Below are 215,265 nucleotides of genomic sequence, written 5' to 3'. Positions count from 1 at the left end.
AAAATATTAATAAAATATATTCTAAAATATTTCATAATCGCCTTTCATCTTATTCAATCATGGTAGTGATAAGAAAAATACATGTCTGAACTATGTCTTAAGTCGTAATGCCTAAATTACCAAGTATACCTGATTTACTTAGACTAGATTAGTTGTAATGCCCTTCGATGATTTTTGATATAATTTTACACTAGCGTTCCTAATGACTGTTTGACTTAACTTGAACACTGTGTTAGTCGATGTCAATTGTGTGTTTGGATTCTCGCTGAGTGACTGTCTTTAGATAAAATGTAATGTAGTACTTAAATACAGATACACTATAAACTAATATGCATTTATCTATGAAAGGTTCAATAATTGAGATTGAGATCGGGATGGTCTTGTAGGTTAATTCCATTTCATGCATTTAATAGTTCACTAACTTGTACCTGTACTAATACTTAATATTCGTAAGCACGTCCATATTTACAGCACATACTCGATATTTTATAATTCTACATACACACTATAATGTTTTATTGATTATATCGGTGCTATAATTTATTGCAGTGTGTTATAGTGTAACTGAAACTACTGTACCGCGCTTTAGGAAACCGCCGCAAGGTGGGAGCCGCTCACACCCGTCTACTGGCGCTAAAAACTTTTTCTTTATTATATTTTCACATAAATAATTAACAAATAAATATGTGCATACGAAACTATACCACAGTTTATTATGAAAACAGACTATCTCTTCTAAACATGGTTATTGGTGTAATTTAAAAAGGTGAATGTATAACCCATGTCGGCAATTTCTTTTTAATGTGACTGGCCAATACCTTCTGGTCGTACAGTAAAGTTACTTATTCTCTTTTATGTCGGTGCTGTTAGCCCGAAGGCTTTTACAGCTTCATAGGAAAAGAGTTTACGGAGCGTAAGATTCTAACTATAATTAATTTTAAAAGGTAGTAATACGAAATTTTTAAATATTTTTATTATTGTTTTATCATTACGTTTCTAAATTTCATTAACTATACATAAAATATTTTAAAAGTTTTACGCCTATCAACTTAAAAAGGCAAAGGCATAGTTACATTATAAATAATACCATATATTTATAGAGATTTCTTACAGTGACATTTTATCTGTTAAGTGTGTTGTTCAGAGTAAGGCGCGGTACAGAGGTTTCGGTAGCATTAGGGGCGACCAATAAGATCCGTTTATTTGCCAATAATACAATCGCCAATGTACTCGCTTGTATTGTTTGTTAGCATTGTATATCTTTACTATATTAACATACATTCGCGTAAGGTGCCACTGTTGCTCATTTTACATTAGATATGCTTTTACTCGTAACTATGTCCAAAGTCGACAATACCGCACTCTGTATTCCTATCTATACCGTAGCTCGATCTAATACAAATATCTCGTCCTTAGCTTTTTTCCGACGAATCAATATATTTTCTATTTCTATTTAGTTATAAAAAGAATGAAAATGACACGTGGAGTAATGTAAATCTGTTTGGAATTTTGTTTTTAAATAAAGAATAATACTTCTTTTATTATTAATTTTACTTCGTTTCTGGTTAATATATACAATAATCCTAAGAAATTAGGCACATCTGTACGCTTTGGGGCCATTCATAAAATACGTCATCTGAATTTCATTTTTCAAAATCTCTTGTTTGATTATATCACATAAACTAGATTTCCTCTTTAAAAATAGTTGATAATCATAATAAAATTAAAGTAAAAAACCGAAATAAAAGTCATATAAATAATTTATTTATTATTCAGATGGTCAAGGGTTTTTCAAATATTCTGAGATATATAAAATTGGCATTGTGGTTCCGCAACGATGATCAAGTTTTCTTAGTGTCAGGGCAGAGGGAGGTGTCACATTAAGCGATGTTTTAGAGAACGTATTTTACATACAACCTTTTTCTTTTGTCCATTCCATCAGTGTAATGTTTCGAGTCACCTTGTATCAATGAAAGTTAAATAATAAATGATAATGCAGACGGAACACAAAGCAAGTCCGCGCGCTGTCACGATCGGCGCGCGAGTGTCATAGTCGGGTTGCGCATACAATACAATTAGTATTCGATATTCAAATGACTCGTCAGTTTTTCCTATAATTATAATTTCTGCCAATCCATTGCTATTACCATTGGGCCAACATATATGATCTTTCCAAAAAGCGCCTAAAAATATCTTTTATAGACTGCTGCCCAGGACACAGGACACAATATTTAATGGAATTAGGCGTTACCTTACGAGAGTCCATCTTAAGTAAGAAAAGGACCAATATTTAGCAGAGAGCAAACACAGAGTCTCTCTCAGACTCTGTGTTTGGCACTAATCGGTGTAACATAACTCCTGAAGATGCCCCGTGGAGGGGTGAAACACGTGTTGAATGATTTAACGGTGGCAGTTGTGTAATTTGCATTGTTTGCTGCATACGCATTTATCAGCGGGCTGGCGGTCGGTGCACTTTGTTGCACGACTACCACTGCATGTGCGGAAGTGGCTAAACATTGATCCTTTTCTTACAGGACACAGTTACAAGACAGGAACTTCATGGCCCCTTTGACAAAGTAATTTATTGTTTTAATAAGAAATTTTACTGTAAACTTTGATGCCCTCTCGTCATGCTCCTCGTGGACTTTGCTAATGAATGTAGTTAATTATTAATTCAAAATGCAGAAATGTATTCTAACATAATATGACAAAAACATTCTTGGCAGCAACATTTTAATCTTAATGAAAATAAAGATATTTTAAAATCCCCTTCACCTCGCTTTTAACCCACCTCCGATTTAGAGAATAGCTTCAGCGAACTCTATGAGGCGGCCCCGCCCTCGTTGGATACCCATAGGTATAGTAAAAAACAACAATTAATTAATATATCATTTATTCCTTTGTACTTATAAACAGAAGTATTTATATAAAAGGCGTTTGGAATGCAAGGAGACGGACATACTCGTTACAACCATTAACATATCGGACTGGAGATTCAACCGAAAGTGTTCACTGGAGCAGAGCACCCCGTAGAAGGCTTCGCGGCGTGTTCTACAACCTTCCACGTAAAACAGACTACCAATTACAGTGCACGCAACAAGATTTTTATGTTTAAACTAAGAAAATCTTATAATACTCGTTATTGCAACATTTTACAAACAAAATGTATCACAGATAGACAATACGTGAGCACGGTGCCGTTCGTTGAGGTTGTGTACTCCTACAAACTAACAAAAACGTCTTCCAATGCGTGGAATACAAACTCCATACTCGAGACCAATCAAAATGAAATTGCCGAGCATTTGACGACAATCGAAAATAAAAATATTAAACAAAATGGCACCCTGTGTCACGAAATAATATTCAGCCTTAAAAATAGAAAATTATATTCTAAACTAAAGTAAATGTACCTATTACCGCGGTGTACTAAATCGGCATTATTTATCTGTGAGAGCTATTCGTTAAAATATTACAACTAAGGACTTTCTGAGTGTTGTGTCAAAAATATATATATATGATAACTTTGCCTAAATGTATAATAAAATGACAAGATTGTTGTGACACTTGTAATTAAAATGATTATAGGACACTAATGTAAAAACAATCCTATTACAGTGTAATATATTTTGAAGGTATATTAGAGTTTGGAAATGAATTTCATTGTTTCAGTTGATGTAAATGCTGCTAGCCCCGGGGGTTTTTGCAGCTTGAATTGAAATTAAGTTCTCGGGAAAGAAGATTCTGCGAACTTAACAAAATATACTGGGGCTCAGTCGTATGCCAGTTGAAAGATGACGACCGCACGGGGTCAGCAGACTACACGTGTGAGTGTAGTTGTTGTAATTGTGCGAGTTGAGTTGGCTGGAAGCTAGTACTCGGCGATAGAAGTTAGGATACAAATCCTATCTAGGATGGCCATCGCTGTGCGCAGAGACCAGGGTGGGCGGTCGTACCCGGAAGCGGATCGGATTGTGAGAAGTGTAGTGTTTGTTCTATTGTATTGTACGCGTGTTTGTGCGATGTGTCATGGGTGGATTGTTTCATTTTGAGGCGAAGTCTGTGCTTGCAGTATTCTAAGTGACCGAGGAAGACATGATGTGGTGAGTGTCGTGGAAGTCCTGAATGGGTGGAATGAATATCTCTGATGTTAAGGATATTTGTAAAGGTTATCACAAAAAGATTAATTTGACTTTTTGTGGGTAGTTTTAAATTGAAGGTTGCCATTATAGTGGGCGCTCAATCTATATAGTTTCTATCGTATTGGTCTCCTCTGGTATTCGTCTCATCAGGTACACGAGTAAATAAAAATAATAAAAGTGTAAAATAAATATTTGTATGAAACGCTTTCGCATTCCAATCCACAAGTGTCTGTTGGTTTAAACATAAAATATTATTGCAAATAATGTTGTCATGGAATTGGATTACCAAAATATTTATTACATCGATAATTAATGCCGATACCGCGGTATTACGTGCCTATATATTATATGAGTGTTAATAAATTAATTCTGTTATTATATTCCAAATTTAAAGTCAAACGACCACAGATAAACTTAGGTTATTAATGGATAAAGATTATATAATATTCGAGCATTTAAAAATTATAATGGCACAATAAAATAATTTATATATCAAGTTATGTTTACTAAAAACTGTTAAGACGGAATTATATGCGATAATATAACCAATAGTTGGACATTTATTTGCAAAATGAATAATTTTAAATTTAGCTATCAGCGAAAAGATCCTAAATATAAATAGCATTGATTAATCTAAGATTATCTAATAAAAAACTTGTTGTAAAAATTGTAAACGTCTTAAACAACAGTAGAGTTAACATGTGTATAGCAGTACAAATGGTGTTATTATCTATTTCTATATTTGTACGATCGTCTCAGTGTCAAGCCCGCGTGAACCCGGCCGACCCATACCATGACAAATCAAAATAAATACTGTCTATATTAAAACATATCGTCTGCTCCCGCAAATGAGTAACAAATCATTAAACCTTTTTAAATTTAGAACGCCGCCATAGAATTTCTTTAGTTGTTTTATGATGTTATATGGATAAATCAAAACATCTGGTATCTCTTTTAACCACATTGGCGTCGTTAAACACTTCGGTACGGCGCTTGTCGCCATAAAACCATCCACAGCCGTGCATCGACTATAGTCGACGGCCGAGCGACGACTTTAGTCGTCAACCAAGAAATAATAACCTATCTCTGCAATTACAGTTTATAATAATAACATAACATAAACGTAATGTGTATGTCTCAGCTTGTAATGTAAAACACTCTCATCACAAGTTTATGACAGCAAGATACGCTCAGTGTCGCGGCAGGTAAAAGCCGGTTGTGGGTATTCACCCGTGGCCGTTGACTATAGTCGACGCATGTACCGAAGTGGTTAAGCCAACCAGTAGCGGTCGGATTGAGAAGTTGCAGAATAAACAAAATTATTTATATTAACGTAAATATCTAGTGAGAAATAACCAAATGCCTAAGTGCAAAAAATCTAAACATTTAGGATACCGTAATAAAAAATTACGCTGTTATTTGCGGACTCATCGATATGAAATAAATGTAAATTATTATATAATTTTGATATATAATCAACTTTTTTATTTCGTATATAGAAACTTGCTTTGTGCGGTAAAAATGAAATAGAAAACTGCTCTAAATTGCTTCAAAATCGCTTTCCTTACTTGATATTATATTTAAAACTTCGGGCTTATAAAATTGTTACTAGGTAGCTTAAAGGTAGGTGATAAGTTTTTGCAATTTTAGGTTTAGATGAAATGCTTCAAAGGGGTACAATTATACTCCTGTGTTATCACCCTGTACATGTCGTAGCAAGATGTACATTCTTTTATATTTTTTTAAGTTCAATTATGTCTACCAAACCTGTATATGGTATACTTATATTTATTTAATTTTATTCTGGCTAAATGACTAAGCCGACCTCAATATACGTCAGAAACCGCTGTACGTCAAACAAGCACATTCTTGACAAGCGGTACAGCAGTTTCGGTCAAGTAGAAAATTTTAATGAAAAAATTTTTTACGAGTTGTTTATCGTCTCACTCACACAAGCAAGCGTTTCACATCCAGTTGCCATAGAAAAGTCCTTTCCACAGTAAATTAGCGTTTAAAGTTCAGGTAAATATGCATGTTATTTTCAATTCACTTATACCGCACAAAAACAAGTTTGAACATACATAGTTACTTTGTACCAAACAAACATACGAGATTGATTATTATTATATATTCAGATGAATACTTCTGCGAAATAATTGACGAAGCCGAGAACTACGCAGTCTTTCACAAAGGCACTGCCAGACGCTGTGTATAGATGCACATATAAATATATACCACATGAGATGTTACACACAGAATATGTTAAATTTTATTTATACAGGTGGATTCGTTACAGGTATAAAAGATTTTATCTTTTTTTAGGTAACTAAATTCAGCTTCTTTACTACCATAGTTAGTAAATAAATGTCCGCAGAAGGCTTTCTTGATTGACTTAAACTTATTCGAACTGTATTAAAATGAAACGTAAGGTTGAAAAAATTATATATGAAAAAAGTAACCTTAATAACTTCTTGTTTTTGGATTCCATTTTCGAAATACCGCAATTTTTTTATTTCACATATTTCGATCACCGGTGAGGACATTATTCTATGTGTAACAACATCACTGAGTACGTTTGGATTTATATATACATATATATAGTTAAATGAAACATAATATACTTACCTGCCTCTATACTAATATTTAACAACTGTTCTGAAGTATTTAGATAAATATATACGGTACAAAATAAAAGCAATTTTGAATCGGATTCATGAATACCAGTATTATAGTGCTACCGAAACCGCTGTACCACGCCTTGGGAAACCGCGTCGTGGTAGGGACTGCGGAAATAAGGCGGCAGGCCGATTCCTCCCCTCCCCCAACAAGCCTATAGCGCGGTATAGCGGTTCCGGTAGCATTAGCAGAAGCAATATAAAGCTTATCAGTAAGGTATAGGGTTACATGTTCTACATTCTAATTTTGGCACTGTCGAATACTATAATATTACAGGAATCTGTTTTTAATTATGGAAGGGAGGTAATGGGGGAGTGAAAAGAGCTGAGTTTAAGTGAATTTGGATGAGTGACATAGGTCACTATACTTGATTTGCCGAAAAAGGTAATACAGTGCTTATTACAATCACAATTTTGCAAGAGGGACAGATAATAGTTGTGGGCGTGTAATGTAAAAAAAATTTAAGATGCGTTTACATGCGACAACTTTTTTTTTAAAGTTCGCACACATTTTACGTAACAATTTGTTTTTTAAAGTCTTTTGGTCACCGTCTTCTCATCATCATAATGTCAGCTGATAGACGCCCACTGCATGGCATAGGCCTCCATAAATATTTCGCCACCAGGGCTGATGATGTGCTGCCCGCATTCAGCGACTCCTGGCAACCTTGGCTATGTCTTCGGTTGGCTTAGAGGGAGGTCTGGTCTACCCATCGTCATCTCGGTTGACCAAAAACACCGTTACAATCTCTTTCTTGATTTTTCAATAGAAAATCAGAATTTATCACATTAAACAGAAATCGATGTAAGAACAAACCAAAATGCAGGTTAAAAACAAATTGTTCCAATCTTAGGAAAACTATAACACACGCAAGAGAACGACTCGTTATCGTAAAATCAAAATATGCAGATTAACTTTTTGCAACCATGTAAAGTCATCCTTAACTTTTTATACTTATAAAACGTTAAGTTGCGTTTTATAGTTCCGTATTAACTTAGTTCGGCGAATACAGTATAATACACCTATTTCTCGTATCTCTTTGTTTTATTTTTATATATAATTTGTACTATTTGAAATCACTCAAGGAAACTGTTATAAAATGGATAGGAAAATATTTTTGTATGTCGCCAACTACTATGTGTGTATTTTATAATTTAACTATAAAATATAAAAATATGCACTGGATATAGAAAGGCTATAGTAAAAATATGTAATTCAACAACGATACTTGGATCTATGAATCTCAGAACAGGATTCTAATGCAGAAGTAAGCAAGCATTCATGAACCGATGCAAGTTAGTAGAATACAAATGACACACCACCCAATGCGCTGTCCACCCCAAATTGAATAAAGCGCGTAAGTACGTAACAATTTAACAATGGCAAGAATTATATGAAACAGATCGAAACCACTTCACCGGAGATAAATCTCATTTATCTCAATACAGATGGCTGACTATAAAAATAGTCAAAGAGCCAACCACGAAAACGCATCTATTCCTCCGATTTATTATACTGCAAAATCAGAAGAATTAGATGCCCCTTAAATACAGTTTAATAATTTTTATTTTATTGCAAATTAGAAAAAAATATATAAAGTAAACTACAGCAGGGTGATTGGTTATACATGTGAAAGTTTTTACATTCATCCTGTATGTAATGGTGGCGCTGAAAATTTTATTTTTGCTATTTAAATGCGATAGGCCTGGTACAAATTCTACACAGACAAATAGTAAAGAATAATTAATTTTAATACATTGTTATCCTAATTTTGGAAATGCTTTTTATTACCATATTATAATTAAGTAATTTATTATTTTTGAAATCATTGTTTTTTTTGGATATCGTGTATCATACATTAATTGACAGCAAATGCTACTTATTCAACAATAACCAATCATCCTGTATATTATATATATAAATAAAAAAATTAGGTACATATTTTTTTTCAGCTACCAATTTTTACTTTTCCATTTATTAGTAGCATTGACCAAAGTTGTTATTTGTTACTACACTGTAAATTTTAATTATATGTTGATGACGAAAAAAATATATAAAATATATATTGATGTATATATATAAATTGTTAACATTATGGACAAGATTGTATTCTCCCCCCTTTTTTGTCAACATAGGAGGATAAGTGAACCTAAATCAATATGTGGATTTTCGATCTGTTTCTATATATATATTTAGTTTCGACTTCTAGTATTAGCTTTTCAACATCCAACATATAAAACACTGGTTTAACTTATTCCTTATAACTTCATATAACTTGTCATAACATCATTTATTCAGTTATTGGTCCATCGAGCATTGTTAGGCGTTTCCGATTTTTTATTCGGCTTGATCTAAGATTTATAATCTGTATTTTGTAACTCTTAAACATTTACATTTTCAAATTTATTATCATATTTTATCTTTTATTTCACAACCGAATATAGAAAAATATTATTTTAATACATCATTTTATGATTATTATGTCCACAGCTGAACATAGGGTTCCCATTAAATTTCCAATATGACTGGTTGGAAGGCTGCATCCAGCGTTTAAACGCCATAATATCCTTTTAATACATTGTATATCAATATTTTGTCTACAATTTGTACTTTCTCTTTGCTTGATTGTTATGATTGGCGATGAACATTTCCTATCCAAGACCTAGTAATACTCGATGGACCAATGTTTCCATCTAAATAACCCGCTCCACAGGCGAGCTACTGTTCAAAGAACTCTTCGACTTATCTTTCACGACCTGCCCCAACTCATTCTTACTGTTTATCTTCAAATTCGCCAAACTTACGTAATTGCTCCTCGATATACCTAGCTCGCGTCGTTTCGGCGCATCCTTCTCTTTCTCTTCCTTCTCTATCTTCTCTGGTAAGAGAGCTACGTTATTAGCGCTGTGTAGCGGCGTGAGATTCTGTTGTATATTGCTAATAGGCGTCTTTATTCTATTTCTACCTATTTCCACGAATTTCTCCTCAGTCTTTGACGGCCTGCTTCTACGGTCTCTACAACTGTATCGACAGTCTGCGAAGTCTGGTTTGTCAGTGGTCAAATGGCGTCGGAATATGGGCGTCATCGGTTTGCCCATGCTGGCTAATTTCAAATCACTCTTGATGACGTCACTAGAGGTATTCCTCCTATCATCCTCTGTAGGCCTGACACGGTAGGAGGACCGCACGAGGCCGGGCGACGAAGGTCTCTGCACGAAGAAGTTGCTTCTCGATTTTTCTTCTTTGTGATCACTTGTGTTATTTTTATTTCTTACAACTTCTCCACTGTTAGGTTTGAACAACCTGCTCAGTTTTGGTGATAAAAGTTTTTTTGCAAAGAAATTCGGTTTCTCTGTCGGTTTTACATCTAATGTCTTTGGAATGTTCTTGGCGGCTTCTGTATCTGGTGCATCAGAGTTTTTGTTACTTCTGCTTTCTTCGTTACTTCTGGCATCTGTGACGTCATAGCTGGATTTCTTCGCCAAGATGCTCTCGCCTTTCTTCACGATACCGGCTAGAATATTTTTGGTTTGATCTATATCGATGTCAATCTTCTTGAACGCTGTGATGTTCCTGTACCAGTCGCTGATGTCTGTGAGATCGTCGTCCGAGGAATCGCTGTCGTTAAGGTCATCCACAGCTTCGCAGTTATCAGGGATGCTGTAGTGTCTGCAGAACGGCAAGGGAGTGTCGGCGTCGTGTTTGAATTTGGATTCTAAACCCTCAACCGACTGGTTTCTAAGGAACGACGGCAGGTTGCTGTCCACGTCGTCCGTTTCATCTACTCTACGGGTCTTGGAATGTTCTGGTAGAAGGTTGTTGAGCTGACAGTCTGGACTTGTTCTCTTTAACGGTTGAGGCGGGTCCAGCCACTCGTTGATATCGTCCACCTTTAAAACATTTATATTTTAATTAAAACATTAAATGGCAATAACTTATTTACTATGAAATCCAGTTTTATGTCTACATTGAATTATTGTTGTCTAGTGTGATTAAAAAAAATTTTTTTTTGCTATATATTTTTTTCGATTCCGATGTCTTCTTCCTAAACAATACTTGGCCAGTACTGTGTTGGTGTATTCCTATCCTGGTAGAGTCTCTTAATTCTTCCATTTGTTTACCTTGGTGATGTTTATGCTGCGTCCGGTGGAGCGCAGGATGTAGCCCGGCGCGAGGGCGTGATGGGACCGCGAGCGTGCCGCCAGGTGACTTGCCGACACGCACTTGCCCAGCGCGCGGCCCACGCCACTCGCCGACACGCACTTGCTCAGGGCACGACCGCCAACACCAAACCCACCGCACGCGACCGCAGCGTTCGACGACGACTATCGACATAATTCATACATTAATTATTTGGTATACACTCATCATCAGGTTGACAAATAGACGCCCACTTTAAGGTATATGCTATCATAAGATCGTCAAGATGACCGGTCCTGCGCTGCCCGCATCTAGGGAATTCCAGCGACCTTGTCGTCGTTCAACTAGAGGGGGCTCCTGGTCATGGTCGCCACTCGAAATTCACAGACAACGAACCATTTTTAAAGTGACTTTAAGTAGTTGACTGACTAAAACCTGATTAAAAAGGAGATTCATGTCAGAAAACGACGATCGCGCTCATACCACTTGGAGATCAGACAAGAAAGAGACTGCTAGGTCTGGAGTCACTTGTCATTGGCTGGGAAACCTCGAAGAGTTACACAAAGAACCATGTCTAGTAGAAAAAAAAACTTTATAAAGCCTTGTGTCCCTCTCACTGGAAGTAGTTAAAATGGTACTTCTTTTTACAATATTATTATTATATTTTATTTTATTTAAAATGTAATCTATTACTGTGTTAAGGGGAATGAAAAAAAAAACCACTTTAGTTTTGACCTTTGCAGATCAGAACACAGAATCTGATTCTAGTTTCTACCAAATTGGACTCTTCTGGCATTTTTTTCATCACAAGCAAGGTGATCATTATAAACGATCAACAAGTAAATGAAAATACGCGTAAAATAATATAGCCAGTATATCTTAATTTAAAACCTAAAAATAGTACGAAAGTATGCAACCTTAATAACGCCTTCCGTGAATTCCACACTGGGTGTGCCACTGGGAGAACGTTGCAGACGCTGGCAGGAGTCGTAGCTTTGGCAACTGTGGCAGCTGTCGCGATTGGCGCAGAATATTCCGGAGTCGCTTTGCGGACAGCACTCGGGCGTGGCGTGGCCTCTTCCGGACAGGTCCACGTCCTGCTGGGTGCCCCGTGCGTATTGCTCGATGTCCGCCAGCAGGGTCGGCGGCAAGGGTCCCGGGCTTGACAAATGGAGCACCAGACTCTCCAACCAAATCTCCATCACCTCGAACGGCGGTCTTGAGGACGGAATTATTTTATTATGTAATTATAATACAATGGAATATTACAGAACTGTGTGATATGAAATCTAAGAGCAAACCAAGATAAACGCTTCAACTCACCTACATTTTTTTTTTCATATTTTCACTAACTCTCTAGAAAAGTTCTTACAGAGAAAAAGAAATAGATAAAATGCCAGACAAATAGTATACAAAACAACAATTTTATTTCACACAAACAACAGTGCAAATGTTAAAAGATTTAATCATTTTTTTATCATTTGCACTGTGGTTAAAATTTAATATTTTTATTGTACACACTACAAAATATATGCATACTTGCATAATAGTAAAGAAATAAGTACAATGGGCGGTCTTATAACACGAGGCAATTTCTTACAGACAACCACATTATCGAAACATTAGAAGTGTAAAGAATGTGTAGTTATCGTGTACAAAACATATTATACTTATATAGGTATATAGCATATTTACACATTTTATAAATACAATAATATATAAAAAAATCTAAGTGATTTGGACAAAACCTGTTTAAGAAACTGTAAAGAAATAAAGAAAGAAAAAAAAATGGACCAAATGATAAATAATCATTGGTCTAATAAACATTTCTTAACCATTTTCTTAAAAATAGTATTGTGTGCTATCGGAGTAGTCGATTTCAGCACATATGGGGGCAAACAACGAAATAATATAGAATGGGTTGCAGCGCAATAGGCCCCACTAAAACAAAGGAAATCAGACCTCCAACTATTACGTTCGTCCAAAGTAGCTCAAATGAAATAAATACATTTAAAAAACTTTTAAGTTAAACGGTTTTTTGAACGTCAAAAATAACCTTCAGCTATTGGCTAGAATTTCCGCAAATTCGAGTGGGAACAATAAAGCAGCCTGATTAAAAAAAAGATTAAATCGGCGCCAATTACAAAAAAATGTGATATGTAATGAAATGGTTAGGGAATAAATACAGTAATACATTAGTACTAAGTTTTATCGTGTACGAAATAGAAAATTTATTTTTATTAATAGTTATTTTTTATTATTAAGACATTAAATAATTCTAGAAGATTATCATTATGAAATATGTTTCGTTTATATACTATTATTATAATGAAACAGTTAATAAACCTTTGACAGTATACCGACAGCTAGGGCAACCAAAGTTGTAAATTAAATTGTTTTGATTTATCATTTATTATTCTATGGTTCTTGCTATGTGCACATATAATGGCTGACAGACAAGAAATGGACAAAAAGGACGACACTATGGAAAATTCCTTGGAGGAAAACGTCAAAGCAAGCACCAGAGATGGGCAGACGATATTAGCAAAGCAGGTCTGTGCTGGAGACAAACAGCACAAGACAGAGGAATCTGGACTTCTTGGTAGGAGGCCTTTGCCCGCGGAGGGTTCTTGTCGATTAAAAAAACAAGCTTGTTAAAAAAAAATTACTAACTCTGTAACTTTTATTTCCACTAGAAATTAAAGGCTTTATTATTAAGTAAGAAAAGGAACAATATTTAGCCACTTCCGCACATGCAGTAGAAGTCGTGCAACAAAGTGCACCGCCCGCCAGCCCGCTGATAAATGCGTATGCGACAAACAATGTGAATCACACAACTGCCACCGTTAAATCACTCAACACGTAGTCCACCCCTCCATGGGGCATCTTCAGGAGTTATGTTACACCGATTAGTGCCAAACACAGAGTTCAACTTTATTATTATTATTCTATGGTTCACAGCTGAACCTAACTTTATACCGATGTCTTCTACAATAAGCAGATATATATTCTCTTCATATACTTATTTCCTACCGCTTCTAAGAATTTTCTAGAAGTAAAGCGTTCTATACCTTTTCAGTATAAGCAAGGACGAAGAACCTTTCTATCATGGTAAGTCTACATTTTACTGATGAATATAGACCTTCTCTGATGTCAACAGCTCCTGGTCGTTCACCTATCTGATAGAATTGGCTCTTTGAAAACAATTCCGCAAAGAGAAACTTCTAGAAGGATGGAGCCTTGCGTCTTTTTATGTTTGAGTAAGTGTAGATTTGATACCTGGTGTCTGGGTCCAGATTGCAGGCCAGGAAGGCGATTTTGAAGAATGGCTCGGGGCAGGCAGAAGGCTTGCAGAACTTTTCTACGAACAGCGCCTCGTTGAGGCCAAAGTCGCTGCGACGCGGCAGGAAGTCGGGATCCGCAGATACACGCCCAATTATCTACATAAAAAAATATATTAACTTAACGCCGTCTTTTACAACACTTTTAACAATCTCAAATTCCACCAAACTTAACATATTTTTTTTTCTTCTTGTCTTTCTTTGTCTAGCTTCATCATCATGACTTTTAAGACTTCACTGCCGGACATGGGCTTTCTCCAGAGATTAGAAAACTGCCTGCACGTAGCATCTTCCAACAACATTAACAAGATTCTCTGGACGTCCTATTCTGCTCTTGCCGATTCGTGGATTCAATTCCAGAACGTTAAACCCCAGCAGTTATCTATTCTAACTTCAATTTAAGAAAAAAATGTTAATATCTATGATAATTGCATATCTATATCTAGTCACTGAGATTCGAGTGACATTAATCAAAATTGTCTATAACTAGAGTTGAATATTATTAATACAGCATGTTCAACAATACTGTATTTTTATAATCTGCACACTCTAATTTTATTGCTTTAGCTGTGTTTGTTCAGCTGATTGCAACCGATTAAGATCATAAAATAAAATAAATTGTGTGAAAATCGCAAATTATTATTTGATTACAAGCAGGAACGCCGTTCCTCACAAGAGGGCTTATGGTCACCTAGTAAGAAATGGAGAGAGCTATGATAAGAGTCTTGCTGTGAGATTTAATCAAAAATTCCACACAAGAACCAAGGTCTGGAGGAATTGCTTTTTAGAAGTGGCAGTGGGCGTGGTACATCTCTTATGCAACCGATGACCGAAAGGTTCTTTCTCTACCATAAGTGGGTAGACCTCCCCCTAGGTGGACCCACGATATAGTCAAGGTCAGGAGAAGTCGTGGATGTAGGCAGCGCAGGACCAATTATCGTTGCGATTATTAAGGGAGAACTATACCTTGCAGTGAGGGTCCACCAGCAGGTGTGAACAGGTGAAGAAGGTACGTCAATCTCACCTCACACAGTATGATGCCGAAGGAGAAGACGTCCACTTTCTCGTCGTACACGTTGCCGTTCATCATCTCCGGAGCCATCCAATACGGGTTGCCCACCACCTGGGCGTGGACAAACAACTTTATTTTAATTCAATATATACTTTCAGTTTTGATCTTCGGTTACCCTTTTAAAATTTTCACATGTTTAATCATCCTGTATAGCGCTGCTAATATAATATATGAGTCTGGTGGTTTCATTATGTTTGAATAATGGTGGATGGATTGTAACTGACGGTATATCGTTTTCTGCGAAGAGATGCATGCGCGTGCGGCGATCGGGGCAGAGAGCTGCTGGCCGTGCGCTGAACGATGCGAGCTAGCCCGAAGTCCGCCACGATCACCGTCTGGTCCTGCAAATTTTTATCTCTTCAATAGTATCAAAACGGCGTTGGCCAAAAGTTGCACGGTGATAAATCAGGCGAATACGGTGGTTGGAAAGATATCGGTCGGGTTTGTAACAAAAAAGTAGCAAAGAATCAATACAGTAAGACATCGACCAATCAAGACTTAACGATTAATGAAGATTGTAGTTACCTCACGAACGAGGCAGTTGTGCGAGTTGAGGTCCCGGTGGATGACGTTCATGCGGTGTAGGTAGCCGAGCCCGGCTGCCACGTCGCGCGCTAACCGCGCCCGCCGTGCCCAGCTTAGTGAGCGCGATGTATCCTGCGCAACAACATATTTTACACACACATATATATATATATATATATATATATATATATATATATATGCTTTGGAGGTAAATGCTTACCTATACTCCTTACACAAAATCCAATGGTATTAGAATAGGTTTAGGTTATAGTAAGAAAAACCAATTTTAAAATTTTGATTACTACATATTAAAATTAATTTTTGTTTACCATCTGTACCTACAAACTTTTACTGCCAGAAGTTAATAGACCTGTTGCATTACAATAAAAAACTATTGTAACATTTTTCAGAGTGATCACTTTATACAGGATGATTAGAAATAAGTGTAAATGCTTCACAGCTTTTCACTATAACCAATCACCCTGTATGCATGTGGAAACAAAAAAAATGTGGTTTAATTGGTTCAATTGTAATGTCAGCAGCGAGCAAGTTTACAGACCTGCAACAGCTGGTGCAAGGTGCCACCGGCCACGTACTCGGTAACGAGATGCAACCGCTTATCCTTGTACAGGACACCAACGAAGCGCAGCACATTTGGATGCTGCAGGGATCTCAGCACCGCCACCTGTATATACATGAAACATATATTTAATATACGTTATTCATTTATTTCCTACCACAAAAACCAGGGACGACTGTTAAACTCGTAGAAAGACGCTTGATATAGGCTGCTTCTAACTTGTTATTGGAAATCTATAGGGGAGTGAGGTGTGGGGGGGGGGGTTGTCCATGTCAAGTGATGTCTTTCGGCTAAAACGATGATGCTAATAATTCATTTATTAATATAATTATTATCAACATCGGGATCATTAAATGTGATCACGAGAAGAAAGCTAAAAGAGCCCAGTATGATAAAAACTAAGAACATTTTGACCTCATCTCCAGGCAGCCTTCAACTAAAAGCCACCAGGATTTCAGTAGAGCTCTGATCCCTGAAGGTGTTTTTGGGTTTACTAACATATGGACTATTAACTTGTCGGCACACGTCTTACGCTGTGCTTACATGTCCGCGGTCTCTTTTCCAGAGCCTTAAGGCCCGAGCTGCTATCTGTCCTGCGCGCTATGGTGATTGTCTATTCCCACTTCAACTTCCCAACCTGCTGGGCTTTTTCTGTCACATTCATTCGTCTTCGGATCTCTAAACAGGCCGCCTCTATCATCTATATCTCTATTAGAAACTTATGGGCGTGGCCTATGTCCAGCAGTGGACATCATATGGCTCTAATGATAATGACGATGAAAATTTTTCGTAAAAATCTAATATATAAAATTCTCGTGTCACGGTGTCCGAACTTGGAACTCCTCCGAAATGGCTTGACCGATTTTTACCAAATTTTACATGCGTATTCAGTATATCTGAGAATCGGCTACTATTTATTTTCTATACCCCTAAGAAATAAGGGTGGTCCACCCCTAAATTTTATTTTTAATTTTTTAGACAATTTTTTTGGTTTTTATTTTATTATGATACAGCATACAAAAATACATACAAACCTAAATTTTCACCCTTCTACGATCAACCCTTATCTTACATTTGTTAATTAAAAACTTTAATTTTTTTGCAAAACAACGTTTGCGGGATCAGCTAGTTTCATATAAATACAAGATTGACACGGGCAGTGTAAAAGCTGTAATTATGGCTTTCTTTGAGGAAGCCCTATATCTTATATTGGGCATCTGCCGGTTGAAATAATGATGGCGATGATGAAATACAAGACCTCTTTTAAAAAGTTCCGCTGAGCATCCTCATCCACTCTGTAGAGCTGCTTCAGCACCATCACCTCGTTGGTGTCGCGATGGGTCACTTTGTACACCTGCCCGAAGAAACCGGACCCCAGGAGCTCGCCCTGGAACATAATTTGTAAATAAAAGGTTCCCTATGTCATGTACTGGACATTCTTCTGCTGTAATAACAATGAAGCTGGTTTAAAACAATAAAGTATTTTTTTATTACAAAATATTGTATCTCTGTAAACTTTTATGGTTAAACCATATCAGATACTAACAAACGCCCTGACATTTTCTGATAAAAATTACAAGTGTCTTACTTGGAGAAGATCAGAGGCTCTGAACACCTTCTGGCCCTGGGCAGGCTCTGCTCTGAAGGAACGTGCGCGGCTCAAGTCCCGCAGGACTCCACTGGCTTCTGCAGCATCCACCCTGAAGTCAGGACATTTTATTCATACAATTTATGACAAAACCTTCATATTAATTTATATATATATATATATATGGATTTTATCTGTAGTGCTCATATGTTATGTTAATAAAAATATAGCCACTGATATAGCTGAATCATAGTGCTACCGAAACCGCTGTACCGTGCCTTAGAAAAACGCGGCTAAGTGGGGGCCGAAGTGAGTATAATATGTGCGCCACCACCGCGAGCGTTGATGGTGGACTGACTAGACAGAGCAGCTGCTCTACTCTTTCCGCGTCTCGCTTCGCACGTATTTCAGTCGCGGTACAGAGGTTTCGGTAGGATTAGTAGAAGACATACTCATGTTTTATGATGATTCTATTATACGGAAGCTGTATCACTTAAAATTAAGTGACCTTCTTTCTCGCCTCGACCTAATAAAAAATATCAAAACACATAGGATTATAAAAACCACACTCACGCGTCAAGTAATTTAGACATACTACTACTTCTTTCCTTATCTCCTATAAGCGGAGAAGTCGGCGTCTGCCGTCTCTTGATCACTCTCTTCCCGCCGTCTTCTCCTTTCCTCTTAAACAGTCTATCTTTCTTAACTCCTTCGTCAATATCTCTCTTCTCTGTTCTTTGGTCATCACTGGAATGTCTGGTAGGAATGTGTTTTCTCAAGTCTTCTTTATAGATCTTCCTCTCGATCGGGGATTTCCCTTCGATCTTCGGTTTGTCTACTTCTGGCTGTTTGTCGGGCTGGGGGTTCGTTGATGTGCGTCGTTTCATGGTCAAAGCGCCTGGGTTGTGCTCTAATGTGAGCTGAAAGGAAATTTATATTTCTATGTTATATAAATTCATTATCATTTAAGCTAGAGGATGTCCACTGGTAGGCAAAGTCCTCCTCTATAGAATTCCAATAGGATCTGTGGGAAGTGGCCAGGATCCAGGGTATTCCCTCTTGAAGACACTGGTTGCAGTGGATGTCCTTTACTGCGCATGCCAGTTCGTGGTCTCTATTCCGCAACCATAAGGCTTTAGCCAATTTTTTTTGCGTAGAAATAGAATATGATGCTTTTTGATTTAATGCTTAATGGCAATATGACAAATTCGTATTTGACAATGAGCTGCACAGTTTTCAATTATTTTATTGTACTAATAGTACATGTCATGTAAGCAAACCTATTTAATTACTATGAATGTTTTTCTTTATACAATAATTGTTGAATTTTTAGAATATTCAGCGGTACAGACTATCGCAGGTCGCGGGTATAATCTTATATAATTAACACTTTGTGCATTAATTTTATAAGATTGCCACTGCTCTGAAACTAGTTTCCAGAGGATGGGCAGCAGCGTCCTCTGCATACCATAATACCACACTGCGATCGCCAAGTCACCTTCCAAGCGTGACGACAATGATATATCTCCCCCCCCCAGATTATACCTTGCAGTGGGCGTCTAAGGGCTTAAAAAAGACTATTAGTGAGTTACTAATAATAAACCTTGTTACTTCTTTATGTATATATATACATACATATGTATATACATATATACCATACACGGTCTTTTTATGCAAGATTTTGAAATAATGCGGTTCATCAATAAGAATAAATATTGTTACACGAACATTGGTTTATTTTTCAACATAATTTTGACAGTGTCTTACAAAAATTCACCTTTCCAACTCCGGGCAGGTATTTTTACAGCCTTTTCGAAGAAACGTATCTATCGTGTAAAAAAGAGTTGGGTATATATATACCCAACTCCTTTATATTTATATATACACACACACATATATATATATATGTATGTATATATATATATATATATATATATATATATATATATATATATATATATATATATATATAGCTCACCTGCACTACTGCATCGGGGTCCAAATCACCAATCGGCCGTCCTCGGACAGGCGACCCATTGATCTCGAGCACCTTGTCACCAATATGCAACGTCAGCATCCCGCAACTCGAGTCGATTCTTTTAACAATATCACTTTGTATTGCAACACATACACTTTCTCCCATATCCAAATAAAAGTTGAACAGTAATAACTTATAATGATATACATTGAACAATTAAAGTAACCGACAGCACAGCGGATTAGTAAGTTTCACTTAACCCTTAAATGCATAATGATGAAAAACTGCAAAATACCATCTAGACGTAAAACGAGTACCACACTTAAAAGTAAATGAAGAGTTGTATATTTGCAACATAAGGTTTTTAATAAACAGATATAAATTATTATTTATGTGCGTATAAATGTATATATATGTATATATATATATCTTCCATTTTCCTTGCATTATAGTGTACTTATCTGCAAGATAATAAAAATAAAGTATCAATAAAAGTCATGCATTTAAGGGTTAAACTGGTCCGTGGTCACATAACATGCAGAACAGATGACTGCAAGGGTTTTGAAATCCACCACGGGCCAGCAAGCGCAGGGCAGAATCGTCACTTATAAACTGAATACATAACCTTAAAATCATCACAAGACACTGCATATGGGTTGTTTTCAACTAGCACTATTATAAATCTATAGGTACACCTATAGCTAGCAGTAGATGTTCAATAGCTAAAATAATAATTTAATATAGCAAGCGCAAAAGCTATATAGCTACTAGCAAATACTACAAGCTAAATTTATCATATATACATGACATAGATAAATGTCTCAAAAATGTAATATGAATTAAACCAACATGCATTATTGTATGCCAGTCATCGCCTGAATACGTGAGCGGTGGAACAAGACGCACATGAGACATTTTAGAAAAGACGACTTGATGTTTGTCTGCCTTCATATTACTTCACATACCTCAGGAGGTAAATAGTATTTGAGTGCATATTATAATAAATACTTATAAAATGTATATATCCAAATATAAATTAGAAAGATGCACACACACATCTTGATATACATGTAAAATGCATGTATATGACAAACCAATGTCTGAGTCTATACTTGGTAAAAAATATTAAAAAAAATCGAATTACTTATTTATTTTTATTTTATAAAAAATTTATACATTAAATGTAGGATGTTTTGGTCATTGATCATTTTATGAAAGGAAACATTTTTGCAATATTTAATACATAAATAATTAACTACTAAATTTTGCCTTATTAAAGTGCTAAATAACAAAATTCAAAAGAGAAGGCGGCACAGCTTGTGCCGGCTGGTACACTTTACACATACTTCTCAACGTGTTTTCTAGCTCTAACGCACGTTTTTGTATCTGTACATCTCTCTCTCTCTGTATTCATGTGTGACTCTCTCTCTCTATCTGTGAGTATGTGTGGGTCTCTCCTTTTCTCTTTGTGTATTTGTGAATACCTAACTGTACAATGCACAATATGATTTGTTCAATTGAAAGAGTCACATAGGCTCAAGTTTTATGATGCAAACATTCTCTTAAATAAACCATTTTTAATTTTAAACGTCTGTCGACTCATCTTATTTGAAAAAGATAAGAAGTTATTTCAAATTCTTGCTACAGTAAACTTGAAATGTGATCTTTATTAAAAATAAAAATTTATAATTAGTGTGTTAACAGTTTATACAATACATACATGCATATATGAATTATACATCTTGTTTTGAATAAATAATTAATATTAAATAAAGCATTACAAATTGATAAGCTCAAAGTTAAAAAATCGTGCAATTATAATACAAACCAATATAAGCTAATCTACATTCCAAAACAGGCAACGTCGACCCTACAGATGACACCTAAAACCACCAAGAAATAGAGCAATCTACTCTACAACTAATTCAACAGGAAGAGTAGTACTATGTAGAAGTTTCTAGATTCTTCTAGAAGTTAGTACCTATGGCAGGTGAGCTGAATGCAGACCGACACGGCAGCCCGGAGCAAAGCGCGCGCCAACGCAGACAGCTTGCTGGCACAGCGGCCGCTATGCATTTGTTAATTTGGCTGTTATTCACTAGTTGAATTATTAAATGATTTTTATTAATTTATTGTATTATTCTCATATTAATACATTAGACCGTCGATTTAGTTCTCCTTAGTGTATATGATGTATGTGGTGTATATAAGTTTGGTTTGGTTGGTTGACTGTATCATACATGACGCAGACCTAAGAACAAACAAAAATTACTCAGGAATTTTTTTATATAATATAACATCATTTACCAAGATGTGCCATCTTTTGTAAAGTTATTTATATTTATAGTGTATCAACCCTCACCGCACTAACTTTCTACGATATCTTTTTTTTAAATCTTCCATACAAACTTTTCTTAACTTTATAGAGTTTCTAAAGAAAAGTCGAATATTATATACAAACTTTGTTTTCATTTCTAATATTTAATTTGAGTATTTCATACGTCCTTAGAAAATCAGTAATGTTTTTTGACTCTACATACACGTATTAAAAAGTAACATTTAATATTTAAATGTATTTATTTTTCTCGTAAAGACTCTCTCTCTCTCTCTTTTGAAGTCTACCTCTTTGTAATGAGTTTGTGAAAACAGAGTGGTCCCACTAAAAAGAATAAACCAGTAGTTCATCGAGGACATTCGCACGATGATAGATTATACCCTCGTTGAGAGTATAGAGTAATGAACGTTCTTGTCATGCGAAGCACGAACTACTCGGTGGTCGGGACATAAGTGCAGACACTTTCTTGATCTAAATATAAACAAAATTAAAAAAAAATCCTGTTTTAAGCTGGCACTGTAACGTGTCTGTCCCACATAAAACAGGGGGCCATTTAAATCCCCCTCCTGACCGAGCTCACTTGTACTAAGTTGTGCCTTCATGTGTTTACAGCTTAAATTACAAAAAGGACTGTAAAAAATACAAACCTAAAATTGACTCATTTCAAGTATCATGTAAATCATACAAAAATAATGTACGACCGTGTATGAAATGAACATTAATGTAAATAATTATTAGTAGACAGTGGCAAAGCCGATGAGCGTTACAGATGTGATTATATTCAGTGACGTGAAACCCAATGAAATAAATTACGACTAAATTAATTTATTAATAAAAATGTAGAAATATTAACCACCTTCTTGCTGTTTATGTCTTGTAGTCATGTGATGGACATAATATGAATGTTATATTAAAACTGGAATGTCAGATTTTCTCGGTTATATGACGTTACACTATTCTTGACAAATTATATATTTTAATAATTCTCATTGTTTTCATTATCTTTTTATTTAATTTAACCTTTTTTATTAAACGTAATTTATGTTTATGTGTGTTTAAAATTATAGTTATAATAATGTAAGTCTGCCAACGGAGTTCTGTTGCTTTGCACACGAGGCAAGGCCTGTACCACGTTTCTTGTACTGGATGCAAGTCAATTCGGAAGCCAAGTCATTTGGGTGTTTGTCTAGCCGATTTTTATAATTAGTGGATGACTGCTGGATCTCCTCCTGTACTGTTTTGATCTCCAGAGCTTCGTGGATTTCAGAGTTCATGGTACAGGTACGCAGTATGCCATTTTGTAGCCTTTGTATAATGGTTATGTTGGAGTTACATGCGCTTCCCCAGAGTTGGATCCCGTACATCCACAAAGGTTTGAGTATCATTTTATAGATAAGGAGCTTGTTGTAGACAATTAAGTATGAATAACATTTTAGACTGCAATGCAGCATTAGACAGTATTAAATATTTAACCGGCTAAGATATTTCAGTTATTCAAAGATTTCTTACAAAGTTTTCAATTTGCAAATAGAATCTATTTATCATTTATTTTGTGATGGTAATTTCAGAGTAGTAGCAAAGATTGTATTTTTTTTCTATATATTGTTAAATTTGTTACATATATTGGACTTTATTAATAAATTTGAAACAAATTGGATGAAGCCTTTACTGATATCGGGATCAATTTCAAAGGATATAATTGATTTACTATAATAATACAGAAAATAATGTAAATATACCAACATTATTAAAAACATTTGAAACATGAAAAAAAAATTAAGTGATGATGACATAAAGAAGGCTTTATTGTACTACAAAAATTGAAGCCTCGTGCGAATACTGTTTAACCGAAATTGGTTTATTAATTGATCTGGGTCGTCTAGATATTTAAATGGTAAGTATGGTAGAAATGGTAGAAACTTCTCTGGCTCTATGTTAAAAAATATACAAGTTTGTGCACATAACTTTTAAAATTTGCTTTTGCGTGTGTGTAATTAAAACGCGCGTGTGCGTGTGTGTGATCGTGTCTATGTGCTGTCAACTTACTGCGTCAATGTCAGCGAAGCCCCCGGTCCAGACGCGAGGCGGAGTGCCCGACCTGGTAGCCGAAGAACCCGGATAGCGTGAGCCCCTCGAGCTGCTCGCATTGCACTGCCACAACATGCGCCGCTGTAACACACGGAGAGATTAATTTATACAGGATGTTTCTTTACAGGCGTAAATACTTTAAAAAAGGGTAAAATTAAAAAGCTTGTCTCTGTTCTTGTCTTGATATGACAATTGTAGAAATAACTGACAAGTCCTCTGAGTGTCGATTACTAATAGAATGGACAAATAAACAAAAGCGCCATTTGACCTTTTCCTTAGCGCAGTACGTTCCAACGAAGTGACGCTACTGAACCACGCATGTGCGCCGCGAAGTGTGCACATTGCATGGCGGTAAGCTGAGGTGCGAATTTTCTCATTTCTGTTACATATATAAAAATTTCACTGGTATATTCATTTATAATAGATGTTAGGATATTTGTTAGTAATTTATTTGGCTGTGATAAATTTTAAAACAGAGATCTACATATACGCCCACATTACAAGGTCGATGCTGGCTAACTCCGGCGCTGGTACATACGGGTGGTCAAGTGGACGCCGGGTAATCTCGGCGCTGGTAACAAAGGGTTAAGAATAATTGACGATTTAAAAGTGAATTGAATTTGATGAATGTAGCTCACCAGTACAACTTGGAGCGTTCCAGAAGAGCGTAGGGCTCCCCGTCCTCAACGTGAGCCCCGCACGCGGTACACGCGAAGCACTCCGGATGAAAGCGGTGCTCGCCCGCCGCCATCACCGGTCCAGTTATCACCTGCATTACAAACATCATCATATCAATCGATAGACGCCCACTGCAAGGCTGTCTTCTACAAAGAACCTTGACTATATCTACTATAATTTTTAACGTTACCTTTAATGTAATCAGGCATTACCTTGCGGAAGTCCATCCTAAGTAAGAAAAGGATCAATATTTAGCCACTTTCGCACATGCAGTGGTTTACTTTTAATGAAACATTTACTTTTATTTTAAATATCTTGCTGTCTCTCGTCCACTCTGTTTTACACAAATTTAAGTAATTTTATTGTCTGTGTTAGAAATGTGTGAAGCTATTTATTCATGATTAAAATATATTATTTTAAAAAGAATATCTATGAGCATATAACATATTTCACTACTAGCTGTCTCTTGTCCGCTCTTTCGCTACAAGTTTAAATAATTCTAATATCTGTAATAAAAACATTACAACTTATTTTTAAATTAACATCAAATGATACAGACTGATTTTTAAAAAAAAAAAACGAATTTGTATGTACTTACAACTATTTTTTCCCTGCCCACTTCCTTTTTACTTTAATGCATTACCCATCGATACTGTAATAAACAAGTTACCAGAGGAGCTTTCAGGGCAGCAGCTTTCTCTGCTCACCATAATACAACACTGCGACATCCAGCCTGCCAAGCATGGTGACTACGGTAATTCTCCCCGTAGGTGTCTTTGGGGGAGGCCTAGGTCTTGCAGTGGGCGTCTAAAGGCTCAAACGAAGAATTCAGTCTCTTAAGAAAACTCTAGTATAGCATATATATTCTGTTATATAAAACTGTATTTATAAAATCTAGCTTCTGACCTGTGCACATTGCTGACAATTGTCTCCGTAGCGTTTCCAGTAGTCATTCTGGCAGAACAATAGGCCCGCCTTCTCGAAGTACCAGGTCGACAGCGCCGCATCACACACCGAGCACCTACATACAACTTCTAATGAATATAATAATAAAACAACTAAACATGCTTCATTTTCAAAGATAAATACATTAAATTACGCATAGAAATATACAGGATGATTGGATATACGCTGTATAAGCGTGATTTGCTCGCGATTTGCAATTTTCAGAAGAAAAAATACTGTAAAAGCCGTAATCAATACTGTCCTAAAACAGATAATGTTAATGTAACAACTTGCGTGTGCTAATACTTAAGTGCGACTAAACAGGACCCAAAAAAGTTAAATATAAAAAATAACACCGACAGCAACATAAACCACAAAAGAATGCAACCGCAGTCCCAAGTCATAAAACACATGTTTCGTCAAACCCTAAGAAATTGGTAAAACATGTATGAGAGCCAGCAATCTTTTGTTAAAATGTAAACAGCAATAAAAAGCTGTAAAGATAACGTTCATTACAAATTTTCACCACCTATATCAGGTGTGTTCGTTTTGGCCAATAACAGATGTGCTTACAAACTTGTCGACGGTAGTGTATATGTAAAAACTTTAAACTGGTGAATGTGTAGCACAAGCTGTCATTTAATGAACCAGAAAAAAAGTTTGTACAGTACCCGACGATAAATATTGCACATCGACCTTTGAAAAGAGACTATCGACTAATTTCGGCTCCGTAGAGCATTATCTCTGTCCCACACTACCTATGTGACGTTTTGTCAGTCGTACGACTGATAGATACTGCACCGGAGGCATTGTAAAGTAGGTTTAGCTTACCTAAAACAATCCTTGTGCCAGTCTTGACCCAATGCGGATATATAGTCATCTTCACCAATTACATTAAGGCACCCTGCACAGCTGAGGGATTCTGGAATAAAGAAAATAAACTTCTGAATAGGAATATTACATAAAAATGTTTACATTATCTTTTTATTTATATTTATATGTGTATATGTAACAAAACACAATACCAGTGTACCTTTTTTATCAACAACTTATTATTGTAATAAGATGGTGAATGGTGAGTAACTCCTTGCACAAAGTCTGCAGGGACAATCTCATTTATATCAGCAGATGGACACACATTTCAAAGCATAAGCCGCTTCCAAAGATCATCACAACGACTTGTTTCGTGTCTACCTGCACGTGATCACTCGAGAACCTTTTGGCACCAACAACTATTTCTTGCACAACTGATCTGCCCCCACCTACTGCCACTTCAAATGAGCAATTCTTTGAGCTGCGTTAATAACTTTGGTTCTTATGCAGGTATTTTTATTTCTGTCGTATAAGATCCACTGTGAACCACCACATCTTAAATCCATGTCATCACTGATAACCCTTTGGTCAAAGGCTGTTGTTCAGACATTGCAACATTTTTGCAGTATTCACTACGCTAGCCTGGTTGTGAATTTACTATGCCATATCATAGTAATCCTTTCAGCTTATTAACGCTTACTACAAGTCATAGCCATCATTGGGGGGCGGTTTAGTGATCAATGTCAAAGTCATCTAAATTGTCTTAATACCAAATATTATACTCCACTGACCAAAAACCTGGAAATCCGGTTGGGTTACAAAAATTTTTAAAAGTAGACCGCCATCTTTACATGAACCTTAATATTAGTTTACTACTGGTTCCAACCTTAACCTATCAGAGAACCCCACTAGAAACTCTGTAAGTGGTATTCTTTTTGAAGCTGTGCAAAAGAAGATTTAACTACAGGTGGCGCTTACAATACCTTCAAGAAAATACACCGCTGAAGTAATTCCACTGAATTTTAATTACCATGCATTTTTGTCACTTTATAATCTTTAACATTATAATAAGTGTTGGAAACAAGTTTCAATTTTACAATATTTTTGAATGTATTTATTAACAAATCAATTATTTTGCTTGGGTGCTAGTTATAAAAGGACCCTTGAAAGATATTCCAACTTTATGAGGTCTAATGGTGGGCACTGCCAGCTTATTCTTATTTCTAGTGTTAATATCATGTGTGTTAGTGTTTTTCATTAATTTGATGTTTTTATGCACATACATAATGTCTTAAAATATGTTGTAAAATATGTGATGGTTTAGGCATTACTCTGCTAATTCTTCTAGCATAAAAAAGATATGTTTAATAATTAAATTGGTTCAGAGAAAACTTCCACTCACTATTAATAGGATCTCTTTTAAAGATAAATAATAGTGACCAAAAACTCTAATTTATAATTATATGAAGTGTCATGTAATATAATATAATGAAGTTTCCAATATTATGTATTACATTTATATGATTCATTTAGGTATAAAATCTTTTAAGGGGTGAATGTATATGTTATTTGCTGTCCATTAATTGTATACCCTATCCAAAAATCAGCAGGTTCAGAAATAATAAATAATATAATGATGACATAAAATGAAAAAGTGTTTCCAAAATTTGTATTTGTTTTGATTGTATTGCCATAATAATTAATTTTAATCTCTAGAATTATTAAAATTAATAATTAATTACTGTCTGCTTATGAAGTGTACTGCTAAGAGTTATTGGCTAGCCATGTTTCAGTACAAAAAAAATGTAATGTAACATATTTCAGAGTCATCACTTTATACAGAGTGATTGAAAATAGGTTTAGTTTTAAAGCCACAATATAATGTTTTGTTTATCCACAAAAAATGTTCAAATGTTCTTTATTTAAAAAAACTAGTCATAGACATAGTGTGACATGAAATAAAAACAAGATGATTACACCTAGTTTTCATCTTCAAAAAGTAAATAAATCGCTGGAGAAATTGAAAACCAATATTTAAAATATAATATTCAAAAAGTACAATGTCATATCCTTGAATACTATATTGATGGTAATGTGGTATTAAATGTTGATGCTCACACAGTAAGCTAATTATTGTCATGGACTCTGAGTACACTAAATTTGAAGAGAGCAACTGTTGAGTTTCTCGCTGACTCTTAGTAGCTCTTAGTATCCTAGTGGCTCTTTCTTGGCTAGCTGTAGAACTGCTTTCGGAGCCAGAGGTAACTTCCTCTAGGGCTGGCAATGCTTACATTTTTTATATATTGACAAGTCAAAAGTGCTTATAACAACCTATTTTAATAAAATTTATGTTGATTTTTGTTAAAAGATTTTTACTGATAAATGAGCTGTACATCAATGCCTTTAAGCTTTTGCACTTATAACTCAATCATCCTGTATATACATACATATATGTTTTGGGTACATGAAAAATTGCACAAATGTAGAAATAGATATCTATAGAACCTGATTTTATTAGAGCATTTAGTAAAAACTGTTTTTATGTATATATAATATGTATTTTATGTATTCATTTATTTTTCAGTTAGTATAATACATGAGTGATTACTAGGTAATCACTAGACTCGCAGGCCAATATCACAGTGATTTGTATATGTAAAACGAAATCATTTTGAATTTTATCTATATTAAGATGTATAAATGTTGTACAAAGTTGATTGAGTATTGAATATACTATGAAAGATATATGAGAGATTTTTGAAAAATACTTCTTTCTTTCAGCTGACCTTCATATATAATTTCTAAATTCAAGTTAACTTTAAATTAAACTTATAGATAAAAGTTGATAAAAATATATCTCAGCTCAATTTTGTAAATAAAATATTTCCATGACAATGTAGTTGTTGTATGAACCTAGTTTGCTGCCATGCAAAAAGTGCAAGTTATTCTTGAGTTTGCTGACTAAGTATTATACTCACATCTGAATAATGCGATCTATAAAGTGTTGCTATGCTAAGCGCAAATCCGTAAGTGAACTTCCAATTAATGCATTGTTTACATTGTTCACATATTTTACGACTTACACTCACCTGTATGTACAGAAGTAAATCGAATTATTAAACCTTTTTTAATAGAAAACTAGTATATAGATATGAATATGTAGTATTATAATAATTATTAAAGAAAGCAATAAAAACGCGGAAGTCCATTGGATGATATCCAAATTATTGTCGATTATAAATCGTTACTGTCTTGTATTATAAAATTCGCATTATGTATGTGAAGTACTTTACTATAGCGTTCTGTATTCTATAATTACAACGTAATAAACAAGTTCAGTCTAAACAAAAGATAAATCACAATATAAAACTAGTATCGCCCACTCAAAATAATAACTGACAATTGTAACGAGAAAAAATGTTTTTATTACGACACAAGCGTAATCGATCCAAAGAAGAGATTATACTTACCGTTCATATTCGATCCATCCATTTCATTTCAAAAAGCTCGTTATTTATTACAAATATAAATAAAAATCATATCAGACCCCAGTCCATGATTGTCACGAATGACGTAAATTGACGTAAACTGTGAAGAACACAAAATGAGTAATGGCAACAGATAACGAATGAAACTAATGTGATAATAATTATTCTGAATCGAAAATAAGTTTGAAATTATGTGCTTTGATACTCGATTACTGTATTTGCATATCTATAGCCACATTAACAACGCCTTAGAAGCCATAGATGTTATATCATTTTAAAAACTTGATTCTAATAAATAGTGGGCTGTACCGATTACTGCGCGCTACAAAACTAGCTGTATATATATTTAAATGGTGCTTTTCCAGCCTTTCTGGCTACGCTTTGTTTAAAGGAAAGCATTGTAAGCACAGCTACTGGCTATATAGATTACAACGCGCTACAAAACTTCGAGCTTTCGTATTTATATATACCGTTATATATATACCTTTCTCACTGAGAAACATCTTTCATCGCACTCACACAAACGTCACATGTGATTGGTGATAAAGTAAGGATTGTGATTGGTTGTATGAATAAAGTTAGTTCTAAGGTTCATTAACTTAATTTTAAGGTTAGCTATAAATGGAGGTCTCTGCAAATAATGTTTATATAGTTCACTGACTGTTACATTAACTCATGTCAGATGTAGCAGTAAAAGTCTTAGGGCTAACAGTATTAACTACATCAAAAACAATACAAATAAAATTCAGTCAATTCTTTGCACACGATTTTTACTTTTAACTCCAAGAGACAGTTTCCTAAAGGAAAAATATATATGTTTAGCATAATTAAGGTTTATTTAAAATAAAACTAAAGTTATATGTCCAAATCCACATTAATATTTATAATGTTAATAAGGTATAATTTAATAGGATTTACGAATAAACATACAATTATATAAAATTTATATATTCACTTTGTGTTCATGTTCATGTTGATGTTCATGTACCTTCTTATTCTTGATAAGTTTGACCTTAACCTTAACCTGAACTTCTAGCTTCTTCAGCAATTGAGAGAGCTCGGGATCTTCTTCTGATTCAGACTCGGATTCTTCGTCAGGTTCCTCGGTCTCCGGAGCTTCTGTTGTTGAAGATACCGTTGTGCTAGGAGTATTTGTTGTGGTATACCACGAGGTGGTGGTGTAAATGGTTGTAGGATCAGGAGTTACAGTGGTAGTGGTAACATTAGGGGCAGCAGTTGTAGTGATATTCGGTGGAGAGGTAGGGGATGTAGTTACAGTGGGTGTGGGAGCAAGCGTTGTTGTGATATTTGGAGCTGTGGTAGTTGTTACAGTTACAGTTGTATTGGAAGCAGTAGTGGTAGTGATATTTGGTGGTGTGGTAGTGGTTACATTTGGAGCAGTGGTGGTGGTTATAGTTACAGTTGTATTGGGAGCAGTAGTAGTAGTAATATTTGGTGGTGTGGTAGTGGTTACATTTGGAGCTGTGGTAGTGGTTATAGTTACAGTTGTATTGGGAGCAGTAGTGGTAGTGATATTTGGTGGTGTGGTAGTGGTTACATTTGGAGCAGTGGTGGTGGATATAGTTACAGTTGTATTGGGAGCAGTAGTGGTAGTGATGTTTGGTGGTGAGGTAGTGGTTACATTTGGAGCTGTGGTAGTGGTTATAGTTACAGTTGTATTGGGAGCAGTAGTAGTAGTGATATTTGGTGGAGTGGTAGTGGTTACATTTGGAGCAGTGGTAGTGGTAATGTTAGGAGAAAGAGTTGAAGTGGTAATTGTTGGGGATGGTAGAGGTGTAGTAGTGGATGTGGTGGTTGTAGTTGTGGTGGTAGAGATATCCTCTTCTTCTAGATTATCAAAGTCAATTCCGGTCACTGATAAGAACCAACTATGGAAAGGTCCGACACGTGCGAAACCTACAAAATATAATTTTTAAATTAAAAAAGATAATTATCTTACGATTAAAAACTCATATGGAGTTAAAAAAAATTAGATAAATAAATCGTGTTCATATATAGTTTGAATACCGTTAGTGGGAAGTAGGGTATATCTTGTATACGCTAGATACCTTTTCCTTTTCCGGAGGAAAACAGGGTAAAGTGAATGTCACTATTCAACAACGAAATACACCGCTCCCTGACCCATCCCTCTAGACTCCCTCTAGACCCATCTCGAAGACAGGCTTGACATCCCTTGACACCTTTGGTACTCTACTGAAGTCCGATTTACTGATGCTTGCGTACGGCGCTTTTTGTTATCATTTATAAGAGCCACGATTTATTTCAATCTAGTTCTCAAAACCTAAAGGCTAAAAGTTGGAGCAACTTTAATATTGGACTAAGAAAACATGCCATCTCATGGCGAAAGCTGATGAACTCAGACATGTTATTGCGCAAAATTTTGTATTACCTAAAATCTGTTTAATAATTTTTGCAATTAACAATTACATTGTAATAATATAATAATTATAACAATGATAGTCTAGGTTATCTTTGTGTTAGTATTAGTGTAAGAAGCACATACGCACCTCCAGGCAGACCAGAATGGCAACCAAAATTACCACCAGCGACAAACGAACTGATTCCTATTAACCTGGGTACGGATTTTTCATCCACGTAAACCAATGGACCTCCGCTGTCACCCTGTGGAAATTAACATATTCTTATACCAAATATACACAGTACGTAAATTATGTACAGACAATAACACTATACAAATTCAAAAATGCACAAGTGCACAGGTAAAATTGTGTTTATACAAATGCTGTGCTGGTATGACATCTTCATTGTAATTTTTGTAAACGTATATCGCAATGTATGAAGTTTCCAAACTTTGGTACAAGATGGCATTAGCGACGCTGTAATTTTGGACAACGCCAATAGATGGCGCTAGCAGTCGATTGCTGCACGCTGCATGTAAATTGGTTCTCTTTGCATTTAACAAATATATAAATGTACAATGACCTTATATATGTTTGTTAAGAATTAGTAATTAAAACCATTGTTTCCACGCGATTAATTCACGGGTTGAAAATAAGCAATGTACATGATTTGCATATTTTTATATAAATAAATAATATTATATATAAATAATATTTACCGCATGTATTAGGTAGATAAATAAAAATATGTATTTTTTAATTGTTATAAATAATGTATTGGGCCTAAATGATTTTTTTAAAGCGCTGAGTGCGTCTCGTTGACAGACACCGCATTTGGAATTACATCGAGAGTGCAGCAGAACAACAGCGTTTCGTTTCAGTTAAGATAGAGAACCTCTCTTTAATTTGACTAATAAACTCTCTTCTTCTTGTTCTCTTTCTCTTTAATTTAAGAGTATTAATAAAGCTTATAAATTATAGACTAAATATTAATCTGGATAAAGACACTTACTTGACAGATCGATTGCGATGTGACGTTAAAGAAAGAGGCGCAGATTGTGGTCGCTGTGACAATAGGGCCAAAAATATCGCCACAAACCGAGTTCGAAACGCCGCGAAGATACACCCAGTTCAGCATCTCGGTTGTCGAGCCTAAAAAACAACATATAGTAGGAGAATTGAAATATAAGATGATAGGTTATATATGTTATAGCTCTGAACATTACATACAGCCTTAAAGCATTAACACCTATTTCTAATCAGCCTGTATAAAGATATTACTGTAAAATAAGCTACATTAATTCATTTTCCTGTTGAATTGCGACAGGATAATATATCCTTGAAATACAAAATGTACAAGAACAAAGAGTTAATAATTTATGTTAAGAAGTAGTGATACAGATTGTTCTAGAGAAAGTACATATAAGTAAGTAAGTAAATCAATAACTGCCTCTATTTCTACTGCTCTGAGGAAAACAGAGGATAGGATAGTATAGGAGCTACATTACCTCGTCGTCAGCGGCGCATCGAAAAGGGGAATTCCACAGAAATATAATTCTTTACATACATCGTGCGAAAGAGAGCGTTCTACAAACCTTCTCGCATTGCGATTGGATGTCGATTTTTATTGGTTGAACACTGTTTTTATAGATTTAAATAGGTATAAATATGGTCTTGGCTTGAATGAATATACGCACTTTTACTTCGGACTTTGTGTTGTTATTACTTCAGAAACTCTAGGTCCTAGAAAGAATCCCATGATATAATGGAAAGATCTTATCGTAGATTTCGTCAAGATATTTTGAGACGGAGAGGACTTTAAGAAATGAAAAAACGGCTGAGAGAAAAATATTTAAATAAATATGGATATATGTAGTTTGTAAACATACAGCATTCACTTAAAAAGTACACATACTACGTGAGCAATTCGTTTTTATTAATTCTTTATAATTTCAGCTCTTGTCAAATGTAAGATTATATATAAACTATGTTGAATTTTATTTTCATAAATATTAAATTAATAGGAGAAATAAATTTTTCTATCGATATGTATTGTTGGTTTTCAGGAAACGATGAAACATTTTCCTATACCAACCTTCAATGCATAAAATAGAGTCTATGAGTTTTGAGTAGTAACTCACGACATTGAGACGTGGTATCTCAATTCGAGCCTCGTTGGCGAGCACACAGTCGAGCAACGAGACACGGATAGAGCTATGTACGGGATTTCTCTAGTAGATCGAAATAGCAATATGGAGATAGCAGAAGAACGAAAGTAGTCGACATAGTTCAGAGAATTGGCACTTCAGTGGGCAGGCCACAAAGCACGCAAAACGGTGCACGAGGTCACGGACATGTAAGCACAGCGTAGAATGGTCTGCCTACATAGTGAAAAGACGATATTGTAAATGTCGTCGAAAGATGCTGGAACCAAGCCGCTTCCAACCGGTCCATCTAATAACTGTAGACTAGTGTATCTAGTATTTAATGGAATCAGGCGTTATTTTGCGGAAGTTCATCTAGGTAAAAAAAGGACCAATATATAGCCACTTCCGCACATGCAGTCGTAGTCGTGCAGTAAAGTGTACCGCCCGCCAGCCCGCTGATAAATGCACATGCGGCAAACAATGCGAATTACACAACTACCACCGTTAAATCACTCAACACGTGTTTCACCCCTCCACGGGGTATCTTCAGGAGTTTTGTTACACCGATTAGTGCCAAACACAGAGTATTCTGTGTCCCAACAAAATAGGGGGTGGAACGAGAGGTCCCTAATGGCCCCAGAAGCCATAAAAAACCGGTACATCTATGACACGTAATCCAGGAGAATGATTTGTGAAAAAAAATAGATGACGAATGAAAGAAATTATGAAAAAAGTAAGAAGAGAAAGAGAAATAAAAATAAGTATTTCAAAACAATTATTTTATAGAATAAAAATACCTTATCTCTCACAAAATAGGAATGGACGAGAGATTACTAATAACGGTGACCATAAAAAACCGGTCGATCTGTGGAGGGGGATAATCATGATCATATTTATTAATGTTACATGCTCCTTACCACCAGTCCAAGTCCTGCCGTGACCGCTGGCGTACAGTATTTCGCTGGCGTAGCTCCTGAAAGCGTCAGCGGCGGACTGCATTCTGATTGCTCGCAGATTCTCTGAAATTCAGGTACAGGTGAAATAGAATAGAAGGACATTAACTCAATTACAACCGGTTGCGAGAGGAAGCTCTGTTTATGTCTGGTGTGATATATAAGCGTAGTAATTATAAATGTAAGGCCGGTTTAAAACGAATTAAACCAATCGGTTTAAAACGAAAAAAACCGTTTAAAACCGAAAAAACCCATTTTTTTCGATTTTAAACGATTAGTGTTGACGACTTTGTTTTTCTTAAAATATAAACACATTATCTATTCCAAGCGTAGACATTACCTAGCTAAGTTGAAAACTATTACCTAGTTAACTATATTGGTTATTTTGAAAAGATTTATCAATCAGTTACATTCGGTTTAAAACCAAACTCACACACTTGCACTTGCAAACACGCGGTAAAAAAAATGTACAAATTTGGATTCAATATAAAGGTACTCGTACCAAATATGCCAAACGTCACTAAATAACTAAAATGTAATGAGCTGTTATAAAATTAGATTATTAGGTACCCGACTATTTCTTGAAAGTAATAAAAAAAACTGGCTAATCTTACACAGTCCACTCGATAACATGATGATCATACAATTTCTTTATGATTTAGGTACATATTTTAATCTATTGTATGTAATATTGTTTCTTTATAATTATAGTACTTTATATGTAATATACTTACCTACATAGGTATAAACTGCATAGGTAACTAACACAAGACCAAGTATTGTCGATAATGATGTGTAAAAACACAGTTCTTATATTTTAGTAGGCGAGTTTTAAACCGTTTAAAAAGATTTATTTGGGGTTTTAAACCGCCACTTTTGGTTTTAATCCGGCTTTTTTACATCTATAGTAGTAATATTAACAGCTTACGCGTGTAGACTACAGGGCGACTCAGACGCACGATGGCTACGTCGTTGGGCTGCACTACACCAGGCTGCAGATCATTGTACGAAGGGTGGTTGTACCACTCGGTTGTCTCGAAAATGTATTCGGGAATGGTCAAGTTCGTAACACCAGCTCGTACTACTACAGTCGTCGATCTGCAAAATAAAAGAAATATTAAAGTTATGTAAGGAGTTTTTACTACTGAAATAAAGTTAGCATGTTACAAAGACTGTTTCAATCAACTTACTTATGGATAAAATAATAAAAGAGATTATTTTCTGCCCTATTAGCAAGTGTGCCCTATTAGCAGGTTATTTTACTAAATAAGCCACATTAATTCATTTTTTCTATTGAATTGCGACATGCTAATAAATCCTTGCAACACAAAATGTACAGGAACAAAGAGCTAATTATTAATTTTAAGAAATAGTGATAGAAATTATTCTACAGAAAATACACGGTAAAAGACCATGAGGGCGTTCATGTATTCGATAGTCTGATCAATTGAAATTCTGCCTCTATTTCTACCGCCTTGAGGAAAACAGAGGATAGGATAGTATAGGAGCGACATTATGTCATCGTCAGCGGCGCATCGAAAAGGGGAATTCCCCAGAAATATAAATCTTTACATATATTGTGCGAAAGAGAGCGCTCTACAATACTTCTCGGCTTGTGATTGGCTGACGATTTTTATTATTTGATCATTGTTTTCAAAGTTTTAAATCAATATAAATATGTACTAAGCTTGATGAATACACACACTTCTATTTCAGACTTTGTTTTGTTATTAACTCCAAAACCTACTGGCCCTTGGAATAATCCAATAGAGTTAAGTAAGCCAACATTTAGACATAACATTTGCATACAAATATTCTACACCTTTTTGTATTGTAAGACAGACTATACATATTAATTTATTTATTCGTCATTTGTACGTGTACGTCATAAGAATAATGGTAGAAGAACCCAATTTGATACAAACTAGAATCAAATTGAACTCTCCCATTAGGAATTCTTCAACTGAAAGCTACAAGGGCTACAAATGCGCCGTAATCTGAAAAGAGCTACAAACTAAGAGGAATATTTTTGTAGTCACACAGTTGGTAAAATTCAGAAATATTTAATAATCCATTTTAAAAACGGGCGCTTTTTTTAGTGGTTGCTATTACAATTTTCTTGATACAGTAGAGCAATTAATATTATATTCTGTTAGCAATTTAAAAAAAAAGTTTTTTTTTATAAACATCTAAAATTCATTACAAGATAATTTAGAGACATTGCAGGTGTAAGTATTTATTGTAATAGTGTAAAACGCCCATCGAGGGCCTTGCAGTGAGCGTCCATCGGCTAAAAAGAAGAAGTTAACTAAAGAATATCAATAGAGATTTAACTATTTTAATTAACAGACCCCGCGGTGCAGTGGGCTGCTGTGATGACCCAGTCGCGGTGAACGATGCTGCCTCCACAGGCGTTCACCAGCCCCATCAAGGAAACCAAGCGGAGGGACGCGTGATGAGGATGCTCTCCGGGTTTTGCCTCCCAACCCGACACGATTCGCCCACCGACACCTAAGCAATGTTAACATGAGTTTTCAATGCTTACTTTTTAATTAAAGGATCTCCAGTGAAATATACACGAGATATATACAACCTTCTTCGTTTCACACGGTTGGTACGTGCTTTGGAGAAACGTTCAAAAAATTCGTGTAAAAATATATACCAGTATGTGACGTAGTTTGAAGACATGTTAACCAACTATAAAAAAATATGATAAAAACCACGCAAAAAAAGCAATAATGATAACCATATTGCCTGGTATTTATAAAACTAAATCATTTCATTTTTATTACGAAAAAAATTTAAGTTAGTTTCCAGTGCAAATTGAACTTATAAGTACAAAACGTAAAAATATTATTTGAAATTAGGGATTAAAAAAAAAACAATTTTGCAACTATTCATCGCTACTTGATAACAAGCGTTCACGTTTATTGCAGACTGTACCAAAAATACGTCATGCATGTTAAGCACAATCGTTGGGTTCGAAAATTTTCGTTCTTTATTAACGGCCTCAGTTGTTTTTTTTTTAGTTTAGTCTATTACCAGCGACTGTTATTTAAGTTTTTCAAGTTATCCAGCTACAGAAAACGTAGGATTTAATTAAAATTTATAAACGAACTCCGTGTATAATTAAAAAAAAAAAAACACATTTTTAATAATACGTGCTACGCTATAATCTATATTAGAATTATAGTTATAACTAGCTGACCCGGCCACGCGTTGCTGTGAAAATTTAAAAAGTGGAAATAATTGAATTATACGGTATTTTGTTCACTACAAAATAAATTTAATTAATTTTATAGCGTCAACAACACGTGGTAATTATGCTGTTAAAATGTAGCTTATATGACACGTTCGTAGATTTACCATAGCAGCGCCATCTATTGATTACTTACTCAACCCAGTCGAAAGGTATCGACATCTGTTAGAATCATTTGGAGTTAACAGATAATTGTGACTGTCAAATAATAACAGACAATAATTAGCAATAAATTAAAATTGCGACTATAATTTGAGATTTAAACTATCCTATCTCTCAAGTTAGATCGAACTGCACATGGTGTGCGAATTTTATTATAATCGGTTAAGTGGTTTAGAAGTCCATTGAGTATAAACATTGTGACACGAGATTTATATATATTAAGATTAAAACTACATTTTTAATATCTAATTTACATTAATATTTTACTTTGTACTTTTCAATTCCAATAATATTATATATTTAATATTATCATCATCATTATATCAGGCCGTTTACTGCTAGACAAAGATATCCACAAAAGTTCCCACACAGGTCCTGTCAGCATCCAGGTTAGACCTTGATTACGTCATCGGTCCACCTAGAAGGGAGGGGGTAAAGGGTCCACTTTAGATAAGCAGTTCTTCAAGCTACGTCAGTTACTTTGGCTCTTTTGTAGAACTCTTTAATTTGCTCTTTGAGTGACCTTGAGCATTGTCACAATAACAATAATAAATTATAAATGCCTAAATATCTATTACTATCAGTAATAATAAGTACAGCAATGACGCGATGTTATCATAGAATATTTAATCTACGCCAAATATTAAGATAACAATTTTTACCGGAATTTTCTAAAACAGATTATATCGTTTTTGTATAATACCAATCTGTATATAACATAAGAAATAAAACAATATATATAACTTACCTTCTTTGATTCCATTTTGAATGTAAATCGGCTTCACATATTCTGCAGAAGTCTGTAATTAAAAAAATAAACAACTACTAATGAACAACTTCTATTTAAATATTGGTGAAATTCTTGTTGAAATCTTTATCATTGTGATTAGTTTCAATTATTGAAATACTGCGAGGTCGAATCAGAGACAAGGAGGTCCGTAGAAGATCAAGGTCACCGATGTAGACCGAAGAATTACTCGTCTGCAGTTGGTACAGAAAGGTTCTCGTGTGATAATATCCGCTCCTCCGTATCAACGTCAGGACGCACGCCTCACATCGAGCTCCGGCGATCTCGATGCACATGTCATGCAGTACACATGACACGGCGGCCGCGTCCGCCTAACCCGCGCTCAAGCGAGGGCGGTCCGGAGAGGCCCTTGTTTCTCCCGACCGCCGAGTAGTTCTCGCTTCGTGCTACATACTCAACACCCCACTCATTACACTATACACCTACACGGTTATAGTTCTCCGCGTGTAGACGTCTTCGTCGTAACTGAGGTACGATCCCCAGCGTAAAATTTTTAGTCCGTGGACCGTTTCCACGGGCTTAATTTCGATGAAGCTGTACAAAGCCTAGTCCGGCTGGCGGCACAACATCAATTACATCAAATAGGTTCTCGTGTGTCGACCAAGAGCCGGTGGACGAGGCGTGGTTAGGGCTCCTACTGGAAGTATCGACGATCATTTTTGTTAACACGTTCACTGCGGGCCCAATTTTGAAGAACTTTCAGCTGGTGCGGCTGAGGTCGAATCAGCCTCAAGCTGAACTTCCTAGTAGTGCGGTTGAGGCCTTTTCTGCCTCATGTTCATCAATATTTTTTTTACAATATTGAGTCAATGCTTCGCAGACATAAAGAAAGCTATATTTGTCTTTGTCATACCTCATACGGTTGAGTGTAAACAGCCGCCGCACTAGAGAGAAAACACGAGTTTTACGCGCCGCACCAGTGCAAAGTCTACCATGAGGCTGAATCGACCTCAAGCCGCAGTGAACGTGTTAATGTAGAAAACATTTTGTACTCGTCAAGCGTCATGTTCCCAAAGTATAGTCAAATTCGCGGGAAGCCGCTTTATACGGGCAGCGTAAGTCGGATCATACTGTCAATCTTTGCTGGGGGAATGCCAATACCTTGCAGTGAGCGTTTTTCAATTGATATGACGATCATGATTGATGTTAAAGAGTTTTGTGTCTTATTAAAGACGTTTGTAACACTTTATCAATTTATTTAACACACGAACAAATTTTTATTAGCGCTTGAGTGCGAGCAAAAAGGACGTGTATTCGTCGTGGAACTCTGGGGCGCACTGAGCTCCGCGACCGAGTGAAAGCGGGCAATAGAACAAAGGCGCAAAAGAAACAAAAGTAACAAAAGGTCTGCGCCCGCGTCACCGGTGCGTGCATGTGCCCGCTGCACTAATTCGGCACACTAAGTTCGCCCGTCGGCTACGCTCGCCCACAAAATCTTACACCTATTATTCATTCAGACATCACATCAGTATATATACGACTCCCACAATGTGATACAATCCAATGATAATTTTCCATTATTGAAATTCTAAAATTTTGTGATAATTTTAATCAACGAAATTTTGGTTTTTCGATATTTTTTTTCGCGCAGATTTGTATAAACATGTGAAGTACTTGGTAAATATAAGTATTCCGATTTAAAGAAGGTAAGACTTTAGTGTAATTATTAGGATGACGGGGCGTATTGTCACATGAGTGCTGAACAACAACATCTCTCTTTGTGACAAGCGCTTGCGCAGTGTGCGTTCCGTGTTCATAATTAATCTTTTATATTCTATACGATTTGTATCTTGTCACGTTCCGTACTAGTCACTAAATATATTGATAGATTTTTGGTTGAATAACTTAACAAATAGAAATTAAAATCTTTATTTAACACTTGGAAGAAATTATATTTGTACTAATGGTATTTCAGGAATGATAGAAGAGTTCAAAAGAAACTACTATCAAATTAACCTCCTGTATAAGGACAAAAATGAAACATCATCTCGTCTAATATTCATCAATGTCTCAAGACGATGCTCTGGGACAAATGCTGGAGGTGATGATTTTGAGAAGTGAAAGGTGGTATTTAACTACAAACCTCATTAACAAGACTGCAGCTTTACAAGCCAAAGTAATAAACAATTGATATTAATGAAAAAAATGCATGAGACCCTTATAAAAAACTTTAACCCTTAACCAGACAGTTTTTTTTTAATATTACATTAATATTCATACAACTTGACTTTTAAGACCCAAAGATGCCAACAGAAAAAACTGAAAAAGCGTTCGAAAATTAAGAAATTACCTAAACATTCACATGCAAATGATTACTTTGCGTTCAAAATTGATGCCACAATTTTTTTTAAATTCTAATATATCTCTACAGATACATTATCAAGAAAATGGGTTAAGGTACTTTTTGGCTCAAAATTACATGTAAACATTTCCCACGTATCAATGTGAAAATGTTTTATCGTAACAAAATTTTAGAAGATTTCTCCACGAGATTTAATCAGAGGCGAGAAGATCCTTTGTCGAAAGAAAGTAACAAATGCTATCTGATCAGGAAGTTGGAGTCACCAGGCCACACAGCCCTCATAAGCATAAGATGACCGAAAAGACCGCAAACGCTGTGTGGGAAGTTTGTCTGAAGACACAGACAGCTAATGTAAATCTATGGGAGATGCATATGTCCAGTAGCGGATGTCTTATGGCTGAAGTAATGATGAAGATGAAGAAATAAATCAATTTAAATCGTGGCTTTGTCTTGGCTATAGAAGAGTTTAATTATTATATATTTCAGTTACTTTCAAATTACTATTTTTAAAGACACCACTATTTCAGAGACAAGGCGTCTCTTGCTGCACATAACTCTTAGCTATAGATCTAAGAGGATTGGTTGAATGCTGTCTGCATCCAAAGTTTTCCCACTTTAATATGGCAGTCTCTATTTCTCGTTGGTGAACGTTCTACACACTCAATGACACGATACGAAATTTGTTATAAATACAAAAGATTTACATTGTATACATGTTATAAATTTCGTTATAATAATGCAGTTATATACATCGATTAAAAATACTATAGAAAATCTCACCCATGCAAATAATATCACGATATTCAAATACGCCGTTTCCCACCACATCTTCGCAACCATTAATTGTTAAAATACGTATTCGAACGATATTATTGTATCTAAGAATACGATCAATTATCAGCATAATTAATAAACGAAATCACGGTATTTATAACGATAATAGCGTCGATAGTGGATTAAGAAGATCTTTATCGTTGACGCGGCGAATCGGTTTTGAATTACGGGGAATTATAACAAATGGATGTTATTCCTTTTATTACGTTCCTTCTGTTTAAAGATACGCTTAGAAAGACGGTTTTATAGCCTTATTGAACTCATAATTATCATCATTATACTCATGGCGAACATGGCTTATGCCTTAGGTTTGGACGCGTCGATATATCGAGCGTCTACCAAAGTCTTTTACTTATAGGTAAACGGAAGCCTTTGTCTCCATTTCAAATCCTTAAGGCTCCATCTGCCATCTGTTTTACGCGCTATGATGCTACTGTTTTTTTTTTTGGTTTGGGGAGGAAATCTTCCGGACGTTCAAGATGCCCCGCCTCTGGGGAAGGATAGGGGTATGTGGGATTCCTACCGACTAACCCCCCTCCCCTCCCCGGTGATCGCCCTCTGCGCTAAACGGCGTGTATACGCTACCCTCGAAACCCTGGTGGTGCTATCACGATGGTTCGAGACCACGTCGAACCATCGTCCGCCTAAGAGTCGCCGAAGCTAGTGGCAGTTTAGGGCCCCTACCCTAAACTCCCGCGACTCCGAAGGCCCCCTTTATGGTAGGGGAGCACCATATGATGCTATTGCTACTTCAACTTGACAGTGTCGAGGATAGATGATTTTCAAAAATAATAGATAAATTTAAAGACGCATTCACACTTCAAATTTATTAAGAGAAAAAATTATATAAAACAAAACCAAAAAACTTATCTTTCTGGTTTTCTTACAATTATAATAAATAGATAAGTAGATAAAGATCATTTGCGATAATAACACTAAGTAACAATGATATGCAAATTACAATATAACAATAATTGTCTTAATAGAATAATATTAACAAACGACATCTATATTCAATTATAATCATTATTTCAATATAATTGTACTTTAGCGTCGCACAACTCATAAAGCTCCTGTAATATGTACATCGTATTTTCTGCCAAAAATGCTTTAACATTTTTAACACGTTCACTGCGGCTTGAGGCCGATTCAGCCTCATGATAGACTTTGCACTGGTGCGGCGCGTAAAACTCGTGTTTTCTCTCTAGTGCGGCGGCTGTTTACACTCAACCGTATGAGGTATGACAAAGACAAATATAACTTTCTTTATGTCTGCGAAGCATTGACTCAATATTGTGAAAAAAATGATTGAAACATGAGGCAGAAAAGGCTTCAACCGCACTACTAGGAAGTTCAGCTTGAAGCTGATTCGACCTCAGCCGCACCAGCTGAAAGTTCTTCAAAATTGGGCCCACAGTGAACGTGTTAAAATACCCTATAGTTCCATATTTTTTATTCTAAGCGGTAGTTTATTATATATTTTTAAACTAATGCACGGGAAACTTCGTTTATAATTATGATAATTGGATCAAGGTTGTATCAGCTTTCCACAATGTATTTGAGGTCTGGAAGATTGTTCTGGTGGTTGATACTTGTGTTTGATACATTCTTACTGATATTTAATAAATATTTACGTAAATCACTGTAAAAATGTTAGCATTAGCTGCAACAGCATATTCGAATCTATTGTCGACGAGTTCCCCCATATTTCAAGCCCGTATCGCAATATTCAAAGTATGAATAATACATGATTTTATAGGGGCAACAATACGTCACCGTCAGTAGCACATCGAAAAGGAGAATACCACAGAAATATAATTCTTTATTATTACATCGGTATTATCGCAGCATTAAAATTCCCCTTTTCGGTATACCGTTGGCGATGACGTAATGTTGCTCCTACAACTTTAATAGTATCGGTGTCAACTAGTTTCTTCATGAATTTCAGGCTGTAACACACACTAGACAATTTCTGTTCTAATGTACTCGATATGACAGTGCCATCTCAAATGGTTATTCAAATTAACACCCAAAGGCTCAACCTTCCGTTAAGCAACTGTTAAGTCAGGAAAGCTCGAAAATGGCCAATTAACAAAAGGGCCCCCTACATCCTCTTGTTCAGGGCAAACTTGTACATTGCACGGCTAGGTCCATGGTTACAAACCCACCATGAATCATCACAATAGAAAAGAATAATTTATTATACTATCTACATATACAAAACTCAACAAGAAGAGAAAACTAAAAGGATGGGTCGTGAAGAATTACCGCTATTTATGTCAAGAAATTACAAAAAAAAAATTATGTTTACAGGAAGTATAAGAGAATACGTCCACACCGTGCAAACGCAACATGTAGACTGACATTTTGTTCAACTGTGTCTATATAATCTACATTTTTATTACAATCTTCTAACGATAATTTTTTTTTGCTGTCCGTACAATTTATTTACATTATCGATAAATCGCAAGATGGCGGTGTTCCTTTGCGTATAATACGTTCAGTTAAAAATCTGTCTTGTCATTGCAAGCGTTGTTTGATTATTTTATTTGTTATTTTTATTACGGAAAATCGAATATTTTGAATAATCGAAATATAAAATTAACGTTAATTTTCTCATATTTACTGTAATTTCTCTGTTGGATAAAAATTCTAATAATCAGATATATTGATTAATTTCTATTGAATGACTGTCGCCTATCTATGACTCGAAGGTGCTAAAAACAATTACCGGTAATTCATTTCTTAGTAAGTTATCTGATTATTCGGATAATAACATTATAATAAGATTGAATAATGTACGCTTTACTTTTGCTATAAGCATACAGCGAAACATCGTCACCCAGTGCTGTACATAGGCATCTGATTAACTAACAATTCTCCCAATAATCCTATAACATTAATCGATCAAACCCTATTCGATGAATTTGTTATATATAGCAGCCAGACCCGTAGCTCCCGAGGAAGCTGAACTGAGAAAAAAAGCTTCGCTATCTTAAAAGAACTTTTAGTCTAACTGTCCTCAACGGGTAGTAATCCAGCATTCAGAGGACTCCAGGTCGACTCCGAATGCCGATTAGACATTGAGGTAAGCGAGGACTCTATGGTCTCACTTATTAATGACGAAGAAACAAAACCAATGTGCCTAAAATGTGCAGAACGATTGCAAAAAACGTGATAAAAAGAAACAAGAGTTGGGCAAAAAAAAATTACGATTGTACATAAGAGTGTAAAAATAGGCTAAAAATAGTGTAAAAATAAGTAAAAAAAAATAATACGTATTAAAATGTATACCTAGAATAGATCAAAATGGGATATAGAATATAAACAAAGAAATTGTAATAGTTAAAGTATGAGGAGAATAAAGAATGGTTTCAAATAAAAGAAAATATGACTATGAAAGGAACGATAGAAAAGCGCGAAACTAAAAATACTACACGAAAAAATTATTAAATAAAAACAAAGTTCGTGTCTCACTATAGATAGGGGTATGAGGGGTCCCCATAGCGGAGGCCATAAAAAAACGGGTAGTAATACAACTTGGGTCATAAAAAAATCAATCAAGCCTTTGTTCCATTCCGGGGAAGTCTTCTGTACACATGATACCCTGTTCTCTAGAAGGAAGAAAATTCTATCTTGAGGGACTAATAAATTTATGAAACCCATCGTTTCTTCTTACTCTACAAAAACAGGTACCAAGAAGACGCTAGACCTCCTCAAAAATCCTTGATTTACAGCAAGACGAGACATTTTCTACACACTACTTCTACATAGGCATTCTAAATGCTCCTTTTAATTCTATTATTAAAATCGGGTCCAAAAGGTAAAGGCACAAGCTAAATAAATGAGAAGAATACTTATTATGAGTAGTCACTCGCAGAACTTTGAATGACGTTCAGAAAAGTTAACCACATCAAAAGTTACACTACACGAATGCAAAACTTAGCAATACACAAGCTAAGGTTTTATATTTTTATTTTATTTAGAATAATTAGCAATAGCAAAGGTAAACTATATTAATAACAACAGTAAAAAATCTTTATAATAACACTGTCAACAACATTATCTTAAAAAAAAACAGCGGCTACAAAGAAATTTTGTAAGCGTATAAAATCAGACGTATGGATTTTAATCCGATGATAACATATGATGAACAACTTATTTAAATTTATTTACAAAACAACAAGTTCTATACCAAAGAGGTGATCATTATATATTTTCATAATACGACGCAAAGAAGTATGATCTACGGCATTGGTTTTATAATGTTTAAGAGCGATATGGGTACGCATCTCAAATGCATTTCGAACTACTTGAAATACGTAGATAAATCTATTTAGTCAGTTGATTCATCAAGGTAGTTTCTATCAATTTTTAACGATTTAGCAGCATTTAATATTAAACGCCTGTTACTTAAGTTAGGTTAAGAAAATTTACTCAATAGATTATGATACCAACACCAGGTGCTTTGGCTGTTATAACTGACAGATCGAAGGAACTTTGAATGAACTGAGTTCGAAGGACACCAATACCTCGCTTTGAGTCGTTCCGTTTTGTGTTTTTTTAGAAGTTGCGTCGTTGCTTAATTAGTACTAATTTTCACTGAGCGTCGTTAAATTTTCGAGGTTGCGTTGTTTTGGGTATGTCTTTAATTTTTTTTTAAATTTTCTTTTTTTCTAAAAGACGGCAACACTCTTGTTTCTAATTGCGCCATGCCATCAACACTCGAAGATCTTTCTAACCAAAAATCAACGCAATTTTTATACAGTTTTATTTTCAATTTGTTTTGCTAATTTTAGAGTTCAGTTTCAATTACGTAGTGTGTTGTGCTTTTTTAAAAAGAGAATTATAAATTTATATAAATTTTACGTGCTGTTTCTGGTTACAAAAAGGTACATATTATTCCAATTTATTTATTGGCAGAGTTATATTATTTTTTTTCTTAAATGTTTACTTTGCTCAATTTTCTTTTTAAAAAGTAGTATTTACGTGACAATGGAACCTATTTTCGATTTTTACATGGTTTGCTAAAGAAAATCTTAATTCACTTTGCGGCGTTTCAATTTGCGTCGTGTTTTTTTTTTTGGACCGTAACCACGACACAAAGTGAGGTATTGGTGTATATGGATTATACTTTTGGTAAATAGGGCTTCATCCTTGCGTAGTCTATTCCAAATGGGGTTTGATAAGTTGTTTTAAAAAAGATATATGTAGAGAGCTTTTTCAAAAATATACAGGTCCGCATTACAAGGTCATAAAACAACCGAAAAGGGTACAGCAGGATTTTTTAAAATGTAAAATAACATACTTATAGAACATTATATAATCTTCTATGAAGTTATTTACACTGTAGCAACCCACACCGCAATAAGGTTCTTTGACATTTTTTGAAGTTATACTTCTTTAGGCGCATTATTAAAAAACGATTAAAATGTATTTTCAAAATGGGCGCGCATTTCTTTAACACAAAGGTAACACGTCACGTGTTTTAATTTCATACAAGTTTGAATTATATGTATGGTAATAAATTGTATTGAGTGGTGATTTAAATTGAATTTTTTTAATTAATATTATTTACTAGGTTTAAATGTTAGGGAAAAAAAATTGTGCTTTTATACTTTTTCAAGTACTCCAATCCAATATCTATCCGTATGTAATTTTTATTGGTATAAATTGAAATATTAAATATTTACAAAATGAAGAAATAAATTTAATAAAATGTTTTATAAAAATTAGTGATAAAAATTTAAATTGAACATCAATTTAAAATGTTAATTTTTTATATTTATATTGAATAAATAATAATCATTTATAAAAATAAATGAACAAATTTAAATATTAAACAGAAAACTGTAGATAAAAATGAATATTAAATAAATAAAATAATAAATATTTGAAAAATGTACAAACTTAAACTCAATTTTTAAATTTATTATTAAATTTATCTATTGACTTTTTATATTTTAAAATAATTAATAATAAATATATCAAATTGTGAAAAAAGTAAGTTATATATATATAGTTAGCAATAGTTTTGAATAAGCTATTTCTTCCGATTCAGTCATTACCGGAAGATGTTATGACAGTGGATACAATTTAAAAAAAAACATTCAAATAACTAGAGGATTTATGTAAACTGAATGAAAGAAACTTGATATTTATTTATTAAGTTTTTCAAATTAAAACTGAACTTTATTGACTGTGTTGACTATCCTTTTCCAGTCTAATATTATTTTATTGTAATTAATTATTTGCAAACAATTAAAAACAATTTCCTAATGATGCCAAAGATAATGAAAAGAGAAATATATATGAGTATATGCAGCCATTTTTTTTATTTGCACTGAACATTATCTGAAATTCTGTTGTAAAAGCGTATACATTGTCCATAGAAAGATTTACTTACTCTATGAAATCGAGTCGTAGGTGCATAAAATTTGTTTTTACTTCTGATATTTATAACGTATATTTCACACGTCCTTGGGAAAATAGGTAATGTTTTTATGGATATACATTTATATTCATGTATTGAGAAGCAAGAGTTAATAATTAAAATTCTTAATTTTTTTTTCTCGTAAAGACTCACTCTATGTCGTTTCGTCGATGTCGACGCAGAGAGTGTATCTGTAAGAACTTCGTCGAAGTGAATTTTCTGAATAAGAGTGAAGTAAAAAAACCATTTCGTTGCACTAGTTCACCGAAGACGTTCATATGACGGTAGGCTATGCCTGTATGGGTGTATTGTATTGTGATTATGCAAAGCTAGGACTACTCGGTCGGGGTTAGGTGTGGTTTACCTCTTGACCGCCCTTGCTTGTACTAAAGTGTGTCCCCGTGTTGTAAAAAATAAGAATGTTTAAGTGACAAATGCCAAGTGTCATGGGAATCATACAAAAATAATGTATGACCATGTATGAAATTAATTTTAATGTAAATAATTATTAGCGGACAGTGGCAAAAGCCAATGTGTTTTATGAATGATTATATCAAGTGACGTGAAATCCAATGAAGAAAATTACGACTAAATTAATTTATTATTACGTAATAAGAATTTTGATGGATGTGGCTTACTAATGCAACTTGGAAGATTCTAGAAAGGTACGCACTCCACTCGCTGCCAACATCGGCCTAGTTATCAACTGTTTAAAAAACATCAACATTATCATCATATCATCCGATAGACGCCAACTGCAGGGCTTAGGTCTCTCACAAAGTTCGCCATGTTCACCGGTCCCGCGCTGACCGCATCTAGTGACTTCCCACGACCTTGACTGAATAAAGCAGTGCAATAAAATTCCCCGCAAAAACACTTTATTTGGCACAAAAGTACACATTTTCACACAGTGGCGTACCTAGGGGGGGGCGGTGGGTGCGGTCCGCACCGGGCGGCACTTACCTAGGGGCGGCATTTTTTATATTTACTTATAGTTGTAAAAAGCAACTTATTCATTTTATATTTTTTCTTTCTTGAATAATATATTATTATGATTATTAGAAGAAGAAAATTGTAAAACGAGATCAGATGCTGGAATATTACTCAATTCTATGTTCTTTTTCTTTTCTATGTTACCTTCATTTATGGGAACCCGTCCTTTTGGAAATTAAGGACGCTCAAAAATACCTGCAAGTAAAAGGGTTAATAAATGTCCACCAATGCCATATAAAACTAAATTCTTTGCAAACACATTTCATGGAACAAAGAGATACGCTAGTACAAAACGCTATTATAGCAGCCAAAATAATTTGTGAAGAGTTAGAGATGTCGACTAAGCGTCGAGTTAGAAGGAGAAAAAATATGAGTGGGGAAAATTCGACGTTGGGACGTGGAGCTATCCTTAGAAGAAGAAGTACGAAGAAAAATGTTTTCGTCTATGGACAGAATTATCAAGGAATAAAAGAACGCTTCGGTCAGTTGCATGGCCTTGTAAGAAAATATTCGTGTATAATACCGTGTAACCTACTAAATGAAGAATTTGAATGTCAAATAAATGACTTGATTGACATTGATAAAGAACAGTTCCGTATTAAAAAAAAAGGATCCAGGTTTTTATGGCTGTACCTACACTAAAAAAAGAGGCAAAACATTAGAAAAACGGGGAGAAGGGCCCTCTTGATCTGCTAAAATTTATTCAGCAGTATAGGTTGGAAAATTCTGTTCCCAACATTGTAATTTTGTTAAGAATTTTTTTACCAATTTTAATCAGTGTCGCTAGTTGCGAAAGAAGCTTCTCAAAATTGAAGTTGATAAAAAATTATCTTCGTTCTACAATGAGTCAATTGAGACTACAAAATCTTGCAATATTGTCAATAGAACAAGAAATTACAAATAATATAAATTTTGAGAGCATTATACACAATTTTTTTAGTATGAAAGCTAGAAGAGTAGATATTATTTAAATATATTTACGAGTGCATACAAATATGTCTAAAAAAATTACTCTGTGTATTAATTAATATTGATTAAATAACTTAATAATTTATTTATGTGTAATTAACACAATTTATTTATTTATTAATTTATAAAAACCACAATTTGATTGACTTATAAGAGAAAGGGCGGCAAACTGGAGATCGCCCCGGGCGGCAAAAGTTCTAGGTACGCCACTGTTTTCACAAAAGGCAAATAAATATGTAGTTGACACTGTGGTAAACTCTATTCTACTATAATTTGAGGTTACATATAGCACTACTTTGGTGATTTGTTACCGTACGAAATTCCAGGCACAGAGTGCCGCAACGCCATCTTTCAAAAAACAGCGAGAACTTATTCAAGGTCCTAATAGTATAATTCTTTACAAAACATTTTATAAATAACAAGCTGTCCCCTGAACACTTTGTTTTACACAAATTTAAGCAATTTTGTTATCTGTAGTATAAAAATGTGAAGTTATTTATTCGCGATTAAATTATATTATTTTAAAAAGAATATCTATGATCATATAATATATTTCACTATTTTCACTCCTTTGCACGTACCTTTCAGACAAGTTTAAATAATTCCAATATCTACGATAGAAACATTGGAATCTATTTTTATTCGATATCAAATAACTTTTCCAGGCATATATTTTTTTAAAAAATATTTTACTACATCTGTTCCCCCATATTGTAAAATTAATGAACCTTCCCCTTCGAGCCTCCTGTGGATGCGGTTTCACGATCCATTCTTAGCTAACCTGCACTCGGCAAATGGAATATTCCTGTCTAAATTTGAAGTCTCTGATCATTATAGTTCCAGAGATATCGTGATGAGTCAGTAAATAGGTGGAAGAGGCTATTTAATTAATTTTAAGGTTTTAGTTAGACATTTCGTCGTTTTAGTCAATATAACCCCACTGCAAGGCGTATCGCCTGAAAATATCTACAGGGAATATAATTTAATCATCACACTTGGCAAGCGGGTTGGCGATCAAAATGTTGTATAATGGTACGCAGAAGACACTGATGCCCATCTTCTATACTTGATTGTAAGTAGTGGCAACCTGTATATTTTATACACAAATTGTATATTAATATACAACGTATGAATTATATGACATTGTATCCGGTCCTCTACTACCTTTGTACATTAGCTTCCGTGCCTTTGTTTTACATTCACGTTGATTATTCCTGATTTTTTTTCCTGCTCACGTTTTTGCATGTTACTGTTTCAGTAAAAAACTAAGTCTGATAATCTATCTTAATGACGCTATAACAATGTCGTTTTTAATATTTTTCGTGCGACCACTTCCTCATTTCTATTCCTCTATGTCATTCTCAAGTTGTACGCCAGTATTTGCTGCCGTATTCGCCACATCGATGAATCTTGCGATCGCATCTTGAGTCTCGTCCGTGTAATATACGCACGAGTTCGTGTGACGTATTGTTATCATGATGGACACTGTTATACAGGCCGAACGAAGATGTCTGTTGCTAGACGGACAACGTTGACCCCCTGAGCCTCGTGGATTAGGAGCGCCCTTGAACCTGTCAAAGATATGTATTTATAGGGGGATTGAAAATAGGTATATAATTTTAGAAGATTTTTGCTGAGAAAGGAGCTATGCATCCACCTTTTTAAACCGTTTACACTTTAAACCAATTCACTCTGTGAAATGTCACACCAGAAAATAATACTTAGGTACTCACTTATTGTACTTGCCTGTTTGTGTTGGATAAGCCTTAGACGCCATAGATCTAAAATAAATAGTGGTCAAATATACAATAGCGTCATTAAGGTTTGTTTGAAATAAAACTAAAAATATATATCCAAATTTACATAAATATTTATTATAGATAATAAAAGTTATAAATTATAAGGTTTAACGAATAAACATACAATAATAATAAAATTATATTTCCACTTGTGTTCATGTTTTTGTTGATGTTCTATATCTTATTATTTTTGGTAAGTTTGTCTTTAACCTTAACTAAATCTTCCAGTTTCTTGAGCAATATAGACAGGTCGGGATCTTTTTTTTTTTTTTTTTTTTTATTTTTTTTTATTCGTACCCCTATCTAGTTTGGGACAGGGTCTTTTGTATCAATATAATTTTTCACATTTCTTATTATTTTCTTTCTCTTCTTTCTTTCCTTATAATGTCATTTCTTTCATTCTATTTTCTATCTTTCATTCCACAATTCATCTTTCTTTCTCATTCGCCCTATTCAGCTTTCATTCTTCCCTCTTTTCTTATTAATAATTACATTTTTATCTTTTTATTTACATTTGGATTTCTTATTTTATAATTATTTTTTTTTTTTTTATTTATCACAGTCTTATTTCTTAATTTTTTCCCATTTTATTGTCGCTTTGTTACTTACTTATGTTTGTCTTTTATTTATTTCTATTGTTCTTTTAACTATTTCTTTGCAGAGGGTTATGAAATCTTGCTGGTATTCTCCGCCTATCAGGGAGGCTATTGACTCCTCCCTGATTTGAACCCCAGACCGGCACTCGAAGCCGAACCGGAGTCCCCCGAATGCGGGATCTTCTTCTGATTCAGACTCAGAATTATCTACGTCATGTTCCTCGGTCTCCGAAGATTCTGTCGTTGAAAACACCGTTGTATTAGGGACATTTTTGGTTGTGTACGACGATGTTGTAGTGGTATTAGGAGCAGCAGTGGAAGTAATATTTGGAGCAAAGGTAGAGGTATTTGGAGCTGTGGTAGTGGTTATAGCTAATGTGGTATTGGGAGCAGCGGTGTCAGTAACATTCGGAGATGTGGGAGTCGGTTCAGGTGTGGTTGTATTATAAGGAGCTGTGGTAATGGTTATAGCTATTGTGGTATTGGGAGCAGCGGTGTCAGTAACATTGGGAGATGTGGGAGTCGGTTCAGGTATGGTTGTATTATAAGGAGCTGTGGTAGTGGTTATAGCTATTGTGGTATTGGGAGCAGCGGTGTCAGTAACATTGGGAGATGTGGGAGTCGGTTCAGGTGTGGTTGTATTATAAGGAGCTGTGGTAGTGGTTATAGCTATAGTGGTATTGGGAGCAGCGGTGTCAGTAACATTGGGAGATGTGGGAATCGGTGCAGGTGTGGTTATATTATAAGAAGCTGTGGTAGTGGTTATAGCTATTGTGGTATTGGGAGCAGCGGTGTCAGTAACATTGGGAGATGTGGGAGTCGGCTCAGGTGTGGTTGTATTATAAGGAGCTGTGGTAGTGGTTATAGCTATTGTGGTATTGGGAGCAGCGGTGTCAGTAACATTGGGAGATGTGGGAATCGGTGCAGGTGTGGTTGTATTATAAGGAGCTGTGGTAGTGGTTATAGCTATAGTGGTATTGGGAGTAGCGGTGTCAGTAACATTGGGAGATGTGGGAGTCGGTTCAGGTGTGGTTGTATTATAAGGAGCTGTGGTAGTAGTGATAATAGGAGAAAGAGTTGAAGTGGTAGTTGATGGGAATGGTAGAGGTGTAATAGTGGAAGTGGTGGTTGGGATACCCTCTTCTTGTAGATTATCAAAGTCAATTCCGGTCACCGATAAAAACCAATTATGGAAAGGTCCAACACGTGCGAAACCTAGAAAATGTATTATTTTAATAAATTATCTTATGATTAACAAGTCTTATGTTTTTAATAAATATTTAGGTAAAGAAATCGTGTTTAGATAAAGTTTGAATAGCATTGTAGCTAGTGTAAGCTAGGGTTAGGAAAGTGTGGGAAATCTTGTGTACACAAGATATCTTATTTTCTTGAGAGAAGACAGGATAATTTGTGTTTCCCATCCACCTAAATCCTTGTGGATGGTCGTCTTTAGTACTTTCAAGAGCCTAGGCTCTTACAAAATACTTCGATCCCTGATGCTGTTTGTTATTCTGGCTTGTCATCCCTTGATATCCTCAATACTATACTAAAGTCTGATTTACTGATGCTTGCGTACGGCGCTTTTTATTGCCATTTATGACAGACACGATTTATTTCAACCTAGTTCTCAAAACCTTAAGGCTACAATGTTGAGCAACTTTAACTATTGGACTAAGAAAACATTACATCATTTGGCTAAAGGGGATAAACTCAAATATAATATTGCTCAATTATGTTTTTTTAAGTCGAAAAATTCTCAGATATATATTTATTGACAGTCATGTTAACCCCTTTGTTCGTATTAGTACTGATGTTAAAAAAATATACGCACCTCGAGGAAGACCAGAATGGCAACTAAAATTGCCACCAGCGACAAACGAACTGATACCTATTAATCGGGGTACGGATTTTTCATCCACGTAAATCAATGGACCTCCACTGTCACCCTGTGGAAATTAAAATATTCTGATACCAAACATATACAGCACGTAGATTTTAAACAAAATTTTTCTCGGGCAAATACGAAAATTTACAACTACGCAGTTAAAATTACGTTTATGGCATTGCTGATATGTGTTTATCGCAATTTTATTGAGGTATAATATCGCAGTGCATAATGTTTCCAAAACTTGTTACAAGATGGCATTAGCGACGCTATAATTTCGGGCAACACCAATAGATGGCGCTGGTAGTCGAATGCGACATGCTGCATTTAAATAGATTCTTTTAGCAATTGACAAAAATATAAATGTACAACAACTCTACATATATATGTTAAGAATTGATAATTAAAACCGTTATAGCATCGCCATTAACTAACAGGTAAAGAATGAGTAGAAGCAATGTGCATGATTTGCATGTTTGTAGTAAATGACTAGTTAGAAATAATATATATCGCGTGTTTTATGTAGATATATTAAAATATATGAATACTGGCATAAGGAGCCTGAAATAAAATACATTATAGTTATGAATTGTATGTTGGGCCTAGACGAAAAATTCTCTTAAGCATAGAGTGTAAAATCGTCTCGTTGTCAGCTCGTTTCGCATTTCCAAATTGCAACAGAACATCACGTTGCCAAAATTTAGCACAACGAGCCAATAATTTACCACGTGGCTGTGGGAACCTTTCATGATATTATTTCCGCAGATTTATAAATAGCTTTCGCAAGTACAACGAAGGAGTTCCATCCAAAAAGTCAAGTACAGAAGACCTTGCTAATGTAGTCGGAAAAAGTTGATTGCACATCGCTTCCTTCTGGTCTTATGGGAAACTGAAATGACGGTGATAAAGTATTCTGTCAGGTTCGGTTTACTTAGCAAAATTGGGTTTCATTTGAGATAGAAGTAGAAAACCTTTCGTCCGTCTTTACTCCTAAAGTTGACTACTAAATTACAATAACTACAAAGTAATATATAAAAGCAGTTAACACTAACCTGACAGATCAACTGCGAGGTGACGTTATATAAAGAAGCGCAGATTGTGGTCTCTGTGACAATGGGACCAAATATATCGCCACAAACAGAATTCGAAACGCCGAGAAGATACACCCAGTTCAGCATCTCAGTTATCGAACCTGTAAAACAACATAGTATAATAATAATAATAATAATAAAGCTTTATTTAGATCCGTACAAATGGCTTAAAATTAGTAATTATAAATAATAGTTCTAATAATTTTGTACTAAGTTTGTATTGACCCTCTCAAGGTAAAAGCCTCCTTCAAAGCTTTCCATATTTCTCTATCTTTGGCAACTTGGAGCCACTCATGACCTGCTGTAGCCACGATCTCGTCAGCCCATCTGGCATTATTTCTGCCTCTAGCTCTGGCACCTCGTGGTCCAATCCATTTTACCTTTTATGTCCACCTGTTATCAACGAACCGTGTCATAAAACCCTCCAAAATAACATAGTACGAGAAATTAAATACAATGTGATCGGTTTAAGATGTAAAGGCAATTAAAATAGCTATAAAGATGTGAATGACACTTTGCTCATTTGATACTTTGCTATCATTGCTTTATGCCATTGTTTATACAGGTCTATGGAGGAGTTCAATGTTCAGCACTGGACATTTTGCAGCTAAAATTATGTCAATCTTTAGCACATTCAATAATGTCATTTAAGCTACTTACCCCCAGTCCAAGTCCTGCCGCGACCGCTGGCGTATAATATTTCGTTGGCGTAGTTCCTAATAGCGTCAGCGGCGGACTGCATTCTGATTGCTCGCAGATTCTCTGAAATTCAGATATGAATGAAATAAAATACTAAGTCAATTAATATCGGTTTCGAGCGGAAGCTCTGTTTATGTCTGGTGTGATATATAAGCGATGTAATATTAATATAGCTTACGCGTGTAGACTACAGGGCGACTCAAACGCACGATGGCCACATCGTTGGGCTGCACTACACCAGGCTGCAGGTCATTGTACGAAGGGTGGTTGTACCAATCCATCGTCTCGCAGATGTACTCGTGAGTGGTCAAGTTTGTAACACCAGCTCGCACTATGACAGTCTTCGATCTGCAAAGTAAAATTACTGATAAGATATTACAGAGACAGTTTACACTTAACTAAAGAATTTTAATATGGATTTAATTATATTATTTACAAACCCAGCTGTGCAGTGGGCTGCTGTGATGAGCCAGTTGTGGTGCACGATGCTGCCGCCACAGGCTTTCAGCCGCCCCAGCAAGGAAACCAGGCGGAGGGACGCGTAATAAGGATGTTCTCCAGGCTTTATCCCCCAACCCGAAGCGCCGATACCTAAGGAATACCATCATAACGACATAAATTCAATGTTTAATGCCTAATTATAGAACATCGAAGCATACACGAGATATGTACTACCTACATCTTTTTATACGGTTGGTACTTGTTACAGAAAAGCGTTCAAAAATTCGTGTAAAAATAAACTTTATATATTTCCTAAAAAACCATAAAAAAAGAAATAATAACGATATTCATATTGTAAGGTATTTATAAAACAAAATCATTTATCAAAAAATTTAATTAGTGTCCAGTGAAAATTATTGCCTGGTACAAATCATTCAAAAATCTAATTTGAAATTAGGAATAAAAAAAAAACAATTTTGCAACTATTCATGGCTACTTGATGATAACAAGCGTTCACTTTTATTGCGGACAGTACCTGCCCAAAATTACGTCATGTACGTTTAGCGTTGGGTTTGAGGAATTTCGTTTTTTTATTAACGGCAAGACTTTTAATTAAAATACATATATCTATATATATATATATATATATATATATATATAGATATATATATATATATATATATATATAAATGTGTGTGTGTGTGTGTGTGTGGGACATTGAAACAAGAGATGTCAATAAAATTTTAATTAAAAAAGAATACTAGCCTGCCAATCTACAGAATACAATAACGTTAAACTAATACGATAGTAAATTATCTATTTCTAGATAAAGTCTATATTTCACACGTACATATATCGGCAGGTGTAAGAAAATAAATATTTACAAATATTAATTAAACATTTTGCCACGTTGTCCCTTTTTCTAAGATACTACGCACTTAGAAGTGATTATACTAATATATAATATGATAATTCATAAAATCGGTGCTGTTCTTTTCACATTTCATCACAATCATAATCATTTCAGCCGTAGGGCATCCACACACGGATATAGACCACCCCCACTGATTTCTCAAGACCGGTTGTAAGCGAGCATCCAGCGTTTTCCGTCGACCGTTAAAAGGTTATTTGGTCACTTAGTGGTTAATTATCTTACTAATGTGTGACTCTTCACTCCAAAAGAGAATGGAAAACAATAAAAGATAATATGATATGAAAAAAGGAGAACAATATTAAGAAGGATGTAACAAACCTAATAGATTCAGGCGTTACTTTGCGGAAGTCTATCCTAAGTAAGAAAAGGACTAATGTATAGCTACTTCCGCTGTGTAGCAGTAGTCGTGCAATAAAGTTCACCGTCCGCCATCCCGTTGATAAATGCGCATGCGGCAAATAATGCGAATTACACAACTACCACCGTTAAATCACTCAACACGTGTTTCACCCCTCCACGGGGCATCCTCAGGAGCAATGTTACACCGATTAGTGCTAAACACCGAGTCCCGCTTGCATTGTTGGTTAAACCAAAAGTTTTGAGCTGCCGCCCGGTGTAATTCAGTTAATTTGATGTACAAACGCGCCTGTTCAGCTACGCATGCTGATCTTAAATATCTAATGGACTCAGGCGTTACTTTGCCACTGTGACTCGTTGTTTGACACTAATCGGTGTAACATTACTCCTGAGAATCGGTGTAACATTACCCCCGGAGGGGTGAAACACACGTGTTTAGTAATTTCAGCGGGCTGGCGTGCGGTGCACTTTACTGCACGACTACTGCTACATAGCGGAAGTATCTATATATTAGTCCTTTTCCTACATAGGATGTAAAAAAACTAATATTGACCCAGAGTCGGAAGCCGCTGAACTATTTTGCAGATTGGCGTCTTGCCTCCATAAAGGTTTTTAAATATTGTAATGGGGAATATTTATGATGATCTCAATGGTTGACATATCCGAACATGGATAAAACTCTAGCCTATAATTAAAGATAAAAAAAACTACGTCGTTGGTTCATCCGGAGGAGGCCACGCCGGGCTCGGTTGCATGATAGCACTGCTACTTCAGAAGAAAAATTCTTCAAGCTGTTTCGGTTACTTTGGTTCTCTTCTACTCATTTATAATTATATCTCGTAGTGAAGCTATATAACCCTCTCTATTCCTCTTTAAGTAACCCTGAGTATTCTTATAAAAAATAATTGATTATAAATGTCCTAATATCTATTAATATCAGTAATAAGAAGTACAGCAATGACGCGATGTAATCATAGAATATGTAATCTACGCCTATAACTTACCATTCTCAATGCTGTTGTCAATGTATACTGGCTTCACATATTCTGCAGAAGCCTAAAAAAAATGAAAAAAAAAATACTTTTGAATAACATATATTTAACAATTGTAAAAATAGAAATTCTTTTTAATAATTAGGAATATAGTAAACGTTTTCTATCATTGGATTTTCATCGTTGCGATTAATTTCAATTATTGAAATATTTCAAGATACAACTAGAAATTGAGGTGATCCGCAAAAGAATCAAGGTCACCGTTGTAGACACATCGTTCGTGCAACCTGCGGCCTTTGGCATCGATAGGTTCTCGAGCGTCTACCAAGAGCCGGTGGGCAAGGATTAATTTTGCTTGTTTAGAGAACATTTTCTACTCGTCAAACTCCATGTTCCGAATAATAGAAAAGGTCGCGAAAACGTGGGCAGTGCGAGACGGGTAATCCTGTCAAACTTTGATAATGATGATTGAATCAATTGGTCTTGCTTTTTGTGGTAGGCTCACATGCTCAGACGGTCACCGTCAGGCTGTTTGCAGAAAATCAGGAAATAGGTACACATACTACAAGCTAGTTGTAAAAACGCTAGCCGAGGTTATTAAAAGGGTCCGCTATGGATTACTGATCCCTTATTAATCAGGACTCTGAGAAAGCGCTGGCGAACTGGGGCTACTACGTTACACAAATAAGTAGTCACAAATAAATCGGTGGGTGATGAACAGTGCCCAGAAACCACCGGCGGGCTGGGTTATAGCCCTCTCCAATTCGGAGGACCTCGTCCCACAGGTAACACATTAGTAGAGTAATTATTCTCTACTTATCTTAGCATAATAAACATAAGCTCTGAGCCAAGATTAGTCACATAGAGATGCAAAACAATTATTGACCTCGCTCTGGCAACAGAGAGAATCGTAAGCCACATAGTGGACCGGCACGTGTCAAACGAGGCTTCTTGCTCAGACCACAGTTGGCTTCGATTCGACATTGACACATCCTTTCAATATTCTCATCCTAAGAGGAATACGCGAAAAACAAACAAAAACCTGTTTATGCGAAAATTACCGCAAATCAGCACAAATAGAATAACATATTCATCAAAGTACCCGGTGCACTATTTTGAACGATAGTCATAACAAGTCATGTCTAGTCAATCCTCCGGCAGCACCCGATATAAAGGGACAACCATAGTTGGGGCCAGAATTGGGAAGACTTCGTCAAAAAGTAAGACGTCTCTTTAACACAACAATGGACGCATATGAGGACAGTGACTAAGATAGGTTAGCTAGATAGAAGTTTAAAAAACCAAGCAGGTACTTCCCCCACTCATTACACTATACACCTATACGGTTGTAGTTTTCCGCGTATAGACGTCTTCGCCGTAACTGAGGTACGATCCCCAGCGTAAAAATTTTTAGTCCGTGGACCTCTGTTTCCACGGGCTCAATTTCGATGAAGCTGTATAAAGCCTAAATCCGGCTAGCAGCATAACATCATTCACAACAAATAAATAGAAAGCAGGTACTGGGGTTTCACTGTCAGAAAAGAAATTATGTAGCAATGTAGAAACTCTTGACCCAGCAAACAGGGTGCGAAAGATACTGGCACAGTAACCAACAACTTAGATAGGATCGCTTCGCCGCCCTGATGGTAAATACACTTCCTCGGCATCAGAAACTTTGCGTTTTATACTAGAAACGTACTTTCCTTGAAGCTGAAGAAGACAATAATGGAAGACACCAATCTTGGCTTAGGAGAAAAAGTCTGATGGGCTTTAAGCAGTTTTCTCCCACTTAAGGCAGCAAAGCTGGATGGTGTTTTTCCTGTACTGCTGCAGTGGGGTAAGAAACGAATAGTGAAAGATGTCCACTGCGCGTTTATAAAAGGTAGAGGTAAGAATTATAAGAGCATACTTTACCTTCCGTTATATCCCACACAAGTGGAGAGAGGTGGATGTCTTATTCACTCCGAAACCAGGTAAGAGTGACACACAGATCCTAGATCACACAAGCCTATCAGCATCACGACGTTCTTGTTAAAGACGATGGAGAGGGTTTGGAAGAGGTATGCGGAAGACAATGCTCTGATACGAATACCACTGCATCGCAACCAGCAGACGTACAGCGCAGGTAAAACGACTGAATCGGCATTTCATAAGGTTGTAACTCAGATTGAAAATGGCCATCAGAGGCAAAGGTATGTTCTTAGTTATCGTCGATAATGAAGAGAATTTTGACACAAACCATCATATGCGCACAGATGCCGCACTGGAAAAGCACAAGGTGCATCCGACGGTCACTGGCTGGATTACGAACATGCTGAATAAGCGCAAAGTTCGCTTTATTGGTGAATCTCAAGCTTAGGAGGATGTGTAAGGTTGCCGTCAAGGGGGTCCTTTCGCCAACCTTTTAGAATATGGTCGTTAATGATCTCATGTAAAACTTGACGGTAGACGGCGTGCAGATGATTTAGCAGTGTGCGGTCTCAACCATTCTGCGCTTAAATTCGTACAACAATGGTGTATAGTATATGACCTATCAGTAAACCAAACAAAGGCTGAACTAGTAATGTTCACAAAAAACGATTATTATGGTTGTATACCCTACCAAAGTTGTTCCAGACAACGCTTCAGTTCTCACTGGAGGTTAAGTACTTGGGCCTTAACCTTAGACAACAAGGTGGACTGGAGTTCACACTTATCAAAAAGCACCGAGAAGGCTTGTATAATTTTTTACCATAAAGCGATGATAGGCTTCATGGTTGCACATAAGGAGACGAGACTGCTGCTCTCGCGCTCCTTCGATGTACAGGGTAGCGTTCTACAGGGCCATCAATCTCGAATTACTAAGGTGCATCCCCGAGATAGCCGGCGACATCAAGGGTCTGCTGGAACTTCTTGAGGAGTTGGATTAGCTTAAAGGCTAACCTAAAGGAAAAATGAACGCAGTGCTGCTTGGTTGTGGAAATCAGCCCTTGAGACAAGACAAGACATGTATACGTATTAAAATTGATATTAAAAAAACAACATAAAATCTCACCCATGCAAATAATATCACAATATTTAAATACGCCGTTTTCCACCACATCTTCCTTACCATTAATTGTTACAACGCGTACTCGGACGATATATATGTGAGAATATGATCAGGTGTCAGCGAAATTAATAAGCGAAATCAGGTTATTTATAACTATAACAGCGGTGATAGTAGATTAAAAATATCTTTATCATTGTCGCAACGGATCAGTGTTGAGTCACGAAGAGTTAATAATTGTAAATAATTAATTCTATTACATTTCTGCTCTTTAAAAATAGATTATTAAAAATTAATACTTATACTTTGGGCCGTGTGAAATTTGGAGCTAAACATGGCCTCTGTCTGATTTGAATGCATCGATGCATCGAGCGTCTTCCGACGATCTTGGCTTGATCATATTACCAACCTACGCTATACTAGATGAATCAGTCTTTGGCCAATATTTTACATCTAATTTATAATGCAATAATTTTCTTTTATGAAAATAAAAAATATTGGAAATAAAATAAGACATTTTAAAACTAAAATATCATAAAATAGGATTATATCAATGCAAAGTCTGATAAAGTTAAGTCTTTTTTAGCAGGAATGAATTGCATTTATTATTCCATGATCGCCTGATAGAGATAATGAAGCATAAAACCACAAAATTCTAATAGGAAGTTCTAAAAGTAGTCTCTCGTGATCTCACATCTGATCACCGACCAGTCATTACGAATCTGGGCCGGTCCAGCGGTGAGCACCCTCTGACCAAAACCGACGTATATTGGCGTCGCCTCGAGGTAGAACTCAAGAACACGGCCTCCTCGCTCCTAGACGAGATCCCGATTTAATTGATACGCCCGTCAAGCCGTGTCGGATGACCAACTTTCACAGCTCATCTCTAGTCAGCATTCAAAGAAGCCACACGGATGATCTCTGAATCGGAACCCCAGCTCGGGGCTCTTCCCGGTCGCCTTTCGAAAGCTGATACAGGAAAAGAATGCCGCCATGTGTCTCATGTGCTACACGACAGATATCTCTCGAAGGCAAATAGATAGAGATCGCGCCGCCTATAAAAGCCTGTCAAAACGCGCGTCTCAAAAAGGAAGATGATAGCCGGGATGCACTGCTTCGAAACCTCAACCCTCTGAAGACGCAAACTTGCGATTGTCTTGAGGGCTGAAAGCAGATTATGCAACCGTCTCTCCTTCATTTTTACCTAATAATACCGAATCCTTCAACAATTCAGAGAAGGCCGGGGGTCTTGCGGACAGTCTACAAAACCAGTATATACCATATACACACTACACAGACCCTATACACTTACATCTAGTCCATTTAGAAGTAAGTAGGAGTAAGAAATCGCTGAGATCATCGACGATCTCAAACTACAGTTAACAGATGCTTAAAATTCAGCCTGGGCAGTTAATAACTCTGCTTGCAGGTATATTCAATACTTTACTCGCCAGCTGCTCTTTCTCAGAGAAATGGGAAAAAAGAAAATAGTCATCGACATCCCAAAACAGGCCAAACCCAGTGAACTGCCTTCCTGCTACCGACCAGTCAGTTTCCTTTGCACACTGGAAAAAGTGTATGAGTGGTTCAACTTTTTCTGACTGAAGAAATTTATGTACGGCCTCGATGACCCCGGAGGAACAGTTCGGATTCAAGCCGAATCACTTATGTATACATCAAGTGTACAGACTGACAGAGCACACCTTGCCAGATGTCACAAAAAAGAAGAATCCCGTCAACACCGCCGTTCTCTTCTTCGAAGTGTACAAGACGTTTGGCAAAATCTGGCGCGAGAGCTTAATATTCCAGCTCTTCGAATTCTAAATACACGACAGGCTCGTCCTCACAATAGGAGCCTGCTCAGCCGCACCTTTCGATATCGAGAGGAGGGCGCCCGCTCTTCCTCGCGATTGCTTCTAGCAGGGCTACCGCAAGGGTCCTGCCTATCATCACTACTATTCTCGCTGTATTCTAACGACATTCCCAAAGACTCCGCAAGTCGGCCTAGCCATGTTCGAGGACTACATGGCCCTATTCAACTCAGAGAAGCACCATGGCCGCATCTCGTTTCCCCTCCGAACCTTAGCTAATCGCCTAGGCGAATGTTTCCGGATATAGAGAATCAACATCACAAAGGCTTCATAGGAAAAAAAGAAGCTCCCACGGAGTTCAAAACTCGAGAAACAGTGCAGGGGATCCCCTCTCCGAGTAACTGCATAGGTTCTATTTCAGGTAGAGTTCATCGTGCATCTGTGGTCTGGGAGTGGACCAGACTGTGGTGCACTTGATCACCAGCGGTCCCATATTTGGACCGGTAAGAGCAGAATACCAGTCTTGATTAGCAGAAAATAGTGAAGGCTTATAAATAAAAAATAAATAAAAGAAAATAGCTTCTATGGTGAGAAAAAAAGAGTGTCGTCAGAACTTTTTAGAGTAAAAAGGTAATAGGAAAAACAATAAAAATGATGAAAAAAGAAATAAAAAAGCACAAGAATTGTGAAAATAATAACAAGAGTGATAAAATAGCTGTTATGTTAGAAATGTGAATGAAGTGTGATATAGAACAGTAAGAAAATAAACAATAATTATAAACGTAAAAATTGTAAAGCTCTCTAAAGAAGTGAAGCTAAGTATGGAAACAATGCATGAAATAGAATGAAATATATTATGAAAGTAATTAGAGGAAAGAACGAATAACATTGAGAAGAACGAATGACGAGTAAAAAAATTATTGAAAATTATTTGAAATTTTTTTAGGTGAATAAAAACGAGAGGCTTCAAAAACGTGGCTATAAAAAAACAGCCGAGGAAAAGGAAGCTCGGAAACATCACCCTCTTCGGCTGACCAACTGCATCAGAAAACAACCCAACAATAAAAAAGCATAGGCCACACCACACACTACTTAAACCACACGCTTCGATCCCAAAAGGAATCAAACGACGCCTCTCAAAAAAATAGGAAGGTCACTCAAACTGGTCATCAATATATTGACTCTACACTCCCAAGCAAGAAGTCAACTGAAAAGAATATTCTAATAAGACCTCAAGAAAACAAATCGGCGAGTGACGTACCAAAAGCTACGCTGAACACAGACGCGCCAGGAGGCGCATTTATTTTTAAATAGTTTAAGGATTAAGGACGAAAATTGTAAGCTCTAAGTTAGCTGGAACTATAAAACCCTTGGTCACCAGTAAGTTCAACATTCCTGAATAAAGACAATAAAATCAAATAATAAAAAAAAGTATAACTTTTCGTCCATTTTGTTACAATCGTTTATGGGCTTATCTATTCCTTTTGCTGTCTATACAAATAATTTGCATTCAATTAAAAATCTAACTTGACATTTTACTTGCTTAAATAAAGCAACTGAAAATTGAAAATCGACGGAAAAAATTCAGTAGATTGGCTTTTTCAATAATCAACGTGAATGATGAATGTAAAATTCCCCATATCTACATTAATTTCCTGTTAAATTAAAATTAGAATAATCTGATAAATTCATTAATACCTATCGAATGACTGCCGCGTATCTATGACTCGAAGGCGCTAAAAACAATTCCCGGTAATTCATTTCTTAGTAAGTTATCTGATTATTCGGGTAATAATATTATAATAAGATTGAATAATGTTTACGTTGTACTTCAACCATAAGCACATACAGCGAAACATTGCCCAGTGCTGGACATAGGCATCCATGGATTTTCAATTGGACAAAATGGAAGCGGTCTACGTTCAGCGTGTTCCGACGACCTCAACAAGGAGTTTTGTCTGCTTTCTGGGTGGACGCTACGCTGGTATCTAAAGTCCCCAGCGACCATCTGGTCTGGAGAATGTATTCCTAGGTAAGTAAGGTATTCTAAAGCATGTATTGATCTAAGGGTCCAAGGAGCAGTCCATTTATTTGAAATAAAACAAGGTTACTCTCGGTAAGTGGTAGGGGACCGGGACCTGGAGTTGTCGGTCAGCTACCTGAGACTTCCACACCCGTCTGGTCAGTTCGGTGTGGAATTCTCCTGCCTGGAGATGGATGAGGAGGCTGCCCAACTTGCCGCTGCGGCAGCCGATCTGGTTATTTATACCGACGGCAGCCGCATTTAGGACAAGGTGGGTGCAGCGTTCTGCGTTATGCGAGACGCCGCACAGCTTTACAGTAAGAAGCTCAAGTTGGGCAGCTTCACCGTATACCAGGCAGAGCTGCTGGCTTTAGAGGAAGCAACAGGGTACGCGGCCAGCGGGTCGGCGCCGTCATGCGCGATACTGAGTGACTCGCGGTCCGCCCTCTAGAAAGTCGCAAGATCGGATTCCCTCCATCCCTTAGCGGTAAGAGTAAAAGAGAATTGTATGAAAGCAAGAGTGAATTGCAAGAGCGTTAGTTTCTATTGGGTGAAAGTGCACGCGGGGATGGAGAAGGGTCCGCCAATTGGCCAAGGACGCGGTCCTGAAAAGTAAAAGACGACCAGAATATGAGGAATGCCCTATCTCATTCGTCAAGCGACAGCCTAGGCTGGGAACGCTTGACGAATGGAATAACAGGTACATGAATGGAACGACAGCATCGACAACGCGGAAGTTCTTTGCGGACGCCGTCGCGGCCTATCGCGCGCTCCCTAGCATGGAGGTGGACGCGGTCTTGGTCCAGCTCTTCACGGGTCATGGGGGGTTCTTTAAGGACCTTCATAGGTTTTAGCTCAGGGAGGACCCTTTGTGCTTCTATAAACCGGACGTGGGTCAGACCGCGATCCACCTGGTAGCAGAATGTCCCGCATTTGGAGGGCTCCGGTACGAGACCGAATGCCGGATAAGCACAAGAACAGAGGAGGTCACAATCGCCTCCATTTTGGCCGAAAAAGAAAAAAGGGAGGCCATCTTCGTTTACTGCAGGTTTGTGGTGAATAAAGTAACAAAAAGAAATAAAACGTAAACATGTAAACACAGGTTTAGCATAATGTAGAAAAAATGATAGTAGAAATAAATTAAAATGTAACTTTAATAAATTGTGATATAAAGCTGCGATAAAAATAACTTTAGGAAACATAATAAATAAAAATCAGTAAAACATTGTAAATAATAGACTGCAAAACCGCAGTTATTGAGGAGAGATGAGAGAAACTGAATAGAAGGGAAAGAAAGATTGAATTGTGGAATGAAAGGAAGTAGACAAAAAGACAATGTGAAGCATGGAAGATGAAAAAGAAAATAAAAAATAATGTGAGTTTTTTTTTAGAGGAAATGAAAACCCTGTTCCCAAATAAATAGGGGTGGAACTAGAGGTCCCCAATAGCGGGGGCCATAAAAACACACAAAAAAAACATGTATTTCTCAATGTAATACCTCCAAGTAACTTTCAACACAACAAAATAAACGAACCTTCACCTACCGGTGGTATAAATATTTAAATAAAACACTAAATTATTACATTGTTTTATTAAAATAAATAAATGAAAAGAATCACATCACAAAAGATTACATTATAGCTAGAGAGTTGAGAAAAAAAGACAATAGTGTCACCCTTCACTTCCAAATGTTTGATGTTCTTTGAGTGTTGAAAACTAGCCAGTAGACGCGGCCCCTTTAGGTAGATCGTTGACATATTTAAAATCGCGTGAAGTCACTGGATACGTGCAGCGCAAGACTGTTCATTACAGGTCTTTGCCTTGCAGTAGGCGTCTATCGGCTGAAAAGCAGAAGAAGAACTTACCTCTGGCTTCTGTAATAGTGTGTACATAAGTTCATTTCTTTTTCTTCTTGCTTCTTTCTGAGGCAAGTGCGATCGAACCAATACTGATCGAAGTCAGTTAGATGTTTTTATTTATTATTGTATTATATTTATAATATGTATTAAACCTTTTTTATTATAAGTATATATGTTATATACGTTTTTTTTTATAGAGGTTTGAAAATACTTTTACGTATCATAGGGCCTGATGTTGGTGCCCCGTATGTCGGACTCGATCTAGACATCAATACCGACTAAAAACAATCCTCTCTCTTCGGTATCCCTGGTCCCCACGGCATGGCCGTTAGGCATTACTTCGCGGGGGGGATTTAGCTGCAGCTTTCTCTGACAAAGTGGCTGTTCAGGCCAACTTCCTCCGCTCCTGCTCTATATGTTATATACGTATGTATGTGTTTAAGTATGTATGTCTATGTATGTTTATGTATATTTATGTTCATTTGTTTGTGAATATGTATTTTTTTGTACACGTGAACTACCCTTTATAAGTACTATTATCTTTTCCTTACTATGGTTGTCTGTAAGAGATTGCCTTGTGTGATAAGACCGCCCATTGTACTTTTCTGTATATATTGTATCTGTATATTATGTATCTTATAGTGTACAATAAAGAATATTAAATAAATAAATAAGTTCAGACGCCAGGGCGTCATAGGGCGAATTCATAAAAATAAAGATTATTATTATTATATTGGTCAATTCTCCTGTGCGTCGAATCTCTAAAATTCGATTTGTTATGGAGAACAATTCGTGTAGCTGTCGTCAAGGCCTGTGATGTATCATGTAGTACCAGCACACTAAATGTCCCCAAAAAACAATTGATCAATATACACACTTCTACTTTGGAATTCGTGTTGTCATTACATCCCAAGACCTATCGGCCCTAGGAAGAATCCCACAATTTTATATAACTACACGTTATAAATTGCTTAATCCATGCAATAACATTTAGAAACTAACTGTATTCATCATTATAGTGTTACATAAATCATTATAAAGAAAATATGATCATCATTTTAGACAAAGAGCGTCCACAGCTGAACATAATCGTCTCATACATTTCTAATAGGACCGTTTAAAAGCGACCTTTATTCAGCAACTTCCAATCACCATAACTATGTTAGCTGTCAACCTTACGGAAGAACGTCTTGCACTGGAATCCAGTCCCCAACAGCCATCAGTTCTGCATGCTGTTTGTCTACTATTCAACTAGCCAATCCCCTGGACTATATCAGTTACTTCGTTTGGCTAGGGATCTGCTTTTTTGTGATTGGTCACTGAGAAATTCCAAGCATAACTTTCTTCATGGCTCGTTCAGCAACCATAAGGCTCAGAGTGAGACAAAACATTCGAAATACGAATATTAAATAAGTTTTTTTTTTCTTATGAGACAACGACAAAAGAGTACAAAGTATGTAGAGGCATTAAAAAATAAAAACACCAAGTTATAAATTTGTAACGTTTATTTCTGAGAATACCTTAAAATTATACGTAAAACATATACAAACCGTTGACTTTTGCGCCATTGGGCCAATAACATTTATATTAAATTACATTTGTACACGAAAATTATTGTTACAAAAGGAAGACGCTGTTATTATTAAAAAAATACCATATTTGACATAAATCACAGATGAAAAAATTAATTCCATTTTTAAAATAACAACCCAATAACGCAAATCTGTCCACACTGAAGCCTCAACAATTTTTAAATCCAACCACGAACAATATCTGACTTGTTTTTTTTTTCAAACGAGATTCAAACAGATCTCATTTCGCGAAGTTTTAGCTTTTTAATATTGGCGGCCTATCTAACAGATTAATTTAAAAAAAAATCTTTTTCTTCGCTTATAACACTCGTATATTTTTAATCTATTACCAGCGACAGAGTATAAAAACCAATAAAAAATTTTAACCATATACTTTCTTAACACGTTGTTACTTTTTATGATTGTACAAAGTATTTTTCGGACTTCAAGTTGCACCATAAAAGTTGTTTTATAAGAAAATTCTGCTCGAATATCGATGAAATTTAGTCACGCATTTTAATATAATAGTGCCACCGACTTAAACCCACGAGAAAGACGATCAGAGAGAGAATTAATTTTGTAATTTTGATTATTAACAGAGAGTCAAATAAATAAATGAAAATTCATTGTTATTATATTTTAGCATTAAATATATTTGAATTTGTCGCAATCTGAAAATTAAAGTCCGAAAAATACCATATGATGACGTATTCAACACAAGAGCACCATGTGCCAAATATAAATTGTCCATTAGTACAGATAAAACAAAATAAAATCCACAATTTACATTAAATCACATACATCATAACAATTTATATATTTAATATCGAAAGCTATAAAATAACTCTATTTATGGAAGCAATAAATAACGGTATTTAAAACTAATCACTGTCCGAATATAAGAATTGAATTTATAACAGTAGAATTAAAAATAATATTGTCACATTATTAAAAGACCATTTTGATAGATTAGTTTTAAATTTTTAATTGAATAATTTTAAAATAAACGGTCATTCCTCTATATAATGAAATAAAGTTAAGAATAAATAACCAATTAAAATGATAGTTGATAAAGTAATCAAAAAACAAAATTGGACTGAATTTTTTGTTATAGAGTAGCCCTATATGATTTCAATTTCTATCATGTTAAGCTCTTTTGGCATTTTAATGATATACATAACTTATCCAAATGATCCAATACAGGCAAAAAAAATTAAACATTAAAAAAACTGTATCATGACATATAATTTTTTAAATCAATTCAAATTGTTAAAGTTTTTTTTAGTCTTGTCAATATTTCTAGATTGTTCTATTAATTATTTTATGAGACATAATAAATATTAAATATGCTATATAAACACCATCGGTTCACTCATAAGTGACAAATCAACTGTCCTCGAATAAACTAACGAATCTGAAATGACCACTGTACAGTGTCTGACCGTTGAAAGTTGTTTCATATATAACATTACAAATATATTTGAATGAATGGTCTCATAATTTAAATTTCATATCTGAAGTGTCAATCCACTGGAATTTCAGTGTCATGGCGCTGCCTGGTCCCAACTGGATGAAAAAGGCCCAGGCCTGGCATAGGTTAGAGACTTCTACCCAAACAGGATTCATACTTTACCCAAATAGGATTAAGTAAATAAGGACCAAAATAAGTAAAGGTAATTAGATTTAATTCTAAATTAATTGTGTTCAAATATGTAAAATATGGCAAATTTGTTTGGTATGAAATAAAGAAGCTATATTATTATTATTTGTGTCAATCCATGTGTATTATAAACCCAGATACATGAACAATTTATTTGGTTTTTGAATTTAAAACAAAGACTTTTTAGTTTGTAAAACTGTTGTTATATATCCTATATATGCTTTGTCTTGTTGAGTAACATTTATAAGCTTCTATGTTGTATTTATCATATCTGTATGTTCAAACTATCTAAATTTTGCTAGAGAAAACTTGTAAAGACCCCTTTGTGTTTCCTCAATGAATAAAATTAAAAAATAAATAAAAAAATGTTTTCCTCTTTTAATTATGTTTCAGAAGTATTAATTATAATTCGTATCATTGGTTTATAATTGTTGTCAAATGAATGCTTATAATAAGAAAATAATTGCAAAAAAAAACAACTTCATTCAATCATCCTGTACAAACCCTGCGACAAATATTGCACATCGACCTTTGGAAAGAGACAATCGGCTAATTTCGGCTTCATAAAGCACTATCTCTGTCCCACACTACCTATGTGACGTTTTGACAGCCGTTGTATTACATGTAACAGAGATAATGTGCAATATTTATCGCCGGGTTAGGCATATTGTATAGTGGTCTTTTTCAGATATGATACTCAAGGACAGTCAATATATCAAAAAACACAGCAAATGCACATTAAAATATTGGTTTTTAGTTATAAAATGGTTAACATTTAATTATTAAGACGAGTTCCTAAATTATTAAAAAAAAAAGTATGCAATTGGCATTTGGTTAACTGACCATTGTTTACCATTTCCGGTCATAAATTAAAAAACAAATTTTTTATTATAGATAAAAATGTAAAATGCTTTATATAAAAAAAATGTTTTATGTCAGTATTAAAATGTATAATATTTATTAAAACTTACGCTTTTGTCTTTTAAAAAGTATAAATGCAAATTAAATCTCTTTTTTTTATTTGAATAATACATTTAATGTTGAATTTGACTGTAAACATTTATTTAAGATTCAATTTTTTAAATTAATAAAGAACATTCCAAAATAGCACGCTTATAGCATGTTAAAATTAACACAGCTATAGCTAAGTTATATAACGCCGCAATTATTAATCATGTTAGAAAAACCTCTTCTTAGTTAGCATAGATAATGAAGTTAAATTAAAAAAAAAAACAAAACTATCCAACAAAGGTTCTATAAATGTTAATTATATCACTAACATCAAATTACATTTATATGAATTAAAATTTTCACTATAACCCTTTTCCTACGTGTCAAGACAAGCACCATCAAGACTTTACAAATCTAACAATCTATATAACACTTTATAAACAACGTGCTAAAGTCGATATTCCAATGCAAATTGAAATATTAAAATGTACTGATGGAATTGACTAATGCTGTTTTGGTTTTTAGCATCATCACCGGGATTTGTCATTCTGGATAGAAGCGTTTCTGGATTTTCATCCGCCACTCCAGTAGCTAGGCAATAGTAATCGGGACAAAGCCTAGTCTCTACATGAAACGTCTGCCTAAGCGACCAAAACGCTTTGTAGTCTCCCAATTATAGGTAACGGTCAGTGCCATGGTTTCCTAGGAAGCCTTCGACCGTCGCAACCTTAACAGAGGTTTTAGGCTTAGCTCTCTCAACGTCTGGTTTAGCCTAGATATCTTTATAGTAACAGATCGAATACTTCCTCTGAAGCCTCGGCTAGAGGCGCCAACCAAGGACTTGCTTAAACAAGCGTTTCGTGTACTGACTAAGCTCAAAGGCTGTTAAGGAAGAACCTCAGCTTGACCTATGTCCAAAGGTAACTTAAACTTAACTACTTGGTGTTACTGTCGGAGAAATTTATTTATAATAGTGCCATTTCTTGTTACATACCTATAATGCTACCAGAACCGCTATACTGTGCCTTAGGTATAAGCACGGCGAGAGGAGGGGAGTATCAACCGTTCTTTTTTTCCTCGGCCCCCACCACTCCGCTCTTCTCCTAAGGCGCGGTATAGCGGTTTTGGTAGCACTATTAATTTTTAAATATTTCATATATCGAAAGCTATTCGCTTAAAATTTATTCACCACTGCCTAATAATTAAAAATAAACATACCCATATTAAAAAAGTATAAATTTATTTATAACGCTAAGATATAATTTGTACGTGAATCGAAATTTTGAATAATGCAATTAACATGCGCCTAAATGTGCGCGACGTTCCACGTTAAACAAAACGTAATAAAATTTTGAAAACAAAAATTATTAATGCCAAACATTTTGATGAATTTCAAATCTATCACAGGCAATACATTCTACTTTGGTATGACTAAATATTTTTTTTATTGAAAACATGGTTCACATATAATAGAATATTTAAATACATAAATAATAAATGCACGTCTTGAAATGCTTATACAAATAACTGTTTAAAAAAACATTCGGGAATTATTGATAAATAAAAAAATGTTGCTGTAAAATAAAATAAATAAAATTAAAATATGAGATAAACTCAATATTATAACAATATTCGAAAACTATTCAAACGTTTGTGTATACTCTAAGCATGGAACTATTAATGGCCACTAAAATTTACCCTTACATAATATAAGCATACCGCATTGCATTGACTGGCAAAAAGTAGCTGTATCCAATACAATTAAAATCACTAAAAAATTTTATTATATCAAAAACAAGTAATCCATTGTATGTTTAACCTACAGGAAGTAAATACGGTTGGTTACAGGTGTAAAAGGTTAGAAAGGGGTGAAAATAAGTGGTTTGCAATCAATTTATGTGTGGCAAACTCTTTTTATTAATATCTTCTCGTCCAAAATACTATAATGTCTGAGGATGAACGTCTGACCAAAATAGATTCAATGGTCACTTATGACCTCTTAAACTTGGGCAATATAAAGGCTCACGGTCACCCAGAGAGTAATAGAGAGGGCTATGCTCGAAGTTCAGCTGCAAGATCGAATCAGAAATTAGGAGATTCTTAAAAGAACCAAACTCACTGATGTAGATCAAAGAATTGCTCATCCCAAGTGGCAGTGTGCCACTTTGCTGGTGACAGCTGCGTTGAGGCATAAACATACTATAATGGTGATTTTGAATCGGTAGACGATAGGCCCACCAGGTGGACACAAGATATAAAACCAAGGGTAGAGTCGTGGCTTTTTGAGTGTGTAAATTTGGGCACTGGTTGTACTGACTCATCACGATATCTCTGGAACCATAAGGATCAGAAACTTGGAATTTGGTAAGAATGTAACTTTCGCTAAGGAGAGATCAGCTAAGAACGGAATTTCTGGAATTTCACACATGAGTTTGTAGAGGGGTTTCAAACTTTAGCTCTTGTATGTGTAACCTAGGCAGGAATATATTGTTTGGCATGTCATTACCAACAATCAATTTTATGAAATTAAACATACAAAAGACAGTGCGGGCCACTAAATAAACGAACGACGCTAAGGAACACTCTGTTTAATAATATATGTTTAAAGTAATTAACTTCCAGAGTAAGACTTTAGTCTAATAAATCGTTTTACATTACGACTTAATATTATATGAACGTACATATAATCCTTGTCTGAAATATACAGAGTACATGACATTTGAGAGTATGTTTATGTAAAGTTTATGCGTTGTCTTGGTATGTAAAGCGCTTTTATGTCGAAAATATCTGAGGATGCAAAAAGAATGAGACAGATACTCAAACATTTGCATGCACAGATAAGACTATTATATTTTAATTATGGTTTATTTATTTGTGTAAAAATAACTCCAAGCAAATATGCACTCGGTAGTATCTATAGTAATAAATATTGATATAAAAGTAACAGTTATATTTTAAAAAGTTACCAAATAAAGCTAATTTCTGCCAGTTATGCTAAGAAATCTGCCACAGGCACGAGGAAATGTTTTAGTTCATATTTTACAAAAAATTATTTTGTATATTTAATAGTCACATAAAATGTAGATAATATAAATCAAACATCTATATAATTATCTCAGCCATGTATGGGAGATTTCAATGTATTCTTTTTTAAAACATAACGTGTATTTTTATTAATATAAATAGATTTGATAATTTCCCAAAACTCAAGCACAGCTAAAACAGACTTTAATACGAAAGTTTAAAGATCATTTTGGCTTGTGCACAACACTGTATGAAACAATACGAAATATTTACCGATAAAATTTCCTTTTGTACACTAACATTTCTTCACGCCAGCGGCAATATAACATTATCTAGACAACCAGATCGAATTTTGAGCGCTCGAGATAAATTGGGATTGTAGCTGGCAACATTTGCTGCTGTCAAATAAGTGTAACTGTCAAATCGGTACAAACGTCAAAATATTTTTGATGTGTCACATCTTTTCTTCTCGGTTACGGGCTATTTCTTGTGACAGTGATTTCGTGAAAAGAGACGGAAATATTTTAAAGAAAACCGGTAAAGGTCGAGCTATTTGAATTGACCAATAGGCGCACGCAATGGCGAAAAGATATCCGTGTATTTAAATATCATATAGTAAGATACACGTAGAAGATTTTATAGAGGTCCATTGAATTAGAAAGGTGATCCGCCGAATAATCAAGGTCACAGAAATAGCTCGAAGAATAGCTAATCCGAAGTGGCAATGGGCGGCACATTGTGACTTTGGGGCTGAAAGATACTTGAGAGGCGATTTCAAGCCGGTAGACGAGGATTCACCTTGACCAGGTGGATCGAAGGTCAAGTCACTGGATGAACAAGACCAGTCATGCCTTGCAGTGGGTGACATGTTAGAAATTACACATCATAAGCAAATATAGGCTCGTTTGAATCTTTTTTATAAAAGGCTTTAGTGTGTTATCCTCAAGGACTAAACCTCAGCGCTCAATATACGTGCCGGTGCGTAGGTGTCCTAAACTAGGCGTAGGTCTTACGTATGCTTATTCCTGCGCTTACGCCTGCATCAGCTGCGCTTCTCGTTGTCTCCGGCAGAGAGAGGGGCCACGCTTTGTTTCGGGCTCGATTTAGCCTTGCCTATGAACACCTTCACCGCTCCCGCTGACATCAGGTAGAACCAGTACAGCTGCGGCAGTAGCAGGATACAGATGGATATCTTGCACCCCGTTGGCAGAGACTTTATGGCCTTGAGAAATAAACAAGTTGATTGGTTATAAATGTAAATATAGCTATTGATGGTATACTATAACCATACTTTACATACATACCGCCGAAAATAAATAGTTTCAGAGATAATAAATAATCGTTTTCAAATTTGTATTATCGTATTACATATTAGAATTAATTATTATTTTTTATAATATATTTTCGATTGATAACTTTATATAGGGTGATTGAAAAAAGTTGTAAACAGTTTAAAGCTTTTTCCTTACAAATGATCTATACAATTTTTTAAACCTTTTACACGTGTAACTAATCAAAATTTTTTATTATTACACTCTTATAAAAAATAAATAAATACCAGCTTTTAATGCCTTTTATCTGGCTTCATAAATTAGCAAAGCTATGATATGTATGTTTTTAAAATAAAGACCCATGTGATAATCTCTAATATATCATTCATTTCATTATAAAAGTGTATTAAACAAAACCTTGTAAAACAATAATATATAGTGTAAAAAATTTTAAAGTTATAATATTGCTTTAAGTTATGATAAGTTGTTGTTATGTTCCCACAATACTCATACTCTATTCCTCTGGTGGACTGGTACCCCTCCCTTTCCATCATTTTCTGGCCGCGATCAGCTATTTCTATAGCAATATAGAAGAGTAGCCCAAAATTCAAAAGTCGAATATTTAGACAAATCAGTTGAGGAATATTACAAAATCACCAATTTATCTAAGAATGCGAATAATGTCAGAGAGATAAAAATGGCCAGAGACTGTAATACAACTGACATGTTAATAGTATACGAAAAAAAAAGATAAAGAATTAACCTCGAAGTAAGGCAGGCCGATGACGCGGCTGTACATGAGGCAGACGTAGGGCAGGCTCAAGACACGGCAGACGAAGAAGGTGGCGAGCATCGCCAGACCGTTGAGCAGGTAGGCGCGCGAGGACTTGAGCCCCATGCGCGACAGGATGCCGCGCAGCGACACGAACGGCGTCGACAGCTCCATCAGGTACACGAATCCGAACACGCAGTCACCCAGCCCGCCGCGCAGGTACTGAACATTGTTATAAAAGCACAGATTCATTAAAAGTTAATTATCACTGTTGGAACCAAAAGGTTCTCACCTTATAAAAAGGGCTCAAGGGTTACCTAGAGAGCAATGCAATGAACTATACTTGGAGCTTCACTACGAGGTCGATATAGAAATATAGAGATCCGGAGAAAAAGCAAGATCTCTGACCCAGGTTAACGGGAACTCGCCAGATACAACAGCGCAAGACTGGTCACCGGGGAATCCGCATTTTAATTCCAATAGGTAAATAGCATTTATCAATCGTCCACATAAATTCATCGTGTATCGGTATAAAATCACGCTCACCTATTTTCTCAAAATTTGGAGCCAAATTTCAACATAGAGGATGATTATAAGCGTAAAACCTTAATATATGATACACCTATGCAAAAATCAATAGTTTCATAAATATATGACATAATATTTCATAGTGATCAATTTATACAGGATGATTGAAAAAAGGTTGCTGACAAATGAGCCATAAATTCACCCCTTTAAGGCTTTTACACCAATCTCCCTGTATATAAATATAATAGCTGCGCGACGGTGTACTTACAACGATGACTAGGAATCCAAATCCACCAATGAACAGGTGGTGGAACAGTATGACGGGCTCGTGTCGGCAGTACGCGAAGAACGAGATGACCTTCGCACCCTCCCCGAGGCAGTCACCACAAGCGGCGCACCGCGGGCCGCGCCTCGACTTTTTGCTGCCCATACAGCCCACCTCCTGAACTCCACCCGACGCTAGATTCTCCGACACTTCCAAACTTTCCGGGATTTTTTCACTCGGTGTCGATATGCTCTTCGAAAATCCAATTTGTCTGACATATACCTGAAAAGGTAATAAATAAAACTATGTTTCAGCTGAAGTTCTTTTTTTGAATCGAGGATTATTTTAACATTATAAACAGAAAGCTACCACCGGAGCGGATCGGCCCATTTTCGATCTTTACATAGTTTGCTAAAGAAAATTTTAATTCACTTTGCGACGTTTCAATTTGCGTCGTGTTTTTTGGGAACGTAACCACGACACAAAGTGTGGTGTTGGTGTACTAATGTACATATAAAAATATTTTACATTAATATAGATTTTCTTTACTAGTAATTGTATGATAAATATTTAAATTTCCAAAGCTAGATAAACTAGCGAAAAAACTTTTTTAAACACCCGATGATAATATCTAATAGATTCCGGCGTTAGTTACCTCACGGAAGTCCATCCTAACTAAGAAAGGAGCTAATATATAGCTAATTCCACTATGCAGCAGTAGTCGTGCAATGAAGCGCACCACCCACCAGCCCAGCAGTAACATCTCATGAGGATGGCCCGTGGAAACGCATTTATCAGCGGGCTGACGGACGGTGCACTTCATTGCACGACTACTGCTGCATAGCGGAAGTATACTATATATTAGTCTCTTTCATAGCTTGATGACAAAATTTAAATCTGGTCTTTCATTTTACAGACCCCTAACGGAATTCTACGAAGCTGTAAAAGTATAAAGGTGAACAGCATATAACGTCATCTAAATCCAACCAGTGCTACTGGAAATCTGTGGGAGACCAGGGTCCAGCAGTGGACTTCTTACGGCTGAAATAATAATAAAAAATGTGGGATGACTATTTTGATGACTGATGGAGTATGGCAATCCTTATTTTTAGGTTACAATAAAAATAAAATAAAACGGTTTAAAAAAAAACTCTGTAATTGTTCCTATTTAGAAAGTTCAAAATGTCCATTTAACTAACCACGCCCCGTTTAGACCCCTGGATAATTACAATTGCACAACATTCTCAACGCTAACCGACTGTGGTATAAAAATATATATTTTGAAAAATAAAACAAAGAAAAATAGAGCTCATTATGAACAAACAAGGCTATTAATTTTAAAAATATGTCACGTTTGTGTAATAAACATTTCTAACTAGTAAAATAAGCATTAACATTGTAATAAAAGTTTAAATAGTTTTTTAACAATGTGTCACCCATCTTCCATGGTGGTCTTTAAGCTGGTTTCTGATCTTGTCTTCTATCTTGACGTTAACGTTTTCAAAGTTTAATATGTAAATCATATAGAGTGAACGGTGAATGAACATACCAGATACATGGACCAGATGTCGTAGAAGAAATAGGCGGCTCCAAACCAGGCGTAGGCCTCCGACATGAAGTGCGAAGATCGCATGAAGTCACGCGTGCATGACCAGAGGCACACCACAGCTCCAGTTACACATGACAACGCAGCCTGCACCGCCGACACCAGCCTAAGACACGTCAAACACGTCTACACTCAAACTTTAGTTCATCCGCGTTAAGAATGAAATTGGTAAATGAACGAAAGTAAGACATAATCCATAGGTCAAGTTACACTTCGCTATGTATTGCATAGCGTGTCTTGTACATATATCTGCACTTACGTCCTTTAGCATAGAAATAGCATACTTCTCGAAGTACAATACAATACATCATATAACCCCCGTTTTACCCGAAAAAATACATTCCCGGGGGTTCCTTCGTAAAGGTACATAAAGATCATCTCTCACAATTAAAAAGTAGTTATATATTATAATTTACTTTAAAACGTATAATGGTTGAATATAGATCATCCGCGTTAAGAATGCCAGTAATTCATAGCTAAAGAAAAATAACTGACATAACCTAACGAATGTGCAAGTTGAAGTTGCAGTGGTCAAGTTACACTTCACCAACGAGGTCTCCTAGAAAAATTCCCCCTTACGTTTTTAAGTAAAATATCTCAGGATAAATAGCATACTCCCTCAAGTAAAATACGCCACATAACCACCATTTCCCCCGAAAAGGTACATTGACACCTCTCCGCTTACCCGAGGTTTCCTCCATAAAGTTACGTAAAGATCGTCTCCTCCCACAATAAAAAAAAATAATATATTACTTTAAAACGGGTGGTGTACGACTATAGATCATCCGCGTTAAAAATGCTAGTGATTCATAGATAATGTCAAATAACCGACATAGCCCAGTAAATGTGCAAGTTAAAGTGATAATGATCAGATCATATATCGCACAGAACAGATGGCTGTGGAACCTTAACGTCCTGGAGTGAAGACCACGTGTTGTGACACTTGTCATAGTAACCATTTAAACGCATACTATGAGAGACAACTTCTATAACGATGTTATTGCTTATGAAACATGGCAACATCGGGGAATATCTGCTTCATAAGCACCATCGTCATTTCAACCATAGAACGTTTACTGTGGGATATAAGCTTCTCCACAGACTTTTAACAGCATTAGCTGGAGGCTACCAGTATCCAGTGTCTACCAAAGATATTAACGAGATCGTTTGTCGCCTTGAAGGTGGACGTCTTTGACGTGTGATATGCTTCGCTTGTCAGGCCGCGGTCTTCACTCTAGAGCTATAAAGCCATAACAGTTTACTTCAGTGTTTCCCAACGTGAGGGCCACACCCCACTAGGGGACAATTTGATTGTTAAGGGAGGGGGGGGGGAGGCAATTATAAAATTGACTCGACACTAGTTTAACCCCATCGATTTAATAGCAAAATGATTTATGTTACATAGGGAGCGTAAGAATGTTAGAAAAACTTAGGTGGAGCATCGCACAAAAAAGTTAGGGAAACACTGGTTTATTTCCTTTCAAAGATCCAATTTGTTTGTTTTAATATTGTTTATGAATTAAGAATATATTTTATAATCTTATAACTCCAGCCGCAATATGTTAACGCCACTAAGTGGCCTATGGCATTGTTGGTTACTCCCATTCGTCTGCGGATCTCGTCAATCCTTATTAGATCTCGTAGAAAAATCCCAAGCAAAGCATGGCATTTTTTATATCTATGAGCTTTCTTATACTGCATATAACATACTTGTTATTTATCTCTAGCACGTCACCGCAGTCCAGACGATACTTCTGACGCAGCCGCGAGCCCGAGCTGGTGAATAGGGCCGCGAAAGTGAACAGCTCGAACAGCGACATGAAATAGAAGAATCCCAGCGCCGTCAGCGCACAGCCCCGCTTCACTGAGATCCTGGAACAATTCGGTTGCAATTTTAGTAAAAAGCCTTAAGCATAAAGAGGTTCCCTAATCTAAATTAAATAGTGTTGTGGTAAGCAGACCGTATGACTGTTCCATGCGGTACGCCATTACGGAATGATTGTACTTCTCACAGTTAGTTTTTTTTTTAATGGCCTCGTTTTTTGGGGTTTCTCGTACCATCTATCATATTGAAGACTACCTTCCTTTCTAGAGATTCACAATTCCTATTACTCTTCTTCTTCCATTCTTCGCGTTTTCTTTCATTCTCTTACCATTCACTAACATTCCATTCACACCTCGCTTGTCTTCCTTCGCCACACCCTTTGGTATATCACAGTACAGTTTAATTTAGATTTTTTTTTACTGTCACTTTTATTTCTAAATAAACGTTTGTTATCTTGTCGTTATTCTTATCTGTCCTAAGTTGCATTTTCACTTATTACCTCCTTTATAATTTTTCAGCAATACCTCAAAAAGATACGGCAACACTCTTTGTCTCCCATTAAAGAGACGATGGTACAACTCTCCACCCTTCTCTCAAATTATACGTCTATTTATACACCTGCGAAATTAACATCATTAAAAGCTTCCCATTTGCGTGGCGCATAAGTTATGGTCCTGTTGCATTACAGCCGTTGCTCGAGCTTCGTCGTGTGACAACAAGACGATTATTTCCGCTTTAGTTGGAACTCGCTGGTGAGCAAGCGGCCCGTAGAATATGAAGGTTCAAGTGGCAGCTAAACATTCATTATCAGATAGTTATCTTTGTAAATTGGACGCTACAATTTTACGATCACTTAGTAAGACCGCGTGGTCGCAGCCATGCGCTGGTCGAATAGAATCTGTGTGACACATCATCATGTCAGTCGATATCCCATTGCAAAGCAAAGACCTTCGCCAAAGATTGACAAGGTTACGTTTGCCGCTAGTGTACGGATTTCAAATATCCTAGTTCTCTAATAGACATGCGGAAAGGAATAGTTACACTGCACTAGATCGATCGTTAGTCCGGCTCGGCCCACGTATCGCAATCTTCACATCTCGTTGTTGTTACGGCATTTCATCTATTGTGCATCTTGCAAATTTTTATTCGTTATAATTAGCCGAGGAAGCCACAATTCTAGTGAGTAATATATATATATATATTACTCATCATATATATATTACATACATATATATATATATATATATATATTTGTGTGTGTGTGTGTGTGTGTACACTTAGTCTGGCTTTGGTTTACATTGTGTGCAATTGATCTGTTTGAAATTATGCCTGCCAGCCGATTTAGTCTTCATACAGCTTCATTGAAACTGAGTCCGAGGAAACAGGAGATTCGCGGACTAAAAATTTACACTAGGTGGTCGTAATTCAATTACTTATTCTCTGTTGATGTAAGTGCTGTTAGTCTGAAGTCTTCATCTGAGCCGAGATCTCGGAGCGGAAGAGTCCGTGAACTTAAAAATTAAAAAATAAAGCTGGTAGGGCGCCTACCAATTTAAGACGTTCGCACATAGCAAAGCGCTCTACCCGTATAGGAACTATGCATTGAATGTGTTGATGATGTGTATATGCGCCTTGGGACGGCAGCGTGGACCACAGGCGAGCCGAGGAGAATCCGGATCCAACCACGGTTCGCCCACGCTGTTCGCGGTTAGGGAGCGAGCGGCCGCTCTCTAAAAACGGGTGTTGTAGGGTGGTGAGTCACGTTTGGTTCTGTTGTATATAACCCCGTGACCTGTGTAGAGTGTCGCAGGTGCAGAGGATCCGTTACATCGAAGACGCACGTACGAAGGGGGACTATATCCGTGTTGGTGTATAGCGTAGTAAATGAGGTGTAGTGTAAGTAATGCGAAGTGAGGACTACTCAGTGGTGGGAAGCGACACGGGCCTCTCCCGACCGCCCTCACTTGAACGCAGACTAGGCGGGCGCGGCCGCCTTATTATAAGTGTGATCAATGTCCGGTGCATCGTGCCCGACGGGGGCTCGATATGAGGCGATACTTAACTGTACATATATATAAATGTTACGTACAATAAAAAATTTCATTTAATGTTTTCTTTATATTACTGTTTGCTTCCTTTACTGCAATTAAGTAAAATAATCAAAAACTTGTGAAGTTCTATAACACATAGCGGCCCAAATGAAACAGATAACTTTCTTTATTATTCTCATTACAATAAATATTGTAATTTTTAACAAAATAATTGCGTTGAAGATAGTGAAAACAATAATTTAATTATATATGAAGTATATTAAAACACCTGTCAGCTGTGTCTGGCTATCGAACATTTGACGTCAATCAAAACTGAAGGATGTGTTATGATGTAATCAAACAAAATATATCGTGTACCATATACCATTACAACTATCATTAACATTTGAATAATAATACGTCCGGACCTGGTCAAAGGCCTCACCCCACCCCAGCCTCACCCCTTTAGTCCAGGTTCACTAAGGTAACCCCCTCCTGTCGTAAAAGGGCATCGAGTTCGCAGGGGAAAGTGAGGGCCTTCATAGTCCACTCAATGTCAACCGAAGCACCGAAAAGGTTAGTAACAATGTGGTCTTCTGATGTTGCAGAACAGCAAGGGTTCCAGGAGAGGCACAGCTTTCTCCAGATATGTCTTGCCATAGTACTGCCACTCCGAAGGTACCGAAGGCTACGAGATGCACAGCTTTCTCCAAAGATGTCTTGGCATAGTACTGCCACTCCGAAGGTACCGAAGGCTACCACCGAGGAGGTTTTAGTGGGTAAGAATTCCATATAACCCAGTTCTTCCTTTAGAAGGCAGGGATACTTTGTGTCAATCCAGAAGATTTTTCTTCCCCCAACTCCACCCGAATACCAAAAAAGGATCTTTCGTAGAATTAGCAAAAGGACTGGTTTGATTCTGCCTACATGCAACGTTATACGCGGTCTCCCCCCGTCGAACTATTGTAATAAAATATCTCTATTATAACAAATGATTTATGATAACAATAATATAGTTAAATTATATATTACAAAGTTTTTGTTTTTAACAGGTTCGAGCGTACATTTTTTGTAACGTATATTTATTGCTGCTCTAAGACGACATGCTATATTATAGGTTGAAGAAAATGTTTTTCGCATTTCAACAGGTGGTGCAAAAGTAATGCCTTAATGTGAACGTGCCCTAAGTTTTACAAAAGGCGACAAATGTCATTGTGCTTTGACATTTATGATGTAGATATAAAGATATTGTCTATTATTTGTTGACAACTAATTCCCTATATATCTACATCATAAATGTCAAAGAACAGTGACCTTTAGCGCCCTTTTTAAAACTTAGGGCACTTTCACATGATGACATTACTTTTGCGCCACCTTTTATATGAAAATTAGCGTCATATTTTTTCAAAGTTTATTCACATTTTAGTATTATTTTGTTCGATGACTTTATGCTGTCCTGTACATGAAGCTGTATGAATAAGAATTATGAATAGACCGAAACAGATGAAACTCTAAAGTTGCAATAACAGGGCTATATGACGGATGCATAACCTCCCAGCCAAAGGAAAGGGAAATCCCTGTCGGACATTTGTCAGATACAGTAAAGATACTGCGGAATACCATTACCATGCGAGCTAATAATAGAAATACGTTACACGCGTATAAATATATAAGGGCTATTGTTTCTTATCGTAGTAAAAGATAAGCGTGACATCCTTGGACACAGCTGTTATCAGAAACTGAATGTTGAAAGTCGATCAGTGGTCAATGAAGTCGTCGGTGTCAGACACCGGTGACTGACGCATGTTTAATAAAAACATTACGCGCAGTAGTTACTAAATAAACGACGGAGGAAACTTGTTTATTTCAAATCCATCTGTAACCCTCTCCAATGTATATATTCCTAAATATAGCTGTCCCGTCAGATTTTGTAATGTTCAAAAAGTTATTTGCCTCTCACAGTGCAAAAGAATTCGATGGATGCGAGCAGCACAAGGCTAGTGGATTATAGCGATCTTTGGGGAAGGCTTAGGCCTTGAAGTGGGCATCTACATGCTGAAGAAGAAGAAAAAGTTCAATAGAAAGAATAATAAAATTAAAAATATTATATTTTATAAAGATCTACTTATTATTTTATTTAATAATTCACCTGATAATAAACAACTATTACTAACAAACATAAATTTTGGATTTCGAACACTGCATGATTTTATTGATTTATATCATGGATGCACATAGACCGCCGCATGCGGCCCGTCGGTCGAATACTGGTGGCCCGCCGACAGCAAAAATAATACTCTCGTACATTCGAAAAATATTGAATTCTATTTCAGAATAAAACCAAAAACAAATGTGTTCGAAAAGTACCTATACTTCTGGCGGCCGACCCGCCATCAGTTCATGATTTACCCGAGTGGCCCCTAGTCATAATAAGTCTGTGCAACCATGATGTATATAGATGGATATATATAAGACCTAAGCCCGTATACTTACATACGTAATACGTTTAAAAACAAACAAAGCAGTTATCAAAAATTAATCATGTTTCGCAAGAGATGTATAAACATATCATCATAGCTATAGCTATATGCGATAAGCGACTAAAATAGCTTTTAAGCGATGTCACAATTTTTAAACTATTATCTATTTTAAATTTGGAACACTGATCGTAAATCCCCAATCTATATTGGCCAATTATATTACAAAATTAAAAATAAATTTATACGTAGACAGACGATTTTAGCTGGAGAGAAATGACCTTGTATTGCTGTAGTCTTATTAATGAAAACCACGTACATTACAACTTGAAATGACACTTTAAATGTATTACATTTAGAGTTATTTTCAAATAAACTTATATAATATCAACAAAATCGATATTATTCTAAAGCCGCATAGTTGTGTTTATAATTTGAGATAAGGAAACAAAATTAATTTTATTTTTAATATTAATTCAATACTATCAATTCATATAACAACTAAATCAGAAATGGGCAAATCTGTAGACGATCGTAAGTAAAGAATTTGCGAGTTGAAATGGAAGTATCGGGCCACGTAGAGTGCCGAACGGGTGGCTATTAGAGACTTAAAATAGCTGGTGGAATAAGCACAAAATAAATTGTGAAGAAAAAAGATGGAGAGACCCAATACCTGTTATATTTGAGAACTGAGATGAAGGACGATAGATGATGAAAAGGAGGAAACTAAAAATCGTTGGATATGTAAGTTCATGTGAAGTATGTTAGACCGAATGAATGATCATAAGAAGACTGAAAGAGGAGTAAAGAAATAAAAAGCAGGTAAACGAGATAGGAAAGAACAAGAGGCCCCCAATAACAGGGGCCATAAAAAAAAGTAGCTGTTGTGGATACCGCGGGTCGGCTAAGAAAACGAATGAATGATCATTACAAGACTGAAAGAGGAGTAAAGAAATAAAAATAAGGTAAACGAGATAGGAAAGAACGAGAGGCCCCCAATAACGGGGGCCTTAAAAAAGTAGCTCGTATGGAGACCACAGGTGCGCAAGCGCAACTCAGGACTTCCACAAGCTATGCAGGCGGTTTTTTTAAGGCCATCCGATGACGCTAAATGAAGACCTCTTTCAACCGGTCTTATCAGATACCTATGGAGATCTATGTCCAGCGGTGGACGTCTTACGGATGAAATAATGATGATGAACACAATTATATCTATACACGTTAATGTTCTATTTCATGTCTACAAGACAATTATACAATTATTGTGTTATTCATTTCACTACAATAGCTCATTGTTTGCCTTAATAAGTAAGCTAGGCTTCTTGGATTTCTATCATAAAGCCAAATGAAGATATAAAAGTCAACGGACAAACAACATTTTTCAATTCATTCATTCATTTGAGATAATTTTTTCAAAATATTATACAGATACTAGCTTACCCCGCAAACGTTGATTTGCAAAAAAAAAATAAAGTTTTTAATTAACAAATAAAAAATAAGGGTTGATCGTAAAGGGGTGAAAATTTAGGGTTGTATGTATTTTTGCATGCTGTATATGTAAAAACCAAAAAAATTGTCTAAAAAAAAAATTCAGGTTGGACCACCCTTATCACTTAGGGGTATGGAAAATAGATAGTAGCCGATTCTCAGACCTGAATACGCATATAAAATTTAGTAAATATTCCGTCAAGCCGTTTCGGAGGAGTACGGTAACTAACATTGTAACATGGAAATTTTATATATTAGAAGAAGAATATACCAACATACAACATGCTTTCAACATTAGAGTTGTTAAAAAATTACTCTTTCTATCTTTAGATAGTAAATTAAACCCATTCGCCCCATTATACGCCCAATTTTCCTTATCACTATCGTCGGAGCGTATATATAAGCGACGACGTCCGCAATAAAAAACAGAGTAGTAATAAGACACTTTCTAACAGTATAAGATCATGCAAGCACTGATATTGATATTTAATAGATACAGGCGTTACCTCGCGGAAGTCCATCCTAAGTAAGAAAAAGACCAATATTTAGCCACTTCCGCACATGCATCATTCATCAGCATGTGCGGAAGTGGCTAAATATTGGTCCTTTTCTTACTGATATTGATAGCTGTTATATTGTTTAGACGCTTTTGATTCTCTTATTTGGTAACAGTATTTATTCGTGACCTAAAAGAAAAAGGGGCGGGAACTATTTTCCAGTGTAAATATTGTAAAGTGACTATATGCATCCAACATTTCAAACATATAAAAATTACCAGTAAATAATGGTGAATAATTATTTCTTTCCATTTTTCTAGAATTTCCTAGTATTTTTATAGAGCCAAAGCAAACTGGTTATGAAAGAAATCAATTAACAGTTAACTTCTAATTGCGAGAGCAACTTGCTATCCTATTTCAATTACTGTTTTTACTCAATCTTTTTGAAAGCATCTGTCAATAATTCTCTATAAAGCCGAGTCCACACGTATTCCGAAATTTAAAAAAACCGCTAAAAATTCAAACGTGTGGAAATTCTTTTTCTTGTTGGTTTTCAAACACTAAGTCTATCCGATAGAGTGGCAATTTTATGTAAAATTCAAATTATCTTTGTTCAATTAGTCATTTACATTCATGTTTAAATCGTTATTTTTTTAATTACAGTCGCCATACATCTCTACCCGAAAACGGCAAAGGCTTTGTACTACCTCATTTACAGTTTTGTTTTCTTTCTTAATTTTTTCTATATCAAATTATGTAACTCTACCGACATACTATGACGATTCAACTGGTGTATGATGGCCGGCCACCATACGCTGTCGAATGTTTCCTCGATGTCAAGGAATATCAATACGATTACCTTCTTCGACCTGACCTTGAATTTGCTCAATCAGGTCGTAGAAGCATCTTCAGTGCTTCGTTATGGAAAAAAATCCAAAATGTCTTGGATTTAAAATGGAAAGGAGGTACCACTTAATCGAACTTACCATCATTATTTCCGAGACCTAAGTTATAACCAACAGGATATTGCTTGGGATCATGGTAGTCGGATTTTCTAGGCTTCGGTAGAGTCGATTATTTTAACTTAAAATCAAACTGACACCCATTCGATTTAAGTTCACGGACCCTTCCGATCCGTGAACTCGTGAGTTCGGATGAATCTGTAAAAGCCCTCGGGCTAACAGCATCAACTTCAACCGAAACCAAGCATCTGCTCGGAATGCTGATCTGTTGATAAGAGCCTGCCAGAAACTCAACAATAGCTCTATTAACTTGTAATTTATTTGATGTATACATTGTTATATAAACCAACTAAATAAGTCAACAAACAAAGTTTCACTCATTTCGATCAACTAAAAACTCTTGAATGCTATCATAAGATTGGTTTAATAATAAACTTTTAATTTTAGATTTCAAACTGAAACGCAGGTCTAAGATATATTGCGGAATTTTATTACAAATCAAATTTATAACAAAACATCATCCATTTGAATTATTACGCAGTATTTAGCGTTTTCAGAACATACTGCGCATTATCAAGCATGTAAACAACGACGTTCGAAACGCAAAATCAAACTAATCTTGAATTTTGAGCGGCTAGTTTTAAATTATGGACGCGGCTTTACAAAATAAGATTTTTCAAGTATTTTTCATTCTTTTATTTAACAGTCAGTTATCTTCAGTATTCAAAACTTTTAGTATTCATAGTAGCAATCTTTGTCGGGAGACCTAGCAGCGGGTGTTTGTCAGCTGACATGATAATCTTACCGGAGATGGACTAACATTGGGACTATCTTAAAGCAGTAGTTCTGGACTTCTGGTTATCATGTCCTGAATTTTCTCAGCTGAAAGGTGCACTATCTACCAGGGTTTCAAGCTACCCTATATTATTACATTTCAGTTATTATTCCTTACGCATTTAACCATAGCATCACAGCTTTATAATTGAATTATTAAGTTTATTTACACATTTTTCTGCTTTAGAATGAACTTCCTCTTAGCATTAGATGCACCGGTACATCTATGTGATACATGTACATGTATATGGTACGGTTGGTAATATATATACACCAATACCTCACTTTGCGTCGTGGTTACGTTCAAAAAAAACACGACGCAAATTGAAACGCCGCAAAGTGAATTAATATTTTCTATAGTAATCCACGTAAAGATCGAAGATAGGTTCCAGGGTTACGAAAATACAGTTTTTATAAAAAAAAATGAACAAAGTAAACATTTAAAAAACAAAAATGATATGACTCTACTAAAAGAAATTGGAATAATATTTACCTTTTTTGTAACCAGAAACAACACGTTCAAATTTATAAATTTATTATTCTCTTTTAAAAAAAGCACAACACACTACGTAATTGAAACTGAACTCTTAAAATTAGCAAAACAAAGTAAAAATACAACTGTATTCAAATTGCGTTGATTTTTAGTTAGAAAGGGAATCCCCGAGTTTTGATGACATGGCGCAATTAGAAACAAATGTTACATCTTTTGGAAAAGAAAGAACATTTCAAAAAAAGACTCGAACCCAAACAACGCAACCTCGAAAATCTAACGACGCACAGTGAAAATTAGTACTAATTAAGCAGCGACGCAACTTCGAAAAAAACGCAAAACGAAACGATGCAAAACGAGGTATTGGTGTAATCACCTTCATAGAGCGCTGTTGTCACACCATCTTACGCTTATATTTACACCTCCCCCCCCCTAGAAATATTACTAATATTAGTATCACCCCACCACCCCTCTAGACAACTAAAGTGTTTTATAAACATTAAAGACCGGTGTTAAGCGACCTGCGTCTAGAGTTATACGATAACCTTAACAAGGTACATATATTTTAAAATAACTGTAGTCCTGTTAAATTTAACGTTTTCTTCTCCTTTACACAAAAATATGTTAAAATGTATGTTAAAATATATTTTTTGGAAAATTTAACCCTTAAATGCATAATGATGTAAAACTGCAAAATACTAGTTAAACGTAAAATGAGTACTACACTTAAAAGTAAATGCACAGTGTTGTATATCTACAACTTAAGGTTTTAATAAAAATAATTAAAAAAAATATTATACACATTTTTTTTCTATTTTTCCCTGCATTTCAGTGTACTTATTTGCAAGGTAAATATTTTTTAAAATTATCCATATAAGCCATGCATTTAATGGTTAAGGTGGAAGGCACTGAAAATATTGAATGAGTCTGAAACGTTTCGCTATTTATTCGTATATCAGTCAATTACGACACATGTATTGTCGCAACGTATTCTAACAACTATCAATTATAATTTTAAACTTTATTATCTACAAGAGCGTTTCCAAGGTCGTTCAGCGGTATCGCACTGCAATGACGTAATGTTTTTAATACCATAAAACATAGGCAAGCAAGGCATTCGCCTTAATTTATAGAAAGTACATACTTTGTTTATTTATTCACTCTTTTAACAAAATTTGCAGTCGAACTTTATTGTTATTATGATCTATATTTCATAGACATTCCGTGCCTTTGTTTATACATTTACGTTTAATATTTCCGGAAAAAAATTGTTCAACTCTTTATTACAGTGTTAAGTCTCTTAAAATATGTACAAACTTAAATCGTAATATATTTAAAAATAAGGTAAAGTCGATTAGTGTATTTATTGTTTTTAACGATGCCCTAACAATCTCAAGTTTTAAAATGTATAGGCGGACTAAATGCTACACACATCTATATATATATATATTTATAGAGCTTGCAACATTGGTAGATTTAAAACAAACCATAAAATTATTACACTAGCCTAACCGTTTCAAATCGTATACATATTATAATATAACGGTACATAGTTCCAAATATCGCTTCGCCTATTCCGAGTAGGCAAGTAATAATCAGTCACCGGATATTCAGATGTATATTAACATAAATTTGAAGTGTTCGCTTGTATGGAAATGGCTTTTGTATACAAAAAAAAATTTATACAAATGCGTGAAAGAGACGACATATAATCGCGCTTGTGCGTACATATAAACGTACGGTTCTATTGGAAACCTATAGAGACGGCCCTGGTAAAATTTTGATTGTACGCGAATGTACAATTCAACCTACAATAACATGCCAGCTGTCGCCTCTTTCTTATTTTAAATCGCCCCCGTTTCTATCCTTTCGTACAACTCCATCTTATTTTTCGGAAAAGAACTTTTGTCTTTATTATTTTCACATTTCTTTTTATCTATAATATATCTATTCTCTCATTCTTCACATTATCATTCATTCATTCTTCTAGCATACATCACAATGTTACATTCTCATTTATTCTTAATTTCCTTCTTTACATCACCTCTCATTATCTTCTCGATTATTACAGTATAAGTTTTTTATCATATTTTATCACAATATTTCCTGTTCTAACGATTTATTTATTTTTATTTTTATGACCGATATTACAATTACACATACAAGTACATTTGTCTTATTTATTCTCTGTTGATGTAGCTGTTGTTAGCCCGAGGGCTTTTAAAGTTTCATCGGAGCCGAGTTCACGGAGCGGAAGGGTCCGTGAACTTAAAACATGTCTGTTTTGTTTTTAATTGTATCGAATATATTGTTTACTTTTAATTCATTGCCTCACCTAGTTATTTAGTCATAATTTTTATTCTTCTTATAAGTCCTTACCCGGCCCTATTTTAATTTTCACTTTTATTCCTCCAAATTACATATTGAATAACTCCCCTATAGTAGCCGAGGAAGGTTACTGTTCCTCCTTTGTCTTAGTAACAGTTCGTTGTCGCCTCGAGAGGTCAGACGAATAACTCCCGTCCATCTGTACCGCAGGCAGGTGATTTTTGAGACGGTTTGACGTGGACAGCAGGTGATGATGATTATTTCATATCACCGCCAGCCAGATGCAATAAACGAGACGCATAATAGAGCCCGTATAAATTTATTGCGTTATCTCATCTGCACCATTTTGATATCTTGCCGTCAGCCCCGACTAGCTCGTTCATAAAATTCATCCTTTGTTTGTATCTTCTTTTCAGTCGTATGACATTTTATCTGGACTCAACATCGTGAGAAATTTGACGGTCAAACAGTACAGTACCCGACGATAAATATTGCACATCGACCTTTATGTACAGTTGTAATTTACCTAAATAATTAAATACGTGAACATAATATGAACACTTTTTTATTATTTTATTTTACCCCAACCTAAAGCCTTCACTTATAGAAAAAAAATCATGTATTTTATACAAAGCCTAAAAATAATTATCAAAAAAAGCAAATGATACTTGTTGTAACAGCTCCTAATAGATACCGGACTGTTTGTATTTCGTTGGACAGAGATAATGCTTTATGAAGCCGAAATTAGCCGATTGTCTCTTTTCAAAGGTCGATTTGCAATATTTCTCGTCGGGTACAGAAGTTCCACATGAACATCACTCAAAAGCATATCTTTTGGCATTCTAATATACAAAAGTGTTCAATGTAAATGAGTCAAAGTTGATAATAAATTATATCATTGAAGCCGACTCCATAATTTTTTATCCTAAGAATAACTTTAGTTGAATACATCCGATTATCCAATCATCGTGAATAACATTGTAACACGTTAGTGTACGTAATAAGTTACGTTTAATCAATTTAACGTTCAAGTCAAAGCTCGTCGATTGTGTGAATGGTCAATATCACTGAATCATCACCCATTACAATATGCGACCTCCTTTCACAAAACTCATTGCGCATGAGTTGTAAAAATATAGGAAGTGTCTAATTCAGTGTCTATGTAGCCGTAGCATGCCCCGCCTTGGTCTTTCGAAAATTATTATGCCCCCACATGTAACATATGTTGTTTTTATATTTTTTATGGCCTCCGCAATTAGCGGCCACTCGTAACTCTAACTTATTTTCGGGTTAGGAACTTTTATTCTTTTTAAAAAAAAATACTTAATATTTTTAATTTCGCGCTCTCCTTCCATGCAACTTAAGATCTTTCATTATTTTCCTTACTTTCCACATTTCTTATGTCTTACTCTTTCATTCCATTTTCCCTCTTTTCCGATGCCTTTCATACATCACCTCATTACTTAGTTTTTCACAATTTTCAAATTTTGTTTTATTTTACATATACATTACACTTTATTTTATATTACATATATTATTATTGCTTACAATTATTACTATTTTATTAACAGTTTTCTTATATTTTAATTATTATTTATACAGCGATTCTCTTACAGGACGTGTCTCGTATTATTTTTACATTAAAGCGAAAGGGTTACCCACATGTTGAGGAAATTTAAATTGCCTCCTTAAGGAGCGTGGGCCCCACGTTGGGAAACACCCGTCTAATGCGAGTTGACTAAAAAGTATATAATCAATCGTAAAAACTTATTTAAGTAAAATTATTTTTATTTCATCTTATTCAACTCCTTTATTTGTTTATTTTTTTCATTGTTTTAATCTGGAAAGTAATAAGCAACTGTACAAAGTGATCATCAGAGAATGCGAAATTAAAAATGCCGGCGCATTCATCGTTTATGGCCAAATCTTTTGCCACAGAAGCCGTTCGATTGTGAAATGATTTACCGCTAAATGTAAGACGTGCTAACTCACTACATATTTTCAAGAAAATGGTTAAGAACTATTTACTAGACCCATTGATTATTTATCTGTTAATTCATTTATTTTTCTTTCTCTATTTCTTTATCCTTTCCGAGGCAAGTGCGAACCAAATCAGTTTGGATGTTTTTATTTATTATTGTCTTATATTTGTAATATTTATTATTGGTATATATGTTATATACATATTCATGTTTGTATATATGTATGTTTTGTACATATTAACTACCCATTATTTATTTATTTTTCTTTCCAAAAGTTGTCTGTAAGAGTTTGCCTTGTGTGATAAGACCGCCTGTTGCACTTTTTTGTTTATTAGCATGAAACAATTTAAATGTATCTTAGCGTGTACAATAAAAAGTAAAAAAGAAGTTTTTGGTCATAGGTGTAAAAGGTACAGAATATAATTGAGCTTTACACTGTCCGCTTTAAAGTTTTTACGCCCATAATCATTGTGTATATGGATATATCATTTACCTGTCTTCCGGATCGAGGGTAAGCACAAGGTTGACAGCCGCGGCGAATGTGCCCGCGTTAACGGCACTCAGCACGCACAGCCTGGCACGCCTGTGACGGGTCTGTGGAGATCAAACACTGTTTAACACAACCTACCCTCTATCATACATAATAATATAAATAGTCAACAAAAGAATTAAGCTAGGCTTCTACTGGCTCTAAATAAAAAATAAGAGGGGACTTCCATAGTGTATTTTCAAAGCATCGTGAAAAACTGTCTGTACCAAAATTTATACTGCAGTCTCTAATTCATTTGTTATAAACGTAATTAGTTTTTTTTTTAATAAAATGCCGCAAAACATTAATGAACTACCATTTGAAAAATTCAAAACAAATATTATAAGTAAATTGATAATAAAAATTTCTTATTCAATAAACAAATATGTAAATGATCTTTAGGGCTGTAACTGATAAGGTGTATATGTGTAAATCTTTATTAAACTTTAATAAAACATGTGTTGTGGAGTTTCTTCCTGCTTCTTCTCAGCAAATATCCACAACATCAACTATGTTGTTGATTCACCACCTGGTCGAAGGCCTACCTACTCTACTCTTCCTAATGGGAAATTGTTACGGATAGACCTAGACTGTGATAATTGTGGAGAGGATGAAAGGCGATGCAAAGAAGGTAATTTAGTATGAATGAGAATGTTAGATTATGTGATATATGTTAGAAGAGTGAATAAACTATTATGTAAAGCCTGGAAGAAAAAAGCGAAAAACAAACACAAAGAAAAATTTATCACAAATATAAATGTCCCTTTCCCACAATAATCTAGAGATGTATAAGAGGCCCCCAAAAACAGGGCCATAAAAAATGGGAACATGTAACTACATAGTTGTGCATAGCTATTTTTTCTACTATCTCTATGTCTTATCGCTGCATGTTTCCTAAAATAAATATCTCAAGATTCATATTAAATGTTGGCCTATGCATATATAAACAAAAAAAAACTTTATTGTAGGTACATATACATATTCTTATATTAATAGTGACACTTTAAACTTTCGTCATACAATATTTCAATCCATAATGAATATTGATAAGCTTTTCACAAACAAAGATACATTCATATCTATGCATTGTTGTAAAACAATTCAAGAGATAATCTGCATATTTATCAAAGAAACATGTTTATAAAATTTAACTATAAATATATAGGCCATTATCATTTTTATAAAACTTATAAATATAACATAAAAGTGCATATATAATATTTTTAAAATTATTAAATATTATTATTCTCTCCAAATCAATTTAAAGCAATTTAGACAAATTCAAAAAATTAATTGAAAACAAAAATATTAATAAGGATAATTGATACATTTTGATAGATTTTTTTTATTTGAAAAGTAAAAATAAAAAAGTATAAGCAAGGAAATAGTAAGTATAAATTGTCTAAGCCAAATAGAGTTAACTATTTCAAATACAGGATGATGAATTGTAGATATAAAATCTTTAAATGGGTAATTTATATGTTTTGCTATATGTGTTATAATTATATATATTATAATATATATAATTTATATAATAATTTTTATTAATTTATGTTATATATACATCATATGTCAACAAAAAAGTTTAAAGCATTTACATCTAAAACCAATCACTAAATATATTAATATATATTCAACAAAAAATCAAAACTAGCAGCAAAAAATGCAATATTTAACTTATACTCCACAGAAACATTATAACTGGTTCTTTAAAAAAACTTTCTCTTCATTAATAAAATATTTTAGTAATATCCTATAAAGAATATCTGCACCTTTAATAATTTGAATTTGCTTAAATTTCTGATAAAAATAATTTTTAATACAGAAAAGTTTATTTATTATTTTACTTTATACACTTGAGTAGAGCTATAAATCAAAATATGAAATATATTACCATTAAAGTTTTAAAAATATATATTAGAAAATAGTTGAACGACAAATTATATATTTGGTCGCAAAAACAGCTAATTAAATAAAATACTTAATTTTAATAGCTCTTTATATTAAAGATTTGTTTCGATTCACTAACATACAAAACAAATTACAATGTAATAAGGCAAAAATAAAATACATTAAAATTATTTTTTGCGTTTGTATTTAATACCAGTGATTTTTTATTACCTTACTCATCGCTGGATCCATGTCTCAAGCAGGTTTTATTACTATTTTCACTATTATAAAATTATAACATTATAAATAAAGTAAATGTTAACTGGAAAAATATGTCACAAATATTTTCAATAGCCGCAAAATTATTTTGCGAAGTGTCACTGATGAACAGTCATAGAGAAATATTAGATCATCAATTTCTATGGTTTACAATCTACATATTTAAGACAGTTTAATTTTTTTTTTCAATGGTTGTTATGAATAAAATCTGAACTGTTTTAATTTGTAATTAAAACTTATGAAGCTTGCTATTTAGATAAACATAAAATAAAATTTGTTTAAAACCTTTGGTACAGCATACAATAATTTTGAAGGTAAATACATAATAAAAAATATTAAAAATGTGATTTGAAGTTTTCTACCTTCATCTTTTACAAAGCAAAAGCTATTGTGTGATCAATTTATTGTTACATCAAAAATTTAATTTAATTCAATTTCATCATGCACGAAACTGAAAATATGGAGGTTGATAGCGTTAGTTATTAATTTTGATATAATTTACATCTAATATGCTTCAAAAAACTTAATAGTTCGTTTTGTGTTACTCTAGTTGAGTTCGTAGGATTTCGTGTGCTTTCACTTTAATTTTTAAATTTTCTTGTAATTTGCAGTACTGAACTAAAATAACGAAAAGTTTTCATTCAATTCTAGGAAATAAGAAGACATAATAGTTTTACAAGTCCAAATACAAAGCGAGCACCAATTTCGAAGAGAATTGGAAGAGAACGATGTCATAGTTATAATGCTCAAGCTTCGGGTTCATCAAAGTCTTCAGAAAAAACATTAACCGTCCCTATTCCTAGGGTAAGCGCAAATCAATTATTTTTAAAAGTATTATTAAGCAAAGTTAAAACAATATTAAACTTGATAAGAATTAATTTTGAACATTGCCATAAGAACACTTTTGACACATAAAATAGCGCGTTCAGAAATAATACAAATTTATTTAAATTAGTATATTTGTTTATTAGATTATCCTGGTGGAAATATTATTATAAATTATAAACAAAGTAAATATAATATTACATAACACATTACTGTCTCTTTAAACTTTAAACGAGTGGTTCGGTTCAGTTCTGTAGGAGCAAGTGAAGTAGATGTAGGCATTACCAAATATGGAGTTCGCTCGTTTTCCCAACCGTCCTCCCTTCGAACCCTAGTAGCTCTCAATTTTATATTCTATTAATTATCGGGTTATATTCAAATGTTTTCATTGAACTGTTTAGTGTAAATATTATTATTTCTTCTTTTATTTAAAAGTGAGTTAATATAATTATTATTTTAAACGAATGTCAATATAGGTCAGAATAGCTGCTCGTATAGGTTATGTTTTAGGTGGAATAACTTAGTTAATTCTAATTGTTAATTGTGTTATTGTTAAACGTCGGGGCTTTTGTTTTGCAGATGTCGTTTAGGGTGGTCCGTAGTTCTAAATTCCGCCACGTGTATGGGCAGGCTCTGAAAAGAGAGCAATGTTATGATAATATCAGAGTGTCGAAAAGTTCATGGGATTCTACATTTTGTGCCGTGAACCCAAAGTTCTTGGCCATCATCGTTGAATCTGCTGGCGGTGGTGCCTTCATAGTTCTACCTCATAATAAGGTAAGTTCTAAAATTTATATAAAAATTTGTACAAATTCAATTTTCAGACACAATATTATTGTAAAACGCTACGACACTCTAAACAATACATGTATTATGAAACCTTTTACATTTACTTAAACTTTTAAATTAATTTTCATTGTATTTCCAAACTTTTTAACCATTATTTAAAATATTAATAGTGGTTTTCATAAATTCTTTGCTCTTTAATTAAGTTCATACAGAGATTTTGTTATAAACAGAGTCTTCAAATACAGTTCATAATATTATAAAAACTGTTAAACTGTCTAAAGATAAAAGAATAAGAGTTGATGAGATCAAGTATTGTGAACTTAAGTAATTTATAGTAACTATTTAATTTTTTTACTGCGTTGATGAAATTGCCAACCCCTAAACACATAATCTCTATCTTCATAATATTAATCAGTTCTGGAAGTACTGTATATTTTTAACTTTTTTTTCTTATAGTTTAAGGTTTAAGAGACATCTATTTCTCATAAGGCTATTAAATTAAGCACTAACACAGTGAGCATATAAAATGTTCAGAACTGAAATGATAAAGGCGAACACTATAATATATAAATGAATGATTGTTTGATACTATAATCACATAACTAATTTTTAGGTAATGTTTCTTAATTCCATTTTTTGTTAAAATGAAGATAAAGCAACATCATCATTTTGAAATTGTCATACTATATTCCTAAATTCAATTCTTTGTGTTACTTTTTGATTATATGCTGTCTTGGGTTTAATTTATACTACATGGCATTACAGTTTGTTAGTGATATTATTCTTTTGTAAACACTTAATTTAAAAATATTTTTAAAACTGCCAGCTACAATTTGGTTCTTATTGTTTATTTACTATATCATCATTATCTTGTCATCTGATAGCCATGCACTACAAGGTAAAGATTCCTACAATGACCAGTCTTAAGCTGCATCTAGTGATTTCTTGTATTCTTAGCTATTTCATTAGTCTACCCATAGAAGGCCTATCTGCGTTGTATCCACCGGCATCTTGCTTATCACTAAAACCTTTTCCTGTTTAATATTTACTATATAGCTTCTCTTTATAATTGTCTGTTAATTAATTTTTTTACTCATAGATTTAATTGGAATAACTATTTTGTTGAACTTAATTAAAACTTAAATGTGCACATATGTCATTAACATATGCATTCGGTAAGATTTGCTGTATTTTAATCAAATTGGTAAGGGTGCCAAGGCCAGGTCATTTTGGTCACATTAATTTAGGGAAAAATTCAGTTTAGGCCCATAACTGTGAGTGATAATATTTGTATCAGTCAGATGTAATTGTAATAGATAAATAGAAATAGTATTACGAAGTTATATACTCTTTAATGCAATGTTATTGACTAAACCTTTGGAGTCTCTATTTGTAAGGTCTGAACTAAATTAAAATTTTTCCTAAAATTTAATAAACATAAGACTATTATTCTCGACTATTAGTCTATTTTTTATGAAGTCTATTTAAAACTATGATTTATTGCCAATAGCAATTTTTAAAGTTACAAAAACAGATCTTGTTAGATGGTCTTAGTACCCTCAGTCTCGTAGTAGATCTGATATGGTCACAATGAATATAGGATTTTCTTCTTTACCATTTCTACCTTACCAAAGCAACTATATAGTCCAACTGGATTGTCCGAGTCATGATTGAAAATTATTGTTTTGCCCAAGGCACAATTCTAGCTACTGAATCATGAGCTGTCTCATACTGCTCTGACACCCATCAATTATATTGTTTATTCTAGTATTATTTTATTCATTTTGTGTTTTATGTAGTCCTTCTTATGATTGTGATGTGAAATAAATGTTTTTCTTTTTTTTTTGCTGTTAGAGAATAGACTATTGTTTGGTGCAGAGCTCATGACATCCATAGTATTCTCCTCCATGATCAAATTTCTAAAGCAATTTGAATTCCATGCTTTCTCTGTTATTGTCCACAATTTTACACAGTAAAGGAAGAATGGAAATAGAGAAGTATAGACCAATTTTTTTTCCAGTAAAGTACCCTATTACACTGATTTTAGTAAGTGAAAAATAGTAAACTCATTTAGTTTGTATGTTTACTTGATACAAATAAATGTCATTTTGGTTATAGCCAGTTAACATGTGGCATCTATATCTTCTTTTAATTGAAGGTATTCGAACAATGTATGGAATAATTTGTATTATCAGCAAGAAATACATATATATATATATATATATATATATTAGATTTCTACAGATGTAATGACACATCATGATATATAAGTAGAGGTGTAATTTAGAATTTTCTACCCGCAAAGGGTTTTCAAAGGGGCGTCCATTATGTCCTTGAAGCAAATGGGTGCTAGCTGGTTATTTAAAATTGTGTGTTACATGTTACTAGATCGTCTAGTGCATTTTTTTTATCAGTTACAAAATAAAGCTAAAATGAAGGAATGACTTTCAAATTGCATAATCTGTCATATATTATCTGTGTGATGTATTTGAAGGAAATGTTTTTTTTTTATCTTTCGAACAATGAGTCGCAGGCCCGTACGCCGATAGAGCATTGTACAACTGATAGGGAACAATGGGCCGATGACAATGGCGCACCGACAATGTTTACTAACTTTTTGTGTCCAGATTCTTATGTTGTTAGTTCATTGTGGAATGTAAGCAGGGGGAGGTGCGAGCCTTTCTGTCATTAATACGTTTCGTGCCACGGCAATTTTTGAAGATTTTTCATTCAGGCCGCGTAGGGTGTACACGACTCGCACTTTAAAAACAAAAAAGTCGTTTAAGACGTATGCATTACACTTTTTCAATACTGCAAAGCTATAATTAGCGGGAAAAAGTTGTAAATTTTATTATACATTACGTATTTCATGTGAAGCTATATATATTCGACCCTACAATTCATTTGTTTAAGAATCCTTTGTTGTTCAATGAGAACTGCAAAAGGCCTGAACGGAAAATACAGCGGGGGTCCTATACGCCCCGCATGGCATGGAATGTGTTAATTTCCCGCACAATTTACATTAGTACAGATTATTAAATAATATTTTTATGCATACGTAGACTGTTTATTCTTTTTTTTTTAATGTATTCTGTACTTTGGACTAAACATATGTATACTTACCAGTATACTAAATGGGTTTTATTTGCGACATATATATTCTATATTATATTATATATGTGTCTTGAATATATTTTACTATAATATATGAATATAAGTTTAAAATTTTACTGTCTTATGGATTAATTAAAATGTTTAATTTACTAAAAGGATAGTCGGTTTATTTTTATAGTTAACTTATATTATCATCCACTTTGGACAATTTAAAGCGGTCACTTTTATACATCATGATTCATGAGAAGAATGTCATAAGAATCATTCAGCTTCTCCTTAATGGCATACTTCAGCTTCTCCTTAATGGCATACTTCAGCTTAAATTTACGAGGACTCCAACCGTGACCTGATCTGAAAAAAAAACGCATTCGGAAAAAGTTTTATTTTTGTAATTTAGTTAATACAAATGTCCTTAATCCAGTAGTTGGAGCCATTTATTCCAAGAGTCTATTGCCATTTAAAAAATCCTTTATGTTTTACAAGGATTCCTTATAATTTTTTGTATAAAGAACCTATTACATTTATTTATAACTGATGGAGGTTACACACTGCATGTCATAGCCTTTTTGGCTTTCAACACCGAATTAAAATCTTATTACCGGTATTTGAAATTTTAATTCGGGATAATTTATAAATTCGGCATACCGGTATTTAAACCGGTATGATTTAAAAAATTACTTGTTATATTTTTACTTACCTCAGTTGCTATATTGACTTGTTAACAAATAGTATATGAAATCCAATAAATATTGTTTTGAAGTGAGTAGATATTATTTATTTACTACATAGTGAGTAGGAGTTTATGGTGCCATACTCGGCTTATCGGCTTGGCAAGTGTAGTAAATGTGCCTGATATAGATTTTAATACAATGAAATTGTATATCTTCAAAAAAATCTTATAATTAATTAATATTGTTTTTAATTACATTTATATTATGTATAAATTAAATTTTTAAAAACTAATGTAATGCCAAAATATCAGTAGTTTTACGTAAATACCGGTTTCTAATACCGGACAAAAATCGTCCGGAATTCCGGTATTGTAAGCCCTAATTGTAAGTACAGTAAACACGTCCAATAAGCAAGTATATCTGAATTCGTTGTTGTATATGTATGTTTGTACACTAGGTGTACAGGTTGCTATGTTATGCATCTAATTAAAAATCTGAACAAAAAGGCAGTTTTGATATCTCAAACATTAACTGTTAAAAAAAAAAAAACAATTTTTAAGAAACCTTCCTGAGGACATATAGTGCCGCCTGCAATGATAATTTACCATATTTTCACGGCGACTGGATATGGTTTTTTAATATATAATGTACAGACAGACAGACCACACATGTTCATTTATGTGTAGAGGACTGACACTTGCGATTGTGGGTCGCAGATTCGATTCCCGAGATACAATCTTACATAATTCACACTATGCGTTAATTAAATAGGATTGCCATTGCTTACAATAAAGTTTCTAAAGGATGGGCAACAGTGTCATCAGCGTACTATAATACCACATACTGCGATCACCAATCCCCCTGCCGTGGCGATTATGGTATATCCCCCTATTGATGTCTTTGGGGTAGGTCCTGTGTCTCCCCGTAAGCTTGTATAGACTCGAACAACAAATACGAATTTTAACGCTTTTATACTGTATTATTATGTTTTGTATTATCTCTAAAACCATTGATATTTGGAAAGAGTGTACTATAATTGACAGCAAATGAGTTATACATAATGGATTCAGGCGTTATTTTGCGGAAGTCCATCCTGAGTTAGAAAAGGACCAATATGTAGCTAAAATATTGGTCCTTTTCTAAATGAGTTATATATTCACAGTTTTAAAACTTGTACGCTTGTAACCGATCACCTGTATCGAAAATCGAAGTGACATTTGTAAAGGTGAAAAGTTAATTGCAAAAAAAAGTAACCTGTCAATATAAGGAAAACAACAGTGAAACTCCTTAGCCTTGCGCGTTTGGTTCACGAAATGTGTGTCAAGTTCACCCTCCGGACCGGTAAATAAGTCTATACAGAGCTGAGTAAAATGAACGCAGAACATACCACCCGCACGCGCCCGCCAAAATAGATTCAAGGCGTTGGATACGTTTAGATATCCTATACGCTACGAAATAAGCTAGTGATTAAAACAAACATATATACGGGGTGATACGACCGCTAGCAGTGGTTTTTTTTACGGCCCCCGCTATTGGAGGCCTCTCGTACCCCTAATTTGTTGGGATCAGGGTCTTTCCAGTGTTTCCAAATTTTATCTTTATTCTTTACTCTTTTTCATACTTCTCAATTTCTTTTATTCTTACCTTTTTTCCTACACAATATCTTTCATTTTGTTCTTTCATTCCCCTTCCTTCCATCATCTTATTACTCTTAAGTGTCTCGGTTGTCTTATTTATTCTTTATTTTATTACTTATTCTATTTTTTATATCACAGTTTTCTTTTTATGTGTTTTATTTTTTTAATACATTACTACACTTACTTGTCTATTCTATTATTATTTGACAAGTTCTTTTATTTGTGCAGTTAACTTCATATTTGCTACCTGTCTTTTTTGTTTTATTCCTTTTAACAGTACTACTCACCACCCTGCGAGCAAAACTAGCTATGGTTACTATCATTAACAATTATGTTAATTAAGAAACGGCCATAAATTATTAAAAAACGGCTATTAAGCTGTAAAACGTCCCCCTATAAATTTTCAATAGGACCACAGATGGACTTCCTATCCTTGCCCGGTCATGGTCTGCACTCCAGAACTATACCGACACGTGGTCTGCCCACTCCCACGTGTCTTGTCTTGTATCAGCGAGCTGGTTTCCGCAACTAAGCGGCAATGCACTTTTGCGTTGTGGTTGGTCACTTTAACTCGCCAATCCACTTGCCGATGTCTGTAACTTGTGTTCGATTTTCGAATCGACTTTGTAGTGAAAACTCAAGCAAAGCTTTAATGCCTTATCGAGGAACTGTGAGGTGAATGAGGCTTGATGTGAGAGACTGATATTAAAGATCAGCTGTATAACGTAACCACGACGCAAAATGAGGTATTGGTGTGCTATACTATATGAGGGGAATTGTCAAAAGCAGCTAAATCAATTTCGACAGATTTTTCACAAAAGAGAGCATCTACAAGCATGAATATAGAAGATTTTGATTCTTAGATGACTTTTTGAATACATGTTGAACGATTAAAGTAGTGATTCCCAAAGTGGTCTATATCGACCCTTAGGGGTCTATGACAACCTGCAAGGGGTCTACGTCAGCGAAAAAAAATTTAGGGGTCCATGAAACGAAAATGGGGGTCCACGATAATGGATCTCGACACACTGATAGTACCTATTTACTTACATCATACTATCTTATAATATAAAAACATTATTAATAAAAGTACCTATGAAGTAAAAAAAATATTATATATGTTTATAAAATTGTGTAAGTTGTAGGATGTTGGTATACGCTTTGTGGTCGCAATACATTTTGAACATACACTAAACTTCTAACTTGAAATTTGACACTATGTGGTTTTAGCTGCTTTTGATTCTTTACGTATAAAAGTAATACGCAATTAACTTATTAAATTTTTTAAGAATTATTTCTACAAGTAAACGATACAGACATTACATTAATGCATATTATCGACGGTATTGAAATGTTATCGACATTTTAATCTTACAAGATTGATTGTTTATGTATTTTCATGGATGACTTAGCTAATTATTATTAAGGTAATATACAAAATAATAGTGCAATTCAATTATCAATTACAACTTATAGTATTATTGTTGTTTTAATGCCCACTGTACGGCATAGGTCTACCTCTAAGAATGTGGAGGATATACCCTTAATCGCAATGCTAGATAGATCTACACGCCCCCTGAACAAAGTGTGCCTTCCCTAAAGATATCTATGGAGGGATAAACCTCAATGGCCACGCTTGGCAGCCTATAAGACGCCCCCTGTAATGCTTCATCCTTTCTCAAGGTTATCTTAGGTAGAAAAGCGTTAAAAACTCTGCTCATATTGTTCCGTAACCATCGTATTAGCCTGATTTAGCTCCTTGCGACTTATGACTATTCAGGAAAATCGTAGAGATAAAAACTTATTTCAAGAAGATCTTAAAGGCTACACAGGAAAATGACTATTCCGACTGTTTCGAGAACTGAAATAAATGTTGACTAAAGTACATTTTATCGAACGGCCATTACACTGAAAGGGATGAAATTGATTTGAAATAATAAATAAATAATTTACATTTTATAAACAAATTCATCTTAGTTTTTGATCACAGTAAATATTATAATATGAAGTATGTAAATGAGTCAACAAATAAAGTTTCATATATATCGATGCACTGAAAACTCAAATGCTAGCCAGCGGAATAAAATTCTTTGTCAAATTTAACCAACTATGAGGTCCATAGATCTCGTTGACTACCTTCTATATAATAGTGGCAATATATATAATGAAAGCTGATACAATGAAACAGTAAGAAGATAGATATTGTGACGAATGAAAGAAGAGAATGGAAATAAAAAAGAAATAAGGAAAATGAGTAAATTATTAATAAAAGAAAATCTTGGAAGGAGCGGTACCCAATAACAGGGATTTAAAAAAAAAAAATAAATCTTCTGCTGCTGACCAAGAATTCAGTAGACCTACGTAATGTTCCACAATTTTTTTTGGGTATATCTCGACATTGTCATCCAGCCAATTGCGAAATTATAATCTTCTTAGATTACACGTGAACGGCATTCTTGTCTCTTTATCGCGTTTGCACAATTTTACTGACGAACCTTTGAAGACTTATCTGTACAAGATAAGGGCATCTGTAAACTAAACAGAAATGTTACTTGAGAAAAAAATATTAAAAGAGGACGTACAGGTGTAAGTAATTATATAAAGCAATCATCACCATTATTTAAGCTAAATGACGTTCACAGCTGGACATATGTCTCCCCCGTCTCTGTCGTCTTCCGACGTAGGCGGATGTTTTACTCTGCGCAAATCCTACAAAGCAATAGTAGATTTAAACAAAGAGACAATTAAAAGCCTTGACTCGTAGTATTATGTAAGAAAAGGACCAATATTTAGCCACTTCCGCACATGCAGTGGTAGTCATGCAATAAAATGGACTCGTGGATTAGTGACATTAGGACTCTGTGTTTGGCACTAATCGGTGTAACATAGCTCCTGAAGATGCCCCGTGGAGGGTTGAAACACGTGTTGAGTGGTTTGGCGGTGGCCGATGTGTGATTCGCATTGTTTGCCGCATACGCATTTATCAGCGGGCTGGCGGGCGGTGTATTTTATTGCATGACTACCACTGCATGTGCGGAAGTGGCTAAATATTGGTCCTTTTCTTACTTAGGATGGACTTCCGAGGTAACGCCTGATTCCATTAAATATAGAAGGCTGCGTCTTTCGATGACCGATATCATAGTATTATACTGTTACATATATTTTACAAGGGGTCAGAAACAAAATGCCTTTGTTCCACAATTTTTGATATAAACGTTGCATTTACACCAGGCGACGACGTGACGTGATATCTTGCCTATAGTTTGTTGATTTTTTACCGCCAGAAGTTATTGGCCTGACACATTCCAATAGAATAGATAAATAAATGTAATGCGTTTCAGAGTCATAAAATTCAAAATATACATTCCATTAATTCAAGTAGGCATTTCCTTGCGCTTTTAAATCTTCGATTATTTTAACAATGTAAGCAGTGAACTACCACAGGTTCGGAACGCTGATTTGTTAAGAAGAGCCGGCGAAAAACTCAACAGCTAATTTTTTAAATGAGGCAACAAACCAAATTCCTCATATTTCGATCAACTAAAAACCTCTTAATGTTAATATTAGATTTATTTAATAATATACTTTAAATTTTAGAATTGAACATAAGAAACGTAAGGATTTAGATATCTTGTGGGATTTTATTACATATGCGTACACTTAGACACATGGATATGTTAACTTCTTAAAGATCATTTTTAGCCGTTACGAGTTTATTTTTATTTCTTATATTTATCATGTGTCTGTCACTATTTTTCATATATATTTAATTATGGCGCATAAATGATACGTTATTGAAAATGTATTGCGAACCAACTTTTACGATATCATTTTTTTTAAATATCTCTTAATACCTTATACAGGATGATGGAATGGCAGGTGTAAAATCTTTTGAGCTTTTTGCTGACAGATAAGCTATACATTTATTCGTGTTCCTTTATCTAAATAATGTCAACATTTCTTACGTAATCATCAAAAACCTAAAAATTAAATTGTTTTAAGGTTTTGCTCTCGTTCGGAAGTAATCGATCATCTTGCCCTTTATAAATACAACTACCTTTTCTAGACATAGGCCGAGATCCAATTATAATGATTAAAATTTCTGTATCATAAATCTTTTATTTACATTGTCATTTAAAAATTACACAGTAAAATTAGTTGATATGTAAAAGTATACATAATAAATCAAACAAATACATGGCCAAAAGTAATCATTCCAAACAGTGTAAATTTGCTTTATTATGACATTTGACACTTGTGACAGCTACAGTTTAAATTTAGTACGAAGCATATTTCACGTTATCACTATTATTAGATTGATTATTATTTATAAACGTTTATTTAATTTTGGCGTGTGGTTGAGTAATAATTCGCCAGCAGACGGAAATGGAGGGCCGACCCACGCGCTGCCAGAAAAGCGCGGGAACACGGCGCGTGTGCAACGGATCGTTGTCTATGATTTATTAAAAACTTATGTCTAATTATATAAATGGTTGTTGCTTTATCATCTCCATTTTTATATTTTAAGGATATTTTTTATAGAAGATTTAAAGCGTTCAACATTACAGTTGAAATTTAACACCGCAATGAAATACGATCCCATAAAGTATCTTGTGCCATTGACATGATTATACAGATTTAAATTACGTCATTTTCAAAAGTAATTCTTATGAACATTTAAATGAACTATGCACTGAACGATATCTACTTTCATAATAAATTTCATTACTTATAATAATGCAGGTTGTTTGTTTATAAGTGTAAAAGCTCTTAAAGTGTGAATGTATGTATAAGCAATAAATATAGCAATGACCATTCTTATCCCACATCAAAGAAACGAGAAAAGGATTTTTTTTTTCGAAATTTGTGAGTAGTAATGACGTTTACTGCTGAACACTAGCCCTGGAAGTGCAGCATATGAGTGGAAGTCTTGCGCTGCGCTTGATGGTCCGTGGTCTCTTCTGAATAACTCCTGGTCCTAGCGGCCCTGGGCTAATGCGGTTACTTTCTTTCGCCTTCAGATCTCTTTATTTACGATTGTATCTCGTCAATATAAACTCTCAAATCATAAACAAAAGAATACGATATGCTATTCCAAATTCAGCTGCCTTTAGAGAGATTAATGAATGTAAGGAATATAAAAGCTAATTACCTTCTTAATTGCGAGTCCAATTTGCAACTGTCTTATCTCAGTCGCCGCTTTTACTTGATTCTAATTTATGTTGTTTTTCAGAGCGCGTCTATTTTGAGCAAATGGTGTGAATATATCTAACACATTACTGGTGCATTTCATACAGAATTTAGATTTATTTTTCGACTTGTATTATAACTATCGTAGTTTCTTTTATAAAAGATCGTGTATGTGGGTACAAATATAGCACCAATTTCTATCTTTTTTTTATGGTATCAGGGGTTCTCCCCTGGATGAACACACGAAACCCTGCCCTTTGGGGGCTGAACAGGGTTATGTGGGAATCCTACCCACAAAAACTCCATCAGTGGTCGTCTTCGGTACCTTTGGAGAGTACCGTTGGATCTCGTACGGAACTCGCAGCTGCCTGTACAGTACTATGCCAAGACACAGGAAAAGGAAACTGTGCCTCTTCCAACTTCCTCGCTGTACCACGGCAACACGAAGCCACTTCGCGTTGTTGCCCTTTTCGGGTGTCCAATTTCCATCCCTACCAAGCAGTTTTATCCAGTTTTAGGTTGTTCAGCTGGTGATAGGATTAACGATATACTATCATCTCACCCTGTGCTTCTTTGGTAAACTCACAATCACTCAACGAGTCGTAGAGAGAGTTATGCTCGGGATGTCGTTCGTTACGAGCTCGAATCAGAAATAAGATGTGAAGATGAACAAAAGTAACTCACATAGCTCAGCGGAAGTTGGAGTAGCACTAGTTAGTGCGCAGAACAGGAGGCTGCCAAGGCGGTCCTGGAGTGGAGATCATGGGGGGACAAGCGCAGCTATGATCTGCCTACAAGTTGGACAGAACGACGTAGTGAAGGTCGTAAGAACACGCTAGATTCAGGGCGTTTCCAACCGACCCTGTTGGAAATCTGTGAAAGAGGCTTAAGTCCAGAAGTAGACGTTCTATGGATATTAAGTTGGAGACAATCTCCCGTCTGGATATATGCGTATGTTGAGAAACATTTTAACGTCGTATCCACGTTGAAAGTTATGTTAAAAATACGTGACATTTAGTTTTTTATATAGCAATACACAGAACGACGTCACAATATTTACACACACACACACACATACACATATAAATATATATATATATATATATATATATATTTATATTTATAATTTTGATAACCGGACAAAATCCAAGTTAAAAGTTAGCGAGTATTAAGACTGACAATTTCTCAACGAGCTATGAAGAAAGCAATGCTTGGGATCACTTAACGAAATCTAATCAGGAAGACGAAGATCCGTAGACTAGCGACAGTAACCGATATAGGCAAGTGGATTGGCAATTTGAAGTAACAGCGGACAGGCTATATAGCGTAGAATTGATGTTCACTGGAGTCTTAAGGTTCTGGAGTGGAATCCACGGACTGGCAAGCGCTGCAAAGGACGTCCGTCCACAAAGTTGGCAGACAGCCTTGGTTAGGAAATCGCTGGATGCAGGCCGCTTCCAACTTCTGAAGGATATCTGTGGAGAAGGCCTTTGTTCAGCAGTGAACCTCCTACGGCTGAACTGATGGCCGATGGAACCTTATTTACTAGACCGGAGACCACAGATTGGCAAACGTAGCTCGGACGACGTTGTTCAAATATTTGACGTGAATAAAAAAACTAGTATTATTACCTTACCTTTACGCCTTGCAATATCTGAAATTGAAAACTAATTTTGAAGATTAGTTGATTAATATAAAAATATAACAACAAAGAAGGTAATCGCTCTGAAAAAAGTTTTTTTTTTAATTTTGACAGTAATAAATCGGCCAGAGCATCTGGCGAATTGTAATAATTTGAAAATAGTAAATTTGCGTTCGGAATTTAAAAAAAAAAGTTTAATCCGTACTTTGTTTTAAATCAAGTATCCGGCTGCTTTAATCACAGTCTTATTGCAGTTCTGCCTTTACACTTGCTAGGTTTCGGTGAGCCGCAAATACGATGGTTTTGATTTCCAATAATCCTTTTAAGTTTGACTTGATATTCAAAGCGTGCTGGATGACCGCACCTACATTAGATTATCGATAAGACAATTTTTCGTTTTTTTAAATTTAAGTTGTTTTTTTATTAAAAGCGTTATTTATTTAACTTATTATGACTTAATATAAACTAATAAATATTTTTTAAATTCATTCATAATATTGTAACATTAGACAAGAGTCTTTTTTTTAGTGTCCTTTTTTTTGGGGGCCTTTCGTTCCCATATCTCAATCTATGACAGTGCCTAGGTATATGTAATATTTTTTTCAATATCTTCTTCCATTCTTCAGATAATCTCGCATCCTATCTTCTTCCTTCTTTCACAATATCTTTCATTCTATAACTTTTGCGTTCTGTTCATACATCGCCTTCTATCCGTTCGCCACGTTACTAACAATATTAAATTATATTTTTTAATTTTATATATAATTTTTTTGTAGTTTTATTATTAATGTATCAGCTATTCATCATTAATACCCGACGTTACGGTTTGTTCATAGTAATAACTTTCTGTATGACCTATTGTAAGAATCTGAGACGGCGCCAAGAGTGTTTTGTAATACCATACTCAGTTACATACAATAAGAACTGTGATATATGTAAAGAAAGTGTAAAATATTTAATGAAATCAGGCGTTACCTCGCGGAAGTCCATCCTAAGTAAGAAAAGGACCAATATTTAACCACTTCCGCACATGCAGTGGTAATCGTGCAATAAAGTGCAATTATACCCTATTACGCGTGTGTTATATTTGTGATTTCACGTAACAGACTAGTCCCCCGGCAATCTTAAGTAACTTAAACTTAACTAACTGTTCCCACATAAATAGGAGTGGAACAAGAGGTCCTTAGAAACGAGGGCTAAAAAGAAAAAAAATACCACAATCAGTCGCCGAAGAACGAAAGTCGACGACTTAGTTCTAAAAATTGCTCGGTGACAGTGGGCGGGGTATATTGCTCGTAGCTGACGGCCGTTGAGGACGAAAGGTTCTCGTGTAGCGACCACGATAGACGCTGAGTGGGCAGGGCTCCCACTAGATGGAGTGACGGATACGAGCAACCCACGACTCGTCATTGTGAGGATTTTTGGGAAGGTCTGTGCCTTGCAATGCACGTCTAACGACTGACATGAACGAATTGTACATCAGTTACCAACAGAAGAATTACAAATTTTATCAATTGTACAAAAAAGTAAATCAAGCTTTATTTCTATTTCTAAATATGTTACTACACCAATATCTCACTTTGCGTCGTGGTTACGTTCCAAAAAAAACATGACGCAAATTGAAACGCCGCAAAGTGAAGTTAGATTTTCTATAGCAAACCATGTAAAGATCGAAGATAGGTTCCAGGGTTACGAAAATACAACTTTTTCAAAAGAAAATTGAACGAAGTAAAAATTTAAATAACAAAAATAATATAACTCTGCCAATATATTATTATTTATAAATTTGAATAATATTTACCTTTTTTGTAACTAGAAATAACACGTTAAAATTTACATAAATTTATTATTGTCTTTTAAAAAAAAGCACAACACTACGTAATTGAAACCGAATTCCAAAATTAGCAAAACAAAGTGAAAATAAAACTGTTTTAAAATTGCGTTGATTTTTAGTTAAAAAGGGAATCCCCGAGTTTTCATGACATGGCGCAATTAGAAATAAGTGTTGCCATCTTTTGGAAAAGAAAGATAATTTCAAAAAAAGACTCGAACCCAAAACAACGCAACCTAGAAAATCTAACGACGCACAGTGAAAATTAGTATTAATCAAGCAGCGAAACAACAAAAAAACGCAAAGCGAGGTATTGGTGTATTACAAATATATATAATAGTATACAGATTCACACATGTGCATAAAACAATGTAGTGTCTTCGAAACACGACAATGTATTTGGTTATCAATGCTACCAGCATTTAGTCACGGTTCAAACCGTGTTAAGTAAACGAGGAAAACTATTCATTTGCATAGCAGTGTTTACAAATATAACAGGTTAAATCGCTGTTGTCTAAATACGTTATAAATAGTTTCGTTATCTGCTATTTGACTTGTCCCCCTGGACTTTATACTTTATTAAGGTTATTACTAGTCACGTAGTTACTTAAGGACTACTTTGCCCTTCATTTTCTTGCTAACGTTTTTTATTCTTTGGGGAGGATATTTTTGGAAAACAATTGAAATACATGTAGCAATTTAAAAATTTCTGAAAATGTAATGATTATTAAATACAACATTTGACAGTTCGCTTTAAAGTTTGCGCGTTTGACAGTTCACTTTATTGTTTGCGCGTTTGACAGTTCACTTTATTGTTTGCGCATTTGACAGTTCGCTTTATTTTTCTCGCTATAAATTTCTCGCTGTGAAATTCGCTTGAAAATTTTCGCTTTTGATAGTTAGCTTCAAACCTCGCGCGTTTGACAATTTACACTTCGCGTATTGACAGTTTGCTTTATTCTTCCAGCGTTTGACAGTTCTTGTGCTGCAAATTTATAATTTCTTATATCACAATGTATGTATTTTTCTTAACGCAACGCCAACAACATCTGTCCGTCGGAACAGTTAGTGAAAAAAGGCCGTTTAGAATTCTTCAGTTTGATTGGAATAATTTTACGTGGTACACAGAATAGTATTCGAAATTTAAAATCTAATGTGGCTAATAACTATCTATTCGCGACCGGAAACCAACAGAATTATAAATCACTAATTATAAGCGGCACGCGTGTCATGGCGTATGATTCATGTCAGCACTTGGCATGAATCGACGCCGCCCGTCTAAACACGAATATGACCTACTGTGTAATTATCACTGGATATTGATCATGTATTGAGCAGTGGTAGCGTGGCGATAGAGGACTGAGACTTGCGATCGTAGGTCGCGGGGTTGACGCCTGGATAACAATCTTATACAACTCACACTTTGTGCATTAATTATATATGATTGCCACTGCTTACAAACATGTTTCCTGAGGATGAGCAACAGCGTCCTCTGTGTTCCTTAATACCATATTGCGATCGCCAACTTGCCTACCAAGCGTGGCGGTGATGGTATATCATAGAAATATTTTGATGAGGCTTTTGCCTTGCAGTGGGCGTCTAAGGGATGAAACGACAACGACGATTGATGGTAATATACCCATGAGAGCAAAATGTCATCGACACCAGGTTTCTTGTCATTCTATGCTTTTTGATTAGAACTTACGTGAATCATGATTATTTTTCGCTGATCTGTACAGGGTGATTGGTTATAAATGTAAAAGGTTTAAAGGGGTGAATGGACAACTAAAAGCTTTAACATCTATTTCCAATGACCCAATAAAAATTGAACACTGAAACTATTGGAATGCAACAGCTTTACTAACTTCTATGAGTGTATAGCAGCGCATTTTCTATCAAAGTAATTGTGGGTAGTAAGGTAGGTAGTAAGAACACGAAGTCCCAAGTAGAATACACATATACACACTATCTGTGCGTGTGTATGAGCTTTAGCCGTATTTATAACGACGTAAATGAACATTTTTATTTCTGTGGAATTCCCCTCTTTATTGCGTCGCTGACGATGACGTAATGTTGCCCCTTCTTAAATTATTGTACACTATATTCAAAAATAATAAATTAATAGTATCAGAAATAATAAATAACTTAATTATACTACTATATTCATAAGAAAAAGCGTTTTCGAAATTCGGATAATTATATATCAAAATTCATTATCATTTATTATCTGTTACTGCTAGAAATTAGTCGCCTGTTGCAGTCAAACACAAAAATCAATTAATGTGTCTTATTTCAGAGTAATCACTATATACGGAATGATTAATAATAGGTGTTAAAGTTTTACTGCATTTTCCTATAAATTTATCATTTCAAAGCTTTTATATCTATAACCAATCAAATGTCTAATTGGTCAATGTTAATAAAAAAATAACACCATACTGTAAAAACTGTTACTGTTTTTTTTTTTTAATATATATATTATGAGCAAAAGCATCCAGAAACAGCCAGTGATCAATAAAAATCAACAAGTGAGACGGGCGCAGAAACAGTAGCCAGCTACCAAATCGTGATAGTTATAAGCTTGGCGACCGGCCACGCGATGCCGCCTTTGTAAACATTTAGTGGTTTGTTGGATCAAATGTTGGCTCGCGATGTTGAGTGCATGTACTAAAATTCACCGTTCAACAGTACACGAGTAGGTATTAGTGACATTTCCTTTCTTTATTTACAATATGACTAGCCTATACCAAAATGATTAATATCTATCCGACTTTGGCATACGCCTTATTCTTTCAAAATCGTTCTAGCAAGTATATCTCTGAAGTGAAAGTCGCGTGCGATTACATATTTGAATAAGAAATCCAATTACATACGGTATTAAAAAAGCTATATCTAGTGAAGTATCACTAGATTAGCTTTTTTAACATCATCAGTATCTGATCCTGTCCACTTTCCTTTCGACTATATGCACAAAGCTATCATTGCCGCATGCATGTCGTGACATCTTAGAAAAATTTTGGTCATTGGAAAAATGGATGGATGGCGTCTACGAAGCTATAGTCCCACGCTCGATACCACGGTAGCTCAAGCATTACATACCTCTGAAGATCGGAATAGATGGCGTAACATAGTGCGCTTCTCTTCCCAAAGAGTGACGATCCTCATTAGTGAGGGATGCGATGAAGGATAGAAGGGAATATTAACAGAAGTCTTACTATTTTGTATCATGGGTAATATCACTCCACTGTTGGGATATTAGCGTCCACTTGAAGAAATAATATTCTTATTAACAGTTTATTAATTTCCTATTAGTTACTTTCTCTAATTTATAATAGTTTTATTTTATAACGCCCCTATTTGCTTTTGGATCCGCAATAGAAACCCTTAACTTGGGATCCTGTGATCTATCGTAAATTTGCGTGAGGTCTAAACCTTGCACTGTATATTCTTCGAGTATTCTCATACTGCAGAATATGCTAAGTTGCAATTCTCACTCCACTGCAAAACTGTTTTGCTTCAGTGCTACTGTGTTATAATTCAAAGAACACCATTTCTTGACCGTGTTAGATGCAAGCGTTGCAGATGGTTCTTCCGCAATTTCTTTTTCAAATTTCCTAGCGTTAAATCATTTCGGAATAGTAGTAATGTTAGCCAGGCAATACTGAGTCTTTATAACACAACCACAATCAGGCAGATAGCTTACAAAGTAATTTGTAGCTAATCAAAACAAAACCGTTAACGGTTAAGATGATATAGGGGTAGACAATCACCAATAATCGTAAATAGAAAGGTTAGTTCCACGAGTTTCTTCTGCCACTTCTTTTCCCAGTGCTAACTCTTTCCGAAGTCGAAGTAATGTTAGACAGGAAACGGCCAAGTACAAGCTTGGCATTCTCGGGCGTCTTTGAGTCAGAATGCTAAATCCATATCGAGGCAGCACAAGTCGAAGTCCCTCCTTGAAGGCCTCAGCGCCAGTTCACTCCATGGAGTATCAAGCTAGGCAGCCTTCTAATGTGGTAATATAAAAGTATGTATGTATGTCTGATGTCAAGACTCTCAAAGGCCTTAAGGAAATTTAGGGTAAGAACCATCTGCGCCGTTTCTTCGGAACCACAGAAAATTCAAATGCCATATGAGCAGCGATGTTAGATGTATAAAAAAAGTTTTACGTAAATTTCATTAGTTTGTTCCATTCTAGAAAGATACCGTCATTTTGAATTTAGAATAATTGCATTCGTCTCAAATTATAATGCGAGTAATAATTAGCCTCATGACCCACATGTGAGTGTGGTGGCTAGAAATACGGCGCCAAATGTGAGACTCGTTCGTTAATTATGCGCCTTGTCTAATTATACTGGTGATGGACACTTTCACTGCTTTGTGTGAAGTATTTTTTTTTCAATCTATTTTAGAGTAAAAGTAATGCTTTTGGAATTTTTTGATGATCTATATATAAAAATGAATGTCTGTATGTCCTTTATAGCATCGTAAACTATGCATATGACCATGTGATGATCTTTAGCAAAGTTGTTGTGCATAAGCTCACGCAGGTTGCTCAGTTGGTATGGCCAATTTTCGGCAGATAGCGCCAGTTATTCAATGAATTTCTCATATATTTCACCGTGACATGCTAATCTGAAACGAAAACGGTAAACGAATGATGACCTTTCGAATTGTGGGTGACATTAACAATTATCAATTGTGAAATTCTTGTCCGGATCACATAATTTAAATAACAGAAAAATGAAAAAAGAAAAAGCTGAACAAGCATTTTTTTTAAATTCCACGCGGACGAAATCGCTGGACACAGCTAGTTTTATATAAAAATTCTTAAGTAAATTTACACGGCTACATTTTTACCAACTTCGATCGCATGCAGTAACTTTTTTGTCTCATTCTATGTAACCTATATAGTATTGACTGTTTTCTTGCCTATCTTCATTTCTTTTGTATAAAGAAAATCCAAGAGTATTGATACGACAAAGTAGACCTACTTTTGAGAGTGTAATAACAAATCACACCTGGTTCTTCGAGTGTGACAACAAATTACACCTGGTTCTGGGATTGTGATAACAAATCACATCTGTTTAGCCAGTGTGACAATAAATCACACCTGTCTAGCGAGTGTGACAACAAATCAAACCTGTTTAGCAATTGTGACAACAAATCACACCTGGTTCTGGGATTGTGACAACAAATCACATCTGTTTAGCGAGTGCGACAACAAATCACACCTGTCTAGCGAGTGTGACAACAAATCACACCTGGTTCTGGGATTGTGACAACAAATCACATCTGTTTAGCATGTGTGACAACAAATCACACCTGTCTAGCGAGTGTGACAACAAATTACACCTGGTTCTGGGATTGTGATAACAAATCACATCTGTTTAGCCAGTGTGACAACAAATCACACCTGTTTAGCGAGTGTGACAACAAATCACACCTGTCTAGCGAGTGTGACAACAAATCACACCTGGTTCTGGGATTGTGACAACAAATCACATCTGTTTAGCATGTGTGACAACAAATCACACCTGTCTAGCGAGTGTGACAACAAATCAAACCTGTTTAGCAAGTGTGACAACAAATCACACCTGGTTCTGCAAGTTGACAACAAATCACATCTGTTTAGTGAGTGTGACAACAAATTACACCTGTCTAGCGAGTGTGACAATAAATCACACCTGTTCAGCGAGTGTGACAAAAAATTACACCTGCTTGTCCGCTGGTGGTCTCTCAAAATAGTTTCTTTTGTTAATTTATAATTAATAAATTATTGATGCTGCGACAATAATTTCTTACTGAATAAATAATTCTTAGTTAATAGCCCCGATTACTGGTAACACGTCAAATATTATAACCTAAATTTATGTTTTATTTTAATTCATGTGCTTGCGTTGACAAACTACATCTTTTAGTACGCAAGTAGACTCTGAAAACGGCTCATACTGCTGTTTACAAGTAATACATTGAAGCAGTCTCCATAATATCGTAGCTAAACAAATGTCTTGGTAAATATGCATCACTTTAGATGTTGCTGCTTATGTGAGAAACCTGATGTGATATAAAAGCCGGAAAAGACTAAATGGTACGGATCGTAAAATTGACTGTGTAGGAGATAGGTTATTGAGTAAAAGTTCGTCGAAAGTATAAGAAACACTGTATTCAATATCGCTGGTTGCTTCTTGCTAATCGATTTGATTCTTGATCCTCTTCTGGCTTGTACTTACGCTTCTATGCTTCTCTTGCTTCATTCATGGTCTTTGTTTTGCCGCTATATATACATTTTGGGTAGTACAACTCGTGGGTGAGTGAAACCACATAGATCTAGTTACGAAAGTTCCAAACGGTCCTATAATCTGCGAAAAGCGTACATGAAACTCTGACTGGGTTCTTTTCGTGTTCAAAGTGGTTAAGAATACGCTTGCAACTTATAAAGGTGGAGGTATAAACATCGCCATAAGAAATAGATAGTAATTCACTTAGTTATCACGTAATGGATCATGTACTGACGCTTTCGTTTTCGATATATGAAATTTGATTTTAATAAAACTCACCGTTGATCTCTTTATTTTTTTTTAAACACACCGTTTTGTTTGACACGTCAGTGAGTACGAATAAAAAATAAATAAATCTATTTTTAAAAGAATTACAAATAAACATTCCAGTCATGTTTGATACAGAAACATTGGGCCAACCTTTGGTACATAAATACACCTGTCACCTATAATGTATACAGTTTCAATAATTTTAAATATTTTATTAGATTTTAAAATTAAATATTTCATTAAAATTCATTGTTAGATTTGTCATATTAACTGGATGATTTGTTTTTTTATTTTTACGCGTTTCAAATTTTGGCGCCAAATTGTAGTATAGCATGTTTTCTTTTTTTATATGAAATTCTTGCCAACCAGTTGCCGTAAATTGAATATATTAAAATGATCATATTTAATTTAATAACAATTAGAGGTATTATTATTTTTAATATGTCAGTTTAAATTACAGAATTTATTATTTTACTAAGAATTATATGTTATAACGTAAATAAATTAGCGGCTTAAATAAAAATAAACTGCCGCGGATTGAGACGTAACCGGGTCACGTATACTTAGATATGACACACACCTGCAGAATAACTCGGGCTGCAACACACTAGCATTCCGCAGCTGGAAATGCTAACATTCGTTATAACTCGGCCAACCTGCTATCGGATTATTTCGCCACGTGCAGCGTCCACCTGTTATAAATACGTAGTAATATTTTTTTAAATTAAAATTGGTTCTCTAGATCTAGAACTTTCTTTAGAGAATTTTTTATAATTTTGAAGCAATTATATGTTTATAGCTATTAATATGATTGCATCTATCATTATCAAATTAATTTTGGTTTTAAATGTTTTAATAAGTAATCTGTGCGACGTCTTAAAACACGTTGCCATGTATGTTTATAATTACGTGTTGCTAGTTTAAAAATGTGAAATTAATATTAATAAATAAAATAAATAAACCTGCTTTGTTGAGATTTAGATAGGGTCACATTTTTACCAATGATAGAAATTAATAAAGAATTTTTTGTTGTATTATTTTTTTGCGGTTCTTTATTTGCCGGTTTATCGGCCTGATCATCATATCACCGTTGGACGTAGACCTTTCCATCATCATGTCAGCTGATAAACGCCTACTATAACGCATAAGCTTCTTCCAAAGATCGCCTCCGTTCCTCGATAGCCGTTATTATGTGATACAGTTAAACGTAAATAATTAAAAAAAAAACTGGTATCAAATCATATTCCAAACTTATTATTCTTTTATCGACTATTGGCAAAGCATTTGACCTCTGTTTCGCCTGATGTTAAGTGATTTTTATGTTAAAAGTATATTATAATAGGCAAAGCTTATCATTTATTGCATAAAACCATTCTTCGATTGACTCTATTTTATGCAATGATCATAGCATTGATAAATCACGTTAATAATTCGCTATTCCGAGACGTGGTCATTACGTGGTCGTATCGATTCGTTCACGCAGCGACAAGCAGTCACAACATCGCTCCGACACCGTGACGAATGGATTACCGCGATGTAATTATGGGTAATGAGCTGTAATTGAAATACACGGAGCGATTAATAGAAAGTGTCTTTGAATGTGTACAGAGCTAGAATTAACAGCTCATTTGCATTCAATTAATATTATGGTGAACCGTATACAAAAAACTTTTAAAGAACATAAAGATCATATAGTGCGATAAAGCGTTTTTAAAATTCGAATTTGTACAAATTAAAATTATTTATTGTTTACTATCACCTGCAGATTATACAGCCAGTATTTAATGGCCTGTTGCATTCTGGTCTGCATGTTCAATAGAAAAAAAATATTTCACAGTGATCACTCAATGCACTTTACTAAGGAAATTTATGGAGAGGCTTTAACCCTTTGAGGCACGGAATTTTAGAAAATAAAAATACCCATATTGCATATAAATTTTATTTCGTTCAAAATTTAACAAAATTGGTGTGTTATTATTAATATGGATATACAATGAATTAAAAAAATAAAAAAATAATAATTCTGTTATTAACTACTAAAAATTTTCGGTTTCAATACTTGATGAACCTGTCAGATGATGATAAACCTCGCCAGCGCAATCGAGTATATTTTTAACAATTGCTAATGGTGCGACCAATTACTTTAAATAATAAAGGTCAGAAAAAAAAATGTATGAGCGCGTAACTATTCCAATATTTCCAGATAGGTCGAGAAATGTCCCACCATGCGTTATTAGGCATCAAAAAGGTGGGACATTTTTAATACCGGCGTGCCCCAAAGGGTTAAAACTTTTTCCTAGCAAATGAGCTATACATTTACCTTTAAGATCTTTACACCTATAATCAATTACTATGTGTATTTTATATGCATGTTCCTATAATCCATAGATTTTAGTTTTTGTATCTCTTGTGAATTTGTTTTATTAAGACAATAAAGTATCTTTAACCATAGATCGACTAGCTTCCGAGCTTCGTAATTTAAAAATAAATATACAAGGTGGACAGACGATTTTACGATCATCGAAAGACGCAGGCTTCTATATTTAATGAAATCAGGCGTTATTTTGCGGAAGTCCATCCTAAGTAAGAAAAGGACCAATATTTAGCCACTTCCGCACATGCAGTGGTAGTTGTGCAACAAAGTGCACCGCCCGCCAGCCCGCTGATAATGCACGAATTTGTTGCACGACTACCACTGCATGTGAGAAAGTGGCTACATATTGGTCCTTTTCTTACACAGGCTACTAGCCAGTCCTATAGGAAATTTTTGAGAAAAGTGGAAATGTTACAGCTGTTATGATGATCACGACGATGAATCAGTGTAATTCGTTTTAAGATGATCGTAGTCAAAAATAAAGAACCGGGAAAAATAATACAAACCAAAATACTCCGTAAATTTCGACCGATAAAAATGAGACCCTGTCCCATTTTTACCACTGCTCTCAATACGATAAATTTATTTATTGTTATCAATAATATGTGCTTTTTTTATTTATATATGTTCTTATTTTGGCAGACCATACTATTTACTATCCCCTGCAGGTGCATCGGACATGCATGTCAATAGCATATACAAGGCGCTAAAGAGCGAGACGTTTTTTAAAAACGATATCATCATATATAACTGTTATTAAAAATAAAAAATGTTGTTTCTCTACGAAGCTGTATAGTTGATATCTATAATTTTCGCAAATTACTTGAAAAATATTCCATGTTTTTAATTAAAATTTTAATTCTTAATAATTATCTCTGCTTAGTTACCTTTTTTGCCACTTTTAATAAAGAAAACGACATAACTGTGGTGTAAAAACCACGCTTGATTTGTACTGACTTTTGAGAATTTAGTAGTTTAAAATATTGCCACTATCTTAAAAATAAGTCATAGAACAAAATGGCACTTATAATAAATAAGCCAATAGGTTATTCCACTCCTTGGCTGTTTGCCCTATGAAGGTAGTAGTGAAACTCTCCCTGCGAGTGGAAGAGAATTCACTTAGAGAACTGAAAAATGGCCGATGTTAAGACGACACTCGCCTTCCTCGAGGCAAACTATCCAAACTATCCGGATGCTTTTGCCGCGATCTCTGCCTCACAGGCTGTCTCCTAATCCTCTTCAAGGGCCCCCACTTCGGTGTTAGAAGAAAATTCTGACCCCTCATCCGCTGGCTCCGAAATGAAGACCATCGTTGTAGGATATTTGACGGTACAAAAAGAAGTGCAAAAAGCAACGATGTCGTGAATCCGTGCGTTTGTTTCCGTGAGTTGGGGGAGTGTAATTCCGACGCACAATCTCCAAAATGTAGATATACTATAGAATACCAACCTTTAAAAACTGGCATCTTTTTGCTTATGATTCAAGTTCTAAAGGTTAGATTTTGAAATCTGTGTGTTAACAGTCCCTAAAGAGAATAGTGCACAGCTTATAGCGAAGGGTGAATTGTTCTTCCACTTTTATTAATCACTTTGGCACGAGCGTCAACTGTTGTCAACGGCCACAGGTAAATGCGCACAGTCGGCTCTTACCTCCTGCAACATTGAGCCCTTCTTGCTCTCTAACACACTGGTGATGAGAGTGTTTTACATTACAAGCTGATACAGATATACATTACGTTCACTTTACATTATTACAATAAATTGTAATTGCAGAGATAGGTTTAAATTTCTTGGTTGGCGACTTAAGTCGACGCTCGGCCGTGCGCGTTCATATTATAGCCGTCAAATAAAATCTACGCTCGGCTGTGTATGGTTTTGTGACTGACAAGCACCGTACCGAAGTAGTGAATAATCTGCGCGTGCGGCAGTTTTTAATTCCTCTTTTAAAGCCATCGTGACAGCTGTGTACCTATGATGTATCGCCATTTACTTTGAAGAAGCGTACATTGTCTTTTTGATAAATATTGCGTCGTCATCATCGCCCGTGTATACACAGTCAATATTTTGGCGGGAAATAGGAACTACGGCGTGCAGGATACCGTCAGCGATATGTTTTATAAATGGATGTTGTTTTTGGTTGCAGGTTGGGCGAATCCCAGCGGACCACCCTCTGGTGGGTGGCCACAAAGGACCGGTGCTAGACATCGCCTGGTGCCCGCACAACGACAATGTCATTGCTAGCGGTTCGGAGGACTGCGTCGTCAAGGTACGTCCATGATGAGAGGAAGACGTTACTAGGGATCTGTGCAGAAATAACTTGATTATTTTAATGGTAATACGTATTCGAAGGTAAAATAGGGAAAAACGTGAACAATCTCACACCTTCTGGTCCGATCAAGTCTCTGACGTGTGTACCTATTATAACTGCTATAACTACTTTTTAATGGAATCAGGCGTTACCTTGCGGAAGTCCATCCTAAGAAAGAAAAAATATTTAGCCACTTCCGCACATGCAGTGATAGTCGTGCAACAAAGTGCATCGCCCGCCAGCCCGCTGATAAAGGCGTATGCGGCAAACAATGCGAATTACACAACTGCCACCGTTAATTCATTCAACATCTGCTTCACCCCTCCACGGGGCATCCTCAGGAGTTATGTTACACCGATTAGTGCCAAACACAGAGTCTAGCTGGCGGGCGGTACACTTTGTTGCACGACGACCACTGCATTTGCGGAAGTGGCTAAATATTGGTCCTTTTCTTACTTGCTATAACTAGAGCAGAGAAATAAGAAACTACTAGAGAAGAGAATAGAGTGTCGTAGAAATTCGTCATAAGTTCTATCAGGATTAACACGATATTCAGTGTAGAATTAGTTACATTATACACTTGTATACTTTAAATAAAAAAAAAGTTAAATCATCTATCAGTGGGGCCGAAAAGTAATGTCGCTTTCTTAAGTTAAATTCACGCGACTACATTTTTAAAAAGATTTTATTTCTAATCAACAATATATCCACCTTTCGGTTTTTCTGTAAAATATGTCGACAAAAACGACATTAGTTTCCGGTCCCCCCAATAATAATTTCGAAAGACGATTTTTTAAAATAAACTGACATAGATAATAAGGTCCAAAAAATATTAATATTAAAATTAGGCAAATAAATGTAAAAATCCAAAATAAAACAAAAATGTAAATATCTGACCCTGCAGAGAAGGGAATGGAAGTGAAGCGATGTACGAAAGGAATGTATGATATTGCGAAGGTATAAAAGGGGAAATGAATGGGAAATATTAGAAAAGTTGAGACAGAAGCATGACAATAACAATAGTCAGTGAAAATTTATTAATTAGGTCCCCAAAATATAAGTGCCATAAAAAAACCTGTCCAGATGTCGTTCATTCCTGGTTATAGACTTCTAAGTCTTTTCATCTCTCTCATTGTGTTTCTTGTGCTCTTGTCATCAGGTGTGGCAGATCCCTGACGGTGGAATCTCACGCACGCTGACGGAGCCTGTCGTCGACCTGGTGTACCATCAGCGACGAGTTGGCCTCGTGCTGTGGCATCCCACCGCCCAGAACGTACTCCTCACCGCTGGTTCAGACAATCAGGTACGGTTTTATTCATTAAATAACTTTAGGAAAAAAAATTATAAATTCGCGTAAAAAAAACTTACAAAACTCAACCATTACAGACTTCGTACTATTATAAGTTTATATATATACAGGGTGTAATAAGACCAGTGGATCAAACATAGCCCAAATGTGGGTGATCTCAATACCTAATAGATTAGGTTAGGTGGCCATATAGCAAATAGCAATTTATTTCAAACAACCACTGGATGGACATGTTTAAAAAAGAAAAACAACGGATGGTCATTAAGTAATAGGAGTTTTAAATGGATAACATATATGTTACAGATAACTCACGATGTAATACGTGTATCTTAAAAATAATTACATAATATTATAAGATTTGTTTAGATGGCGAAATCATTTTTTTCGTATTTCTATATATTTTCGTTCGTTCCAACAGATCGCGATATGGAACGTGGGAACGGGCGAAGTGCTAATCAGTCTGGACTGCCACCCGGACCTGATCTACTCCGCATGCTGGAACTGGACCGGCTCCAAACTCCTCACCACTTGCCGCGACAAGAAAATCAGGTAATATTAGTTTTTCGCGTAAAGATGGGTTTGTTTTAGAGTGCTACCGCAATCGCTGTACCGTTCCTTAGGTATGCGGGGAGGGGGAAAAGGGAGTATCGTTCCGTCAACGCTCTCTACAGCGGCGCTCATGCCTTTTTCCAGGGCGCCCACCCCTGCGCGCTTTCCTAACAGTTGCATTAACACTACAAGTAAAATCTTAAATCTTTCAATGTTGCCCACGGGTATTTTTTTTTTAAATTTAGAAAAGTTTAGTCCATTTCAAAGCGAACATCATCACCTTCATTAGATCAGGATTTCAAAGTCATACTGGTCAGATCCTGTCCCAACAACGCGATAATCCCGGCACCTGCAAAGTGAATCTATGGTATGCTAAGAAGTTTCTTTTAGTGGCACGTGCAGAGTTACGCTACTTTAAACAAGGTTTAATCTAAGCTGCACTTGTACCCCTGTTCCCTCTAACCCATCTGTAAAAGATAGGAAACCAATCATAATAAACATATCAGTTATCCAAAATGGATTCTTTTCTCCGAAAACATTATCGATTTCAATATATTCAGCAGAATAGTTATGTATTGTGATATTATTCTTAGGGCCGGTAGATCTTGGGTAATGACAACACGAAGTCCAAAATAGAAGTGTATATATTGATTCTATTGTTTCTGAAGATGTTAATGCTGTTAGCCCTAAGGCTTTTACAGCTTCATCGGTACTGAGTTCACGGAGCGGAAGGGTCCATGAACTGGATTTAAAACTAGAAACTAAAAGCTGGTGGGGCGCCGCCTACCAGTTGCACGGGGACGCTCGAACGTTGTTAAGGCTCTTCGCGGTAGAGCTTTGACGAGGTGTGTTGCAGGAGCGTGCTTGCGGGCTAGGTCGGCAGCGTGGACCACAGGCGAGCCGAAGAAGGATCCGGATCCAACCACGGTTCGCCCACGCTGTTTGCGGTTAGGGAGCGGGCGGCCGCTCACTAAAAACGGGTGCTATGGCGTGGTGGGGGACTTAGCACATATTTATACCAATCGTCAATAAAAGCCGTCAGTCAATCAGAACGCGAGAAGTATTGTAGAGCGCTCTTTTTCGCCCGAGTTGAATATAGAACGCTCTGGTATGGGATTCTCCTGTTCGATGCTCCACTGAAGATGACGTAATGGCAGCTCCTATAATGTACTTATGTTCATAGGGTGATTGGTTATATATAAAATCTTCTCTTCAAGGCGGTTAATCTATACCTAATTTGTCATATTTATTGCCAAGTATCCTGTATAAAGTGATCACTAATAACTTTTTACAACACAAAGTTCGCAGGGACATATAACATTAATAATTTTAATATGTTGTAGTTCGAATTTTGAAAACGACTGTCCTTTCTATTTTATCGTTACTTGATTTATTACTTGTAAAACTATTTACATTGGATAGGGTGTATAATATATTAATTGACTGCAAAGGGGTAGTATTCAAATAGACTTGAATATGAATAAAAAAGTAAAGCAAACACTAAAATATAGAAAAAAAATAAAGAAAGTAGTACCAAAAATAGTGCTTAATTTTTGTAATTATACTGTGTATTATAATATAATATGATAATTATAAAGAAATTATGTGTTAAATGTTTGAACAATAAATGTAATGTTGCAAAATAAAATAGTAAGGAAACCTAGAATGTAGTGGTTGAGGATGTATGTATGGCTCATGAAATGAAAGAGAAAGACTGGGAAAATTGTAGAACGAAAGAAACAGTACTACAGATAATATGCTACATGAAAGAGGAGAATGATAATAATTAAAAAATATATGAATAAATTATTAGAAATAAAAAGTCCCTGTAGCAGGGATCAAGTAAAAAAAAGGGGTAGTACATTCGTCCCTTTTAAGATGACTACACCAATACTGAATCAACCTTTATAGACAGGCCAGTCATATGTGGCTCTGAACCAATAACTATCTTTTAATTTGATAGATATATTAAATAATACAACAATATTAAAATTACTTATTTTTATTATGAGTTTTTTTTTTAATTATATTGATATTTTTGTTTCAGAATAATAGATCCGCGGAAAGGCGAAGTGGAGGCGGAGGCGATCGCACACGAGGGCAGCAAGGCGTCCAGAGCTATATTCCTGAAGCATGGCCTTGTCTTTACCACAGGGTGGGTAACTTCGTCTGTATAATGAGACCAGAAGGGCATTGTTTATTATGACCTTTTACTGCAGTATCATCTATTCGGATCACTTCTGCCATCAAATGAAAGTATCACGAAACAATCTTTCAGTTCCGATATTGCACATAACTTATTTATGATTACTTATATATAATTAACTTAATATATTAAAGCAAGAAATTAGAAGAAAACAACCAGAATAAAAGTACACCATTTTTTCAAGAGTTTGTCCGGTAGGTGATAATAAATCCGCTATATAGCCCTTACCTAGGAGTTTCTAAAATCCACCTCTTTCACTCTCTTCAGAATTCTGTAGACAGTGTCAAATAATCATAAAAAGAAGGCTGCCAAAACTACTAACTATAACAGGCTGGATATTTATTTGTAATAGTTCTACCGAAACTGCTGTACCGCGCCTTAGGTATGCGGGCGGCGAGACGTAAAGTAGTACGTATCTCTTGACCAAGCCAATGAGGTCCATCGTAAAAGACAACCTTCCTGAAACGACATTAAGTGTCCTGACTCTAAGTTTTCCGTAGTAATCCACGTTGATCGCAGACTTTAGGCATTAAAGGCAACAGATCTTAAGACACTAAAGGATATTATATGATAAAATGTATATTTAATCAAAGAAGTTTATCCAACGGTATATTACCATTAGAAGTTATACATTGCCGCTTTTGTTACTTAATCGTAGGTTCAGCCGCATGTCAGAGCGGCAGTACACGCTGCGCACTCCGGACGCACTGAGCGAGCCCATCGTCACGGTGGAGATTGACACCAGTAACGGCGTCATGTTCCCGCTGTACGACCCTGATACCAACCTAGTCTACCTCTGCGGGAAGGGAGACTCCGTGATACGCTACTTTGAGGTCAGTGAACTCTATAGCTACTGCCTTAATAACAGATTTTACATTTTGTATGCTTTACGTCCCATTGGTGAGCCTAAGTAAAACCAAGAATTCTTTTTATTTTATTGAGACATTCCAATTTGAGGATTTTCTAACTACGGAAAAATGCAGAAAAACCGATTGATTTTTACCGCTCAGACATTATATATACTAGGTGGTAAAAGGTTGTTGATAACGAAGGTGAATATATTGTTGATCAGAATAAGAAACTTGTTTAAAATGTAGTAGTGTGAATTCAACTTAAGAAAGCGACATTTCTTTCCGGTCCCCCTAATATATTACGTTACATAAGGTTTAGTGACTTTAACTTTAGTTTAAGCAATATAGCAAAGGACCTATGACATAAAGGTTTTTACTGTATTATATTGGAAAACCTCAATGTCCAATTGGCAACAAGGATTCACCGTCTTCTATGTGCGTTTCGTTTGGTAGCAATATGTCGCTTGTGGTAATGTTTCTGATAAACCTTATATGTGGTACATGGTGGCTTATATATTTTTATGAGAGATGGTTCACAAAGGGTACATATTAAGTAGTTTTTTGACAGCTAGGTCTCTAGGTTATGTCCACTAGTGGACAAGGGACTTACCCATAGATTTCCAATAGGACCAGTAATTGTTTGTGGCATTTTTTTATATAGGGTTTTATTTTTATAAGGACATGACTTCATCATAAATGTTCACCATTAAACTAATCTATAAACATAGTGGAGACGAGATTAAATTAAAAAATAATCTAGCCGCTTCTATCTTTCCGTTAAAATAAATAGTACAAATCATATGGCTATTGCCTTGACAGTTACTGTAACTTAACCCTTTCGCTGCGTAGCGCCTAAAAATTAATAACTTTCTCAACAGACGGCGCGAAAGTAGATTGTCTGTACGAACGACACGTATTTTGTTGTGTGACAAAATACCCGCACAGGAATCGTATGCAGCTGTCACGTTGGTAACAAACAAATTAATGACCATGATCATGCAATTATTGAAACGATAATGTAAAACAAATGTACGCTGTTCACTGAGAGAAAGCGTCTATAGCCGAGCGCCAGAAGGCGCTGTTCGCTGAGAGAAAGCGTATATAGCTGAGCGCCAAAGGGTGCTATTCGCTGGGGAAAAGTGTCTATAGTCGAGCGCCAAAAGGCGCTGTTCGCTGAGAGAAAGCGTATATAGCCGAGCGCCAAAGGGTGCTATTCGCTGGGGAAAAGTGACTATAGTCGAGCGCCAAAAGGCGCTGTTCGCTGAGAGAAAGCGTATATAGCCGAGCGCCAAAGGGTGCTATTCGCTGGGGAAAAGTGTCTATAGTCGAGCGCCAAAAGGCGCTGTTCGCTGAGAGAAAGCGTATATAGCCGAGCGCCAAAGGGTGCTATTCGCTGGGGAAAAGTGACTATAGTCGAGCGCCAAAAGGCGCTGTTCGCTGAGAGAAAGCGTATATAGCCGAGCGCCAAAGGGTGCTATTCGCTGGGGAAAAGTGTCTATAGTCGAGCGCCAAAAGGCGCTGTTCGCTGAGAGAAAGCGTATATAGCCGAGCGCCAAAGGGTGCTATTCGCTGGGGAAAAGTGTCTATAGTCGAGCGCCAAAAGGCGCTGTTCGCTGAGAGAAAGCGTATATAGCCGAGCGCCAAAGGGTGCTATTCGCTGGGGAAAAGTGACTATAGTCGAGCGCCAAAAGGCGCTGTTCGCTGAGAGAAAGCGTATATAGCCGAGCGCCAAAGGGTGCTATTCGCTGGGGAAAAGTGTCTATAGTCGAGCGCCAAAAGGCGCTGTTCGCTGAGAGAAAGCGTATATAGCCGAGCGCCAAAGGGTGCTATTCGCTGGGGAAAAGTGTCTATAGTCGAGCGCCAAAAGGCGCTGTTCGCTGAGAGAAAGCGTATATAGCCGAGCGCCAAAGGGTGCTATTCGCTGGGGAAAAGTGTCTATAGTCGAGCGCCAAAAGGCGCTGTTCGCTGAGAGAAAGCGTATATAGCCGAGCGCCAAAGGGTGCTATTCGCTGGGGAAAAGTGTCTATAGTCGAGCGCCAAAAGGCGCTGTTCGCTGAGAGAAAGCGTATATAGCCGAGCGCCAAAGGGTGCTATTCGCTGGGGAAAAGTGTCTATAGTCGAGCGCCAGAAGGCGCTATTTGCTGAAAAAAGTGTCTATAGCCGAGCGCTAGAAGGCGCTGTTCGCTGCAAGAAAGCGTCTATAGTCGAGCGCAAAAGGGTGCTATTCGCTGGGGAAAAGTGTCTATAGTCGAGCGCCAAAAGGCGCTGTTCGCTGAGAGAAAGCGTATATAGCCGAGCGCCAAAGGGTGCTATTCGCTGGGGAAAAGTGTCTATAGTCGAGCGCCAAAAGGCGCTGTTCGCTGAGAGAAAGCGTATATAGCCGAGCGCCAAAGGGTGCTATTCGCTGGGGAAAAGTGTCTATAGTCGAGCGCCAGAAGGCGCTATTTGCTGAAAAAAGTGTCTATAGCCGAGCGCTAGAAGGCGCTGTTCGCTGCAAGAAAGCGTCTATAGTCGAGCGCAAAAAGGCTTTGTTCGCAGCGACAGGATTAATTTAATCCTTGATATGCAGCGTTAATCTGGAAATAATATCTTCAGTGTTTTTAACGTGGTCATATGTACGTCGCCTCTTTCTGTATTGGCAAAGCATTAAATTATTTACCGCAAAATAAAAATAATAAAGAAATGTATCAAAAATCTTTTCAAAAACACTGTGAAACAACACTTATTTTGTTTAAGTTTCAATTAATGAATTCTAGCTAAGACAAGACGTCTATCAGATTTTTTAGTATAATAAGAAGAAATTAAGAATGAAAAGAAAGAAAACAAATAGTTTAAGTTAACAATAATTAAAAATTAAAATACTCTTTATTTGAATAGACTATTACTGGAGAATGATTTACTTTATAGAAGGTATACTTTTGCTTGATGTGTTACGTAAGATATGATAAAACTAATAAGCTGTTAACTTATGAGTTCTATTTGTTAATATTACAAGCAGTTTCGTATTGTCAATTAACATAAAATAAAAATTCTGATTTTCATTGGAATTTAGGATAATTAAAAACTTTTTTTAGCTAAACTATATTGATATTAGTGTTATATAAGGTATAATTTACGAGTAATATAAAATTTGATAATTGCGTACAAAGTTGTTACGTAACATATGATAAAATATGCTGTTACCTCATGAGTTCTATTTGTTAATATTACAGACGCTTTCGTATTGTCAATTAACATAAAAAAATCTAATTTTTATTTGAATTTGTAATAATTAAAAAAATTAGCTAAATTATGTTGGTATTAGTGTTATAAAAAATGGTCCTTTCTCGGGAATTGAACAGGTAATATACGATTGTATGTGGCGTCCTAAACTACCATTGACCTATTACGTTCTACATACTGTAACCAATACTTTTTAATTTCCGCTCTGTTTGTGGCAAGGGCGTCTAAGATATACGATACGTTTATATTTATACAAGAATCAATAATTATTATCAACAGTTGGAATCTGCATTCTCAATTAAAAGTAGTGTATACAATTGTTTTTATAAAATTATTCTTTGAAGTTATTAGGAAAAGTGTTTAAGAAAGTTATTGATATTGATTTGTGAATGTAAGTAAATCTTTTCATCTGTATACAGGGTGATAGATATAAAAGTTTTAAAGTGTGAATGTTTAGTTCATTAGTAAGAAAAGGTCCAATATTTAGCCACTTCCGCACATGCAGTAGTAGTCGTGCAACAAAGTGCACCGCCAGCCTACTACTACTGCATGTGCGAAAGTGGCTAAATATTGGTCCTTTTCTTACTTAGGATGGACTTCCGAAAGGTAACGCCTGATTCCATTAAATGTTTAGTTCATTTATTATATATTGTATATGTTAGTGTGTCGTCGCGTTCTAATAAAAAAAAAATATTTTAACTTATTTCAGAATACATGGTGATTAGAAATAAGTATAAAATATTTAAAGCTTTCAAATGAGTCATCTTCATAATAAATTGCCATTTTCTATAGTCAGGCAAAAGTTTTGAACAAATTTTGATTTTGGAATATGTGTTGTGAAATAAATTCTCACAAATTTTCATTTGATCATATCCGATTTTTTATCATGATACATTAACTAGTTTTAAAGCTTTGACATAAAAATAAAACATATTATATTTTTTTTTAATAAAATATATTATATTTTATTTTTTTTAATAAAATATATTATATTTTATTTTTTTATTTGAAAAAAATATATATATTATATTGCGACAGGCGAATAACTTGTGGCTACAAAATCCACAGGAAAAGATAGTAAACAATAGTTATGTTTATTAAGTATTAATCAAAATTAAACGCTTTTTCTTATTATACATCTATCCCCTGATTTACACGGTAGATACGTTTCTGAAAAAAACGTGTAAATCGAAAATTAAAAATTTTCAAGTCAAAACCGTGTATATCGAAAAACTTGCAGAAAATGCATGATTTTGCTATTTAACAGATGTGATTTTTTTTTCAATATTTTTAGGTGTACGTACACAGAAATAAAAAAATGCATTGACAAGTTAAAATATTTAATATGTTACGGAAACACTGTTTTTTATTTGATTACAATACATTAAAGAGAAAACAACAAAAAATAAATTATTTCTTTTTTTTTTTCTGAATCGAAGGTTCGAATTCACTTTCATCACTCCAAGTTATTTGTGCCGATTAGATGTTTGAAGCAGAAATATTTACATTGTGAGAGATGGTAATAAAATCAATTATTAAAACAAAACAAAAAAAAACTTATTTGGAAAACCGTGTAAAAGCGAAAACGTGTAAAACAAGTACCGTGTAAATCGGGGGATAGGTGTATTATCATTATATTATTTCTGAAGCCATTCATTATTACATAGTGTGTACTATACATTAATTGACAGCAAACGAGTAATATAAACACCGTTTTAACCCTTTCCACTCCAATGTCGAGTGTCACTCGACACTGATTTTCTTCCACAAGCTCCACTGTCGAGTGATACTCGACATGGTGTAATACAACTTTTTGCGGAAAATTTAAAAACAGGAAAGATTTTTGTTACTAAAATGTTTGAATCACGAATGAATGAAACATATTCTACAATCGCAAGATTCTATAATTCAATTAAATTTTATTGATGCTACATAACAGCCTTGGAGTGGAAAGGGTTAATTCTTTTACACCAATTTTAATTTACCTTATACATGTATAGAATCGATGTTGAGATTTCAAAGAAATATATTACTTATTTGGCAAGTTATACATGTAGATGCATATTTTGACTCTAAGGAAGAATCATTTTTTTTCAACGGTCTAAATGCTTGGAAGGGGAGGTGGCAAAAGTGTATTGAACTTGATGGTGATTATGTAGAAAAATAAAAATATAGCTGATTTAGTATGTGTTTATTTTCTTGGTTAGGCCGAGTACTTTTCAATCCACCCTCGTATCTTTGTGGAATGTGAATAAATGTAACGAGAAAATACATTAAAAATGATTAACATTATCTGTTAATTTGATTCATATCACAAGTTAATAGCTATAAAGTTAACTAATTACGTTTATGTATATCATAATAGTTTAAACGCTTTGCTGTATATTTTGTGTCGCAAACAATACAGTTGTCTGTACGTCGCAGGTGACGCCGGAGCCTCCGTTCGTGCACTACATCAACACCTTCCAAACACCGGACCCTCAGCGGGGTAAGTGCCTTGGCATCTATCTTAATTAAGAAAAGGACCAATGTTTAGCCACTTCCACACATGCAGTGGTAGTCGTGCAACAAAGTGCACCGCCCGCCAGCCCGCTGATAAATGCGTATGGGGCAAACAATGCGATTCACACAACTGCCATCGACAAAACACTCAACACGTGTTTCATCCTTCCACGGAGCATCTTCAGGTTACATCGATTAGTGCCAAGCACAGACTCTATCTTAATTATTTACAAGAGCAAAATCTGTTGTGAGAAAAAATCATAGCTTTTTATAAGACATAGACATCACCTGCACGTCATAGTGCTCCGCTAAAGATATCTATGAGGGGATATACCATAATCGCCACGCTTGGCAGACGGGTATTCGACCGTAGTGTGATATTATGGTACGCAAAGGACGCTACTGCCCATCTTCTAGAAACTTGTTTTATGAGAAGAATTATATAAGATTTTATCCCAGGAATCGAACCGGCGACCTAAGATCGCAAATCTCAGTCCTCTACCACTGGGCTATCACACTTCGTTGTTATAGTTACATAAATTCTTTTTTGTTTGAAGTATTTTAAAAATTATTTTCAATAAAACGCATATATATTTACTACATACCAGTAAATTTCCTGTCATAATCGATCCAACCAGACAGACAAAAATTTTAAATAAATGTAATTTTGGCGAAAATTATATTATAATATATATATATATATATATATATATATATATATATATAAATATATATATATATATATTTATATATATATATATATATATGTGTGTGTGTGTGTGTGTGTGTGTGTGTGTGTGTGTGTGTGTGTAGAATCATATGCATGTAGTAAAAAGCTGTTATTTTAATATAATAAACACTTCAATTTTATATATTTGTATGGATTAAGAAATTCTTTTATTGATTTAAAGGTATTGGAATGATGCCGAAGCGCGGCTGCGATGTGGCCACGTGCGAAATAGCGAAGTTCTACCGCCTCAACAACTCCGGCTTGTGCCAGGTCGGTCAATGTATTTTAGAATTCTCTTTGTGCAAACACACAGAACTCATCTGTCTCAATAATGTATTTTTTTATTTATTTTACACATATTTATTTGACATTAAAAGTACATACAAAATTAACAAACTGCAAGTGTAGTTTGTTGGCGAAAAAATAAATATTCCGAATGTCTTTATCTCGATGTGTGATGTGTGATGTACTACTTGTCTTTCTTTAGTTCCATTCACAGTTGTCTGTAATAAATCGTATCAAGTAATAAGACTACTGTACAATTCTATGTTAAACTCTGTTTTGATTTGTCATATAACCTTTATAAAGGCTCTTTTCAAATTGAAAAACAATTGTGCACAGATAACTTTAACATTTAATATTTATGACAATGATAAATAAATAAAAGTAATACCCATCGCATTGCAGGTAATATCAATGACGGTGCCAAGAAAGTCGGAGCTGTTCCAGGAGGATTTATATCCTGACACGCTGAGCGATGAAGCCAGCCTGACAGCCGACGAGTGGCTCGCGGGCGAGGATGCAGAGCCATGCACCATGTCGCTAAAGGTACACGCATACACGGCGCACACGCTTGCTGGCGCACGCACACATACCATGCGATTAAAATAAGAATAGGACCGGCCTAGCGCCATGTTGTGACGTCACAACGGGAACTTGGTACAGTGTGCAAAAAAAGCAATGTTAAAAAATATTGGCTTGTTTTATATTGTAATAGCACGTACTTTTTTATCTGATAGGTAGAGAAAAAAATAGTCTAAAAACGAATCATAGGTAGGTAAACTAAAGTAAACACAGAAACACATTGAACTGTCTCTATTTAGTGAATGTACGTATTTTAATTTTAATCGCAATCTTCTTTAGTGTAGGAATTTCTTTTCTCACCGTATATATAGAATTTATTATGTTGCCCAGCGCACATATTTCAAAACTGTCACACACAATTTTCTTTTGACGTGGTTTCTTCTTAGGTGTCGTTATTTTGCTTGTGCTTGCTTCTGTTGCTGACCGTACTTATATGAGTGAAGTTAGCCGAGAGCCCGTCCTATTCTTATTTTAATCGCATTGTACATACATCCACATACAGATTGATTGGTATACAATCTTTAAAAAGGTGAATATGTAGCTCATTTCTCAGCAAAAATCTTTAAAACAATTTAATCACTCTGTGTAAAGTGATATCTCTAAAAATGTGTTACATAAATTTAGTTTTTTTTCTATTCAAATGCAATAGGCAGATAACTTCTAGCAGTGTAGTCTGAGGAGACAGATAATAAACAATAATTAATTTTAAAATATAGTAATCTGAATTTTGAAAAGGTTTTTTCTTACTACATTATCATTGTGTTATGTAGTGTTGGGTATACCGTATATGAGTTGACACCAAATGAGCTATAAATTCACCTCTTTCAAAGTATATAAATAAATATATATATATATATATATAATCGCTATGTATACGTAGCTCATGTAAATGTCTCCTAAATATAAACACTCAGTTTTATCAAATATAGAAAACATCTAAATGATAAAAGCATTCATTTCATGGAAAATAAAACTTTGCATGTAACTATGTAATTGGTTATCAACTGGATTTTGAAACACAAAATGACCATCAGTAAATGTCTTATTTGCAGTGCTTACAATCATTAATAATTTAAATATTGATAAGCAAATAATCTTCAAAATACACAAGCTTTGTTTATCTGTAATTAAAATACAATTATAATCAATCATGCGACTATGTAAATACAATTATGTCTCATAACAAAAATATTTATGGATTTAAAATACATTACAGTACCTGGCTTTAAAAATATTGCAATTCGTCCTTTGGAAAGAGACAATTGGAAGAACGTTATCTCTGTCGCACGAAATACAACGACTGACAAAACGTCACATAGGTAGTGTGGGACAGAGATGGAGACTCTACGAAGACGAAATTGGCTGATTGTCTCTTTCCAAAGGTCGATATTCAATATTTATCGCCGGGTACTGCAAGTTTTCTGAAAACATATTTGCTTTAATAAGTATAATTTTTGTCTATCAAATTGTAAAAATTAAATTGATACAAATAATACATAATAATACATACAAAAAAAAAACACTTATTACAAATAATTGAATATATTTACAATGTTTCCATATTTGTACATATAAAACATTTGAAAATTTATGTGTTTATTGTAAAACTGTGTTAATATCATTGTGTTAGCATGAATGTAGTAAACTATATTAACCAAATACTTATGTTGATATATCAATGCTCCCTTGAATAATCCGGTAATAGAAAAAATATAATTTCACAGGAATTTTTTTCTTATCTTAAAAAAAAGTTAAAGAAATATAGCATTTATTTGTTTATTCATATTACTATTCTCGTGGATAATTTATTGTGATCACTTGTGTTTCAAAAAGCCCAATTAGGTGGAAACTAAAATGAAATTGTGCTCCCCTATAAGAGCATCCTCCCGGTTAAAGCAACAAGAGTTCCAAACACACCCTGATCTCAGAAGAGACCACAACAATTATTTTCAAAAATTACTTTCAAAAATATCCAGTAGAGTGTTTAATTTCCAAGGTCTATTATCAATAATAAAATCATTTACACTGTAATAGAACTTTTTAGGATTTTGTTAAAAAAAATTATCTTAATAGTATTATAATTTAGTAGCATAAGATTATTATAAAAACCTAACTTGAAAAATTAATGTCAGACAGACAGACATTAACTAGCTGGAAAAAAATACTTAATCATGCATCTTTCATGTATGTTGAGTTTATTGAACAAATTCAACACAGTAAAGAATTATGTAATGAAATAATGGCCTTTTTAATTCTAAATGTTATAATATATTTCAAATGATGTTACTTTAGTTGGTTGGTTTTTTGATGTTAGCATTGTCATTTAATTTTGGCTGTCTCATGTGTAAAGGCCTCTTGAAGGGTTTGATCTTGTTCAGTTTCTTGTAGCACTACTGTACTATAATAAATATTGGACACTTTACAATACAGATTAGAAGTGTTAACCTTAAGGTTAAAATACAATTTAGGAAGAATGTAATTATAAATCTTATGTACAAAATGCTGGCCCATACAAAAGCTGAAAATTGATATATTTACAATTCTGACAGTCTTTTGACAGTGTTGCCATAACCACATTACTGAATTCCCAGGGGGCATTGATATGTTAATCAAAATTATTTCATTTGTTGCAGAGTTTAAATTCTAATTTACTACAATTAACATAATTATAAAAATTTAAATTTTATTAGGATTTCTATCGTGTCTGTACTTACAGAGTGTTAATATTTGTTTTTTAAATTTAGCAACCTTTGCGTATAAATTTGTAGAAATAATTTTTATGTTCTAATCTTTATAATAATAAAATTTGATATGTTACAAATATATTAAAATTAGTTATCTTTTCTCAACTTAGGTATATCTTACCTAATAAAATTGTGTTCAGTTAAATAGTAGTATGAAGTGACCTAAGAACAGGCTCCTTCGGGAGCACTATAGCTTCGCTATCTTAAAAAAGGTCCATGATTAGGCGCCCCCGCGCCTTGTCACTTTTAACCTGCGGAATTTGCAAATGTCATTTGGACACCAGCGTGTTCAGACAATTTATAACTATATATAACAACCTAATAAATATACAGAGATCGGATAGTTGAATGCATACTTAAATATTTTTAATACACAATAAAGTTTTCCATACTAATAAATAAAAAAAAATATTTCTATACTAATAAAGTAAATATTATTCCGAAGAACCCATCTCTGTAGATTAAGAACTGTGTGTGTGTATTAATAATTGTTTGTGCACATTATTACATATGGAAATTAAAATGATTATTACATTTTTAAAGCAGTAATTTTTAAATTTTACACATTCTTAATGTAAAAAATTCGAAATTCAAAATTTTAATCATGTTAATAATGTGCGCATGTTTTTACGTTTGGAGTTGAAAAAATTTAGCAATGTTTTGACGATTTTGTTGGCTTTCTCTTTCTAACACAAAGCAACGTTGTTACCCTCTCGCTCTTACTGTTACACGTTTTGATTTGTTTGTTGTAACTAACAAGTCCCGTGTGTCGTAACAAATGTATCAAATATAAATTATAATTCACAGTCGGATGATTTTTGTTACATTGGGGATTTGTATCAATATTTAATAAATTACTTATTGTTTTTCATACGTAATAAATCAAACTAAAAGTTATAATAAATAATGTAATCAGATTAAAGATAATACGCATAACGTGTCCTACCCGTGAAAATCGGTGCAAAAAGCACTCTAAACTGCGGGAACGTAAAAATGAATCACGACAACAATATGTTGAAAGTAAGGCTTGTTTTTTATGAGTAATATTAGCGTGAATTAAAAGATACGTTACGCAAGCTTTTTTTTAAATTTACAGATTCTTTTTACTGTACATTTTGTGTCAGAATTGGCTTCAGTCTAGCCAACCTTTAACCACAACAGACTTTTGAAATTAATAGTAATGTTAGAATAAACCATATTTTTTATTGAATATTAAATTTTTATAGTTAGTAATAGTAAGAATAAAAATTAAAGACTTCTTCCCCCAAAATAAAAATCGAAGCCGACAGGAACGTCGAAAACAGATGCTAAAGGCTAGGGGATTCCCTAACCTCACTCCAGGAACGTGCCGTGGTGGTACAGGGGGGCTACGTCTCCGGCCGAGCGCAACAACTCACAGTCAACAAGAGAAGCAACGCGCTCGCCACCGGCCGCGACAGAGAAAAGGAGAGGGAGAAAGAGAAGGACAAGGACCGCTCCCCGACGCCCGCGCAGAAGAGAGACGACAGTCAGGCCGGTACTCCCGCTTCAGCTACGCCACCGCCAGCTATTACAGCCGCTATCGTAAGTACTCTGCTAACTGATATAGAAGAAACGAGACAGACATATGTTTAACTATGGTGGTTCATTATCTGTATTGTTATTGTTAACCTGGCCAAAAGATTCTCGACTGGCGTTCACGAGTGGACAGAAGTGGATAGTTAGACCGACGACATAGTCAATGTTGCGGGATATTGCTAGATGCAGGAAGCGCAAGACTGGTCATTGTGGCGAACTTTGAGGGAGGCTTAAACTCTGCAGTCGACGGAGATGAAAAAATACGGAAATTAATGAAAAAAAACATAATTCAATTTTCTTATATACGTTTTGTAATGCTTTACAGGAGAAGCAGCTATCGGATCTTGTTGAAGAGATACGTAAATTGAAGTCCGTAATTGTCAAACAAGAGAACCGTATTAGGGCTCTAGAAGCGGCCGCGAAAGCTGCAATACTAGCGCCACCGCAGCCCGAGCCGTCACCGCAGCCCGAGCACAATCACGACACACCCGTGTCCGACGCCATGGCCCCCGATGAGGTCTGAAACAACAAACTTGTGCATTTTACTCTATTCATGACAGCATAACACAAACAAAACAAAACTTAATAATTGCAACATGACGTCACAAATGTCAGTTGTATTTGACAAGTAATCGCTTTTTTTAAAATTAGTGACGACTGCATCATTCAGCCAAATGACAATAATACTATGTTAATTATTTTTAATGTTTTAAATATACACGACGTGGCATTTTTAATGACGTAATACATATAATATGACATATGCTGTCGTGAATAGCTAGTCTTGCGCCAACACTTGTGACAGCTCTATAATTAATATGACAATTATAATTAATTTTAAGTGTAAACGTGTATCCCGCAAGACAATTCAAAACCTCCGCTGAACTGTCAAGTTTTTAATTTATATGAAATTTGTTCTGTTAAAGTTATCATAATTTCGAAGTCATTAAAATAGGAATACATTTTTTTATAGATTTAAAAATAGATAATTTACTCAATGCAATAATGATCTGTTATGACCATGGTTGCAATAATTGCTTTACTAATGGTGCAATCCAAACACCGGTATTTTTCAAAGGGCAATACTAACTTTTTTTAAACAGTTGCAAGTTACATATTATATTATATTAGTCAATTCCTATATATCGCATATAAGAACTAAAAATGAATGCAATCTTTGTGTCTATGTAGTAAGGGGTTGTAAATGAAGTCAATTTTTCAGACAACCCACCAAGCTAAGACGGAGAATAGTTCTGAACAAAACATGTTTCATGGTTTAACCTCTTTAACAATTGTACTTCATAGCCATAATATATTCAATAATGGAACAACACTTATATAATTTTTGCTTTATTATTATCAAATTTAAATAATATTCAGTCAACAATTTAAATTTATTGGCTAATGATTTTTTTAATTTAAATGTATTATAATGAGATTAGAATTTTTATGATGAATATTTTAATAATTTTAATATTTTTGGTCCCACACGGACAGTATCTCAAAGCTGTCACATGCAATGTTTTTAAATAAAATTATTATAATGAATTTGGATTTGAATAATATAATGATCAAATCAAAATGCTAATGTATTGTGACCATACAATATAATTCACGTATGTTTTTATTTATTTATATTCTAGTTTTTGTATATAGTAATTAAATATTGAGTGATATGCTGTTTACGTGCCTTAATTTCAAAATAACAGTTTTTAACATTAGATTAAATTCGGAGTTGTCATTATTGCCTATGAGAATTGAACAAATTAACACAATAACAAGTGCCAACAATAAGGTATAAATATAAAGTCACAAAAATAATACTTTTGGATTGGTGATGTATATTTTTGCATTTAGATTTTTTACTTAGGGAGTTTTATGGTGTTAATTGTCAAAAGTGTTAGACATCTTATATATAGCACCTTTGAATTTGTGCCTATTCATTTTTTCATATGTACAATTTTTCCTCAATCTTGTAATAATCTTGTTCAATATTAACCTTAAGATACCAATGCTGCAAAAAAAACTATTGAAAAAGTTTAATATGTATTAAAACTTTAAAAAATACAATTTTATATATATACTTTATTTATATGGTAAACCACTGATTGGGGACTTATGTTTATGTTATTATGAAGTATACAACATTGTCATATTTATAAAAACACTTTACAAATGATTTTTGACAGTTGTACAGACATTCAATAAATGTTGAACCTCGAATATATTGTAATATTAAAAAAATATCACTTTTAAATACAGTTGCATACTGTACTTTTGGATTAAAAAAATAACAACCTATAAATTAAACTTGTATAAGATATTGGTGCTTTTTTAAAGAAATAAGATGTTATGCTCCTACCTTTCACTGGCTCAATGCGTTATGTTTAATAATTTCGGTGTAGATTTATAGTAAGTGAACTTGACCATTTCTCCTTACGTAATATCAAATGTATTTAGGCAGTTTATAATAATTTATGTATTAACATTTTAACAGCGACGTTTAAGTGTTCGGTCGGAATACGATAAATGCAATTTTAATTTAGTAAACAGTGGTGGCTACTAACACATAAGTCTTACTGTCTAACACTCCGAATCCAATACGATCCTCTGACAGCTAGTCGTGTCATTTTTGACGTTTGACAGACGACGTTATGCCGTTTCAAGATGGCAAGTATTATAGTTTAAATTTATAGTATTATTATGAAGATTATGATTTTTTTTTCTAATTTTAAGATGGCGTAATTTTAGATGTTCTATTTTAAGATCATGACAAGGCAATGTATGATTTATTATATTTTGTATTTTAATTCCTACAAATGCCGTTTTCGCGCAACGGGCAACACCGAGGAATAATATAGATGAAACGTAATTACGAGATTATTTCTGGAGTTGTAAATAAAAGAAAATCTTGTCGGCCATGTTGCGTGGAAGGCATTTATTAAGGTTTTTGTGTAAATTATATTTATCGTTTTCATTGTACGTGACGCTTCGTTTTTTTTTTTGTATAATTAATTTTTAACATGTTTTCTTAAGCCTTTTAACAAATATATTGTAAAAAGCAGGAAATAATGAGCTGTATTATTATGTACTTATTGTTAATTACTTGACGTTTCTGCGTGTATAACGAACTCATCTTTGAAGTGATATTTTATTAGGTGAAAAATTTAATAGTATATCCTCCTTCATTATACTAACGGTTGTATTTTCATCGAAAATATTTTTAAATCTGTGCCTTAATGAAAGCCCTATTTATATTAGATTTTTAGACGCAACTAGCAAAAAACACTGTCGACTATACATCGAACAATTAGCAGAATTTATAAAATCAATATTTGTATGTTAATAGATAAATTTTATGAAATGCAGTTTTGTTGTGTACATTTTTTAATGTCATTTGTAACGTGAATATTTTTTTTTTGCACTTAATAAAATTTCACATTTGAATATGTCAGAAGAACTGGTTGATGCTTTTTTGAAATACGAACGCCGCTTTTACAGCGAACGACATTTGTATACTGTATGAAAACATTTTTGATTATAAAAAGTCGTGTCAGAAGTGAGCATAGTAAAGTTTAAGCGCACAATATACCCACAGTGCCGAAACTACATAGACTATTGGAACTGAAAATTGACAATATATTAGGTTTTAAGTGCCTTGTTGTTAGGTATTGAATACTCACATCAAATGTTGCAATTATGGAAGTTGATACAGAAATAAATGTCTATTTTACTATTTTCATTGATGGTGTCATTTCAACCTTTACCACACTCATATAATTCTCGCAAACGTCCTGGTCTATGTCATTAAATATAAAAAAAAAACATTATTAATTTATTTATTTTTTATTCTTAGTGTGAATATAAAAAAAAAACGTATATAACGTAATCATTATTTTAACTATAGAACTTCTACTGGACGACTATCCCATAGATTTCCAATAAAATTAGATGGAAACGGCAGGCATAGCGTCTTCTAACGTAACATGATTTTATTCAGTATTTTTTTTCATGAGTTTTTCATTTAGGAAGGTCAATTTAGATCAGCTTGGCTATAATGGACCCCGAGGTACTAGGCACCCTCACACATTAACGAGGTTGTCTGTCCACCTTATGGGCAGATGTTCTTCACACCAGAACCTTGAGACCCTGGCGGTCATCTGTTCATTTAGAAATTTCATCCTGATTTGGTCTCGCAGAGAAATCCCGAGGCTAATAGCCCTCTCCATGGCCCATTGACTGAGTTTCCCAAAGAGACTGAATGAAAACCTTCATTTACATCCCGTAATGCTAGTAAAATCAATTTTAATACGTAGTTATTTGAATTTTGAAAACCTTTTTTCTTATATTATCATAACGGTTTTTCTGAAATAGAATATTTTTGTGTAGGGTAGGACTTTAACAGTAAATGAACCTTAAGATATCCCAAGACACACCTATTTCCAATTTCTTTAAATACGTATTGTCTCTAATTGTAGTAACACATGTCAAAAACAACAACTGATATTTCCTGTAAAATTCTTCTCGCATGTAACACGGATATTTCTTGTAAAATTCTTAAAGCATGTCACACGGATAGATTACTTGCCGCCATAAAGCTGCCACGTGCTCGGGCTGACGACCCACGTCAGCCCCGATGGCCGTAGTCGCACTTTCCACAACGCAATAGGAACGTGATCCACGTCAGCTCTGATGTCCGTAGTCGCACTTTCCACAATGCAATAGGAACGCATGACCTTTTGTATTGTAGGTGTAAAGGATTTTATATAAAAAATTTGCGACATTTCATTTGCGATTAGATCTTAAATTGATTTGTGAAATAAATAAGATTTTAAAATACCATTTTTAATTGTTGTTAGAATGAAACGCATACATATAACAATAATTTTATTTCTCAACATCGAAAGCTTCATCAAACTGTTCGTTAGTGATCTTCCGTTTCTTTAACTTCTTTATGAGCGCCACGTCAGCTGCTAGCTCGTCCAACTCTTCCTGTGTGACCGCTCGCCTCTTTTTACTCTTTTTAACATCCGTGTTCTTCTGCAGTTCTTTCCTTTTCTTCTTTTTCTGTTTCCTTTCTTCCTTGTTTTGCTTTGTTTGTTGCCAGGGTTGCGATTGTACCTGTGGTAATAAATTAAAAAGTATTAAAATAATTATAGTGGTTCATCTCCAAGACTTAAATGGTTTGTCATCACGCTGATCTTCTGACACAACACAAAGCGGATAGGTGTTCTTTTTTTTTGGAAAAGTGAATGGACGGGAACTGCGTTCGACACCATAGCAATACATAGCACTGAATCTCGACAGGTGGCGTGACATGCGCGACAATTTTTCGAATGAGAGTGTCGATCTTCAGCAATTATAGTCAGTTAGCAAGGACAGATTTTAAGTGAATTTTTATTTTTATAAGACAATAAAGTTAACGAAATGATATGTGCCCACTATTCTTATTCTGTCCAATGTTTCGATTTTACTCAAAAATGAACATAAGGTTCACAGACTTTTACTATAAATCTATTATAATAGTTTAATTTTAAAGTTTAATAAAACAATATAATGGTTTAAAAAGAAAATCTATTCACCTTTTCTTATAACTTACTAGCGAACCCGAGACACTGTCGTCTCTTAGCAATGAATAATGAATTCGAATCCTAAAAATGCCGATCCAAATTAGAAGCACAATTTGGAAGATTATTCATGGACAAGTCGCCTCTGTCTTGGATGGTCTTTATTTTACATTATAACATTTTTCTCATTCCATTTTTTTTATTTTCGTTCTCTATTCTACCCTCATTTATTCACATTATCTTTCTTTCATCATCATCCTTTCTTCACATTACCTATCTTTTTTTCCATGCTTTATTTATCTTCCATGCACATGCACGCAGGTATCACAGTTTTTTTTTTTATTTCTATTATCACATTGCTAATTCTATATTCTTAGCTGTTTAATTTTGTATGACACATTTTTATTTTACTAGCATCTATTTTTAATTTACAACCTACGTTTTAACAATTTAGAAGATTGCGGTTCTTATCTTCAAGAAGAAATTTATAAAATATAGATAAAATCGGTAAAGTCGTTCTCAAGTTATGTCGCATCCAAAGGAAATAATCAATTTTTAAACATACAGATTATAGCTATTTAGATTTGAAGAACAAATTAGAAATTGTCTTACCATCTTCTTCTTCTTTTTAGAAGGCCATACACCTGTCTTCTTGTATTCTTCTAACTTCTGCAACCTGCTTGTTTCCTTCTGTTTATCTTTGTATGGTATCGAATTATAATCTATCTGCTCCTTTGGTCCGACGAACTGCTTCTTGTGCTCGTCTTTTATCTCCGGCATCAGCGGTAGCTTCAGCAGGCCATAGCTGGTTGCCATGTGACCTAACGGCAACTCTTTCAGTTGCAGCAAAAGGTTGCATTCGTGTTTCGAATAAGCTCGTACGTGAGACACGAACGCACGCTGGCCTTTGTCTAACACGGCCCTGTCTTTTTTCTGTAGGTCGTGGAGAATTGATAGCACCTAATAAAAGAAGAGAATCATACAACCTTATAAACTCAACACGACATACTTCTAAAATCATCAAGGTTATAACCTTAGACCTTATCTGACCATTATAGATATTCCTGCGCATATCATAGGTGATATGTTTAAAGAACTTCAAATGTCATCATCATTATCATGTCAGCTGATAGACACTTACTGCAAGGCATAAGCCTCTTAAAGATCATCACGATGATTGGTCTCACAAATTTAAATATCTTTTATAGTACTACCGAAACCGCTGTACCGCGCCTTAGGTATGCGCACAGTCAGCCGGGGGAGGTATCGGCCGTTCCCTTCCGTCAATCCGCTGTCAGTATTTGCGGCGAGCCACGTTTTTTTCCTCAGCAACCACCTTTGTTGCACCGCGTATCGCGCTTCAAGCTTACGCAGTTTCTAGATCTATGCATCATTGTATCAGCATATAAAATAATAATATACTTTATTTATAAACTACATAGATCATTATAAATTGTAAAATTCTAATTGGGTGTAATGGAGAAATAAATCTCTTGTCCAAAATTGTTTTAATGACGGTCAAGTTAAGCCAATTTTTAAAATAGTCTCGGCCAATAAAATTTCTCTCAAAATAGGAAATATATTATCAGAAAACCCGTTGTCCAGTATCAGGATGTAAACAATAATTAAACTTCATATATTTTTATTACAATGTACTATTCAAAATAAAAATATTTGATTTTGGCCCAAATTAGCTTTTTAGTTCAACACCCCTGTTTCACATGATCCATGTATGTTAATGGTTTTAGTTACAAACCTTATTTCTTAGATTTTGAGTGATCTTTATCTCATCGGTGGATTTCCGCCAATCTTTGAGCTCTACTTTCTGGTTTGTCTTGATGAAGGGCACGTACGTGTCCTCCGTCGGCAAGAGAGGCAGCAAGGAGAAGCCCCGAGCGCCGCCACGGGCCGTGCGCCCCACTCTGTGCACCAAAGCCGCCGGACTGTTAGGGGGCTCCCATTGAACCACCCATTCCACCTCCGGTATATCCAAACCTCTAATGAATAGAAATACATGGTGATTGGTAGAAAAGCTTTAATGGGGTGAATATGTAGCTTGTTTCAGAAAATCAAATGTATATATGATGATATATATGATATGTGATAGGATCATAACTTCCGACAGTACAATATCAAAAAGTTAATAATTATAAAATTTAATATATACCAATCCGAATGTTGAAAATGCTTTTTCTTACTACATTTATTGTTTCTGAAGTTGTTGATTATTTTAGAGAGTGTAACATACATTAATTGACAAAAAAATTCATTATACTGGGAATTTTGTCCATCAACTGTAACTGTCTACAACTATCTGACAGTTACAAGGTGAGGACAGGGAGGGGTTTACAATGTTAAAATGCCAGTCTACATCTGTCATTTGCACAGCGAGGACGTAATGTTCTTACGATTAATCATTTACTGTTTTAAGGTCATAAATAAAATTTATGAAATGATTTTATTTGTATATCGATGCTTGTGCGTAACATTTCAAAACAGTAGCCATACATGGAGGTCATGAAAACAATTACAGAAAATTTTATTATGAAGAAATCAAAAATGACGAATGACAAAATAAAATCATTTTTGGACTACATTTAAAGAATGAAGCATAATGGTGTTAATAGAAAAAAATAGGAAATAAACAAAATCATTAAAAATGCTCACCTAGACAACAAATCAGTGCAAAGTAAAATTGTACTCTCTGCCTCTCGAAAACTCTCTAATATTTTATTACGTTTCTGTTTCATTTTTCCATGTATTGCATATATCTTCATATCTGTTAAAAATACTGGCAACACATCTGCCCAATAATCAACGCATGCACATGTTGGGAGAAAGAATAAACCTTTTGATGTTCTGCGATTCCTTATAAAGTTTAACAAGAATAAAAATTTGTCCTGTGGCTCAACTATAACAAAATAATTCTCTAAAGATAAGGGTGTGCTTATAGTTGATTTCTCTTTAACACTTATCACAACTGGGTTCCTTAGACCAGCTCTAACAAGGTCTTGCAACTCCTTAGTCTGTGTGGCAGAGAACAGCCCTGTCCGTCTTTGTCTCGGTAAGTACTGGAGTATTGTGGTCAGTGTAGCACTGAAGCCAAGGTCTAAGAGACGATCAGCTTCATCCAATACCAGAAATTCCTGAAAATTACAATAGACATAGTCATTAAAAAATAGGGCATTCAATACTCACATATTAATATCACTTCAGCTATAGATTCCGCAGCTCTAGAGTTTTTTAATCTACACCTAAAGTTATTGCTAAAACCATATAATAAAACAACTCTTTTCTTCTCTTAGAGGCAGGATATTTTAACCATTCAGAAGATTTTCGCCATAAATATAAAAAAAATGTTAGTTAAATTGGGTTTCCTTATTGGTGCATTAGCACTACTTTAGCTGTGGTGTATTATACTTACATAGTACCAGGTATTGTAATGAAATATTGTAAATTCAAATATACTTAAAGTTAAAATAGCTTATTATGGCAACCATTTTTATATCCAAAAATGTCTCTGATGTAAAAAACTTTGAAATTATTTCCATATGTTTATTTAGAATTATTGTTGTGGCCTTCCGTAGTAGTTACAGCCTAGCTTAGTTACTGTGAAGATATTTAAGTTATAAGCAATCTTAGTATTTGCTTTAACAAATTTGCAGTAAAAGCATTTTTAGAGCAAAACTTAATTAATGAACCAGCAATTAAATTAGAACATTAAAACATGAAAAATACTAACCAAATCTTTTAATCTGCCAGCAAAGTTAAGTTGTTTCCTTTCTGACAATAAGTCTTCTAGACGCCCAGGAGTACACACAACCACCTGTGCCCCTTTGCCAATGCTTTCAACATCCACTTCAATAGGTCGTCCACCCACTAAAAGAGCTTGTGTAATATGTGACAATTCAGATTCTTGTAAAAAAAGTTCTACAACCTAGAACAAAAAAATTATAAATTCAACCATAATCTGAACTGAACATAATCTAAATAGAGTCCACACCAGTTGAGTGGTGGACCACCTTTTCCCATATTCTTTTATTGAAATATGTTGAAAAATAAGTAAAGTAAGAGATAAGTAATCAATAAGTATCTAAATTTATGAAGTTACTGCATAAATACTTAAAGTTCATTACCTTATAAATTTGAGTAGCTAGTTCTCTCGTAGGTGATATGATAACGGAATAAACGAAATCTTTCCGCAATGGAGTGTCTTTTTCTTTTTTTATTAGCATTTCTAACATTGGCACGACAAAAGCAAGTGTTTTTCCAGACCCGGTCACGGCTTCCGCGACTACGTCCTTACATGATAAAATGAGAGGAATGACTGCTGCTTGGATGGGAGTCATCGTTTTAAAACCTTGTTTGCTAATACATTTTAACACTGGTTTCGATAATGTAGGCGTAACTTTTGTCCAATCCTTGTTAACCATTTTACAGGATAGTCGTGAAACGAAAATGTAAACATTAGCATGTGGAATGACTTTGACAATGACAGTTGACAAATATTAGAGAACATATTTTTAATATGTTATTACACAAAGGAAAGAAAAATTCTTGATTAATAATTCTGTGTCAAAATAAATTTAGATAAATTAAATTTTAATTAACAAGATCTTTATAAAATGTCACTACTTCTTACATAAGGAAACCTGTGTTAAAAAAATTTTAATCTTACGTTAAAAACAAATTCAATATTTGAAATTACTAACGGAAGAACCAGTTTCAAAGTTCTTAAGCATGTGAACATGAATCTTAATTAGTGGTATAGTTTTTTTCACACCTTTTAAATAGAACAAATTACGAGTATATAAAGGTGGAAAAGTATTGTAGTTGTTAGAAATTTCATCCTAGTTTCTGAACACGCCTGATCAATATGGCGCATGTTGATATGACAAATTGACAGCTGTGTTTTGTCTTTGTGCGAACATTACATTTTGTTGTAATGTTTATTTCACACCCTGAACCCACCAAATAATTTAACGATGACTCGACCGTTCGGTAATAGTGATAAACGTTTTTCAATCGACGACGCGTTCGAAGAAGAGACTGATGAGGCGATAAAAGTGTACGGTGCGACGGGAGATAGGTCCCCTTTGCAGAACAAATTCAAGAATGGCGGTGACTACCTTTCCAGGTATATCTTATTTAACTAACATTATAAATCTAGTACAGTGTTCATTCATGACAACAAGTATAAGTCTTTTATGGCCTATTCTAAACGTGTTGTTCTTGACCTTTTCGTGAGTCACGAAACCATAGTGGGGCAAAGGTATTTGAACTAATCGCGCAAGCCGTTATTCTCGATCTGCAGCCTCGATTCACACCTTTTCATGATGCTAATTAATCATCATTATTTGCTTGTTGAAGCCAGTTCATTTACAACCGAATTTTACAGCTTTGATCTTAATTTTTTTTGTTGTCTTGTTGACAAAGTAAATGTAAATAGATTTACAGCTTTGAGATAAACTCGAGCGTTTAATTACTATTTTATGATGGAAAATAATTGTTATTGTATATGTGCTGTAAGATTATAAATTCAACAAATATAATCTCATTCAACACATAGATAATAAATTATAAGTTCATAGTTAATCCATGTTCACAAAGCTATTAATCAATGATTGACCATATATATATAAGTTAAGTATAATAAGTTATTTTATCTAAGAAGTTATGAAGACAGCTTCAATAAGCTTGAAATAGAAAAATTAATAATTACCAAATCTGGATTAGAAATCTACTAGCACTCAAGCGGGTGCAGGTATTTCTTTCATCTAGATATTTTATATAGAAGTGTTTTCTATCACTGTTTTGTGTACCTTCTAAAACCAATGAAAATGGTTCTAAATACTGGTTGTAGGTGTAATTTATGGCTCAATTGGGTTATTTTTCATAGACAATATTTAGTTCCAGAGGTAGATTCAATATATAGAAATATAAATAAAAAATATCACTTCTATGTTTTTGGTAATTTACAGCAAAATTGTTTTTATTCATAAACTATGATACAGTCTGTGATTTATTTATTCATATGTTTACAGTAATATCCACTTAGGATCATCTATAATGATCACTTGTGCATGTCATGCAAAGAATGCCAGATCTTAAATTGATAGAAATTTAAATCAAATTCATAGCATGCCATAAAATGGCAGTGATCTTGCACTACTTCATTTTCAGATTTTTTCCCTTCTTTATTTCCTACCTATCATATCAACTATTACAGTTACTTAACTTTACCTTATAATACATAATTTTATTTATAATGTCATAATTATGCATTCACACCATCTGTTAGTCTATACAGCATTTAGCATGATGGTGTAACTTTTTTTTTGTTTCTTTTTCACTCATATACTGATAACATTTCTGGAATCATAAGGCTTAGCAACCAGAAATTTGGGAGAAATACTTATCATTGAGTAGAAGTCGACTAAGAATGGATTTTATGAGATACCACACAAAAGAGAGGTTTAGGAGCATTCCTTAACCCTTTGGCTTATAACCACAAGTCAGACTTGTGGTAAGGCAATTGTGCCACAAACAAAAGCCACGAGTCAGATTTGTGGTGGTAAAGAATTTGTGCCATAAACAAAAGCCATGAGTCAGTCTCGTGGTTAGGATTTGGTACATAAAATATTGTGTATTATTGGAACAAGCAATTTGAGCTATTACAAAACTAATACAGACAAAAATAATCATCGAACCAAGATATACTAATGAAGCTACAGGTGCAATTTTGTGGTTGGTATATTAAACATATAGATTCCACAATAATGGAAAAAATCCAACAAGAGCTTGCAAAGTATGTGTGAAACATATAACAACAAAAGATGTGAAACTACATGGGTTTTTGTTTTACACTTTGGAGAGTGCTTGAAGGCGTTTTTCTAACTGTTTGAGCCATCTTCATTCCTTTATCGGACTACTAGGCGCAGGCAAAAGTTTCATTCATACATTGTTGACATACCCAAAAGTCGAACTAAATGGTTTGACAGCACATTTTTGTTAAGAGTTGCCAAGATTTTGAACGACCTGCCTGGGGTGTATTTTTCCTGATGAGTTGAACTCTGGAGCCTTTAAGAGTAGAGTGAACAGGTTTCTTCTAGATGGGCGTGTACCACCTTCGTCTTCATCTACACTTTTCATTAGGTGAGATGGAAGACAAACGCCTATTCCATTATAAGTATATAAAAAAAAACATGCAAATTTAAGAAGTTACCTCATTGTTTTGAAATATACGATACCATTGAAGACTACTAATTTTTTCTATTGATATTGATTCATTCAATTGCTATAGATTCATTATCCACTTTAAAATAATAAGTTATTTTTGTCAACTGATCATTTGATTATAATTCCACCGCAGACATCTTAAAAATAAAATTTGTACACAAACATTGTTTATTATTTAATCATTTTTTTTTGTCTTAATTATACATTGCCCTTAAATTCGCACACGTTGCGACAATTCAGATCGTGTACTGGAACAGTTAAAACGCACGATGTGCGACCGATTTTTTTTGAAAGCTATGACTTGCGAAATTGGCAAAAATCATGTACCTTAAGGTGTTAAAAAATACGTGTTTTCAAACTAAAAACCGTATATGTATTCACTTTGGCTAGAATGTGTTAAGCATGTTAATGAACGAAAATAAATTAAAAAAACTGTGGCAGGAGGCTCAATAAATGAACAAATGCATATTTTTAAATGATTGGTCTTAAAGGTATAAAATTAGGTCAAAATATTCACTCTTGATTGTTAAAAATTAGCAATGGTGTATTAGGGAGATCGGAAAGTAATGTCGCTCAAAATATAGAATATTTGTAAGAAATATGTAGTAACCATGACTCTTGGGGGTTGCCATGTAGAAGGTAATAAGTCAGGCAAGAACAGTGATCTCTTTAAACTGACCCAGTTACAAAAGTGTTCAACACCATAGCTCCATACAAGTTGTTGAAAAAATAAAAGCCTGGAAAAAATGGCAGCGGAGACTGGCATGATTGGCCCCAATACTGTCATGATATAAGGATAAATAATAAATTGAATATATTCCCATAAAATGTCTTTTAAATGTCATGACTTTGAAAATTGGTAAGACATTTGCTAAACCAATGTTTGTTTATCATATTGCACACCTCTGAAGCCTTATCTATGCATTAAGAAGCATTAGAAATGTTTTTATAGTTTAATTAAATAATTGTGTAACTGCCTCACATGTGATGTACATTTTAAAGGCTAATACACGTGCCTTAGATCTAGTATACAATTACAACACATGCTTTTCATGCATGGTCATAGTGAAAATGACCTACTAAGTCTACAATCTTCTTTTTCATCCACATTCATCAGGCAATTTGATAATTAAACACTGCCAAGAAAGCATTAAAAAAAATCTTCAGGATTATCTAGACAGTTCTGCTTATAGTAAATGTAAGATGTCATAATTTATTCTCTGTATGAATAAATAATAAATAAGTATTTTTCAATTGTTTCTTAACCAAAACCTTGCTTACAAATAATGAAAGGGAATATGATGTGAGAAAATAGGATGTCCAAAACTTCAAAATGTGTTTGTTATTACCCGGTTTTATAATGTTGTGCCTAAAGATTATTTTAAATAGGTATTTATTTACTGAATACCCATTTTTTTACATAGTACATGTTGTTTGTAATTAGATTTAAGATACACATTGTTTTGTACTATATGTACTTTATTATTAACTTATAATTATTACTAGTATAATCTTATTTTGAGAACTTATAATAAAAATCTGTTTAGGGCTCACATAAAGTATGATTCCATACCCATTAAATTCCAAAAATTGTTATATTTTAACTTCTCTTAAGATAAATTATGTTTCTTTACAGTAAAACCTACAAATGCACAGAAGACACCACTTCAAGAGACTCAGACTCACTTATCCATGAATATGTTGAAGCATCTCAATCAATGTATTGCTGGAACCACCCCAAAGTCCGGGAAAACTGGAAGACGGTGTGTGCAGCGGTCATCCTCCTGCTCGTGGGAGTAGGCCTGCTTGGAATGGGAGCCTTTGCTGTAGCCGAACCCGAGAATGGACTTCAGGGTGCGGTGTTCTTTGTAGCGGGTATGATATGCTTTGTTCCTGGTGCTTACCACGTCGTTTACATCTGGCTAGCAGCCAGAGGGCAGAGAGGTTATGATTTTTACCACCTACCGCTGTTCACCTGATTTGCTTTACTCTTACATGATTAGGTATAGAGTATGAATTTAATTTTGTGTGTATTCGGATTAAATTTACTGTTTGCTCTCTAAATAATTGCCTCTGCTTTATTCCCGATTTTTTTTAAATGAAATCTATGGATCAAAAGTGAGTACAATGTGTATATATAACATTATTAAATCCTAAAGATATCCCTATCTTTAATTATGCATTTAGATGAACTTGACTTTTCATTAAAAAGTATTTTATGAATTGTAAATAACATCCAACTTGTATCTTTAAATTGTTGTGAGCTAGAATTATAAAATGTCAAAGAAAAAAAAATTCTTCTACTTAAATATTGAGTATTGTAATGAACTATCAAAGTGCCTAGTTACGTAGAGTTAGTCAATATTTTTAGTTCTTTCATACTTTAGCATCAACTCATAAACCACAGACCACAGTGGTGTTTTAAAAAATTACTATTCTGTATATAATGTTAACAAGTAGAAATTAAGATTAGGGAATGAAATTACATTATTTAATGTACTAGCAAAGTGTCAATAATTAAAATATTGAAAATGGAATACCTATCATGTTACAACTCTATGTATCTATATATCACTGGTAAACAATGTAGTTGTTATGGCAAGATAAATAACAATTCATGATTTACAATATGTTCAAAAATATATATTGTCATGGGTTATAAATGTATCTGTTATAATTCCACTATATTCAATGTACGATGAGTGTTGTCAGCATTTACAGCTTTGAACTCTGTGTTGCTAGAATTAAAAACTATTAGCTGTTTGGTAATAAAAACTGATTTTACACACAATTTTTGAAGATTTTCGAGGCCGCGTGGGGCGTATACGACCCACACTAAAAATTAAAAAAAGTACTTTAAGACATATGCTTTACATTTTTCACCACTGCAAAGCTATAATAAGTAGAAAAAGTTATAAATTATAATATGCATTATATATGCGTTTACGTGATATTATCTGTATTCGACCCTTAAAATCATTTGTTTAAGAATCCTTTGTTTTTCAATGAGACCAGCAAATGGTCTGAATGGAAGTGCAGTGGGGGTCGTATACGCCCCACATGGCCTGGAATGTTTTAAGGCAATGCCACATGTAACATGACACATTATTGTGTGCTAAGTGTACCGTTGTATTGCAAACTCTGTAATAAGAATATCTTTCACATTATAGCAGATGATGAATTTAATATTAGCTTTATTTTACAACAACATTACACAAGTTAAGAGAAGCTAAGGAATGTACTCCCAATTATTTCATACTAGCTATCTTCTGCCTGTGAACATAATCAACCCATCTTGTGAGTGAAATTTAATTTTATATATTTTATTTTAAAAACTGTTCTTAGCTGACCTCTACTCTGCAAAAGGTATTTTTCTACCGAATTTCATATCTCTAATCCTTGTGGTTCCAGAGATATGAGTTTGTATAAAGGTGGATATTTCTTACATACATAATAAAATCTCATAAAAAAGTTGAAAATGACTTGGAAGAAATTATAATTTTTGATTTTATATACATAAGTTGCAATTTTGCGTGGTCTTTTCCGCATGTGGATCTCGGGACAATGTGATGGTATTTAGAGAATATGTACACCATTACACTTCTCTAACATAACTAATATTTTCACTGTCAAACTAGTCCATTTTATATTTTAAAAATTATTTTTTTTTTACATGAAATACTATATAATCATCATTATCATTTTTTTAAATTTTATTTATGAAAAATCATTAGCAAATCATTGTGTTTTAGTTGAAGAAAAATCAAATAATGATAATTTTTATTCTAGATGTGTATGTTTTTAATTAAATAAATTATAAATGAAATTTTTTAAATATAATTATCTCAGGAGAATATAATAGCTGGTTTAAAATTATTTAATTGTGAAACAGTAACAAAGTTTTTCAAAAATTAAATAACATGTTTTAAGTGTTTGAAAAAAATTTAAATATGTTTATAGTCATAAACAGAGCCAATAACCATAATTAATATTTTTAATTTTAACTTCTTAAATAAGTTATATAAAAATTTAATAAAAATATGACAAGATGCAGATGACAAAAATAAAAAAAATTGTAATGTTAATTTGCCAATTTATTGTGTGGATGCAGTGAGTGATAAGTTGCAAGTTTTAACATTGTATCACATTTTTTATACATTGTTCATTCAATGGAAACATTACAGCTTATTAAAAATTTAAATAAGTCTTTCATAGCAGACTATTGTTTACACACTAATAAATACTTTTAAAAAATTTCATTGTCACAATAAAGCCTGTTTCTTAAAGTTAGTTTGGTGATTTTTTGAATAAATTTGACTTCGTTTTCTTACAAATTAACTGCTGTGTCCTTAGGCATATGATGAATGGTAGAAATCAAAAACTTTTAAAATTGTATTTTTAACACAACAGATGTTTGACAATGACATATTCATGTATCTGATATAATAGTTAAACAATTGTAAAGACACTTTTCAGGACACTCATTTTTATATTTAAATTTTGTTCATAAATTCGGATTTTATATTATTTATAAAATTTATTTACCTGAATATGATTTACAAACAGCATTTTCAGTTATAAATGCAGTTACAATGATGCATACTATATACAGTATGATTGGTTATAGGTGTATTTCTAAAACCATTAATTTTTGAATAGTGTGTACCAATAATCCATAATAGTGGTCATACTGAAATATGTTACATTAATAATTTTTTTTTCTATTGGAATGTGACAGGTCAATAACCTCTGGTAATACAAAGTCTGCAGGTACAATTCATGGCGCTAAATATTGCACTTCGACCTTTGAAAAGAGACAATCGACCAATTTCACCTTTGAAGGGCGTTATCTCTGTCGCACGATTGACAAAACGTCACATAAGTAGTGTGGGACAGAGATAAAGCCCGACAAAGCCGAAATTAACCAATTTTCTCTTTCCAAAGGTCAATGTGCAATATTTATCACTGGGTACTGTAGTTTAATACCATATTATTATTAAAATTATTTGTTCTGTCCTACTGATACTACTGATTTGTAGGTAGGATGGGTGTACATTACTTCACAGAAAATGAGTTATTTATTCACCCCTTTAAAGCATTTACAACTATAACGAATCATAGTGTATAAACAAGTAGTCATTGCAATAAACTTATACGGCCTCATATGTATACATTATAGTTTTTTTTTAATCTTTCGTCAGTTGTACACAGCAAATAGTTCCAATAGATTACTTTTACCCATTCAAAAAAATAAAATAAAAATACTGTGTGTAATTACCAGAATTAAACTGATTTTAGTTAATTATAATGTAATTAACAACAAAAATCACTTGACTTTCATGTATTTACATTGTAACTATTTTCGGTAAATAAATATGTATATCTACTTTTTTATAATTTGTTTATTTTCGTGATACTATAAGTGACTGAGATGTTTAGTTTCCTAACATAAAAAAAATTATAGTTTTGTAAGTTTGTATGTATCAACTGTAGCTCAACCCAAATGAGTGTAATTGATGTTAATTTTATTTGTGTTATTTGTAAAATTGTACATATTATGATTTAATAAAACAGTCATCTTCAACTGGACTTTGGAACAATAACCCTTAATCCGTATGTGCCTCAACATGGTGCCTGTCAGTGTCAGGTATGATATATATTTAAATCATAAATGAAATATTATTGTTTATGTTTTCATGGTCTGTATACATCCAGAGCAAGCGATATTAAACTGTATTTTAAAATGATTTGACATAATTTAGCTCTCACTATTTCGGGCAGATCTGACCCATAAACACTCAGGGAGTTCGGACAGATATATTCATAGGCATTTGACAAATTAAAAATGATTGTCTATATACAGATTATCCAATGGAATTTAAAATAAAAATTATTGTTTATTTTTTTTTGTTTAAAAATTTTTCTGAAATAAAAGTAGCCTAAATTACTTATTGTGCCTTATAATGTCAGCTACATACCAGAATAGGACCTGTCAAATTTTTTCAAGCCTTTTCAGAGATCCATCTAAATAGATGAAAATTAAAAAAATATATATTTTGGTATATGTACCACATATCTTCAAATTTACACTGCAATTTTAATTATTTGTGTGGACATACTATCATTTTTTTATATTGTTTTAATGATAATGTGATAAAACTATTGTACAAGAATCCATCTTGCAATGTCACACTGATCATGTTGAATATGTTAAGTGACACAGATTTCTTTAATTTGTTTGCTAAGATTAATTAGTATGACCATCATCATCTTATTTTGGAAATAATAGTTACAATATAACATATGGTTGAATAATATGAATTAATTAATCACACTAAACTCTTTCTAGAAATCCGTTTTAATTTAAAATGTTGCAGAAATCTGAGCTCTCCATTCCAATTCTTTAACACCTCCATCTGATGCTGGTCCATTAAATCTGGCATTTCAAGACCACATGTATTGAATTCTTCAAGCTCCCGTTCTTTTGTTATTTTTATAATATCTTCTCGACTAGCATGTTGTCGACTTTTTCTATGACCGATAGAATTTTTAAGCGATATTTGTTCCAATTCTTCATCAAATCGCGATAGATAGGTTTCTATTAAGGTAAGTGTTTGTTCTTTGGTTAAAACAAGACATTCCCCCGGTATCCTTTCCTTGAACCACATGATTTTTTCACCTATTAAATTATTTTTTATGTGTGTACCAAGTTTGTTGTGGTTTTTCTTCTCGTTTTTCAGCATTTTTTTCGCCAGCGATATTGTTTTTCTGCTGTTAGGATGTTTAAGTTTGTCTAAACTCTGTTTTATTTTCGGCATCTTGTTTTCGTTGGCCACAAAATCGTTTCGTGAAATAAGAAAATTTGTACCTAGGCAGAGAAATGTTTGACATCGACTAGCGCACGTGTTTTTTTAATGTCACTCTGACAACTTTGATAATATTATCAGTCCGTGTAGTCTATTTAGAAGATTTTCAACGATTACATTTTTTTAATTAAAGTTAAATTACATAAGTTATATTTTAAGAAAAATTTATTGTTTAGTTACAACTTTACCTCTAAAATATTATTCTTTCATAAATGTGATATGTTGATATTCGTAGCTTTTACAGCTTAATATATTTACAACACACAAAAAATTATGTTATCAATATCTAGACAAATACCTGTTGTCTAAAACTTTTGCATATTTAATTTCCTCGGCTACATTTTGGCTGAACAAGACCATTATTTGAAATCTACTCGTTTTACATCCCCAATAATGAAAAAATTATATAGTCTGTACTCTAATATTTTGAACTGTCAATAACCTAAACAATATCGAATAACATAATCTTAACTATTGCAGTTATTTTTTATTATAATAATTTTAAAGTAAAGTTACATTTTGAAATAAAGTCTCTTTCGTGACAATGATAAAAAGACCAAAGCCTGGTGAAAATGAGGATGATTTGTTAAGAATGCAAGAGGAGTTTCTCCGGAACAAAAACACGAACCAAAACTTGCAACCAGCCGCACAAGTGGTTAATTTACGACGTACAGAACATCAAACAACTAAAAGGACAACCTCCACTGATGCAAGTACGCGGAAACCTTCAAAATATGCTTTGTCTAAAGGTCTTACAAACAACTCAGAAAAACGAGCGCGCAAAGATATCGACCCAAGCCCTCTGGTTGGTGATATCGTCGAAAAAAACTCTCAATCGGAAGAGGACAATCAAACGCCAGATATTGACGATGACAAAGTGTACTTTCCCAAAATACTACCATCAGTTTTAGGTGACATAATTGAAAAAAATAATGATAAATTTATTGATTTTGAAACATACACAATGCCATCGGAAGGTTTTCCTATCGTAACAAAGTATGATCCAACTATTGCTACTAAACATAAAAGTATACACGCTTTACATTTGGAAAAACTACATAAAAATGATACACAAATGGATGTTGACGAACCACATAGTTCCAAAGAGAAAATTTCAAGAACATTAAACCTTTCTTCGAAAAGTTATGTCTTGTCATCAGAAGAGGCACAAACAATACACAGTGAAAACAATGAAAGATTGGCAAAAATGTCAGAAAAAGAAATTTTAGAGGAACAACAAAAGCTACTCTCAAATTTAGATCCAAAGTTAATAGAGTTTTTTAAAACAAAGCGGAAACAAAACTATACTGAAACAGAACAAGATTGTGTACCAGATGTGAACAAACCACAAGAAATGGATATAAGTGAAGAAACCCTGAAAGTTAAAGATATAACTCCTAATGAAAATGAAATATTGATTGATCATGAAAGTTTATGGGAAAATGACATTCTTTCCAATCCAAACATCAACAAGTGGTTGCATTTTGATACTTTTGAAAAAGACAAATTGGAATGGATGAAGGCCATTGCAAACAGTAAAAAAATAAAGCCAGATGAGCCATATGAAGCCAGGTTTGATTTGAAAGGATATTTACTACCATATACAATGGACTACACAGAAGAAACTAAAACTCTTTTCCACCATGGAGAAGAACCACATAGACCTGGATACTCCTTAACAGAACTCATAGAGCTCTCTCGTTCAACCATAGCACAACAAAGAGTGATGGCTTTAAACACTATTGCGGGTATTTTGGAATATTACAATGCTGGTACGTACAAAGATATTATGGATCTGCCAATAACAAAAATCTTCTTCATTATTAGAATAGCAATAGATGAAAATAAAACTATAATATTAGAGCCCGCATTAAAAGCTATGAGAAATCTTATTTACAACAGGGTAGATGAAGCATCACTTGATGCTTTATTGGGATTTGAAGAAGGCACATTTCAACCATGTCTTGAAAATGATAAATCTGAAATTGAAGAACTTGAATCTAAAGAGTCTGAGTTAAAGGATTTTCATCTTGCAGAAATTGATATTATAACAGTACTCTTACGAACAGACATTCTTCAAAGGTTATACTATGTACTAGATGTGATTAAACCTAGTTTTAATTGTGTCCAATATTGTTTACAAATTTTAACACGATTGTCTAGAGATTCAGAAGAGACTGCTATAAAAATTGTCAATACAGAACATTTGATGTTAACAATTATTAATTATTTTCTTCCGACAACTGGCATTAACTTTACTTTTGATTCGAACAGTGTATATAAAGGGAAACCAATGTTAGCTGCACTTAAACTTTTTAGAGTTTTGTCATTACAAAATAAAGACATTGATGAGATATTAATAAAAAAATATGGTATACTGAAACCTTTATCGGAATACATAAGCTCTGGAGTTGATAGTACATATGGTATGCATTTACAAGTTGAAGCAATCAGTATTTTAACAAATTGCCTTCATTATAAATGTGGAATGGATAATGCAGATTCAGTTTTCCCAGTTATAGTGACATTACTGTATAAACATGTAAAGGGTACTGATATTACTTATAATTCTTCGGTGATATCTATAATGCATGCAGCCATAGTTTTACAATTTGTGAACAAGCTATTTCAGTGTAACATTAATCTTGATAAATATAAATCTCTAATATATCCGTTATTAAAAGAGGGTGTTCAGAAATGGCTGTCACAGGTTTCCAATTTTGAAAAGTACACATGTGGTCATTTACGTTTAGTTTCTTCATTACTGGACTGCTGTGGAACTGTTATACAATGTGAAAAACAAACTGTACAATTCCTCAATGTTAGTCTAAAGAATTTAGTACAATCATGTGGCTTCAAAGAATTAATAAAACATTTAATACCAAGTTCAAATTTATTATCCAGTATTGATGCTAAAGATTTTCATTTTACTAAAAATCTTGTTAATATTGGAAGTATAGTTATAGACTCAACGCAAAGGGAATTACCAATTTTGAACATCACATCCCCTTTACCTTTTCTCGCATCTCTGTTTAAAGTTTTGACCTTTGTTAATGATAGAAACATTTGTAACAGCTACATAGAACATGTTCTAATGTACTTAAGGAAGTTAGCGAATAAATCACCATCTTTATCTGACAATTGGTTTACGAGAATGGAAACTGATTTTGTTTTTAATACCGTAAAGGTTGCAGTACAAAGTGATATTGCTGAGTCAAAAAAAGATTTACTATACACTGTTGCTAATAAACTCTGTTACATACTTCGTGTAGATAAAAAATATGAATTACAATATCTCTTTGAAAATATAATTTTCAATAAACAATGGTTTTCAGCTGAAAGACTTTTTAATTTAGTGTCTTTGTCTGAGAAGGATGGCTTTTCAAAAGTTTTTACATGTATAGAAGATATTAAAGTATGCTACAGTAAAGTCATCAATGTCAGCAGCTATAATTTTGAATCAAATATTAATTTGAAGAAGTGGAAAGAACCTATACTGCCAAGAGATTGGATGTATTTGCCGATATTAGCTTTGTACAGTAAAAGTCAAGAAGTAAATACACAACCTAGAGTTTTTGGTGACCATGCTGAGAAAATAGCAGAACAAAAAGCTAAAGAGAAAGAAGTAATTGTAAGCAGTAGTTTAGAATGGATACTTTTCAATGAAATGTGCTTTCCAGATCTTCTTGATGAAATTGATGTAACAGACAGATTTTGTCGCATAATGTGCGTTTTCTTATGTGATAATTCATTGTTTCTGGAACATTCTATAAAACTTCTGTTAAAGAAATGTATTGAAGTACTTTTTAAAAGTAGGCATAAATTTAATTTTGACAAACAGCTAACAGGATTGAATAATTTTCAAGATTTTTATATGCAGTTTTTGGAACATTTTCAAGGAGTGAGCTATGGTGATCCATGTTTTGCAGCATGTGTGTTAGTACCATTGGCCCAAAGGCACAATGTGAAATGGCGGAAAATGTTATGGTCTGAGTATGCTGGTTGTCTCAGAGCACTTGATTGTCCTGAAAGCTATTTATGCTATGACCTTAAAGATTATTTATATCCAGAAGAAAAAGATGAATCACTTTTAAAGTGTTACTTTCGAGCTCTGAACAGTAATTTACTTCGACCTGGAACAATTGTACATAAAATAGCAGAACACCATGTTAATAACATGAAATTGTAAAAAAAATTATATAATAAATATCATTTATTTAAAACATTGCAGTTTACAATTAGATGTCACTTGAAAAAGAAAACCCTTGTAATTATTAGTTAGTCTCAATTATTTCAATAAATTGCAAATTAATTCACTCGCAGGTATTACTTTTCGATAACATTTCGATTCCCAATAAATATTGTAATATACATATAAAATCCTGTACAACTATGATTTCAGAATGAAATTTTCTACATATAAAATAGTTCTTAAATAAATATAGTCACCATTGCATGAAATTCTGTTAACTACCCTAAGTAGAGTTATTAACTATTTCAGACGCGTAAAAGTACACATTTACGTAACTTAGTACAATTAAGTGTACATACATTAACGGTAGCTATTTCTTAAATAATAACTTTTGTGAGCTAAGTTAAATAAATTTTCGGAAGAAGTCGTAATTTTATTACGACAGTAGTATTTAGACGGTGGAGGCTCCTCTAATCGAAATTATTGAGTAAGAGCCCAAGCTGTGGTCCCTTTAGGTCCAACTACTTGTCACATGGTAACTAAATATCGGAGCGCGGCGGCCTCCCAATTTAGTGAATACGATTATTTCTATAATAAGTTCTTCATGAAACTATATATCGGCTTCCGCGGCTCCTGATAAGGCACTGGAATTTAGCTACTAAATAAAAAGTGTAGGCTATAGCCTACTTCTGTTATAGGATGTATCTTTTCATCAGCGTTGGCGGCAAACACTAACCTTTTTTAATGAAAAAATAATTGAATTAAAATAACAATATTATCGTCGTGCGTACATTTACATATTAGGAGATTTATTTGTTGTAATTTTATAAAACAAAAGAGGCATTTCTAAAATTATTCAATGAATTCTATACGAAATTGAATTGAATAATTGTTCAAAAACTTGTTTCAATACTACAATTGATAGTAAGTTTTCGAACGCACTATTATTTTCGGCGCGAAACCTTTATCGTCTTTCAGTTCAACTGACAGTTTAAGAATTGTTTTGGTGATACACAGGTGATCTCGACGATAATTTATATGAAATCTTTCAATATGATGATCTCCTGACATATATTAACATATTTCAATCAAAATGTTTGTAGAGGACCTTAGAAATGATTTCTATAATATACTTTTGGGTAATGTAAGTATTAAATTCATAATTACTGTAGATGTGTGGAAGTGTGTTATTTACTTTTTAATATATGCCTTTATTGCAGAGAGTTCTTTTGCTAGTGCACTACGACGTTGACGCGATATGCGCATGTAAAATTCTACAAGATCTCTTTAAATGTGATAATATATCGTATACACTCGTTCCTGTGGGGGGTATATCTGAACTCAAATCTGCCTATGAAGAAAACAATGAGGAAATTAAATATGTAGTGCTTATAAACTGCGGTGGAACTATTGATTTGGTGGATATCCTGCAGCCGGATGAGGAAGTGGTTTTTTTCGTCTTAGATTCTCACAAACCATCAGACATATGCAATGTTTATAGTGATGGCCAGGTATTAATTAAACATATTTTATAATATATAATAGTGTTATTTCAATTGATATATGTTATAATGGTTGTATTTTACCTGACACTGAACTATTTTGAAGAAAATTTAGTTATTGAAATGAACTAATTATGAAAGATTTATATTATACTTTGAAATATTATAAATCTATCATATGGCAAATTATTTCTGTTATGAGATGTCCACTATTGGACAAAAGGCACAGTTTTTCATTTAATATTGGTTAGAAGTAACCAGCATCCAGCATTTATTGATGGCCCTTAAAAGGTCATCTCCCTACCTTGTGGGTGATGTCCTATGCTGAACTTGCCGGGGCTGTGGTCTCCAACCCAGAACCTTAAAGCTCCTGTGGCTTTTTATTTTGTTGCATTCTCACTACCATATCAACTTGCCAATTAGTTGCTTTAGGTTTGTTTACTGATCTCTTCATTGGTGAGTTGATCATATTTAATTATTATCATAGATTAGATATTTAAGTCACAAGTTTACCTGTAGTTGAAGTTAATGGTTTTTATGGAACAAACTTTTGAATTACATTTTGTATGTGTGTCTGATATAGATAATTGTATGTGCTATTATCATTGTGCAAATGAGACAATAAATTACAATTGTCAATGCACAGGTGGACACAGAAAATAGTTTCTTTTGTTCATTTTCCTACAAATTATTATCAAAAATAAATTATGATTAATTATGACAGATCAACAAAAAAATCTGTCTGAATGTGTTTTGGTCTTTTCGTGCTAGGATACTATTGTAGCCATAAATTTTAAGCAATATGATGGCAATTTCAGAGAGCTCAACTTGATTCTAATATTTACCATTTGTATGTAGTCTTCCTCAAATTTATACATATATTAATATGTATAAATTAATAAAAAGAACATTGGCCCTGAAAGTATTTATGTCAACTAAACTCAATAAATATTAAAATGTTCTTTAAAGGGATCAACTTCCTTACTTTATTTAAAAATAGGTAGCCCTTGTTATTTACGAATTTATATTTCAAAATGTTGGGTGCCATAATTGTGTAGTAATAAAATTGTTTAATTTTATCTTTTACATGTTTTTAAAGTATTAGTATTGCTGACCTCTTTATTTATACTGATGTTATCTTTTTAGGTCCGCTTAGTATACAAAGATGAAGAAGAAAACATTCCTAACTTTGATGATATATTCAGAGATGATGAAGAAGATGAGGTGGGTTTACTTTTCTTACCTTACATGCATTATATTCTTTCATTCTGATTAATTGATAATTATTTAGAATAACCCACTGTATAATATGGTACTTGTATAATATACCTTTTTAAAATATGCGATTTCATGTCCCTTATACATAAAACACTTGTTATAAGTATTTTTTACTATGAAGTTTATAGTAAGTAAACATGTAATATGTTTTTGGAATTCTGTAATTTATTTGAAAAAACGTTTTTGTAGTTATATGTAAATTTATATGTAAATTTTTAATTAAAATGTTATCTATTTAATTATAAGAAAGTCATATATTTCGTTCACTACTTTATTTTTCTTAGTATTTAAAATAAACCACTTTTAATAAGGAGTCATATGTGTATCATTTATAGATATGTATATGGAACTCATATAAGAGTGATATATGAGAATGCTTTTACATATATAGCATTTGCCTATAACTCGGTTATTTGTCCACCTTGTGGGTGGATGTCTTGTTTTATCACTGTAGAATGAACACTATAATAAATTAAATTTCTACTATTTTTTTTATTTTAGCTATATATAGTTTCAGGAGTAGAGAACTTAAAGCGTAAATAGAGGTTCCATATTCTAAATTTAATATAAGACTAATGTGAAGTGGATATTTAGATATGACTATTCCATGTGGAATGCTATTTACTTAATAGTGTGTGTGGGCATAAGTTATAGTCCTGTTGCACATTAGCTCTTAAAGTCCATTGTCTGTCAACAAAATGTTTATTTTCTTTTTGCTTAAAGCGTCTTGTCAGTCAGTATTAGCATATTAGCAATTGGGCATAACATATGTATTTCAAGTGGCAGCTGTACAGTTACAATAAGAATTTCAATATAGTCCTTTGTACATGTGTTTTTAAAATTCAAACTACAGATATTGAAGAAAGCATTTATATGCACTTTTAAAACGCCGATTTTAAGTAGTAAGCCACCAGTAATGGTGATTTGTTGAGAAGTGCCAGCCAGAAATGAAATTTAACAATGCTCAGTCAAATAAGTTCCACACATTTCAATCAAAACACTTGAATGTTATAATAAGACATATTTAATAATGTACTTTTAAAGAAAAGTAAGCTCTAAGATATCTTAAGAAATTTTATTATATATGCGTAGTCAGACCCATGAATGACTTGTTAACTTTTAAAAAAAGAATTGTAGGTGTTAGTAGCTTATTTTTATTTCTTTTATTTGTTGAGTGTCTGTCATTATTTTATTTATAAATGGATTTCAATTATAGCACATAATATGTATTGAGAAGAAGAATAAATCGGGATAAAGTATGAAATAAGTAAATAAATGTATTTTCAGAATGAAGAAGTGGAAAGTGGTCGTGAAGGTCTGGAAGCCATAGTGGAACGAAGGAGGGCGCGCAAAGCTTGGGAAGAGCGTAGGCACACTCTCATGTTTAATTATACACAGTTTTCGTACAATGGAAAACCGGTAAGTTTATTTATTATTTACGAATAAAAAGTATATTTATACCCTTCAAGTGCTGGATCATGAATTTTTAAAAATAATTAATGAAATATTATTGTTTATGATCCTGCAGTTTCAAGTACTTCTATAGCATGCGATTTGTGTATAAGTGATAAGTGTATTTTTAAGGTGATTTGATATAATGTAGCCTACTTTATTTCGGGCAGATCGGCACCCAGGGAGTTCAGACAGATATGTCCATAGGTAGTTGTACTGTCAATTATATAGGCAATCACAGTTTATCTTGAAACAATTGTTAATCCAGAAATCTTTTGACTAAATCATTTATAATTAAGTTATCCTTTATCGGGGTAATTAGAGGTTTATTAGCTACAAAGAGGTGAATATATAACTTACTTTCTGACAGTTAATGTATGTATCCCTATTCAAAAATCGATGGTTTCAGAAATAATAATGATAATGTAGAAAGAAAAAGTTTTAAGTATATAATTAATTATTATTTACTATCTGTCTCTGCAGATTTTGTACAGCCAGAAGCTATCAACCTGTCACATTCAAATAGAAAAATAAATTAATATAAGATGTTTTAGAGCGATTATAAGGTATATGGATAGTGATAATATGTATAAAGTACATTGTGATTTTGCAAGTTTTTTTTTCTGACAAATGAGCTATACATTCACCCCCCCTTTAAATTCAATTACTTTGTATTTTTTAAAATGGAATGTCATTTAGGCATATTTTTAAGGTAATCATTTTAAGGCCTTAAATGTGAGATAAATAAAGCTAAAATAAACAAAACAGAAACATGTAAATATGCAAAAATTGTTTAATTGTGAAAGTTAATAAGTATTTTAATTGAGGATGTCATATAATTAGACTGTAATGCCCTGTCCTATAAATATGATAGAGGAGAGCGAAAAGCCACTAATAGCGGGAGCCATTTAAAAAAAAGCCTACAGCCATCATTTGTTTCACTTACTTCATCATTATCTTATCAAACGATAGATGCCCACTGCACGATTTAAGGCCGCCATGATGTCTGGTCTTCCTCTGCCTAAAACTTCAGGCGTCCTTAACTATGTCTTTGGTTCACCTAATGGATTTTTATTTGTTCTCTTACATAAATTCTAAATTAAAATTAAAGTAAAATAACTATTTCAGAGTGCATGCGTTTTATTGGAGTTGTCTGCGCTTGCATCACGTCTGTCCCAAGCAGCGTTGTGGGCGGCAGCTGTGGCAGCTGAAGCACATTCAGCGCTACATGCAAGATCTCCAGCTCGATGCCTCCTGGACGCTGAAGCGTTGCATCGCTATGTTGCAGCTGCTCGCCGCCATGATGATTCTGCTGCTAATCGAGTAAGAACACACCTAGATACTTAGACCTGGACCTGGAATTAAAAATCTGTTATACATACAGTGAATTATCGAGATGATTCCTAAAAACTATAAGAGCCGCGAAAGATGGTAGGCGATTAAATATTCTGTTACAAGAAATGCATATTCGTTATATAGTAGGGTATAACTCAATGATGGCTTTGAACACCAAGTGTGATAGATGTGGTGAATATTAAATAAATGCAGCAACCAGAGGCGGTTCATTCCAAAGAATGGTACAATGCACTCCTACGTAAGTTAAAAGTGTAATCTTTTTCTTTATAATGCATGTATATGCATTACAATGGTGTTCAAGCTCCTTGATAGTTCAAGTTATTGTTCGAAATTTGAAGTTTATTCGGGAGCCGCAATTTAATACACACGCAAACGAATATTTTGATATTATATGACTTAAGTACAAAATATGTGCATTGAAGTTAGATGTAATAGCACACGTGTATGACAGCACTCCTAATAATACTTAAGATGCGGGTTAGTTAATTATGATTGGTGTTTGGATTTTGCTAATTTTATGGTGGAATAATAATAGTAATTATTCACACCAGTAATTTGATTCAATTTCCCAGGAGCTGACATAGGTTACATAAATTTAAATATTGAAATAATTTGACAATCAATGGGAGACCAAAATAATTGTTCAAAGAGCCGCAGTTTGGCCACCCCTGGTCTATTACATAATCTGTACCTACCATATTCTATTCATAATTAATACTATAAGAACCTTAAGATCTTATCAGCCATTTCTTATGTGAGCTGTAACCTGGCTACTGCCAGTTGAACTTGCCAATTTGGCGTGCTTCATCAATTACTTCAACCTCTTAGAGAAATCCCAAGGATAGCTCTCTCCATGGCCTGCTGAGCAACTGGGTTCTAATAAAGCCTGGAGTGAGATCACAATTGTCTTATGAAATTGATTTTACATAATGCTGTTTAGACGGCTTGTGTGGTGATGGAGAAAGATGCATGGCTGCCGCTGTACCGAGAGTGGACACTAGAAGCTGCCCTGAGCCATGCCGCCGCCTTAGCTCCCAAACTGAAACTGTACGCACGCTCAGGTTCATCCAGGTTGCGACAGCTACTGGCTGACATGGGGTGAGTTATACATTAATTGTATTAAGTAGATGCAAACTATGAACCAGTAGATGTAGGGTAAGTCATAGAAAGTCATTGGATGTGAATGTTATTCGCAATGAAAATTTATGTTCTGACTTTCAACATCCAATAGTCGCTGTTCTGGATTTTAATATGACAGTATCTGACATATCTATTTAATAATTTTATTTTCTACTTTGCCATTTGTTGTATTAATTTCTGTAGAATCTTGAATTAAATGGAACTCCCCCATAAAGTCATCCTTAAATTTAAACATAGAGCTCCAAATGCATACTAACATGAGAAGAGCCCATCACAAAGTAAGACGGGATTCTTCTGTGGTCACCTTCACAATATCCTTAATATTGTATTAGAGTAATTCATTGCCAAGCTTTATTATCACTTAAAAATCCTTCAAGCTACTATATGATTTTTTCGAGTTTTTGATTAATTCTTAAATATAATATATGATAATTAGAGATATTAAATAGGAGCAAAAATAACAGATAAAATTCATTTTTTCAACGATTGTCAACTTTGTTTTAAATCTATTTCATTTTTGTCTTCGCTTCGCAAGGTGTTATTATTGTGGAGAAGAAGCAGAAAGTAGCTCTATAACAACAAAATTTTTTTTTTAAAGTTTGACAATATGTATTATGCTTTATACCATTTATGCTATACACTTTATCAATACTTAAATGAAAACAAAATAATCAAGCGACATCATTTCCAAGGATTGTTATTTTTTAAATATTTGTTCATCGAATAATATATCTTTTCAGTCAACTCAATTTTAATATGCGTTTTGAATTTTATAAATGGTAGTCCAATATTGGTTTTCGGAATTTTATTAAAAAATCTGATTCTGTTTATTACAAATGAATTAGACTTTTTTCGCTGGGCCTAGTAAATACACTTTGGGACAACCCTTATTTTTTATTTATTATAATTAATGTAAACACACCAACATATCTTAGGTCTTTTTTCTTAGTTTCAAATTTAAAATTAAAAGTATAATAAGAATCAAATCTTATTATAGCATTAGAGAATTTTTAGTTGATTGAAATTATTGACTAATTTAAATAATTGATATTATAATGTATACATTTAAGGATTGTTAAATTTCATTTATAAGGCAACAGTTTATTTTCTAGCAAGATCTCAGCAGATACAGAGCCAGTGGTAGTTTACTACTTATAATAGGTTACTTGAATAAAGAAATTTTGTACTTGAATTATTCCAGATTCCCGCTGCAGCAAGCCCGACAGGCGTACCGATCTATGGATGTGGAACTTCGGCGGTCGTTACTGGAAGCGTTGGAGACAGCTGCTCCGAAACACAAGCTGCCGGTGCCCACCAAGGCTACCTTCATACTGCAACGGCCTCATATGGCCTCTATAGCTGCTTTGGACACCGTTTATGTAGTTATGGCGTTGATTGAACATGTGAGTTAAAATAACTCGGTATTGGCACTGGTTGGTGTAACATTACTCCTGAGGATGCCCTGTGGAGTGGTGAAACACGTGTAGAGTGAATTAACGGTGGTAGTTGTGTTTCGCGTTGTTTACTGCACGCCCATTTATCAGCGGACTGGCGTGCAGTGCACTTCATTGCACGACCACTGCCGCATAGCCGCAGCAGCTATATATTAGCTCCTTTTCTTACTTAGGATGGACTTCCGCAAAGTGATGCCTGAATTAATTATATAGTTAAAATAGGTTATATTTTATGATAGCAGTTACAGTAATAGCATGCAATTCATAAGAAAATCAGTCTCCGAATTAAGAGGTTTGTGGAGTAATTGAAGATATTCATCTAGTTCACAGACCCTTCCGCTCTGTGAACTCAGTACCGATGAAGCTGTAAAAGTCTCAGGGCTAACAGCATTAACATCTTCAGAAACAATAGAATGAAGGTATTCACCATTTGCTAATGGATTGTGGTCAGAATTGTATTCAAAGAGAGACTTTGTAGGGAGGCCACAAAGTCTGCACTCAATATCGGTTTGTTTCAAGCCATATCAAAATCACACACAGACTGTTAAGCTATTTCTTTGACATGATCATGGTCTACCAGCAGCGTACACTGTAATTACTGAAAAAAAAGTTTAAGGTTCTTTGTAGTTGGCATGTCTTTAAATGTCAAAATGAAAATAAATAAATAGATAAAAATTAATTTTGTAACAGTTCATCGCTATTTGATACAAAGTATGCATGTTCATTTTGGATTGGATTAGTACCTAGGTTGAGGAATATCAAATTGTATTTTGTTGCTTTGCATTGGCGGCGTATAAATAAGTTTCTGTATGCACTGAAAATTAGAATTAATAAGTTTTTTTTGGAATTCATGCTGGAACAAAAAAATGTGATAAAATGCATTGGATGTATTATTACAGGAAACAATTCCAAAAGCTGAAGGTTTCCAACAAGCATTGGCGGCGTTAGAAGTGTCCGGGGACAATGAGTGCTGGCGCAGGGGCGCGGCAGCTGCTAGAAGATGCTTACAAGCTGTCGCTAGTCTAGTCCACGCGACGCTTTCTTCTAGAAGATTGCTATTGGCTGGACCATTTAGTTACTTCATCGTTCAAGAGGTACAGTGGACATTTATATTATTCAAACAGACTACTTATGAAGGATTGTCATGCTTTACAATTATATGAATTATATTTTTTATCCACATAGCATATATATACATATAAATATATATCAATTTTAAAATAAAAAAAATATCAATTTATCAGCACAATATGATTTCGTCGTCATCTTTTCAGCCCATAGACACCCACAACATTATATTTGAATAAATATATATCAGGGACGGCAAAGCTCTTTGATAGTGCGAGACATTTTTCAAAATTTGAAATTTTTTTTTAAGCCGCCATTGAAAACGCATTTAAAACACTCAGAAGAATGTTTTTTTTTTATAAAAATCATATTTATTGAAATTATTTAAACAAAAGCACAAAATATATGTACTGAAGTATTAATACTTACAATGACGGTTAGTTAATTATGATCGATGTTTGGATTTCGCTAATTTTATGGTGGAATAATATTAATACTTATTTACACCAGTAATTTGTTTCAATTTCCAATCATTTTTTTCATATTTTGACAATCATATGACGACAGGCATGTAGCTCGCGAGCCGCACCCCTGGCATATATTGTTTGCTTTTTATTTCTGTATATTGTAAATGATGGACTTTTCCCTGGTCGTAAACAGTTTTATAAAACAGATGGAATGTTTTACTTATATCAAAGATATTGTTTTAGGGTACTCCGGAGGCAGCTTTGATTCATGGTCCCCTGTGGTTGGGCGAGGCAGCGCGTTGGATCGCTGGCGGAGTCTCCAGGCCGCTGCTGGCTAGCACGGGGACCGGCGCCAATTGCTTACTGCTAGGGCTCCCACCACGCTTTGAGCAGGAACCCAGGAAGTGAGTAATGTTACAATAAAATTTATTATTTAATAATATCTAAAGCGAGGGATAGACTAGAGTGGAAGGAATTGGAGGAAATCCTCAGCCTGAAAGGGATCCAGAACTCGGGACAAACCACATTTAACACATCAATTTATTAATTTCTTAAAATAAAAGGCTTTATTATTATTAACATGTGTATATAATTATTTATTGTTTACCATCTAGTTATGTTTCATTATTCAGAGAATTCTTGATTAAAATTCATAATAATTGAGTATTATTATTAAAAACTACACAAAATCTGTGATTATCTCACATTATGTGTTAAACTTATTAAGAGCTGATTTTAGAACTCTGTTTCTAATGGAGAGTGATTCTTTTTGACTTGATTTTGGATCTCTGTGAGTCTAAGCTAGAACTCCTGTGAGCACCGGTTCCCCTAGAAACTAAGTTAAAACTAACTTGATCATCATCCAATGTCCCTTGAGATGTTTTTCTCTGACAGAATGTCGGATGTTTACACCATCTTCCAAACAGCTTACACACCTATGAGAAGATGATCATATTTATTATTTTGCTTTTGCATTAATCTGCAATAAGCTATTTGCTGTTTATAATTACCTGTTCATGCAGACCTGTCACATTCCAAATAAAAAAAAAAGTTAATGTAACATATTTCAGTGTGATTACTTTATAAAGAACAATTAAATATATATGAAAATAATTTAAAAATTATTGCTAAATTTACTATACACTCACCTTTTACACAAATATCTAGTTTTGTAATTTATGAGTTGTGATGTCCTATTCTAAAAAAATAACTTTTTTTAATAATTGACGGAAGTATCGAAATTAAAGTCAAATAGAAATCTACAGAGAGAATATTCAGCTGCGGATGTACCACCCAGGAAACACTACTTTATCTACTGGTTAAGGCATGGCTTATTTATGTTAACTTATACATAAACTTAATATAGATGTAACTTATTAACAGATTCGCACATTATTGTCACCCGTTGAAGAGATAATGGATAAATTATTATAAGTTAGCAAATTCTTATGCATATATTAGGGGGACCGGAAAGTAATGTCGCTTTCTTAAGTTAAATTTACACTACATATTTAATAAGTTTTTATTTCTAATCAACAATATATTCACCTTCTTTATCAGTAATCTTTCGCCATCTAGTATACAAACTTTGTGGAATGGTAAAAATCAATCAGGTTTTTCTGTAAAGTATGTCGACAGAAACGACATTACTTTCCAGTCCCTCTTATATAATAAAGTTACACATGTTATCTTAGACTTTCCCTTTCTTAGCTTTATATTTAATATTAAAAGTATGTTATTAAATATAGTATTCAAGAGTTTTTAGTTCATCGAAATTTGTGGAACTTGATTTGACTTCACATGGTTAATATTACAACATGTCGATAAAAAAATGTTAAATAACACTTAATTAGAGCAACTGTTTAGTTTCTGGCTGGCGCTTCTCAACAAGTCATTACTAATGGTAGTCTACTACTTATAATGTTAAAATAATGTATATGTATACTTGAATAGAGAAATTTTAAATTCGCAGCCTATTTGGTGCAGCATTTGAGCAAGCGGCAAGCAAGAGTGGGGCTTCAGTGTCACTGGACCATGTGGACACGTCCGTCATCACGCTGCCGACGACACAAAGGGCTCAGTTCCTCGACGCCCTCACAGCCCTCCTCGCATGACCTCTCAAACATTCAAAACTATTTGCTGTTAAAATTGAATTATGCCATATACCATTAAAAAGATTTGCGGAAAAAATACACAACCCTAGTCTGTTCTACAATAATTAGTTAAATGAATTAATTCAAATGATTGACTATTGTTTATTATTTCAGTGATTTTTTCAATTTATTTTAATTGATTCGATATAGTAAATTTCAATTTTTTTTTTCAAATGATATGATAATAATTTTTATAATCAATTATCACAGCAATGAATAATTTAAGATATTATTAATTGTAATTGTAATTTTAGCTAATGATTCTAATGTTATTTATTTGTAATTGAATTAAAAAATGCATAATGAATCTCGTGTTTTGTAATAATTTATATAAATAATAGTGTGATCGTCTCTTCCAGCCATATGGCGTCAACTGCTGGGCGTAGGTCTCCATCATATATTTCCAACAGGATAGATTCGTGGCCTATATTCCACTTCTTCCAACGAAGACTGGCCAGCTTGTGAGTGGACATCATACCCTGATTTAGTGGGTTTCTGGGGCCTGCGCCCCACAGGGGAGTAATTCGAAGATGGATTCAACATGGGTTTAATCGTTTAGCAATAATATAAAAATTATATATGTTACATGGGGGGGAGGTGTATGAATTTTAATTTGGCCAAGGTCGGACAAAGTATAAAAAAGTTTGGAATATACTGCTCTGAAGTCCAGGGCATTATCAAAGCTGCCATTTGTTAACTGCCACTTCAACCCGCCCATTCGCTGTATCAGTTACTTTATTTTGTCCAAGAACCTTTTCATATCTATTCGATTTCCTATAGAAATCCCGAGTATAGCACTGGTCATGACTTATTGAGGAACTGAAAGCTTGCCAATATGGCTTGAAGTCATTTCATTCCTAACATACATTGATGATAAAAATAAAAGTCTGGACTATATAAAATATTTATACTTTAATATTAAAAGAGAGTTATCCATAAGGTTTGTGTAATTAAAACTGACCATCTATGAACTTGGATATCATATCTAATGCCCACTTGGGTTGGTCGTATGGAACCATGTGACCAGAATTTCTTACTAACACATCAGTTAGATTACCAGCTTTTTTAACATAACCCGCTATTTCGTCATCTACAAGCCATATGTTACGCGGAGCACGCTTGTACTCATCAGCTGATAAAAAATTTAATTTCCTTAGAAAACTCTCTGTAAGTGGATACGCTACAATAATGTCTAGCTGACCGCTATAAAACATAGCTTTGTAATATGTTAAAAGTTGTTCTATGGAAGGTGCTACAGATTTTAAAAAATCGTATGCGAGGAAAGCCTGTACATCTTCACCGGAATTAAACTGCAGACCTCCAACGTGAATATTGCGCCTGACTTTATCGTTATGTATTAATTTGCAGAATAATGTCATTCCTTCATCATTTTGAGTCTTCATAAAGTTGTAATAATAATTAAAACCGGTGTATTGTTTGAAATATGATGAATTTGTTAGTCCACCGTCCATTAATTTGTCCATTAGAACATTCGCTTGTCTCCAGTTTTCACTTTTTATTTCATCGACAATTTTAGATTGTAAAGTTAAAAATTCACTGCGTTGTTTAATGTCTATTAAACCGTGCTGATATAAATAGTTGCCGTAATCTATTTGGTTAATTGGATCACAATATGCATTTCCCAAAGCTACGCCCTTAAGATTGATTCTATTTTTAACTTCTTCATTTTTAGTCTGTATAAACATGGCTAAAACTGGTATATATTTGCCTGCATACGACTCGCCGACAATATAAAAATCATTATTTCTCAAATAAGGAAATAAAGTAAAGAATTGATTTAAAGTTTCATATAAATTTTCAGCAATACAATCTTCGGTTTTGCAATAGCCATTTTCAAATTCCGTAAAACTAAATCCCGCTCCGACTGGGTTATCAATAAAGAATAAGTGATAGCGTAACGCCCAGTGATATTTTCTTAAACCGAAACCACCTTCTTTGGCTATAAGCGGTCCTATTTCTGTGAATAGACCGAATAGCGAACTAGCACCAGGTCCACCTTGCAACCATAAAATTACAGGACTATTTTCGATCTTCGTAAATGGCGGGAAATACCAAAAATACAAATTTGACTTATACATTTCGTTAACTGTAAAAAATCCAGCGTAACTTTTAAATCCCATTTTATCGGTTAGTTGCACTCGTGATAAATTTTGCGCTTGTGTTATATTTCCAGATTTTAAATATGGTGTGATATACAAGGGAACACCAGCAGCGTCTGGGTTTTTTGCTTCTAGTTTCAAGCGTGGGTACACATATGGAAAAATAGTGCATGAACTAAACGAAATTATATAAGATAATATTAACAAATTATGTTTTGTTATCATATTATTCCAAGATATTCATTAATCCAAATAAAACGTCTTTTAATGTAATCTTTTATAAAACGAGACGTCCGTTACGTTTGCTGTTTACATATTTCAAATCGCTTTGTCGCTTGACATGTTTAGCGTTTAAAAACAACTAAGACATCTTCATACTTGATGAAATGTCAACGTTTTACGAGTACATTCAGAAAGAAATAAAACATTTTTAAATAAATTTCCTTAGTAATGAGGTTTTAGTCAAGATGAAGACTAATTAAACGTTTTTTTTTTATCAGATCACCAGTTTTAAGATTGTACGAAATGACCTGCCATTGTAGAACGTTTATATTTAACCGTTATCCGTTTGTTAATAATATAATGAAAATATGATTTTAACCCAGTTATCTATGAGGGTTTGCCGATAAGAAAACTACATTTTATTATTGTTTATACACTGTTCAACGCACAAAACAACATTTTTTAAATGTGCTCGTATCACCAACCATTCTTATTTGTTTGCTAATATTTTTTTTCAAAAAAGACACGATTAACATTCATGTATAAAAATTCTATCAAAACAAAGAAAACCGGTATAATTTTGTTATTTTACAATTTTTAAATGTCAATATTTTTGGAAAATATAAAAACTTAAAAAAAAACTTTTTTAAGACTTCTTTTTATCAAGTCTATATCAGTAAAATACATTTTGTGAATTAATGGTATCCCGTTAATATATTAAATTGGACCATCTATATGAAACTTCAATATAACTTTGTTTACAAATTTTGCACGGGACTATCAAGTATAATCAAACCGTAGGTAAATAAATATAAAACGATGGAATGTAACACGAGATACGCCGCATATTAGTGGGTAGTGATATTATGACCTAATAATAATACACTGTTTAAAACAGTTGTGATAATAAGGTTATACTAAGGTGATGCGATTATTATAGCTACACTCATTCGTTTCCCGCCAGTCGTCAGACGCATACCATGTCTGTGCATTCGATTTATTTTTTTATTCAATTATTAGTTACGGCACATTGCTTTTTACACCGGTACCCGAAGTTAAATCTTGAATCACAAGATGATGGAGATCCTGGTACGCCGTTATTCCTTACTCCGTACATCGAGAGTGGTAACATAACACTAGCCAGGCAATTAGCGCGAGTACCTTTTACGGAGAGCCTTCGCATTAAAAGCTATGCCGGCTTCTTCACTGTCGACAAGAAATATGATTCAAATCAGTTCTTTTGGTATTTCCCTGCGATGGTGCCCAACAACAAAAATTCACCCGTAATTGTATGGCTGCAAGGCGGACCAGGTGCTACTTCTTTATATGGTTTATTCACCGAAAACGGACCGTTGAGGGTAAGAAATAAAACATTTGAACGTCGCAAATATACTTGGGCGTTGGGCCACCATATTATTTACATTGATAACCCGGTTGGCACTGGGTTTAGCTTTACGAAAGATCCAAAGGGCTACTGCACTAATGAGACTCAGGTTGGTGAACAACTCTATTCTACAATCATTCAATTCTTCCAGCTTTTCCCTGAATTGCAGGCAAACAAATTCTTCATAACCGGAGAATCATATGCTGGCAAATATGTACCGACATTTGCATATACAATTTATAAAAAAAATACAAATGCAAAGATCAAAGTGAACTTGAAGGCTATTGCTATAGGTAATGGTCTTAGCGACCCGGAACATCAACTTGTCTACAGTAAATATTTGTATCAAATTGGTCTGTTAGACTGGAACCAGGCAAAAATATTTGAAGATTATGAAAAGAAAGGAGTTACTTATATACAGCAGAAGCAGTGGGATAAAGCGTTTGAAGTTTTTGACACTCTTTTAAATGGAGACCTAATTGATGGCCAAAGCTTATTCTATAATATGACAGGTTTTAAATTCTATTTTAATTATTTGCATACAAAAGACTACACAGATTATGAAGATTTTGGGCCAATGCTGCAAAAGAGTTTTGTAAGAAAGGCTATACATGTTGGAAACTTGACATTCAATCAAGGTCATGAGGTAGAGGAACATCTGAAGGCAGATATGATGCAGTCTGTAGCACCTTTGATGACAGAACTTCTGGACCACTATTATGTCCTTGTATATAATGGACAGCTTGACATAATTGTTGCATATCCTTTAACCCTTAATTACTTGAGGAATCTCAATTTTACTGGATCCGAAGACTATAAAACTGCAAAGAGATATCAGTGGAAAGTGGATGGTGAATTGGCAGGATATGTAAAGCAAGCTGGCAAGCTGGTTGAAATAATGGTGAGAAATGCTGGTCACATGGTTCCGGGAGATCAGCCTAAATGGGCCTTGGATATGATCACAAGATTAACCCATGAGAAGACGTTTTACTAATAATGAAATAGATTAAGTTGAAAATTTTAAAAATATCATTATTATTAATAAATAATGTCTGTGGCAGTTGTAATGTGGAACATGTAACACCTGTATCAATAAAAGTTTAATTGGCTTTTTCATTTTTTCAGTGTAATACCTACTCATATAACATTCTTAGTTTATTGTTTTAATAATCATGATCATCTTGGTATCAGTTATATTGTTCTCTTTGTTTATGAAATACAGAACAGTTATTTGATTAATAGATATACCCTAAAACAGATAAAATGGAAATTACCATTTATATAGTTTCTGAATCTTGAAGTATCAATCTATACAAATATTGAATATTGTTTGTGTGGAAACTATATGGCAAAAAGCAAATAGATTTCAAACTAAACACTTCTCACAAAGGTGCCATTTTTGCTGTGGGTTTTTATGGCTGGTGGATTCAGATTTCTTATCTATACTTCAGTATTTTATTTTTACTTTCTTATTTTTGCTAAATTAAAAAAAATATATATTATTAGATATTAGTCTGATAAAAGGGCACATTGAATAAAAAATATTATTTATTTGATTTTTTTTATTTATATATCTAATGTAAATCACACATGTAATTATCAAAGTTATTATAACATTATCATATTTTATTAAAAATATTGTAAGTGGTTTCACATAGTACTTTGCATTGCTTTCACAGCAATTTAATATAAGTTTACTTGCAAAATATAGGACATTCAATATGCCTGCCAAATTAATTTTATGGTGTAAAGAAAATCTTTTAAGGTAGTTGAAGATAACATTACCTAAGTATTGAAATTAATAGACAGTTGAAAGTATGAAACATCACTTTTATTCATTTGTGGTAAATCATTAACTTATTTCAATCAATTTAGACATTATCAATATACAGTTAGCCTACACATGTATGCAGAAATAAATCTTCCTTAAGACAAGGTCATTGACACAAATACAGTATGAGAGACAACTTCCAAATTCTCTAAACTTATCTAAGTTAGTTGGTACAAAAGGAATGAAAAACCAAAATTTAAAATTATCGACCCTCTATATATGTTGATAGTTCTATTTCTTCAGGTAGCTCCGTAATGTTAACATCAAATCTGTCTTGCACTTCATTAAGGATCTTTGCATCATTCTCATCTGAAACCATTGTTATAGCCAGACCCTTTGTACCAAATCTTCCTGCTCTAGCGACTCTGTGGAGATAAGTGTCAGAATCTTCAGGCATGTCATAGTTGAAGACAATGTTTACTCTTTCTATGTCCATACCACGTCCAAACAAGTTAGTGGCAACAAGGATTCTCTTCTGGAAATCCTTGAATTGCTGGTAGCGAGACAGACGCTCGTCTTGTGTCATGTTGCGATGAATCCCAATAGCTGGGAAGTTTTGATCTGTTAGCAACTGTGCAAGGGCTATGCATCGTTGTACTGATTTCACAAAGATTACCACTTGGTTGAATTCTAAAACATCAAGGAGTTCAAAAAGCTTCTTATTCTTCTCATTTTCTTTAAGCCTGACATAGTGCTGTTGTAGACCGTGCAGGGTTAATTTGGCTTCATCATCTACATACACCTCCATGGGGTCCTGCATAAACTTCTTGCAAACTGGCCGGATCTCTTTACTCAATGTGGCGGAGAACATCATGACTTGCTTTCCATGAGGCGTGTTTCTAAAGATTTCTTGGACATCGCGTCTCATATCTAAAGATTCTAACATTTTGTCGCACTCGTCGAGGATAAAATGCTTTAAATGCTTAAGATTTAGTTTCTTACTGTTAACTAAAGCGAGTATTCTGCCGGGAGTACCCACTACGATGTGAGGGCACGCAGTTTTGAGCACCTCTTCGTCTTTTTGTATCGGCATTCCGCCAAAGAAAACTGACACTCGGACGCCGGCCATATATTTTGAAAACCGCTCGTATTCCTTACTTATCTGGAAAGCCAGTTCTCTCGTGTGACACATAACCAGAACGTAAACATGATTTTCCGAAGGCTCGATCTGCTGAAGCGTTGCTAGCACAAACACAGCCGTTTTACCCATACCGGATTTGGCTTGGCACAAAATGTCCATTCCGAGAACTGCTTGCGGGATGCACTCATGTTGGACTTCCGAAGGATGTTCGAAACCACAGTCGACTATAGCTCTTAGTATTTCGGGCTTCAAAAGAAAATCTCTAAACCCGGAGCTGTGAATCGATACATACGATCCCTTAACCTCTTTTTTTGGCGCCGCTTCTGTGGCTCCATCGGCGGTTTGCTGATCTGCCTGCTCTTCATCTTCATAGTCGAGAAGATCATCGTTGTCGGCCATTGTTTATTAATTCTTGTCGTTTGTATAACTATACAAACGATTTGGAAAGTTTTAGCACGTGAAGACGTATAGAAATTTATTTCACAATAATGGCGTCTACTGACTAAAGCTTTAAGACAAAATACCACAGACTACAAATGAAATACTTAAAATAATTTTTTGTAGTTTTTTTTTTTTTAATATTATTTTATAATTGTAAAGTTAAAGCTACGAAAATAATTTGTTGCAGAATGTGAATTTTATAATAAGATTACAAATTCGTTAAAAGCGATCTTGTCCACAAATTTTATAAGTAAGATAGTTTAGATGATTAAGAAAAGTAATTTATTTTATTTTCTTATTTTTTCTTTTATCTTATTTTATGAAGATCTGAAACTTTTTACAGAACGTTTTTGATGTATTTTTAAAACAATAATGAGCTATATTAAATTTTGTTTAAGAAATAAAATTATTTGTTACTTTTAGTAATAGCTCAAAGTTGCATTTTTAACTTTTTCTTTACTTGCTTTTTAAGCAACATGCCATCTCCGTAGGGTTATTTTCTGGAACTAAGAACACAATTGAAAGCGTCATTAGTAATCGCACAAAAATTACATTGAAATAGCTTATTATATATATATCATAGAAAATGCGTTCGTTATTAGTAAGAATTTGCTTTATTTGTTCGTACAAGTTTTTTTCGTGTGCCGAGAGGTTTGTAGAAAGGCTGTATGGCAAATGTCGCCGTGCGGCTATCTATCGACATTATTTTCCGCTTTTCCAACCATTTTCCATAATGTGTCAGAAAAGATTTTTTAAAATTTGTTTTTAACGTATTTTTTTTTAATATTTCATTGCAAATTTCTGACGGTTTATTTTTACATAATGCGCGTTGTCTCTTTAAATTTAAGATTGACATTGTTTTGTAACGTATTTTAGAAAGTTGTATCTATTTTTTTGGAATATTTTTGGAGAACTTTAAAGTAATATGAGAAATATTATATTGTTAATATTTTCTCTTTAATACTTTTAAATTATTTGCCATTATTGCTTTTATTTCTTTATTGAAGAAGTCGTTCACAGACGGTGTCACACATATTACAAATGATATTAATAGAAGAATTGCCGCTTAGTATTTGGAACAAATTTTTTTATTTCTATTTTATATATATAGTATATTTATCTACAATATAAAATATTTTAGTCTTTTTGTGAACGTTGATTTTTGTGACTTTTTGTCAAGTTTGATTGTATGTATTTATTTTAGTTACAATTATTTATTTTTATATAATTCTCTTCCTAAAAATAAGCACGGAATAAGGAAGAATTTGTTTCTAAAAATTGAAACAGTTGATTAAATAAAAAGTCTTTTGCAGAATGTGATTTTTAATTTAAAAAACAATCGAATCACAGATCGAAAATTAATTAAACGTAACCATTGTTGCTTATTACCTGCTATATAAATCTAATACTGTGATTATATAAATAAAACAATTTCTTTAGTTATTATACGTATGCTTGAGAATTAAATGTCATTATAAATGTATTTTTACTGCTATATATTAAAGAATGATGAGACTGATTTTACAATGATGCTTTTGTCTTCCATCGAAAATTGTCTGCAATGTTCAGGATTACGAACATTGAGACTATATTTAAAATATTTGTAATGTTTATTAATACTGTTTAATTCTATAAAAACTACAAGTTGCTAATAATTTTAAACTAAATGTTTTACGAATCGGTATGAAGGTTGTTTCCTTAAATATTTTACATAATTTCATATTTCTCATACATTTCGTACTACAGACAGTTTAACTACAGTTATAACATAATTGGAATACCGAAAACTTTATTTTTAATTGTGTTGTGTAAAAATAGCTGACAGGTAACAACAGACTTACATATTTTGGATATCTTTACTATAAATAATCTAATACATTTGGATTAACAATAAGTTGAGCCAACACTTGTTATGAAATTCAGACAGAAATTTAGTTAATTTATTACTAGAGAAATAACTAAAGATTTATATCTTTGTAATTATACATAGAAAAAATATTCTCCTCTAAAAAAGGTAATGCCCGCTACTTTGACAAAATTATAGACAATGTTGCTATGTAATAAGTTCGTTACAAAACTACTTTCTACCATTATGAAAATTTTTGAATACTAAAATTATGCATGTTGATTTACTTTTTAATGAATATATTAAAGTGAAGATTTAATATACAAATTATTATTAAATTATGGTTCTATAAGAATTTATTAAATTATTAATTCGTTACATAATAAAAGAAATAAAGTATATTACACCGCAAATGTCAAGCCAAATGGAGGATTTTCCGAGATTTTGACGTTTTATTTATTGTAATTGCTATGTAATTCTAAATATTATGCGGTGACCTCTGTGTCACTAAGAATATGCTACGTGCATCAGAATTACATTAAAATTTTAAATGAGATTAATTTTATGTAATCTCTCAAAGTTATACTTTTGCACATTTATTGGTTTGACAGCAGCGATATATTACATCCGTTTATAAAATCTTTGTAAATGTATTAACCTTTGCGATTATAATAGATCAAGATTGAGAAAAAAAAGTTACATTACATTATGTGAAATCAATGGCTGGTGGGGTGAAACGGCATATAGTGCAACCTTAGAAAAAATTATAATTTTTTTTTCAACACTGTCAGTTAAAGTAGAATGACGTAATTTTTTTAAGTCCACGGATTCGCAAAAACCACATTTTTTTCATAAAATAAAAAGCTTGGATTTGTAGTCACAGTGGCAGAAAAAGTATCATAGTGTGCATTTAATGACTTTTATTCTATAGAAGTAATTTTACGAATACGTGTCATAGTTTTTTTTATTAATTTTCTGGGGATAGTCACTATTTGCCTCTTCACCCGCTTTCGGCTTTACGTTGATAAATGTGACATTTATGTATCAACAGTATCATCCACCTTAAACTATATGCATACAAAGAAACTTAACATTTCTCACTATAAGGTTTTAATGGTTTAAAATCGGCATTCCCGCTTAGATATGCGTCCACGAAATTCTGTACAGAATCTGTGGTGATTTCATCACCATATTTCATGGTGACCATCCTCTGTTTGGGGAAATCTATAGCCGTGAGCAGAGGGACTGCGTCGTCTAGGCCTATATGCTCTCTTAACATGTCCGCGCTGTCCGTGCCGTCGATGCCGATGTAAAACATGACGTGTTTGAAGGATTTCTTCTTCACTCTGGAACGGGAAGTGGTGTAGTCGAAGTCCATGGTCTCGTCATCAGAGGAGTTTTGGTACGGGCAAAAACCTGGGTACTGAATACTGCATTCCTCGTAATATGATTCAGCTGATGGTGTCAACACTGACTCCGAGAATTCTATTTCCGAGTCTTCGTCATCTGAAATAGGTAGTAAAGAGATTTTATTACAACGATTATTTTATTTAAAAAGAAGTTTACAAGACTGCTAATCTTAAATTTCGGGAAATTGATATGTACTTTTTGGTTATTCCATATGAAAGCATAGTTGGTCACTGGTACAAAGTCATTGTGGAGTCAAATTATTTTGTCTGAATTTTCTTTATTTCTTATAATATTGTTAATGGCAATGTACCAAAAAAAAACTGGACTGTAAACCTTTCGTCACTTGTGGCATATTGACATTATAGTTTTTACAAGCTTAAGATGGCTAAACACAGAGGGCGCTAGACGCCAACTTTTTCCATCTTTATTTGTTTTTTCGTTAATCTGTAGGGTTATGATTATTTATAAGCGTAAAAATTTTATAGGTGTGAATATATGTAACGTATAGCTCATTTATAAGCTTTAAAGTTTAAACATCTATTTCCAATCACCCTGTATAAAGTGATTACTTTGAAAAATATTACGATTTTTTCTATTGGAATACTACCGGGTAATAAATTCTGGCAGTATAAATTCTGCGGAGACAGAATATAAAGAATAATTAATTTTAATATGGTTGTCATAACATTGTTTTTCATATTTGAAACCATTGATTTTTGGATAGGGCGTACTACATAATTACGGAAAGCATATGAGTAATACATTAATTTCTTTAATGTTTTTACACCTATAATTCATTAACTTAATAGGTTGGAAGTGATACCCTGTACAAACCAATAAATAACACAACAGCTGGATGGCGCGCCATCTTGAGTAGCGCCTGCTCCGTCAGCAAAGCAACCGGTCGCTGACCCCACGGAAAATTCTGTACATTAAAAAGTTTTTTTAATTAAATATAAATAATAATTCATGGTCATAGACATTAACGTCATCTGTTAAGTGACAGAAGAATCAATATCTACATTAAACCAATTTGACGTTTGTATTTTTAAGTTTTGTTTTATGACGTAAGTGAATGTGTAAATAATTCTTAAATCTTATTATATTTTACATATTAATTGGGATACAATGTAAATTTTGTAAATGTAAGCACTTTAAATAAGAAGATGCGTCAGAATTTTTAATTGTTATAATGCTTAATTGTTATAGTGTATAATTTATGATAAAATATTTTAATTCCTTTTTTAAAAGTTTAATTGTGTTTTTAGATATAAATATTAAAAGATGCCTACTGTCGAGACATAATAAGGGAATCATGGACATAGATTATAAGGCATTATATATCTATTTGATGTATCTAAATTTTACTTCCAAAAAGGAACCACTTTTATCGCTATGTCTATTTACAAAATAAAATAAGTTTATGTAGAAGTGCTTATTAAACAGGGAGAAAAAGTAATTCAAATGTTGTGTCGCATAGCAAGTTGAAGTGGCGACGGGCAGTCAACATCGCTCGAAGAACAGATGGTCTTTAGGCTTAAGGTTCTGGATTGGAGACCAAGAAACTGCAAGCTTTTAATTTAAGATGAGTCGTAATGGTGATATTGCAATATTTACCAATCCGAGTGGATCAGCTGCTAAGTGTTGTCGGCCGTTGGCGGTGATCACTTTGCCATTGGAATCGGTGAGAACGAGGGCCGGTATACCAGCGACACCCAGGGCTGTCGGCAGAGCTAGGCGGGGCTCCGTGGCCGCCCATGGAACAGCTAAAGCACCAGCAGCGCTCACCGAAGACACGGTGCGTTTGTAGGATTGCTCGCTCCTGGTAATACAAATTAAATAAATATAAATGATCAGTACGAAAATTATATAATAATGTATATACAGGATGATTAGTTATAGGTGTAAAAGCTTTAAAGAGATGATTGTAAAGTTTATTTGCAAGCAATCAAATCTTTAAATCTTTCACATCTATTGCAGATCATCCTGTATAAAGTGACAACTGTGAAAGAAAAAATATTTATTACTCTGTTGGAATACGACAGGTCAATAATGTCTGCCAGTACAAAGTCTGCAAGGACAGGTAGTAAACAATAATAAATTTTATTATGATTTTTTTCACTATGTTATCATTACATTTATTATTATTATTTCTGGAAATAATGATTTTTGACGACGATAACTACGACTGTAATAACGACTATTAGATAAAAAAACCTAAGCAGAGAATAAAAAAAGGTGAAAAAGATTCGGTTCAGAAGGGCTAATGTAAAGTTTACAGAATATAGAAATTTCTTTTAAAGTGGAAAGGTGGAAATATATAATAATAATATTTTTTTCTAATTATGACGATTTCATTGTTCATTATTTTTAAAACTGTGGTGACTTTTGTTGGGCTTGTCGAATGTGGTCAACCAGTTTTAACATCTTCATTACGTGTGAGGAACAGGAGCACGAAAGGCAATTTTTCTTTTCAGCTGATAGATGTCTATTTCAAGGCATAGGCAAAGATCGCTACAGTAACCCGGGTTGTGTTACCCACATCCAACGACTTCCGCTACCCTAAGTATGTCATCGGTCCTTCTAGTGGAGCGCCTATCCACGTATCTAAAGGCTTGTGGTTGCCCCTCGACAACCTTTCGGTCGCTACGGTTAGCAATTGTACGATATATGTGTCACTTCCACTGCCATTTCAGACGAGTTCTTCGAGCCACATCGGTGATCCTGATCCTTTTGCTAATCTCATGATTACTAATTTAATTTAGCACCGAAACTTCGTGCACTCCATTGATCTCTGGGTGACCTTGAGCCATCTTTAGGATCCGTAAGTCATCACCGGCAACACGCTGAACAAAGACCTTTGTCTTCAGGCATTGCGGTATTTTAGACGAGATGTTTCGGAGCTTGCTGGTGGATAGTCGTGGATTCTACGAGTGATCTCTTTCTCTAAGTTGCACTTACCAAGGTAGACAGTTTGTCTTAGGTATATAATCGTCTGTAACTTAGAGTGGTAGCATCTCCGACCTACACAGATACAACATTTATTTTAAGGCCGATGATATATTATTATAGTGGCATCAGTCTTTCTTTACAGAGGGTTCTAGAAAGAAAATTGCCAATATCTCATGCGACTTGCATTTGAATTGTCGGTAAATAAACAGAAAGGGCGTTCGTTGAACTTTTATGAAATCAATCTTAAAAATAAACTTTACTCATATAGCCAAATATGTGTCGTCTATTACCTTGTTCGAAAAGCAACCATTTTGATTAATTACTCACCAGAAAATAAAACTATCAATTTTGTATATAAAAGGTCTGGAATAAACAGAATATTCATTAATATTTTCTGTTTTTTAAAATTGGAATTAATTATTAGGTAACACTGATAAAAACGTCAGTTGAGTCAGCTATCAATATGAATAAAAAATCACGTAATTCAAATAAAGAACTTTGTAAAAAAAAATCAACTGATATAAAAAAATATCAAATTTAACTATTTAGTTAAATTGAATCCTGCATCGAAAAAGGGTAGGCTTAACACAAGCCTCGTTCATAAAATTTAATGCAGCGCTGATTTTCCGCTAAATTACAACAGGAGATGTTGTAACGAACTCTCCAATTTACTCTGAATGATCCAATTAACAAATGATATTTTTTTTCCAATATTCTTGCATTTAATTCGTTTTATATTTTTCTTATTGAATACCGAGTCTTGCCGTAAGTATTGTTGCATAGAAAAATATTATATTTTAATGTAGGTAACATTTATAACTATTTCATTGTGTTAGTTTAATATATTATTATAAAACCATTAAAATACATAATAGCCCGGTACATGAACATTTGATTAATGTAAATATAATTGTGCGCTTGGTGCACAGAGGAATTTAAAATTGTATTTGGCACATTTGGCATGAAGCAGGTATGCTTTATGCAATGCAATCACAGCGATTCGGCTGTCTTTATTACCCTACTCCATTTTATTTTTATAAAATATTCAATAAAATATCTCGCGAAAATAAAGAAAACACATTGGACAAACAAATTAAATTGACAGATTCCAAATTCAAAAATAACATTTTGTTTGTTTTTTATCAGGACAATATTTATGGCCAGACTAAGTACAAGTAATTGGTTATAGGCGTAAAACCTTTAAAAAGGCGCCTGGCGACTGTTTGAAAAACATGTTCAATAAAACCGTGTGACATTAGCTGTTGTCATCACGCTACGTAGATTTATACAGGATAATCGGATATACGTGTAAATGTTTTAAAGGTGCAAATATACAGCTCATTTGTCAGTCAAAAGCTACAAAATTTTTGCACATATTTACAAATACCATGTATAAAGTGATCGCTCTGAAATATTTTTATTACAATCCGAGAGGCCTTAACTTATGACGTTACAAAGTCTGTAAGGACAGATAGTAAACAATAATTAACTTTAACATGTAGTAAACCGAATTCGGAAAATCTTTTTCTTACTGTGTTATCAATAGGTCATTTATTATATCTGAAGACATTTATTTTTTAATAATTAATAATTGAGCAATACATTCAACCCTTTAAAAACACATAAAACCAATTACTTTGTATGTTTCTTACATTACTTTATAAAAATTTCAACTAAAAATATAACTTCATACTCGTAAAAAACGCTCGGAGTAACTTTTCTCGAGGAAAAGCTAAGTGAGACCTGTGTTACAAGAAAATTTGTAGCTTTAAAGAGGCTTTGTTAAAGTTTTGCCTGCTTATTATTTAATGTAAGAAGTTTCGCAACCGCGTGTCGGATTTATTTGAAGTCGTGTGGTTTGAGGCTAAGTTTGTGGAAGTATTTAAGAAGAACTCTGGTTCCAAAAGTGACCCAGGTATCCTCGGGAGACTTGACGGAGGTCTACTGTGTGATAATAATGTGAGTTTACAAGCCGTAACCGGGGACTTAGTAAAGCGTCGCCGCCATCCGCAATTCCACTTTTTTTGACGTGCTGGTTGACGAAATACGACTTGTAGTGTTTTTGCATGCGAGAATTTTTAAGTATTATAATTAAATAACTAACCAATAAATACTCACCTTTTTTTTTTAGAAAACTGCTAATTCGTGTTAAATCTCACTCGCAACGCAAATTTCTACAGTCAGAGCTAATGTTAACATATTTTGTCCAGTTTTGGGAAGATAGCAAAGGAAATGCTAATGTTTTAAAGTGTGAACATTTGATGTACGACATGAAAGAGAAGAATTATAGTCTTTCTTATAGCAGAAAGTAAGGATTGTGTTTCATGCAAGATTAGCGTGGAGGCGTCCTTCGCGAATTAACATGAGTCAAACCTATGTTGCAGACGTTCTTTCTTTTAATTGTTTTTTTTTTTAATTATGTAGTGACTTTTTTAACATGTTCTTATTTTGTATTTGACATTTGTTAATTTTGTAAATATATTATCTGTATTTGAATTTGTATATTAAAAAATCGGTATCTGCGTTCAACTTACTATTCTTTAAACTGAAAAAAGTGATATCTACGTACGTATAATTGTAAGTAAATATTCAATAATTCAAAATAGGTTATTAGGTAACAATGTAATTAACTTTTCTTCATCCGTAGACTTATCGCGACCCTGATTACGTCATCGATCAACTTAGTGGCGGGTTTAACCATACCACTCCGTCTATCGTCTCATGGCTCTAACAGCTGTCGTTTGCACGAGCAATGTACCCCACCTACTGCCACCACAGACGAGTAATTCTTTGAGCTTTGTCAGTGACCTTGGCTCCTCGCCAGATCCTCATTTCTAATTCGATCAGCGAAACTTCTAGCATAGCTGTCTCTATCAGTTCTAATCAGTTGGAGGCTATTGATTCTTAAAGCTCTTTACAATGCCACATAGAAGTTTCTTCCAAAGCTGAATTTAAATACCCAGTGACTGTTTTTTAAAAAAGAATTTACTCAATCGATGGAAAAACATGTTACATACATTAACTACGTGACAGCAAAAAAATTACCAGTCCAATGTAGTTAATGAATTGATTAAAAAGTCAATGCAATAATCCAAACACTTTTTGTCCATTGTCACATAATAAAATGCCTGGCAACACGGAGAGCTGTCAGTTTGAGCGCCAAATAAGCTGGAACGAAATATATTTTCCCGCCATTGCTCTGCAGCGGCCATTAACTGCGGCTCATAAAGGCAAAGTGGCGTTCGGAAAAGCGAATTTTATGTCGCTAGGACTATATTTATGTCGGCAAAAAAGAAATTTATGGTTTACAGTTCTGATAATAGTGTATAATGGTTATATACAATGCCATAAGAGCCATTTGCAATTGTTGGACGTTATTAGTTTTTTTAATAGTAAATTAGTTTTTTTACGCTTTTAAAGACTTCATAGCGGAAATGCAGTTCGAATATTAAAGGTGTATTGCAGTTCATTAGTAATCTTTTATAGTTGCAAATATATATAAAATATCAGAAATAATTCTTACTAATTCGCAACTATGCAATAATTGTTTATTTACTTGAAGTATGGAGAACTTAAAAGACTCTCCTCTGTCTTGTTTGTTTATGTTTGTCGGTAACTAGTGGAGAGTTTTTTTGTTTTTAAAATGCCTTTTAATCATATCATCACGGTACAGGTATGGTGTTCATCTTAAAATTAAAAATTCAGTGTATGATGAACTAGTTGTTTAAGAGATTTCCACTCATGTACTAAATCATCATGATATCTCTAGAATTATGAAGTTTAGTAACATGAAATTTAGCAGGAATATTTCTTGTGCAGAGGAGAGATCAGCTAAGTTTGGATTTTACGAAATATAGCCCACAAGAGAGGTTGAGAGGCGTTCATTACAATAATACTTATTTTATTGCTATAGCTCTTAGAGTATAAAAATTGAGCAGTTTTTTTCAAACATTATCAAGAATTAATTTTATTTAATAACACCTACGAAAAGCTTGCTGGCCATTAATTTAATACACAATTTTGAATATATGATATCTGTTGCAAGGAGTTTCACTTGCAACGAATTGCAATTAGTTGCAGATGGTACACAAAAACAATTGTTCGCATATGCTTTTCTATCTTACCTTTGTCCATTGTATTCTCGGACTTTAAGCGTGTGTAGTTTTTTTTTATTTTCATTCCTGTTCTAAAAGACAAAGGAATTAAAGTGGTTGTGCAATGTATTCTGATCCTTTAGCCCTGGTGTGGGTTATTCTATGAAGGATTTTTTAGAGAGGACAAAGAGTAAACAAGTCCGTGCGTGTTTGTTTAACAGCAAAATCTTTGTAGCGATGATTGTTTTATATACATTTTGAAAAAGGAATGATAACATTTTCAGTTCCTTTATTTTTTTAATAATATGCAGTATAACGACATATACAAAAATATCTGCTACATAGTAAGTTAGAAAATAGTAACGTTAACTTTTAAATTTGTATACATTTTTATTATTTATTATCTGCGATCATAGTTTGTCGTAAATTATTTATTCGTTTATATATTTATAGGCACTATGGATTATTATCAGTGACCACATTTGCACGTCATAAAAAATTTGATCTGTAGACGAATAAACGTATCGACATAACCTCAAATTCAAGTGACAGAGGTCAGGACACATAGCGCGTAGAACAGATGACCGCTGGGGTCTTGAAGTTCAGGAGGATTGGAGACCATAAGGTGGATAGAAGATCTTATTATATTTGAAGATGGTATAAGGTCGCCGCTTCTTACTAGTCCCTTTAAAAATCTATAGGTTAGATCCACGTCCATCCCACCTTTTTTATTTACAAAATATTATATATTCATAATTAAAATTATGTTTATATTATTACAGTTTCAAGGCACTGCCTTTGATTAAAAAAAATTGTTTTTCGATTTAATTTATGTAAATTACAAGATTTCTATGTAGTTTATTTAATTTGAACGCATTTGAATGCAAGGGGCCGGGTAAATAACGTCATAAACCGTGTCGGGAGTGAGAGGGGTTGGGGGAGGGGTGGTTTATCGGCATCCGGGTAATCCGGGCAACCCTGCGTCGTATTAACCGGGTGCCGTTTTTATTAGCGAAGTTTATTGAGGCGATAAATTTGGTTTAATGTTATTTTATTATCATATTTATACGTACTTTTAACAACTAAGGTGTGTAAGCGCAGTGTTTTTAACTTATATTACTAATTTTCTTTTTTTTATATATTATTATGTATAATTTAGGATATTCGCCTGATGGTGAATATATTTTGAAATTAGGCTAGGATAGTTGTGGTTCGGTAACTGATAATTTAAAAAAGAAAAGGGTGGAGAAATCAAAATAACTAATTAACAGGTACACTAAGGAAGGTTACAGAAAAAAAAATTGTTTACGGATTAGAAAATGTTTACAATTCTGCAATATTTTAACAAACAAAATTACTGTATGCTGAAAGCTATGAAAGCTTTCTAATTAGTCAATAGAGTATAACGTTTGCATTATCCGACTTCAGTGATGGTCTGGTCGTGTGTTCTGAAGGGATTGAGACAAATTTTTAGGAAAATTATCAAGCGTATCAATATTCTTTAGAAAATTATCTTAACAACACCATGTACAATAACCAAAAATGATTCTTTCATCAAGATCTAGCGCCGGGTCATAAAGGTTAATCGACCCAATCTTGGTCTGGCCGTCATCTAGTCCTGGCCTTAATCCACTGAAATAAGATTTATGATCAGTTCTAGAGGGTAAGACTTGCTCTTAACATTATTAAAATTTGGAATTCTTAAAAAAAAATCGCAATACGATTGACAGTGTAGGAATTTTCCATAGAAAGAATGCGTGCTATTAATGACTGGTATCAAAGTTTAAAGAACTGTATTGCGGCCAATGGACACCACTTCTAATTAGCTTTATATACTTTAATCGTTGTATATTAATGCATATATATATATATACTACTACTTAATAATAAATATGACATAGAGTTAAAACGAATAACTTTCAATAACTTTGCTTACACTGTCTGTCAACAATGGACATTCAACGACCGACCGTCCATGTCCTCATTAAGTGAACGAATTGTGTACACTCAAGTGCAAAAATATAGTAAGATGACTTACATAGTACATTTTTATTTCTCTTATGTCTTTTTGTAATGCATTAACATTTGCCTCCAGCTACTTTTTTTTCTTATAAACAATGTTTTGTTTTAACTTAATTTATATTTGTAAGTTCAATCATTCATGTCAGCCGATGGATACTAACGGAAAGGCCTTCGCCCAAAGATCATCATGACGACTAATTTTGAGGTCTCTGCATCCAGCGATTTCTCGCAAATTTTACTCTTCTCTCTCTTTGTAGGTTATAACTCCTAGTGTACCTACCTAAAACAAAAGAGCTCAATCTCTATGGAACATAAGAGTTTAGTCTTTGCAAAAAGACTTAGTTCATATTTCAATGAAAATTCGACCTACGTACTTTTAAACTATTAACTGACAGTTAATTTATTCAAATAATCCTCTGCTCATAAAATATTTTTCTTGTAAAATCAGTCGTGTATAACACAGTATATTTTATCATTAATAATATATTAACACAATTTATTCCCGTTTACGTGCCGGCGAGTGTACCTTCAAGTACCCTACACAGTCTAAACATCCGACATTCGTTGTCTGGCGCTGGGCGAGCTTCGACATCAAAGTCAACTAAGGCTCTAATCAAACGCAGCCTGAACTGGCCTTTCTATGCGAAATATTTAGATATTATATACAGTATGTTCGTGTATTGTTTTATACCTGCAATGTATTGAACAGCATTGTTGAATATTATATTTGAGGGAATAATAACCGAAGTAGCATTTTTTTAATGAATCAGCTTCTATAGTACATTTTACAACACAGTTTTAGTGAAATATCTTATGTTCGACAAACAGCGTAATGTTTTGATTTATCCCATTTCAGCGTTTTAGTGTCAGTTTTTCGAATTTAAATTTAGAACTACAGATAAAAAAGAAAATTAAATGACAGTAAAAAAGTATGAACAAAGTTTATTATTAACGGAAAGGAAATGATCCACTAAACGTTCCGTTATTATCTAAATAACTGGTTTAATACTTTCACGTATATTAAAAATTAAAATCAAATAATTTTTATAAATCATTTAGCATTAAATTGAAATATATGATCCGTATAATAATAGTAAAAATATAAGCATTAATATTATTTAAAAAAGACTAATTTAGTAATATATAACAAACTTATTAATATATTATTGTATGCTTTAAAAAAATTGATAAAAAAACATCATAAGATTATTAAGATGTGTCAGAAAAAAATCGACAATGTCTATGGCAAAACAATTGCCTTTATTTATGTTGTATATTAAAAAGCTAAAGTTCAACAGATAAACAATGGATTTATTATTACATACATTTCGTAAGTTCTTCGTAAATAATCTTTTTTTTTATTTATAACAATAAAAACTCTTCTCTTCATTTTAAGAGGATTATGGCTAGGAAGGAAATTTCTCTGGTAATGTATGCAATCTGTCTAAAACAGCGATTCCCAAAGTGGTCTATATCGACCCCTAGGGGTCTATGACAACCTGCAAGGGGTCTACGTCAGCGAAAAAAAATTTTGGGGTCCATAAAATGATAATGGGGATCCACAGACTGGATATCATTAGCCGAGGAGATTTAAGATTAACCCTTACAAAATTGACGCCAAATGTTGATAATTTATTATTATAGCATCAGGTTCATCCTTCTCACTAAAAATAGTGACTTATTGCTTATTAATATTGACTTATTTTATTTTTATTTAATGTTACGTATATTTTACATAACAGATACAAAATTTTATTTTGAGTATGTAGTTTTAATTTAAACTCAATTAATTAATGTATAAATTAACATGTGTTTTTACTTTAAGTTTTTAACACTAAACTTCACTACAGTTAGAAATTTACAGGAAATCAATATCAGGTAAGTGGGGGTCTACCCAACACGGAAAAACATGGCAAGGGGTCTACGACACATAAAAGTTTGGGGAACTCTGGTCTAAAAGATATAATGATATATGTAACCCTGCTTCTAAATTCGAAAGAAATTTCGAAACAAAGATGGCGTTGAATCCCATCAATTTACTAAGTACGCAGCAGAATCGTCGTCGACGTGGTCATTTAGCCCATAGAAGAATATTGCAAGGTATAGGCCTCCCACGAAGATATCTAAGGCGGATATTTCATAATAGCCACGTTTGGCAGACAGATTGGCGATCACAGTTTCGTATTACGATACGCAAAGGTCGGTGCTGCCCATCATATAGAAACTTGTTTGTGGGCAGTGGCAATCCTATATAACTAATGCACAAAGTGTGAATTATATATAAGACTGTATGCCGGTGCTTCACAATTCAGATATTTATCATTAATATTTACTTTCCAAGCTATTTCTTGCTTATATCAATTTTAAATATTAATGTTACAGATAATAAAACACACACAAAGCGAAATTTATAACACTGGAGAAAACTTTTATTAATACATCTATTTATATAAATGTCGTAAGTATAAATGAAAATTTATTTATATATTTATTATTACAGTAATAATTATATTTAATCATTAGTCAAATAAATAAATAAACTTAATATATATGTATATGTAATACATGTTTACTAATATTTTGTTCTCTGTTTAATTTCGTAAACGGATTCCTAAACAGATTATTATAAATTGCAAAATTAAAACGCATCCAATAGAATTTCAAAATGGCGGGATGCAACAAACGTTATAAAATATTTCGCGGATTTCGCGCGATTGTAAATGTGTCTAGACAAATAAAATAAACGTTTGTCTAGACGGATACGTAGATATAATCCGAATATAATAGGAATATGTAAACTTTGATAACCGCTAGATAAAATAACATACATTGCTAATTAAACGGATTTAAGGCATGCCTACCTCATGCCTTAAATCTAAGACAAACATTGTAATTATATTATTCAGTGAAAATATTTATTGTATAAATATTCTTTGCTTTACCATGGTAGAGGAGAGGTCCCCAAAAACGAGGTCCATTAAAAAACTGCAGTTCAGAAGACCATATCTTAAAACATTAATATTCCTCAAGGTCCACGTTTTGGACCCCTGGTTGAATTACGGAATTGACTAGTAAACCCGAACATGTCAAATACCATCAAATAAAGGTTTTAATTATCACCAAAAAATAAAAATTGTAAATTATCTTCACATATTATTTAAACATTTTATTAAATAATATGAATAATATACGTTTTTTAAATAATCATCATCATTTAAGTCGAAGGATGTCCACCGCTGGACATAAGTCTGAACCATTGATTTCCAGTGAGATCGCTTCGAAACGGCTTACATCTAGCGTTTTCAAACCCTAACAAGGTAATCTGGATAAGTGTCATACCTTGCGCTTGCCGGTTCGTGGTCTCCAGTCCAGAAACTTATTGTCCATGCTCATCCATTCTTTACTCCATGTGGGCTATTTTTAGCCACTTCAACTTTCTAATCTTCTCGACTATGCCAGTTACTTTCGTTCGTGGACTGATCTCCTCATGCCTAACTCGATATCGCAGAGTAATCCCGAGTATAGCCATCTCAATAGGTCGTTGAACTATTGTGTACTTGAAAATGACACCGGAAGTGAGAGACCACGTTTCTGTGCCTGTCATCACCGGTAACGCACACTGGTTGTCGACCTTTGTTTTAGGACACTGAGATATCATCTCCATCATCATATCTGCCGACAGAGGCCAACCAGAAAGCGTATGGCTCTTCCAGAAGTCGCCATAATGTTCGCTCTTATGTTGCTCGCGTTCAGCGACTTCCCTTGAATAAGTCATCGGCCTACACAGCAGGGGGGTAACGCACCCTGTGTCTATTAACTCAGATTGCACATATGATGGGTGTGTATTATCTGTGTATAGTTTTCATCTTTAAATGCAGTATAAGGATATGAATATACTAACGTATCGGAAATGTATTCGCAATGTCGCACGTCTGTATACACCCTAACTCGTTCGTACGTGACGTCACTAGACGACTGTCGCGACAGGTATCCCCCTGACCCCCGTCTGGCTAATGGGAAGGGTAAATAGGGCTGACACAGTCGAGCTGTTACTGAAAACAACCGGAGTGAACCGGTGTGAAGCGGCGATAAATGCCATCGGGATACGGCGGATGTTAATGTGTATTTTGTCATTTAAAACCGTTGCTTGAAGGAGTGACAGCCCTAGATGTTGTCTAATAAACACAGTTGAAAGTAAATAGCATGTATACATAGCATCATGCAACATCTTGTATCAAAGGCAATAATTGTCCAAATGTTATTATTTTTTACAAGGCGATTGGCTATAATATAAAATCTTTGAAGGGGTGAATGTAAAGCTTGTAAGTTCAGCATTGAAACTTTTATACTAATTTGCATTAACCACTGTATAATGAGAGTCACTCTTAATAATTAATGGCAAATAACTTCTATCAGTACAACGACTACAGGGAGATATAGTAAAAAATAAATAATTTTAGCGTTTTCTAGTATTTTTCTTTTAAATATATTATCAATGTGTTATTCTATATCCCTTTTAATATTAATGTAACTATTGCCTTTTGAATAGGGTGTACCACACAGTAATTAACAGAAAATTAGCTATGTATTCAGCCGCGAAAATATTTACATCTATAATCAATCATCCTGTATATAAACAATATATTAAATACGTCATAACCCCGTTAATTAAAGGCTCAATTGTCATCGCTCAGTTCCTGATTATTCTTGGACTATAGCGACAGGAGGTGGTTGTCTGATTTTGTTCACTGATAAAATTACCAGAATTTGAATAAATGTCGCCATCTTTAGTTTTGACAATTTGTAATATGGTCAACCATATTAGTGTTATTGTTTTTAAACCTTTTATACTATATATAAAAAGCATGATATAGGTAAAACACTAAATATAATTTTATATATTATAACATATTACAAAGTTAGACAGTTAAAACTTTGAATTGATTAAAAATATTTATCTTAATTATATTATTGTAAAGTGTTCACAATGATACCAAGATTCTAACAGAATGTATTATTTTTATAAAACTCTAAATATAAAAGTTTGTGGTGATTTATAGAACGATAGTAATGTTGGCGAATACGAGGAAGATCGAAGTATTATGTAAAAAGAACAGGTCCGGAGTTTCGCTGGGAGATCGAGTCAGAAATCAAGAGATACGCAGAAGAATCAAGATAGCTGACGCGGCGAAGGTAGACCCCAAATAAATAGACCCATGACGTAGTTAAGGTCACAGGAAGCAGTCTTTGAGGCTGAAAGAAGAAGCAGAAGAAGATCCGTATCTGCTGTTGATGCCAACTGAAAAGGGAGCTCATACGTTTTGCACCCATTCCTTGTTCTTAACACATAAACTCTTTTATAATCATTCCAATTATGAATTTTATTATTGATGTATCAAATTACTGTGTCATATTCCAGTATACTTCTAACATGACTTATATTTATGTGATTATATAGTTTGTTTCATTGTTACGTGATTTTTATATTTACAGCGTTCTTCATTCTTCTTAAATTGTTTATTACAATCTAAGCCAGTGTTTCTCAACGTAGGGTCCACGCTCCATATCGAAGCAATTTGATTGTTATAGGGCAAATCGAAAATGGATTCGATATGACTTTAAATCTTTCACTTTAAAATAATAGTTATATATGTTACATAGACATGACATAAAAAAAGTTGACAACCACTGGTTTAGGCAGTATCGCATTTCAATTCAATCTGTCATGTATACAAATATTGTATAGATAATTTACAAACTATTCCAACAACAGTCAAAAATGAATTAAAAAAAAAAAACTTTTTTTTTATCTGGGCAGAGTTGTCAGATTATAATGCGTTGAGTATAGATTATAATGCGTCATGGTTGCGTTTTAAAAGTAAAAAAAGGCATCACTACATTTATGTTTCGCGCGGCTATATCACTTATCTACATTTACTTAAGTGTTTCCTCGATATTATATTTTAAAACGCATAAACGTGAGATGCGTGTAATTTGTGTAATGCATACTAAAACCTCTTTGGTTTGTTTACATAAAACTATAATATATACACTATGTGGCATTGTGTATGTCAAGGAATTAATATAACATTCATAACAACAATCATTTTAGCTATAAGACGCCCTGTGCTCGACACAGGCCTTCTCCAGAAATTTCCAATAGTAAAAGCAGTCTTCAACAGTCTTCTGTTTGATCTAAATAAGATCGTCTGTCTTCCTTAAGGGTGGAAGTCCTAGGTACGTATGCACTTGATACATGGTTTCCACTCCAGAAATTTAAGACTGCAGAGGTCATCCATTCCGTGCGCTATATGGCCTGGCCATTTCTACTCCAATGCAGAATTGTTTTAAAAAAAACTTTATTTCTCGAACTTTTAATTCACTCGCCTAATGTGTAAAAAAAATGTAAAATAAAAATATAAATCAAAAAATGTAAAAAGAAAAAGGGAAGAGTGATAGACGAACAGAGCAAAAGGGTAAGAAAGAAGAAATGTGGTATAAAAGAATGGAATGAAAGATCATGTGAAGAATGGAAGCAGAGAACGGAAATAAAAGAAAAAACTAAGTGAAAAAAATAAATTTCCCAAAAAGACCCTGTCCCACCACAAGATAGGGGTACGAGTATAAAAAAAAATCACTCCTTTAATTACGTGTCTAAAACCAAATATTTTTAACTAGCTTAATTAGCTTATTACTGTTTTATATACATTTATATACATATACATACATTCAGTAATTATTGCACTTAGTCATTAATAATTTCATATACAAGATAGTTAGTTATTTATGTAAAAGGTTTTTTACATATATATATACAATTGCTTATTAGTCAGCAAAAAGCTTAAAAGCTTTGTATGTTCAATAATTTACAAAAACCTTTAAAAAATGATTACTATAAAATCGGTTACATTAGTTTATCGTTTATATTGGAATGCAACTGGCAGGACAAAGTCAAGTCTGCAGGAACAAAAAGAAAACAATAATTAATACATATAGAAATACGAATTTTGTAAAACGCTTTTCCTTTTTGTTATTACGTTATTTATTATTGCTGAAATCATTCATTTTTGGACAGGAATTACCATACATTGACATTAAATCAGCTAGTCATTCCGGAGATTATAAATTAATTGATATTTATATCATTATTTCTTTAATATTACCAAAAAAATTATTAATTAGCGTACAGGAAGTGAAAATAAAGGAAATATATAAATAATACATAGTTTTTCTCTCTCTTTTTCTTTCTTCCTTTTAACAAGGGACGCCATGATTAAGAATCAACATTAGTTACGATGACAGTTGGGGCATTCCGGTAGCCATAGAGTAAAAATTGATGCGTTGTATTTTTTTAGGTTTATATTGTCTGTCGTTGTGTTTTAACAGCAACGTAGATGCGAACAAATGCAAATTAATTCTTTTATTTAAAAAGTTCTTTTATCAAATCTATCTAAATGCTTATTTAAAATTTTAGATTTATAAAATCTAGTGCGTACTAATTTTTTGACTTCAAAATAGATTCTAAAGGTAAATAGGTCGTAGTTTTAAAAAAAATGAACGGTGCTGTAACATATTATACACTGATAAGTTTATTATAGTTTAATAATTAAACACTAATACAATAAACTATTTTAACGCAACATAAAATTCTATTGTACCTATATAGTGTTGATTCGTGTTAGTAATCTCCTGAGATATAAAAAATAGTAAAATATAACATAATATTTTACGCATTACATTAAATGAGACATTTATTACATATAGCTATTCCATACATTGATATGGTTATATTGATATGATCCGGAGATATATCTGTTCGCAAATATCTCGTGTACGTTTTGTAAATTGTGGTCTTCGACGGTGCTGAGGAAAAGAGTTTGGATGCCGCCTCTGAGACGGCTGACTGATGAAATAAAAGATGGCGGACGACATTTTTCGTCACGTGAATCAAAGGCGCGGTGTACCCGCTTCGGCAATACTCTTGCATTTCTGCGATCAATATTATAGGTTATGTATTCTCAAAATAACCACTATTTTTTGTTAAATGTGTTTAATTGTAAAAATGTGATTTTGTTGATATCTGCTTTTTAATTTGCTGCCATGGAAGTTTCCAGGCTACAAAATGAATATTATGATGAATTTCAAGTTGTTACATTAAGATATCTACTAGGCCATACACGACTCAGCAGATATAGATATAGCCGGCTTATATCTGTGGAGATAGCGGATAGTAATTAAGATTCGAAATTCAATTAAAGTGCGCACTGAAGTGGTAGTCGCCGCCTTAGGTATTTGTGCGTTGAGACGTAGTACGGTAAGATTGACAAGACGCACACGTGATATATAAGAACAGATGGCTCGACGTATGTTCGGGAAGGTAACTAGCACTTGTGCGTGCATTATAAAAGATGTCACTACGATTTATATAACATGCGAATATTTCTACATTGAACAATATTACAATCATGGCCATGAAGATGCATCGATAAGTCAATCCTGGATCAAGTAAAAATCAGGACTGGGTTCTGCATAATATGCAATGCATATATGCATGTGAAAGGCCACTTGAACGACCACTGACCCTGGAGAGCAGAAGTCAGGAGGACTTGGAGACAGTTTCGACCAAGGCGTTTCATGACATATACGACCAAAAGAATAAAACGACCAGAAAGAGATTGTTTAGTTTCAAAGGTATTTTTTTTTAATTATGCAATACCACAAAGTGATGAGTCGGCTTGTTATAGAAAACACTTCTGTACATAAGAAAAGTCGATGTTACTGACTCAAATATTCTAATTACAGAATGGCATTGAAAACTTTTACCTGACATATAGGGTATACGTCGTCTTTAACTTATGAATTAATTACACTGTATTCCTGTGCGAGAAGACAAATTGTACTTACTTGTGTAGTAGGTAAACGTCGAAAAGAGTTTCTTTTGATAATTTAATCATCGCCGTGGTATTTTTAGCCCATTGTAAGGTATAGACCTCCATGACCATCTATGGAGGATATACCATAATCGCCACGCTTCGGAGATCGCAGTTTGGTATGGTTCACAGAGGACGCTTCTGTCCATCCTCTGAACTTACTAGTGATTAATGGCAATCTTATATAATTAATGCACAAAGTGTGAATTATATAACATTGTATCCGCTGAATCGAAACCGCAACCTATGATCGCACGTTTTAGTCCTCTATCGTTGGGCTACCACTGCTCACTTGTTATTTTATCTATTAATAATTTATTTAAGCTTTGTCCATACTTTCTTAGCAAAAGAAACCGGTAATTATACATCCGACTATCTGGAGTCATTTATGTAACGTTCTATCAACCTTGACGTATTAAATAAAATTAAAAAATTGGAATAAATATCTTCGTAATTTGATGACTCATTAAATATACAGGATGATTAGTTATTTGTAAAAAGGCTTTTAAGGAGTGATTGTATAGTACCTTTGCTGTCAGTTAATGTATGGTATATCCTAAACGGCTATCAATTTTAGATATAATTAGAGATAATAATAATCATAACGTCATGTAATGATAATATAATAAGAAAAAGCATTTTTAATGTGCGGATTACAGCATATTTAAATTAATAAGCAGGCAGAACTTATTTGACTGCCAAATAGATAAAAAATCAGAGTGATCAATTTATACAAGATTATTGAAAACAGATGTAAAACCTTTTTACCGAGAAATGAGCTTATACATTTAGCTCTTTAAAGCTTTTACATGTATAACCAATCACCTTGTATTAATCCGAAAATGAGTCATTAAAATAGCATCCTACCATCTTGACGCATTAAAAGAAAAAAATATACATCGATATCATAATTGTATGTGTTAAGCAACATTTAAACATGTATACATATACATTTGCCTTAAATATATTCCGTACTCGACGGACGAGATAATTTTCAAATAACACCGAAAGGTCTTAAATATAGAGGGTCCCCGAAGTTAAGAAAGAACCTCCCTTACCCTCGTTTGAGGGAGGAAGACCCTTGAAGTGGAGAGAGGTTTAGTGACGATACTTCAAGAATTTATCGATGAATATTTGCAAACAAAACATCTATTGTTACGATATTTTTAATTGTAACTAAATAAAGGTATTGTTACTAAGAAAGGCTATAAATTTTTATAAGTTTCGAACTGATTAGACTAATACATCGTGCCTCAAGAGTTAATAAAAATTGCAAAAGAATTGTGCTTATGATTCAGAAACTTTATATTTTATACACATATATTCTATAGTATATATAAATTAATATATATCATTACAAATAATTTTTCGTCAAAAAGTCTTCCCCAAACAACGCCATGATGTCTCTATGTGGTCAGTCTACCTTGGGAGCCTACCTACGTCTGCCGGCTCGTGGTCAGTCTACCTTGGGGGCCTACCTGTGTCTACCGGCTCGTGGTCAGTCTACCTTGGGGGCCTAACTACGTCTACCGGCTCGTGGTCGCCACTCAATAACCTTGAGGTCCTAATGACTATTGTTATAAGAGTGATGTGCCCGCCACTGCCATTTCCGACGAACCATTCTTCGATCTACGTCGGTGATTTTGGTTCTTTTGCGAATCTCGTCATTTTTGATTCCATCTCGAATCGAAACTTCGAGCATAACCCTTTCCATTGCTCTCTGGGTCACCTTGAGCCTTTTTGTGAGGTCCGTCGTAAGTGACCACATCTCAGATCCGTATGTCATCATATATTATCTATATTCTATATAGGTAGTATATACAACTCATTATATTTATATTATTACAAACCCTTCTGCGTTACGATTACAATATGTTGTTTTTCTTAGTATTCTTCATTCTGATGATAGACGCCCACTGCAAGACATAGGCCTTTCCCGAAGACAGCCATGACGACTGGTCTAGCACAGATCACCTTTAGCAACTTTCGGCGAGGAACCATCTAATGGGCAACCTACCCATGCTGCGTTTTTTCGTACATTGTTATCTATATCTCGGCTATAACGGCTATCGGTTGCAAGAGTGGTGTGCCACGCCCACTCCCACTTTAACACGTTCACTGCGGCTTGAGGTCGATTCAGCCTCATGGTAGACTTTGCACTGGTGCGGCGCGTAAAACTCGTGTTTTCTCTCAAGTGCGGCGGCTGTTTACACTCAACCGTATGAGGTATGACAAAGACAAATATAACTTTCTTTATGTCTGCGAAGAATTGACTCAATATTGTAAAAAAATATTGATGAACATGAGGCAGAAAAGGCCTCAACCGCACTACTAGGAAGTTCAACTTGAGGCTGATTCGACCTCAGCCGCACCAGCTGAAAGTTCTTCAAATAGGGCCAGCAGTGAACGTATTAAGCGAACGATTTCCCAAGATATGTCCGTGACCTTAGTTTTTTGTATTGTTCTTTGATAGAAAGTTTCTAGTTCTTAAGACACAGGTTGGGCCTAGTTTTGATACTACAAATATTATCATAATATAATATACTATCAATATTTTTATAACGTATAAGTACAGCTAAAGAATTTGCTTTCAATAATATTGCTATACAATAATATTAAGGTTGTCAAAAAGTTCGCTGTTTTATTGTTCAAACTCAACGTTGTTTGCATGTTTTGGTTCAACGGCTACTTTTTAAAATTTTATGTTGTATATTTCTGTTAAAACAAAGTTTAATAATAATAATGTACGTAAAATATGTGCTAACATTTCTTTGCATATAATATTTATATTCAATATCAAGTGCGCCGTGATTTATAGGTCGTATCTTATTTACATAGGAAACGACGTACTATATCAATGTAATCCACGATCTACGCACCCTCCACTAGTCGAGACATTTATGGTAACAAATTGCCTAAGCAACTTAAACTTATACATAGTTAACAAACATGAAGGTTGACTATCGCTTGATTTTCAAGTGTGCTATCGATTTGGTTTAGCAACGACTTCGTTAAAATTTTACGTTTTAAAATTTGATCTTTGACCCAAGTGAAATTTGAAGATTTCGTGGTAAATTTTTACCTTTAGGCGTTTAAAATAATTTGTTACGGACTCTAATATGATAGCACAAGGAAAACTAATATTTTTCTGAATCACTCGCTTTGCCCGTGCTAAATAATGTAACACTGCACCCCTAATGATACAAAAAGATTGTATTAAAAAGCGGGTTTACGCCGACAAAGGAGGCCTCTAAAAGAAGGTTTTAAATTGCTGAGGGGTGTGCAATGCGAGCAATTAAATTAAGGCGATAACGACGTAGTAGACCAAATGAAAGGGCCAAGTCAGCCACCGTGACCGCCATGTTTGAACGCCATCGCGCCTTCCCGCGCTTTTTACGGACGCGTTCACTGAAAACTGTTATTGACTTAATGGTCGCTGCCACTTTTTGATGATTTTTAATCGTAAGTAATTTTCTGTAATTAAATTTAATTAATTTTTCAGTTATATTTACATTCGGATGAATTCAAGTTTTTTTTTTAAATTTAAGGGAACTAAATAATTATTTTAATATATAAACGAACTCAAAATAATTATACATGTTCGATGGTTCGTGACTAACGAAGAACTACATAATTATTTACTAAAACAAGCGTAAAAGCGAGGAAGAAGGCGCCAGATATGCAATATTATTTACAACGGTTTTATATCTCTGTACCCTTGAAGCTGAATTATGTGATAGATATATTCTTGCACTAGAACTGACGAACAATACTCACGTACGATGCGAAATTGGAATAGGATAGTGGTGGTTTGCAGTAGATCTGTATTTGATATACAGGATGATTGGCTATATATAAAAGTTTTAATTGGCGAATGTGTAGATCATTTGCTGTCAATTAATGTATTTTACACCCTATATTTACTTAGATATCTTAAAAATTCATTCGGATTAATGCATATTAAATTTATTTTAACTGTTAGAAGTTATTGGATTATCTCATTCTAATACAAAAAAAATATTTCAGTGCCATCAATATAATTGGAAATAGGTGCAAAAACTTTACAGTTTTTTTCTGACAAATAACCTATACATCATTTTAAAGCTTTTACACTTGTAACCAACCATTCTGTATAATTAAGAAAGTCAAATAAGTGAATGAAGGTACCGAGGGAACGGAAGGCATAGCCTCTTCGGGTAGAAGTAAGACATTCTCACGTTTCTAATCAAATAATCGATTGTTAAATTTAGGAGCGGCGTTATTGGATGAAGATTGCCCCAGGGAATATCGCTGTCCTCTCTCCTTTGTAGCCTCGCCGAGATAGCTTACTACCGAAAGCTCGGCTTAACTCATAATCGAACAATCTATTGATGCGTTTTGGGCTTTATTACGAACTTATGGCTCACTACTAATTGATTTTAATTCATATAAGATATTCAATTATATTTACCGACTTTTAGATACCTTACCATTGGCATATTTGTAATATTTATATTGTTATTTTTTTCTTCTTTCAAAAAAAAAAAGACAGTTTTATTAGTACGGCCTGTGATAAAACATAGAGCGTTATTACTGTGATACCTATGTTTTAACAAATAAATGATTCATTATTTGTAAATAAAGTAATAAATTAGCGACAATAATAAAAGTTTGAAACGACATTTTTTAATTTACGTGGCAACGTTAATAACGCAATATAATGGCAATTAAATGACAGCTGTCAGAATTGACGTTTCTTGCGACGTCATTTGTCAATTGAGGACTCCTTGTTTTTTTTAAATTGATCTCATTGATTCGAGGCACAGGGCATAGATAGCGCTTAGCTTTAACCTCGTTAACATAGCTTAAGTGTTCCCTCCGTTCGGCTCTGGCACATTCTATTATATAACTGAGATTGACTGAACAATGTCTTTGTTAAATAGTTTTAAGCATGTATTCGCATTAAAGATTAGTGTTTTATCTTATATTAGGCACGCCCTTTGAACAATAAAATCAGAAAGACGTGTTTACATGCATGTATGTAGTTTTAGTATAGACTTCACTTAGGTAAGATGCTTCTAATTTACTATGATCAAATTGATCATTGTTTTCCTAAAGCGAACAGACTATAGGTCAGGATTTGTCTTGATCCTTGTTTTAAACAAGTATCTAGTGTCCGAAGGAATAATTTCGCGATATTAAGTAAAGACCTGAGGAACGATTTTACTTAAAAAATTCTAATAAATATTGCGTTTTTTTTAGAAAATTTACAACAGTTAAATGTCGATAACTCCAACGACCACTATAAATAATATACATAAAAGAGATATAGTTATACAAGCAATAAAATGACATTTTTTATCATCATTATCATGTCGACCGATATACGTGCGCTATAAGGTATAGTATACGGTGGTATACTGTACGGATGTGAGGCCTGGACCATAAAGGAAGACCTTCGTAAGCGTATAGAGGCTTTCGAAATGTGGACATATAGACGCATGCTGTCCATAAGCTGGACTTAGAAGGTGACCAACGTCGAAGTTCTGAAACGAATCGGCCATATACGCGCACTAATGCTCACAGTAAAACGAAGGAAAATCGCTTACTTGCGACACGTTCTTCGACACCAACGATACAATTTCCTTAAACTTATCATGATGGGAAAGGTCGCTGGTAAAAGGAAGGTTGGTAGGAGAAAGAAGTCGTGGCTTCGTAACATTAGAGAGTGGAACGGAATCGCCAGCGCTGCTGAGCTATTACGCAGAACCAAAAATAAGGAAGAGAGCAGGAAGCTGATAGCCAACCTCCACTAGTTGGAGAGGCACTTCAAGAAGAGAGACAAGGTATAGGCCACCGCGAAAGATCACCAAGATGACCTTATGTGCTGCCCCATATTCTGCGACTTCCCATGACATTTACTATGTTGTCGGTCCATCTAGTGGAGCCTTAACCACACGAATCTACCGGCAAGTGGTTACCACTAGAGAAAATTACGGTTCCAGCTGCCTTTGGTTGCACGAGCGACATGCGCCGCCAACTGTCATTTTAGACGAGCAATTCTTCAAGCTACGTGACCTTGGTTCAGCTATGGTTCTCATTTACTGTTCCGATCTTGAGTGAAGCTCCTTTGCTCTCAGATTGACTTTAAGTCTTCTTATAAATGCATATAATTACTATGCATCAATATTAATTACCAGATATATTTTAAAATCCAAAACTAAGCAAAGGCGTTCTAAACCCGCGAGAGTCAATCTGCTTCGGGCGTTCCGGGAGACAGCAAACATCGCATTGGAGTTAGTTTTCACACACAAACTCGAAGTGTGTGCGCGACCGTGCTTCGCCCCTTTGATGCCCTTGTGTAAATACACGACGGTGGCAAAGCTTCCGGTTTTTCCCCGGATAGTCATAAAAAAACTTATTTTTGTTGGCAAACATGCTCCGAGGTTTTCTGAAATTCAGAAACAGCCTAGAGAAAGGTATTGGTGTTAAAACTAACTAAATAAATAAATAATCGAATAGATATCTTCGGGTCTCATTGGCAAACATTCGATTAGGGTGCTATGGAGAGGGCTATGTTTGAGATTTCTCTACGTTTTTAAATCAGGAATGGAGATATCTGTAGAAAAACGAAATTAACCGGTATAGCTAAGCGGATTGGCAGGTTTAAGTGGAAGTTAGCAGACCGCAAAGGATGTAAAACACAGCCGCTGGAGCCTGATGGTTTTCTGGAGGTCCACCCACAAGGTGAATAGACCTTGTTAAAGCCCTTATAAGACGCTAGACGTAGGCTGCTTCAAACCGGTCTTATTGGATATCTATTGTGGAGGTCTATGTCTAGAAGTTGACATCCTATATCTGTAATTATAAAGACAATGATGTATATTATAGTTGATTTACTAAGCAATGTAAAGTTTGTGAGAAAATGCTCTGTTGGCTACTGGCTATTTCGGCCATCAACTCTTTTTTATACAGGTATTCTCTACCAGAACAACCCAGACAACTGAGATGTGTGAATGCTATGATAGAAAAATAATAAAGACACGTAACATGTAACATCCATTGCTGAATATATGCTTTTACCGTAGAATTTTCATAACACCAGTTGGAAGCGGCTTGTATCAATGCGTTTTCCGACTACCTTAACAAGGTAATTTGTCGAACTTGTAGAAGGAGGTTCTACCCTGCACTGGTCAGTTTGTGGTTTCCTCTCCAGAAATTTAAGGCTCCAGCGGTCATCTGTTCTAGTCGATATTTGGCCTGAACACTGCCAATTCAACTTGCTAATCCAGTAGGCTATAGTTACTTCAGTTTGATTTACTGATATATGAAGAAAATGTATTATCTGTAGTCGCTTTTTCTCTACTGGCAATAAATGCGAAATAAAAACCGTATTAAGAAGGAGTTCGATGAACGTACAATAAAATCGCAGGAAGTCGAAAATTATAGCGACCCTACCTGGCAATATCAGCTAAATTCAAACACGTCATTTCTCGAATACGAAAACGATATTTTCATCTTTAAATTAAACGCACGAAGGGTAATAATGCTGTAAATGTGCTTGTTTTCTGCACGCGTTTCATGTTACCTCGCAACCCTTCTTGTAATTGTTATTCTGGAAAGAGGTTTTGTAATTATTTTTACAACGCCGTCGCAAAGTGTTACCATGTTACGTCAAGTTTTATTTATTTTGTTTAACTTGACATGAACTAAAAACTTATCACATTTTCTAGTACGTTCCTCTTACAATATTTGTTAATTGTTTTAAGAATGAATAAAATTTCTGTATGTGAAAGTTATAGTTTATTTTGTAAATTAAACCGTAAGTTAAAATTAAATATTAAATAAAAATCAACGACGTATTATTATGACCTTCAATATATTATCTGTAATGTTCGAGATGTTTCTTAAGTGAATAGGCATTTTGTTAAAGTCCAAAGTTCACCGCGGAATGCTTCAAGATATATATAACTCTTTTTAAACTGTAATTTGGTTGGCAAACGATTCATAATGACGAAATCTTCATAAAAGTTTGGCTTTGATAACGACGATGGACAAACAATTATTACATAGGTTGAATGGTTTTAGATGTATAAGTTTTAAATAAAAAAGATGTACCTTATACATCTAATTAAAAATGTCTCGGTTGAAAAATCATTAGTAATGTAATAAATAATACAGTTACAAAAATCGTTATCAAAATTCGTATTCTTTATTGAAATGAAGGCCTAATGCAAAGTCGACTTTCCGCGATCTTAACCATATCCTCGGTCCACTTGTGGGGGAACTTCCCACGATCGCTCGTGGTCGCCACTCGAGCGATGTGCCTTGCCCACTGCTACTTCAGTCGAACAATTCTCTGAACTACTCCGGTGACCTTGGTTCTTATGTTATTAATATGTTTGTAATTCCAAAAACAAATATAAATAATGTGGTATAATGGTACGCAGAGGACGCTGCTGCCTAACTTCGGGTAACTTTTTTTAATGGAATCAGGCGTTACCTTGCAGAAGTCCATCCTAAGTAAGAAAAGGACCAATATTTAGCCACTTCCGCACATGCATTGGTAGTCATGCAACAAAGTGCACCGCCCGCCAGCCCGCTGATAAATGCGCATGCGGCAAACAATGCGAATTACAACTGCCACCGTCAAATCACTCAACACGTGTTTCACTCCACCACGGGGCATCTTCAGGAGTTATGTTACACCAATTAGTGCCAACTCTGGACTCTTTGTTTGGCACTTTGTTGCACGACTACCACTGCATGTGCGGAAGTGGCTAAATATTGGTCCTTTTCTTACTTCGGGTAACTTGTTTATGAGCAGTGGTAATCCTATATAATTACACATAAAGTATGAATTATAAAAGATTATATCCTACAAATCGAACTCGCGACATGCGATCGCAAATGATTTACTAGAATAGATTTATTATATGTTTCCGCAGAAAACTGATTGTTTTTATAAAAAGTTACAATGAAAACATAAAATTAAATTATCTTTTAAATTGTGAAATTTTCTTAAGGATATTGAATTGTAGAAATTATATCTATACGACAGGTTCGTTCGTACAAAGGAAAACAGATCCCTTCATGAATATCATTTCTCGGTTGAAGGCCCAAACAAATCGAGTTTGAATAGAATATCAGGGAGTGAGATTTCGTTTCTTTAATAATTTCGTTATGTTGAATATTCTATTTGATTTATCAAATTTATATTATTGATATATAACGAATGGACATTATTATTTCTATTTATAAATGATTTAATGCGAAGGTCTATGCAGCCAAATATTAGTATCTTTCGTAAAACAAGCCACTGTTTTGTTCATTAAATTTATAATTTATTTTTA

General features: G+C 34.2%; 13 protein-coding genes and 1 long non-coding RNA gene across 18 annotated transcripts; 5 read left to right on the top strand and 9 right to left on the bottom strand.

Annotated features, from left to right (window-relative positions):
- Positions 1–8,987: 8,987 nt before the first annotated feature.
- Positions 8,988–30,459, bottom strand: LIMK1 (LIM domain kinase 1). The gene is made up of 18 exons (XM_068767800.1): positions 30,369–30,459; positions 26,917–27,007; positions 26,047–26,161; positions 25,101–25,231; positions 24,421–24,543; positions 22,021–22,107; positions 20,040–20,157; positions 18,635–18,981; positions 18,062–18,173; positions 17,732–17,860; positions 16,453–16,578; positions 15,894–16,025; positions 15,593–15,709; positions 15,321–15,419; positions 14,235–14,395; positions 11,882–12,173; positions 10,937–11,140; positions 8,988–10,705 (listed from the first exon to the last, which is right to left on the bottom strand). The coding sequence occupies exons 1-18, from the start codon at positions 30,388–30,390 to the stop codon at positions 9,509–9,511; spliced, it is 3,603 nt and encodes a 1,200-aa protein (XP_068623901.1). The 5' UTR covers positions 30,391–30,459; the 3' UTR covers positions 8,988–9,508.
- An 861-nt stretch (positions 30,460–31,320) lies between these two features.
- On the bottom strand, positions 31,321–63,540 carry LOC137924012 (uncharacterized). 2 transcript variants are annotated; one of them, XM_068767305.1, is made up of 8 exons: positions 63,456–63,540; positions 60,434–60,485; positions 58,138–58,288; positions 57,876–58,045; positions 57,659–57,760; positions 33,780–33,919; positions 32,915–33,029; positions 31,321–32,303 (listed from the first exon to the last, which is right to left on the bottom strand). In XM_068767305.1, exons 1-8 carry the CDS (start codon positions 63,513–63,515, stop codon positions 31,330–31,332), a joined length of 1,764 nt encoding a protein of 587 aa, XP_068623406.1. In that variant the 5' UTR covers positions 63,516–63,540; the 3' UTR covers positions 31,321–31,329. The 2 variants fall into 2 exon arrangements, with proteins under 2 accessions (XP_068623406.1, XP_068623407.1); XM_068767306.1 differs by lacking the exons at positions 57,659–57,760; positions 57,876–58,045; positions 58,138–58,288; positions 60,434–60,485; positions 63,456–63,540 and adding exons at positions 35,832–35,933; positions 36,796–36,965; positions 38,219–38,374.
- LOC137924331 (mucin-2-like) lies at positions 52,970–57,598 on the bottom strand. The gene is made up of 5 exons (XM_068767726.1): positions 57,592–57,598; positions 56,960–57,099; positions 55,854–55,968; positions 54,163–55,237; positions 52,970–53,198 (listed from the first exon to the last, which is right to left on the bottom strand). Exons 1-5 carry the CDS (start codon positions 57,596–57,598, stop codon positions 52,970–52,972), a joined length of 1,566 nt encoding a protein of 521 aa, XP_068623827.1.
- A 13,040-nt stretch (positions 63,541–76,580) lies between the features above and the next one.
- On the bottom strand, positions 76,581–98,464 carry LOC137924013 (TLC domain-containing protein 3A). The gene is made up of 7 exons (XM_068767307.1): positions 98,354–98,464; positions 96,197–96,297; positions 82,501–82,662; positions 80,734–80,896; positions 79,188–79,466; positions 78,383–78,613; positions 76,581–77,570 (listed from the first exon to the last, which is right to left on the bottom strand). The coding sequence occupies exons 1-7, from the start codon at positions 98,372–98,374 to the stop codon at positions 77,391–77,393; spliced, it is 1,137 nt and encodes a 378-aa protein (XP_068623408.1). The 5' UTR covers positions 98,375–98,464; the 3' UTR covers positions 76,581–77,390.
- A 337-nt stretch (positions 98,465–98,801) lies between these two features.
- coro (protein coronin) lies at positions 98,802–145,608 on the top strand. 4 transcript variants are annotated; one of them, XM_068767180.1, is made up of 13 exons: positions 98,802–98,875; positions 99,053–99,205; positions 99,806–100,003; positions 125,168–125,290; positions 126,492–126,635; positions 127,060–127,190; positions 129,238–129,345; positions 130,055–130,229; positions 135,894–135,957; positions 136,883–136,971; positions 137,389–137,529; positions 141,672–141,872; positions 142,192–145,608. In XM_068767180.1, exons 1-13 carry the CDS (start codon positions 98,843–98,845, stop codon positions 142,387–142,389), a joined length of 1,758 nt encoding a protein of 585 aa, XP_068623281.1. In that variant the 5' UTR covers positions 98,802–98,842; the 3' UTR covers positions 142,390–145,608. The 4 variants fall into 4 exon arrangements, with proteins under 4 accessions (XP_068623281.1, XP_068623280.1, XP_068623283.1 ...); XM_068767179.1 differs by having other exon boundaries at positions 141,651–141,872; XM_068767182.1 differs by lacking the exons at positions 98,802–98,875; positions 99,053–99,205 and adding an exon at positions 99,332–99,411 and having other exon boundaries at positions 141,651–141,872.
- A 1,139-nt stretch (positions 145,609–146,747) lies between these two features.
- LOC137924122 (probable ATP-dependent RNA helicase DDX55 homolog) lies at positions 146,748–151,899 on the bottom strand. The gene is made up of 6 exons (XM_068767454.1): positions 151,570–151,899; positions 151,176–151,370; positions 150,101–150,579; positions 149,190–149,430; positions 148,046–148,393; positions 146,748–146,987 (listed from the first exon to the last, which is right to left on the bottom strand). The coding sequence occupies exons 1-6, from the start codon at positions 151,864–151,866 to the stop codon at positions 146,754–146,756; spliced, it is 1,794 nt and encodes a 597-aa protein (XP_068623555.1). The 5' UTR covers positions 151,867–151,899; the 3' UTR covers positions 146,748–146,753.
- Positions 151,900–152,324: 425 nt separating this feature from the next.
- On the top strand, positions 152,325–158,533 carry LOC137924024 (transmembrane protein 134). The gene is made up of 2 exons (XM_068767320.1): positions 152,325–152,570; positions 156,309–158,533. Exons 1-2 carry the CDS (start codon positions 152,419–152,421, stop codon positions 156,649–156,651), a joined length of 495 nt encoding a protein of 164 aa, XP_068623421.1. The 5' UTR covers positions 152,325–152,418; the 3' UTR covers positions 156,652–158,533.
- Positions 158,534–160,558: 2,025 nt separating this feature from the next.
- LOC137924273 (translation machinery-associated protein 16 homolog) lies at positions 160,559–161,565 on the bottom strand. Its single transcript, XM_068767658.1, has one exon. It carries the CDS (start codon positions 161,488–161,490, stop codon positions 161,002–161,004), a length of 489 nt encoding a protein of 162 aa, XP_068623759.1. The 5' UTR covers positions 161,491–161,565; the 3' UTR covers positions 160,559–161,001.
- Positions 161,566–161,994: 429 nt separating this feature from the next.
- LOC137924046 (RNA polymerase II-associated protein 1) lies at positions 161,995–165,728 on the top strand. Its single transcript, XM_068767353.1, has one exon. It carries the CDS (start codon positions 162,083–162,085, stop codon positions 165,725–165,727), a length of 3,645 nt encoding a protein of 1,214 aa, XP_068623454.1. The 5' UTR covers positions 161,995–162,082; the 3' UTR covers position 165,728.
- Positions 165,729–166,751: 1,023 nt separating this feature from the next.
- Positions 166,752–177,817, top strand: Cdc45 (cell division cycle protein 45). Its single transcript, XM_068767573.1, has 10 exons — positions 166,752–166,874; positions 166,951–167,241; positions 168,379–168,456; positions 169,798–169,929; positions 171,091–171,285; positions 172,259–172,416; positions 173,660–173,861; positions 174,812–175,006; positions 175,691–175,851; positions 177,420–177,817. Exons 1-10 carry the CDS (start codon positions 166,824–166,826, stop codon positions 177,559–177,561), a joined length of 1,605 nt encoding a protein of 534 aa, XP_068623674.1. The 5' UTR covers positions 166,752–166,823; the 3' UTR covers positions 177,562–177,817.
- A 733-nt stretch (positions 177,818–178,550) lies between these two features.
- On the bottom strand, positions 178,551–179,945 carry LOC137923994 (venom serine carboxypeptidase-like). The gene has a single exon (XM_068767282.1). It carries the CDS (start codon positions 179,943–179,945, stop codon positions 178,551–178,553), a length of 1,395 nt encoding a protein of 464 aa, XP_068623383.1.
- Positions 179,946–180,839: 894 nt separating this feature from the next.
- LOC137923993 (venom serine carboxypeptidase) lies at positions 180,840–182,443 on the top strand. Its single transcript, XM_068767281.1, has one exon. It carries the CDS (start codon positions 180,923–180,925, stop codon positions 182,318–182,320), a length of 1,398 nt encoding a protein of 465 aa, XP_068623382.1. The 5' UTR covers positions 180,840–180,922; the 3' UTR covers positions 182,321–182,443.
- Positions 182,444–182,917: 474 nt separating this feature from the next.
- Positions 182,918–184,751, bottom strand: Hel25E (ATP-dependent RNA helicase 25E). The gene has a single exon (XM_068767395.1). It carries the CDS (start codon positions 184,635–184,637, stop codon positions 183,360–183,362), a length of 1,278 nt encoding a protein of 425 aa, XP_068623496.1. The 5' UTR covers positions 184,638–184,751; the 3' UTR covers positions 182,918–183,359.
- Positions 184,752–188,775: 4,024 nt separating this feature from the next.
- Positions 188,776–190,130, bottom strand: LOC137924165 (uncharacterized). Its single transcript, XR_011107588.1, has 3 exons — positions 190,072–190,130; positions 189,553–189,757; positions 188,776–188,860 (listed from the first exon to the last, which is right to left on the bottom strand). It is a non-coding gene; the product is annotated as an uncharacterized lncRNA (long non-coding RNA).
- Positions 190,131–215,265: the final 25,135 nt, after the last annotated feature.

Source organism: Battus philenor, unplaced genomic scaffold (assembly GCF_028537555.1).
Source record: "Battus philenor isolate CCGP_79_NKW_IND1 unplaced genomic scaffold, ilBatPhil1.0.hap1 SCAF_23, whole genome shotgun sequence".
NCBI classification, from domain to species: Eukaryota; Metazoa; Arthropoda; class Insecta; order Lepidoptera; family Papilionidae; genus Battus; species Battus philenor.
Note: the sequence above shows the minus strand (reverse complement) of the source record. Positions and strands in the feature narration are given on the sequence as shown.

Bases quoted from the DNA above. Each gene is read 5' to 3' on its own strand.
- LOC137924012 (XM_068767305.1), bottom strand. From the start codon at position 63,515: ATGGTAAGGAAGATGTGGTGGAAAACGGCGTATTTAAATATTGTGATA. The intron at 58,046-58,137 runs GTTTGTAAATAA...TTTACTTTGCAG, and splicing joins GCAGCCCACTGCACAGCTGG to ATCGAAGACTGTCATAGTGC. The intron at 57,761-57,875 runs GTAAGCTATATT...TCTGAATTTCAG, and splicing joins TCGCCCTGTAGTCTACACGC to AGAATCTGCGAGCAATCAGA.
- LOC137923993 (XM_068767281.1), top strand. From the start codon at position 180,923: ATGTCTGTGCATTCGATTTATTTTTTTATTCAATTATTAGTTACGGCA.
- LOC137923994 (XM_068767282.1), bottom strand. From the start codon at position 179,945: ATGATAACAAAACATAATTTGTTAATATTATCTTATATAATTTCGTTT.
- Hel25E (XM_068767395.1), bottom strand. From the start codon at position 184,637: ATGGCCGACAACGATGATCTTCTCGACTATGAAGATGAAGAGCAGGCA.
- Cdc45 (XM_068767573.1), top strand. From the start codon at position 166,824: ATGTTTGTAGAGGACCTTAGAAATGATTTCTATAATATACTTTTGGGT. The intron at 166,875-166,950 runs GTAAGTATTAAA...CCTTTATTGCAG, and splicing joins ATAATATACTTTTGGGTAAT to AGAGTTCTTTTGCTAGTGCA. The intron at 175,007-175,690 runs GTACAGTGGACA...ATATTGTTTTAG, and splicing joins GTTACTTCATCGTTCAAGAG to GGTACTCCGGAGGCAGCTTT.
- coro (XM_068767179.1), top strand. From the start codon at position 98,843: ATGCACGAAACTGAAAATATGGAGGTTGATAGC. The intron at 99,206-99,805 runs GTAAGCGCAAAT...TTTGTTTTGCAG, and splicing joins TAACCGTCCCTATTCCTAGG to ATGTCGTTTAGGGTGGTCCG. The intron at 125,291-126,491 runs GTACGTCCATGA...TCTTGTCATCAG, and splicing joins CGGAGGACTGCGTCGTCAAG to GTGTGGCAGATCCCTGACGG.
- LOC137924024 (XM_068767320.1), top strand. From the start codon at position 152,419: ATGACTCGACCGTTCGGTAATAGTGATAAACGTTTTTCAATCGACGAC. The intron at 152,571-156,308 runs GTATATCTTATT...GTTTCTTTACAG, and splicing joins GGCGGTGACTACCTTTCCAG to TAAAACCTACAAATGCACAG.
- LOC137924273 (XM_068767658.1), bottom strand. From the start codon at position 161,490: ATGCCGAAAATAAAACAGAGTTTAGACAAACTTAAACATCCTAACAGC.
- LOC137924046 (XM_068767353.1), top strand. From the start codon at position 162,083: ATGATAAAAAGACCAAAGCCTGGTGAAAATGAGGATGATTTGTTAAGA.
- LIMK1 (XM_068767800.1), bottom strand. From the start codon at position 30,390: ATGGATGGATCGAATATGAACG. The intron at 25,232-26,046 runs GTCAGAAGCTAG...TTTGTAATGCAG, and splicing joins ATTGTCAGCAATGTGCACAG to GTGATAACTGGACCGGTGAT. The intron at 16,579-17,731 runs GTCTTGTATTTC...ATGTATATACAG, and splicing joins AGCGGAACTTTTTAAAAGAG to GTGGCGGTGCTGAGATCCCT.
- LOC137924122 (XM_068767454.1), bottom strand. From the start codon at position 151,866: ATGGTTAACAAGGATTGGACAAAAGTTACGCCTACATTATCGAAACCA. The intron at 149,431-150,100 runs GTGAGCATTTTT...TCTATTCATTAG, and splicing joins TGCACTGATTTGTTGTCTAG to AGGTTTGGATATACCGGAGG. The intron at 146,988-148,045 runs GTAAGACAATTT...TTATTACCACAG, and splicing joins CTAAAAAGAAGAAGAAGATG to GTACAATCGCAACCCTGGCA.
- LOC137924331 (XM_068767726.1), bottom strand. The intron at 55,969-56,959 runs GTTAGTGTTAAC...TAATTTCCACAG, and splicing joins CCTCGCAGTTGATCTGTCAG to GGTGACAGTGGAGGTCCATT. The intron at 55,238-55,853 runs GTGCGTATATTT...TACATTTTCTAG, and splicing joins CCATTCTGGTCTTCCTCGAG to GTTTCGCACGTGTTGGACCT.
- LOC137924013 (XM_068767307.1), bottom strand. From the start codon at position 98,374: ATGGATCCAGCGATGAGTAAG. The intron at 78,614-79,187 runs GTAAGTACACCG...AACAATGTTCAG, and splicing joins TTGGATTCCTAGTCATCGTT to TACCTGCGCGGCGGGCTGGG. The intron at 77,571-78,382 runs GTTAATTCTTTA...TTATTTCTCAAG, and splicing joins TCGGCCTGCCTTACTTCGAG to GCCATAAAGTCTCTGCCAAC.